This window comes from Panonychus citri, unplaced genomic scaffold (genome assembly GCF_014898815.1).
Source record: "Panonychus citri isolate SS breed McGregor unplaced genomic scaffold, ASM1489881v1 Contig00141, whole genome shotgun sequence".
Classification (NCBI taxonomy): domain Eukaryota; kingdom Metazoa; phylum Arthropoda; class Arachnida; order Trombidiformes; family Tetranychidae; genus Panonychus; species Panonychus citri.
This window is the reverse complement of record NW_026515546.1, coordinates 1,743,032-1,956,975: the sequence shown is the minus strand read 5'-3', so window position 1 is coordinate 1,956,975 and position 213,944 is coordinate 1,743,032. Positions and strand designations below refer to the sequence as shown.

At 30.5% G+C, this 213,944-nt stretch overlaps 25 protein-coding genes and 4 long non-coding RNA genes across 48 annotated transcripts; 14 read left to right on the top strand and 15 right to left on the bottom strand.

The window, feature by feature from the left end:
- The first annotated feature begins 661 nt into the window (after nucleotides 1–661).
- On the top strand, nucleotides 662–4,340 carry LOC128395557 (uncharacterized). The gene is made up of 2 exons (XM_053355998.1): nucleotides 662–1,281; nucleotides 3,048–4,340. The coding sequence occupies exons 1-2, from the start codon at nucleotides 1,056–1,058 to the stop codon at nucleotides 4,217–4,219; spliced, it is 1,398 nt and encodes a 465-aa protein (XP_053211973.1). The 5' UTR covers nucleotides 662–1,055; the 3' UTR covers nucleotides 4,220–4,340.
- LOC128395560 (E3 ubiquitin-protein ligase MARCHF3-like) lies at nucleotides 4,240–5,941 on the bottom strand. The gene is made up of 3 exons (XM_053356005.1): nucleotides 5,082–5,941; nucleotides 4,637–4,999; nucleotides 4,240–4,559 (listed from the first exon to the last, which is right to left on the bottom strand). The coding sequence occupies exons 1-3, from the start codon at nucleotides 5,416–5,418 to the stop codon at nucleotides 4,471–4,473; spliced, it is 789 nt and encodes a 262-aa protein (XP_053211980.1). The 5' UTR covers nucleotides 5,419–5,941; the 3' UTR covers nucleotides 4,240–4,470.
- Nucleotides 5,942–6,074: 133 nt separating this feature from the next.
- LOC128395563 (protein TIS11-like) lies at nucleotides 6,075–7,743 on the top strand. The gene has a single exon (XM_053356007.1). The coding sequence runs from the start codon at nucleotides 6,657–6,659 to the stop codon at nucleotides 7,305–7,307; it is 651 nt and encodes a 216-aa protein (XP_053211982.1). The 5' UTR covers nucleotides 6,075–6,656; the 3' UTR covers nucleotides 7,308–7,743.
- Nucleotides 7,744–10,075, bottom strand: LOC128395559 (uncharacterized). 4 transcript variants are annotated; one of them, XM_053356004.1, is made up of 5 exons: nucleotides 9,843–10,075; nucleotides 9,616–9,718; nucleotides 8,969–9,406; nucleotides 8,658–8,880; nucleotides 7,744–8,240 (listed from the first exon to the last, which is right to left on the bottom strand). In XM_053356004.1, the coding sequence occupies exons 3-5, from the start codon at nucleotides 9,204–9,206 to the stop codon at nucleotides 8,039–8,041; spliced, it is 663 nt and encodes a 220-aa protein (XP_053211979.1). In that variant the 5' UTR covers nucleotides 9,207–9,406; nucleotides 9,616–9,718; nucleotides 9,843–10,075; the 3' UTR covers nucleotides 7,744–8,038. The 4 variants fall into 4 exon arrangements, with proteins under 4 accessions (XP_053211979.1, XP_053211977.1, XP_053211978.1 ...); XM_053356002.1 differs by having other exon boundaries at nucleotides 9,521–10,075; XM_053356003.1 differs by having other exon boundaries at nucleotides 9,616–10,075.
- Nucleotides 10,076–10,260: 185 nt separating this feature from the next.
- Nucleotides 10,261–12,555, top strand: LOC128395562 (U2 snRNP-associated SURP motif-containing protein-like). The gene is made up of 5 exons (XM_053356006.1): nucleotides 10,261–10,619; nucleotides 11,081–11,208; nucleotides 11,280–11,424; nucleotides 11,500–11,600; nucleotides 11,668–12,555. Exons 1-5 carry the CDS (start codon nucleotides 10,409–10,411, stop codon nucleotides 11,827–11,829), a joined length of 747 nt encoding a protein of 248 aa, XP_053211981.1. The 5' UTR covers nucleotides 10,261–10,408; the 3' UTR covers nucleotides 11,830–12,555.
- Nucleotides 12,556–12,671: 116 nt separating this feature from the next.
- LOC128395554 (U2 snRNP-associated SURP motif-containing protein-like) lies at nucleotides 12,672–17,597 on the top strand. Of its 4 annotated transcripts, none has more exons than XM_053355996.1 (12): nucleotides 12,672–13,030; nucleotides 13,493–13,620; nucleotides 13,692–13,839; nucleotides 13,915–14,015; nucleotides 14,083–14,248; nucleotides 14,378–15,326; nucleotides 15,412–15,499; nucleotides 15,644–15,751; nucleotides 15,895–16,081; nucleotides 16,219–16,840; nucleotides 16,917–17,011; nucleotides 17,301–17,597. In XM_053355996.1, exons 1-11 carry the CDS (start codon nucleotides 12,820–12,822, stop codon nucleotides 16,996–16,998), a joined length of 2,790 nt encoding a protein of 929 aa, XP_053211971.1. In that variant the 5' UTR covers nucleotides 12,672–12,819; the 3' UTR covers nucleotides 16,999–17,011; nucleotides 17,301–17,597. The 4 variants fall into 4 exon arrangements, with proteins under 4 accessions (XP_053211971.1, XP_053211970.1, XP_053211969.1 ...); XM_053355995.1 differs by having other exon boundaries at nucleotides 17,257–17,597; XM_053355994.1 differs by having other exon boundaries at nucleotides 17,219–17,597.
- Nucleotides 17,598–17,643: 46 nt separating this feature from the next.
- On the bottom strand, nucleotides 17,644–19,257 carry LOC128395558 (protein dhs-3-like). Its single transcript, XM_053355999.1, has 5 exons — nucleotides 18,916–19,257; nucleotides 18,786–18,838; nucleotides 18,354–18,700; nucleotides 17,975–18,238; nucleotides 17,644–17,903 (listed from the first exon to the last, which is right to left on the bottom strand). Exons 1-5 carry the CDS (start codon nucleotides 19,094–19,096, stop codon nucleotides 17,828–17,830), a joined length of 921 nt encoding a protein of 306 aa, XP_053211974.1. The 5' UTR covers nucleotides 19,097–19,257; the 3' UTR covers nucleotides 17,644–17,827.
- A 2,155-nt stretch (nucleotides 19,258–21,412) lies between these two features.
- LOC128395556 (clathrin interactor 1-like) lies at nucleotides 21,413–25,574 on the top strand. The gene is made up of 3 exons (XM_053355997.1): nucleotides 21,413–21,853; nucleotides 22,353–22,823; nucleotides 23,734–25,574. Exons 1-3 carry the CDS (start codon nucleotides 21,822–21,824, stop codon nucleotides 25,334–25,336), a joined length of 2,106 nt encoding a protein of 701 aa, XP_053211972.1. The 5' UTR covers nucleotides 21,413–21,821; the 3' UTR covers nucleotides 25,337–25,574.
- Nucleotides 25,575–27,777: 2,203 nt separating this feature from the next.
- LOC128395348 (uncharacterized) lies at nucleotides 27,778–39,177 on the bottom strand. Its single transcript, XM_053355761.1, has 6 exons — nucleotides 38,743–39,177; nucleotides 35,073–35,917; nucleotides 33,043–33,395; nucleotides 29,853–31,198; nucleotides 29,573–29,788; nucleotides 27,778–29,020 (listed from the first exon to the last, which is right to left on the bottom strand). Exons 2-6 carry the CDS (start codon nucleotides 35,701–35,703, stop codon nucleotides 28,057–28,059), a joined length of 3,510 nt encoding a protein of 1,169 aa, XP_053211736.1. The 5' UTR covers nucleotides 35,704–35,917; nucleotides 38,743–39,177; the 3' UTR covers nucleotides 27,778–28,056.
- Nucleotides 39,178–42,072: 2,895 nt separating this feature from the next.
- On the top strand, nucleotides 42,073–46,528 carry LOC128395775 (MOB kinase activator 2-like). Its single transcript, XM_053356258.1, has 5 exons — nucleotides 42,073–42,246; nucleotides 42,435–42,601; nucleotides 43,161–43,257; nucleotides 43,522–43,646; nucleotides 45,314–46,528. Exons 1-5 carry the CDS (start codon nucleotides 42,188–42,190, stop codon nucleotides 46,015–46,017), a joined length of 1,152 nt encoding a protein of 383 aa, XP_053212233.1. The 5' UTR covers nucleotides 42,073–42,187; the 3' UTR covers nucleotides 46,018–46,528.
- Nucleotides 46,529–47,447: 919 nt separating this feature from the next.
- Nucleotides 47,448–63,995, top strand: LOC128395773 (sodium- and chloride-dependent GABA transporter 1-like). The gene is made up of 11 exons (XM_053356255.1): nucleotides 47,448–48,947; nucleotides 50,058–50,189; nucleotides 50,402–50,805; nucleotides 56,264–56,398; nucleotides 56,886–56,989; nucleotides 57,227–57,351; nucleotides 58,543–58,655; nucleotides 59,189–59,320; nucleotides 60,885–60,987; nucleotides 61,448–61,716; nucleotides 62,633–63,995. The coding sequence occupies exons 1-11, from the start codon at nucleotides 48,677–48,679 to the stop codon at nucleotides 62,732–62,734; spliced, it is 1,890 nt and encodes a 629-aa protein (XP_053212230.1). The 5' UTR covers nucleotides 47,448–48,676; the 3' UTR covers nucleotides 62,735–63,995.
- Nucleotides 50,661–61,470, bottom strand: LOC128395777 (uncharacterized). 5 transcript variants are annotated; one of them, XR_008326715.1, is made up of 7 exons: nucleotides 60,883–61,470; nucleotides 59,996–60,563; nucleotides 59,660–59,780; nucleotides 58,861–59,464; nucleotides 58,451–58,763; nucleotides 58,015–58,147; nucleotides 50,682–50,797 (listed from the first exon to the last, which is right to left on the bottom strand). It is a non-coding gene; the product is annotated as an uncharacterized LOC128395777 (long non-coding RNA). The 5 variants fall into 5 exon arrangements; XR_008326716.1 differs by having other exon boundaries at nucleotides 59,098–59,464; nucleotides 60,883–61,426; XR_008326713.1 differs by having other exon boundaries at nucleotides 58,451–59,464.
- A 1,731-nt stretch (nucleotides 63,996–65,726) lies between the features above and the next one.
- LOC128395776 (SUMO-activating enzyme subunit 1-like) lies at nucleotides 65,727–67,471 on the top strand. Its single transcript, XM_053356259.1, has 3 exons — nucleotides 65,727–66,008; nucleotides 66,174–66,567; nucleotides 66,704–67,471. Exons 1-3 carry the CDS (start codon nucleotides 65,834–65,836, stop codon nucleotides 67,209–67,211), a joined length of 1,077 nt encoding a protein of 358 aa, XP_053212234.1. The 5' UTR covers nucleotides 65,727–65,833; the 3' UTR covers nucleotides 67,212–67,471.
- Nucleotides 67,472–67,487: 16 nt separating this feature from the next.
- On the bottom strand, nucleotides 67,488–82,041 carry LOC128395774 (centrosomal protein 224-like). Its single transcript, XM_053356257.1, has 6 exons — nucleotides 80,740–82,041; nucleotides 79,275–79,413; nucleotides 70,104–70,334; nucleotides 68,724–69,564; nucleotides 67,799–67,972; nucleotides 67,488–67,731 (listed from the first exon to the last, which is right to left on the bottom strand). Exons 1-6 carry the CDS (start codon nucleotides 80,880–80,882, stop codon nucleotides 67,649–67,651), a joined length of 1,611 nt encoding a protein of 536 aa, XP_053212232.1. The 5' UTR covers nucleotides 80,883–82,041; the 3' UTR covers nucleotides 67,488–67,648.
- Nucleotides 82,042–83,054: 1,013 nt separating this feature from the next.
- Nucleotides 83,055–86,565, bottom strand: LOC128395426 (uncharacterized). Its single transcript, XR_008326633.1, has 4 exons — nucleotides 86,262–86,565; nucleotides 85,560–85,948; nucleotides 84,944–85,453; nucleotides 83,055–83,852 (listed from the first exon to the last, which is right to left on the bottom strand). It is a non-coding gene; the product is annotated as an uncharacterized LOC128395426 (long non-coding RNA).
- Nucleotides 86,566–86,641: 76 nt separating this feature from the next.
- On the top strand, nucleotides 86,642–88,226 carry LOC128395423 (uncharacterized). 2 transcript variants are annotated; one of them, XR_008326628.1, is made up of 3 exons: nucleotides 86,642–86,800; nucleotides 86,998–87,604; nucleotides 88,087–88,226. It is a non-coding gene; the product is annotated as an uncharacterized LOC128395423 (long non-coding RNA). The 2 variants fall into 2 exon arrangements; XR_008326627.1 differs by having other exon boundaries at nucleotides 86,646–86,800; nucleotides 86,998–87,531.
- LOC128395417 (facilitated trehalose transporter Tret1-like) lies at nucleotides 87,774–91,500 on the bottom strand. 2 transcript variants are annotated; one of them, XM_053355844.1, is made up of 4 exons: nucleotides 91,077–91,500; nucleotides 90,026–90,256; nucleotides 89,328–89,551; nucleotides 87,774–89,140 (listed from the first exon to the last, which is right to left on the bottom strand). In XM_053355844.1, the coding sequence occupies exons 1-4, from the start codon at nucleotides 91,135–91,137 to the stop codon at nucleotides 88,166–88,168; spliced, it is 1,491 nt and encodes a 496-aa protein (XP_053211819.1). In that variant the 5' UTR covers nucleotides 91,138–91,500; the 3' UTR covers nucleotides 87,774–88,165. The 2 variants fall into 2 exon arrangements, with proteins under 2 accessions (XP_053211819.1, XP_053211820.1); XM_053355845.1 differs by lacking the exons at nucleotides 90,026–90,256; nucleotides 91,077–91,500 and adding an exon at nucleotides 89,687–89,977.
- An 844-nt stretch (nucleotides 91,501–92,344) lies between these two features.
- On the top strand, nucleotides 92,345–95,831 carry LOC128395421 (dual specificity mitogen-activated protein kinase kinase 1-like). 4 transcript variants are annotated; one of them, XM_053355853.1, is made up of 8 exons: nucleotides 92,345–92,683; nucleotides 93,562–93,662; nucleotides 93,854–94,058; nucleotides 94,188–94,334; nucleotides 94,417–94,546; nucleotides 94,648–94,772; nucleotides 94,907–95,320; nucleotides 95,425–95,831. In XM_053355853.1, the coding sequence occupies exons 2-8, from the start codon at nucleotides 93,574–93,576 to the stop codon at nucleotides 95,587–95,589; spliced, it is 1,275 nt and encodes a 424-aa protein (XP_053211828.1). In that variant the 5' UTR covers nucleotides 92,345–92,683; nucleotides 93,562–93,573; the 3' UTR covers nucleotides 95,590–95,831. The 4 variants fall into 4 exon arrangements, with proteins under 4 accessions (XP_053211828.1, XP_053211826.1, XP_053211827.1 ...); XM_053355851.1 differs by having other exon boundaries at nucleotides 92,347–92,683; nucleotides 93,836–94,058; XM_053355852.1 differs by lacking the exon at nucleotides 92,345–92,683 and adding an exon at nucleotides 93,110–93,356.
- On the bottom strand, nucleotides 95,802–98,156 carry LOC128395415 (ankyrin repeat and LEM domain-containing protein 1-like). The gene is made up of 2 exons (XM_053355841.1): nucleotides 97,920–98,156; nucleotides 95,802–97,752 (listed from the first exon to the last, which is right to left on the bottom strand). Exons 1-2 carry the CDS (start codon nucleotides 97,958–97,960, stop codon nucleotides 96,069–96,071), a joined length of 1,725 nt encoding a protein of 574 aa, XP_053211816.1. The 5' UTR covers nucleotides 97,961–98,156; the 3' UTR covers nucleotides 95,802–96,068.
- A 205-nt stretch (nucleotides 98,157–98,361) lies between these two features.
- LOC128395422 (uncharacterized) lies at nucleotides 98,362–99,723 on the top strand. The gene is made up of 2 exons (XM_053355854.1): nucleotides 98,362–99,083; nucleotides 99,175–99,723. Exons 1-2 carry the CDS (start codon nucleotides 98,895–98,897, stop codon nucleotides 99,475–99,477), a joined length of 492 nt encoding a protein of 163 aa, XP_053211829.1. The 5' UTR covers nucleotides 98,362–98,894; the 3' UTR covers nucleotides 99,478–99,723.
- An 864-nt stretch (nucleotides 99,724–100,587) lies between these two features.
- LOC128395420 (uncharacterized) lies at nucleotides 100,588–102,840 on the bottom strand. The gene has a single exon (XM_053355849.1). It carries the CDS (start codon nucleotides 102,375–102,377, stop codon nucleotides 101,016–101,018), a length of 1,362 nt encoding a protein of 453 aa, XP_053211824.1. The 5' UTR covers nucleotides 102,378–102,840; the 3' UTR covers nucleotides 100,588–101,015.
- A 796-nt stretch (nucleotides 102,841–103,636) lies between these two features.
- Nucleotides 103,637–107,448, bottom strand: LOC128395418 (spliceosome-associated protein CWC27 homolog). Its single transcript, XM_053355846.1, has 5 exons — nucleotides 107,274–107,448; nucleotides 106,886–107,063; nucleotides 106,016–106,784; nucleotides 105,766–105,949; nucleotides 103,637–104,921 (listed from the first exon to the last, which is right to left on the bottom strand). Exons 1-5 carry the CDS (start codon nucleotides 107,313–107,315, stop codon nucleotides 104,649–104,651), a joined length of 1,446 nt encoding a protein of 481 aa, XP_053211821.1. The 5' UTR covers nucleotides 107,316–107,448; the 3' UTR covers nucleotides 103,637–104,648.
- Nucleotides 107,449–107,476: 28 nt separating this feature from the next.
- LOC128395416 (RNA polymerase I-specific transcription initiation factor RRN3-like) lies at nucleotides 107,477–109,910 on the top strand. Its single transcript, XM_053355842.1, has 2 exons — nucleotides 107,477–107,901; nucleotides 108,192–109,910. Exon 2 carries the CDS (start codon nucleotides 108,208–108,210, stop codon nucleotides 109,804–109,806), a length of 1,599 nt encoding a protein of 532 aa, XP_053211817.1. The 5' UTR covers nucleotides 107,477–107,901; nucleotides 108,192–108,207; the 3' UTR covers nucleotides 109,807–109,910.
- A 125-nt stretch (nucleotides 109,911–110,035) lies between these two features.
- On the top strand, nucleotides 110,036–112,854 carry LOC128395414 (intraflagellar transport protein 80 homolog). Its single transcript, XM_053355840.1, has 3 exons — nucleotides 110,036–110,330; nucleotides 110,402–112,625; nucleotides 112,715–112,854. Exons 1-3 carry the CDS (start codon nucleotides 110,305–110,307, stop codon nucleotides 112,781–112,783), a joined length of 2,319 nt encoding a protein of 772 aa, XP_053211815.1. The 5' UTR covers nucleotides 110,036–110,304; the 3' UTR covers nucleotides 112,784–112,854.
- Nucleotides 112,855–112,864: 10 nt separating this feature from the next.
- On the bottom strand, nucleotides 112,865–116,512 carry LOC128395419 (uncharacterized). Of its 2 annotated transcripts, XM_053355847.1 has the most exons (6): nucleotides 116,040–116,512; nucleotides 115,907–115,968; nucleotides 114,306–114,630; nucleotides 113,679–114,173; nucleotides 113,428–113,606; nucleotides 112,865–113,348 (listed from the first exon to the last, which is right to left on the bottom strand). In XM_053355847.1, exons 1-6 carry the CDS (start codon nucleotides 116,062–116,064, stop codon nucleotides 113,007–113,009), a joined length of 1,428 nt encoding a protein of 475 aa, XP_053211822.1. In that variant the 5' UTR covers nucleotides 116,065–116,512; the 3' UTR covers nucleotides 112,865–113,006. The 2 variants fall into 2 exon arrangements, with proteins under 2 accessions (XP_053211822.1, XP_053211823.1); XM_053355848.1 differs by lacking the exons at nucleotides 115,907–115,968; nucleotides 116,040–116,512 and adding an exon at nucleotides 114,816–114,960.
- A 4,650-nt stretch (nucleotides 116,513–121,162) lies between these two features.
- LOC128395413 (uncharacterized) lies at nucleotides 121,163–127,943 on the top strand. Its single transcript, XM_053355839.1, has 4 exons — nucleotides 121,163–122,634; nucleotides 122,918–123,124; nucleotides 125,364–126,970; nucleotides 127,433–127,943. Exons 1-4 carry the CDS (start codon nucleotides 121,783–121,785, stop codon nucleotides 127,665–127,667), a joined length of 2,901 nt encoding a protein of 966 aa, XP_053211814.1. The 5' UTR covers nucleotides 121,163–121,782; the 3' UTR covers nucleotides 127,668–127,943.
- LOC128395425 (uncharacterized) lies at nucleotides 123,131–125,419 on the bottom strand. 4 transcript variants are annotated; one of them, XR_008326631.1, is made up of 3 exons: nucleotides 124,353–125,419; nucleotides 124,074–124,264; nucleotides 123,131–123,998 (listed from the first exon to the last, which is right to left on the bottom strand). It is a non-coding gene; the product is annotated as an uncharacterized LOC128395425 (long non-coding RNA). The 4 variants fall into 4 exon arrangements; XR_008326632.1 differs by having other exon boundaries at nucleotides 124,074–124,250; XR_008326630.1 differs by having other exon boundaries at nucleotides 124,372–125,417.
- A 1,444-nt stretch (nucleotides 127,944–129,387) lies between the features above and the next one.
- LOC128395412 (cell adhesion molecule DSCAML1-like) lies at nucleotides 129,388–198,711 on the bottom strand. Its single transcript, XM_053355838.1, has 19 exons — nucleotides 198,048–198,711; nucleotides 160,650–160,871; nucleotides 158,491–158,676; nucleotides 149,226–149,387; nucleotides 147,882–148,211; nucleotides 141,580–141,699; nucleotides 140,428–140,610; nucleotides 139,730–140,026; nucleotides 139,339–139,470; nucleotides 138,526–138,702; nucleotides 137,374–137,781; nucleotides 136,694–136,798; nucleotides 135,728–135,916; nucleotides 134,929–135,321; nucleotides 134,076–134,264; nucleotides 133,710–133,987; nucleotides 130,868–130,961; nucleotides 130,371–130,517; nucleotides 129,388–130,278 (listed from the first exon to the last, which is right to left on the bottom strand). The coding sequence occupies exons 1-19, from the start codon at nucleotides 198,325–198,327 to the stop codon at nucleotides 130,169–130,171; spliced, it is 4,002 nt and encodes a 1,333-aa protein (XP_053211813.1). The 5' UTR covers nucleotides 198,328–198,711; the 3' UTR covers nucleotides 129,388–130,168.
- A 1,208-nt stretch (nucleotides 198,712–199,919) lies between these two features.
- Nucleotides 199,920–201,235, bottom strand: LOC128395124 (cell adhesion molecule DSCAM-like). The gene is made up of 4 exons (XM_053355526.1): nucleotides 201,092–201,235; nucleotides 200,676–200,999; nucleotides 200,317–200,606; nucleotides 199,920–200,235 (listed from the first exon to the last, which is right to left on the bottom strand). The coding sequence occupies exons 1-3, from the start codon at nucleotides 201,192–201,194 to the stop codon at nucleotides 200,413–200,415; spliced, it is 621 nt and encodes a 206-aa protein (XP_053211501.1). The 5' UTR covers nucleotides 201,195–201,235; the 3' UTR covers nucleotides 199,920–200,235; nucleotides 200,317–200,412.
- Between the last annotated feature and the right edge of the window lie 12,709 nt (nucleotides 201,236–213,944).

Here is a 213,944-nt window from a genome sequence, read left to right as displayed (position 1 = left end):
AACTTTAGATTTGAATTGTTAATCATTGATAAACAAGCAATCAGATTGTTCAATGAATTACTTTCAATTGTTGGAATACAATCAATTCTTAATCATTAATCAGTCTACAAATCTTTGAGCACAATATTGTTAATACAATTGAATTGTACATTATAAGGAAGTTGAGTTTACCTTTTTGAAAGGTATTAAGCTAATCCTTTTTTTTGATGTTGATTTTGTTTCAACAATCAAATTTAATCCTGATGGTTGATTGGTGATTCAGGTAAATTGTTGTAATCAAAGTATATTTATCTGTATTGTTTTGGGCTTTTGATGAGCTTAATTGCTGTCAATGGATTTTACCTTTTCCTGATACTTGATGATAGTAATTAAGTAAAGGTCTAAATTGTGATTCTCACTTTTGTTTACTATTTTCAATTTACTCTTCTCATTCTGGACAATATTTAACCTTGAATAATTTCACAATTTAAATTGTTTCTCTCATGATTATGATTGTGGCGATGATGATGATGATCGTCATCATCATCGCAATTGGTAGCAAGTTAGATGAGGATCATCATCATAATCATCATTGAAAAAGAAAACAATTTGATGGTCAAGCAAAAGGTTAGTAAATGAGCGATTGGATTAAGATGAATATCTTTTATTAAGGGTAAACTTTTTTACGATTTAAAGATGATGATGATGACGAAGAAGATGATTGAGAAATATACATGAAGAGAAAAAAAGAAAGAGAAGATAAAAAGAGAAAGTGAGCTTCTTCTCAGATTATTCGGATAAAAGTGTTTTCTTCTCGTCGAACTGGTTGTTTAGTTGTTACTTGTCTTCCACTCGAAGTGCCTAACGAACGGCTACTTTTAAATATTCGAGAAACAACTGAACAGTTCAAAATAGAAAATGGAAGACAAGTCACTTGATCGTTTTCTCTCATCAATCATATGTTATTAGAAAGTTTTCTTCTCAATTTCAATGTTTCAATTTCCAAATTAAAGTTAATTCTTATTATTTGTGTGTTCGTTTCTATCAACGATGTTTAAGTGAACATTTCGAGAAATATGTTATGTTATATTCTTATGGTGATCGGTTTACTTTCGTTGGTACCGATTAGTTCATCGGAGTGTATTCGATTTGAATTTCATGAGAAAATCGAATCTTCCTTTGAACAGTCCGATCTCCTTCGAGCAATGTGCTTGGGTAAAGGTGGAAAAATCATCGACTACTCATTAGAGATCATCCAATTTTCGGGTCCATTGATTTTCAATGTTACTTTTCATTGTTGTGGTAAGTTGATTAATCCAATAGCTAATCCATAATCCATCAAATCTCCAGAAATCATTGAATAATTAGGTTAATTGTTTGCATCTAAAACATTGAAACTTTTTCTCAACTTCAACTCATTCATGATCTTGACCATGATTACCAATGGTTTTCAATTGATTTACCAAACAAAACTTTTTGTTTGCTTTTAATTGTTACTTGATTGTGATCAGATTAGAAATGGCTTTCATCAGATTGACCTCAAAACCAGTGATTACAATTAATCCCTCTCTCCCTCTTTAATCAGCTGATTAATTGAATGGAAAGTTAATTGAAAATCACTTGTCAATCCGATCGGTTAACAATTTATTTCGCCAACAATTTAGATTGTTAATCAACTGATTTGCTTTTTTTTCTTATCCTCATTTGATTTCACACTTTTTTCACGCTAATCTATTTTCTGATTGTTGATCAGATACGTATTTAAATCTAATTGTTGAATTGAATTGAATAATTATCATTATTATTATTCAATCAAATGGTTGATTAAATTTATGGTTTGATTATTCAAATGATAATTTCATTTCTGTTCAATAGGCTTAAAGGTTAATCAATTTGAATCAAATGAGAATCACAATTTAACAAAAAAACTTTGTTGATTTTTGAATCAAGTTTGATTTACAATCTAATTTAAATCAAGATTCACTTTAAATCATCATTTAAATTCAATTGAACTTTCAAGTTGATTAACTCGGAAGTGACATTATGACCTTTTCCAAACAAACAGATCCTCTGATTGATTTAAATTTATTAATTTAATTTCAAATTATCAGATTAAAACTTGAGCATTGGGTCAACAATTAATCGTTAATTGAAGTTAAATCAATTTCTGTTGACAATTAGACGGAAGCAATTAGTTCATCTTCAAAATTAGAAAGCAAATTGTAAACAATTTAAATCATAAAATCAGTCAGATAACATAAATCATTTGGATTGTCAAGTCACCACTAATTATATGACGATTTCAAAGCAATTAGTTAATTGTCATCATTAATTATTAGTTGATTTGATTTCTTGTAAATTAGAAAAATTTTGCTTTTTTTAATCACAATTTAGTTAATCAAATCTCATCTCAACGGAATTTTTAATTACAATTAATTTACATTCACTGAGCGTTTAAAACAATTTAGACAGTTAGACAATTAATCAGTTCTGATTGTTGAAAGTTATTTGAGTTTTGATTAATTGTTAAAACTATTTAATTAATTAAAATTTTAACATCAATCTTATTGATCTGATTGATATGAAAACTTTTTTAATTATCAATTGGATTTGATTAAAGTTTTAATTGGGTCTTGGTCAGTAAAACCTTGGATTGATAAAACTTGACCATTAATTGTTGCCTAATTAGCAACAATTAAGTGAAAAAAAAGATACATAAATTGTACAATTAAAGATAATGATGAGATTAACCATGAAAGTGTTGCGCCTTAGTAAAGACATTTAAATGACAATTAGTTAATTACATAATATGGATGTAATTAAAGGTTAAAATAACAATTCTGTTAATTGTTATTACAAGGATAAGAGTAAAAACAAAATTAAGGATTGGTTTAATTGTTTCAAGCAATTGAAAACAATAAGAGGAATAATTTAAATCACGCAACAAATTTAGATTCATTTAAAAAAAAAGTTGAACATGTTGATTAACTAATCAACTGGATTAAATATATGATATTCACTTTTGATTAATGTTTTCAAATTGTTTACTTTTCTGTTGACCCGTTTAGCACCATCACCTTGCCTTAGTGATCACGATTGTCCAATCAATTTTAATTGTAATTATGGTCTATGCGCTATTGCTGATTGTAATTTAACCGATGAACCGGAAATCATCCTACAGGAAGGGCGAACCTGTTTCATTGATGATGATTGTTACTTTGAGACACCATTTGATTCAGATAACTGGAAATGTCTTCCGGATCCTTGGTGTTTCCATAATAAAACCTGTGATATTTCATATAATTATTGTAAACGCTGTCCAACGGGTTATATTGACGCTGATCCAAAGCGATTCACATCTTCCGATGGATCAATTCAACCACCAACAACTTCATCTCCATGGTGGTTAACAGCATCACCTACAACACCACCACCATCGTCATCATCGGCACATACAACACCTCCCACCACAGATATTAATCGTCTATACAATCCTATTGATCAACCATTTGTTCACGATCATTATGAACACTCAGTGCCAAATATAACTGAATCACCAATAGATTCAATCAGTTTATCAACACCATCGATTAGGGCCACCACTCCGTCCACTACGCCAGATCCAATTACCGTTGGTTATGATGAACTTAGTCCTAATACCGATGAAAATCATAGTAATAATAATTCAGGAGGAAATACTGAAACAAACACTAGTTCCAATATCAACACCAACACAAGCACCATAAGCTCAAACTTTGGTGCATCTGATTTACCTGTAAATCTTTCTGATGATGAACTTATTTCTAATGTTACTCTTATTGAACTGGCTCGAATAGATTCCGTTGATTCTGTTGATGATATTTTGAATTCAACTGATTCAGTTACACCTTCACCTTCACCCTTACCAATTTCCAGTTCAGCTTATGAGCTTTCAACACCAATCGAATCCTCAGAATCGCCATCGTCTTCGTTGTTTTCATCTTCTCAACCAATTTCATCTTTTCCATCTTCATCTCCGGACTCTTCATCCATTACAGATCCATCTTCTTATACAATTAACTTTGAATCTCGACCATCACCTGTAGCTCCTCTGGTCACTTCGAATCCTTTTGCTTGGCTTGGACTATTTGAAACTGATCTAAATAGAACTTCAACAGTTCGAAATGTAAACAACAATAATAGTGCAATAGAAGGAAGCACAACGAATATTCCTAATTTCACTGACATAAACTATATTTAAATAACAATTTAGACCAATAATTAAAGTGAACTTTTCAAATTGATTGATTCAATTATAAACGTAAAAAAAGTCACATAAATTAAAGAGAAATCAAGTTAATGATTTACTTTTCCATTGATTATTCTGGATTCTTTTTGTTTTCCATTCGTTTATGTGAATTTTACAAATCCAAGTTTTAATATTCTTTTGGTCGGTGTTTCGAATGATTAAAGTTATTATTATTCTAGATTTTTCTAGATCAAATTTCTCGCTCAACGAGCTACCTTGAAACCCCATACGGTTCCACGATGATCATCACGTTTCTTTCGTCTATCATAAATTACATTAGTGTTTTTGATTGCTAATTAATCGTGGAAATAAAAAAAAAATAATAAAATTAATTAATTTGGTAATAATCAAGAGAATAAATCTATTTACGTTTACGATTTCCAGAGGGTTCTTTAGTCCTTGAAACTTCAGTAACAGTAGATTTGGTTTGTTGATTGTTGGGGTTATCAGATTTTTGAGCTTTTGATGAACTCAATTCAATTGGTTTTGAAGGAGGTTTTGATATTTTCGCTTCACCATGTTTAGGATTTTGAGCTGAAATCGGTTCTTGTCGAGGTTTGACTAGGCAACTTTTCCTTTTATAAGCAAATACTGAAACTTTAACATGATTTTCACTCCAAGAGAAAAATCGATTTGCTGTAATATGAGTAAAAAATGCGATCCATCCTATATAACCAAGTTCAGAAGTTAATGTGATCAAAAATAAAAGAATACCAGTTATACCATCAGAATCTATTAAAAGATGAGAATATGAATAAAATATGAGTTTTTCTTTTTTTTTCTATACAATTAGAAGAGAATTAATTTCTTTTACCTTGAATAGAAGAACATGTCACCTCACCCAGTAGAACCATATAGAAGGAAAGAAAAAGAATAAAAATTCCCCCAAGAAATTGTTTCAATTCATCTTCGTCACTGGAAAGCCAATCAAAGAAAGAAAATGTTTCTATTGAAGTGATGAAAGCAAATCTACATAAATCACATCTTATTGATCTGGTAGTTGAAATCCATTTAGATAAACACGAAGAATGACAATAAGCCAGATCAGCAACACAATTACATGGTTGGATTAAAGGATTAACAGTTGAACCAGTGACCAAACAGATACGACAAAAATCACGAGTTTTATGACCACGACCTTTACCTTTCATCCGTCTAATCCGAAAGATACAAAATCCAATCTCAAACGATTATCTAAAAACAATAAAAACACAACCAGAAAAACAATCAATTAACCAAAATGATTAGAGAAAAATATAAAACAAAATGAAGAAACAAAGGATCGATGAGTAATCGGACAATCAACTGGTGGGTAATTTGAAGCACACAAACAAAAGAGATACAATTAAATTATAGAATCAACTGATCAACATATCTTATCCTAATCAACAAAGATTAAGAAAGTTGAGAACACCACAAATAACTGTAATAATAAAGACAATTAGACAATCAAACAGAAAAAAAAGAAAACGAAATCACAATTAAATGTTAACCATAAAATGAGAAGGTACTAAGAGAATCGCCCATCAGCTGGTCCATTGCTTAGATCATCAAATCACTTTAATTGTATTTGATTACTAATGTGACAGAGGAAAAGTGTGAGCGAGAAAATGTCGAAAACAATTTTAACTGGATGATTGTTGATGATTAAAAAGAACAATTTAAATTTTCAATAAATAAACCAATTAATTGATTGGAAGGTAATCAGTTAGAAAGAGAAGATTAAATCTACCAGCTGATTTCGTATTGGGTAAAAGAAAAGAACGAATTTTTTGTTCTCCCCTTTTCTTATTTTAGATTAAGAAAATTGTTCTTTTTTTTCATTCTATTCTCTCTTTGGTTGCGATTCACTTGAAACACTAATTACCATTTGTTTTAGATTAATTTCTTTGTTGTTTTTTTGTTTCCTGTCATGTTGTTGTCCAATTTTTTAACACCTTTTTCTTCAAGTGTACTATCCAAAGTGACCATCTAAAAGTGACCAACAAAAAAAAAAAAAAGAGAGTTTATTTTTATTAATTGTTGAGGTGTTTTTCTTTTCTCTTTACCATTATTCATCTTTTTTTCTATTCTAAAATTTTTTATTCCATTTCCTCCTCCCTGTTGTTAGTTTTTAAAATTCAATTCCATCTTTGTTATCACCCGTTATATCTTTCACCCCACACCACCACCATTTCCATAATCATCATCGTCATCATCATCATCTTCACCATTGTGTCACATACTCTTACAATCTCTTCTCTTTCTCTCTTTCTTTCTTTCTCTCTCATTTCCCTATCACCTTCACCCTGTAGCGTCTTAATCTTATATATTTCATCGTTTCTCTTTTATCCACATTGTTTCCCACCTTCACCTTCACCACCACCACCACCATTTACCATCAACATCAATGTACAGCCATCAACCTCAACATACTCTTCAACAACAACACCATCTTAATATCAATCATGATAATTTTAATAAAATTGCTTCTCACCTCAACAACAATGAGCCAACAACTCGTACACCTTTTACCATTTCCCGATCTTATTCATCTAATTCATCTTTGAATTCAAATGATTCTTTTAACAAAGATAAACGTCGACCACCTCTACCACCAAAAGGACACATCATGTACCATCCTTCCCGTTATAAGACAGAATTATGTCGACAATGGGAAGAATTGGGCTATTGTGAGTACGATGATCGATGCCTTTTTGCTCATGGTGCCTTTGAACTTAAATGTTTACCCAATCGTCATCCCAAATATAAAACTGAAAAATGTTCCGCTTTCCATGAACAAGGATTCTGTTCTTTTGGTCCAAGGTGTTCTTTTATTCACTCAAAGGGTGATCCCGCTGATCTTTTAGAAAAAGTCTTAACCACCTTACCTAAAATTCCCATGCCTGAGAATCCAGAGGATAAGGAAAACGAAATCACCATGGCTTTTGCCGAAGATGATGATCGTTTACCCATTTTTAAGAAAATAGCCCCAACATTTACTTCATCATCTTCTTCCAGCACCGCAAACACATCAACAGGTTCTGAGTCGTTGAATTAATTCAAAACCATAGAAAACAATTTAAAAAAAAAACAATCAACATGTTATTAATTAGTTGAATTATATATAGAGCGATTATCTATTTATGTAACTTTTGTCACTTGTCCCATGGTCACTTTCATTGTTTACCCATTTTCGTACCTCATCTTTTTATATATATTTATCATCATACCTTCAAATGTCATAATCTCACCTTTCACCCCCCACAAAAACACTCATATATACTGTACACAGTTTAGAAAATCTGAAAATTCTATTTAGAATTTTTAATCAAAATTCTTAGTCACAAATCCAAAGAAAAAAATATCGCAATCTCTTTATCTCTCTTTCCATATATATTTATAATATATTTTTCCATAATTGTTTTATTGTCGTTATCAATTTAGTAAAGACGTAATTAATAAAAAGAAAATTATTTCAAATTAGAAACAATTAATTGGAAATGTTGAAAGATATTTATATTTATTGGAATACATATAAATGACCTTGGAAGAGATCGTACAATTTGAGTGTAGAAAAAATTGAAATGTTCGAATTCTAAAAATGGAATTTTTTTTTCAATCGAAATTCGAAAAATATTGAAAAATTCGAATTTTCCATGTTTAGAGAATTTTCTAAGAGAAAAGAGAGAAAGAGGGAGAAAATGATTGTTATTCTTGTGGAAAGAGGAATTATATTCGTTAATTTTGTTTTCGGTGGTGAGAATTTTGATTTCGATGAAATGATTAAAATTAAGCGACAAGTCGAGAGGCAATTGAAACAATCGGTCCAATTAAGAATCTTTTCTCAAGTTGAGCAACATTGTTATTCGGTGGTTGGATTGACCTTAAGGTCGCCATTATTTGAGATAATTGGACATCGCATGAATTTAAAGATGACCATTTACTACAACCAAGATCAAGAACGTCTTTAGCGATATTGTCAACAATTGTCCTGATGGGAAATTTAGGAAGTAAATAAATTGAAATAAAAAGAGATTAATTAATAACATGTTACGTATCTATTAGTTTATCAAAATAAAAGCCCTAAGGGTAAGGAAGTTTTAACATTTCTCTCTCTCTCTTTTTTTTCCTGTTACTATTTCCAATTAACCTCAACGGTTGAATGGCCTAGACATTTACTGATGGAAAGGGTTAAATTTTTTGAGGGAAAACTTGATTTTCTAAATTGTTTAAAATCAATCGAATTGGATCATGGACCATACACATAATATACTTTCTGGACACGTAATAAAGTAATCAATTAATTTTTCAACAATTAATAAGGTAAACAAAAGTGAGTAATAAGGTTGTATGTGTTTTCGATACCTTTAATTGTTGAATGATTGTTGAATCAAATAAACTTTCTTACCTGATGAATTTAACAGTTGAATCAGGTGATTTAGAGCAATGATGTCGAACCAAATCTAATGTTTGACCATAAATCAAATGGAAAGTACAACAAATTGTTGACAATAAATCTTCATCTTTAACATGATCCGAAATATAATCTAATCGACGGAAACCATGTTCCAATGAGGTGTAGAAAATTTGAGAAGTTTCCGGTGTGACACATTCTAAATGTTTCAATATTTCTGTCAAATCAAATCAGAGAACGAAAGTTAATTAGTGTTACAAGAGAGATAGAGAGAGAGAGAAAAGTGGAAAGTAATTAAGACTAACCTGTTCGACCCTTGGTGGCATTACAATATTCTTTGAGTGTTTTTTTCCCTCCATGGATAATGATTCCCATCACTTGACGAGGAAATGGTTTGAGACATTTACCAAAATGAGTAACTGTTTTCAACGCTGATTTACCTCGTTTACAGTAGACTTGAAGTTCTGATTCGTTACGAGGAATGACAAAATTATCACCAATCATGAATAGCTTTTTGAAACTTTTATCGGCTTCGATTTCCATTGCACGACAGGTCTCCAAATTTGGCTTTTCTTTGATAACTTTACCATTTCTATCCTTGACATTGGTAACAATTAGGGTAGAATTTGATGAATCAATTAAACTGTCGATGTCATAAATGTCTTCCTCATAGATTACACTTTCTAATTCAGTTAAATTACCAGCTGATCGTGTTTCAATTGTCCTTAAAAGATTACACCAAACTAAACACAGAATAACAATAGATAAAGAGAAATATTTAATTAGTGACATTGTGATGTGATCGGTAATTCATGTAATTGTGAAGATTGTTGATTATGAAAGAAATGTATTTATACTCAGGTATAAATTGGAATTGGAACCAGAAATTGATCATCAAGATCATTTGAAAGGAGGGACGCACTTGATTCATGTTTTGAAACATCTCACTTACACACATATAAACTCTAATCAGTTTAACCTTGATTAAAAAAACAGATTGGATTAGATTTTGTTTTAATTCCAATCATTAAGAAAATCACCAAGGACATTTGTATCTATATAATTGGAACCAATGAGAAAAAAGAAAGAAAAAAATTATAAGATTGATTATATGATTTAGCTAAAAAGAGGAGATCACTTGTTGTAATAAAATGATCACTAATGTTTATATGCACTTACCTGAAGCTATTACGGCAGTTACAAAATCATGACAATCAGTAATAAGTAACTAAATTTACCTCACAATTTATGCTAATTGTAAATATTAGTTAAGTGTATTACTTGTTGGTGATTCATAGTCCATAAACCGCCCATCCTTTTACCCGCAAGCTCAAACTAAAGTGCATCCACTTGAGAGATGAAGAAAGACAATTAACAAGTAACTAATTACTGGAAATAAACAAAAAAAAAAGAATAACAAATTAAATTGTAAATTAATTGATCACAAGAGAGATAAACAATTTATCCAATTGATTCCAAAATTATTGTTTCTCTTTTTTTTCATTCAAAAGAAGTTCTAATCCAAAGGTTACACTTTGTTCCAACAGGTGGCGCTCCAAATTCGATTTCTTTGTTTTGGTTTTCTATTTTCTTTTAATTTTTGCTTTTAACAAAATTGAGAAAATGTTTCTTAATTGCTTCTTGTTAATTGTTTACAATTAATTTTTCTTTTTTTCTCTTTCTAATTTTTGTTTGATTTTCGTTTTGATTTGCAATTTTGTTTATCTATGTGAATTCAGTTGATCATGAATTCGGATAACAGTATAGGGAAGATAAAATCTTTCAATCTTGTGAGTAAAAAGCCTTTATCTAAAAAAGAATTGGAAAAACATAAAAAGGAACAAGAGGAAAAAGATGCTGCTAAGGTTTACCAAGAATTCGTTGAAACCTTTGAAAAACCACCGACGGTTGGACGTTTATTTGTTCTTGGATCTGTCATGAATTCTGGACATGAAGGTATTGATGAAAAATATTCTCCAAATATTCTGCTTTCTATCATTTCTATTCTCACTTTAATTAAGTGTCAGGCTTTTCAACTTTTCCAACACTCAGAGTCTTGAGAGAGATTTTATTTTTCCATCCTTTTGTCTCATCATCTTGCCACATTTTCCGTATTCTTCTTAGTTTCTTCTTTTATTTCTATGCCTTTTCCTGTCTTAGTCTGTCCTCTTCTCTTTAATCTTTCATTTTCTTCATTTTTCATCTTCCATCTGATAAAAATGATTCATGTTTACATATATTTATACGTATTCACCTTTTTTTTTAAACTAATCGTCTAAATAATTTTAACTCCATGATAATTTAACGCATTTGTAACTCTTTATTCAACCATGTTTATATATTTTAATGATAACTTGTTAATTACTCATTTGACTATTTGATTTGAACGAAAAACAAAATCAATTTGAAATGAGTAGAGGAAAAGGATTCTCTTAAAGTTTACAAACCAAATAAGCTACAAGAATTGGAAGAAAAAAAGAAAAGAAATGACAATTATCACTCCAGCGAGTCAACATCTATTACTCCACCCAAAATGGAAAAATTGGTAAGTACAAGAGAAACTTGTTTATTCCTGTTACAATTAAATCTTATTTATATTTTATATTCTTTTTATAGGGGAAAAAGAAAGAGAAAAAGAAAAGTAATTTAGAGCTTTTCAAAGAAGAATTACGACAAATTCAAGAAGAGAGAGAGAGACATCGATTAAAAACATTAATGGTCAAGGAAGAAATAAAAGAAATCGAATTGGCCCCCAAATCAGGTTAGTTTTTTCTTCTTTTCTTGGATCAATTATTAATTATTCTTATCATTTCTCACTTTAATTCTTTTTCTTCAGAGGAAGTTCGCACTTCCAGTTCCACTGTATCAAATTATGGGTCATTCGATACTGGTGATCCAAATACAACAAATATCTACCTCGGAAATATCAATCCGAAAGTAAGATGATCTAATTGATTCGCTTGTTCTGTTGTAATCATTATTTAACCATTTTTCTTACTATAAGATGTCAGAGAAAGAGTTGATGCAAATATTTGGTGTCTATGGACCATTGGCAAGTGTGAAGATTATGTGGCCTCGATCGGACGAGGAACGAGCTCGAAATCGTAATTGTGGCTTCGTTGCCTTTATGAGTAGAAAAGATTACACCAAACTAAACACAGAATAACAATAGATAAAGAGAAATATTTAATTAGTGACATTGTGATGTGATCGGTAATTCATGTAATTGTGAAGATTGTTGATTATGAAAGAAATGTATTTATACTCAGGTATAAATTGGAATTGGAACCAGAAATTGATCATCAAGATCATTTGAAAGGAGGGACGCACTTGATTCATGTTTTGAAACATCTCACTTACACACATATAAACTCTAATCAGTTTAACCTTGATTAAAAAAACAGATTGGATTAGATTTTGTTTTAATTCCAATCATTAAGAAAATCACCAAGGACATTTGTATCTATATAATTGGAACCAATGAGAAAAAAGAAAGAAAAAAATTATAAGATTGATTATATGATTTAGCTAAAAAGAGGAGATCACTTGTTGTAATAAAATGATCACTAATGTTTATATGCACTTACCTGAAGCTATTACGACAGTTACAAAATCATGACAATCAGTAATAAGTAACTAAATTTACCTCACAATTTATGCTAATTGTAAATATTAGTTAAGTGTATTACTTGTTGGTGATTCATAGTCCATAAACCGCCCATCCTTTTACCCGCAAGCTCAAACTAAAGTGCTGGATGCACTTGAGAGATGAAGAAAGACAATTAACAAGTAACTAATTACTGGAAATAAACAAAAAAAAAAGAATAACAAATTAAATTGTAAATTAATTGATCACAAGAGAGATAAACAATTTATCCAATTGATTCCAAAATTATTGTTTCTCTTTTTTTTCATTCAAAAGAAGTTCTAATCCAAAGGTTACACTTTGTTCCAACAGGTGGCGCTCCAAATTCGATTTCTTTGTTTTGGTTTTCTATTTTCTTTTAATTTTTGCTTTTAACAAAATTGAGAAAATGTTTCTTAATTGCTTCTTGTTAATTGTTTACAATTAATTTTTCTTTTTTTCTCTTTCTAATTTTTGTTTGATTTTCGTTTTGATTTGCAATTTTGTTTATCTATGTGAATTCAGTTGATCATGAATTCGGATAACAGTATAGGGAAGATAAAATCTTTCAATCTTGTGAGTAAAAAGCCTTTATCTAAAAAAGAATTGGAAAAACATAAAAAGGAACAAGAGGAAAAAGATGCTGCTAAGGTTTACCAAGAATTCGTTGAAACCTTTGAAAAACCACCGACGGTTGGACGTTTATTTGTTCTTGGATCTGTCATGAATTCTGGACATGAAGGTATTGATGAAAAATATTCTCCAAATATTCTGCTTTCTATCATTTCTATTCTCACTTTAATTAAGTGTCAGGCTTTTCAACTTTTCCAACACTCAGAGTCTTGAGAGAGATTTTATTTTTCCATCCTTTTGTCTCATCATCTTGCCACATTTTCCGTATTCTTCTTAGTTTCTTCTTTTTATTTCTATGCCTTTTCCTGTCTTAGTCTGTCCTCTTCTCTTTAATCTTTCATTTTCTTCATTTTTCATCTTCCATCTGATAAAAATGATTCATGTTTACATATATTTATACGTATTCACCTTTTTTTTTAAACTAATCGTCTAAATAATTTTAACTCCATGATAATTTAACGCATTTGTAACTCTTTATTCAACCATGTTTATATATTTTAATGATAACTTGTTAATTACTCATTTGACTATTTGATTTGAACGAAAAACAAAATCAATTTGAAATGAGTAGAGGAAAAGGATTCTCTTAAAGTTTACAAACCAAATAAGCTACAAGAATTGGAAGAAAAAAAGAAAAGAAATGACAATTATCACTCCAGCGAGTCAACATCTATTACTCCACCCAAAATGGAAAAATTGGTAAGTACAAGAGAAACTTGTTTATTCCTGTTACAATTAAATCTTATTTATATTTTATATTCTTTTTATAGGGGAAAAAGAAAGAGAAAAAGAAAAGTAATTTAGAGCTTTTCAAAGAAGAATTACGACAAATTCAAGAAGAGAGAGAAGAGAGACATCGATTAAAAACATTAATGGTCAAGGAAGAAATAAAAGAAATCGAATTGGCCCCCAAATCAGGTTAGTTTTTTCTTCTTTTCTTGGATCAATTATTAATTATTCTTATCATTTCTCACTTTAATTCTTTTTCTTCAGAGGAAGTTCGCACTTCCAGTTCCACTGTATCAAATTATGGGTCATTCGATACTGGTGATCCAAATACAACAAATATCTACCTCGGAAATATCAATCCGAAAGTAAGATGATCTAATTGATTCGCTTGTTCTGTTGTAATCATTATTTAACCATTTTTCTTACTATAAGATGTCAGAGAAAGAGTTGATGCAAATATTTGGTGTCTATGGACCATTGGCAAGTGTGAAGATTATGTGGCCTCGATCGGACGAGGAACGAGCTCGAAATCGTAATTGTGGCTTCGTTGCCTTTATGAGTAGAAAAGATGGTGAAAGAGCCTTAAAAGCTTTAAATGGTAAACTCAATTTCTTTTCTTTTTGTTCAATTTTCAATCAATTGTTTATTATTCTTTTTTAAAATTTTGTTCTTAATCCAAATTCGTCTTTTTTTAAACTTTATCTCTATTCTTCTTTTCTATTTTTAGGTAAAGAAATTCAAGGATATGAGATGAAACTTGGCTGGGGAAAAGCTGTGCCAATTCCTCCGCACCCAATCTATATTCCTCCTAAATTGTTGGAATTAACAATGCCTCCTCCACCGTCAGGGCTTCCATTTAATGCTCAACCTGATCCTAGTGATCTGGATAAACTTCCTCCTCCCGGTGTCGCATATCCAATGGTTACACCCAAGGACAGGAAAAATTTTGAGAAAGTTTTAGCCAATGCAACCGTTAAAGTGGTTATTCCAACAGATCGAACTGTTCTCTGTCTAATTCATCGAATGATTGAGTTCGTGGTTAAAGAAGGTCCCATGTTCGAAGCCATGATCATGAACCAAGAGATTAACAATCCAATATTTAGATTTTTATTTGACAATCAAAGTCCAGCTCATATATACTATCGTTGGAGACTTTATTCAATTCTACAGGGTGAACATCCAAGTAAATGGAGAACAGAAGAGTTCAGATTATTTAAAGGAGGATCAAAATGGAAACCACCACCATTGAACCCATTCCTCGAGGGAATGCCTGAACATCTTGTAGAAAAATCTCCAGAAAAAGAACACGAACCGGAACCCAAGAAACCATGGAAAAAACCGAGATCCCGATCAATAGAAAATGATGTACACGAGCAAAGAGGATTTAAAGAATTTAAAGATAAAAATCAAAAGAAAGGAATTTTGACTGATGTTCAAAGAGAAGAACTTGAAGATATTTTGAGAGATTTAACTCCTGAACGAGTCAAAATTTCCGAGGGAATGGTTTATTGCATTGAACATGCCGATGCCGCTGGTGAAATTGTGGACTGTATTGCGGAATCTTTAGCGATTTTAGAGACACCATTGTATAAAAAAATCGCGAGACTTTACTTAATTTCTGATATTCTTCATAACTGTTGTGTAAAAGTTTCCAATGCATCTTACTACCGAAAAGGGTAATCAAATTTTCACCGTTAATTGTCCAAAAAGAGACTTTAATTTACTAATCATAATGTTTTTGTTTTATTTTTTTTTCTTTAGATTTCAGTCTCGATTAACCAGCATCTTCTCAGATATTCATCAATGTTTCAATGCAATAGAGGGTCGACTCAAAGCTGAACAATTTAAGGTAAGCCTTTTATCATTGCTCATTAGGCTTATTTTGTTCCTAATTATTGTAAACTATTTAATTAATATTTTTTATATAACCAAAATGTATTCTATTGAACAATTAATAATAACTGTCAACAACTTGTATATCTTTCACAATTAGCATCGAGTTATGAATTGTTTCAAAGCCTGGGAAGATTGGGCTATTTACACAAGTGATTTTCTTATCAAACTTCAAAATATATTTTTAGGTTTAAATCTTCGAGATTGTGTAAGTATTTTATGTCAATTATCTAATAATTACAATCAACTTTTTACTTTTATTTTGTATGAAAATAACTTTTTTTATCATTTGGAAAATGAAATATATATAAATGATATTAATTCAATAAGATGTGTGTTGCATTATTACAGTCTTCGGAGAGAAAAGCAGTTGATAGCAAAGAAATTGATGGAGATCCTGTTGAAGAATCAGACATCGATGGTATTCCTATTGATACTATTGATGGTACACCTTTTGAAAGTACAATTAACATTTCAACCACTAAATTCAAACCATCAAAGTGGGAAACAGTAGATCCTGACTTAGTGGAATCCCAAGGTAGAAAAACTGTTGTCTTCAAGGTTTTTTTTAACGTGATTAATTTGATTTAATTAACTTAGAACTTTTTCCTTTTCATAATCAAACAATCAAATCATTTTGTCTTCTAAATAATCTGATTTAATTTTGAAAATCAGCGATGACAACATCAAAATGGGAAAGTTTGGAAACAAATCATGATGATGGTACCGGTGGTGGTGTTGGTGGTGGTTCAAGTGGACTTGGCGATGGCGGTGATTGTGATTGTGATGATGATGACGATGACATCGACGGTAAACCAATTGATGGTTCACCATTTATTGGTATTACTAATCAATGTTTACTTAGCAGTGGATCTAATGTAATGGATTCACTTAAACCTGAGATTGTTAATGAAAATGATGGAAGGCGAGTTAAGTTACGTGAGATTGAATTGAAAGTGTTGAAATTTCAAGATGAACTTGAATCGAGTAGAAAATCAAAGAAAAATAGTCAATCGATTGAGAGTCAGGTTGATGAATACAGAACTAAATTGCTGCGAAAATATTTAAATGAACAAGAAGATAGTCAATCAAGATCTCGATCTCGATCTAAATCTCGTTCTAATTCACGTTCTCACTCTCGATCGCGTTCACGTTCACGATCTCATTCACCTAGAATAAGCCATTCTCGAAGTCCGTCGAGTCATCACTCATATCACCACGATCGTCGGCAATTAAGTTCAAAAAGATCTAGATCAAGGTCCCGTTCAAGGTCACCCTACGGAAAGGGAAGACGAGGGTAAGTTCCTCTATTAGACTTACGATTTTCCGACAATTTGAACTTAAATTTAAATTGTTTCCGTTAATTTTCCCAGGTCATCACGGGATAAGCGACATCATCACTCACGTTCACCCAGAAGACGATCACGTTCACCCCACCGATCTAAACGTCGATAACCACAAACTAAAAGTAATTATTAATAAATTTAAAGAAATCAACTAGTAATTTATTATATTGCAAATCCAATAAGTTAGATAGATTCAAGAATTGAAATTTTTTCATAATTAATCTCAATTAATTAGTAAAAACAGTTGAAATGGTTTAACAAAAAAGGATCGCGACACAATTGAAACTAAATTAATTTTTTCTTTCTCCTTCATTACTTACAATTAAAAGTGATTTTCATACAGTAATTTTTTCATAAACTGATTCAGAATTTAATCTCCGGGTTTATCTTAATTGTTTTATGTATTGGAAGATAATTCAATGGGTCTAAACGCTTAAAATGTTAATTGTAATAAGTAAATTCTGTCAATGGATTGAAAATGAATATGAAACCACAACAGCCAATCGAATGGATCTGATCAATGGATTGAACATTTCGACTGCGAAATCGTTCAGACGAAACAATGGAAACTTTTGATCCCATTGATCATTAATTTCACTTGAGAAAACAAAAGTTAACGGTTTAAATAGTCGATCCAATTGTAACAATAATGTTCGACAAACGAATATTGTATTTATTAGAAATAAAGTTCCACCATTCATCGTCTCATTCATTACGATTTCTTTAATAAGTAATATGATTTTCACCTTCAGAATTTATAACTTGAAACTTGTAATTTTTTATTTTATAAAAAGAAATAAAAAGCTGATCATCTTAAATGGAATTAAAATTGGAAAAAAACAATCTGTACAATCAAGAGAGTATGTGAAAGACTTTAATCAAATCACCAATTAATTGTGTTGGTTGATTCGCTTTGATCATAAGTAATTTGCTGGAAATCAATCGACGTGTTTAGCTTCAACAGTATTGCCAATGAAATCACGGACTAAAACTTCAATTTCTCGAGGTAAATTCCTTGAAAAAAATATTGGAAATTATTAGAATCAGTGGTATTTACATTCGCATGTGTATGAATAGCTAATTACCTGAGAATATAATAGAGTATTTTGTAACCAGTAGGCATGATGACAAAAGCATCTTCTCGTAAAATATTGTCAACCATGATGTCGGTGGCTCGGTTAACATCGAGAATGGGTAAAAGTCGAGGAAAACGGGTCTCTACGGCCTGAGATAGACCAGAATCAATTGCTGCGGGACAGATTGTAGTTAATTTGATGAAATCTTTCTTAAGGTAACGTAATTCCTCCTCTAATGAGCTCATGAATCCAATAATTCCGGCTTTGGAGGCTCTAACAATAGAGAAAATAAAGAAAGAGAGAAAAGAAGGTGGAAATATTCAATTAAATTGTTTGGTGACATTGATGGTTGATTGATAAACCAGGAAGAAAATTAAAGGCTACTTACGAATAATCTGTCAGGAAGGTTTTTCCGTAGATGGCAGAATTTGACGAAATGGCGACAATTTGTCCTTTACCAGAAGCGATCATTCTTGGTAAGATTTGTTTGGTGGTCCAAATTTGAGCCAAAAGATTTATTCTAATTGTATCAGTAATGGCACGTTCACCCAATTGAGTGAGTGGTAATGCATTTAAAATACCAGCATTGTTAATTAAGATGTCAATGGATCCCAAGGTTTCATAGATTTTGGCTAATGCATCACCTACAGCCTTAAAATCACTCACATCAACCTGATAGAAGAAACCTAGACCTCCTTTTTTCCTCACTTCTCTAATGGTTTCTTCACCTTTATACTGTAAATTAATTCACAACACACAATTAGAAGCAGAATAAAACCATAAATAGAACAATAAACATGATAAATAGAATTATTCTTACAGCATTTATGTCCCAAACAATTATTTTGGCTCCTTCTTTACCGAGCTTAATAGCTATAGAAACAGATAGAGAAGAAAAGAAAAAAAAGAATAGAAAACAAGGCAATTTAAGAGAACAAATTAAATGTTACCTAATTGTCTTCCAATGGCACCACCACCACCAGTAATCAGAACAGTTTGACCTTTAATTAATTTCTTAGGTTGGGCGAATATAAATTGTTTAAATCTCTCAAAAAGAGCCGAACCAACTTTACCAATTAATTGAAAAAATTCCAAGACAAAGATGAGAACATTAAACAAGAATAGAATCATTTTGGAAGAGAAGAAATAAATTGTAAATAAGAAATGTAAAAGGTTAACAGTAAATGATTAACTGTTAAAGAGAAACACACACAAATGATTAGTTAACTGGCGATGATTAGAAATAAAAAACAATCAATGATCTTAATCATCAACTAAATGATAATCAAAAATTTAAAAATCTAAACCAAAACACTCAAATTCTTACAACGAAAACCGCTAAGTGTCGCTACTGTAAAATGGAAAAAAGTAGGAGGGGGAAAGTAAAGGGGAAAAGAGAAGTTCCAAGAAATGTAGATGTCGCCACTTTGGTTGTTCGTTTCAAATAGTTTACCTTTTTTCGCTCCGGATAAATTTTAATTTAATTAATTTTACCAGTGAATTTAAAATTGAATTTTATGTTATTGTTGTTCATCTTGTCACACAGATCAAGTTGATACCAGGATTGTGATACATCAACAGTTTCTTTTATTGTTTTTGTTACTCTTAAAACCGAGCTATTTTTGCGTCGTAATAATCTCAACCATTTTTGTTTTCTTGGTAAGTTTTATTTGTAATTTGATACAACTTTCTTCTCTATCTCAAATACATACTTTAAATACACACTTTAAATACACACTTTAAATACTATACTTAAAATACAACAATAAACCTACTGAAAACCACCTTGCACATATACCTTTAAAAGTCATTTAAAAGTTTGAAATTCTAATATTATTTTCTCTTTTCATATCAAATCTAATGAGTTAACCATTTGGACACTATCTTAATTTCACCTCAACACTTGGTACCTAATTACAATCATCAAATTGGACATTTGGATAAGCAAAATAATCATCAATTCTATTGTATAAATTCTCACTTGATGGTTTATCTTTACCTAAATTTTTGTATTTCAATCTTATTGTAATTTTCCCTCCCCAAGTCGTCTGGTACGACTTTCCTCCTTTTGGAGGAGCTACAGTACTTCCCCTGTAGTCGAATGTTAAATCATCACCTATCGGTGAAAATAAATTTCAACGAGTTGAAAGTTTTTGTTTGTTTGTTCAATTTAAATTGTTAGTTGATTTTAATTTAATGTTTCAAATGTTTAGAATCAAGTTAATTTGACCTTGTCGATTTGTACCTGTTAGTGTTGGTAAAAGATCAGTTTGAATTTGACCTGATTGTTTGGATGGAGAAAAAAAAGAGAAACTTGAAAACAACAACAATCATCATTTACATTCACCTTGAGATTTGAAACATTTCCGTGAATAAGAATTAATTGTTTGAAATGGAAAACGATTATCCAGTAGATTATCTTGTTAAATGTTATGGAATACGAGAGAAAATGAAAAGCTGAGGAATACCCAAGGAATCAATTATTCATCTCAATGAGAAAAAGAGAAAAGAAGAAGAAAAAAAATTCTCTCTTACTTAATATCTACGAGAATGTTTTAAGATGATTATCAATATGAATTGAACAATTGGTGTTCTCTCAAGTGATTTTCATCATCTTCTCACAGACACAATAGAAACAGCTACTCATGGAGACAAGTAGATGAGGAGAAATAAATTGTCATTGATAGTGGAACAATCAACAATTAAAAGAAGACAAATTGTCAACAACCTCCAATGTAGACAAGAAAAAAAGAGTGAAAACATTTGATACCAACGATTATCAATTAGAAAAAAAATCAATTACTTGATATATGACCAGGTCAAAATTCAAACGAACATCAACGAAAAAACAAAACAAGTTAATTGTCACAGTTAAATTGCGATTTAATTACTTTGAAACCCAAAGAAAAAAAAACAAACTAAACAAACGCCATCAACTCAACATGTAAACAAAGAAAGTGACACAAGTGATGTTGTTTCAACAATTAGAACGAATTAACTTACCATAGATTCACAATTAACAGAACAATTAAAATGAATCAAGGTTAAAATTGTCATAATTAATCAATTAATGGTCACAGAATTAAAGTAACAATTACAAAAAAAAAAAAAGTAAAAAATTTTCTTTCAAAACAAAAGATAAACACTTATATGGATGTGAATAAATTTCCCTCTGATTGATTAACTAATCAATTGATTGTTTCTCTTGATTGATTAAGATTATCAATTATTCAGTATTAATGATAAATTAATTGTTCGCAGGTTAATCATAACAAAAAAGTTGACAAAGTTAATTGTAATCAAGTCTCATTGTTAACATTTTCTAACCAAATATTTTCCTCTCTCTCTCATTTCTTTTCTCTTTCTACCTTTTTCTCTGTCTTTTTCTCTGTCTACATAATCTTTTCTCTCTTTCTTTCTCTTTATTTTCATTTACTTCTTTTCTGATACTTGATTGTTGAAGCTCATTTCTTTTTTTGTTTAGGTCTTTTTTTTTATAATTTATTATTCTTAATATATTTTTATAATTTTCACCATTAATTAATCATCTTCATCATCACAATTAACATCTTGTAATATTTATCGTTGATTTGGTTTTGATTGTTGTTTATTTCAAGGGATTAATTGAGATTCTCCTTTTTTTGTTTTGTTCTCTCTCTCTCTCTTTACATAATATTGATACTCTCTTTCTCTTTCATTCTCTATCTTTCTCTCTCTCTCTCTCAAATCTTGTTGGATTTATTTGTTTTCTCTCTGTGGTTAAATCTACCGGCTTAAAGTGAACCTTCTCGTGTAACCTTTTTCGTTTTTCTCTTCCCTTGGTTCACTTTGGATTGAAAAGAAAACGTCTCTCAGTATGTGGAAAATCAGAGAAATAGCTGATAAAATGTAAGTAGCTTTTCTTTTGTTAGCTCATCATCACCATCATCATCATCATCATCGTCGTCGTCACCTTAAAGATAGAAGGTATAGAGAAAAAAAGAGCTTTTGATATGTTCTTTTCTATTGTAACTTGACCATTTTCACTCTAACTTGATGGTGAAAATGGTAAAGCAGCAAAGGAAGAAGAAGAAGAAAAAAAATTAGATCAACTAATAGTGTTCACCTCTACAGTGATTGGCGAATTAGTTAAAATCAGCTAATCAATCCTCCTAGATACGCTCTTTCTTCAAGTGATGATGTTATTACCGGTTTATATGCTTTGGCCTAGCAAACCATTTGAAAAATGATTTACATTACAAGTAAATTGCTTTTTAAAAAGACCTTGATTCATATGTAGCTTGTTTTATTTGCTTCGTTTGTTTATGTAATTAGTCCTTACAAACTAAAAGAAATTGGCTAATTTTTTTTTTCCTTTTTTCTAATGTTTCTATTTCCTTTTAAACAGGACCAATGTTGTCATGAATTACACCGAGATTGAGGGTAAAGTAAGGGAAGCAACTAATGATGATGCTTGGGGTCCAACAGGATCATTGATGCAAGAATTGGCCTCATACACCTTCTCATACGATCAATTTCCCGAAGTTATGGGAATGCTATGGAAAAGAATGTTACAAGATAATCGTCGTAATTGGAGGCGAACATACAAATCGTTGATATTACTTCACTATCTCATCAAATATGGATCTGAGAGAGTTATAACCAGTGCAAGGGAGCACATTTATGATCTGAGAAGTTTGGAGAATTATACCTTTGTCGATGAACATGGTAAAGATATGGGAATAAATATTCGACATCGAGCTAAGTCATTGATTGAATTCATCCAAGATGATGATAAATTAAGAGATGAACGAAAAAAGGCTAAAAAAGCTAAAGACAAATACATTGGTGTCTCATCTGGATCAATGTTTCCCTCACGGTAAATTTAATCTTCTAATCTTCTCATTCAATCAACATCACCACTACTAATCCATAACTTAATTGAACAAATCAGTTATTCAGATTTTCTTCTCATTTCAAAAGACACCTAATTATCCCCTGCTAACGTTATTACCTCTCAATGTTTCTCTCTCTCTCTCCCTTTATGTGTGTGTTCAGTTGAGATTCTCAAGGATATTTAATAGTTATAATAATTATAGTATATTGTGTATGTTACCTAGTTAATCAACTTGTAATTGTTCCTTGTAATCATCTGATTGTCGTATCAATTTTGGATTATGTTTATCACTCTGTCAATTTAATATTTAGTTAGTAACCAACAATCAAAATTAACCAAGAAACAAAAGATCATGTTAAATGAGAGAGAGAGAGAAACACAGGATTGTAAGTGGAGTTTCAAGTGGAAGAGGAAGAACTGAACAAAATTGAATGGATGATAAATCATGATGAAAAGAGAGAAAAATACTTTTGAAATTGGTGTTTCTTTTATCTCAATAGGTGTTAATTGTTTCCATTATTTAAGCTTTTCATTCGTATCTAGTTTCCATTTCCAACTAACATTTCACTCTGAAGGCAATTTGATTATCTAACAACACCCTCTTTTTAATAACTCTTGCTTAATTATATATATAATGTTACAATTAATCAATGTATCTTCATCAAAACTAGGTTGAGATAATTTGTTAGTTCAATGTCACAATGATTAGATTATTTGTTTTGTTTTTTTCTGATTTAATTTAGATTAATGAAATATTAACTTGTTACTCCTTCCCCTATTTAAACATGATACTTGATATCTGTTTGGTAAATTTACCAATTATCTAATTATTTGAATGATCTAATTTAATCTTGTTTCACTTTTTCTCTTTTTATTTTGAATATTATTTCAGTGATAGTTGGTCGGATACACCAAGAAGATCGTTCGATGATTACGAGGAAAGCGAAAGTAGTAAACCAAGTTCCAAATCTAAATCAGGTGGATTCCATGATGATGATACTAGTGAACCGGAAGATGGTGATTCAGAATTCAATAGCTACAAAAGTAGTAACAATACTAATTCTAAATCAAATCAACCACAATCTGGAAGCGGTGGTAGTAGTGAATCTTCACCGACCACTATTACTGCTCCATCGACTATTAGTAAACCATCTAGTGAGAGTCGTCCATCAAATCGATCAGGTAAAACTGAGCCAAGCCGTAAAATTGATCTCGGTGCTGCAGCGAATTATGGTAAAAGCCAAACAATCAATAACTCTAATGATAATAGTTTAATAGGCAGTGTAATTAGCAATAATGTTGAAACAACAAACGAATCAAATCAAAAGAGTAAAGATCTATTGGATGATATATTTAGTGGAATCAGTGATAATTCACCAAGTAAACCAGCTTCAAGCATAACAACCACTCCAACTACAACAACAACAACAACAATCCCTAACTCAACAGCTGATGACTTTGCTGATTTTACAAGTTTTGGAAACTGTGATGGAAACATAAAAACAACAATTTCTACTAACCAAGTAAAAGAATTGAAAATGACTGATGAATTTGCAGATTTCACCAGTTTTGGTGGAAATAACAATAAAGCAACTACTTTACCAGCACCAGCAGCAACCTTAACTACGAGTATTCAAAAAGAATCAAAAATAACTGATGAATTTGCAGATTTTGCTTTCGGTTTTACACCAACCGCTAATTCGGCCTCAACTTCGTTAACAACGCCTTCTTCGGGTGTAAACAATGCTCTTTTAAACTCTTCCTTTGATCTGAAAGCTCAATCAAAAGCATCTACTGTTACACCGATACCATCAAATGTTAACAATAATCCCTTAAGCTCAATTGATTTGTTAAATAGCGAATTAACTGGAATTAATTTATTTAACAATAGTTCTACAACTACAACAACTTCTGGCCTCATTAATACCAATAATGGTTTACTCGGCGGTGGAGTTGGTGGTGTTACTATTGGTTTGAATCAAAGTGGAATTAATAATCCTCTACTCAATCCAATTAATCCTTTCTTAACTGGTCCATCTCCATCTTCCAATGTTAATATATCTACTAATGCAAGCTTACAATTTCCGTCATCATTACCTTTACTTCAGCCTACACCAATTAATTCATTATCACCAACGAATCCCTTAATTAATAACATTCCTGGAAGTGTTAATAAACCAACAGGTTTATCATTAACTTCAACTACTGGACCAGGTAATAGTAACAATACCTGGTCCAGCTACAGCTCAAATGTCAACATTAATGTTGACAATTTATTAGCAGCTAAATACGAGAAACATAATGCACCAAGTATGAACCAATTAGCAGCCAATATGGGAAATATAAATTTAATTGGATCAATCCAGCCAAATGTATCTCCAGTGATCAGTCCGATGAGTTCATTAAATCCACTTGCTAATAATCCAACCATGAGCCTTGGTGGTAATAATCATTTGTCCAGTGGAACCTCATCAATTGGTCCTAAATTTGGTTAAACAACAAATTTGCTTAAAATTTCAAGACAGAAACTCAATCAAAGCAACAGGAAAACAAAAGATGAACACTTTGGAGCTACTTTTTAAATTCGTTAATTTAAATTAAATGATAACAATGATTAACAATGAGGCTTAATGTTTTTTTTTCTAACATATTTAACTGTATTAACCTGTTTATCCAGAATTTTTTGTGAAATTTCTTATGGCAATGGATAAATAAAGTTTTACTTTGCTAGAATCTGATTAAACTGTTGCAATAATCATTCATCAGTAAATACAAGTCCAATTGAACTGATTATTAAGCCAGTTATTGATCAACAATTAATGAAAGTTTTAAACGAATTGATCGTGAAATTGGACTAATCAATTAGCCGGCAATTGATCAACAATTAATTTAAAATCTATTTAAATTGATGAACAATTAACGAAAGTTTCAAATAAATTGATTGTCCAATGGAAACTTTCGTTAATTGTTGTACAAACTCCGGCTAAATGAATAGTCCAATTGCACAATCTATTTGAATCAATCTACGAATTCTGCCGCATAGTATATCAATTGCTGGCTATCACTATCTTTCTCCGCCATTATAAACTTACTTATCTGTGAAATTAAAATGTCTTTCATATTATTCTTAGATTCAAACAGCAAAAAAAAGTTTTTTCAGCAGTTGAACTTGACAAAGAAAAATATCAAGTTGGAGACAAATTAATGATTGGAAAAGAAAAGTGCATTTATTTATCCACTGGTAAGTACATTTTGATTCAATCTCACAGAGTAAATGGGTTACCAATTTTCATCTTTTCTTTCATCTTTCTATTTTCAGGTAGTTCAAAGAGGCTTTATTGATGAAGAGCCTACCTCCAGAATTTGATTATTTATATGGAGAAAAAATACTAAAGCGATGGTTGGAAAAATTTCAAAGGCTCAAAAAGTTCAAGCAAATGAAATGTGGATATTTTTCTAGCACATTCGCAAGTGTAAATTTCGAAAGAAATTCTGAGTGCTATGGGCAAATCTGGAATAGCCACATCAGCACCACCTAACTATGAATCTCCAGTGAGATCAGTGTGTAACTTTGATAAGAAAAAGTATAATGTTGAAGAGCATCTTTTTTTGGATTTTTTTATTTGAAATGTATTTGCGGTGAAACGAAAAATAGTTACCGCAATATAAGAAGACATATTGCTAATAAACACCTTTTAGAGTGAATACATGCATGATTTTCATCAATCTCTGACTTATAATAACATATGAAGCCATAAATTGATCAACAATTAAATTCAAATTCATGCATTTGTCCAATTGGACTTATTATCAGCCGGCAATTGATCAACAATTAGATAGAAATTGATCTTTCTCACTTTCTCTCACAAATTGTTTTTGGCCGTTTTGTTCCATACCGATGATTAATTTGAATTAAAAGTGTCTATTATTATTTATGTGTCGTCGTATATTCCGATGACTATTTATAATATTTCCACAAGCAAATTACAAATGAAAAAGTTAGAAAATAGATGATCTTCAATCGACACTTTTGCTGAAGGAATTTTAGTGAATCAAACATTTGTAGTTATTTATTACTTCTGTTTGCCGGCTATAGAAATTTTCTAGAAATTTTCGAATATGAATCGATCACAATCTTTTAGGTTGAGGTTTCCACGATTGAATATCGCGTACATTAGACTGTGTTCTGGTTCTGGTTCTGGTTCTTGTTCTGGTATAGTTTTAGGTTCGGATTCGGGTCCAGATTTGGGTTCCAATGAATAAGGTGCAGTTTCTGCTCCTATCGGTAGGTGAGGCGGTGTTAATTGCTTTGATTCTTGAAAATAATTCATCTGATAACGAACGAAATTTTTTGTCTTTTCAGGTAGCTCTGAAGTTTTCGCGTAACATGTAATATCTTGCTTTCTATTGACTAATGAAAAAGAACACTTTGTTAAATTTCAGAGTAACGATTGAGATTAAAGATATTACTTACCAGTAGTTAGAAAGATAAAAAGATCCTGGTCAATAACGATGAACTCTCCAAGGGCATAAAAACTTTTGATGTTCAAACTTGATTTTTTAATATTGAACATTTAAAATTTAAATCACAAACTACAACAAAGTTTTTAAGAATCCCTGGAGCAATGGTGAAGATATTTTTTTTGCACAATTTATGATAATTCATTTCGAGTTTAAAAAAGAAAAAGAATTATTGGAAAGTTTTAAACTTTGAGCATAGAGAAAATAGTTAGAAGTAAACTTGTACTATTAATGAGAGAGAGAGATAATTATATTGACGATTTTTCGTTAACGAAACTTTGATGAATAAAATAGTATCAAATTTAATTAGAAAAGAAATATCAATTAAATTAGAATTAATTTTGAAAAAATTCTCGAAACTTGTGTTAAATTTTTCGTTGATCGGAAAATGGCCTTAGTCCGAAAAGATAATTAATTTTTTCGATTTTTTATTTTTTGAACTTTACTTTATCGATTGATGGATCGCAATTCTATCCCTTGGAACAACAAAATTATAATTGATTGAAAATTAATGTTTTTCATCATAAGTATTAATTAACATGAGTGTTTATGGGAATTTTTATTAGAAAAGGTGCTGATTAATAAAAAATGATGTTGCAAATCAATGAAAGAGTAACAAGAAATGTCCACTGAGAGACAATCGAGACGGAAAATGAACATAACGACCAATCAGTTAGATCCAATTTGCGGGATTCTATGGATAAGCTGATCGAAAACCTTGATCATCGTAAAGAGGATTTTTAATTAACCCTTTTTCCAGATGAGAGCATTCGCCAAAATTACAATTAAGATGATTATGACAGTGATTAAATGGACAACTGGTTCTTTCACGCATTCCCGGTTTCAGGCCAAACTTAAAATTAGCCGTCGGTCCAATTATATAAGGGAAAATGTCCGATCTTTTGGTAAGTTTATTTTTTCCACTACGGCTTAGTGATCCATCAGTGGTGTTACTTGAGCTATCGATGTTCGATAAGTGATCTAATAGACTATTTTCTCGATGATCAGAGCCTCGACCTCCACTGGTAACAACACCGCCACCGCCTCCACCACCTTCAAGCCCACGGAAAAGGGTAAAAGCGGTTGATAATGATTCAGCATACGAACCATTTTTCGGTGGTAAAATACCGTATTTTTGAATAGTATAAATGATTGGCCCAAATATACCAAACAAAGAGGCGGAGGCCATTAAGATCATCGAGAAAGATGTAACTATATCACGATAAATGGCATAGTTTTCAAGGTTAATACGATTTCCAGGTAATCTGGAATTTGTTGATGCTAATGAAGGTAATACAGATGATGAGGTGGAAATTGATTGTGAATGATGGTGAGAATGAGGATGACCAGAAGTATCCGTTGATAAACCATCCGATAGTATTGAAGATGGCAGGCCAAAGGCCGATTCACTGGTCTCAGTTAAATTATCAATTAAAATGACTGAAAAAATATAAACAGGAAATATTATTGTACTTGTGATGAAAATATGTTTACCATCCTTAAAGGCGAAAGGTTGATTTCGAGCTGACCAAGAGACTAAGGTCAATAATGTACTGATGAGAATTAAATATGATTGTGATAAAATATACTCCTGGGAGGAGGGTGAACACTCCTTAGGTAAACGGTAAAGAGCATCATTAGACCAAGGAGATTCATACCTGTAAAATAATTAAAGAAAATCAATTAGTAAAAGTGATCCAGTTAATCAGCAACAAGAAGAAAAAAAAAGATTCAAAAGTAAACACATTTTAAATTATCTAATTGCCCATAAAAATGATGATTTATTAATATGATTAAGTAACAATAATCTGTGTCACTGTTTCTATTAATGGGATTAAGCTTAATCCATTTGTATAATAACTGTAATCGCGTCATTTAATTTATCACCTTCATTCATTTTATATTAAAATTTAATCGATAATAAATTAACCATGTCAATCGTAACACAATTAAAAAATTATTACAAGACCTAAAAAAGATGAAGGTTATGGTAACGAAGATTCAATTGTAAAAAAAAATTTATATTATAAGAAGCAATTAAGAGTTAAATGGTGAAGAAAGTTGTTAAAAGTTAATCATGAACCCAATTTACCAATAAAGAGAGTTATCGATTGTAACATTGAGCTAGAAATCATCAATACAATCAGTAAATTGTTTCTAATCCCAAAACGAAACTGAGGTGAATTGGTTTCAAGGATAAAACAACTTACCCCCAGCGTTGTAACTCCAATGCTAATTGGATTCCGATAATAAACAATAAAGTTAAACATTGATTGAGCTTCGATATTTTCCCGCCGAGTCCAATCCACTTTTGGGCTCTCAGGTACATTCCCCGTTGAAGTAGACTTCCAAATAACATGGTACATGATATACTGTGAATACTTGTCCTTAGAGAGCACATTAAAATCGTTGGTGGAAAGACATACCTGTTAATTAAGAAGGTTGAACAATTAATCGATTTGAAAGTAAATTCTAATTCAATCAACTTACAACATTGCACCGAAATAAACAATTATTATTGATAGAATGTGAAAAGTGGCCAGATCTTGGTTGGATTTCTTGAAGGCTCCTTCGCATGATTTCATGAGGATATAAGTGAATGTGTATAAAGAAATTAGGATTCCAATTATGGTGAGAGAGATAATTGTCACCGTCCATGAATGTCCTAACCAGGAATAAAATGAACTGTATCGTTTTCGTACAATCTCATCATTGGCGCTTGATAAACGATTAGTTCGGATAATTGTATTTCTTTCAATCATTTGTTTACTATTACCCGGTTCTATTGAACGATGATGATGAGGTGATGATATTTTATCACCTGAAGATGATTTTGTTTCAACCCCTGAGGCCATTGGTCTCAATCTCATTACATAATCAGAGGGCAGAGGTTTAATGTAAGGCCGTCCATAAGATGATCCTGGTAATTGTCCACTTGATGATGAATTATTATTATTACCAACAACTCCTTTATTAAGTTTCGATACCTCAGCAATCAATGATGCTGGTAAATGATTGGCACCAGAATTTGGTGAACTAGCTGGAGATTCTGGCTCGAAAAAGTCCTCATCTCGAGAAACTGAGATGAATTGTCCTCCCGCCGCTGGTCTAGGAACATTATCAGCTGATTGGTCGGTTTGTTGTTGTCTCGGCTCTCGATTGAACAAAACACCATCTTCAAAATATCCCATGTCCATTACCTGACAATTAGAAGTGATTGCTTTTAATCCATAACGATTACTTTGTAAATAATGTTCTTCATCAAATTTTAACTTGAAACCATCAAGTGATGCGAATCCAGACTCGTTAATTTTACCATCAAGAGAAGTCAATTCAGATTGTATTAAATTAACTAATGATGTTCCTTGGGTAGGTGAGCAATCATATGAAGAGCCTTTTGGTAAACAATGTTTCCTTTCATAGGATTTCAATGCTAATCCATAGGACCAAACGGATTTAATTATCGATGAGAAAAGATTATGAGATGATGAAGATGAAGATGAATCATTGGATGCTTGAGAAAATGATGCAGACTCAAGGAGCTCACGAAATAGTGGATCAATTGAATCTCCCATTGAAGATAATTCAGCTGATAGAAAGCCATGTAATTCTGGTGTTGCTTCATGTTGAGGTAAAATCAGGTAAACGGGTTTAGTGTGACAACCTGACGATCCTTTTGGACTGTACAACTTTGTGATTTGACTCGAAATATCTTGACTTGTGACCACAATCCAATCGAAATCTTCGGATTCGGGAGGAACAACAGTTTGTAGACTAGAGAAAAGTTTCAATGTTTCTTCTGGACTCAAGAATAGAATCGTATTCTTAACATTTGCCTGGAAAAGAAATTAATTAATAAACATTATTAATCATTATGAACCTAAAATATTATCACTTTGTTATTGTTGGCAAAGGTGACAGGAACCGACAAAAAAGTGCACACCAATCAAAGTTGGTGCTCAATTTTGTGACTCGGTGCCAACAATTCCGTATGAGAAGATAATGATTAACTAATCATCGGCTTATTGAAATCAATCATCATGAAATTGATCAATTGTTAACTCAACACAATAGCAACAGTTGATCATTGATTTTAAAATCATCTCATATTCAATCCTATTGGTAATTTAAATTGGTTATTTTTCTTATTCTATTGTTATTAGTTAATTGTTGTCACTATTATTAATTTTTTTTCTCTCACTATATATTATTAATATAATCTTCTTGATTATTTGGGAATAGATTAATATTTATAATCACAATTGATTATAACTTTAGGTCTGTTTGTAGGTAAGCAAATTCAGGCTAATCTATTGTAATTGAAATTAATTAAATCTACAATCAAGGTAATCATCATTAAGAATTAGATATTACAAGTATTATATTGGTCATTGAATTATTGATTGTTGATTGTTGATTGATTGAGAACTTAATAATTGTTACAAGTTGACACTCGAAAATAAAAATACAATTTGAAAGGTAAATAATCAAATCTAATCACAATTAGATTAGCATTTGATTGTTGAAGGCTACCAACACTTTGTTAATACAAAACAAGAGGTAAAAACTTGAAACTGAATTAAAATTATTACGATGAAACAATTGTATTAACTGGTATCATCGTAATCTAATTTAGTGGGACGATTAATTAGTAAGTCTCAATTGATTTTGATAATGAACTTTCATAGTAAAACAATCAGTGAATGATGAAAAAAAAAGTTACTACTTTTAATTGTATGACAAGAAACTAATAATTAAGTTAACTTTCACTGAAAAAAACACGATAACAATTAAGTTAATTTAGTTGAAATAAACTTTCCATTATTTTCGGTTTTTCTTAATTGTTTAAGTTAATCATTAACATCTTCCCCTTCTCCTTTAAATTTTAACGACTGTTAATCTAATTGTTTACTATCCAAATACTGATTCAAATAATAATAATGATAATCATCAACTCAATCGCAGTAATTACAATAATGATCATTATATTAAAAGACAATCAATCAATTGTAAAGGGAAGTTATTTCAACCGAGACAATATCCTTATTAGTTAATTGAAGATTCCCTTCTTGATAAACATATTAACAGTTAACGATAATCATTAAATCGTATTGACGATTAATATAAATATCTTTCGTTGCTTTTGTCTTTTCATGGGAAAAATTAATTGTTCACAATCAACAAACAATAATAACAACAGTTTCTTTTTGATAACATTCAATTTTTCGTGAAATTATTAATATTAATCGTCGGTTGATTGATTAGTTAACTAAGTTAAGTTGTAATTTAGTAATAAGTTTGGTAAACAATCAAGTTTTCTGTCAAAATTTAATTGTTTCGCAGTTTGAATAGCCTATTGAATGTTTAAAAGGTATTACAATGTTTCAATGGGGAAAAAGGTGAAATATCAAGTTGTATAATCATGAAAATGTTCAACAATTAAGTCAACAATCAAATAACTATTGAAAAAAAATGAGAAAAGTAAATAAATCATTAGTTTTTCAAATGATCAATATTTAACTTTCAGATTATTGCTCAAGTTATTTAATTGTTTTTCTTTATTTTAATATGATAGCAAATTGAACTTATTGATTGATTATCGGAAATACTAATCAAGACTGAGAAGAACCGAGCTAATTTCCGGTTTCGAAAAAAAAAATCAACAGAAAAAGTGACTTACCTTATTATTATTATTCGAATCTTGTTTCTTATTTTCTTCGTTAGGATAATCGATAGTCGATTCGATCGGTGAATTTTGAACATTAAATCTAACCTTGGAAGCGATTTCTTCCAATACTTTGGTATAATAGAGCGGAACCTCATCCGAAACAACCAAAGTCGCTTGAGACCAATTCAGCTTATTCAGTAAGCCCATAACGGCCTTCGATAAGTATTTCAGTGATGAGGCCACAGTGAACAAAGTGGTTCCAGGTATTTCCATGGGATCTCTTTCCTCTGTTGTGATAACTGAAACTTGGAAACTGGTGAACAAGTTCAACGTTGATCGGAATAATTGTCCTGATGATATAACACCTAAAGAAAATCAAGATCACAATCAATTGATCATCTAAATTCAAAGTCAAATCAAATTAAACTTTTACACTCTTAACCCTTTCAACCTTAAACCAATTGCCAGTTGATTGTAATTCATGACAAAATCAATTTTAAAAAAAAAATTTATCATGATAATCATTCAAATAGACTAATTTGTTTTTTAAATGCCTTTTGTCATAATAATAAATATCATGAAAATAATATATTAAATTGTTAGATATATTATTCAGTTTAAACGGTTAATTGTTTTGCATCTTATTGTCACAATTAAGTGGATTATCATTAATAATACATCGTAATAGGAATGATACATTTAAATGAACAGTCTTGAAGCTTAATTGTTATTTACATATCGTTGGAATGGTTATAACAATTAAAGATAAATTGATTAGATGGAGATAATTAATTTTGATAATAATTTGGGAGAAACACTTTCACTTGATTAACTGTTGTTGATGAAATTAATTACTAAATTACCGGAAGAAAAGGACAACCTATTATCTAAAGTTATTATTAAGGAAGAAGATGATAACAATTATCATCATTACCATGGACAATTAAACGCTTTCTGGTCAAACAGAATTGTGATTAAACCTTAATTGTGAATATTTTTCACAATTAAATTGTTTTTTTTAGAATCCTTAATATACTAACATAAGTAAAAGGAAACAAATTGCCTGAGCATTTCTCTTAATCTTGAATGATAATGATACAAATTAGCGATGACTGGTCATCATTATAATGGTGATGGTAGTTTGATGAGCTTTAATGATGAGAATGTAGATTCATCCATAATAATAGTAGCGATGGTAATGATAATTATAATGACCCAAAAGTGGACGTTGGGTGTTTGATAGAGAGACAGTTCAATGTGAAGAGTATGTAGTTTGTATACTCATCAGAAAGGATAACATGTATAATACAATAATAGATTTATTATTATTATTATTGTGATGAATGAAAATGTTGCAAATGAAGGAGAGAAACGAACAGGTAAATATTGTGAATGAAAACTGATGATAGGTAATAAAGTGATTCTGAAAAGTGATTCATACAAAGAGGCTTTAAAATAAGCACGTTGGGTGAACGTGAGTTGTTGTCACCGTTAGAAGCTTTTCCGTTGAAAAGAGTAATCAATCGAGAAGAGTGTGTCAGATCAGAAAGAGAAGAAGAAGAAGAAGAAGAAGATTCTGAAAAGCGATTAAGAGATGATGATGATGATGATGCTCAGGTAAGAAAAAACAATTGATGGTTTTTGGTGGAGAAAAAAAAAGAAAAGCAAAAAAAGGTAAGAAATTGATGGAAATGACAGTTGATAGTTTTTACTTTTTCAATGTTGTTGATACCAAAAATGAATTTCGTCTAAATGCTTTGACCTCAATCGCGAAAAGAGAAGCTCAATTAGAGGATAGTTATTAAAACACCTTCGAACTGATTTAAGAAAACAAATAGCTAAAAAAAAGTGGAATTAAATGACAACAATTAAGTAATTAGAAAATTGTAATGAGAAAACAACTTTCTGGTCTTTGATTAGTTGAATTATTTATGGGCTTTAATTGTCGTTGGTTGAAAGGGTTTTAGAGGAGAAGCCGAAATGAAGCAATTTTCGTTTTCGTTAATTAATTGAGTAAATAATTATTCTAATTAGTTGCTTACCTATTAAAGGTGATTCTCTATCCTTAAGACATGTTTTTGATTGAATATCATCTAAATGTGACAATATTCTGACTGATTGTCTTTCGGAAACAAATTCATCTGAACAGGTATCGTAAAGGTATAATCCTAACTTTAATTGGCTTCCATTTTGTTGATTAACGTTAATCTGATGAATCGCCCAAATCGCTGCCATTGCTGATCTAACAGCAGATAGATTAACTTGGTCACTACACTGACCAGAAGAAAGTGATTGATGGGAATTAACCAATAGGGCGATATTTAAATCTCCAGGATAGACAATTAAACGAGGGTCATTTAAAGGTCTACGAGCAAGTGAGTTTGCTACTGTTGATTTTGTGGCTGTTGATGTTGTTGTCGGTGTTGTTGTTGATGATGATGATTCTGATGATGATGATGATGATGATTGAGGGCTTAAATTTGATGTAAATTGTGGATAATCAGTGACGATCTCAGATGAAATTGTTGTTATACTTAAGGCACTTAATAAGATCCATTGAAGGTAAAGGAAAATAGTTAATCCAATTTTATCATTGATTCCAAAAAATCGTTTACCGATTTTTTGATTAAGTCTAATGGCACACAAAAGGTAACTAATTAATAGATTAATCATTTCTCCCACTCTCTCACTCTCACTCTCTCTTATCCTTAGGATTAATTTGTAACAGGTATTAACTGGATTAACATAATCCGTTAGATCATCTTATTAGCAAATAAGTTGTAAAAATCCAAGAAATTGAATCCAAATTTGGATCTCCAATTGAACTAATCATTATCAGTAACGATACACAAGTTTAGATTTTAGTTTTAGTTGGTCAATTGTTAATCTATGATGAATAAACATTAATAATTAGTAAATTGGTACGTTGATCATCAAGATAAACACAATTAATTAAAGTTTAACTGTTTATTATTAGACTGATACGGTTACTCAGTTTTTTGTATTGTCTCTCAAGTGTTTACATGTTAAACTATTGAAAGTTAAGATTTTTGAAGATTAAACTTTGAAATGAGACAAATAGATTTGATTAACTATAAGATACAGATGAAGATGATGATGATGATGATGATGATGATGATGATGATGATGATGATGAAGATGAAGATGAAAATGATGATGAAAATCAAGATTACATGATGATTGTGATGAATGAACTTAAAGGGAGGGGTTTTGGTTTTGTTGGTAAACAAAAGAAATGAAACAAAAACTAAATTAACTTGGAAACAATTGATAAACAAACTAAGAGACTTTACTAATAATAACAATTTAATTTAATTTAATTTGTATTATGTGAATAGAGTAACAATTAGATTTATTAATCTCCACCCAACAATTTAGATTAATCCATTAATCTTTCCACCTTTTTAATTGAAACTCTTCTCAAGGAAATTAATCTACTTCTTCCTGTTTAATACTTTTAATTGATTTTTCATTGGGAAATTTAATCATTTACCTTTTCCAATGATTAGTTTAATCCACAACTAACTTGACAATTCACACACTGATTGAAATTTAATTAGCTTAGTGCAATTGAGTAATCAACAATCAAGCCCCAAACTGATTAAGTAGATTGACAAATTAACGGTGATTTTTTTTGTATTCCTGTTACTCTGATATCTGATTTTCTTGGTGATTTTAATCAACTTGCTAATTAACTCAGAAACCCCCATGAACCCAAGTTGATTTGACTAATTATCTAAGATTAACTTGAATAATCAAAGGAAGTACAATTTAATTGAATTTCTGTTCACTTGAAATCTATGGACGTTTTTTTTGTCATCTTCCATCTATTCAAGTTCAATTGATGGAAGACCGAATCTAAGGCCAATCAACTTAATTGTGACAAGATAAACGATAAATCCTCATCATGATCATCATGAAAAAGGTAAGTGATTAAGATGATGATGAAGTTCATACACAAAAAAAGAGTAATTCAGAATAGAAGAAAAAAAAATGAGATGAGATTCATTGTTCATTGAAATTCACTGTTAGTGAAAACATCATCATCCTCATCAAGATCATTTCCTTAATCAGATGTAAGATGATGATGATGATGATGAAGATAATGATTCTAATGACAATAAACATGAAAATTGTCAATGGAAAACCATAATACTAACAATGGTTAGAATTAAATTGTTGATGAAAATTAACTTTTACCATGAACCCTCAAGAATATAACCTTTCTCAGCCATTCGTATGTAACATTAATTCATCATAATCATGATAAGGATGATAATTGTTTCTCTTCCTCATCATCATTATGTAAAAATTTATCCCAAGGCTTCCGGTTTGCTTACTATTATCATCACCACAAAGTTTGATTAAGGAAATAAAATTAACTTTTTCTTTCCTATGAATGAATTTGTATAATCAGTTTGAATCACATGAATACACTTTTAATCACAATCAATTGTTAGTCAAGTTCATTGATTAAAAAAAAAACGTTTCTTCAAATAATTTGATTGATGTTATATTCATAATAATAATCGTAATGATTACAAATCAAATTACCAAATTATCATTGATTAAAATCAATGGGGTTAATCATAAACATCCATCACTTTGTTGATTGTTGCTAATCAACATTAGGTAAACAATTTAAATTGTTAACTGTTTGTATATTTGAAGATGTCTGAAGTTTTGATTACTTTTATTCACTGATTAATTGTGTTAATCAGTTTCAATGTGACTTAATTACAATATCATTACTAAAGCGATGGAATGAAAAAAAACTTTATATCAATTGATCAACTTATTATAAGATTGTTGTTAAAACAATTACAGCAACAATTAACAAATAAACAGGATTCTCATCAACATTAACGGTATTGAGAAATTAAATTGTCAAAAATTATTCACCAACTAAATGAAACAATTAGCTAATTGTTGAGAACAAGATTAGAAGCAAAAAGTTTTCATGTTAATCTGACAAACTTTTTGCTTCTAATCTTGGGAATTTGGATTCAAATCTAATTGGATTTAACTTCATCTTCATGGTGATATAAATAAATTCTGATCAACAGGGTTATCTCAATGATGGGAATCAATTATTTATCACTTTTTTTCACTACTGATTCTATTATCACCATCATAATTATCTAACAATCATCATGATGGTTTCAAATTATTCTGTCATCTAGAAGTGTTCAGGATAAGAATCAATTTTCACTTCTGTTATGGGAACATGAGCATGGGAGATAATCAGTTAATCATTTGATCATAATTATTTCTTTAACACAGGAGAAGATACAGAAAAAGTTGCTAATTATTTATCTAATTCTCAGTCGTGTTAATTGTTTCAAAATCTAATTCAATTCAATATTCAAATATATATTATTACCAATCAGCTAACAAAGTATGAGAAAAAATTTCCAAATAGAAAGTTAAAAAAAGATAGAATCTAAATTGTTTGCAATCGATAACAATCAATTTCATGTTATTAACAATTAAGATCGTTTTTTCAATAAATATACATATATATTATTAAATAGAAGGCAGGATGATAAGCATACTAATTGTTTGGAAGATAATCAGAAATTACAAGTTAACTAATCACAGTTAAAATTCAATTATCGTGTTTAATGATTGATGTAAAACTTTCACCTGATTTGAGAAAGAAAAACAATCAAATTGTAACAATTAACTTACCTTTGGAGTATGTTAGAGGTAAAATAGATTAATCCGTTGAGAGAAAGGTGAGGATTTGTGTCCACAAAATTAATCACTAATCAATGAGATGACACTAAATCAGAATTGTCACTAAATTACAGAATTTAATTGTCTATGATTACACAGAAAACAAAGGGAAAAGTAAATAATAAAAATGAAAGGATATGAAAAACATAATCAGCTGAGGATAAAAGGGTTAACCTTGTCAATCGGATTATGATGAGATGAATGAAGATTAGTGTAAGATGATAAAAGATGATGATGATGATATGATGATAAAAGGATGGAAGATGATCGTCGACGGGAAGAGTTGGCAAGAAGCGACTGAGGCCAAACCGTATTCAAGTTACTTCACTTACTGTTTTCCATAAAATGTTCAAATCTCAGAATAAGATTTTTCTCCCTCTTTCTTTACTATCTCCCACTTTTCTCTTCCTCCTTCTCTCTCTCTCTCTCTCTCTCTCTCTCTCTCTCTCTCTCTCTTTATCTTCTTCTTACTTTCCTTTCTTTTACCTTCATCATCGACATTTATTGTTGTTTCAAGTTTGATTTTTTATCATCCTAATCTTTACCTGGTTAGCAGGGTTGATCAGCATCAATTAAACTGATCTATCAACCATTACACTTGATAGATAAACTTTATCTTCATCATAATCATCATTTGATCAAATAACAATATCATTTACAGCTGATTTGATTAGCTACCTGTTCATCTCATACTCTTGTTAATCCATTTCTTACCTGTTATCAAAATTAATTGTTGCTATATGATAAACATCAACTTTTGATTATCAATCATTAATAACTTTTGGTAGTTTAGCCAATAACTTGTTTTAATTGTTTGTTATCTTGTTAATTGTTTCTTGTTCATCAAATTCAAAGTAAATTAAGACTTTAAAAAGTGATGATAATCCTCCTATCATAATTAACTGAATTAATCCATGATTAGCTTAATCATGTTTCTTGAACTTTTTTTTTCTCAGCGATTAAATTAGTTTACTAATTGTTTCCGGTCGAATCTTAAATTTCCCGGTTTTTTTTTACTTTCTCATTAATTTGATTTTGTTTCTCTTGCTAATTGTTGTAATCACAATCAAAATCAATGATCCATTAACATTTTACTAATCAACTAATTCTAATTAAAGTCAAGGTTAATTAAATTAAACTGCAAGGTTACATCGTTAATTTATTCACTTTCTATCAACTATCTTAGTTAATTGTAACAATTAGTAAACATTATTCACTTGATTATAATGATTAAATTTACCTGAACTATTTAAACAATTGATTGACAATTAATCCTAATAATAAATTTTGTTATCTAAGTTAATTAACTGTCAACAAATAATTAACCAAATTTCATTTGAACACTTTCCGTTTTGACAGTTAACAATCAAACTTAATTGTTATCATTATGTTAACATTACAAAATTAAATTAGTTTAACATTGAAACATACAAACAATTAATATTGATTAGGTAAAAGCATATTTATTATCATTTAAAAATAGATAAATATCTCAAGTCAACTAATTGAACAATTAGTTAATTATCACCTTTTCATTAAGTTAATTATTTATAATTTTTCTTAATCAAAGTTAATTGTGACCAAATAGATAACAACCTTTGATTATTATTAACTTTTATCGACAATCAATATTGATCAATTGACTTATTGATTGTCGACTTTACTTTCAATTGAACAATTGAAGTGTGCTACTGATTATCAATTTTTGATTGTTACTGTTTAAGACACAAAGACAATCAAAAAAAATTTGAAACAATCAAGTTCACAATCAAAAGTAATCAATGTAAAAAAAACACTCCAAAATTAATGAACCTTTAATTGCTGTTAAATAACAACAAAAACAATCAATCAAATCAAAGGGAAGAGTAGATCGCAACAATTAACAATAGTGAAAACAATTAAGACGATTTTGTAATCAAATTAACCCTTGATTAACTTTGCAGTTATTACAAGTTAAATAACCTTTATGATTTAAGGGTCAGTATCAATGACCAGTAATCATTGATTGTTACATAACAATCAATGATTAGAGAATCAATTTAACATTTCAAATTGACAATTAACACAAATCACGATAATTTAATTGTTTAATTTCATGTCGAAAGTTTTTCGTCGCATTATTATTAGATGATGGAGAAACTTTTTCGACAATTTTAATTGTTATTTACAATTTTCCTTTCAAAATGATGATCAAAATTAATTGTTTGAATTGTTCTCACAGGTAAATGATTATAATTAACTATTTGATGTTTTTTTTTTGAATAATTTGATTTGGTTGATTGATTTTTTTTCATGTTTACTCCTTTTCATTTATGACAATCTTAATTGTTATCTTGGAAATGTAATTGTTGTGTTTGATTGTAAATAATAGTTGATTAGCTAACCAAATAATGTTAATTTAAAAGGAAAAGTTTCTAATTATTGATAAGTAAAAGTTAATTATATTAAGTGATTAGTCTAATAACCTTTTTGTTTATTATTTTCAGATTAACTTGAGTCTATCACAATTAGTTAATTCACAAAACAATCGTTTGAAATGATCAATTTTAACATGAACATTTATCGATATGAGTGAAAACAATGAGGGAAAAGGGGCTAATTGAGCTGACCAGTGGGTTTGTGGTCAATGATTACATGGGGTTATCGATCATTTTGATTGTACAGGTCGAGTAATTTAGTGATTATCGACAATCAAATCAGATTAGTTACTGAGTAATTTTCAGTAAAGTTCAGTGTTTCAATTGGCTTCATTTACTCAAAATTTACCTTAACTTTCAATGTTTGTGTCTTATTGTTTTCATCTGAATATCTTTACCTTCATCTCTCATTTTTGGTATTGTTTTTTTCTAATTAGAACAATTAATTAGCTTGTCAACCTCTTTTTTGTGAATCATCACTGGTAAATTAATATTAGTTTCGTCCTCAATCTTGATCGATTTTTTTGAGAAAAAAATTGATCGATCAATTTTGTGAGAAAATCGATTACAGAGAGAAAAGAAAGGGAAAAAGTAAGTTAGATAATTTCTCTTTCACATTTGGTGGCGCGAAATTTTTTCTATTCAAAAATCAATGGAACCTTTAGAAAAATTTGATCGAAGATCAATCGATCTTTTCAGTTTTTAATCGATTTTTCGATCGATCAGAGATTCGATGATCGTCTATCACTACTAGTGACATCTATTGATGAAGAGCTCTGACTGTAATTCTAATCTGATTGGTTGAGTGATTGACTGAGTGAGCCAGTGATCGAATTTTGTTTCCAACCAGCTGAGTGAGTGAGCCGATCTCAAAATATTCACTTTCAGCGAGTCAGCAAAATCTTCACTCACTTCGACGTCTACTTTTAATTCATATTATTGTTTATTAATATTATCCATTCTAACTGTTTAATGGATTAATGGATAAATTACAATTAGGAGAATATTTTAGAGATACTTTGGTTGATTGGTTTATGGGGTAAGTAATTAATTTCTCTTCTTCTTTCTTTGTAATTCATTATTTTCTTTTCTCTCTTTCTCTTTTTATTCCTTTTCCATTGCAACTTCCATTGTTTTCATTTTCTTTTCACCTTTTTTTTTTTATTTCTTCTCTCTTATCCGGTGACCATAATTATTCATGATGGAAATTTTTCTTCAACCAAACAGTAAAGGTCGACGCAAAGAAAAAGATGCCACCTGTTCACCACCATCTCAAGAATCTAAACGATACCTCCAACATGAGCTTCTTGAATGTTGTACACCGGAGTACAGATTAAGAGACATTATCCAACTACCTGATGGTATTAATTACAATGAATGGTTGGCCTCACACTGTACGTAACCAGACAAAAGATAGAAACAAACCTAAACCAGTGTCCTTTAAAAATAATTACCATCAATGATGTTCCATTCCATTTTGTTGTTGTTGTTGTTGTTTCTTTTTGCCTTCAGAAGAAAAAGAAATATTGTCATCATCATCTCTCTTTTCCCCTTATCATCAATACCAGAAAAAGGAAAAGAAGAAGCCAGTTTGGCATGCTCTTTTTCTCCATTGTCCTGAATTGATCAGAACCAACTATGACTATTTCCACTTTCTCTCTGTCTCTGTCTCTCTCCTCTCTCCTTTCTGTCGATTATTTTGATGGAAGTAAATACACCATAAGTTAATTGTAATCATGGTCATTCCTCTAAATCAATTGTTCATGTCAATACCTGATGATGATGATGAAGCTTCTTCTTTCCCTCTAACGTTGGCAAAAAGAAAACAAAGAAAAAAAAAGGAAACTAACTGGATTTTTTGTTTTCATCTTCTCGCATAACAAGATCAACTCTCATCTTATACATTGATTTATTTTTTCTCTCCTTTTTCAACCAATCACCTTGATAATCCAGGTTTAGCATTCTTTGATCATATAAATCTCATTTATGGAACCATTTCAGAGTTTTGTAATACTTCAGGATGTCCTGATATGATAGGACCTAATAATAGGTAAGAAACCATTGATTTGTATTATCAATTGAAGAGCACAATTGATCTTAAATTATTGACGTTCTAAAGGAAACCATGTTTTGTCATCTTTGTCCTCGTTCTTCATTTACTCTCAACATTCTTGATTGTAACCAACCCCTTCCACTTTTAATTTTACTTCTATTGATACGCCTTTGTTTTACCTTTTTTTTTCCTTCTAACTAATTCTAATTATCTCTTTTCCTCTTTTTTTCTCTCTCTCTCTCACTATGTATCTCTTTTTAGGTTGTACTTATGGGTTGATGAGAAAGGTAAACGTTGTAAATTACCTGCTCCACAATATATTGACTATGTTATGACATACACACAACGGACGGTTAATGACGAATCAATATTTCCAACTAAATTCGGTAAAATTTGCCTTTTCTCTTTATTTTCCAATACCTTTTATCGATATCATAACCATTTAGTTCAATAATCTTTCATCATTATTGTCTCTTATTTGACATAACTGTTGCGAAGCCTATTGAACATTATAAGATAATTAATTAGAAGAAGTAAAAAAAAGGAGAAAAAGAGATGAGAAATGATAGAACATGTATATCATTAATAAGTAATAGCTTGTTAGTATTTTGAATTAGAAATGTAAAAGGTGAGTTGAAGAGGAAAGGAAAGGAGAGAGAGAGAGAGAAAGAGAGAAAGAGATAAATATATACATTCAATAGCTTCGAGTCTTCACTTGGAAAAAATAAGCGACAATAGAAAGAGACTGTGTGTAGAAATACTTCATGGTTAGAGAAATGAATGAGTGAGTGAGAGAGAAACTAGAAAGACAGAGAAGATGAAGAAAACCTGGTTTCCTGGCAAACTCGATTAATACATAAACATGAATGAAAAATGGCTAATGATTCAGCTCAAGTGATGATAATTTTTGATAATTATGAACAGAAGACATTCATTGAAGACAAGATCGTTCTTTAAAAGCACTAAGAGGGAGAGAGAGAGAGTGAGACAAAATAGAAGGTCACTAGGAAATTTGGACTGGATTTTCTGGATTAAGTAGCATTTCATGAGAGCTCATAATCCTTGACTTGATGTATCATGTGTTTAAATATCTATTGTATTTATTTTCACCAGGTAAGCAGAGGAGAAGGAGAATAGATGGAGATAATTATGATCAACTCATTTAGAAAATATTTTATTCCATTGTTTCAATTTGTTTCCTTTTGTATTAGAAAATCCCAGAGGATGAGAAGAAGGACAAGAAGATAATTGGAGATTTTTTTTCATCTTTTGTTGAAAATCAATGAAAGAATAACAAGAAATGTCCACTTTTCTAGTTAATCAGAATTAATTAACCATTTTTCTAGTTAATGCAAAGTCATGGATGAAAAATCATGGGAAATTCACGATCTCCATGATGAAAATGAAGGAAAAATTGGCAAAAAGATGATCACAGGGATTTCATTTCTTATCCATGATAATAGGTTTTTGTTTGTTTACAAATAATGAAAGAAATTAATCCCAATCTCTTGGAATAGTTATTTCCACTATTATAAGAGCGATTACTTCGTCCATGCTTATCAATATTTAGAATAATCAGAATTCTCTCTCTCTCTCTTCTATGTTTACAGATTACAATTTATTCGAGGAAACAAATAATCTATAAAGTTCCGGTTGATATGATTATCTTCTCTTTCTATTTTCCCTTTCTCATTGATCAGTTTGGGTCAATTTTCTGTTGAATCTCATTTTTTTTCTTCTGTTGTTGATATACTAATGTAACCCTATTTCAGGCTATTTCATTGGTACATTTCCGCTTTATTTAGGCCATTTAGTGTTCGCAAAAGTGAATGAATTGAACTGGGCTTCATATTGTGTTCTAATCCGTTTAAAGTTCCATTGATTAGCTTTTTCTATCCTTTTTTTATATGCCCCTTTTTTCATCTCTATTCATCTCTTTTTTTCCATTTTGATAAATTCTTATATTCAATATCTTCTCAATTGTTTCCTATTTTTTGATCAATACTCAATCACTAACGTTCATCTTTTTTTTTCTCTTCTTTCAATTCTATAGATAAAGAATTCCCGAGTTCCTTTGAGTCAATTGTTAAGAAGATTATGTTACTTCTTTTTCGCGTATTGGCTCATATTTACCATTCACATTTCAAAGAGATTGAACTTTTGAATCTCCATCCGCAGACAAATTGCATATTCTCTCATTTTATGCTTTTTAATGATCAATTTACGATGATCGATGAGAAAGAAACTGAAGTTCTTGCTGACCTGGCGGTTTCATTGAAGCTCTTCCCACCAAAGCCTGATGATGATGACCACACTAAGCCTGATGACCCAAACCAAAATCCAACGACCTCCATGTCACCCAGTCTTAAACCGACAAATTCAACCTCAACCTCTACAACAACAACAACAACAACAACAACAACAACAACAACGACGACGTCGACGACAACATCATCAACATCAACAACAACATCTACAACGTCAACGTCAACCCAACAAACAACAACAATTGTAAATGATGATGTTAATTGTAGCAGTAGAATGATGCCTTCAACACCCATTGAATCTGATACTATGGGTGAAGATTCAAATTTAATTGATGATCAACAGTCAAATGATGAAAATCTTTCCACTAATCAGTGTCGGAGTATTAGTCCTTTTATAAATAATAGCAATAGCTTTATTGAGAATATGGCTGTTGATGATGATCCACCTGAAAACTGTCCCATGGATGCAAAATTCTTAATCACCATTTAATTGCCTCAACAAGAAGATAAAAAAGAAATCAACAATTTAAGTTAATCAGTATATAAATATAAATATATATATATATGTGAAGAGATAAAGAAAATCAATGTTATAAGAAAACAAAAAGGTGTATAAGATTGAGAAAACAAGACAACAAGAAAAAAAGATGATACAAAAATTCGAAGTCAATATAATGTAAATAATTTCTATGTTTAAATCTAATTGTTAATTTTAGAAGAAAAAAAAAGTTATCATCATCTTCCTTCATCATATCTCTCGCATCAATTTATCTTCTTCAACACCAAAACTTTCAATTGTTTGTGTTTAAAATGAATGTTGATCAACAATCAGCTGAAAATCAACAACAATTTTGATGATTTAAGATCATTAATGTTTTTCCTTTTGTTTTTCTAGTAAATTATTTCAATATAATCACAAAGAATCACAATTAAGACCAAAATTATCAATTATAATTTTGTTGATTGTTGATTTGAAATCAATCAACTTGCGATCAACTTGATTTACTCGGTTAATTATTTTCTCGGGAGAAATGAAAACAAATTCATTTATTAACATCCATCTCATCATCATCATCGCCAATCCATCAAATCTGATCATCAAATCAACAATTAAAACTTTTTTTCTAATGTTAACAATTAGGTTAATTATACTTTTTATATATTAAACAAGTATGAGTATTATTTTAAATTGAAAGTGAACTTAATTGTTATTTAGCTGAATGAGATGAGAAAAAGAGCTTAATTAATTGATTATAATTCTAATTAACAATTGATAACCAAAGATAAACAATTAATTGTTGTAATATTTCATCTCAATGATTAAAAATTCTGATTTAAATTGTAAATTAAGATCTGGAATATGATTGGTTACGATTATTATGATTAATAAATTGTTTTTTTTGATAACTTTAATTAATAAAGGATAATACGAAAAAAGTAAATTGCAACACGTTAATGTTAATTAAGTACAACAATCAATCAAGTTAATTGTTGGTTAATTGCAAGTTTATAATGAATTGAGAATCAAAATGAAGGTTCAAGACGGTTGACCAATTGATGGACAAACAAATGGACAAACTGGTTAATCAATTGCACCGAAAGTGACATTTAAAATGATCTTGATTGAGAATCAGCTGTTTAAATCATCATAATTACTCTTGATTGTCACAATTAATGGGAAGGAATTAATTTCTGATGAAGATGAGGAGAAAAACAAAGTTCGAAACTAAGTTTTTTTTTCCTGGTTTACCTTTAAAACGGATGATAAAAGATGAAGATGAAAGTAACTGTAAAAAAAAAGGATGCGGAGGTAAAGATGGCGCATGAATTTTTCCAATAGCAAATGATAAAAAAAGGATGAAGATGATGATGATAAAAACCGATGCGTGATTCATTTTATCATCATCTTACTTTCCAATTGCCAGTTACTTTGCCTTTCATCATCTTCATCCTCATCCTCTTCATCTTTAAACCTCAACAGAAAAAAAAGTCTTATATTTATTTGATTCCCTGTTAAAAAAGACCCGAAATCTTATCATCCTCATCCTCATCTTCATCATCCTCCATCATCCTCATCATCTTCAGTTCCCGGATTTCAATTTTTCTCTCGATTGCTCAGTCATTTTATTTTTTCTTCTGTTTTTTGTGTAAAAATTGTCAACATTTGAAAAGGAGAAAAAGAACATTTTCTCTCTTTCGAATATCATCATTTCGACTAATTCACCCCCTTTACTCTCTCTCACAAATATACATACTCACTAATACACACATATACTCTCTCTCTTTCTTTCTTTCTTTCTAATTATCTTCATCATCTTCTTAATCTTTGAAAGAGAAGAAAAAAAAATATTCTTTTCTTTTTCTTGTTATTTATGATTTTTTCCAATTTTCTTATTATGTGTTAACCCGTTTCAAGAAAATCGTCTTTTCATTTTAATTACCAACAATTAACTTTCTCCATACATGATTGTTATATTATCTATTTATTATAAATTGTTAATTACTAGTGCTTTCCCTGTTTCTATCAGGCCAACAATTAACGTTAATCAATTGATTATATAATCGAAACGCTCAACGTTGTGTCAATACTTTCAGTCTTTCAGTAAACAACATTGTCTTTCAAATCTAATCATCTAATCATCATCTTAATTAAAATCTTTTGTCTTTCTGCCTCGTGGACCACAAATACCTTTTCTTTGATTAATCAATCAATCAATTAATCAAATTCATTATCAATTACTGTTTATTTCAAGTGAAATCAATTCAGTCAAAGTCTTTTGCTAATTAATTTGTGTCTCATTGTGTTGGGTTAACATCAATCATATCATCTAACAGCCTTTTAATTGTTGTCTAATTTTACAATTAATATCTAATTATATATATTATAATTGTTAATTGTGGTTATGGTTTGGTAATCAATTGTTTGAACAAAAACGGCCAAGATTAGATTCATCTTCCTATTATCATCCTCATCATCATATCATCATCTTCAATTGGTATTATCAAAAAAATCTTCCAGGTATCGGTTAATCAGTTAATTGTTAGAACAACAATTTCATCATTTAAAAGATTGGAAACAAAAATTAATCGGAAATAAGAGATTCAGTTTGGTCCGTTGATCTGATTAATTGAATTTAATTGGAATCAAAATGGCCGATAAGGTTGAAATGAATAGCTTTTCGGGAGCTGGTGGTGGCGGTGGTGGTAACAATTCGGGTTCGGGTAATCGTCCGGTTCGGGCCAATGGTGGGGCTCAAAATAGCAATTTGGTGCCTACGGAGGTGAAGTTATTGAGTGATGAAGCAAATGAACGTGGTCAGTGGAGTGGTCAACTGGATTTCTTAATGTCTTGTATTGGTTATGCGATTGGTCTTGGTAATGTTTGGAGATTTCCTTACCTTTGTTATAAGAATGGAGGAGGTGAGTAATCACAATTTAATCACAATTAACTGAATACCAAATTTAATCACAATCTCTCAATTTAATTTGATTCCTATTGTGAATTGATTAGCAAGAAAAGGATTATCTAATTATCTTGACAAACCTTTGCAACGTGTTAACCTTTGCAAATTTTATATGTGTGACAATTTAATTCATTAATTAAATTGTTCAATTTTTCTCTCATTAATTAATTAGTTGATATGATTATCAGAATATGCGCAAAATTTTGACACAACTGTTTGTTTTTAATTAATAAATTACCATAAAGAAAATTATAATTATCAAAGTTTAACATCACAATTAACCAGGTAATAAATAGTTAACAATGTAACAAATTAATTAATTGCTCTCTCATCTTAATTAGTTATTGAAAACTTGATTGGTTTCTTAATTATTTTCAACTTATTAATTGTTTAAGTTTATTTTAAAGTAAAAATTTAATCCAACAATTGATTCAGTAATTAATACATTAGTTGATTACCAGAAATACGATTGATAACAATTTAATCCAATTCCAATTAACTTGGTAACAGAATATAATTTATACATATTTAAACAATTAGAATCAATATTTTTTCTTAACAATTAAGTTTTATATTCTTTTACTCTTCCCTCTCTCTTTCTCTCATGATTAATGATTAATTGATTGTAACAATTTAACTAAATTGTTACAGCACAAACTAAATCCATTAAACTGTCAACTTATCAAATGTGAGGGAAAAAAATTCACTTGATTGTTAAATCATCTCATACTCAATGGTAATGTTAATAATATGATCAAATAACAATGTCAATAAATTAATTGAATAATAGTTAGACTACATAAAAATACATTATTAGTAATTGTAACAATCAAATTAATCATAATCATATGTTAATCATAAGAAAATGATATAAAAAAAAGGTTATCAACTTACATATGAAAATAACAGTAATCATGTTAACCTAAATTAACCTTGATGTTATTTTTGTATCTATTACAATCAAGAACCGTTATTATTATTTGTGTGTACAATGATTAATGAGAGAATTAATTTACTTCTAGTAATTAATGATTAACTTTTAATTCGTCTTTTAATTGTTGTTCAGGAGCATTTTTAGTTCCATATTGCGTTTGCCTGTTTTTCGCTGGAATCCCAGCATTTTTTTTGGAAATTTCTTTGGGACAATTTCTTGGAATCGGAGGAATCGGAGTCTGGCGAATTTGTCCAATATTTAAAGGTAATTGTAGCTAATTAAATTCGTTGATTGTTCCAACGATATTCGATTAAGGTCAAAAATGGTCCACTAAATCTCAATATCAATATAAATTCGATCGGTAGTAAAAACTTTCGCCCGATTGAGATAATACTAAGTTTCGTCTTCGTTGCAACGTTTGTTTCTTTGGGTCGACTAATTAATTGTTTTCAATCTGTTAATTTTTCGCAATTAAGGTGTTGGTTATGCTGCTGCTGTAATGGCCTTTTGGTTGAATACATTTTACATCGTTGTGTTGGCCTGGGCTTTATATTATGCTTGGTCTTCCCTCGGGCTGGATGTACCTTGGCGCGATTGTAACAACTCTTGGAATACCAAAAATTGTATCACCGATTCTGATTTAAAGCAAAAATGGTCCAATTGTCGGGTTGATCCGATAACATTTACCGAAGATTGTCGACTATTAAATAGTACATACTATCGAAGTCCAGTTAAGGAATACTGGGAACGTCAGGTACTTCAGGTCACAACGGGTTTACATGATCTGGGTGAGATTCGTTGGCCGTTAGCGGTCACATTGGCGGTCTCATGGATTGGGTGTTATTTTTGCATTTGGAAAGGAGTTAAATGGACTGGAAAGGTAAACATTGATTCAGTTAATCATTAAATATTTTACACAATTTCATAACAACAATCAAAACTTAATTATCTTTATTATTATTATCAAAATCTTTGCCTTTCTCTCCGGTGAAAAATAAATCACCACTAAATTGTTAATATATTTGTAGTAATATCGAAACCCAAAGTTAATCAATATTTCCGAATCAAGTTTATTATCATTATTTGAAAGATGATGAGAATTTGTTCTGATCAATTGTTATCTAGTTAACTAATTATCGTAATAATAATCATCCTGGATCTCATTAGATTTCACCATCATGGTGTTTAATTGAATTGATTGACAGAAATTTCTATCAATCAATTGTGTTTAATTTAGTTCTTCCTTTCTAATCATCATCACGGTTTCGGTGATTTCTGGTTCATTAAAGTCAATCGGAAATTTCCGATATAATCAAATTAAATGATAGAATTAAATTTTTTCCATCCCATAGGTTGACAGAATCTCAATCTATCTTTTCCTCAATTAAACAAAACTCCAACAATTAAGTTAATCACCATCAAGTCGATAATCTTTACATCATTCAAACTATTATAAGAGAATCGAGAAAGAAATTGAAAATTAACTGATTGTCGAGCGAATAAAACTTTCTAATAATTACATTTAGATGATTTGATCAATAAATTGATTGTAAATCGTTAGTTTAAACCAATCAAGTCAAAGTTTCAAGATTAAATTGCTAAAAATTAAAGTGAAAAAAATTAATATTCAACTTTTGAAAATATTTCCAAATCAATCAATCAACTAATCAATATAAACACAATCACTATTATGAATTGTTACCTATGTAAATTACAATATACTGAAAATTAATTTCCAAGTTAAACTTTAATCAATCTACTAGGAAAGTTAATCATTAACCAAAGAGAGAGGAAAAAAACTAAACAATTAAGTTTCATCCCGAGTTGCGTTCAAATTGTAATCAATACTTTTTTATGTAATATACATGTTACAGTTTCGATGCCAAGTTTCATTAAATACAAAAGGAGTTTAAACTTTAAACAGTTTCTCATGATTAACATCCACCCACCCATTCACCATCATCATCATCATCACCTCCTCTTCATCTTCATCTTCTTCCTCATCATCATTATCATCTTCCTTTTTCTGGACTTTTGTATTTCGATATAAAATAATAATGGAAAAGGATAAAAAGTCAACCCCCTCTCTCTCACTCTCTCTCTCTCTCTCTCTCTCTCTCTCTCTCTCTCAACATTTACACATAATTGTGTCTCAATTTGTAAGCTGAGAGCTTTTCTTTCAGCGAAGCATCATCTTTGCTCTCTCTTTTTGCATCCTCATCCTCATCTTTTATCATCTTTCTCTCTCTCTCTTCCTCTCATTCGCTCCTTCGTACGATCAATAAATCGTAGACACTCAGTTAACTAGCCTACAACTACTACTCTGGTATAATAATATCACTCTCATATTATTTACCAGGAGAAGTAGAAAAATATTTTATCATCACAAACTTAGAAGAAGAAAAAAAGTTCTGATGATCAGCTGAAGATCAACAATAATCTCAATCCTAAATCTATTGCCACAAAAACAAACTAATCTTCATATAATAATAACAATACCAAGTCACAATCAAAATGATATAACCAAATAATAACAATGAAAATGGTGATATTTTGATGATCATAGATGATGATGATGACGATTAAATTGTAAAGTGATGAGAGGATCACAAGTGATTTTAAATCTATTGATAATGATGATTGTTACAGGGACACAATTGAATGTTGTGGTTAGTAAATTGTTGTACCAATTGATTTGATTTTCAAATTTTCGCCCTCAATTTCAATCAGTGTTTTCTGTTAACTATTAATATTTCAAAAGTAAACAATTTCACTTTGCTCCAATACTCATGATAAGATACATCATCTTACAGTTTCATATATATTATTTATCATCATGGATACATAATAATAATATGAATGTATCTGTATGTTGGATGGGGAAGAGATTTGGATGAAGATGATGATGAAAAAAATCGATTCACAAATGGAAATGAAAACCTTTGGATATTATTATATTCATAGAAAGCTTGACTGGATCAGAATGGGATGAGGATGGAGATGATGGAGATGCGGATGAAAATATATTATTAATACACAAGCACTGATTGAGATTGTTCATCTAGAAATGATTCAATTTCATTCTCGGTTGAACAATTTGATCAGAATCACCTTCTTATTATCATTATCATTGAGGGAAACTTTTCACTTACAATGAATCATGAACAACAATAACAAACGTAACAATTACAATTATTTACGTTAATTGTTGTAAATTCATTTCCATTTAGGGTACGATTGTTTTAAGGAATAAAAAAGTTTTCTTCCTTTGAAAATCATCTTAATTGTTATTCTTGTATATGTTGGGTTGGTTAATTAATTGTTACATCGATTTGTTAATTGTTGGTTTGCCTTTTAAATTAAATTCCAATTGAGTAAAGAAAAAAATTTTATTTCTGTTGATTAACTTTTCCTATTTGGTTGTTGTTGTTGATGCAAATCTAATTTGATTTTATCAACAATCAACCAATTGCAACAATACAAATGATTTAAGGATAAGTGTTTGGTTAAACTGTTGATTAGTTGATTAACTTTACTCAAGATTAAATCAAGAATGAAAAAAGTTTCATCTTAAATCAAATTGTTCAGCAGTTTGATTAACATTAATCACCTTTGATTTAGCAAATGATTAAGTTTTTCTCGTTCTGTTGGTTGATTCAATTGGTTTAACAATCAATGATTATGTTGATTTAAACAAAGATGCTGATGATTGTCAAAACAGAATTGTGATCATTACAATTGAATACAATTCACTTGATCGTTGTAACAACAACAATTTACAATTTACATTATTAATCAATTCAATCCACTGATTGTTTAATCATAAATTATCACAAGAAACAAATGGTAACATCGTTAACCTAAATTGTCTGAATTTAAATTAGCTAATATTTCACATCCATTGGAATAATCAACAAACCATTGTAAATATTAACATTTTTCATTCTATTTGATTAACACAATCAAATAATCAGTTTAAATTGTTAGAGATGATTAAACTAATAGATTAAGAATCCATAAAAAAAATATTAATCCAAAAGTATTATTAGATGATCAATTCACACGAAAAGTGAGTCTCAATTCAAAATAATAACTCGAACAATTATTAAATTAGTTTTTGAAATATTAAAATTTGAAGTTGATTGAAAATTATGATGTTATCAAAATTTTGGACATTATTCAGAAAATCACAAAATAATAGAAAAAATTTTTAATCACTTCTGTTGGTGATCTAAAATGACCTTAATTTTTAATCGAATTAATCATTCTCATGATAAAATCAATATTTTACTATAATTGTTATTTTGAAAATTAACTATTGTGGAAAAATTAATTTGAAATTTCTCTTTTTGTGAAAAATCAGAAATTTATGATCAAGAAAATTTTCATTATTGATGGAATTTTGGTTCCATGATGAATTTCTGATTAACAAAAAGATGAAATTTCAAATTTAATCAACAATTATGATTAATTAATTTTCAAAATTTTCAATTATATAAAATATTGTTATCATATGATAAATTCAATTTAAGTCATAGATCAATTAACGATCAATCATTGTCGATTTTGAATAATGTTCAATCGATCAACATCATAATTTTCAATCAATAAACTGAATTTTAATATTCAAAAAATCAATAATTGTTCGATTTTAATACATGTTGAATGAGACTCATCGTGCAAAATGATCATATAACTTGAGTCTCTGTGGTTAGATTAACATTTGGATTAACGAAGCCAATTTGAATGGTGGATTAAAAAACTTTGCTGATTAGCAATAAGGCAGATAATCCTGTTATGTGATTAGTTAATTGTGATAATTAAGAATGATTAGATCAATAAATCATCTTGGGTTTTTGATTCAATCGTTTCTCTTCATTGTAATTCAATAAGTATCATCATCGTATCGATGATATAACGTCAAGTCAGAATTGAGAAAAAATCAGGTAACATGAAGACAATAGATGATGATGATGATGCTTGAAGGTAGAAGATGATAAACTATGAGATGAGAATGATGATAAAAGATGATGGAAGAGGGAATGGAAAGGAAGATTAAGAATCAAGGTGAATAGAGGAGGAAAAAAGTTCAGAGATGTTGAGAAATTGGTGAAAATGTTCATGGTAAAGTGAGATAATCCAATCGAGTTAATAGTTTAAAGTATCTTCCATAAATAAATCATCATCTTCATCAAATTGTCAGAAAGATGATACTCAGAATCATCATGAAAAAACATCATGTTTGTGATGAAATTTTGTCATATTTTTTTTTCGTTCCGTGAATATTAAATCATTGATCGTTAATGTAGTGATTAAGTTGCTAAATGATTGATATGATTAATCAAAATCGTGTTTCACCAACATGATAGCAAAAATTAATCATCGAAATGATTAAACTGAGTAATCAAATCCATCGGTATCTCGATAACGAGTTGACCTTTTTTCAAGGTTAATTCAGATCATAGTCTCATTGGTATATGAAGAGACTTGACCTCTGTCCCTGGAGATCTTGTGGTCAAATTTGTTACCTTTCTTGTACACTTTTTTTTGTATTACAGGAACAGTAATTAGCTGATTGTTAAGTAGCAATTAACTGATCAATAGAAATGCTGACAAATCAATTTGCATAATTGTTACTATTAGAATCAATCCTCATGAGGTAAACTAAAACTGTAATCATAATTGTTAATGTCTAATATGTTTAACAATTAATATTCTGATAGTTAGTTAATTGTATTGGTAAATCATTTGATTAAACTGATTATTTCAATATATAATAACTTTTGTGTCTGTTTAATGTTTGATTTGATTGTTTGGTTGAATAAATTGATTTATTAATGGACTTAAAGCTTTTGTAAATGATAAGGATGCGGATGATGAGGATGATGATGAGGATGATGATGAGGATGACAAAAGGATGATTTGACCTACATTCTATTCAGGTTACAAATAAATCAACCAGGAAACAAATTCAAGTCCAAACGTGAAGTGAAAAAAAAAATTGACCCAAACATCAAATTGAATATCAAACTTATCATCATCATTCAGTCTCATCCATCATCATGACAATATATCAGAATTATAATAACATCAATAAACAATACTAATAAGAATTGTAATCAATTTAATTGAATCAAGTGGATAAAATGATCAGAATCAGAGTGAGGAATCAATTTCCAAGATCCTTATTCATCATTCATCATATAAATATAATGATAAGTTATTATAAGAGAAAAGTTTCAAAAGTTTCAAAAGTTTCTGATTGTTGTTCAATAATATTGATAAAATTGCCGTTCAATTTGAAACAATTAACTAATTGCTCTGTTTGTTTTTCACAGGTTGTCTACTTTACTGCTTTATTTCCCTATGTACTTTTGATTATTTTATTGATTCGAGGTGTAACCTTACCTGGAGCCGGAGATGGGATCTTATATTATCTGAGACCCAAAATTGATAGGATAACAGAATCTGATGTGAGTATTATCATGATTCATGAAAATATTGTGATTTAATATTAAGATGTTGATGGCGGGAAGAGGGAGAATCAACTCAACTAAATTAAGGTTGTCGTCAACAGAAGTCAAGTTATCATATTATCATCATCATCTTCATCTTCATCTTCATCTCCATCATCTTCTCAGTAGATGAAGACAGGGAGAGAGAATTTAATGTTTACTATTCTGAATTTTTTTCTCCTTCCTCTTATTCATGTAACATGAACAAACCATCAACTCTGTCAATCAAATTGTCTTTTTTTTTCATCTCTCATTTTTAATGTTGTTACCTTGACTCTTTCATTTGATTGTCATTCATGAGTAACCATTTAGATTCATGATAGATATTCACAAGGAACAATCAACAATTCCAATTATTCATGATAAATTTTCAATTTCAATATAATATCTAATCAGAGGATTAACTTTTCCTCTTGTTTATCATTGCATTTAATTACTAATTAAGGTTTGGATTGATGCAGCGACCCAAATATTTTTCTCATATGGTCTTGGATTGGGAGCTCTAATTGCTTTAGGAAGTTACAATAAATACAATAACAATGTTCAAAGGTAAATTTTAATTTCTACCTGAGTGATTAACTTAATCAACAGAATCACAAATGAAACATTTTCGTGTTAACCATTTAGACTAATCATCAGCGTCAAGTTATCATGTGAATATTACATGAATTAAGAGCTATTTACATATTGAATGATTAAAACGAAATTTATAATCTCTTGGGTTTTCATTGATTGTAATTTCTAAATTGTTTACTAATTGTTGGAATTTTGTTTATTCATCTATAGGGATGCACTGATTATATCATTTATCAATAGTGGAACCTCAATATTTGCTGGATTCGTGATATTCAGTATCATTGGGTTCATGGCTCATGAACAGAATCGACCCATTGATGAGGTGGCAACTTCAGGTAAACATAAACATTATCAATTCTGATTCATTTTATTATCACTCTAATATCATCATCACCATTTACAATCATGATACTTACAAAGGTGAGAAAAGGGTAACCTTTTTTATTGGTAGAAAAGTTCAATATTTAGTTTTAGACTTACGAATAAGGGTTAAAGTGTCCACTGAAATAATACCTTATACCCTGATAATACCTTGAGAATTATATTTTTTAATAATGATGATGAAGATGAGAAGATGAAGAAGATGATGATGATAATAATAATGGTTTATCCCAAAAGTCAATTGATATAAGAGGAAGACCTTTAATATACTAGTTACCTTATCAAAAAAAAAGAGCATCAAAGAAACGGTTCACTTATTCACTTCCATCATCATTATCATCATCATCATGATACTAAGGATGGTGATGATCATCATTTTCATCATCTTCATCTTCCTTGTAGTATAAAAAAAAAAGTATCATTGTAAGTTACATTGGGAGAACGATCAAAATCATCCATTGTTTCAACTTAAGCTTTGCAACTTTATCATTATAAATGTGCTATTGATCGTTACAGCTTTTTTTTTGCCTCCATCTTCATGATGATCAGCATCCTCATCCTTTTTTTATCGATCACAACATCAAAAGTCTTCACTTAATATTACATTAAATCTTTACCATGTTATCCTTGTTGAGAATTCAGAGATTCCTGTCGAGCTTTGAATTCCTCCAATCAAATGATACCTTTTTTCAGGTCAATTTTTTCCTTCTCTTCATCATGATATTAATATTTTCTGTCTAAAAAACGTTCCTGAAATTTGAGAGAGAGAGAAAGGTCATGATAATGATGATAAGATATTTATTGTTAGTTTTAATTCAGTTAACAAGTAAATTTTATCATCGATAAACAATAGGCAAATATTAGATTCTGTCAAAAACCATCGACTTTGAATATTATCGTATAAACTTTCATGGTGAAAATATGATTGAAATAAAATGATAAAGTTTTCCCTTTAACTATTATCATGATGTTAAAAAGTTAAACAACCAATTAAAGTTAATTACTTTACTCAGCTTGAGGAGGATTTGGCTTGAATTCAAACGAATCTCTTACCGATTTAATGTTTTCTCTTGTTCCAAATTATTCCAATTGATTGTTCTAATTGTTGTTCTTTGTTCGCCTTTGATTCTGTTTCATTTTTCCAGGTTCGGGACTCGCATTTTTGGCCTACCCTTCAGCGACTCTTCATCTTCCAATATCACCTTTATGGTCGGTTCTCTTCTTTGTTATGATTCTTATGTTAGGTTTAGACAGTCAAGTAAGTACAAGTTGAATATTAATTCACTTTGATTCCAAACAATTTAAATTGTGTGTTATTTATGTGAGTTTATCGTCCAAACTGATTGAAAAGTTTACCACATTGAAACTAAAATCAATCAAATGTAAAATTTATATAACTTGACAGTTATATCATAAGAAAATGGACTTTAAATTGTCTGGATGCAAGTAAAATTTATCAATACCTGAGAAATGATAATATTTGACAAGAATTTCAAAATTTTCCCTCAATAATATAAGAAAGTCGGAGACAAACATTGTGACCTGAGTTGAAGTATCTTGACAAGAGATAATGTCAAATTTATCAACAACAACAGTCAAAATAAAGTTTAAAGGAAAGGAAAAAAAATCAATAGTGTCAATCGTTTGAATGCTGGATATTAAATCTAATTGAATTTGTATATAATATCTTTGAATATTACCAAAAAGATGAATAATTTTGATTGTTTGAAAAATCAAAAAGTCCAAGACTTTATATCTGTTCTAATTGTTGATTTTCGTCTTTAAATCCAGTTCTGTACCATGGAAGGTTTTGTCACTGCCGTTGTAGATGAATGGCCAACTATATTGAGGAAACATAAAGAAGCCTTCATTGCATTTATCTGTCTTATCTCATATATTATTGGGTTTTTCTTTGTCGTCCAGGTAAGTTAATTGTTACAACAATTAGAGTCCAAATATCAGAGAAATAAACCATTTTTCCCATATGATTAACCTTTACCATCCAATTGAATTGTAACCATAAATTGATGCACACTGATTATCGTAATTAGTTGATTGCTTTGATAACTGAAAAAAGAAACAAAAATAATAAGGTTAGTGTATGTACAGAATGTTATATATTATTACAGGGAAGGAATGATAAAAATCGCTAAAGGTTATATTATATTATTTGGAATAGAATTTTTTTTCAATTCTTTTCTCTGTAAATATGATAATATGAAAGATTTACATTTAAATTCATCTTCTTTTATCATCTTTTACCTTTCTTTTTTCCTTTTTTAATGCCACTGTATTCAGATTTGATTTCCAAAGGTTTTTCTAGGTGTATGTATGTATATCATGGAGAAGAAGATGGAAATATTCAGAGAATTTATTTTCTTTCCTGAAATAGCAAAAGATGAAGAGAGAGAGAAAGAAAAAAATTGTATTAGAAACAAAGTTGAGCTAAATGGTTAGTTACCCTTGGAATTATGTTAACCATGAATAATGTTTCATGATATGTTTTTCCCCTGAGAGCTCAAAGTTTAACTGAAAATGATATAAACCTTGAAATATTAAGAATACTAAAACATTTTACCTGTACTAAGGTGAACTTACCTCAATTCTTATCATCATCATTTTCTTGTCATCATAAAAATTTTTTAATCATCATTATCATTACCTTTAAATTGTTATTTTTCTTACATAAGCTTTTTTTTGTTTTCTGCTTCAATCAATATTGTTTCTCTCTCTTTTACCGTTACTTTTTGTTTTTCGTTCTACCTGTAAATTGTTAAACTTAATCATTCAATGGTTCATTTGATATATTATTTGAATAGAAAAAAAGAGAGAGAGAGAGAAGTGAATATTCAATTCAGCGTAAGAAAAGAAAAGGCTTGAAATGTATAATTCAAATTACTGCTTACAAAGCATAACAATAATCTAAGGAAAATGTTTCCATTATTTGGTTAACACTTTTTTCTGCTTGTATTTGGCTGATAAAGCAAATTGTTCATTTCTTTTTTTTCCCATGTAAGTGTTGTTACAATTACTTTGCTCATTGACAAATTAAATAATCATGAAATCAAGTTGAATTTATGATTAGAGAAGAAGAAAAAGTACCAATCAATTGAAAATGGAAAAGATTACATAATTAACCTTGTAGTAGAGGAAAGTAATCGTCAGGCTATAATGTGAAGAAGAGAAAGAAGAAAAAAAATTAAGAATTAGTATCTATTAATTTATGGAATTAATTCTGTTGAGATGAATATTCATTAACATCTTATTAATCATATTAAAATGAGAACATTTTAGTTATACCATATTAAAAACCATGAAAGTTTTCTCATGGTAAAATAAACCACAAGCAGTATCAATATTCCCAAGATTAACTACGATTAACTTGTAATATGTTTTAGGTTTTAGAAATCAGGTTATAATCTCAACACACATACACACACAATTGGAAACCTTATTAGTTTAACTAATTATTAATTTCTACTTACAGGGTGGCGTATATTGGTTTGAACTTTTTAATTACTATGCAGCCAGTGGGTTCGCACTGTTATTCCTTGTTTTTTGTGAAGTTGTTTCAATAGCTTGGAGTTACGGTGAGTAGAAAATACTAATCCAATTGATTGACTTTTCCTCTTTCCCTTTGTTTCAATTTTCATGTTTCTCCTTCCAACAAAAATATTTAATTAATCATTGGAATTATCGGTTAATCTTAAACACAATTAACGAATTTAGGGTAACAACTTATTCACACACATTAAGTAACAATAATTTCTATTAATTAGAAAACCAAAAGAAAAAAAAGAAACACAATTAATAATAAATTTCCATGTTAATCTTCACCGAGAGGAAAAAGAAAAAAATTAATCAACATTTTCTATAGAAAAGAAATCATATGTTTTTCTTATGTAGATTTAACAACCACCCCTTTCGAATAAAAATTTTCGATTCTTTTTTTTAATTGTTGTTCCATTTTGATTAATGTTTTTTTTGTTTTATTTTGTTGGCATTTTTTTTATTTGATTTGATTTTTGTTTTGTTCTTTTTTTTCTGTAGGGGTGAATCGATATTACGACAATTTAAGAGATATGATGGGCTATGAGCCTAGTATATGGTGGAAAATATCTTGGACAATAACTACTCCAATCATTTGTGTTGGAATCTTCATTTATAGCCTTATGAAATACAAACCATTAACATATATGGACTATGTTTACCCTTGGTGGGGTCAACTGATTGGTTGGCTTCTTGCTTTATCATCCATGTTGTGTGTTCCTGGTTATGCTATCTACATTTACTGGGTAACACCAGGAACAACTGAAGAGGTAAATATTTTCTATTACAACTAATTTTACCATCTCTTTTCTGTGCTTTCTTTTTTATACCTCTCAGAAAATACATATACTTGTAATGGATTACACATTTATATATAACTGTGTGTGTGTATGTGTGTTGTGTGTGTAGACAGAGAGGAAGAAAGAGAGGAAGTAGGAGAAGAGAGAAAGAAAAAAAAATAAGACCAGAGAAAAAGATCAGGATCAAAAGAAAAGCAAAAGACGAAGAGAAGAAAGAACAGAAAAAATAAATATATATAAGAGAAGAAGAAAATGTATAAGATGATAATAGAGAAGAAGAAGAAAAAGAGAGGGAGGAGAAGGAGAAACGTAGATGTTAAAGAAGTTGTAGAAAAAAAAAGTATAACAGCGAAAAGAAAAAGACAGAGGAAAAGAAAAGAGAATGTTAGTAGTGTAATAGAAATGAAAGAGGAGAAAAGATGAGGATGGAGAGGAGGAGAAAGAGTGAGGAGGGAAGAGGTGGAGATGAGGAAAATGAGGAAGGTAATGAAAGAAGTAACTTTGGGGTTTTCGTTGATTTTGGTCATGAAAAGCAACTGATCGTTGGCATAATATTGAGAGCATAAGCAATCCCAGCCTCAAGCTAAAGCTGAATAACCTTAACAATTTGTTCTCCTCTTCATCTTCATCTTCATCTTTGTCTTCATCATCCTTTTCTCTTTTTACTATTGATTCTAATGGAGATGATGATGCGCAGCATCTTTTCATCTTCAGGGAAGGTTTTTACTCTGGGAAGGATACGAGGAATGAGGTTGAATATCGATCTCGAGCTATTAACTATTTCTCTTCTTCTTTCTCTCTCTCTTCTTTTTCTAGTTTGTGTTTTATTCACTTTCTTTCTTTTTAATCCTTCGTCATCTTTTTCTCTTTCTTTTTTTTTCTACAGAAAATCAAGAAGCTCTTCAGACCTGATATACCTGAAATAACGGAGGAAATAAGACGTCGAGTGCTAAGAGAAAAAGGAGTAACAACAATGACTTCAGTCTAAAGAGATAAATTAAAGAATTAGGAATCCGGTTTTCTTTTTGTTTTTATTTCCATCATAAGGAATCATCATCATCATCGTCATTCTCATCATCAACAAATAACAACACCATCGATATAATCATCATTCTTTGCCTTTTTTTCTTCTTCTTCTCACAATTGAAAAGCAACAGCAGAATCAGCAAAAGAAAAGAAAAGAGCAAAAGAATAAAGAAATTCTCGTTGTTATTACTTCCATCTACTTCCAAGTTCACCACTATTATTACCATTATTATTATGGTTATTGCTTATATTAAATTACTTCAACTATTATAATATAATCAAGAGTCTTGCCAACAATCAACAACCAACAACAGAATCTCAAGCAAGTCCCAGTTTCTTTCTAGTTATGGACAAAACTAAAGCAATAATATTAATAACAATCAATCCATTTAATTTTGGATGATAGTGTTTTCTGGAAATGCAGTTGACAATTAATTGTTCCAAATTGATTAAGTGATCAAAGAAAATAATTCCCGTTTAACCAAAGACATAAGAACATTTATTAATTACGATGAAATGTTTGCTAAATTTACTTGTAGACTATTAATTAACCGTCTTAAACTCTTGTCTCTCTCAAATTTACTTATGGAAGAGTAAAAAAGTACAAGAACAATTTGTAGTTATCATTAACTAATCAACTAATCATCAACTATCCTGATCAAAGGTCTTTCAACAACATAAAACAAACACACACAATATCAACAATAACATTGCCGTTATCATCTTCATCATCTTCATCATCTTCATCAATCTCATCACCTTCATCTTCATCAACAAGAACAATCAAAACATCATCAACTTCATCAATTAAAGTTCAACATCAATCATCAACTAAAAAAAACTAATCAAGTCTTTCATAATAGTTAATTTCGATGATCATCTACATTTAATCTACTAATACCACTAAACTACTAATTCAGCTAATACTACCTACAACCATAAATACTAATTAATGCAACAATTCACTGTGACGATTAACAATAATAATTTGGTATCAAAAGCACAAGGGAAATTAAATTTAAATCAACTCGAAACAATGGCCACAGTCTTTCAAATTGGAAACAATTTAACGCAAACGCAAACAAATCAACTCGCGAAGCAAATCACTGGATCACAATTTAAAAATGGATCAAATTAACTTAGCCCCCCAAGCGAAATGCCATTGATGCCAATTACCGAATGTCTTTCAAAATGTTCTTAATTAAATAATTTATTGCGAATCATTTTTCTTTTGTTTGATCAATCAAACAATCGCATAACCAAATCAGATGAACAACAACAACAATTGGATTACAATTAACGATTGATTTTGCAGAACCAGTGTTTTAATAGTGAACAAAAAGAAATGATTATTGGTTAATCATTAATCTTTTTTCTCTCTTGGATTGAGTTTAAATTCATCTTATTAATTAACTAATCACATTATGTATTCATTGTAATTACTTAATTGCAATACACACAAAACTAACTTGCAAGAAAAGTTCAGTAATCAAAATAATATTGAATCATCAGGATCAACAAAAAAAAAACTAAAACATATCTAATTATGAAGTGGTAACGATCATAAAAATTGATCAAATTGTAATGAGAAAAGTAGATTATTAATTGTAATTGTTTTATTTAATTTCTTATGTTTTAACAATCTCAACCGACAATAACAAGACAATTGTCAAACAATTAATATTGAACAATTGTAATATATAATATATTTATCACACAAACGTATGGATATACAACATTAATTGTTGATTTGATTAATTGTTTTTTTCTCAAATCAGCTCAGTCTGTTTAGGATGCCTTTAATTGTCTCTCTCTCCATTTCATCACAATCAAATCACTCACTTATTGATCAACTTTCACATTCACACAATTCAACATCTCACCCACAATTAACTAATTACTTATAAATGAGTAGTTGTATTAATTATTACAAAGCAAATCGAAAACAATTTAAAGTTGAGATCCTTATTGTTAATCAATTTTATTAATTGAATCAAATTGAATCAATGAGGATCTCAATTAAATTAATTACACAGTTTTAAAAATTAAGTAAAATCCAACCAATTAACTTTAAACTTAAACTTTATCAAATCAAATAATTTGATTATTTGATTGTTAAATGTTGGTTAATTGGTATTGATTTGATTTTAACAAATCAAGGAAACAATTTAATTTTTGAAACTTTATATAATCATAATTATATTATATTATATATTATTAATTAATACAGAAAAAGGAAAGGAACTAATTAGTTCTGTTAACAATTGATTTTTAACAATTAAAATTAATCAAAATGAAATGGAAACAAACAAATAACAATTTAGAGCATTTTCATTTTGAGAATCAATTAATGAAACAATTAAGCAAAATGAAAATCAAATCCGAAGTAAACAAATCAAAAGTAGAATGTTGAATTGAAAGAATTAGCTAATTAATCACTAATCAGATGAACAATTAATCTCTGTAATCATGATCCTCTTTTGTTTTAATTGTTAATTGTTAACTTTTTTTTTTCTTTCCCTTAAATCAAACAAAACAATCACTTCTGATTACCAAGTCTTTCAACTGCGGAATCAAATTTAATTGTAATTAATACCAAAACACACAGATGATGATCATAACTGTGAGTCTTTCAACAACAACAACAATCAAATCTAATTGCTGACAATTAACTAATAGTGTAATTTTTAATCAAATCTCTTCTTACCTTCACATCTCTCGCTCTGTGTTATTAACTAATTTTGTTTATTAACTAATCATTTCTTAAAGATGATTGAGTGACAATCTCTCAGAGTAAATCAACTGTCTAAATCTTAATCAAGATGATTAAATAATAAAGAGATCAAAATATACAATTAAAAAAAACAAATTCGTTTCCCGATTAAATTAAATGTCGAAGAAAATTAATTATCTGTAATGAGGAATCGGTCCCTTAACCGAACATGTGATTAGACATTTTTGAGTTTTCTGATTTTTTTTGCCGCTTTGATTTCGGTTTTTTTTCTCGTTTAATTGTTGATTAGTTTTTCTTTGTTAATTGTTGATTGTTACTTTTGGAATAATGTCAGTTGATGTCATGAATCCAAATTCTGATCGGGAGATTACCGAAGATGAGGCTAAATTATATGATAGACAAATTCGCTTGTGGGGTGTTAACTCTCAAAAGATGTTGAGAAAAGCCAATGTTCTTTGTGTTGGTTGTTCTGGACTCTCATCTGAGGTTATTAAGAATATTGGTGAGTATTTTCTCTATTCTCTCTGAGTTAATTGTTCTAAGAAAAGGTCTAAATCAGTCTCTGAATTCTACCAGTTTCTGTATGTTTTTGACTCTCATATTCTTTTTGTGTTTCTATACTTTACTTTTTACTTTTTACTCATTCTTTTTGCTTTTTCTTTTACAGTGTTGGCTGGAATCAATTCTTTAACGGTTATGGATGATGCCAAGATTAGTGAGAAAGATTCTTTCAGTAATATCTTTACTCGTGTTAAAATTGGCCTTAATCGAGCAGAAGTTTCCGTTGAGAATATTAAGACTTTAAACCCAATGGTTATGGTTAAAGCTTTAGATTGGAATATCAAAGAGAAACTAGAGACCCCAGATGAGAATTTTGTTAATCTATTGAAAAATTGTAATGTAGTTTTCATCTCTAACTATGATCCAGATACTATGATGAAACTCAATGATTTATGTCATTCCATTGAAAATGTGAATATAAATTTTTTCGCTGCTTGTGATTGGGGTTTCTATGGTTTCTCTTTCACTGATTTGGGTAGAAAGTATAATTATATATCCGAGTAAGTTTATCCTTTCCTTATGTTTTTCATCTAGATAGAATCTCATTTAATCCTATCAACATGTATATTTGTATATATACACATACATGAATGAAGATGCTTCTAAAATCGATATTTTTCTTTATTATTTCTTTAGAGAAGTGACTCAAAAAGAAATCTATACCGAAGGCCCTGCAGAAAAGAAATTGAAAAATGAGCAACCAGAAAAAGCTTATGTACAAAAGTATCTTGACTTTGTACCTTTAAGACAAGCTCTTGCTGTTAAATCTGGAAAAGCTGGAATAGGAATTACCAAGAGAACAAGCTCTGTTCTAATCTTAGTTCATGTTCTCTTCAAGTTTTACCAGGCAAAAGGTCGATATCCAGAAGCCGAACACAGATCAGAGGATATTGAGCTACTCAATCGACTGAAAGACGAAGTTGCTGACGATTTAGCTTACAGTAAATCAAGTTTAAAAGATTTAGAGGAAGATCAATTTTTCGACAATGTCTACGGTGAATTAAGTCCAGTTTCAGCTATAATTGGAGGTGCTCTTGGTCAAGACATAATTAGATCCATAACCCACCAAGATGCTCCCATACGAAACTTTTTCCTCTTCAATGGACTCAGATTATCTGGTACCGTCGAAAGCATTGGAAAATAAAAATCGATAATAACTTATTCGATTCATCTAATATTTACCTCATCTTCATCAACCAAACTAAACGATAAAATTACCACAATTAAACAATCTCAGAAAGGCAATTCAAAGCTCCATTCATCAATAACTACAACAAAAATATATTTTCTTTATACTCCTAATTAATTGTGATGATCCCTTTTTTGATAGACAGAAATAATTATTTTTTGTTTATTTTCACTTTTGGTTTTTGTTGATCATTAACAAATCAATCTTAGTGTAAATTTAATTGCTCTCAATTTTATCTAATTTCTCATTGTTGGCAGTTACAATTTCGCCCGGTATATGTTTCGCACATAACTCAAGCAGAGTGAGAGAGAGACAATTTTAACAATTTTCTTCATCATCATCATCATCATCATCATCGACATCATTATCATCAATGTCCTTGTTGCAGTTAATTAATATCGTCCAGTTTTCATATCAAGTCTGGTTGATCCATCACTTATGCTATTGTAAATAGTTGAGTAGGATGTCTCACAACCTAAATGGAAATATAAACAAGATTAATTATCTCTCTTTTACCACAATTAGTTAATTGTTTCACTTACTGCTTGGTGAAGAATCGGAAGATGAATATGAATAGAATCTACTAATTAGTGGATATTTGCTTCGATTTTTAACTGGCTTATAAATCTTGTTTTGTCCATTGGTTTGACCATTTTCTCGTTTCTCTCGTAATCCATGAGAAACCTTAGCACTTAGACCACAATAATATGGATCCTCTGTTGATAACAATCAAATCAAGGAAACAATTAGTAACAATTATCCATCAGAATCAACCGATAAGACAAGAAAAAGGAGCAAAACTTGACCAGCAAGTTATCCCAACAATCAACCAAATAAATCAATCTCTTTTAAGGCTTGATGACCTGAAAGCAAAAGCTATCAAATAATCAAAATTGCTGAATTAACGATGAACTGATTGATATTAATTGATCAAATCTCGAAAGAATTAACAAATTGTTCCAACAGGCGTTGGACTTGATCAAGTCACAATTTTAATCTCATTCCTAATCTAAGTTATGAGACTTTAAATTGTCTTCTTCCCAAAAATCTCAATTAACGTGACCTTTAATTAAATTGCTTAAGGGTCTTGTCGTAAAAGGAATTTAATTGTAATTACAATTGATTGTTGAGTTTTGTTTTCTATTCATTTCCAATCAGTTTGTTGACACTTTCAATTCAATTAGAGAGAGAGAGAGAGAAACGATTTCACCCTCAGGGGAAAATATTCAATATTATTCGTCACATTTTGATAACTTAATTAATTTTGATTAATCCGATTGTTAATACAATGTAGTTAATCATCTCCATTTAATCAGCGCTTAACTTGAAAAAGAAACAATTTAATCCAAATGAACAGGTAAGACTAATTAGTAGTCATTTCGAGTAACATATTTACTGATGATTTAACTTTTGATTTGATTGATTGTTTTTACTTTTTCTTTTCAGTCTAATTAGCAATTTAATTACCTTTACGAAGAAGAGTTGATTCCCGAATCGGTGGTAATTCATAATCATAATCAGGATCAGGAAGACGAAGTTTACAACCAATGGATTTCAATTGATTTCGGTTCAATGGATTACGATTTAATTTATCACCTTTATTACTGTTAACTGATGATTTACTAATCTTCAGCTCGGATTTACCTGTTGAAGGTTTACCATTGGTCAATATGCTTTGACCTTTACCATTTTTACCTATTAATCCTGCTTCGTATGCAATTAATTGATAAACAGAATTACCTTCAATTATTGATCCACCATCGCCATTGATATTATTATTATTATTGTTATTGTTACCCTTCCGGTCATTTGTTATAACCTCACGACCCTTTGGGCTATTAGTTGATTGTTTTAAGTGGTTATGATTATGATGAGATCGTCCACCATTTTTCACCAAAGAAACAAGTGATTGATTAATTGAATTAACCAAATTAACTGTAGGTAATTCACTTCGTAACAATTCAAGAGCAACTATGTTGATTATCATGATCCACGAAGGCGATTCCATAAGGTCAATATTTCCCGATTCTTTACCAAAGGTAATCGCAGTTATACATTGTGACTCCAATTTTCTAGCTTGCGGATAAGTGGTCTTAAGTTCAGCGGTGATACTGGCCTGGAACGAGCGGATATCGAAAAGAGTTGATACCTTTTTATACTCTAATTTACCTTTAGATTCAATTATGTCTTTACCAAGACAAGAACCTAATCCATCCGGTGAATTGGTCAAACTTTTCACATAAACTGAACATCGACCGACCCTTTTAATTAATATATTACCCTTGTCGTCCATTTTTATTTTAACTCCCTTAGAAAGAGAAAGAAAAATATTCCAAACAATTAATTAATCATCACAATAAACGATTAACCTTTAAGGTATTTACCAATCAGGTTAACCACAATTTTCACATGAACGATAATCTTGAAAATTTCTTCTCAATTTCAACTTGAAATTTGGACAATTAACTCTCATGAATTAACTATTTCGTTCTCATAGGCTATGAATTGTTGATCGAAAATATTTTTCCCTTGAAAAACATTGATCTAAATACTTAAATATATTTTTTATTTCCTTTCTTAATCAACAGGTAATTCAAATATCAATATAATATTAGCGCAATTTAGCTGATTCCCATCGATGAAATTACAGTCTGATTATCATCGATTCTCAGAATTGTCTCAATTGCTTGATTGTTTACGTTGAAACTTATCAAAAGAATACGATCTATTAATATAATAATCATTTTCTACTCTTGATCAGAACTTTTTTCTTCCTTTCTAATTGAAAGTCATTAATCTCTCCCAGAACAATTAATCAAATATTTGAAGAAAAAAAAAGTTGTTTACCTCTCCAAGGGTATCGAGCATTTCTTTTGTTTTATCAGGTCGATCAAGATTCTCGAAACCTTTAAGACCAACTCTGATTCCATCGAAACCAATATCCGACCCGTCGACAATTAAAAAAGGTAAACGAGCATAAGCCTTGGCCACTCGACGATTTTTCTCCATACAAATTACTTTCGCCCAAATTTCATCGTCAATTTGTTCCCATTTATTGATAACTTCTTCAATGTGATCCTGTTAATTGTCGAAAAAATTAGTTAATCAAATCAAAGGGGAAAAAAGGTTACACCAATCAACCAATAATTGGGAATAACAATCAACTCTTTCAATAATATTGATGCTCGAAACTTAATCAATTTGATCCACCTTTTCATCAGGTAAACACATTATTAGTATTCATCGATATCATTGATTAAACGAGTTGATGTCATTAAGATCAATCAACTGAATATTACAATCATTGATTAAGATAATTTATAATTAATTAAATCACTTTTCAATTTTGAGATTATTTTTCGAAACGATCATTTTCAATGTATCAAATTTTAGATCAGATAGAACATAGTTAGACTATCGATAAAAGTTTGATCATTTACAACTCTAATAAATTGAATTGAAATGAGTTAACATAATCCATTGACTTGTATTTTCTTAAAATTTCCTTCAATTTTGTCATTGTTTTAAATGGTAAAATAATGCAAAATTAATTTTCGAATTCATTTTAATTGAAATCTAAATGATCAAACTTCGAATAGTCAACTCATGTCTAATCTGATCGAAAAATTGATACTGTTAATCAAAAATCGTCTAACTCAATTAAGTTGATTTAGTTTAAATAAATTATCAATTAATCAATCGATTTCATTATTTCTTGAATTGATCTTAATAAATTTGATCATCAACCTTTTCATCAGGTAAACACTTTGGTATTACAATCAACTGATTATTATCATTTAGTATTTTGATTATTTTTACTAATTACCTTCTAATTGCTATAACTTTTTGTTATTCATTTATCTTTAATTTAACTCGTGTTTATGACAAGTACGAAGTTAATTGTTAACCCAAAACATTACCACGCACTCTGTTTACTATGCTAATTGTATGTAAATCAATTCACTTGAAAGACAAACATTTATGTTAATTGTAATCTAATTTCAATTGTACTAATAATATTTTTCATCTATCTGATTACAATTCGTTAATATGTTAACTTTAATTGTTGCCAAGTTTACGATTACGTGAACATAATCTAAGTTACACAACAATTAAGGTAAATTGAGACTTGGTAAGAAATGAAGGAAAAACAAATCTAATTAATTAACTTTGTTTTCCTTGTTAATTTCATTGGAGTTAATTGTTTACAATGATAGTTAATTGTCCATCTGATTTGTTGCTGATCCATTTAAATTAAGTTCAATAATAACCAAAGGAGTGGTTAATGTTGGATTGATAATTATTTTTCCCATTCGACAATTAAGATACACTACTAATTGTTGTGATTTCCTTAATTTTGTTTCTTTTTCATGATAATTTAAAGTCTCCCCAATGATTATAAATTTAATTTCTCAACAACAATCAATGATAACCACAGTTAATCAAGTTTTCATTGAAAACCAATTGTGGGAAGCTGATAGCTCACGATTTTGACCTCAAATTAAAACATAATCAAATCATTTCTCGTTGATTGTTAACCTCCTGTTGATTTATTTTACATCAACTAATCAAAAAGTAATCAACAACAACAGCAAAAAAAATTAACAAATTAACTTAATATAAACAAAGATCAACACTTTCTATTGATTGTTTCAAGCCAATGTTTTAATACACTTTCATTTTGACCACAATTCATGAATTATTATTAATCATTTTGATTGTGATCGATTAAATTGTTAATTGTCTGGGTTATATTTGATGAAATTACCTTTTTAAATCAACGATCATCATGTTGATACAATTTAATTGCAGTAAACAACTTGATTCTCAATCCTTTTAAGTGTCAAAAGTCCAGTTAATCAGTTGCAACAATCAAATTATATTATTTACAATCATTTATTACAATCAACATTAGATGATTAGTTTAATCAAGATTATGAAAAAGTTTTAATTGTCAATTGATTGGAAAAAATTTCAATAAACTGTTGGTTAACAATTAGATTTTGATTGCAAAAGTTTATACCTGTTGATTAGTGATGATTTTGTCTAATTATTATCATTAATCATTTAAATCACTCTCAATTCCTGATTACAAAATAGTTAATTCATCTTAATTATCCTTAATTTTTTTCTCAAAATTCAGTCAACCATTTGGTATTGTTTATTTAAAGAAATTTAAACTTTATCCGTATCCAATAATTAACAATTAATCAATGATTTAAAGACTTAATTTGCGATAATTAAGTTTATCTACTAATTGTTAATGTACATTTTTAACTAAACGACAATATAACAATTACAATTAACGATTATTATTACACTTTTTCCTCTATTTCTTTTGATGGGGAATCTTTTTTTAGTTGATACAATTGCGAAAAATCAACAATCGAACTGATTTAGATTAAGATTGGACAATTTAGTTAATCTTGTAACAAATTGATTGTTTTAAAAAGTTCTAGGGGTGGGGATGATTGGAAATAGATAATAAATAATAATAATCGATTGAACATTTTACCGAACATCGAATCGGTAAATCGACGATGTCTGGAAAATTGTTACTTTCTGGTGGTGATTATCAAGCAATACGATATGAAAGAGATTAACAATTAACTTGATGGTTAGTTGAGATTAAAGGTGAAACAATAACAATGAACCTATTCAACATTAACTGTTAATTGTTGTCTCGCATTGTTGTTAAATCAACAGCATCTTTCAAGGTACAGATTACAATCAAATAAATAGTTGGTGCGTATATGAGATAGAGAGCAAGATAAATAAGTCACCTTAAATTGTTTCGCTTAATATTAATTGGAAAACAAAATTACAAGTTAATTAATTGATTTTCAATCTCTCTCACTCTCTTGATAGCAATTTGATTGATAGCTTTGTTTCCAGTGTTAAAGGTAACATTCAATAGCGAATGATTAACTCAAACATTTTGATTGTTTTCTCAAAAAGAAGTGACCTAAACTGACCAGTGGCTTTTACTACTACAACAACAACAACAAGTACACGCACACTAAAATTGATTGTGATTAGATGATGATCGATAAATCATTATAATGATTGATTCGGACTAGAGGGTTAGAGTAAAAACAACTTGGAGATGAGTACAAGAGGGTGGAAAAGGATAAACAGGAAGAGGAAATATGACAAAAAATGGCGAAAATTTGGAAATAAAAAAATCGTTTTTCGCCTTAATTGTGAAAACCTAAAAACGATTTTCGCTTTTTGGCTTCGAATCTGCTTCTCTCTCGATAGATTGTAACTTCCGTGTTCTAAGGTTTGGTGTTTGGTTAAAGGTCTAACCGTGAATGAAGAGCAATGAGATCAACTTGATATTCAACAATTTAGTAAATTGTTAAAGACTAATTGTTTTGGTGAAAAAGATGTTACAACAATCAACGAAATTTGTTTAATTGGAGACACTATGAGACACACGAAGAGGTGGATGAACATCATCATCTCTATTTGAATGAGAAAAGGCGGACAAAAGGTTTTTTTTACACACGATTGTACATTTGAATAAATACAAAATGTTCAATTGTTACAGTGAAGGTAATCAGTTGATTATTCAATTTAGTTAATCATCTTTGATTAAACATGAAAAGGTTAATGGTTGTTTCTCATCTGATTGTTTGATCTCTATTAACGTTTATTTAAGTGTAAAAACTTTGATTTGTTTAAATTGTCATGACAATTGTTGTAATCAGATTTGGGTTGGTTGCATAGGGAAAAGTTCAATTTATCAACAATTAACTGATTGCAAAGGAAATACAATTATTAATCTAATTGTTTGTACTCATTTTGTGTATTAATAATTAGATTACAATACATGTTAATTACCTTGGATATTTCTGTTAATTGTATTAATATTAATTTCTCACCATCTTCAATGATATGATTATAAATGTAATCGGATTTACTTTTGGCTAATCATTTTGTTTTTTTTCCTAATCTACAATCAACCAACAATTAGTTTAATAATCAACCTAATTGTTCAGCTTATTAGCGATATTATTTTCAAGGTTAATTTGGGTTTTTCATTAAATCTTAATTGTTATTAAAGTTTTCTAATTGAAATGTGATGATTGTTATTAACTATTTAACATGATGGGAATTGAGAAAATAACAATCAAAATGATTGGATTAATTGTTGAGAAAATATCAATACAATTTAGTATTTAATTAACTTTTAATTTAATCCTTTCAATTGTAGTAGTGTTGATTGATGTAATAAACGTTAATTGTTGTCAAAAATTGTTTTCAACTCCACTGATTTAATAGTAATAATCAACATTGAAATAATTAACCAACATAAACAAACTAATAGCCATTAATATAATATAGCAATCAATGGATAATTAGATTGACAATTTAACAATAATTAGTGCTGACCAACGGTAACAATTAATACTGTCAACAATTAAATTGATAATCAACCTTGAAATTTAAACTTTTCATTATCAAATGATAACTTTAATAACATTTAATCATCCCAAGTGAACCAAATCAAGAAAGCAAATTAATTGTAATCAATAATTTAATTCCTTAATCCTATTATCAACCTTTAATTGTAATCATAAATTGATCAATCAAAATGAGTTGATTTTTTGGAAGTTGGAAAAAAAATCTAATCAAATCAATCCAATTGCGATGAAAAATGTTAATCAAATGGTTTAATTGTAACTATAAACCACTAATATAAATTGTTAATCAAGAGCCACAAATTGTTACAATTAAATGAATCACTAGTAATGATTAAGATTTAATTTCTATGTTGATTGTGGTTGAATATTTTAGTTGAAAGTTTAATTAGAAATTAACTTTCACTTTTTCTCAATCAATTTCTTTCATCTTTATTAATCAAACAATCAATTCTTTAATACTTAATCAAGAGAATTAACTAAATTACAATTGACCTCTATTCTAATAGTTAATCAAGATAATTTAAATTGACTTTCTTCAAACAAACTGGCCCTTATATAAATTAACTATCAATGGACAATCACAATCAACAACTTCAATAGAGTTGATAACAATTTATTTTTCCTCCTTCGTTGATTGTTATAGTTTAATGTAATCACAATTAAATTGTCATTTGTCTGTAGATAATCAAGAAAAATGTTCCCCTTGATTTTTACTGATTATTTTGATTACTAATAACAAGTTAATTGTTAATTGACAATTGAAAAATAATCAAGAGTAACAACAACAAAGTTTTCGGACTTGAAAAACAAGTTTAACTTTAATTGGGAACAATTTAACATTGATTGTTGATTGTTTGATTGTTTTGTTGTTACACATACGCAATTGTCAAATGTTAATTGTGAAAACTTTGTTCATATCGATTAATATTTAACAATGAGAATCAATTCAATTGTGATTGTCTCTTTTTAATTAATATTCAACGGAAGCTCATTTAGTAAACCAAATCAAATTTTGTATTCTCGTTAAAAGTTAATTGTTACGTTTCAATCACAATCAATGGGAAAACGTTTTTATTATCAATCAAGCTAATTGTTGGTTAGTTAATTAAGCAAAACCATTTGATTTAATAACATTGAATTTGTTTGTTTACTTTTAACAATCAATTTTTCTTCATTAATTGTTACCAATTCTTTTAATTCCTGAATTAAGAGACAATATTGAAATGGAAATGATTAGTAATTAGTAATCATAATAATTAATCACAACAATTAACTTACCTTTTTATTAATCAGTTTTGTTTTAACTAAATTAAAGTTAATTGTTCTGTTCAACTGTCAACAGGAAAAAGTGATTTACTTTAATTTCGTAAAAATTAAACTAAATTATCATCGGTAAAGAGACAATAAGATTTAATTGTTTGATTAGTTAGTTAATAGATTAATTTTTTCTTTCGATAGCTAAATAAGATGAAGACAATTAACTAATTAACTACTAATTGGTCTCATTTTGCTTGTGAAGTGCAAAAATTGAATCAAAATTTTTTTGTCCGGTTGATTGGTTGATTCAATTATCAATGAAATCAACGACAATCAAGTTAATCATCATTGACAAATGACAATCAATTGAATGACGATTAAGTAAATTAATTAACTAATCTTATTAAATCAATGTCAATCGTTCATTATCAAAATCGTATCTTGATTAATCAATTTAAAGACAGAACAAGTTAAATTGATGATGATGATTACGATTTTAATTGTTAATGATAAAAAAAACAGAAGCAATTAGTTAATTTGATTGTTTTTTACTTCTCTGATCAAATTACTTTACACAATTAATCCGCTTAGTTTGTTAATCATATTGTGATTTGGCTTAAACAATTTAAACCAATTGACATTTGTATTAGTGGTTAATGATAACAACAAATTAAATTGTTGGTTTTTGTAAATTGATTGTTTCGGTTCATTTAGTAAATCGTCTTCCGCAATTTTGGATAAACTAACTAACCTAATATAATTAGCGACTACTTTATGCTAATCAACACTAATTAAATATAATTTAGTTAAAAACGGCAATTAAGGATCAACAACAACATCAATTTTCATAAAGTTAACAAATTAACCAAGTGAAAGTGATCAACAATCAACTAATACAATTGAAACAAAATAGTAAATTTATATTTAAACTCCTTTTACAGTTCAGGTAAATCAACAGGTTAAAGTGAACCAAACAGTAGTCTTAATTATATACAATCATTAGAATAATAAACAAAATTTGATTTAATTGTAGTAAATCAACTAATTGTTGTGGATTAACGGTGAAAGGGTTAAAACAAGTAGGAAAGAAACTTTGTTCAGTTGAAAATCTTGGGTTGAAGAAAGTGATTTACTAATTGTTGATTAGTTGAATTAGATTGTAGATTATCACCATGATTATATATTCACTTGGTGAATTGTTCAACAATTGTAGTAGTTAAGTAACCAAAGAAAATTGTAAAACAATCAAACAATTAAAGTGAAGGCAAAATTGTCAATTGTTTACAATCTCATTCTGCTTGGTTAATAAAGGGACACTCAAGGGTAGAGATGGAAAGTTAATTTCTTGTTACAAATAAATTGTTACACCGAATAGCATTTAACTAACCACATCCAAAAAGAATTGAAAATACAACAAAAAAAAACAAAAGATAATTAAAATCTAATCAACAAATTAAGATGATTAATTAGAGGAAAATGATTTGTCCGTAAGCTCAACTTTTATAATACTTTCAGCTGACTTTTTTTTTTCGGCTTACGATTACAGCTACTTATGGAAATTAACTTAATTGCTCAACTAATTGTGGTTGTTTAAATTAAGTAAGGTTAGGTTTTCACTATTAAGGGCCACTATGGGCAGAAAAAGGCCCGGAAGGCTTGAGACAATCAAACAGTAAATGTCACTTGTAGATGTAAGAGTTGTAAATGATGAAACAGTTACTTGTCATTGAGAAATTATTTCAAAATTTCCAATATTCAATCGTTATCATGATTAATGTGTTTATGTGTTCATTTTTTTTTCCTGTCTTGAAACTATGTTATTATTTCAGGGAAAATGATGATAATTAATCAGTGATCTTGAACAATCAACAAATTATAGTTCATCTTTAAACAAGTGAAATGACAAGTTAACTTATTAACTAAATTGTGAGATACATATCATGATTTTCCGTGGATTGTAATTGCATTTAAATTGATTTCTCCTCCACCCACCGGAGTCATTCAATTTAACCATAAATATAATTGTCTCAGATAAACAATCAAGGAAAAGGTAATAGTATACAATTGACCTTGGGTCAATACGAATATTAAATTGATAAAGAGAAGAGAAAATAAAATAAAAAGAAAAAGAAAAAGAGTTAATCTATTCTCTTTCTTCATCTCTTTCGGTGATTATTATTAAGAAGGTTCTTTTTTATTTTTTATTCTCTTTCAATAATATTCGCTTCATATTCGTAATATTATTATCATTTACTATTCTTGATTCAATCATGGGCTGAACAAGAACCTATCATGGTGAAAATGATCGATTGTTTCATGTTAACAGAATCACGGCTTAACCTTGAAAATGAAAAGAAAAGTGAAAAAAAATGATAATCGAGATTATAAATTCCGTTAATCCTTTTCTTTAACGATAAAGATTAAGAAAAGGTAACTAATATTTTTCCATCTACACAATTAGTTGATTAACATGATTTAATGAATAACAATTACGAAAAAGTCAAAGTGCAATTCACAAAATTTCCAGAACAATTTGAATCGTTTTCACCTTTTTCTTTTCGTATTCAATTTAATTATTCATTTTAATCTGATTTTCTTTTTCATCTTAATCATCTTGTTTTCATTTTAATCTTAGGTCAAAACCTTGATTCTTAATTGGTACAGAATAACTTTGATAACTTCGTTGGAAACTGTTAATTGTTCAACTGGATTAACTCAACAATTAGGAGCAGCAAAAGCAACACTATTTTCCAATTGCAAAAGAGAAACCAACAAATTTAATTTCAATTGAATTTAACTAATACTGGAGATTACAATTAATGAGAAGATTAAATCACAATTAGATTGTAATCATTTTTCTTATGATTAATACCAATTAACTTGTACTAATCTGACAATTAACCATCAAAATATTGACATTAATTATCGTTAATATCAAGATCAACACCTTAAACAATTAGATCACAATATTGAAAGTGTTAATAACAATTAATTATATAAAGAAAATTAAATTAAATAATCTCGAAACGATTACAATTCAATTGATATAATGTAAACTTTTTAATTAACTTTTACTTACTTACCTTAATTCAAAAAATTACAATTATTTTTGATAAAATTGAATTGTAACAATTAATAGTTAATTTGATATGGTCAACTACAATCAAATTAATCACAATTACAATTAAAAACTTTTAACTAAACTCATCTAACCATTTCCATGTTATTACTAACTGTTGATATTGTTTTAATTGTCTTGACACTTTTAAATGTTTCTGATCATATTAATAAGTGTTAATTGTTATCCCGATTAATTTTAATTGTCACTTACCTGACAAAGTTTATCTTTATCATGCCAAATATCCTCATCATCTAAATCACAATTAAGAACCTTTCTTTGGCTCTTTGATTGTTCAGCTTGTTTAGCACGTAATAATATATCTCGTCGACTAATCATCTCAGGTTGTGAACTGTTAATCAAAAAAGTAAATCAATGATTAGTTAATTGTTACAATAGATTGTGAGATTTAAAATGATCACACTTTCTGATGGTTAATTGTTTGGGTTTAAGAGTTAAAAACCATTTATGATTAACTTAATTGTAATCAATGTCATCTACCCTTTTGTAGTATTGATAATCAATTTTGATTGTTACCTTGATTGTCAACTACAATTAGTTTTACTAATTGTTATTAAATGAAAATGACAGTTAGTGTAATCAGAAGCAACAAAAAAATTGTAACTTTTTCTTGGTCAATTATTGATTATTGATTATCAATATCAAATGAGAAACAATTAACTTTTGATTGTTTGTTAATAGTTAATTGTTGTTCAACTATTTCTCAAACTAAATCTCAATCTCTGGGTGTAACTTTTTTAATTTTATTGTCATTAATTAATTGTTAGCTTATTGTTAACTGTCAACCTAATCAAGTGTACAAATGGTTTCATTTACAATTAAACTGTATGATTAAATTGTAAGGACAAACTGAGAGTGATTAGTTAATTGTGATCATCGTGATTTGAATTAGCAATTAAACTTCCGCAAAGACGATGATTCTCTGATTTAATTTAATTTTACCTTTTCCTTAAGCAAGGAAACAATTTATATATACAATCAAGTTAATTGTGACCATTTAATTAACAACAATCTAAGAGATTGAATATTTAATCATCAGAATAATTAACAACCAAAAAAATATTATTAACAATTAACAGTTAATCAGGTGATGATCAAACAAACTTATAACCTTAAACAAAAAACAGAGCAATCAAACACAATTTACTAATTGTTGATCAGTTAATTGAGTTGAATAAGTTTTTTTTTTACATTCACAATTAATAAAAATTAACCGTCGACACTTTTTTTTTCAGGTTAATCAACTAATTACAATATTTAATGATTAATAAAGGGATCGGTTAATTAAATTAACTTTTATTATTGGACTGATATTAGATGAAAATAAATCAAGTTAATTTATAATGATTAAGTTAATTGTATTAAAAATGTAAACTTGCCAGTTAAATGATTGATTTTAATTTACTAACCTAAATCTCATTTAAACAATTAATCAAACAATAATGATGAAAATTAAATTGTTGATTAAATACATGAGAAGCATGAAAATTGATGGATAATAACAATCAGTAAATTAGTATAGTAAACGATTTAAATATTACAATATAATACAATTAATTGTCAGAACGCAATCAGATCCGCCAAAAGTTTAACGGAATTAACTTTCTACCCAACAATTAACCCAATGATAAACAATTAACCGGTGAATTAAACTGACCTTTCCAATTTAACGGATTCCTTTGATTTAATCTCATTCCGAGAGTTTAATCCAAGGCCAGTAGTTGATTTATTATCCGATTTTAATTGTGATGGCTGATTAACGACAACCTTTGATGCTGATTTACCTCCATTGGGATTCATGGTGACACCACCACCACCATCACCACCACCACCACCACCTCCACCCTCAACAGCAACTTTACCCCTTAAAGCACTTGAACCCGAAAAAGGATTAACCCGAACCGGATTAGGATCGGGATTATCTTTAGACAATCAAATTTATTTTTCATATCTCCAATTTCCTGAGGTTTTTGACTATTGAGATGATAATTAAGATGATAAGGAATTGAGTAGGTTGCTGATGAAGCTGATGATGATGATGATGACAATGATGATGATGGATTAAAGGATTTAGCTGTTGATGATAAGGTCGATGAAGATGATTTAGTTTGATTAGATGAGAAACATTTGAGCATCAACTCAAATAGACCAGTAAAGGCCGAGTTATTAATTCCGTTGAGACAAACCACTTTGGAACCAGATTAACACTTGATTCACAATTAAATTTAGATTAAGTTGACAAAAAAAAATTAAGCGAAAACAATTTACAATCAAATTTTACTTAATTGAAGTTTTGTCAATTGTTGATTCGCGCATAGAAACAATTAGAAAGTTATAATAATAATTAGTTGATCATTAAAATGGAAATGAAAATAAACAAATCACATTAATTTAGGAATATCCGTTCGTGATGATTAGTTGATTGTTGTTGTTGGTGATGAGATGAAGATTCTTATTGATTAACTTATGATGACCTAGAAATTAAGTTAACAATTAAGAAGATGATGATAGGAAAAGATGACCAGGTTATGACGATCGATAGAAAAAGGAAAATGGCCTTAAAATTAGTTCGATAAACATAACAAAGTTGAAGAAAAGTTTTCTAAACTCTTTTTCTTAGTGTAACTTTTCACTCTCAATGACGGTGATGATGAGGAAGATAAATGGGAGAGAGAGAGAGAGACACACATATACACAAAAAGAGAGAATGATGATAAATGCTTCACGAATTCTCTCTCTTCCTTTTTTTTTCTCCTTTCTCTCTAATGATCGGAATGTTCAATTGATGGAAAATAATCGTAACAAAACATTTCGATGTTTACAGAACTCGATGTTCATCATCATTCTCACTGACTCACTGATGATAAAAGAGATTATCGTCTCTTTCTTTCTTCTTTCAAAGTGGAAGACAGTCAATCGAGATGATGAAGATTGTTACTGTTACTCTTGTAGAGTGAGAGAGTGAGAGATATCAGTCAAGGTGGGGCTGATGAAGAAAGAGAGAGAGAGAGAGAGAGCGAGATAGAGCGAGAGATGGAGAGATGAAGATGAAGATGAAAAGTGAGTCGTTTCAGTCTCTATCTTTTGGGAGGATACACTTTTGGGTGGGATTTTGTTTGGATAAAACTTGTACCAGGTAAACAAACAGGGAATGGAAACATTTTTAGGAAGATAAAGAAAGAAGATGATGATGAAAAAATTTCTCTTTCTTTTGTGATGATCGATTTCAATTCTTCAAAATTGGCCTAATTTTCAAAGTTTCTCCTCTCTCTCTCAACAGCAACGAAGATAATGATAAAAACTGGTCATTCTCTCTCTCTCTCTCTCTTCATCATCATCATGTAAAAATGAAAGGAAATAACCTTGAAAGTTTATCTTTTTCTTGATTTTCATCCACATCTTTTTCACATTCAAATATTTAGCTTGTTACCTGATCTCATTTTCCATGATAGTTGATATCATTTCAATTGATATTGAACAAAACAAATCAAACAGTAGATTCAATTCCTTGTAGCTAATCATTAATTAATCAAGGTCATCATAATCATCATCATCGTCTAATTGCAAATTGAAAATCAATCTAATCAACAGCAGAATGAAAAAGAAACTGACCTCAACCTTGTCCAACGTTTTCCCTACACTCACGCCCTTTAATCATCATCATCATTTCACTATCAATTTTCATCTATTTTTCATTGGAAAACACAACAATCAACTGATTGTTAACATTATAATAATAATAATAACAACTTACAATTTAACTTGCGAGGCTTTTCCCTAATTAACATGATTACCATTGGATTAATGATTATTTACCATTGTTCAACTTAAATTCTTGCTTACAAATGACCTTCACGGTGGCCTGAACTAATTTGTCTTCATATTAATCATCATCTTCATCCTTGTTCATCTCAATTTACCTGTAACACGATTAGTGATTCACCTTAACAATAATCAATGTTTACTTTCATCTTCAGGGTTATAGAGTTTATTTCATAATTAATCTTGGATTAACCTTTCATTGGATTTGGAAGCAATTAATCATCGTATTAATTTACTTCTAATCAGCAAGAAATTCAATCAATTCTCAAGATTAATATTGTTACTTTTCAATCGTTCCAATGTTTGTTTTGAACGAACGGACAAATAAAACTCTTCGAATTTCTCCTCGAATTGACCTACGAAGATCATTAATATTCGGTCAAATTCAATGGTCAATTTGTCCAAAACAAAACTTGTCCAAAAGTCGACAATCAAATGGTTTGAGATTTAAATTGATACAAATGAAAAAGATGATTAATATGATTAATCTAATGATCATCTCTCTTTTGTTTTAACAATTACGACAAAATTTTCTGCGATTTGGTTTATCGATTATCGTTTAAAACATTGATTTGATTATCGAACCGTGATTCCTTTCAAATTGATTAACAATTTATCTCCAACTGTGATTTTAAAGGAAGCGATGCCAATTTGATTCTTCTGGTTTAAACAGCAATTGAATCGGTAAAAATAATTAATTTGATCGTCACTTTTACGCTCATTTCATATCAATTAACAATCAACCCGATTAATGTAAGTACATCATCAGTTAATTATCATCCTCATCCTCATCCTCATCGCAATTCTTATTGAAACATCTTCACCAATCGATTATTACAATATAATTAAATCATCATCATGATTAATTTACACGATTCCATGTTTCCAAAAGTACCTTCAATAATCCGTAATCCTTGGTGCTAATCATTGGTGTTAATCATAATGTTCCTGTAACAGTAACAACAAAAAACGTTACAATCAAAATTAGTAATCAATTACAATTAATGGTTTAGAGTGAATTAAGTGTTAACAATTCAATCAGTTACTATTTTATATATATACTTTTCAATTGTCAGATAAATTTAATTATTAACAAACTAATACAATCACTGAATCACAAATCAATCCTTGAAATTGATTAAAAATAACAGTAATTATTTAGTATTATAAATTGTGATTGTAAAAATTGATAAAATAATCAATCCTTTTGGTGATGATGATCAAAATGATTTGTTAATTGTTACACTAAACCTTGATTGTTATTATTGATACATAACAAAAGGTAAAGATTATAATTATAAACGGTAAACAAGGTTATCATTTTATTAATAATCTTATTGTGAAATTAACAGAGTTATTAAGATTACTAATTAACTAATAACTTTGATTACAATTAAATTGGCCTTTGAACACTCCTGGGAGAGTAAACAAATTATCCTTAATAATTAAACAGTAAGATATTATTATTATTAATAATAATAGAAAGTGTTGATTTAGTTGTTGTCCTTGCATCAATTAATTCAGTAGTAGAAAAAAAAAATTACAATTAAGGAAGAAAGTTAATCATCAAGAGTGTGTATTAGTTGATCAAGCCAAGAACAATTTAACATAAGCTCATTTGATTAATTCATTTGATTCAGTTTTTTAATCAAATGAGAAAGTTGAACAAAAAAAGTTTCAAGTTTCCCAATTCAATTGTAATGAGAAATTGAGTAAAACCTCAAAATATAATAATGATTCAATCAAGTTGGTTAATCTGACATTCAATTTGGCCTTAATCCAGGCTCACAATTATCACTTTCATTATTATGATTAATATAATCATTAACTAACCCTCCTTATGTTTAACTGTTAACTAACTAATTTACTGAGTGTGTGTGTGTGGAGGTCAATTTTTACTGATTATGACAATATTTTCACTTATTATATAATAATAACAATAAAAAAAAAGTAAAATTGATTTGAACGGTTTGATGGTCAGTTCAATTGTGAACAATATATAATAACGTGAGTGAAAGTTGATTAAGTTTTATACTGACCTGGTCAACAACAATAAATTGGCTTCTGTTTACAATTTGCTGGTCTCCCTCTCCTCATAAACAATTGTGTTGATATTTTTTTACCTTGCCTCGCATTTATCAGTTGGTATAATTATCAAATTTGATTTATGATTATATTATGTCAACGCCTGATTGGTGGTAGTGGTCAATTCAAATTCATTGTAGGTCTCATACTCTTTATCCAGAGAGAGAGAGAGAGAGAGAGAGAGAGAGAACTGACATAATTATTCGTAATTATGTTAATAATGATTAACTTTTCTTGATTAATCTTATAATTGGTTATGTCCGATGTTTGTATTGGGATAGAAGCTTTTTCTTCACAATTTATGATTTAATTCCGATAAGTGTGTAGAGTATTGTGAGTACGCCTTGGATTTGCAACAGCAATTATTAGCTATTATTATAATTATTTGAGTTTCTATTTAACTCTTCCTATTGTGTGGCTGGTAAGTGATTCCTAAGTAGTTGCATCATTTTCATTAAGTGTTCCTGAAATGAAACAATTAACACAAAAAGATTAGAATTGAAATTTTCTTTTATAATTCATACAGATTAGTATTATTGATCAAGGTATCTGAATGATTAATATACTCACGTGGTGAATACAATCTAGTGTAATTGAATTTCTATGAATGATAGATCATACAATCGTTTATCATACACTTGATCTGCCTTCTAATACCATCATCAGAACAAAAAAAAACCGATAAAAACGATCTCATTGCCATTACATCAGCTCTTCCTGATTCAATGAAAACTGAACTTTTTTGTATTTCTCTCTCCCTCCCTCTCTCTCTCATTATAATACTTTCGATTGCCAAGCCTAAACATCTTTACCAATCATCATTATCTGGGCATCATACGGAAATGAAAGGTCCTTCAGTACATATCCTCTAATTGCGATCAAAAACCATTATCTCATTAAAAGTGATCATCAAAAGAGTTTCTCTTTAATCCAATAAGTGAAAACGTATTGATACCAACCTAGAGTAGAAAATTTGTTATTGGAAAAGTAAATGAGAAAAAGAGAAAGTATTAGTTTGTTACCTTGGCTTTCTACTGTCTACATATTGAAGACAGATACAAGTTAATGAGGAAAGGGAAAGGGAAAAGGTGGAGATGATGATGATGATGGATAAGAAAAAATTTGAGTCCTAATTGTATGACACAAGAAGAGGGAGAAAAGTGATCACATTGAATCAATAGTAACCCTACCTTACCAATTAGTTAGGTAAAAACATTCAACAGTATCTTTTATAAATTGGACTGTACTTTAATAACGACAAGATCAACTTACCTTAACTTTTGGCTTTCATTTGAAACCAATTAACAAGGTAATGTCCTTTTGGATAATTAAAATTCAACATAATAACATTACCATCAACGTCCATATGTAAATGTATTTATCCAAACAAGAAGAGGAAGAAGATCAATCAATTCAATTGATAAAGTAAAACGAATGACCATCAATAGATTCATTCTACAGGTGACACTACAAATGATTAATTGTTAATTTATAAAACAAGGTCAACAATTAATAGAACAACTTTTAGATAAATTAAATTAAATGTAAATAGAATCAAAATTTTGACCGAAAATAATTAAGAGGGAAAAATAATTTGATCGACAAAAGATTCTTTTGAAAAGAACGAAAAGTGTCGCCATCTACCGGCAGTGGAATTTATTGTATATTTAGAATTAATTTTTTTTCTTTTTTCGCTTTTTGTTAATTGTTGATTTAATTTGATTGTTACAATTAGTTGCTGATTCTTATTTAGGTGTTGGTGTAAATTTATGGGTCGGAAACTCTTAGTAGCCCGTGGGGATGGTAAATGTGTAAGTATTGAGATTGTTTAATGAAATTAGAAGAAAATAAATTTTTCTGATTGATGATTTTGATTTTGATCTTTGTTTTGATTTGATGTGATTGATTTTTAATTTCGTTTTATTTTATTTCTTTTTTTTTGTTTCTGTTATTCATGTTATGTCTATGGTTAATGTGTTTAATTGTTTCGAAATGTTAATCTTGGAAGATTTGAACTTGTGAGGACTTGAAGTTTATCCCTGTGTCTAGGCAAAGGAAATACCCTAATGTTATTACTAATCCAATGTGACGTGATTTTGGTTTTTACTTGTGATTTTTTTTTTGGTTGATTCCTTTTTCTTTGCCTATTTATTTTAGTTTATTGTTTTACATAATCTGTGATTCAATTAGTTTTAATGTTCAATTTGATTCTCACACAAACTGTGAACTCGGTGTTATATTTACCACAATTTGCTAACTAATGACGATGCCTTTTATTTTCCTCATTGACATTGGTGTGGGTTAAGTATACAGTTAAATTAATCTACCGATAAGCTTAAGCTTAATTTAAGGTGGTCTCTTTGTCTTTTAACGTTTTATTTTCTTCTCTCTTTCTCTCCCTAATTGCTAGAGTATGTTAACCTTCAACTCAATTTGGAATCATGATTAAAATGTGATTGATCCACTTAAAGATTATCAATTGATGAACTCAGCTAAAAGCAAAGAGTAAAAGTGAATGTGGTCATCAGCGGTTCTGTTATTGGTAATCCATAAGTGACAATTTGTTACTCTCTCTCTCTCTCTCTCTCTCTCTAATCAGTTCAATAAATCAATTAGTAAGTTGATTTCCATTGATTATTGATTATTGAAAAATGTTTCTTCCTTTACATTTAATCCATATCATCAGAGATAATCGAAGTTAGTTTCTATTAATCTGATTTCAAGTTATATCAATTTGATTGTGGGGAAAATTGTATTTTTGTATTAATATTGTAATTAATTGAATACCAATTAATGTCAATTGACTTTATTTGATTTTCAAATTAAACATTACATGATTATGAGTAATATAAAAAAGAGAGAGACAGGGAAAAGGATAGAGATGAAGATAATTGATTTCATCTCATCAAATTTCACTGATAATCAATCAGTCAAGTACACTGTTAATTAAGGCAATTAGTGTGAGGCAATTAAGGTAAATCACTCCAAATATGGATTAACCCATGATTGGAAAAGGTTTTACCATAGTTAATATTGAATAAAAAAAAGTTTTCCCCCAAAAAAGACATCACTTATCACCTATTCTCATTTATTACAGATCCAATGGCTTGGTCATCTTCTGGTCAAACGATTGATTGTTTTTCACCTAATGGTCAACATGTTCCATGGATTTGTGTTCAAGGAAATGGTTCGATGGTCGCTAGTTTAACATTATCAACGGGTTTGGTTTTTTTCTCAAAAATGGCCAGAATTTCATCGATTGATTTACCTTTTGTTTCTGGAAGGACAAACGATGTAAATAAAAGACCAATAAAAGATATAATGGTAAAGAAGGCGAAAGAACCCGCCGGTGTTAAAAGATGTTCCATTTTCTCAAATTCTTTGGTTACCAGAAACGCTGTTCCCCAATTGAGAAAAGTTCCAATCGCTGTGATAAAACCTCGAGCAAAATAAGGTGACATTTCCGGTGCAATCGCCCAAGGGATTGGACCATAACCAAGAGCGAAAAAGGCAAGGTAAGCTATTGTTGAAAGAAGAGCAATCCAACCATAATTTTGACCAAAATTTGGATCCTTTTTGGTCAAGTAAAAGCAAACTGATAAACTGAACAAGGCCAAAGTATTACCAACACCTGAGACGAATAGTAAAACTTTCCTTCCAAATCTATCGGAAACGGAAGCACTTGCTATGGTTGCAATAACAGCTACACCGTTCAGGATAATTGAACAATAATTAGGATTCATTTTAATACCGGAAAGGATGAAGATGTCAAGTTCATTGAAGATAACAGCATTGATACCTGATGCTTGTTGGAAAAACAATATACCACAAGCATAAAAAAATGGATAATAGACTATTGGCATTTTTAATTGTTCCCAACTAAGAATCATTGGTTGCTTTTCCTTGGGTGTTTTCGCAATTTGTTCAAGTTCAGCATCAACCGAACTGTTTTCACTTCTTAATAATCTTAATGCGTTCATGGTTTCCTTTCCAGCACCTTTCTTATTGAACAAGTAAACCGGAGATTCTGGACAAAAGTATAAAATGATTGGCATAACTATCACTGGAATCGATGATAAAAATGCAAGTAATTTCCATTCAGTCGCCGTTCCAAGTACTGAAGAAATGAGAATACCAATTGTGACAAAAACCTGGATAATCAAAGAAACAGGGAGACGTTAGAGTGAATCAGTGAGAGAGAAACGCTCTGGTCAAACAAAAAACTGTATCAAATGAATAATTGAATCAATTAACACAATGAAGTGACATATAAATGATATTTGTTTCGTCTGGATCATCACATCAACCGTTATGTTAAGTGATTAGCTTGAAATTTACCTGGAAACCACTTCCGAGAGCACCTCGAAGTGACAAAGGTGCTACTTCAATAACGTAGGTCGGAGTAGCACAGCAAAAGATTCCCGAAATTATTCCGGTCAGTAAACGTCCAGTTATGATCATCGCCGTATTGGTCGCAGTGGTAATTAACATCCATCCCAGAAAGAGAGGTAAACAAACAGCCATTAAGCATACTCGTCTTCCCGCAATTCCCGAAAGTGGACCTAAATCCCGTTGATAGTCACCATAACACAAAGAGAGAAAGTGCCATAAACAATAAATTAATTATCCAATTTAATCCAGTTTATCTGAATTATCAATTTTCAAGGTAACTAAATATATATTTAATCTACTTTTACCTTTCATTCAATTAATTGTTGCCATTTTTTTGAATAACAATTTAAAGTGAAGTGTTGTAATTGAGGAAATATTAATTAGTAATATGACAATGATTGTTATATTAATTGTTATCAATTACAATTAATAATATAAACAAACAGAGAGAAAGTGTAACTAGTAAATAAGTGAAAGTAAAATGGAAACAAAAAAGGTAATTCCTAATCACTTAACAGTCAATAAGTTGTTAAGTTAATCAATCAATTAATCATAGGTTTTGATATTCTGTAATTGATCATATTAATTATATTTTTTCTTTCATCCTCTTCTACAATTCTGTAATTATCTTTTCTCTTATTTACCTCCAGTTAAACCTCCAGCTACCGCACCGATCGTTGGGATACTACGAATCCACGTTTCGACATCTGAATCTGTTTTCCGATCATAATGAGGTCGACTAGTGTTACTTTCCATACTATTGACCGCCGGGGAAGCATAACCGATCATCATGCCGACATTAATCCCGCCAAGAAGAGCACCGAAAACGGCGATATACAATAAAAGCGAACCTTCGGAAATGTATTTGGTTCCTTCTGGAATTTCAATCAAGTGGATTATCAATTAATCTTCAATGTCAAGAGAGTTTTTATTTCTCCTTGAGAATTAAACTTGGATAAGCCCAACAATTAGTGCGAATTGAACAATATTATATAATCAAACTGATTAGATTCATTTTTCTCTTCAATGTGGTCCTTAATTAGGCGATTACTGATTAATTGTCAATTCATCAATTGCTCATCCAATTGATAAACAAAAGTGGATTTAATGAAAGAAAAACTTTATCTATTCTTTTTGATTAATTATCTTAAACTTGATTAATTCAATTTAGATTATTTTTTTTATATGTATCACATAAGAGTAACCTTGTAACTTAATTATCATAATTAGTATCACTATTAATTGTTGATTGAAACGATTAACAAGTGAGAGAACGGCAAAAATTAAGTGATTATCAACTTTATTGATTAGTTTAAAGAGTTAAATTACCTATTAACTAATCATTTCCAAAGGCAGTTGATTAAGATTACAAACAATTTAATTAACTAACAATCACCATAAGAAACAACAAGAGGTAACGTTAATTAAATCAACGCAGATCAACAACACTTTTATTGATCAAATCAATTGATTTAAACTAACTAACTGATTAATAAAAAATTCGAGGCGATGAAAAATTAACTTGATTGGTAAAATTTTCCTTTTTAATTGTTAACAATTAAAAAAGGCAAATCTCAACTTATCGAATCCAAGATGAAAACATAAAAATCGAACAATTTATCTCGTTAATCAAAGTTAATCATCTAATCAATAAACCAAATTAAAATTGATGATTGGAACAATTAAATTAACTACCTGAATCCTTTGATCCTGACGGAAGTTTAAGATTATCCTTATTGTTTGGATTACGATTCATTGTGAACTTTTAATTAGTAAATGAAGATGATATTAATAATGATTGAGAATGGAAACAATTTAATCACAATTAGAGTTAAAAGATTAAATCAATATTGTCATATAGAAATTAATTAAACTAAATTGTCACGAATCAAATGAAAGTTGAAGCAAAACTAACAATGAGATGATGCAAAGACGATGATGATGATGATGATGATAAATAGTAAAAGATGATGATAATCAAGTTTCCCTTTCTTTTTGCCTTTCAATTGATTCCTAATGATGGCGCTTTAATCATTGATTTAAATCAACAATTTATTGATTAGTTTTGTATTGAATAACGTTGATTATAATTATCACGATAATTTGTTTTTCTCTTCTAACAATCTTAACTTAATAAATTGCTTGAGAAAATTGTTCTAATTAGAAATTAAGTTAATTGTTACACTGGAAATCACCAATCAAGGTTAATCGTGAAAAGAGTAAATTAAATAACAAGTCTCGATATTAAAGTAAATCAAATTAATGAAACTAATCAGAAAATTATATTATAATCAATATAATACAAACCGCTGATTAAATATATTGATCATCATTTGATTGTATTTGATTTAGAAATAAATTTAATTGGATTGGAAGAAGAAGAAGAAGAAAAAAAAATATTAACAGTTATCATTTTTGTCAACAATTAGCATCGGTTATTCAGTTAATCATCTCCAAAGAATCAATTAATCAGCAACAATTAACCAAATACGATGAAGGTAACAAGAAGAAGATGAGAAAACAATCAATCAGTGATTAATGAATGAAAGGTTGGATTCGAGGATGGAGATGAAGATGAAGATGAAGATGAGGATGGAGATGAAGGTGATGACCTAAAAAACTTTTCTTCCATCTTTGGATTATCATGATTCTGAGGATGAGGATGAAGAAGATGAAGAAGATGATGATGATCGTTAAGATTGTAGACACATCGATCGACCTCTTCCTCGAAAATGTTTCTCTGTGTCTCAAATTCATTCATTCATCCAAACGATTCATTCAATTTCCTCTACTCCTATTGACCTTTCTGTCTATTTTACTTTCTCCATGAAGATAAAATAGAAAGAGAACATGAAAGAGAAAATGTTCTTTTCTCTTCTTTTTTTTTACATTGAACTTTCTTCTTCCTTTACCTAACCCTTAACATCCTTTTAGGTGAAAACAATTCAACTTGTTCCATTTACTTTCTTTCTCTCTGTCGACAAACATAACATTAACTCTCTTTCTCTTTCTATTATTTACTATTTATTCTCATTGTGTTTTATATCTCCCTTAGTTCACCATCTTCATGTAGATTAAATTTAATTGTGAAACAGATAATCACATATTGAGATAATCACTTAGTGTTAATCCTTTTCTTCAAAATTGGATAAAAACATCAACACATTTGGAGTAAAATCCAAAAGCCAAATCCAAATTGTGATCACAAGGAAAAAGACAACTAATCAACTCTATGATTAATCAGTAATCATTTTAATCACAAATTCATCATCATCTTAACCTTAATCATCTCCATCATCAAGGTAATTATGTAAATTGAATTAAAAACACAAACAAAATGAAATTCTAATCACCGGTTGTTTCAATTGGGAAAAAAATTGGAAAAAAATTGTTTCAAGTCAATCGTTTTTCCATTTTCTCTCAATCTCTTTAATCCATGTTGTTAATCCTTCTCTTTGTCACTTTGTTCTTTTAATTTGTTCAATTGTGTCATATTCTTTTATGGATCAACGTCAAGAGAAATGGACAGTGGATGGAACACAACAGAGAAAAAATGGAAGAAAAAAGAAAAAAAGAATATAAAGTAGAAAAGAAAAAGAATAGAAAATGATTGTACATACAAAGAGAATATTGAAGAAAAAGAAGAAGAAGAAAAAAGGGGAAAAAAGAGAGAAAAGAGAATAAAAGAGAAAAGAAAAAAAAAAGAGTAAGAGAAGAAGAAAGAAAATCACAAAGAGAAGAGAAAAAGAAAGAGAGTGAATTCCACTTGTGTCAACATTTATTCATCATCTTCATCTTATGCATCATCTCTCATTACCCTTGGTGTTTTTTAACTTGTTCGGTTCCCAATTTGATTGAGTCTTTTAATCATCTTTTAGTTTAATTAGTTAATTGTGACCAGTGCATCGATTGTCCATCAAGTCCAATTAATTTATTCTCTTCTGTTTTTACTTCTTCATCTTTTACATTCTCATTGTAAATAAAAAGCTTCACTTTTTCTTCTCTTTTTCTCTGTCTGTCTCTGTTTCTCTTTCTCTCTTCTTCTTCTTTTCCTCTCATATGTGTTGTTATTGTTTTGATTTGAATTCTCTTTTCGTTTTTCTCTTCTATTCTCTTTACTAATTATATCTTTTTTTAATAATCTCTTTTTTGTTCTTTCCAATTATCTCCATCACAACAGTCCACAGTTCCGATGAGTCGAAATCCGAGTAAAAATAAGCTTAACCTTAAACTTCCTCCTGGATCAATAGATTCAGGTGATTCCAGTCAGGACCAAAATGAGTTGAGTATTAAAGACAGTGTTTTTTTTCTGGTTCCATTTGGAATTTTCTCTTTCTTTTAAATTCTCTTTGAAGAATTGAAGAGAATTTCCATCTTCTTCTCGTTTTTTTGTTGTTGTTATCTTTTATCTAATTTCTCTTATTTATTCTGGTTGAATCTTTTTTCTTTACCAGGAAACCATTGGACACTAGTATTGAAGCTCTTCACAAGACACTTGAAGGCCTTGATTTAGATGATCAACAAAGGCAACGATTGGAAACCTTTTTAACCCAAAAGCAAAAGGTTGGTGAGCTTACGGGAGAAGATTTTGAATATCTTGGTGAATTAGGTGCTGGTAATGGAGGTGTTGTTACCAAAGTTCTACATCGACCATCCGGTCTTATTATGGCTCGAAAGGTTGGTTCATCTTGTATTTGTAATTACTATTACTATTCACTCTTCTTCATGTTTACATTTTCACTTTCATTTTTATTGTCATCTCATCTTTAAATTCTTTATCATTATTACTTTGATCCAATTAACCAGCTCATTCATCTTGAAGTTAAACCTGCCATTCGCAATCAAATCATTCGAGAATTAAAAGTTCTTCATGAATGTAATTCCCCTCATATTGTTGGATTTTATGGTGCATTTTACAGTGATGGGGAGATTAATATTTGCATGGAGTATATGGTAATTACCTTCAACTGTTTTAATTGTTTATTCAGATTGTCGTACAATATATATATTAATCTTAATTCTTATTATCATTCAGGATGGTGCTTCCCTTGATTTGGTTCTCAAAAAAGCTGGACGAATACCCGAACAGGTACTTGGTAAGGTTACTATTGCTGTGCTCAAAGGACTCAACTATCTAAGAGAGAAACATCAAATTATGCATAGAGGTAAAAATCATATGATCTCCATAGTTGATACGTTTACCTTTTTCGTATATTTGACTAACCATGCTCACAACTTTTATTCTCCCTCTATTTTTACTCCATAGATGTCAAGCCTTCCAACATTCTTGTAAATTCCAGAGGAGAGATTAAAATATGTGATTTTGGTGTCAGTGGACAACTTATCGACTCCATGGCAAACTCTTTTGTTGGTACTCGATCTTATATGTCGGTAAGATATCATTTCTTTAGATTATATCAGAGTGTACACTCTCTTGATATAACTGTGTATTTTGACAGCTCTCGTAACTGAACCTTTATTTTCCTGTCTCACCTTAAAATTTTGTCTTCTCCCTCATTTATCAGCCGGAGAGATTACAAGGTACCCACTATACCATTCAATCTGATATATGGAGCCTTGGATTATCTCTTGTTGAAATGGCTATCGGTCGATATCCTGTTCCTCCTCCAGATGTCAAAGAGCTTAAGGCAATCTTTGGTTCTCAATATCAACCTGAGCCACAGGATAACTCAAACGATGCCAAAACCCCAGTTAGCCCCAATTCTAAGACGCGTCCGGCTAGCTTTAGTCAAAATTCAGCCTCAAATTCGGGAGCCGGAGATTGTCCACGTTTATCTATCTTTGAATTATTAGATTACATTGTTAATGAACCACAACCAACAATACCGGCGGGAATATTTTCCTCTGAATTCAAAGATTTGGTTGATAGTTGTCTCAAAAAGAATCCAGTAGAAAGACCTGATCTCAAAACGTTAATGGTTAGTATTTTAATTTGAGATCAATTGGTTCAATACTAAATTACATATCGATGATTGTTATTATATTGTTTTATTTATCTGCTCTCTTTTTTTTACCTCATCAGAATCATCCTTATACTAAGAAAGCTGAAAGTGAGGATCTTGATTTTGCCCGGTGGGTTTGCCAAGTGATGAAATTGGAACCATCAACACCAACCAAAACTTCAACGGTCACAGCGGCTTCGACGACTGCCTCAACTGCGTCAGCCTCAACAGCGACTAATGTATAATTGTGATCCTACTCGATTTAATTGATCTTTATCTCTCTTTCTGTCTTCACACTTTTTATCATTATCTGTCTTTGCTTATTCTTTCAGTTTCTTAATTAGTTACATCCTTTTCATCATTCTATCTGCGAAAATTTTTCTCAAAACTCTTTACTCTTTCCTTTCTCTATCTCTTTCACCGAAAAATTTATTCCTTTACAGCCATAACCTTCTTGTTGACTTCAAATAAGATCACTTTTATTTCATTTCGACTCTAATATTTATTTATAAAAAGTAAGATTTTTTTTCTGGTGAAAAAAATTAAAACAAATGAGAAAGATGAGATCTTATATGGAAAAAAAAAGATTCGATGGAAAATAAGATGAGTGATAAAATGGAAAAAAAGAAAAGAAAATTGTTCTTTGTTCTTAAAGTCAAATGATAAATTTCTCAATGATTCCATATGGAATAAGCTCTGGACTAATTTGAGAAGATGATTTAATTCATCTAATATTTACTCGTCGAATTTGTCTTACGCCATTAGTTTTAACATTTGCGTAAGCATTGTAGATAAAATGAGTTCCAAGAGTCATTCTTCTCGCCTCAGGCCAATTAATCTTTTGCTGTCCCGATCGAATATTAGTTAACTTATTAATTCCGATTGCATCGATCATTAATGATTCCCGTGCATAAGCTTCATTGGAAGACATGGCAATCACGATATGAAGAGAAATGACCCCTAATCCTTGGTCCCAAATCTCTTGGATTAGTTTAACTTTTGCACTTATCGGCTTGTTGTTCTTAGCGGGTGCAGCGGCTTCGTAAAGGTGCATATAAGGTCGGTTGTTTTTACCTTTACCGATATAAAAGATTGATTTGATGAATCTAACGAATGGATTATTGTCAATTTTGTTATTCGATGGTTGTGATGGACAATATTTCCGAGGGTCAAGAAGTAAATAAACGAAAAAATCGGTCGGTCCAATTGGATTAGAAAAAAATTTTTCAACAAACTCTTCTTCCAATTTTTTTGATTCCTTAAATTTAAAACGATTAAGTAAAATTGCATTGATGTAAGGTGAATATGCTGGTAAAGGTTTAAATGGTGACAATGGTGACAATGGTGATAATGGTTGAAGTTGTTTAGGTTTAGCCGGTGAGTTGGTTACAACTGAGGCCGATTTAAGTATTTTCAGCTTCCTAAGGTAAGCATTTCGAGTGGTATCATTAATTGGTCCAGGAGATTGACCTAATCCCATTAATTGTTGTCGAACTTCTTGATCAGTTAATTGTTGTAACAGGGGATCAATTGGTTCCAATGCTGAATCACATGATTCAATTAATGTTACATTGAAATCTTCATCCGTGTAAATTGTGTCATTTAAACTGTCCACTTGTTTCTTAGTAATTTTTGGTTTCCGCTCTTTTCTCGGTGGACTTTTCCTTGGTACAATTTTCCGTGGTGGACTTTTCTTCGTTGGGGTATCTCCTCCTTTTGCTGGACTATCTTTACTTGGAGTCTTTTTAGACGGACAATCTCTGAGTGGACTTTGGCCTTGTAAAAGTTTCCGAGGTGTAAATGGTTTGATTGGTGCAGATCGTGGAGTTGCAGGTGACCTTTGGCATAATTTTTCTTCCACTTTGTTTATAACATGATTTTCCACCGCTTTAACACAGACTACTGATTGTTCACTATCATCTGATGATTTAATTGTTTCATCACCTTTTTCTTTACTATCATCATCATCATCATCTTCCAATTTAATATTAACCAAGGAAAAGTAAATGGATTCATCGATCTGTTTCCTTGGTGAGGGCTCAGGTTTACTAATTTCACTCTCAAGAACGAGAATACAATTGTAATTGTTTCGGAAAGCGGCAATGTCCCAAACTGTGTTGTTTTCCTTGTCCAACAAATAGGGATCGGCACCATTTTCGAGGAGCACTTTCAGGGTGGTTGTATAGCCGAAACAAGCGGCTATATGAGCGGCGGTGAAATAATCATTTCCTGGTCCACTGTGTTTATTGATATCAAGCTCATCAACGGTTAAAATTAATTTAATTACATCATCTCGGTTGATTGAGTCAACGGCAGTAACAAAATGAAGTAAATTCAAATTGCAGTCATCTTCATGGATTAAAACAGCGTTGATGTCGCTTAGATTTCTAATAAAATCAGAGATTATACTGAGTAGAGAAAAAAAGCAACAAATTAGAATAAATTGACAATGGACAAAAAAAAATTCTAAATCACAATTATAATAAAGAGAAAAAGAAAAAAAGAAAAAAAAAGCTTCTCTTATAGAGAAACACAAATAGAAAATCGTTAAATTAGAATTAAATTGTTTACTTACTCTATTCTATTCTGTTCAATACACTCCTTGAGATAGTCCATAGTTGATTTAATCAGCCAGTTAATTGATTAACATGAGAAAAATATAGAAATTAATTAAAAACAATCAGCCAACATTCAGTCAACTCTCTTGATGTTTGTAAACAAAATTCACTTTAACGGAAAATCATTCAAACGAAAAACAGCCAATCAGAGACGAGGAAGAAAATTTTTAAAAGAAATTTAGTTAATTAAACTTAATTGTTTGTTTCTTTTAGGAGACAATTAGTAATTTGATAGTTAACTTGACACATTTATATCAATAGATTTCATCATTGATTGTTTAGATAAATTGATTGTCAAGGCGATGAGAAAAACTTAAATAGGAAAACCGGATAATTTGAATTGGAATCAATTTCTTTTTTTTTCTCATCTAACAATTAATGGAATTGATTGGATAGTCATAATTTGTGTTAACAATTAACCTAATTAAATCGTTGAAATAATGTAAACAATTAACTTCCGTAGGTTTAAGGTTCAAATTTGTCAGCGGTTGTGAGTTAATTGTTACACTCAAACTGATTTGCAATTGTTACAATTAAGTTTTCGGGTGGAGTAGTTAACCAAAAATTTCAGATTAAATGTTTACAATTGTAGCGAAAGAAAAATTAACAATTAGTGGAAATAATTTTGTAAATTGTTACAATTAAGTAGAAAAGATTTTATCATATAACCGGATCAAAGGATTGAAACAATTAACCAGAATAAACCAACAGGAACAATTAACTGACCCACACACAGTTAATGATTAAAGTTTGCCAAGAAATTAATGTTCCAACAATTAAATTACATCTCCATGGAATCAAAAGTAACACTATTTAAAGGCTTAACAATTAGCTGATTGTCAATCAGTTGCAATTTGTAACTTGTTGTGATTAAGTGAAACTTTAGTTTATCCAATAATTGATGACATGGGAAATCAATTCTCGTTGATTAAATGTACAAATTAATTTACTTGTTTCTATCACTGTTAACATCAATTCAACACTCGGTGGGTAATTTAACCGATACCATCGCACCCGCCGCTCAAAATCACGATGATATTGCTTTCAAGCCTCCTGAGTTTACCAAAGATGCTCCCGGAAGTGGGGTCATCCTATTTCCTTATCACTTCCCTGGTGGTCAGGTAATTATGATTATTAAATTGTTCTCCTTGTTATCTAATTGATTCATATTCATTTCCCACTCCCTCCCTCTCTCTCTCTCTCCACCATCAGTATCCACCGCCAATTCAACACCCTCCGGGTCCTGCCAAAAGTTTTCTTCCCAGTGAGAAAAGTTTCCTCTCTCTTGGTTTCATCGACCCCTTGGTTCTGATCGCGGTGGTTGCCCTTCCACTCTTGACCCTCCTCGCATTCGGTGCAATCATGATGCCACTGGTTCCAATTTTCATCTACATGTTATCGATATTTTTCCCCGCCGCTGCCGGAAAACGGAAAAAGCGTCAAGTTAATCTGAAAATTCCCTTCATAGAAAACTTAATTCTCAAACTGGATAAACTTTGGAAAAAAATTTCTTAATTGTTCTCAATCCTCTAACCATAATTACAATTAGAGCTCATTAACAATACAAAAAAAAATGTTCACTAATCTCATCAACTTATTCCGACAACTTTCTAATAGTTAATTGTCACAATCAATCGGTTGATTGTAGAACTATCAAAATATGATTAAAGATTTATGAGTTAATCAATAAATATTTTTCTCTTTCATTGATAATATTTTCTTCCTATTATCTTACAAATAATCAGAACAATTTGTTAATCCGTCAATTTTTATGGGAGAATTCACTTCTAGTTGATTATCTTTATCATCACTTTCGATTGTGTTAATCGTTTGGAAATTAATTAATTGTGTGTTACAATTAATTTCCGGGTAAATGATTTCTTCCTCTAACCATCAACCTTAACACAACCTTCTCATTGTACCTTAAAGGCCACAATCCCGATCGATGTCACATAAAAGACAAACGTGTGACCAGTCAATGGATTTTCATCTCGAGTGATTATCTGATTGATGAGAAGACGATAATCAAGCCTTATAAATGGATTAATTGTTGATTTCATGATTTGATTAACACACAAATCAATGAATCAATTTGACAATCAACATTAAGGTGAATTGAATTAAAAAAAAAACGTCGCTATCAAGGGTCACTTGAGAAGTTAATCTTTCGATAGCCCGAAAGGCCAACGGAAATCAAATGAACTTTTAATTGTTTGGAATAAATTTTCTCATATTGTTGTCATTAGTTAATCACATTAGTTAATTTCTCATCATCTAAATTCATGGTCATTTAATTAATTCATTGATTTAGTAATTGTTAATCTCCTTGTGAATCAAGTAATTTATTTTTATCACCATGTTGATTGTTATGATTATTATACTAAATTAAAGTTAATCATTTACAACAAATTTTATGGATGTAAATGTAACAATTTAAACAAGTTTAAGATTTTCTCATGTAAACAAACAATTAATTGATTTAATGGACTACAATTAATGTTAATTGTCAAGTAAATTAACTGTTAACATTTTCGCTCTTGATATTTGATAAATTTTAGTTTCTAATAACATTTTACTTGATCATTTCAATTGGTCATCTATGCAAACCGAAAGGAGTTAATTGTTAATCAATTGATAGATTAAGATGATTAAAATAATTGCCTTTAATTGCTGTTAATTAGTGAACAATTTTCTTCAATCACTAGATATTTAATACAAAGACAATCAAGAAGTTGATACAATCTTTTACATTAAGAATATGATACAATTAGTGATTCGTTAATTGTGTTTACACCCAAAGTAAATTGTCACATTTAGTTAATCGTAAAGACTAATTAACTGTTAACAGTTGATTGACCTGTCACAATATCGATTCTAAATTGTTATGACAATTTAATCTCTTTCTCAAGAAATTACTAATTGATTATTAGAACCAATAGAAAGAGAGAGAGAGAGAGAGAGAGATGATGATGATGGAGATAAGGACGAGGATGAAGATGGAGAATGAGAAGAAAAGAAAAGAATATTTTTTGTTCTTTTTGTTCTAAAATGTTCTAATCTGAATCAGATGGACTGCTAACTGTTGACGAAATACTTTGCTCACCGGATGAATCAAATTCGTAAGATACAATACTAACATCATCCATTATCATCTTATCTTCAGATGATCTTAAGGTTTCCTGTGAATCTTGACTTAATCCATCGCAAAGATTTTCTTGGCAAAATGATCGCTGTCGACGGTTAATTGTTGAAGATCTTGTTACAATCGGTGAACAATTAAGTCTTTCGTTGATTTGGTTAAAAGTTTGTGAGCCTTTTAAGTTTGTATTGACTCGAGTGATTGAAACATTGGTTTCCAATGGACGGTTGTTATTAGATGAACAAGATGAGATTCGAGATGAAACTTTTTTCTCTTTCTTTTTTCGAGTTCGATGGTTATTAGAACTTTTATCTTCCTTTTCGTCCACTTCATCTTCTAACATTTCCTCGCCCCCACCAGCACCATCACTCTCATAATCATGGATTGAAGATGATGAAGATGAAGTAATTACTGAATTTCGAGAGGATGATTTACAATGAACTGAATTAACTGCAACTTCATTTGATGAACAATATCGAGATCGTTTTCTAATCCCTGAAAAAGCACAATTTTCATCTTGATCATTATCTTCATCTTCATCTTCCTCATCATCATCCATCTTTTCCAGGATTCCATTTAACAATTTTATATACTCAATGGCTCGAGTTAATATTGAACATTTCGACAATTTCTTGTCCACAGGCTGTGTCGGGATCTTAGCTCGTAATTCTTGAAACGCTTCATTTACATTCTGTTGTCTTTGTCGCTCTCGACAATTGGTAAATGTCCATCGGCCATTTTTCTTACTTCCCGAACGTCCGTTTCTCGAGGTTTTAGTTACACCTGAAGATGAAGAGGAAACTGTCCCAATCAGGGAAGGTGATGGTGAAGATGAAGATATTGAGGTGACACTTTGTTCCCCGGTGGGTGAACATTTAATTGACCTTTTCGGTGTTGTTGTTGTTGTATCTAAAGGTGACTCCATATTGATCACATTGGTCCTGATTAGATCTCGATATGGTGTGTAAGTAGTAATATAGCACTGAGATCGTTGATTGTGGTGATCATTAGGTGATACCTGGATGGATGTTATTACTGTACTGGGTTGGGGTGAGGTCGAAGGTGATGAGGATAGTGAGGTTGATTTTGGTGAATTTGATGAAAATTTTTTGGTTAAACTTTTCGAAAATGTCTCATTTAAAGTTGATGTTTCGATTTTGATTATTTTAAGGCTACTCAATGAATCTTTGGGCATTTCTTTGAATAATGTTGTTGATTTTTCTGTTAATTGTTTATCTTTACGATGCTTAATCGAGGTCAGTCCACTTCCGATCATTTTGACAACCAATTTGATCGTAACTTGAGTTGATTCACTTTGTCACTTAAGATGTGAAATGAAAGTTGTTGAAAGAAACGACATTTAAATACAATGTGAGACTGTGAAAATTCAGCGAAGTCACGAATTTGAATGGAATGAACTTGAAATTCGAAGACGATTAAGATTATTGAATCGACGAGAAGATGAAACAATTAGATGAAGAAAGAAAAGTCAATCCACTGATTTTAGAAAAAGATTTTCAATCTTGGATTAAAAAGATGAAAAATCAAAAGATGAATTTACGGGAAGAGAGGAAACAGTTTATCTTCCGAGGATGAGGATGATAAAGAAGATGAGGAAAATTAACCTATCATATTAAATCCAATGGGAAGATCGACCAATGAGAAAGTAGTTCTATTGTAATATCTTCTTATAGGTTAGAATTATATTCTCATCGAGTGTGTATGGGGAGAGAAAGATGAAAAGAGAGAGAGAGAGAGAGAGAGAGATGGAGATGAAGAGAGAGAAAAAATTGAAAAGATGATGAAAAGATGAGGAGTGAAAGAGAAAATAAAATATCAACATTAAAAAGGTGAGAAAAAGAGAGAGATGAAAATGATGATAAAAGATGATAAATATAACAATCAATTGTTTAGAATGATCATCTTTTTTTATCAATCATCATAATCGTCAACATGATGATGATCATCATCAATTGACACGCGTTCATAATAATAATACCTTTGCATCAATGAATAGATTATGATGATGGTGATAACTCCGCATCCTTTTTCATTGATAATATTTTTTATCAATTGAAAGCCAATTATTTAACTATAATCATAATATTGACGATGTTTAAAAAACAATCAACATGATAATTCAACTGGTGATATGAAAATAAAAAACATTGTCACAATTGTTTACATTTGGATACAATGTTAATCCCCTAACGTTAATCAATTGTTGGGAGATGATTAAAATAAATTGTTGGATGAAGATGAAAAATATTATAAGTACCAGAGGATAATCTGTTAACTAGATAATGATAATATTGATATGATTTGTTGAATAACAATTTACCATCAACTGTTGATTATCACGTTTTCTGTTAATCTGATTGTGTGAGATTTTTTTTTTAAATTGTCTTGTTGATTATTGAGATGAAATTGTTTTCCAAACCTTTTCATTTTCTCACCAATAATGTTGATCAATAAGAAGATGATCATCAAATCATTGATAATCTTTTAATCAGTTAATTATTATCATTGTGATGATTAAAGATTAGTAACTTTTAATTTCTGAGATGAGCTCGTTTCCAATTTTCTCAATTTGTTTACCTAAGGGATGATTACAAGGGAGGAAATTGATTGTTATTATTATGTTTTCCTTGTTGATTATCATCATAATCAGTTATTAGAATAGTAATTTATTCAAATTTAATTCAGTGTTTGATTGTTGTTGATTATGAGAAAATGTTTATCGGTTGGATAATTTGAAAAATTAAGGATAATCTTAATTTCATTTGGGTATAAAAAAAGTTTAAAGTGAATGTTTCATTTTGTTGAGAATTAGTTGATTGTTATGATTAAATAGAAGAAGAAAAAAAAGTATTAATATATAATTAAGAATACAAGAGATGAAAATATAACTTGTGAGGAAATCTGAAATCTATCTGATTTAGATTTAGTTTAGATTTGTTAGTTAACCATAATTTTTGACTGGAAGGAAATAGCCAATTGATTTAGATCAATTGGTTAGACAATTAATCAATTGATTACTGTGCATTTGGTAATAACAATCAAATAGTTATATTTTCGTAATAAGCATGTCCCTTAAATCATTGATCCATTGAGGTTATCTCACTTTTTCAGGCTTCCTTTTCAACCTTATCTCAGGAAAACAGGCAAAATCTTCCAGGTATAATCCGAATCATTTGCTCACAATTTATGTTCATCATCATCTTCCGGGGAGGTGATCATGATGATGGGAGTGATTATCATCATGTTTCTCCTCCTTCTTCCACCTCTCTACTCATCCTTTTTTCACTTTTTCCTCCTTCTTCTGGTACGATGATGATGATGATGATGCCCTTTGAGAAGATAAATTGTAACTTCATTGATTCCGCTCGGTGGTGAAAATGTTTCCATGATCTTTGATTTTAATGTTCATCATCAAACTTGAACTGAATCATTTTAGTAATAATCATTAAGTTGCTGATGTGTTGACTTGCTTATTGTTGTTTCTTGGCCCCATTTTCATGGCGATTATGTTGATTATTGTCTGTTGTTAACTCTTATGATTGTTGGATTTTTTAATTGTTCCTGTTGATTCATTACCCTGTTCACGTCTCCGTTTATTGACTGGATGCCTCGGGTCATAAATATCATACCAATCGGCTTCTTTAATTAGATTAGCGTCTTTTGCCAGGACAGGTTCAGACTCTTCACTGATCATTTTATGGCTAAACAATTTAATTGTTGTTGTTGATTCACCGCCACCATCTTTATCACCAGTGGGTTGAGTTGACTTGAGTTTTGCTTTGAACTTTTCAAATAAAACCTAAAAGTAAATTCAGATTATTAATAATTATCATTGTAATTAGTCAAATTGTACTTGTCGTTTTGCTTGTAATTAGTTGATTGGAATGAGATAAATTTTAATTGGTAATTCATAAGTCCGGAAATAAGATTAAGGAAGTGATGTTTTTTTTTCCTAGACTTGTAAATTAGTTAAATATTGGAGAAATTAAATTTAACTAATCAATCTTAACGTGTGTCTAGATATCGGTTTAAGATAAATTGTTACTCATTAATCAAATCGGTTCACTTGGATTAATCGAAATCGATAGTAATTGGAATCAACTGATTGATAAAATTGATTGGATTCTGTGAATAAATTTTTCTATCATTTATCAATAACTGTTGAGAAAAAGTTTATCTTATTATCATATCCGGGATTAGAATTGAGATATTATTGTCTTTGAGTTTGTTTTTAAATTTCTGGTCAATTGTTGATTCAATTTGATTATCGATAAATAAAAACAACGATTGATTGTTAAATCTAAATTGTTTTCATTGGAAAAAAAAGTTTTTGACCTGAGATGATTATGTAAATGAGGGATTAACTTTGACCATTATGGAGTTTTAATCTTCTAAAGCCTAATATTTACTTTGAAGATCAAATCGTTTGGTCAAGCTTTTGATTAAACGAATAGACACAATTTAAGTGATAACTATTAATGAGAAGAGATAAATCAACGTAATTATATGGATTAAGTTAGTGGACAATATGAGAGATAATCTTGATTGTAGTGCAATCAATTTAGATTATGAACGAGGAGCGGGAGATTAATGGGATTAGAGGGAAATCTCGTAATTCCAATAGAATTGAATATAAAACTCACCTCGGTGTCGGATTTTTTGGTCTTTTGATTTTTCAGGTCAGTTTTTAATTTTACTATTTCGTTCATTAGATTGGCAATCGATGGATCTGTTTTCTTTTCCGATTTAATTGATTTAATCTCTGGTTCTGGCTTTTTCTTGGCAAGAGATTTTCTCAATTCTTTCGATTCACTTTTAAGTTTCTCTCTGGAAAATTAAAGTTGACACAAAGATTAGATTATCTAAAATTAATTGATTGAATTAATTACTCACAATCTTGATTGTTTATCGTTCATCGGGTCTTCATCTAGCAATGGATCGTCTAGAAAATCTTTCGATGTTCCTTCACCGAACGGATTACTTTTCGAAATGAATTTGGTTCTAATTGTTGAGGCGACATCGATTTTCCTCTTTCTATTTGTTTCGCTATCATTTTCATCTGAATCTCCTTTGGCATCATCTTCGTCCATTAACTTATCCTTTACATCACCTTTTAAACGTTTATTGTTGATGGCAACAAGTGAAGGATCAACGGCAGGTATTGAGCTTAACTTTGGATCATCCAGTAAATCGTGGCTGCTTTTACTCTTGCTTTTAAATGCCTTAATCACTTCATCGACTGCTTCCTCTTCCTCTTCGGCTTCATCACCAAATGAAAGTAATTTAAAATCTTTGGTTCCTTTTATTTTCGGTTTTTCCGGTTTTCTGTCAACCTTCTTGATTTCCCGTTTACGAGGTTTAATATCATCAAAAGGATTGAAAACTATTTCCGTTGAATGAATTTTGGGTGGATACAATGGCCTATCGTTCTGGTCAATCTGAAGATCGTCAAATTTGATCATATTGTAAACGGTGTTTCCAACAACTTTACCAAATATCGTGTGTTTATCCTGAAGTTCAGGACAAGCGCCAAGAGTGAAAAAAAATTGTGACCCATTTGAATCTTTCTCTGAATTTGCCATGGCCAAAAGTCCCCGACGAACAAATCGTAATCGTGAATGGAATTCATCTTTAAATGGTTCACCATAAACCGATTCTCCTCCTAATCAATACAAACACATAAGAGAAAACAAAAACCAAAACAAAATTACACATTCAAATTTTCCACTTTTTTATATTTTCAGTTTAAGGTTATCAATTTACCGAAACCAGTTCCCGTTGGGTCACCTCCTTGAGCGATAAATCCTTTAAGTACCCGGTGGAAAATTGTACCATCATAATAACCCTCCATACACAATTGGATGAAATTCCGACTCGCTTTTGGTGCTTCTCGAGACCATAATTCACAATCAAAATCACCTAATGTCGTTTTCAATATAACCTGATAACAAAAAGAAATCACATCACAATCAAGATACAAACAGAAAGTAAACAATTTGTCAACCTTTACAACAATCAAAGTGTCAAACTAGATTAAATAAATTGTCACAATCAACGAGAAAACCTAAACCATAAGATTTAAGTTTAGAAAAACAAAATTTGAAAAACAGAAAAGAAAAAATTGAAAAAAAAATATTAACACTTTTCTTACCTTTCCATTAGTTGCTGGTTCTTTAATATAAATATTACTCATTGTCACTTAATTTAACGTTAAATTGATTAAATAATTTATCTTAAAATGTGAACAATTAAAATAAATTGTTAATTCAACAATTAGAATGAACAAAAAATGATCAACAGAAAACCGCAACTCTCATAACCCAAACAGCTGATGGAAACCAAGGCAACAGTAAACAAGAAGTTGAATTGAATTGATTAACATGTTCATTCAACTCGTGATTGTTATTAAATTTCTTCATCGTAATTAATTCAAATTAGTCTCTTCAAGATTAAGATTTATCAATTTGTGGAAAATTTGAAGATCTCAATCAAAGTGTGAAGTTAAAGAAAATAAAATTTAATTAATCCAAGGAAAAGTGTTGACTCTTGTTGTATTGATACAAACATAATCTTCAACAGATCAACCTTGATATTTGATTAATAACATTTCATTTCTGTTACCCTACCAACTTAATTTAATTTAATCCCCTGATTTCGTTTTTAAATTGTTACAATTAATGGGAACCAGTTAACCGACAATCAACAATAAATTCAACCCAATTTACAGTTTCAACAAAAATCTTAGTAAACAAATGTTAATCCATCGAAAACAAAGAAAGGTAAGTTAACCGTTTCGCTTTTTTTTTCTCATTTCTTAGAACAATTTATCAAACAATCAACTCATTCATTGAGAAATTGAGATAATTAAGAATGTTGATGAATCAGTGAATTTACCTGAAAAGAGAAAAGAATTTTCTTTTTATTCTATTCTTTTTTCTGAGCAGACGCCATTGAAGATTTGGAAGTAAATTCTCACCACGTTGTCTCAATTTCTTGTTTCGGTTAAAATTGTTTACCTTTAATAATTTTTCTCTTCTCTTTTTTGTTTCAATTTAAATGTTCTCCCCAGTTAATCACAATTAACCATGAATTATTTACGAAATTTGAAAGCAAAAGCCAAGGCCCAATCATCGGTTTTACCATCTTTAACTGATCTATTAGGTGATAATGATAAAGTGCTAACCGAAACTGAGATTACCTCTCGTTTAACCACATTGAAAGACATTCTAATGTTTTCTACCACAAATGAAAAGCTAAATGAACTTGTGGACAATTTAACCATCATTTCACATAATCTTCCATTGATTTTAATTAAATGGCGACGATCAACTCAATTTGGACAAATATTATACATCTTACCTTGGAGAAATTTCATCTTCACCGATACAAATGGTATTCCAATTGTTTCCATTCTATTGGATATTCTTAGTGATATGATTACCATCTCGCCTATTTTCATCCAATCTATAATAAAGAATATTGTTCTAAAAATATTCCAAGGTGAGGATAAGGAAGGATCACAATTAAGTTACAATGAATCTCAAATATTTCAACGTTGTCACATTTTCCTAAAAGAATTGGTTGAAACATATCCATCAGCTTCCCTGTTAATATCCAATACATTCAAGACCAGTTTCCCTCATTATATAACGTCAACTGTTCATTGTTATGTTGCATATTTGACCAATGTAATTGATTCCATTGATTATCTTTCCGATACCCAATCAATTCTTAACTTAATCATTGACAAACTAATTTGGTTGGAAATGTCTTCCCAAAGAGCTGCTGAAAGCTTAGCCATTGACGGTACCACCGATTCTGGTACAACCACAACAACAACAACAACAACAATGTCGACAACAAATGATAATAACAATGCTAATATTGAATTAGCAATCAAATGTTATAATATATTTGACACTGGATTTGACCTTTTATTGTCAAAATTGAATTCTATCCTTCATCCTGATAGCCTAACATATGATTCAAGTAAAGCAGAGGTAACAATTGGCTCATTGTTATACATTTTCACCACTCAAGTGATTAACATTGATTCATTGATTAATTTACCTTTTGCTATGGTCTATTGGTCAAGTTTCTCTGAGGATCTTTGTGAAAGAACCTTATCCAAACTTTGGTATGAAACAATTAAATCTTCTGAAAAAGGTTCACTCGATTCGAGGTCAGTTTGTATTCTAGCATCGATGATGGTTGAATCAAATTACATTACTACAGATCAAGTTGTCTCTTTCCTGGAAAATGCTGTTAATTGGTCATTAGATTATTCTGATTGTAACAATGATATTACCATTGATCTAAATTATAATCCAGATCAACATAAACTTTTCTACTCTGTTACCCAATCAATTTTTTACCTCATCTCTTGTAAAATCAGTGAATTTAATATGATCCAATTGAAATCACTTAGATTACTCAATTTACAAGGTTTAATTGGAACCAAATTGAATCCACTTCTCTATTGTTTACCAACAATAGTTGAACAATTTGTTGAAATTTCGAGAGATTATCAAATAGCTCTTTGTTCCCATGTGATTGATAAAAATATCAGATTAGGATTAGATGTATCATCGTTTTTCAATCATTCTCTGTGTTATTATTTTCCCTTTAATAGTTTCACCTTTCAATTAGCATCACCTAAATTTGATTCGATCCTTTGTTATTAAACAATCCCAATCAATTGAAATCGAAACAATCAAACCAAATGAAACTCTGTAAACATTATGTCAATTATTTATTTGTGTCTAATAAAAAAAATGGTAAATTCGGATTAGTTGATTGAAATTAATTTTTATTCGAGATAATTTGAAAATCGCGCTCAAAATTTTTTGTTTACTTTTGTTAACATATTTTCATTTTCTGAGAAAATGTTTTCAGCTAAATGACAAGAACAATTCACTAATTGTTACAATTTATTAATTTCTAATTCGCAAGTTGTTTTGAGATTTTAATCTTTTTCTTAATAGAACCATGAAGTTTATGTGTTTCCATCTGAAGAATTGGAAATTATCGATCGGTGGTTGCTTAGTTTTTGGAAAAAATAACAAACCAAATTTTGGTTGATTGATTTTTTGTTTTTTTCCTTCATTTTGGTTAATCAATTATCTGATTATTTGATAATTATTGTTAATTGTTACCTGGTTTTGGGCTGTTTGTGATTAGTTATGAGATTTAAAATCTACACTTCAACGTAAGTATTGACTAATTTGTGAAATGTTTGATTTTATCAAATTTAATTGCTGAATGATTTTCTAATTGCAGGACTAATCACAATGATTTTGCTACTTGTGTCGGTTGGTTGAATGGTGATGAAGTTTTAACCGCTGGTGATGATCATAAATTGTTAATCTGGAATAATAGTAATCGTGAAATACTGCGAACAATCAATTTACCTGATGATTTATTTCCAACAGATCTTCACGTTTACCCTAAATGGAATTCAGGGAATCGACAAAAAAGTTCCGATTTATTTTTAATCAGTTCAACGGATGGTTGTTATCATATATTCAGTCGAACAGGTAAATTAGAAAAATCAGTCGACGCCCATAAAGGTGCAATTCTTGTAATAAAATGGAGCTCCGATGGAACCGCTTTGGCCACTGGAGGTGAAGAAGGTCAAGTCAAAGTTTGGTCGAAAAGCGGAATGTTAAGGACAACGTTAACTTCCCACCCGACGCCGGTTTACTCATTAGCTTGGTCACCATCGAACGATTCAATAATTTATACAATTGATTCGAGTCTTGAAATAAAACCACTCTCTTCAAAAAGTAAACCAATCCTATGGAAAGCTCATGATGGAATCATTTTAAAAGTCGATTGGAATCAATGTAACAATACAATAATCAGCGGTGGGGAGGATTGTCGATACAAAGTCTGGGATAGTTCAGGACGATTACTTTTCACAAGCGGAATCAATGATTATCCAATTACATCGTTAACATGGTCACCTAATGGATCACTATTTACCGTTGGATCTTATAATTCACTTAAATTGTGCGATAAACATGGTTGGGCTTACAGTTTAAATAAACCTTCCGTTCAGAGTATCTTTAACCTTTCCTGGTCTCCGGATTCAACTCAGATCACTGGTGTCACCGGTAACGGAAGTGTCATTTTCGCCCATGTAATTGATAAATCAATTGATTGGATCAATTATCAAGTTCGCAGTTTAAGTCAACGTATCTTACGGATTAAAGATATTTTAACAAACACTGAAGAAGATATTGAATTTCGTGAGAATATAACCAAATTTAATCTCGAACATGGACATTTAATTGTTCTTACAACTAGTCAATGTAACATTTATCGTACAACCAATTTAACTGCACCATTTACATTTGATTTGAAAGATTCTACAATTAATTGTCTCCTACAATCAGTATCTTCATTTCTTTTGGTTGATTCGACAAATGTTTACCTTCACTCATATGATGGTCGATTTCTGAACAATTTCAAGTGGATTGGATTGCGAATTGATTTTCTCAATCAATTAACACTCTCTCTCAGTCCTGAAACTTTAGCTGCTATCGATGCCAACGATAATAAAGTTGTACATTTTGTTGATCTTTCATCGGGAAAACCAATTACCTCGAACCCAAGTCTTAAACATAAATCGGAAATAATCACGATTGCTCTTGATTCAACTGGATCTCCCAACGAGCGGAAATTGGCCTTTATCGATAAGAATTGTGACCTTTATCTGACTCTGATTCGACCAAGAACAGTATCAAATCGAACGATTAAAATTCATTCAATGATTAGGCAGATTATCTGGTGCGATGTCGCAAATATGTTGGCCGCTTTAGGTGAAAATGGTCGAATCACCGTTTGGCTTTATCCACAATCGGGTTTCATTGATAAACAATTGCTATCAATTGCTGTTCTCGAAAAGGATTGGTCTGATAGTTCATCGAAAAATTTACAGTTAATCAATTTCCACACTAATCATTTAACACTCCGTTTATCTGATGGTTCACCGGTTCAATATTCAATCAGCTCATTTCCCAGAATTTTACATGGCTATGTTATCAATGGAAAATGGACTGAGGCCTTACAATTGTGCCGATTTCTAAAATCATCACCTGATCATTTGCCTCTTTGTGCTTCATTAGCTGGAATGGCTCTTAATTGTCACAATTTAGACATTGCTGAACAAGCATATGCAGCCATTGATAAGGTGGATAAAGTTTTGTACATTCAACGAGTACAAAAATTATCGGATTCGGTTGCTCGAAACGCTGAGATCGCGCTAATTTGTGGTAATATAAAAGAAGCGGAAAATATTTTAATCGCTGGTAAAAATATTCTCAGAGCAATTCTAATTAACTTGGAAATGTACAATTGGAACAGAGCTTGTGATTTAATGGACAAACACGATAATAAACAACGAACCTATGGTCAGGTCGTTTTGTATTATCGGCAAAAGTACTTGGAAAGATTTGATAAAACCGAAGATAATAAAAGATTAAAGAAATTAGCTGATGAGGTAATTAAAAAATGAATTCTAATTAATTAGATTGAAAGAATGAAGAAATAAGTTGATTAACTTTTCCCTCTCACAATTTTTTTTTCTAGATTGAAATCAACAATTACGAGCAAATTGAATTGATGATTAATGATCCATACAAACATGAAACAATTTAATCCATATGATTCCACTCACTGATTATCGGGGTCGTTTAAATTGTCCAGAGTTTTGGCATACTGATACTAAACAACAATTAATAACAATTTAAAGTTATTTTTTATTTCTTGATCAAATTTTCAGTGGCCCTTTAAAAGGGTAATCCAATTGTGTGTGTATTCAAAGCGGCACAATCAATTTTCATTGATTAATTGCTCACATTATTTACATTTATTTGTTAATTTAATCAAAACCATGACAACCCTGAAATTCAGACCAATAAGCAGAATCAAGGAAAGCGTCAATGTCTCTTGATTGTCGACAATTAGTGCGACCCAATTTATGGACCAAAGCAAAATCGGTACAATCTAAAATTTCATCTCCGTTACAATCTAATACGTTCCGTTCAATGTAATTCTTGACAATAGACTCTGAACATTCACGATCATTGGCACAATCGTTAAATCCATCATCAGTTAACAATTCCCCACCAGCATCTCTAACATAGGTCAGATCAATTTGGTACGGACCACAACCCGAACCATTAGGACAATGGGTTCGAGTGATATTACAACCGCTACTCGCCTGTGGATACAATTGAATATAAAGATTAACTTGAAACATAATCTTGGATTGGAATTAATTAACATTAATTATTTGTTACCTGACAAATACAATTTAAACATTGATCATCTAAATGAACAATTTGATTGATCAAACGATTCGGTGGATTGATTGGCGCTTTGGTTGAAAAGCGAACAGGATAAGGAATCAATGGTGGTAAAGACAATGATGGTTGATTAACACTCGGCCTTGGGCTATTTTCCCATGGATCAACTTCCTCTATAGTAAACAATTAATAATAGAAAATATTATTGATAAAATGATCTAAATTGTCGAGCTAATTGTACTCACTTCGAACATTATCAGCCATGACTGTACAATATTCAAAATGACGCCAATACTCTGATAATTTATTCTGATTGTTGGAACACGAGGAACCAAATCTATGGATCGCTGAGAAATCATCACAATCAATTAACTGATTATTATCACAATCTCTCAGAAATTTGGTTACATAAGTTTGAATCACTTTCTCTGAACAATCAACATCTCGACAGCAATTTTCATAACCATCACCCGGACTTCCAGCTAATTGATAATAATCAAAGGACAATCGATAAGGTCCACAAGCACTTGTATCACAGGTCACATTGGAATCACAATTGTTTGATGCTTCACAGATACACTTTAAACACTCCCGTCCAATTAATTTGGTTACCACCGGCGGCACAATTGTCCGGACTGAATCACCGCCTTCGGTTGCTGACTCCAGGTCATTTTCAGTTGCATTATATTCAATTGAAACTTCACCACTCTCTTGATCAATATTATGAATTGAGGTGATACCTTTTTAAATGAAGATGAGAGTGAAAAAAAAATTATCAAATTGCATCATCAAATTAACTCTGATAAATTGTAACAATTAGTGATTATAGTTTTTGTTTTTATATTTACAAGTTTTGACTCTTAATCTCTCACCTTGATTAAGACAATCATTTATCTTAAATTTGGTTAAATTGACTGTATCTTTTGATGCTGATCCACAATCGGAATCAAATTGTGCAAATAAAGCATAATCAATACAATCAATTGACCCATCGGAATTACAATCACGATTACCATTGGTTTTTAAATAAATGACCGCTAGTGACCTACGACAATCAGTTGAATTTAAACAAGAATCCAAAACTTGTGAGCCAACATGTTGACTATCAGAGGATTTCCAATATGAATTAGTTAAATTACCAGGTAGCGAACCAAGTAAATTAACTTGATTGTAAACCAGTGGAGTTATAATTTCATTCTGGTATTAAAATGAACAAAAAAACACAAAACAATTAGAGAAAGTGATAAATATCAACTAGTAATTTACTCCAACAAGACGAGTAACGACAATTAGTAACTCTAAATGAATTCTAACATGAAATCATCATTAGTTAATCATGATGATGACGATGTGATGATTGATTGGAAAAGATATTTGTTTACTTTTTGAAGGACAGGTAAAGAAAGACTCGAAAGACGAATCGACCTTTTTTTCCCAATCATGTTAATCATCGTGTTGATTGTTGATAAACATGTTCAACTGAATAAATAAAAATAAATAAAAAGGTAACATTCATGATGGAGGAAAACTTTTTTTTCACCAAGAATTGAAAGATCATCATCATCATCATCATCGTCGTCGTCGTCGTCATCGTCATCATCATGATTAAGGAAAAGGTTTTAATAAGATTATTGATGAAATTGGAATAAGAAAGTGAATTAAGAAATGAGTGTTTAAAGGGCCTCAAAGTGAATCCAATTTTTAATTGGATGTCAGGTTAACGGTTTACCTGAAAATGATTCTACTTAATTGATAATAATAATGGTAATCATGTTAATCACAATTAGTGAGGTCAACAAGTGATATTATTACAATTAAATTGTAGTAAATTTTGTAAATGAACCATTTTTAACCAATTATCCGAGTTCGCGGTTAATTTTACTTGGTTAACACCTTGCGATTATATTAGTTTGTTACCATTTGATTGACAATTAGTTTCATCTCAACAATTAACTGATCACAATTGTATAATAATCTTATGAATGTATAAATATCCTTATTTATAATAATCTTTAATTGTTTCAATTGTCTCAAGGAATCATTTTCACAATCATATTGTAATTGTGGTTGATTAACAAAATTAAACTTTTTTTTTTGCTCTTTCGGTAAGTTAATTGATTGATTATTATTATCATCTAATTGTTTAATCATCTTCTTTCCAGTTAATTGTTAATTGTTTTCTTATTGTTTATAATTTATTGAACTTTCTTAATCTTCTCATGTTATTATATAATCTTTATCCTGATCAAATCCTAATCATAAACACTCAACTGATTAAATGTTTACTATTATAATCATTGAATCAATTTTTTTTTCCTTAATTATAACAACACAATTGGAGGGAAAAGTTTACAATATAAATACTGAAATAATTTTAATTATATTAACCATCACAATTAGTTAATTTTTTGACCATTTCCCAGGTTATAAGATTTGCATTTTCCCTTTTAGTTAATTATAATTAGATAATCACCTTGAAGATACAATCAAAACAATCAGATCCAAAAATGTAACCAATTAAACAACAAAGGTAACCTATTGAAAGAAACTAAATTAAATTAGTCAACAATTAACTAATCATAAACAAAAAAGTAATCAAAGCTTACCTATTATCCAAATTAAGATTTTCATATTAATATTAATACATTTCACAAAGAAAAAGATAGAGAAAGAGAAAGAGAGAGGAAAATTAATAATTATAATCAACTGATTGTTGATTAGTGATTATGTTGATTAACTGTTGATAAAAGTCAATTAGGTTTATGGGACATTAATAAGGGAGACACTTTTTCTTGTAACCACATAAACACACATTTAAGGAGGGAAACAATTTGTCAAACAATTAAATCGTTAATTATGATTACTTTATATCAGCTAATTAAATGGTTGAATTAACTAACTGTACTTTTTTAACTGTTAAACTAAATTGTTTTGATGTTGAACTTGAAATAAAGATGAAGGAAAAAAGTTTCCAATCTCTTTCCATGCAACATCAACAGTCCGAAACTAAAAAAAACTTGATCATTTGTTACCTGCCCTTAAACTAGTTTAGACTCTTCCGCATCTTCATCATCATCATCATCATCATCACCTTATCTCCATCCCATTGAATTTCATTGGATCATCATGTTCATTTATATACAATTTACAATCTCTTTGTGTTTAATTTGTACTCATAACATTGGATTCCATTGGCTTCCTGGATTTATTTTCAGAGAGTGAAATTTGAAAAAAAAAGCGAGGAAAGTGATGATCAGTTTGATGATAATGATGAAGATGAAGATGATGATTGAAAGTGATTGAGCCTCACCATTAACAAGATGATGATTAAGCCAACATGCCAATGATCTGAACATAATTCTGATTTCAATTGTTGATATTAAATGATGATGAATATCAAGAGATAGGAAGAGGTTCATTCCCTTAGATTTTACTCTTTCTCTCATCATCTTTAACTTTCTCTTGGAAAATTATTTCTTTTACACTCATCATCTTTTTCATCTCTTGTTAATATTTACTCTCTCTCTCTCACTCACTCACTCAGATTTTTCTTCTCTTCATCATCTCTCATCTAAGATTCTAGTTAAGTCGATGACATCGTTTAGTATTTTCCAGTTCATTGACATTCACAAAGTAATAGTTAATTTCTCATCTTACATTAGTATTTGATAACTGATTCCACCAACAATTAACTAATCACTACTCTAACCAGTGTCACAAATCAATGAAAAATGACCCTTTAACACTTCCGGTGACCAGGAATTTCTTGGTTACCTTGGTAACCCATTTTTCTCTATCATCATTTTCTATCATCGTCCCAATCCTAAACTCTCCTTTAACTCTCTATTTTTTTCTTACTCTTTCATCTCTCTCTCTCTTCCAACCATCACCATCATCCTCATCATCTTCATCATCATCCTCTTCCTTATTCAAGCTCCGTGCTGATGAGAGTTCAATGAACTTTAAATAGATTGCCCTTGTACTAGTCTTCAAATCAACCGTATCTATTATAAAGTAATATTATAAAGTAACAGCAACAATCAACTTGTTGGCATAATTTAAATTGTTAACTTTAACAAATGATCAGATTTCCTGTTGATCATTTTAATTAGTGTTTTGTTAAAAACAACGAGCAACAAAATAGATCAAATTTCATTGATAATAATTCATTGGAATTGATTTAATTCAATCTAATACTTTTCCAAATCAAAATCAAACCAATTGATCAAACCGATTGATCAAACCAATTGATTAGCTGATCGTCTCGATTATCAAATATAATAGATTCTGTCTGTTTACCTTTTAGGTTTGATTAGTCTCGTTTCAAAAACTAACTAATTATATTAAATGAGTGATTAAATTAATTGTTAATTGTTGTTATCTGTGTGTGTCTCTCTCTCAGTTAATTTACTTCCCTGTCTGATCAAATATTCAGGAAGAAGAAGAAAAAATTTCTCAAAACTTTTTCATCTTCTTTTCTTAAAAATCTCTTACCCTTTTCTTTTTATCCCAAAGAAGATGATAAAATGATGCGGAAGACGGAAACTAGTTTAATAAGGAACCTGAATAAAGACGGGGTTACGGTCAGGATGAAGATGAACATGATGATTATGAGGAGAAAAAAAGTTCTGAGAGATGAAATTACAAGTTCAAATTCATTTTCTTTTTGCTTTTTCCATCATCATCTTCATTTAGTTATTAAAGAATATGAGAAGAAAAAAAAAACAACAACAATAATAACAAATGATCACATTTACCTTTTACCTGATTACCTGTAAATAAGATGAGGTGGAGGAGTTGAAGGTAATCAATTCATTATTAACGGTAACTTGTCACTTTAAGCCAAAGCGATCAACAGTTTCATTGTCCCACAAACCTACAATTAGTAAATTGTAAACAAATCACTTTGATCAAGGTAGAGTAATCAATCCCTTAGCGTAAAGAGAAAAAAAAAGTTTTAGTAAATTTTGATCAACAGAAAAATCTATCTGATTGTTGGAACCTGTTCCAAGTTTGATTAAGTAGTTAAATTGTTGGTTTCTCATGATGATTATCATGATTTGGTGTTGTGCTCTATCTATATAATATCACTACAAGTTGAATAACCTTTTATTAGATTGGCCTTGGAATCATGTTTCTTTAATTACGATAAATGCTACAAAACAATTAACGTTTCGTACTGAAGAAAACAAAAAGTTATCAAAAGAAAATCATTATAACCAAATTAAAGGTAAAAGTTTTTAAACTTTGTTACAAAAATTGAGAAAATTATTTTGTTGTTATTTTTTTTCTTCTCATAATAAAATTATCAAGGTAACAATTAAGTTAAATTGTTTATCGATTTGTTTGTTTGGTTGTTCATTTTCCCTATTGATTGGGGATTAGTTTTCATGATTAATCATGATGGTCATTTAAATTGCTTTGTTAATTTAGCCGAGTTAAGGTTTAGGCCAACTCGTACCAGGAAAAAGTTCAATCATTGATCCGGAAGATGTTGGATCGGGGAAAAAACAAAATGAAAGAAAACCCTTGCAAAAATGATGATGATGAAGATGGAGATGAGGATGAGGATGAAGATGAGGATGAGGATGAGGAGGACAAGGTGATGCGGAAGAAGATGAAAACAAATCGATGAAACTAGTTTAAGGGCTAAAGAAACTTTTGATGGAAAGAAAAAAGTTCAGTTGACTTTTTGATCAAGTTCATTCTTAATCTTGATCAGTTATTAATAATTAGCTGGACAATTAAATACAATTATCACTGTTCGTTGTCAGTTAATTAGACATTTATATCGAGATAATTATTAACTTGATTGTCATTCATCACAATTAGGGTTTTTTTTAATACTTATTTATTGGATGTTTTAGCAAAACCATGTCAACAATTAAGTTCACAGTTTAATTATTACAATGAAAACCTTGAGGTTTCTGTTGAGAGAAACTTAATAAGTAACAATTATTATTTAAATTGACAATTAATTTGATTATGATTGTATTTTGTGATAGGGTTGCTTTATGTTCACAACATTTAAATGATGAAACAATTAACTCGGCCAATTTAATCACAAAGTAATTGTTAAAGGCTTATGCCATATAAATCACTTAATTGTACGCTATATTTAGGTTGACAATTTAAATCGTTGACAACAATTAAACCATAACAAAGTTTTTACTTCAATTGAGAAAGTGTTAATTGTCTTGATTCATTGTCTTTTTTTTCCTGGAAAACTTTTCCCCTAAAACTTTACCCATTGTCCGGTCAAAGTTTAGGTCACTAAATAAGGTTGAACGTGTCAAGTGGACGTTCAATATTGAGAAAGGTGAAAGGTCAATACAAGGGAAAAGGCGACAAAGTGTAAAATGAATAAAGGTAAAGATGAGACACTAATAACTCACCTGAAGTTGCGATGTTGTTTCACTGACCATTGTGTTGACCATTGAACTCGAAAGAAAAGAAAAGGAAAGAGAGAGAGAGAGAGAGAGAGAGAGAGAGAGAGATAAAAGTGAATTCTTTTACTTTTTATGACCTAGAAAAGGGGAGAGGGCAAAGGTTTGACCACTGGTCACTTTTCCAAGGTGACATTATTATTATGTGATCAGTGTAAATACTGAAAACCTTTGAACAAAAATTAATCTTCATTGAAAAGGTTTTCAAAATGTTCAACAACAACTACGGTGAATGTTATCAATGAACGACAAGACAAAGTTGACCTATGACCTGACCCTACCCTTCGTCGTCTTATGCAGCTGGACAAGGTTCAAAATTGACGGCATTTGAAAAGTTGTAAAATTTACGAGAAGAAGAAAAAATTAATTATCAATGGGAAAAAGAATTCATTATGTTAAAGTTACGACAAATCGACAATGACCCCGAATGGGAACGAAACAAATTCTATCATCATCATCTTCTTCTTCTTCTTTGTCCAGCATCAGAATCGAAAATATCTTGACCTTATTTGACCACCACACACGAACATACATACACATATCTATAGAAAGACTTCACCTTGACCATTTTAACCTTGACCGGAACTTGAAACTCCACAGACAAGTTGACCTTTAGAAAGGAAGTTGAGAGAAAAAAAGTTTTCTTTTCTTTTTTTACTTTTCTTTTCAAATCTAATCAAACATCAAATTTATTAATCGTTCATTGACACTTGATGATTTAAAATCTTAACGATTAATTAATTTGATTCAATTTTCTACAACAATTAACTAATTATCTTTCTTTTTTTTTACACCAGGAAATGATTTTTAAATCGTAAAGATTAACAATTTAATCTTATTGCCAATTGCTCTTGACTTGATTTAACCCTTAACTTGAGATTATGAAACCAAGATGATTAACTGATAACAATTAGAAAGAAAAGTTAATCATTTCAATCGAGGATTTACTTTGATTAGCAATTCAATTCACAGAGTGACAATTAACTCTTTCTCCAAATTAACCGGTGAGGATAAATTTGATTTGATCTATTCTCGAGCTATCGACAGAAATTCATAAACACCAATTCGAGATCAATTTTTCTCCAAAATTCTGAAAATCTTATTGCAATCAAAATCTAAGAAAACATTGAAAAGATATTGGAAAAATAGCGAAAAAAAAGTTCTGACCAATTTCAGGCCAACTCAGTTCCATATATAAGCGCTATTAACGAGAGGAAAAAAAAGTTAATCAAATAAAAATCGAAAATTTCAACTGAATCAGTTAATTGCTACATGATAGAATTTAAATTTAAGTGAAAAACAGAATAACTGAAATTAGGGAAAACCCATTATAACTATTGGAGAGAAAGCAAATCAATTAATTAATCAGTTACAATTTAGTTGAAAATCGGTAAATTAACATTGATGATTAACTAATGAAATTATCGAAATGAAAAATTCCCAACAATCAGCTGATTAAAAGTTTCGAAAACAAAAAAAAAAGTAAATCGATTATAATTATAAACGAAATTGATTCTGGAAGATTTTATACCAACGTTAATTGTTCAACGATCGAGTTAACTGTTTACCAATTGTTTTCTAATTTAATTCTGTTGGTTGTTCTGTTTCAAATCCAGAGAATTGGTTAAAGGAAGATAAAGAAAGAGAAGAGAAGATGATAAAAGAAAGAGAAGAAAGATAAAGATGATAAGAGTCTTTCTTTTTTAATCACCTTTTTCTTTCTTCACTCCTCCTTCACCGGAGATTGAAGGAAAAGCGTTTCTTTTATAACAAACGAAGAAAGAGAAGAAAAAGAAAGAGAAGAAAGAAGATAAAGAAGATAAAGAAAGACTGCCAATCATCGGATAGATTTGAGTCTCTGTCACCGCCTTTAAGGAGCACTGATGATGATCAGGATGGTTACATGATGATGATCAACAATCAACAGATTATTTCAATGTTTGTGGATTGTCAAAACAGTTCATCACCATCATTTTCACCTTCATCAATAAACAACGAAACTAAATCAACAATTAGCAAGAAAATTGAACATTCAAATCAATTGAAAATGAGCTCAATTGATCAACAAGAAGACAATCATCATAATCATCATCATCATTTGCATCATCAAGAGACAATAACAATCAACAAAGAGGATAAACAGAAACATCATCATCATCATCATCGAAATCATCTAATCCATTCCGATCAATTATCACATAATAATCATCACAATCATCACAATCACAATCACCATCATCATCATCATCATCATCATAATCGAAATATGGATTTAGTGTTTGATAATTTAATTCTTTACGAACCAATTAAAGTGACTTCAAGTAAATCGTCAATTTTTTGTTGCAAATCGACAATTAATCAACAATCAACTTCATCATCTTCATCCCCATCACAACAACAACAACATAAGAGTATAATCAATCCTGTTGATGATAATATTACAATTACTGTTAATTGTAATGATGAAAGTGATAATAATATTAAGTGTTCACCCTCATCACAATCAGTTAATTGTAGACGTATATTGGACAATATTAGTGGCTATGCTAAGCCAGGTCAAGTGCTTGGGATTATGGGTCCATCAGGATCAGGTAAATCAAGTTTATTAAATGTATTATCTGGAAGATTAAAGTCTAATCAAGGTTGTATCACTTTGGGTGGTGAGATGATTAATAAACGGATTAAGAGGAGGATTAACTATGTCCTTCAACATGACATTTTCCTGTCTGATTTAACACTCAAACAAACTCTTACGGTAAGTTGATTAATTTACTCAAGTTGTTATGAAATTGATTGCAAAAATTGAAACAATCAAATGATTAAGAAAATATTAATCAAATAACAAAACCAAACTGTCAATACAATTTCACAAATTCTAATCTCTAATTAAGTTTCAATGGTCCAATCAAATCATTTGAATATTTCATCAACTTCATTGATTCAAAATCAATAATTTCAAGTGACATTTCAAAGATAATCAACTAATTGTCTCTCTCTCTCTCTCTCTCTCTCTCTCTCTTAATTGTTACCACAATTAGTACACCGCTTTACTCCGTTTACCTGAATCAATGAGCTATTTGCAAAAGATGAAGCAAGTGGACAATATAATTAACCTTCTTGACCTCGGTCAGTGCGAAAACACAATAATCGGTGACACTTTACATCGAGGATTATCTGGAGGTGAAAAGAAACGAGCTAACATTGCATGTGAATTATTATCAAATCCAAGTGTGATGCTATTAGATGTAAGTACAATTAAACTTAATTGCAATTCTGTCTGATTAAATTTCCACAATCAAGGAAAACATCGTAACAATTGCGAGAGAAACAAAAAAGTTTCAAACGAAAATGAGAAACAATAACTTTTCTTGTCTACCACCAAAAACGGTTTCCATATATAAGGTTTACTTAATTGTTGTACTAATTGATTGTTTAATTAGTTAACTATCAGCATCATTATTAAACAATTAATGATTGATTGTTATTATTATTTACATAAATGTGATTTTCATTTATTATTATCATGTTTAGTTAACCCAACCTTTGGTTAGTTGATTGTTGTAGTTAATAGTTAACCCGGAAATTACAATTGATTATTATTATTATGACTGATGATTGGTGTTGGTTGTTAATTTTTTGTTTAGTTAACTGAAATAAATTTACAACAATTAAGTAATTATTTTGATTAGCCTGATCAAATTTAAACTTTGAATTAAAAAGCTTTCGCAATTGTACAAAGTTAGTTAATAAATTGGTTGATTAGTTTAACTTTTTTTTTCGTATGATTGAAATCATCTTGGCCTAATTATAATTGAGTTAATTGTAAATCAAATGAAGAGCAATTAGAAGCTAATTTAAGGCTTAACCATTATTAGTAATTAATAATTGCCTCCAACAACAATTATCAACTTTTTTTTTATACAATTAAAATCCATTAAAGAGAGAGAGCATTTTAAGAAAGTGTAAATGTTATCACAATTGATTTGATTTTGATTGTTAGTTAATTGTAGATGATAAGATTCACTATTAAAACACCATAGGTTAAATTGTCAGGATTGATTATTGTCAATATTTGATTGTTAATGAGATTAACTGAATTGAATTGATTTTCGTTGACTACTGGAAAGAAATGAAGAAAATTATTATTAATCTTAACAATTATCTTTAGTAGATATATACAATTAAATTAATTACCATTTCTCTGGTGGTTAATTGCTCTCATCCGACTTTTTCCCTTTGAACACTGGTTGTTGTTGATTATTATGATGATTATATTTGACTGTTGATTGTCTCACATTGGCCTTGATTAGTTTCAAGTAGAGTAATCATTTAATTAGCCTTGGTCTTAAACATCAGGTTCCCCATTGATACCTGTTAATTAATTACTGAGTGTTAGAAATTAAGTTAGTTAACTTCATTTTTTTTACTAAAAAAGGAGTAATAATTATCTCGCTGAGATCTTATAATTATTACATGGATCATCTTTAATTACCATCACTAGTTGAACGATTTAACTGATTATCTTTTGTCTCCTGAATGAGGATATGTAATCATTTCAATAGATTTATATATATAAATATATCTTCCAATCACAATCAAATTGATAACTCCAAATAGTTATTGACATTTCAATTAAGAGATAATCATAAATAACTGTAAACAGTAATTTCACAATAATCATCATAATCAGTTGATTAATTACTAGGTATTTGTTTACTGGTTAATGATGAGTGAACTTTATAACAATTAAAAGTATTAATTGTCTCTTGGTAGTAAAATAATTGACTGAATATAGAGATCGTTTTTTTTTTCAACAATCAGGTAATTGTTGTAATCATCAAATACCGATGATTATATTATCAGTGTTGACATTTTCTGTAGGTAGAATTGGTATTTTCTTCATTTGTGGCAATTTGATTGTTGTCGAAATAATAATGATGTTGATTAAGGTAAATCAAGCAGAGTCGTTGAACTTTCAAATTGACTTGACCAATTAACTTTGATGGTAGCCAATTGATCCAATCCTTTTTTTAACAATGAAAAAATCAGCATCTTATTGTAATCTTTTCATAATATCGTCAAGATGAAAAAAAAACAACAATTTAGAGGAAAATCTTTGTAATCTGTTAGATCCATTGAGGGTTGTGGTTAAATTATCCCATGACATTAGTTGATTGTTGTTATAATTTACCTTGTGACCAGATGAATTTATTGCCCATTAGAAGGCTAATAATCCCTAGGAAAAAGTTCATAAAAGATTATTAATAGATTGTGATGATATAAAGAGACACCTTGAGAAAAGGAAAAGCAGAATTTAGTTAAGGGAATCGACAGATTTTCATTCATGTCATTACGTTGTGATCTTTGTCAATGACTTTAAATTTGTGTCCAAAGGGTTTGGATTATATTTGAAGGAAATTAATTAAAAGGGTCATTTCGTTTCTCTTTCTCTTTTTCCATGATTAAAATGATGACCATCATCAGGAACCGACATCTGGCTTGGATTCGAGCACTGCCTTAGGAATAATGAAATTTTTAAAAGACTACGCAATTAAAGAGCGTAAAATTGTAATCACCAGTATTCATCAACCATCATCGCAGATATTTTATCTATTAGATAAATTGTTATTACTTTCCAATGGCCATTTAGCTTATTTTGGTGAAACCCATTCGGTGATACCCTTTTTCTCATCCATTGGATTTGAAATTACACCAAATTATAATCCAGCCGATTTTATGATGGAAAAGATTAGGGGAAGCTCGAAAGATGAAGAGAAAATTATATCAGCTGCTCGACAATTAAATAAATTACCGATAACCCAACGATCAAGGCTACCATCACTTTCATCTTCATCATCACCATCATCTCATAGGAATAAATCAGCTTCCTCAATTGATCGCCATCAAAATGATTGTGAAAATCATTTACAATCTGAAAATCAACATAATAATCATAATCATAATCATCATCGTCATCGAGCTGATTCTCATTCCAATCATCATGGGTCACAATGTGATGAAGATGATATTGATAATCAGGAACAAGTGACAACATTTAATAGTGAGTACCATCCAGTGAATGATCATGATCGGACTGATGGAGATGTTGATGAAGCAAACCCTCTTTGGCCTGACGGAAGAGATTCAACTGAAGTAAATGATCCCTCTAAACCTCCGGGGTCAACTGAATTAAGAGTATTAATTGATCCTTGTTGTAAAAAGTTGGCCAAGATTTACACCAAAATCGTTAATGATGATGACTCCGGGCGATCCAGTTGGACCGAGACTGATCGCTCATCGACGGCAACCTTTTCTTCCTCCTCATTAACCGCCTCAACTGAGGAAATGTATTACACAGGAAGTGGGTTAAGTCCATCATCACGTTACTCATCAAATGGTCGACTAACAGGTAATGAAACTTACGCTAAATGGCCCACCTCATTTTGGACTCAATGTAAAGTATTAACACAGCGAAATTTTCACGAATCAAGAGGTCGAATGCTTTCCAAATTAAATTGGATACAAGCAATTGTACTTGGTATAATTACTGGTTTAATTTGGTTTCAAATACCTCGACAAGAATCATCTATTAACGATATTAGAGGTTGGATGTTTTTCGCCACCTCATATTGGATGCTTTTCGCTCTATTTGGAACGCTTGTTTCACTTCCACCAGAGAAAGCGGTAGTTAATAAGGAGAGAGCTTCCGGTTGTTATCGTTTATCCGCTTATTATATTGCCAAATTACTTGGAGAGTTACCATCAACGATAACTTTACCAACAGCCTTTTACCTTATATCTTATCCAATGTTTAGCTTTTACTCCATCACCACATTCATTATCCAATGGTTTTTTTTCATACTCAATTCTGTTGTCGCTCAAACTATTGGATTTGTAATTGGGGTGACAACAGATAATCTTGAAATTGGAATGACAATATCAGCTCTGTACTCCATGTCTACCAATCTGCTTGGAGGATTTTACTCATCCCTTATACCATCATGGTTAACTTGGGCTAAATACTTTTCCATTGTTCACTATGCATTCCAAAATATGCAAATTATCGAGCTCACCTATGGACCAACGATAAAGTAAGTGAATAATCAAAAACTAAAACAAAAAAAAAAGAGAAACAGAAATAAAATGAATCATTAAAAATGGAGATTAATATAAACATTAGATGAAACTAATTCCAAGAATCGAAATCATTGACTAGATAAACCAGCGAAAGAGTTAAACAAACCTGAAAACATCGAGAATAAAATTTCTCTAAATTGAACAAAAATGATTTAAATCTATAATTAAATTAAAACTCCAGTCAATTAATTAGACAACAATTAAAAACGAAACTTAATTTAGTTAAATTGTCAACAAATATTTGAAGAGAATACATGGTGGTGCTACCTGAGAATAGAAAATGAAACTAAAAACTGAGAACCGCGAAAAATGAAAAAAAATTCTCCAATTTTTATGATTGATTTTAGAATTAAAAATTTAATAACAATTAACTTTGACTTTGGAATTTTTTTCTCTTTTCTTTTTTCTATTTCTAGATGTTCACCGAGTCTTTCTAAATTTCCAAGCTGCTTGAGACAAAATGATACCATGAAAATGAATGAAAGTGAACTGTTCATATCGAAAGATGAATTGTTAACCGATTTAGAAACAATCGGAGGAACAACTGGATTAACGGCAATTTGGTTAAACACTTCAATCTTAATTGCTTTCATTATAATTTTCCAAATTTTCGGTTATATAACTTTAAGATATTTTCGTAAACACAAATAATTGATCATCGAACAAACAAAAAAAAAGAAACTCTCATCATCTTAATCAATCCATCTCATTTTTGCTTGTGTTCATCATTACCATTCATCATCATCACTCATTATATTTTATGACCAACAATTAGTTAATCACAACCCATTAACTTATCAACAATAAGCTCCTAGAAAAAAAACAAAATTGTCTCTTGTCCTTAATTTTTGTTGTGATTTAAAAACAAAATACACAAACTTAATCATTCATGACCATTAAAATTAAATTGGTTAATCCCATTGGATACATTGAATTGCTGATTTCATTGGTCAACAATTAAATTACTCAATCAATGATTAGAATAAAATTTATCGCTTTCAATTGATAATCCAAAAAAAAAATAAGAAAAATTGTCCAAATAATTTGATTCCTCGATTTAACTTTAACCAGTTAATTAGTTAAATTTGCTTAGTGAACTTAAATGTTCAATGAACATTGTTAATTATTAGTCGATTTCTCGAACATCAAATGATATTGTCGATTTCGAGATTTAGTCGGTTAATCGATTAATCTAACGGGGATAATTTCGTGGATTTATGTCCAAAAAAGTCGAGGATCGACTAGAACATAAAGTTTCGAGTTTGCCAACACGAAGTTTCTTCGTCGAATCAATTTTGGGTTCGAGTTCGAGTTCGTCGTCCAAAGGTCTTTTATTGGTCACTGACCAATGGTCAGCTCCATCAGTGGCTCCATTGTTAATTGTTTTCCTCTTTCACCAAAAACAAGACTTTGAATAAACGATTAAGATTAACAGCAGCTCGACACTCGCGACAATCACAAATGGCCTCAATTTTGTCTAATTCCCCTTTAAGCTTACATATATGACAAAATCGATGGTCACAACTTAATGATTTATTGATTAACTGATCCCCTACGAACATTTTCGAGAAGATAATAAATTACAATTAAGTCACAAAAGAAAGAATTGATTAGAGTAACGTGGTAAAATTGATTCGAGCTCGAGTTTGAATAAAAGTGATCGCGAGAAAATCAATCATCTCAGTTTATACAGAAAAGGTGACCATTGGATGACCAATGGCGCAAAAGAAAAGTCAAGTTGCTAATAAAAGCTAATTTTCACTTTTTCAATCTTAATTACGCTTTCTTAGTCCATCAATTGTTCACAAGGTCCAATAATTGATCATAAATCAACGAGAAAAAAATAACCGAATCTAAAGAAACATCGATTCAATTGTTATGTATTACAAGTCTTTTTAATTGTATATTGATTTAGAAAAATAAATTGTTTCCACAAATTGGGACAAGTTATCATCTTTTTTTGTCATCTTATCTCTTTGTCTTTGTTGTCATCACTCCTTCAGGGTAAAATTGGTTATCAGATAAACTTATTGGTCTTTTCTCTCTCTCTCTCTCTCTCTCTGATTATCCTTTTGTTGTAACTGGACAATAACTGGACCAGGGACGGAGATTCACTGTAATGTAATTAAAATTGGCTTATTGTCATCCGAAAGGTTAACCATTAACAGTAATATCAATTGGTGGGTAATGAATAAGAAAAAATTATCATTAGTGTCCAGTTTTTTGCTTTTGAAATGATAACACAAAAGTCCTAAAGTTGATCTCCTTTTCGTTTCCTTATTAATTGTAAAAATTAAATATCCATGCAAGTTGAAGATATAATGAGTAATTGGCTTGTCTCACAATTAGAAGGCATTTACTTTGCTTTGGTGTATGTGTGTAGATATATTTATGTTAACAGAATTAGATTTGATCGTCAACTAAATTATATGAGTGTAAACATCATGTATTAATAGTTTCCATTGTATTGATATCAAGTGAATCAACAATCATCCAGAATTTGACTGACGATAAAAATTGTATCTCGATTCTTTGCTTTCTGGTTGTTCATAAATTGTCCAGGATGATGTTCATGATAAACGCAAGTGAAATCAATTAATAGTATCAGAGTTTTTTTTCCACAGCTTAATCAACTTGATTTCTTCCAAATAATCTGATGGTGAAAAGAAAGCGAGATTCAAGTTACTTTAATCAAGGTGAAACTTGAGTCCTATTGTTTTTGACATGACTCGTTATCTTTGATCTTTCTTTGATTATCCTTCTCATCATCACCGGTAATCATCATCAATTCACAAGGCATTTGAGTGAAAGAGACAGACATGGAGGAGAAAAAGTTGAATCACATTTTGTTAGGAAATTTTCCCATCCACAGTTAATTGTTGATCAATTTGGTAATGAAAAAAAAAAGCTTGTATCTTGTAAGTAGTTCAATCATACTGGTCAGTTATCACTTATTGTCCATCTCTAAATTGGTGACAATCAACCATAATTGTAATCGTTGTTATCTTAAGATCCATTGAACAATCCTTAGGTTCAGTTAGCACATCAGCAAATCTTATTGAGATAATCAGATTTGATTAAGGCCTCGATTATGGTGATGAACAGGAGTAAACAAAGATTGACTTTAAATCCATATTGATTAACCTTTCGGCTTAGGAAATTGATCCTCTTGAATAGTTTCCGTTATATCGTTGTGAGCTTTGGCACATTAACACCGGTGGACGATCAGTATACACAGAATACATGGAAGTCATCGGAGTAGCTGAATAATAATCAAATGAAATACACATATGATTAGAATATAAAATAATAACAAAATTCAAAATCTCAAGATGAAGAGAGTTAATTACTTACAAGATAATCCTTTTTCTGTTGGGCCTTCATGAAATCTCAGTAAAGTCGCAGTATTAATTGTAGCTTCGTGACTTGATTGACTTGGAGTGACCATGTTCTGCCATGAAGCCTCCGATACACAACCAGAATCAGAAGTAGCTTGAGTCACTAAGAGAGAAGAAAAAAAATCAAAAGAAAATCAAAAGAAAATCAATCAAAAAATAACCACAAGAGTAACAAAGAGTTAGGCCTAAGGAAAGCGCTTCCTATACAATAGCCAAAGATTAATGGGACATTTAGATGATTCGGTAAATGGCTTCAATTTTAGTTTCTCGTTAATTTACCGACCGGCACAATTACCACAATTATAAAAAAGAGTCGGCAATTAATGAAAATCGATCAGGATAATCATGGAAAACACAGAATATCAACCAATGTAAACAAAGAAGCGAGATAAACATTTCTGGATATTTGGGATTAAGGAAAACAGATTAACAGTAGACACAGAATTTACTTACTTGGATAATGGTAAACGTGAACATCCGATCTTGGTGGACGAGGAGTTCGTTTCACTGTTGCATATAAAGGTTCCCCTGATTCGGATGTTGAATGCTGATGATAAAGAAGAAGAAGATAAATTTAATGAAGATGACACATTAAGAGAGAGAGAGAGAGAGTGAAAGAGAGATGGTGGTGAGAATACAAAGAAATGATTGATTGATTAACAGAACTAACGTCCACTCAGCAGGAAAGAATAAGAAGAGAAGATGAAAATCATTGAACTGATAGAGAAAAAACATGAGAAGAGAGAGAAAAAAAAGTCTAGAGATGAAAAGAAAAACATTAGAAAATAAGAAGAAGAAATTGAAAAAAAGAGAAAATTTCATCTTCATTTGCATCTTTTTAGAAAAGAGAAAAAAAATATTCTTTTAATGGAAAAGGAAATGATTATTTCTTCATCTTCTTTTCTCTTTCTATTAAGATGATGACCTCACTCTCTCGCTCTCTTTATCAAAGAGTTAACAATTTATGTAAGTAATTCAAATGACAGAGAAAAAGAGAGAGAGAGAGATGATAAACATAATAATAGACAACGGATGATGAGGGGAAGATAATATGAGTAAGAGGAAGATAAAAAATGATTCGAAACACTTTTCATGATGGAGAAACATAATAAGAATAATATTATTCAGGATGATTGATGTATTCATGATAATAATGAGGATCGGACATGAGAGAGAGAGAAAGTGAGTAAGTGAGAGAGAGAGAGTTGGATGATAACAATTCAGTTATGGACAACAAGCAATTTGCAATTGTGAGTTAAATGATCCATCTACAAGTTTATCCTCATCAGTAAATCATTTCTGTTTAACTATTTTTTGCCCTCATCATGATTATAATCATGATGATGATGATGAAGATGAGGATTTATTTTAATAAGCCAAATGAATGGATGAGCAATAACAACAACACAACATCAACATCAACAAATGTCAACCCAATCTGGTTCATTGTTTTGTACTCCCAGCAGTTGGTTTATCATCATCATCATCATCAGTACAGTTACTTAGATAGACATTGATGATCAAGATAAGTATCATCTTAATCATCATGTTCATGTATGAATCTTCATGATAACTTCACAATCAACTAATGATCTTTTGCCTTTCAGGGATTTTTGTTCAACAATTTAGTTAACATCATGTTACTTTTTTTCTTCATATTCTTATTGTTTGATTGACAATCACTTTAGACAATTTCTGGATATATCATGAAAATCATCATTCCAATCATGGTGATATTCAATTCATATATAATAGTTCAATTGATTCATCCTGTCAACCTTATCATCATCATTATTATTATCATCAAGTTATCAAGGTAAGAAAAAGTTTTCCTCATCAAGATTCATAAATATATTAACATGATGAGTATTCAATTGAACTGGAAACATGATAAAATCATAACTATCAAGTAATAATCACACAATCCAATCAATGAACAATTTTCATCATGATTATCTGAAAATATCTTCATCTTCATCATCTTATTGAAAGATATGAATATCGATATGAAACAAGATCTAATTTTCATCAATATTGGTATAACCATGGAAACGATTAAATTAATCATGATATACATCATTAGATTAATTATATAAATCATTTCAAATGATAATCAGTAAAATCTAATCAGTTGATTAAATAATAACAATAAAAAAAAATGAGGGAAAATAATAATCATATCAAAAGTAAATTGATTGAATCAAATTGATTAATAACTAAACTTGATATGATATCAATGAATTATCATCATGATGATTATCAAGTTGATCAACAGACCAATGATTAGCATTTAAGGATAACAATTAAACGTTATCATGGTAATTAATTGATCAGTGATTGGGAGATTAAGTTGTCACAACAATTGTCATCATCTCACCAAAAGTTCAAGGGGAAAAGGAAAGAGAGGAAAAGTTTCATTCCAAATATCATGAAGATGCTCAGGATTCAGATTCAGATTCTGATGATGATAAAAAACTCCCTGGACATTGTGATTAGATGAAAAACCGTGAAAAGTAATAATAATAACGATAAAGAAAAGTGAACTGTTCGAAAAAGTTATTTATTGCTTCGATGAACTCAGAACTTTTTTATCTTTGTTTTTCGAATTCGAATATCATATTTTTTTTTCTTTGTTTCGAAAACTTTTTTACTCTCAATTGTTTCCAAAAATCATATTCTTTTCTCAATCTTCTGCCAGAATTATATCAATATCTCCTCCAAGTTGTTGATAGAAAAAAAAAGAAAATTGAAAAAAATGGATACTTGGAATTTGGAATCAGAATCAGAATCACCATCATCATGAGTTCTTGATCTTTGATTTCATCTTTTCATCTTATCTATTTTTATGAGTTTTATTTATTTCCTTTCTCAATATTAGATTTCATTAGATGGCCGATTTTCATGATAACTGGTCAGTTTAGTTAAAGATAAATTTATGATCAATCAACAGTCTGTCCTAAATTCTGTGACCAGAATTTCAACATGCAAGATATCATGATAGTAGATATTACAAAGTTTCAATTTTATTAAATTCAGTTAATGAAAAATCATCAAATGATAAACATAAATTCACATTTCAGATCTCAGAACTTTATTTTATCAAATACTTTTGATAATATTTCATGTTTATCATTTCATAAAATGAGTGTTATTTTCAATCAACCACTTGAAATATTATATATTGGAGTCACCATGTTGTATTGAAAGGTTGAATGTTCATTTCTATCATGAAATTGGAATCAGTGTTCATGAATAAAAGGAATAATTTTTTTCAATTATATGATAATAATTTTACCTTTTTAATTGGTGAATTGATCGGCCTTTTGGCTTCCATTTCAATAGCATTCTGAGTTACCATTGGATCATTTTTTTCATTCTCAATCTTGGTCATTGCATAAGGTGAAGGAAAATATCCCGAATCTAAACCGGAAACGGAATTATCTGTAACAATCGATTTCTTCATGCTTCCTCCTCCATTAAGTCCACCACCAGCATCCAATTGAGTTAACCGGACAGATTCATTGCCACCATGAGGTTCACATTTACTACCAGAATCATAGATTCCAGGATTTTCTGTGAGAGAAAATCAAAAGCGACAAAATCGAAAAGTTTTTTGAAAAAAAAAGTTCGAAACAAATTTTTTTTCGATAAAAGTTCTTACCATAAAAACTTATATTATTTTGTCGTTTCTTTATGAAAAAAAGGCAGAACAAGAAAGTGAGGAGAATCAATGTAACTCCAATGGTAATTGTTGTTGGTAATAATAAATTCATATCAAGATAAATTGAACGATCAGCTGATGATGATGATGATTTTGATGCTTCATTACCAATCAGGGAATGTCCTCTTTCTGTATTCACCATGACATGTAAACATAATAACATCATTCCAATCGACAATATCATGATAATATCACCAGAATGTGAATAGAAAAGTAAATGTCAAAAAAAAGAAGAAGAGAAAATATTTTTTAATTAAATTCTATCCAATGATAGATGAGAACATTTCAGCTTAATCATTTCATTTTCTCTCTTTCAATCAATAATAATATCAACAATCTATTAAAAGCATTTTAATCATCATCATAATCACCATCATCTACAACAATCAACTTTCACCATCACCATAATCATAATCTTCAAAATAATCAGATTCCTTGGTGTTAATATGATTGAGAGAGAAGAGGAAAAAAATTATCATTTTTGAAAAATCTCATCATAAAGATAACATTAGACAGAATTCCTGAAAATCATGAAATACCTTTTCAAAATGTTATTAGATTTAATCATCAACTGATTAATATTGATGATAATCTAATCATCAATAATAATAATCATCATCATTATTGATTAACAAGTAAAACCATTAATCTTAAATCATTTAATCAAATCAATTGATCAACACACACAATTGAAACATTACATTGGCAAGAAAACTTTTTGAAAATTTCAAATTCTGAGAAACAGTTAAAATCACTGATCACCATTAGGATGACCAGTGGTCATTTACATTACCTCGATTGGCCTTGAAGTTTGTTTTAAATGAATAAGCGGCTTGTATGGGTCCAGCCTCGTTCGTTGCCGTTATTTTAAGGTCATAATTGGTCGCAGGTCGAAGGTTATTGAGAAGGATGTCTTTATCCTCTTTGGATAAGATGGATACTGAGGACGAAGACAAGGAGGAAGATGAAGAAGAAGAAGAAGAAGAAGAAGATGAAGATGAAGATGATGAGGATGAGGATGATGGAAAGATGGCTGGAAGACTCAACCATTCGGCTCGTTTTTCCTCCTTGTACATAATCTCAATCTTATTCATGGGACAACCTCCATCATGCCAGGAGTCCAGATGAACTACAGCATTGGTTGAATTTATGGATAACAATGAATGCTTATCAGGAGCAACCGGAGCTTATTCATTGAGAGATAAACAATAATAATAATAGTAAATCAATTATTATCAAATAATATTATCATCAACACGGGGAGGGGAAAAGTAAACGATATATATAAATAAAAATGGAAAGAGACAAAATTTTCTCTTCCACTCCATCAGGAGGATAATATCATCTTCTTACATTAGTATTATCATATTACATTATTGTTGTTATCTAATCCATAGATGATAATATTTACTATTATCGTTGGGAGGGGAAGAAAACTCCCTGCAATGTTCATGGGAATTGTTTAGATTCTGAGGCAAGTTATATTTCTTTACTCTGTCTCTTCCTCTTTCTTTCTGATTAGAACTTCATTCTCTCATTAAATAATATCATTCTCATGATATTATTATGAAGATAAGTGATAATTAACTCACCTAATCCCTCAGTTTTTACGTGAATTATATTACTTGGATCACTTTTACCGATCTCATTAAAAGCGATCACATAGAACTGGTAACTTGTCCCACAGGCGAGCCCCTCAAAGGTGTGGGAACTCTGAGAGGGTGAGACTTCAATCGATTCCCATTTATCTGAATTGGAACGTTTCATATGAATAATATAACCTGGAGAACGAAAAAAAAAAGTTTTACCAACTTTAGAATCTAAAACAAAAAAAGATTTCACAATTCACAACATTTACTTTTTCTCATTTTCATCAACTTATCGTTAACTTGATTCCCATTTTTCATGGTTAATTATCAACCAATCAAATTAATTATCATCACTCATGATGTAATAATTAGCTAATTTTACAAGCCATTAATTTGAATGAAAGTTTGTATATAATGAAAGAGGGTGAATGAAGGTGGGAAATTTGCTTTTCGGTGGAAACTTTTTTCTGGCTCAGTTATTGGTGAATTTTGGATTTTTCAGCATCAATCAGATTTTTTTTTGTTCACTCACTGTTCATTTCATGATGAATATTATCATGATTCACCATGAACATGAAAGTGTTGGGATTTAATGGATAAAAATTATCTGATAAATTTTCGGGTTATTGTTTTGGTTTAGGTTTTTTTCATCTTCTTTACCTCATAACTTTAGTTCATTGAATGAATTGATGATGATGATGAAAAAAGTTCTGATGGTGACAGGAATGGAGGAAGAGTGAGATGATAAAGGGATGAGAATGTGAAAGAAAATAAAGAAACAATGAAGAGATTATCTTTTTTTCATCATGAAGATGAGAAAGATTCCATCCCGATGATAATATTAAGTCTGAATCTTATCATGAAGTTGAGGAAAAAAAAACTTTATATATACATAAAGAGTCATTGATGAGTTAATAAAAGTTGATGATTGAGATAATTTCATGATAATCAGCTGATAGTTGTTATTACCTGTTGGTGGATCAGTGGTTGATTGTTGTTGATCAATTGACCATGAGATAGTTATTGAATATGAACTTTTAGATGAAATTTTCAGGCTCGGTGAGATTGGTGGATCTACACAAATGTATTCAGAAACAAATTCAGATATTAGGTATAAGATAATTGATGAGAAATTGTGATAAATATTTTTTGACAATTCTAAGTTTGATATTATGAAAGATTCTGAATGTATCATGATGATTAGTGTAACTATTATTTTCAAATCATCAGAGTAAAATGTTGTACAAACAAGAGACATGATTGTAGCTGAATTAATATCAAATGAATGATCTAAACGATTGGAATCAATTGTTAAATTGTTCAGTAAAAAGTAAATAAGATTAGATAGTTGAAATTGAGAGAAAAAAAAATCGATCGAATAATTTTCAGAATTTTCTTCATCACCAATGAATTTACTATCTCACTCGTTTCATTTTTCACTCTCGATTTTTATTCTGGTCAGAGAAGAACAAAAAAATTCATTCTTGACCAGGGTAACTCTGTTGTCTCACTGATAATGTCGTTGTTGATGTTGGATGTTGATGATAACAGTAAATTGAAAACAAATGATTCGGAACAATAACATTATATGAGTACTTGGAATGATGATAATGATGATGATAAAAAAAAATCGAGAAGACAAGACAAACCTTTTTCTAAAGTTTGAACAACAATCTCTTCGGATGCTGGACCTGAACCTTTCGAGTTAAAAGCTTGGACGGTTATTGAATATTTTGAAGCTCGAGTTAATCCAGTTATATGAGCCTCTTCATTAGATGATCGATCCTTGGCTTCCAATGTTTTATAAGTGTAAGAACTTACTCCATTGTGATTACTCACACTACTACCATTTAGAGAGCCAATATCACCGCTACCACCTCCTCCTCCCCCACTGACCAGTCCATCATCGAGATGACCCTCTCGGAGAACCTTATAACCCACATAGTAGCCCTTGATTAAGCCATAGGTCAACTCTTTTTTTGGTGGTTTCCATGTAACTCTAATGGACGACGAGCTCATTGGAATCGCCTTGATATGAAGTGGAGGTCCTCCTGGTGCTAATTAACCGATTAAAAGAGTTCATTTAATTGTTTGATTCAGTCTGTATCTTAATCATTCAATTAGCAACTATTTCTCCCTCTCAAAGTTTCATAACTTGATTGTTATCGATTTTGGTGAAGAAAAAATGAGTTTTTCCTCTTTCTTTTCAACTATTTATCTCTAGATTCTTGATTAGTACCATGGTTATTTCTGATCTTCTTTGATAACTTTTTTTTCTTTCTCTTTCAACTATTGAAACTACACTAATGGTCAAGTGATCAATGGATCCAATGGACTGTGACATTGAATTGACCCAAAGCTTTACTGATCAGTTTTCGAGTAAGAAAAACAAAATCCATCTCTTACTTTGACTTCTTCCTGTTATATATTTGAAAGCATTATCATTATCATCATCATAATATTATGTTGATTATTGCAACTTCCTGGTCGAGTCTCTCTCTCTCTCTCTCTCTCTCTCTCTCTCTCTCTCTCTCTCTCTCTTTAATGTCCAGTTTGATATATGTATTGTCTTGGATTAGTAACAATAAGTCTAACTTATCATCATATTGAATTGTTGATATCAACTAGACAGAAGTAATTGAATTTTCCTCATCGAATCACCATCGACATAAAATTTCAAGTTATTATTTATAATGTCGATTGATTAACTGACAACATAAGCAAATCGATTCGCCATTATTGCAATGATGCTAATTTGGAAGTTTGCATCAGAATTTATCATGGAAAATGAAATGAAATACCTTCTTCATCGGTTCGAAAGTGAATAATCTGACTGGCCTCACTTCGTCCAATTGCATTGACTGCGAACATGCGAAGTTGGTAATGAGTGACAGGATGGAGATTTTTAAGCTTATACAAAGTTCCACCTCCTGGAGCTGAGCCATTCCAAAAGCCTCTAGAGCCAATAGTCCATTTTTCTGTCCCATGAGAAAATTAAGAATATGAAACAACTCAAATGAAAATAAGAATATAACAAAAAATAGAAGACGAAAAAAGAATCAACTTCATTGAGTCATTTCTTTTTTTACCCCAAACAACATCATTTCCGAATCCTTTTCATGTTCATCATGATACTTATCATCTTCATCATCATGAATCTTTATATACCTTCCATCTAAAAGTCACCAATTATTATCATGGTTTCATCTTCCATTTTTTTTCCTTTCCTAATGAGAATCTCCTTTCTTCCATGTACTAAGCCAATTTACTTGATTGCTTTCAATTCACTGAGACTCAATGAACTTTTGCTCTTCCCCTTCATCCTTTTCTTTCTGTTTCTATTTATCCCCCTTTTCCTCTCAATCATCAATGGTGTTATCCATTCATTGGATACTCATGGAATCGGTCAAGAGAATCAGTCCAAATATGCTGAATTTCAATCATTCTCATGTTCTCTTGTCTCAATTGATGACCATCATGTAAAACCGAGATACCAGTCAACCGATTTATTATTGAAACATTTGTATTCGAATTTTTTTCTCTGTCTCTCTTCAGGGTAATCCTATTATTCTGGATTCCGGAAGTTATTGTTTTTCCATCATTTGTATTTTTACCTTTTTCCAATTTATATTGAATAATGTATTCCATTATTGGACTATTTCCGGGATACGGAGGTGACCAGGTAATTGTTGCTGTTCGTCCATCATGATCGGATATTTTAACATCCTGAGGGGAATCAGGAGGCTCTGAATGTTATCATGAAAACAGGAAAAACAATGTAAATGAATCGATTAGTATTTACTTTTGATTTTCTCGAGAAAATCAAAATTGATCAATTTTAATACATAAACATGGAATTGGACATCAATGATGATGAAAATACTAAAAGAAAATCGTTAGTCCTAAATGTTACTTTTTTTCGAGAGAAAATTAAACTTCCGGCTTATTGGAAATATTTTGTTTCGCTCATTATTTCCGGTTTATTAGAAAGTTATTAAGTCTTACCTTGAAGAAGAAGCTGAATATTGGTCTCATCTTTACCGAAACCATTGAAGGTATTACAGGTGAACAAGGCAGAATCACGTCTATCGGCACTTCGGATTAGTATTTCAGAGATTAAACCTTCTGAATTTGCCTCTTCGAAAAGCTCATATCGAGCATCATCTCGAGGATTAAAGTTAATCTTGTCTTTTAACCAGTTAACTGTAATTGGTTTATCTCCAATCGCTTTACACTGAACTTTGGCTTCTTGACCCTTACGAACAGTGTGAACGTTGAACTTTGTTTCAAAATGAGCAGCGACTGGAAATTTAGCATGAAATCAAATATATTAGATGAAATGAACTTTGCAATTGTAATCTGAAAATTTTCTTAAAAATTTCAATCACAATTTCAATTTGAATCTCAATCAAAAGCCTCGAGCTTTTTATCAATCATTTTCTCAACATATGATAGTAAAAATAAAGCAAAAATAAAGTGTTCAAATTGGAATCACATGGTAACCTTGAAATTTAAATATTCTCATGATAGGAATTCACCCCTGGGAAGAGATAGTAAGATAATGTAGGTAAAGAAAAAGATCAAATTCTGTTCATATATTGAGAGTTTAAAGGTTAATGTCGATTTCAATTCAATCCTTTTTTAACTTATTCTACTTTTGTTATATCAGATTGATCTGAATTTGAATAGACTCATGAACTTACCATGAACTGTTAGTTTGATAACTTTACTTAAACCGGAACCAATGTTATTACTTGTTTGGCATAAATAGTAACCAGCATCCGATTTTTGAGCATTATGAATGGCCAGTGAGCCGTTCTCGAAGACTCGAAGGTGAGGACTTGAATTGATGGGCTTAAAATTAGTCGGAGGCTCTTGAAGATAACCTGAAAATTGAACAGTTCAAATTCGAAATGAAAAATTTCATCTTTATATTAATAAATAAAAATTTTCTATCGAAATCAATGGTTAGAAAAATTTCGATAAACTTTGGATGTTCATTATTCAGATTGTGTCACAACGTTAAATGTTGGTCAATTTTTAATTCTGATTGACAAGTTCAAACGATTCTGCTGAGGTTTTCCTGAATTCTCATGGTTAATATCAAAATGAGTAATATTTATCTTCATATTTTGGTCTAGATATTTATATGAATTTCATATCACTGATTCTTTAACTTTATTCACTTTTTTATTCATTCAGTTGGTTCAATCTTTTATTTTCATGGGTAAATTCAGACTCGATCATGTTGGATAACCGTTTTCTTTTGTTTCTTTTCCCTCTTCCAATAACCAATAACATGATAATAAGTTCAGTTGAGTGTAAGAATTGAGTAGTTTAACTAAACCCCTCCAAGGGTATTCATGTAATAATATTGTTGATATTTGATTTTAATATGAATGACAAACTAATAATAATCATCTCATTGATTGACATTCACTTGATTCCTGTGGTTGGTTATTAGTTTTTGACTGTTTGCAATTTATCATCAGCCATGAGAAGATTATAATCAAAATGATAACAATAGATTAGAATGAAAAAAAAAGTATGTATAAAACTAAATAGTAATTAAGATTAATTAGAAATTCTATAAAATTCTGATAATCATAATAAAATCTTGTCATTTAAAGACATTGATTAATTTTAAGTGATAATCAATGTTTCCTTTTCATTTATGTTATTAGTTAAGTTAATCAACTAACGAGTGATTAACTAATTAACAGTGAAACATGTTAATCCATAAAGAATTGAGTTAATTATCAATGTCAAGAATGATAATTTCTTGATTCTCTCTTTTTCCTAATCAATTGAATGTCAAAAAGTTTCTCCTTATTATCACCATGAAAATCACTTACCTTCAGCTCGAGACCAATGAGTTTGAGGAACAGGGAATCCATCAGCTTGACAATCAATAATTGCTAATTGATCCTTAATCACTGCAGTGTCTCTTGGTTCAATGTGCCAACGAGGTGGAACTGTTGATAATTAAAATGAACAATTAACATTAATTATATCGTAAATGGTTATTAACAAATTTCAGAGGGAAAAAAATTCAATCTCTTCCTCTACATGAATACATCTCAAGCTCATAATCAAAAGACATTCATTGTCACCATCAAATGATTATAATGATAACTATACTTTATGATTTACTAAATTAACAATCAACAATTTATTAATACTCACTGAATGGAATCATGCCAAATGCACATTCTTTTCATCTAAAAATTTACAGAATTTTCCATTTCTCTTTTCATGGGAGGTTACATGCTATTGGAAATTGATTCAAGACTATTATCCGACAAGATTCATTTCATTAGCATTTTTGTCAACCATCAACAGAGAAACGATTCCAATCACATAATATATCAAGGTTCATATTGGCTGAGAAAAATGTTGATTTGCTTTCGATTGTAAACTTTTTCTTTTAATTGTTTGAATACCTTAATCAGTGGAATTGAAATTCAACTTTGGAATTTTTTAAATTCTAAATAACTTTTGAGCTCTAGAAATTATTAGATGAAATTTTTTGCTGTATTAAAGTTTTCGTAACCTTTGGTTATGTGATATAAGAATCACATTTATCGTAATATTCAAATTTCTTCATGAATCGTAAATGAAACCAGGATTATCTATCATTTCTGTGTAATGAGATTATTATCAGAATAACAAAAGTGATATTAATATTAACTCAATTCAATGTGTGATCTTATTAGAGTTCATGAATATATCACTATAATTTTCTCTTCGCCATGATAACATTGAATATATTAGAACAATCATAAGGTCAGAATTTGCAAAAAAAGCTCTGTATTCAAATCGATAGATGAATTTCTTAATGGATAACAATTAGCTCGATAATAGAGTATTTAACTCATCAGAACAAGAACGAATTGAAATAAAACTTGGAGTGAAACAATTGAGAGAGAAAATATCATCGAACTTTTGAAATTGTTAGTTATTATTATCATCTGAGTAAAGATAAAAAGTTACACTTTGGTTATATTTATAAAATGATAATAATTCAGTTTTGATTCAAAAAGAAATAGAGAAAAAATTGTTTGTCTGAAGAGAGAGAGAGAGAGAGAGAGAGAAAAGTTCCAAAGAGAAAAGGATGAAAAGAATGTTAAAGAAAAAAAAGCAGAAAAAAATACTCATATAGATGCAAATTTCTTTTTTTTTCTTGACACATTTTCCATAAGGGAGTGAGAGAGAGAACGAGAGAAAGTGAAAAGTTTAGTATCATTTAGCTTGGAGAAAATTCTCTAACAGCAAAAGGTTGGCGAATCCTGAGAATACCGGGAATATCATTTTCTAATGCAATATATTATGAATACTTTTTTTCTTCTTGATAGTATTTAAATTATCATCATCATGGGCGACAAAAGTAAATACATATGCTCATGTGGAATCATGGGTATGCATGTATGTTTACATTGAGAATACATCAAATGCTCTGAATGCTGACGAGCAGAATGTCAAAGACAGACTTTTATTCATGAGAAAATATTTATATAAATTGTGTACTATTAGTATTTTTGTCTCACTTTGTCTCCCTTTTCTCATCATCATCATGATAAGATGATATTTACTATTCAAAATGAGAATCGTCCAAGTAAAATTTTGATAATAAGCAGAGAGAGAGAGAGAGAGAGATATAAATAATATTATCAACATCATTGTTATTTAAATGGAGTGATTATCATCATAATTATCATCTTTCATTGAGATGATCATCTGATATAAATGTGAAACAATAAGCAGTTGAGATTCTGTTCATGGGCTCATTATTTTCTATCAGGGTATGATAAATACTCTCTTATATTCACATGGATTTCCCTTGTAAATTGTTAGTTTTATTTTCCTTTCTCTTTTCACTATAATTGCTTTTCTTTTTTAATAACTCAACAGTTTTCTTAATTCCTCAGAAATAATCATCATAATTATCATCATGAACATATACATAATCAGATGAGAAGAGAAACTGGAATTCCTTGCAAGAAGATTGTTCCTAGTTGATTATTATTATCAATTCTTGTGACCATAGTATTTCTGGTACTCGTTAAATTGGATTAATTATTGGATAGTTAAAGTTGACTAATATACTTAAGATTCTAAGAAAATGTGGAAAGTTATCAGAATAGTCAAATTAACTAATCAACAATAATGAAAGTCCAATCGATTTGGATACATTTTCTATAACAATTATCTAAGCAATTATCGTGAATCTTTTTGGCTAAATAATTGGTTCTTTTAATAATTTTCCATGGAAATTCTGATAAGCTTATGATTCTGTTTACTTTCACATCAACAATTCAATATAACATATCGGTCAATAAACCTAAAATCTACTTGAGACAAGGTAATATTTATCATCTATTGTCAACATTATGATGATGATGATTATCATCCTTTTAATCAACTCCCATGAGCCCTGAGGGCAAGGAGATAATAATATTTCATGATTCAACTTACAATTCATTTAATAAGAACAAAACAAAAATAAGAATAACTTTTCTCAGTGGTAGTTACAATTTGCTAGAATAAATCATTTATATCTTTTGATATTTATCATGAAACAAAGTATGATGGTCATGGTAATACTAAATGAAATGATGAGAAAATTTTCTTAAAGTTCCAACTCAATTAAATTGTCATTAACACTTAAATTCAATTAGGTTTATTAAAAATATAAGTAATCTAATTATCATTCGTTTAACTTGAATTACTAAAAAGAGATTGAGGTTTTTTAATCACATTCAAATGGTTAGTTGGTTGCTTATATTATTATCATTTAAAATGTTCACAATACTTTAATTTAGGGAAAATTTTTGAATTTTGCGCTTTTTCAATTTTTGACAGATAAGTTGTTACATCTTTCTCGTAGCATCAGCAACATCCTCATCTTTATCATCCTTTTGTTAGATGATAATCCTCTTTTCTAAATCACTTCATGAAAAACAAAAACAAGAATCACTCAATTTCCATGGTAAATGCTCGCGAAGAAGAAAAAAAATTATCTCAGAACTTTTTTCCCTCTATCATGATCAATGTTACTTAATAGTTCAATGAACACTTTAACATGATAATAAACATTTCCAGGTTGATTGTGGATGTTAATAGAAAAAGAGTTCAGTGTTCAGAATTATATCATCAAATGGAATCAATATTTTTCAGCATCTGCAGAAAATGTTTCATGATTTGTTCAGTAAGAGAAAAGGAAAGAAGTATAAGAAAAAATTGGAATAAAAAAGAAGAAAAAAGAAGAAAAAAACTTCATCTGATACACAGAATTTCAGAACTTTTCATCAGTTTGATATGAAATGGAATGAGAAAATTGTCGAATTCATGGAAACAAAGAAATGAAATTACATGATAATGAACAGAAGAAAGAGCAAGACAAAGAAAATAAAGTAAAAAGTTCTGAATTCTGAATCAGCGAAAATGAAAAAATAAAAAAGAAGACATTTCTCTTTCTATTTACCAAAAGTTCTGATTATTATTATCTTTTCTCATCTACTTATGGACCATTCCATTCAGTTGAATTCTCAACATTCATCTCATCTTATTCGTAGTATGATTCATATGCAAAGTCTTGAAAATTTACAAGATCTTTTTCATTTTTCTTTTAATAAACTAGATCATTTGTCCTCTTCCCTTTTCCATAGATCTTCATCTTCCACCCTGAAGGTAAAATTCTGAAAGTGAGATTCAAGTTCTCTGGATGATAAATAAGAAAAAAAAGATTCTTTTAGTGAATCAGCAGTTTAGATTCTTTGTTTCAATGAGATTGAGCTTTTTCTCATCTCATTGAAGAAAGTATTGTCTGTGAACACTGAATTTTCATGATGACGATGATAGAAATTAGAAAAGATGAAACAGAAATAAAGAGAGAAAGTTTTTTGGTCGAATTATTTTCTCCCCTGATTCCGGTGATTCTTTTTTATTCTGAATTCTTCCTCAGAATCCCGAAGGAAAAAAGTCATTTCCTGTTTGTTGTCAAAGAGCTTAAGGGTAACATACACATAGAAAATAACATGTAACCTCTTCAAGGTTATGAACTTTATCCTTCTCTTTCTCTCTTCTCTGTCTTCCCTAAACATCCAACAAGAGCAAAGTGATTTACAGAATCTTCTCCATCTTCATATCTCTTTCTCCTCATCTGGAAGACTTTTTTTCTATTTCCCCTCTCTTTCCCTTCGTATTTTTAGCTACAACACTTTTCGTGGCTCATCATCATTATCATCTCTCATCATCCAGTTGCTATTGGATATTAACCATAGAAAGGAGAGAGAGAGAGAGAAGATGATGATAGAGAAGAAGAAGAAAAGTATTAATAAAAGGAGAAAGAAATTATTACATAAATAAGATGGAGATGGGAAAAAAGATGAGGATAAAAAAGAGATGAGACAGAATTTATCAGGGAGAGAGTGAGAGAGAACTGAAAGTTCTGGGGTCCTTTGTGATTCTTTGTCCATCTTCATTTAATAACCTAATAGTTGACAAAACAAAAACAAGGATCAAGATAATGATGATAATGATGATGAGCACATAAAGATGAAGATAAAATGTTAGACAAAACCATCAACTACTTAATTCTGATTCACTTCATTTCCCTAATTCACCGGTAGTGGTTTCCAACTCCAGACTCAACATGATAATCACCAAGAGTAATCAAAATAAACAGTCAACTTGAATCAATGAATTAAACAGAAGGCAAAAAAAGCAAATCAAATTATCATCATCTACTTAAATTGATAATCATCACAATCTATCATCATCCATATTAATCATAATCATTTACATTATCAACCACTGTAATCAAATTGATACACTTTAATCAGATCTCCAGATGAGTTGAAATAAACAATTTTACTGTTGAAAGTTAATTAATCTGATTGTTCATTAATCATTATACTCATTTTTACAGTTTACCTTTGGGTAAATGTTTTCCTGGTGAGTTTAATTGTAACATTTGAAATTTAATTGCTCAATGAGATCATGTTAGATTGTTAATTGTTTGATTAATGATTAATTTCCTGTGAGATTATTAAACCTGTGAAATTGTTTCCATCATAATTGAACTGAAATTCAATTTCATGGTTTGATTACTTTTCATCTTAAAGTTTTATCTTCAATTTGATCTTGATCATCATTCAATTCATTAAATATCTCTTTTGTATCATCTTAACACTGACTCAGATTCAATTCGATTCCACAATCAAATCACCATGCAAATCTCATGGATTTCAGGAGATGTTTCATCACTGAGAAACCATAGAGTGAATTTTATTGAAAAAAAAGAACAGAAAATCTTCATTCTCAATCCTAATCTCTGATCACAATCTCAGAATCATTAATTCACCACAAAACTATCAATTCAATTAGAGATTGAATTGAATTTACTATTGAATAAAAAAGAGAGAGAGAGATAACCAATCATCATTGGTCTTCCTCATCTCTGAGTTTTCATCATGTTTTTTCAAGTTCATTGACATTAATTGTTTACTCAAGACTCATGAGAACCATGATGATTCTGATCAACATTCATAGCTGATTAAATGATAATTTGATATGAGTGTTGAAAAAAAAACCATACACCTAATGATTAGTTGTATCAACAGATTCACACACACACAAATTAATGTTTAACTTGATTATCCTAAAGTGTTAAGTGAGGTTTAGTTAGTTAATCATAACATTAAATCAATTGAATTAACTGAGTGTGAGTATGAAAAAAAACTTAACCATTAACCTTAATCCTAAATATAAACATTAAGCCAAAAATTAAACTCAGATTAAATGTATAAATAAACACATTGAATAATCAAGTGCAGTTTGAATTAAAAAAACAAGATGCAAGGCAATCATTGGAAACAATTAAGCTAATTGTTTGGATTAGTTGATAAACACACAAACCAAAGTTAATAGAAAGTTTTTATCATTATAATTAAATGATGATGAAAATTATCATGATAATGTAATAATTTCACCATTTTCTGGACAATAAGCTTTGTTGTTAGTTCATTTCAATTGATTCAATCAAGTTGAAGATGAATAAAAGTTTTTTCATTGTTGTTGTTTGGGTGAAAATTGATTTCATTAATAAATTAATGTATTTGTTATATTATTTATTGTGTTTTATTTATATACTGACCATGAATGACCATTGATGCATTATGAGAGTCACTTCCGGCACTATTTGTTGCAATACAAGTGTAGTTTCCTCTGTGTTCTGGTCCAAGTGATTCAAAGGTAAGGTGGGAAGAGAAATCTTTTACTTGGATTATATCAATGCCCAGTGGATGATTAGGTGAAGATGAAAGTTCTGAAGATGATGATGAGCTTCCCATTATTATTGGTTGACCATCTTTAAGCCAACGTATCTCAATGGGAGGGTCACCTTTGGTCACTGAGCATAAAGCATTATAACGTTGACCTGATTGAAGATTGGCTGAAAAATTGAATGGGTCAATAAAAGGACGAACTGTACAAAAGAACGATCAAAAACGATTCGCACGTTGTTTTCAGTATAAAAGATAAATCAAGGTCCGAATGAGCCGTCGAATCCAAAAAAAGGGAAACGGAAATGATGACGATGATGATGAGAGAGAAGAGTAAAAAGAACAAGAAAGAGAAAAGATTAGTGATCAAACATTTTAATCCATTATCGTAGTTACTTTGATAACCAAGTGATTATAAAATCGATTATCAAGAGGAAAAAGTTCTGAGTGAGAATTTTTTTTCCTTTTCATTGAAAATTTTCATGAAGAAATTATAAAAAGGTGATATTATCATGAGACGAAAAATATTGATACAAAGTTTCACATGTTTCGGTTATTTGATTCATAGACTTTCAACCAAAATTTAACCTCATCTCCGGTGGAAGTTCATTTAATTCCATAGGTTTACCCCATGCAATCTACACCTTGATAATTTTCATGATAATTTGAATAAATTTTGGCAACTTTTCAAAGATTAGGTAAAAAATTTGAGAGAAAAAAAAGAAGTAAACATTTTATCATGAGTCACATCTTCATGAAATTCTGAAGAAAAAAGAAAAGAGTTTATTAAATTTCTTTTATCTCGAAATGAGTTTTTTTCTCCCCTCAACCTCAGCATCTTCACGATACTTGAGTTCTATGGTTAAGATCAATGTCATTCAAGGTAAACAATTTACATAAACAATCAATCATCTCAATGCAAATGAACCTGTTCAATATGATTCAATTTTCATCATCACCATGAACAACATCATGAAGGTAAGACACCAATAAGAGCAGAAACAAAAAGTTCACCAACTCAATGAATTCCAACCCTTCAAAACGTTAAGAGTGTATTCAAAGGATAATGAACAATAAATATACCAGGTGAATATCTGAGCCTCTTCATTTCCCATGAAACTTATTCTCATTATTGTTCAACTCACCGGGTCATCATTAGCAAAATTCATTGGTAATTCATTGGATACATTCATGAATACATTTTGATGAATACTCACTTAGTACAGAAACATAAAAATTTCCCTTTGCCTCGACTCCCTCCTTGTTTCGGGCTCCACAAGTATATTTCCCCTGGTCAGTTGGCCTTTCGATATCGGCGATTATTAAAGTACCATTGGTCAGTACCTTTTGTCTGTGGTTATATGGAAGACGAATACTCTCTGTGAGAAAAGAAACAAAGAAAATTTCATGAAAATTCAGCAGAAAAAAGTGTTGGAATTTTGTTCATCATGATAATCTTTTGGCTTTTGAGAAAAACTAATATAAAATTCATTCGGTAATCATCATGAACATGATTTCATTATGAAAGATTTACTCCTGAATATGAATTTAGTCCTGATATTTGTTTCATTTCATTGAGTAAATGTCAGATTATCAATGGTCATTTATTACGATTATTTTCAAGTTGATCATCATGGTGAAAATTTATGTTCCAGTTATTATTTTTTTGTTCTCAAATAAGACTTACATGGTACATATAAGATCACCCAACGTGACTGGGAATTCAAGTAAATAATTAGATATGATGACCAAAAGGGTAGAGAGAGAATGAAAAAAGTACTGACCAATACATAGAAATGAGCAAATTCCCTATGATACATATTCAGGATTAATCTGAATCAGAATGAAAATTGACATTCTCACGATTCACTTTCATCATGATCATTTCAAGGATTCTAATCATAATTTGAAATAAATGCAATAAATAACAATATTGTTTCCAATATATATTAGATTACGAGAAAGACACTGAGAGAGACAGAGAGAGATAAATTCATTGTTGCTATCATGAAATCCCAGGAGTTATTTGAGTTCTAAGTCCAGAACAAGGAATGAAAGTGTTACCATGGAAAATAATTAGCTATTGATAATTTTATTCCAAGGGATAAACATTTATGTCAGTTATGAATATAAGATCTATGATCACTTTTCATGTTACTCAGCATCAGAATTATCACCATGATGATAACATTAAATGATCATCAATGTTTCAAGCTCGTTTTATAATCGATACTATGATAAATCCATTTATCTGTAATGAGGAGAGAGAGAAGTTCTGATCAGATGATCAGCATCTCTTCATGGTACAAAATCATCGGATGAATAAAGGAAGATAAAGATGAAGAAATGGATGAGAGAAAAACTCGAAGAAAGATGCTGATGATGAGGATGGAGAAAAAAAGTTCTATTCAGTTCGATTGGGGATAAATCAACTGAACCATAAGATGAACATGATGGAGTGTTTATAATGACCTTTCAGGGAGTTTTGACTGAGAGTGAGTTCGATAAGAGTGAGTATTATAAGATGATACTGATAGACAAAAAGAGAGAGAGAGAGAACAAGATGAAGATAAAGATGAAAATGATGAGGAGAGTAAAAAAAGAGTAAGAAAAACATGATCATCATGATGAAAATTCTCAGTCTTGAAATGAAGAAAATCTTGAAATATTGAAATAATTAACCTCTTCTTGATGGCAGCTAATGATAAATGAATTGAAATTGGAATAAAAAAATGTTTAAAAATTTCGTTCCAATTAGGATTTATTATCATGAATTTAGAGATGTTTTTCATGGTGAAATTTCTCGTTTAAGTTTGGATAGAAAATTCTGCCATTCAATAATTCATTTTCACTCAAATTTTTCATTTTCAAATCGGAAATTTCATTTTCATTAAGTGAGAAAGATTTAAAGTTATCATGATCGAAATGAATTGATTCAAGTTCCGGGAATAAGTCGATAGTTCTTTGTAAATAGAAAGTATTTCTATCTCTCATATCCTTTTGATTCATGGAGTTTTTTTCTCCAATGATAAAAGAAGATAAAATATCAGAGTTGCTATTTCATGATAAATGATTTCAACTTTACATCTGATTCAGGTTAACATTTCAAATAGAAAAGATCACAAACTAATCAGAGATAGAAATCAGAATGTAACTCAGAAAACAATTCATCGTCTCAAGGTTTTATCATGAATCAGAATCTAAATTCAACAAAGAGAGAGAGAGAGAGGACAAAAGAATCGTTGGAATTGAAAAGTCTGTAAGATTTTAAGATTTACATTGGATTCTGATTCCAGGTCAATGAGAGACCTAAAAAATATGGATTCAAAAGCATCGTCATCATGAGATTAGGGCAAATTCATAGAAATATTCAAAAAGTCCAGCTACAGAATTTTTTTAATGGATTCTGATTGATTCAGTGATTTAACGATGAATATAAGAAGAAAGAAATATTTAAATTCTAAAAAAATATTCACATGAATATCTTTAAATGTATTTCCTGTTTCCTGTTTATCTATAGACTACAAATGATGATGATAATAATAATATCTAAGTTGACATAATGATAATATTGCACAGGGTGGGGTGGGTTGTGTGTGCCATGTATTTACATAGCATTTGAATCATTATTTACATTGAAAAGCAACATTGTTTACGGATTGTCAGTTTATCAGAATTCTATTTATTTTATGAATTCATTTCATCATGAATTCATTATGAATAATAATGATTAGCCATGATGACGATAGTAAAATTATTATCATCATCAGAGGACGAAAAGAGAAGGGAAAATTTCACAAGCTGAAATACTTTTCATGTTCATTTCATGATGAATAAAATTTTGATAAATTTCGAAAACCTGATGATTTTCATTTCATGATAACCTTTAGTTTTTTGTTTCATTCTGTTGAGATTCAAACCCAGATTCCGATAAAACTATTCATATTTCTCATGATAAGGTTATTCAATTTCTTTTTCCATGAAATGATCAGATTATCTGATAACCTGTCATCATGATTCTCCCCTCAAGTAATCCTGTTGGTCCATTAAAAGGCAATTCATGTAATCTCATTCAATTGAATTTTACAGATTCTATTGGAAATTTTCGTTACCAGGATTAGATAATCAGAATAACTGTTTCAAATTATCATGGGGAATAAGTTATTACATCATCACGATGATGAGTGAGATGAAAAATGAACTAATCATGAATAATAACAAAATTCAGCCAAAGAAAATGTCAAACTTTTCCATCCCTATTACTGGACATTCACAATGACCATTGAAAACAAAGGCAACAACAAGTCAAATGATTAATTGTTTCCTGCTAATTAAAATTGATAAATAGCAACAATCAAATTGTTTTATTGACCTTTAACAAAATCAATTTAATCAATACAAAATAATGATTGTTTTTCATCAGCAATTGAACAATTCAATTTGTATAATAAAAAGTAATCATTATTATCATTATCAGGAATCATCAGGAATTATCTCAGTTGATGGAAATAAATTGCTCCTGTTATCTGGATCATCATGGAAACAATTTTCCCAATAACATTTGATAACAATTTATTATCAACGATAATTTATATTATATAATAATCATTATTATCATCATGATAATCAGATCAACAATTTAGATTCAATTTTATTGGACCAATGATATTATCAGTTTGATTGTTGTTATTACTATTTGTTAACTCAACTAATTAATTAACAACAACAATTGAATTAATTTTTCTGACTGATTACATTGATAAGAATAGGATTCTAATTGATTAACCAAGTAGATTAGTGGCTTGTTAATTAATCAGCTTTTCTCAATTATATTAAATGTTAATATTAGCTTATCATTAGACTTTCATGATAACTTTTAATCAGACCATTTAATTAGAGATTAACTGATTAATTTCGGGATTATAATATATAAAATTTAAGTGAAATTGGATCTTTACTTTTTGTTTTATCGAAATCATTTTCTAATATTCACCTGAATGTTGATAAATGAAAACAGGAAGAAAACAAAATAATCAGGAAACGGAAAGAGCAGACAATTGAATTAAGAATTGATTGTTTCGATGGTTCAATCCAATTAACCATCAACTTCATCATGATTAAGTTAAGAAAAAAATTTCAAGAAAATTTCATCATCACCTGAGAGAGAAAGAGAGAGATTATCTTTCTCTCTCTCTCTTTTTTTTTCTCTCTCGCTTAATCTTATCTCGAGTTAATCTTTATTCAAAGTTTTATTTGATTATGAACATTGTTATTATTGAAGATCAGGATTACCATGAATTAACTTGAAACTGTTTTTACAATTTAATCCCAGGATGATTATCAGGGGGTTTACAGATTATTAGATGGAAACAGTTTGCTCAAAAGTAAAAGGATTAACATCAAGATTATCAGTTCAGTTTGTTTTCTATCATCAGGATTAACTGAATGATTCATTTGATTAAGAACTGAAATAGTAAAGAGAGAAAATCTTTCTCTGAATGAATTTGATCTGAGAAAACCAATAACATGATGATTCAGTTTGAAATCAGGAAGAGAAACAACAACAAAAAAAACATTTGATTCATTTTGAGAAACCATGAGGTTCATGATATATAAGAACAAGTGAAAATTGTTCAGCAACTGATTAAATGATTTCCATTTAATCTCAGAATCATGGAAAACTATTAGTCTAACACAATAACCGTTTCAATTATTAATCGAAATCAAATTAATCTGATTAAAACCACCGAGAAAATGATTGTCGATTCCAATGGAAAATAAATGAAAAATCTCACCGAACAAGAGTAAATTCTGATAACATTGAACAACCGAATATTCAACCTCATGTGTGGGTGGAAAGGTTAATTCTGAGAGAGAGATGAATACAATTTTTCAATTCTTTTTCAATTCAGTTGGAGGAAAAAAAATTCTAATTTCTTTTCAGATCGAGAAAGAGAAAAAAAATTTCACCACCATGATAATCTTAATTCATGAAAGTTATTATAGTTATCATCATTATCATCAAGATTACCCAGCATTCAGAATCTCATTCAATTGAATAGAAATTCAATTGTATAATGGATTTCATTGTTGAGAATAATAACTTTACCAGAATTCATGGCATTCCCTGAATCAACCAGGCCAAATGCTAAGATGAAATCATATTAATAATGATTATATTATTTAATGAAAAATAATATAACAATAAATGGATAAGAGTTTTGATGAAGAAAAAAAAACTAACCCTCTAATCACTTTTTGTTTCATTCAAGTTCAAATTTCATCATTATCATCATCATGATACTTCATGATAGTTTATCATGTCATTCAAAGTTTCTCCTTCCCCTGTAATTGTAAACACAATGGTGTTTATCTGATGATATTCATCTGTTATTCATATTGAATGGAAGCAAAATTTCATCCGAATGAAAGTGCAAAGGAAAAAAATGTTTTACATTTTCCATCGGAATGAAAAAGTTGCAAGTATTCAGGGGAAAATCACATGAAAAGAAAGCTTTGGAACTTAGAAAATTCATTGGAATCCATTACTATTGTCATGAGTTTTTCTACTCAATAGAAAACAAATGAAGAAAACCAGGAAAACAATTATTACACTCTTGAGGTTTTCTCCCCTGTTTTCTAACCATGAATTCTGTTGAGAAACAATTGGAATGATTTTCTATCTTCATGGTTTATATAAGGTAAAAACTCAAGTAGACTCAAGAGACACTTAAACATCCTCTTTTTTTTCAAATGATGATAATGATTCTGATGAGAATCATCATGCTGATGATTGTCATCATCACTTTTTATCATCATCAATGTAATCATCAGTTTCCATAAGGGGTTACCTTGGAAACTTAAGTTTCTCTGATTTTCCTTCAAAGTAAATAATGTCAAGTATTATTTTCCTTTCATTCAACAATTAACCAATCATTTGATTTGCTAATTCAGTGCTGATTTTTTTTCATCATTATTCTCATGATAATCATCATCATAGACTAAATAGCTCCGAGGCGATTACAATTAAAGTTACATTTCCAATGAAATTTGATCCAATTAGAAGTTAATTTAATTTGAAAATCAACACCTTTCCGGGTAAATATTATTCTTATATCTTTATTAGATAATTAATTCCTCATGATTCATCCAGAGAATTGACTGTCATGAATTCTAATCATGAAACTCGAATGTGGATGAAAGTTCCGAGTACTTTTAGCTGATTTCGATGAAATAATTATGGTGAAAACTGATAACTGGATTGAGTGGTCATTTTTTTCTTGTATTTATGAATCAAAATCAGAATAGAACTCAAATTGACATGAAATAGAAGGTGAAAGTGGAAAAAATTGAAAAAAACACTAAAACTGTAAGAAATACAATGAGTAGAAATAGAAAGTGGGTGTGGGTGAGTGGGGGTGGAAAACAAAAGTGATTAAATAAATGGCCTTTTCATTTAAAACTATTACAAGGGAGTTTTTTTATTCTTTGTTATTTACTCTCTTGCTTCTTCTTTTTGGTAAATTTAATAAAAGAAATTGATTTGCTCCTTATCATCATTATCATCGTGAACTGAGAAATTTCAGAACTTTTGTTCTTTTTCCGTCTAACATTTCCTTAGATCAATTGGATTGTAGAGAGAGAGAGAGAGAAAGAGACCGATGATAACGATGACCAAAGATGCGATCCTTATGAAGAATAGTCAATAGACACATAGAATTTCATCTCTTTCTATCTTCATTTTTCTCTCTCATTTCATTTCATCATAACTTCTTAGTATCTCCTTTCCTCTAATCCTCGATCTTCATCTTTCCATTTACAACTATATTTTCGAGAGAGGAGTCTAACATATCCAGATAATTTCCCCAAGATCATGGCTATTTTTCATTATCTGTTTAAAAGCTTTGGCTTTTTTCATATCTCATCCTCATCCTCTTCCTCGTAATCATTATCTTTAATCTTATTATCATCATCTTCGTCTCACATTGTCTTCATCATCTATTTTTTGTCACCATCACCAAATAGTTTTCTAATCATTCCTGAACTCTCCTCGTAACAAGTTCAATCCTACAGTTTATTCAGTCTTTTTTTTCTAGATTATCAACGATGGAAACTTCTGATTGAGCTCATATTTCCCAAGGAACTTTTTTTTCCTTCCATTTCTTTACTCTCCTTTTTAAGATCGTTATTTTTTTCACCTCATCATCTGAAGTCACCCTACTCTCACGGACGAATCCCTTGTTAACAAGTAATTCATCTTCGTCTGTCTTGAAAAATTTTCTCCGCAACTTTTGTTGATGAAAGAGAAAAGGAAAATTTTGAGAACTGATAAAATAACACTAACGCTCATTCTGTCAAATCAAGTTTATCAAATAAAATTCTGATACAATCAAGATCACCTGAAGTAAATACACCAAATCAACTAAATATAAAAATCCAGGGAAAGTTCAATTCCTGTGAAAACTCAATTTTTCACTTAACTTGATTGAATTTTATTTTCTCTCTCTCTCTCTTGATGATTAACAGAAATTCATATAATTAAACATCTAAGATCAAAATTTGAGCAAAAAATTTGACACAAATTTAATTCAACTCAATTCTCACTGTTTCCAACTAAGGTGAATATCTTGTAAGTAAATTGTCGAGAAATTGTTTAATCATGATAATTGCAAATTGTGTGTGATATTTGATTGTGTAAATGACACTGATGCTAATTTAAAAATTGCAAACAATCAAATATCACAATTGCAATTATTAAAACGTTTCAAAGGATTGAGAAAAATAAATATGATTCCTTTTTTGTCGTTCTAATTATTCATTCAAGAATTGAAATTAACTCATATTGTTCATTGTTCAGATTTCTACAGAATTTTTTTCCTTCTTGATAATGAATTCTGATTTTTTTTATCAGTAGAATTTTGAATTTTCTTCTTCCTTTTTTTTCTATGCTCTCTCTCTCTCACTCACTCTCTCTCTCTCTCTCTCTCTCTCTCTCTCTCTCTCTCTCTCTCTCTATCATCTTTTTATCATCCTCCATCTCTTTCAATCTTTATTGTTTGCAATGATGACAACTTGAAAATGTATCGTAATCATTTGATGGGAACAGTTTCTGTCTTCCTCATGAGGAAATGTAATTGTAAACATTTGACAGAATCAAAGAAATCACTTGAAACCAGAAAACATTTTGCAAAAAGTTTTCTCCATTTTCATGGTGTTATATATGGATTCAGGGAGGGAAATTAGGTTGATTTAGCAATCAATTTTTGTAGAAAGAGAGAGAGAGAGATATGAAGATACTGATAATGATTATCATGGATCAGAATAGTAAAGGAAGCAAAGATTGTCAAACATTTACTGATTGATTTGAATTGAGAGTGATGAAGAGGAGGATGAGGAGGAAACTAAGGATAGAATTGAATATTACTGAAAAAAGGGTTTACTGAATTCACTTTGTTTCATCTATCATGAAGCAGAAAAAAAAGTAAATCTGATTCATGGAGAAATCAACTAGCTAGTAAAAAAAGAATCAAGTTTACTGAGCAATAATAATGATAAGTGAACAGAATTTGCTTTTGAATTTCTTAAACTTTTTCTTTCTTTTCTCTCTCTCTCTCTCTCTCTCTCTCATGTTCTTTAGCTTTGAAATTTGTGAATCTCACTTTTTATTTTCATCAGCATGATAATCATGATGATAAAGAGGAAAGATGGGCAATAGAAATAAGAAGTTAAATTGATTGATGCGAAAAAAATTCGCAATTACCGAGTTTATATTAAAATTCTAAGCATTTTCGAGAATCATATCAACAGAATACTCATTATGCTTTCATGGGCTTTAAACTTAATGAGAGAGAGAGAATATAGAGAGATATTCAGTTTCATTCGAAATTCATTCAGTGTTGAGCAATGAAGAAAAAAAGTGAGAATAAATCTAAAGAAAAAAACTGAACGAATTTGAAAGAATCTTGATAAAGAATCAAAAGAGAAAAAACTGCAAAAGAATTTACAATTTCATCGTTTTTTTCTACTGAATAAAATTCATATGATTAACTTGATGATAAACTAACAAATCAAATCAATAGAATCAACTAATTGTAAAGTAATTATAAAAATCAAAAGGTTCAACCTTTCATGAACTTTCAATTGTAACATTGAGAAGATGCTACGAAAAAGAAACTTGAAATTCAATATCTTCATGATGATAATTCATATATAAAGAGATAAGTAAAGAAGAGCTAATTTAATTAATTCAATTGTCTATTCAACATAAATCATGATTCCTTTCTGACTACAACGACATAAAGTTTATATTGTAATTTATTGGATGATATTTGTTTTCATGCTAAGGGATAATTGATGATGATAATAATCGTAATGATTTATCATCAACGTTACGATTAGCATCATCAATTGGATTATATTACTATTGTTATTATGGAAAGAAAAATATAAAATACAAAATCATCATCATGATAATATACTAACCTCTTTCCCAGAAAATGGTTTCAATTGGATAACCACCGATTGGACAGTTGAGTATGAGCGATTCCCCTGCAACTCCTGAAACATTTTTCATTGACCTAATGTACGGTGGTCCCAATATATTGATACGCCTCGAGTGTCGCACTGTGTCCACGTCATTTGATGCTGTACATTCATAGAGACCTCCATCTATCATGGTAAACAAAAAGGAAAGTTCATTGAGAGAGATAAATATTATATATATATATATATATTGGTCATTCGCTTAGGAGATTTTGTATTTTAACTCTTATTAAGGTCAAATGGAATCGGCAACTTGGTCATGATAATTACGATAATCATGTTAAGATTAGGGTGGGTAATGAGTTGTGGAGGTTGATTCATAAGAAGAAGATATAATATCGTTGTGGAAAATGGTTTGACATTGATAAATATTATAAACCAAGTTTCTCATTAAGGCAACATTATAAACGATCAACTTGATTTTTGTTTCATTCATTTCATGAGTTTTTCTCATGATTCTGATTACATGTTAACCTTTTCCTTTTCCCTTTTTCTGTATCTTTGTTATTATTATTACTCTGAGAACGAGAAGAGGAGAGAGAGAGAGAGCTTAATCTTTTTTCTCTTTCTTATCGTTCTCTTTTTTCTTCCATTCTTGTTTTTCCTCCTACTCTTCAGATTCCCTCTGATTTTTACCATGCCTCTGAAACTCTGAATGCCATCATTACGATAGATACTTTTTATCTCTGTCTTGAAATGAATTTATAACGAAACAGTTACCAAAGAAATATCAAAAAACACCAAGTTACTACATGGAAACAACAACAACAAGTACAAACTACAAGTTCTGGATTATTATTATTATTATTACTATGGAAAGAGCAAAGAGATGATGCTTAAGATGATGATGAAGGATGATGAGGATAAGGCCAATAAACAAGCTAGAGAAATGGATCATTAATTCCCATCATCTAGTTTCCATCATTCAGAAGGATTTTCATCTTCATCTTCATCTTTGCATCTTTGCAATTTCCTTTTTACTTCTTCTTTTCTCATGTTATTCCTGTATTCAGAACTTTCCATTCAGAACTTTTTATCCTCCATCTCCCATCATCATTCAGACTATGTGATATTATTCATTTTCTGTTCATTTATCTTAGTTTTCTCTCTCTCTCTCTCATCTTCCATTTTCGATTCCAAAGTATTAATTTTTTTGTCTTTTCCATAATAATATTCATCATATTCCCAATATCACAAGTAATATTTACCACTCTCTCTCTCTCTCTCTCATCGGGCATCTCTCATTTCCTCATTATCCATTACTGAGCTTAATTGACTTCAATTACTTTTTTCCCTAATGATAATGTTCATCATTAACGGTATCACCATTGTCGTTATTATTTTCAATGGACAGTCAATTAACAAACCGGAAGGAAACAATAGTTTACACATTTTTGTCTATTAATTTTTTTCAATAATCTAAACATTTATCATCATGTTGATTGTTTATTGCTCATCTACAAAGATAACAATCAGCATGATAATTGTAATATTCATGTTGCTGCTAATGAAAATTTCATTGATAATAATAAACATCAAAAAAGGTTTCTCTCTCCATCTTCATCATCCTCCTCTTCAATTTAATGTCTTCTTCTTAATCATCATGTTGATCTTTTGTATATCCAATGTGAACATCATTGGAACAATTTATTGATTGTTTATAACAACCACCATAACCACTTAAACTTACAACCAAAAAAATCAACTAAACTTCTGGTTTTCTAACCATAAATTTGTATCAAATTACCATTCACATCAGAGTCCATCAGAATTGATTTGCTCTTCAAATACAATAACAATTACATGCATCATCATGGTCGCAATTGTCTTGAGTGAAATAAATTGTCAACAAAGAGAGAAAGAGAAATTACCATACAACAATTAACTTTATGACAGTTAATTGTTTATGACGATTATGGATTTGATTGAAAGGCTCTATTAGTGAATAGATTCATTCCATGGGAAAAAGGTTATCGATATTCATCAGATTCATGTTATATTTACGTTAATATACAAATCGAATCTCTTTTTCATTGAATAGTTCAACTTGACTTATTCATCAATGTGATGAGGGAAAATTGTCCGCTCGTAACACTTACCTTGAGGCAATACTGAGGTTATATTAACATAGCTAACAAGGCGTCCATCTTTGGTCACATAATCACCTATTCTGTACCTGGATATATCCAGAACTGGATAACCATCAAGTAACCATGTTACCTGTGGAAGTGGATTACCATAAGCTACACAATTTAGTGATAAAGGTGATCCCTCTTCAAGAACCATTTCTTCAAAAGTACGTAAAAATGTTGGTGGATATCCTATTGAGAGAGAGAGAGAGAGAAATAATTATCGTTATAGTTAATTGTATTTTAATATTTATCGATAATTTTATATTTCTATTAATGTATGTATTCATTAATCGGATTGAGATAAGAATCACATTTAAATTGGATAACAAGGGAATTGATACCAATAATATTATCTTGTTCATCTTATTATATTTACACTCAATTGCCAATGGGTTGAATGATATTATCAGAATTCATCCAATTAACTCAACCATTTGCAAAAAGGTAACAATTGAAACAATTGGATCATCACCCTTACCATCAAGATTATCATGATGAAAGGAAAAGGTTAAGATGATGCAACTTGTATTTCTCATTAAAAGTATCATCATCATCATCATCATCATCTTCAACATTTCATGTAGACACCATGTTAATGGTTGAATACCTTTGAGTAACACGAATAACATTCAAATTAGATATGCTTCCATTGCTTGATATTTAAATATCGTTTAACTTGAGAATCTTCATCATGTTGAAACCCACCCCACCCTCTTCCTATCCTGCAATCATCCGGGTAAATTTTTTTCTCTTCACTTTCAAATATTTCAAATCCTCTTGTCATCTATTAGCATCATCATCATGAATCAGTTTCATGATTGAATCTTTTTACAATATAATGATATTAAAATCTTTTCCTGTTAACAGATTAATTGTCTTGTTAGTGTGAGAATGAGTAGTTTTTACTTTGTTGCTTTCATGATGATTTACATGTTTGCAATTTATTTCATTCATTTCAGAACAATTTATGAGATAATTTCAATTAGATGACGAATATAATAAATTTTCAACTCGACGATTAATAAAGTGACAAAATAAATTGTTAGCATTAGTAGTAGGGAACCGTACGCCTCTAATGCAGCCTAATTTTTAAATGCACGCCTCTAATGCACCGTATGTTTTTAAATGCACCGTACGCTTCTAATGCACATACTTTATAATGAAGCTCTTCTGTTTAAAGCATTTACCTTGAAATTAAGATTTTGGTAGATAATAAATTTGTGTGAAAATTGTTTCAAGAAAATTTGAATTATATAAGACAAGTAAATTGCGGAGAGAAAAAAATGAGTGAAAAATGTATTCAATTTACTTGAGACATCCATTTACTATGATGGTTTCTGGACCAAGTGGGTGTGGAAATCATTTTGGGTAAAAACTAATTGAAAACAGAGAGAAAGTAATCAGTCCAGTACCAACACTGATAACCTATTTTTATGCAGAATATCAACCAATTTTCAACGAAATGGAAAGTGTTAAGTTTATAAAGGGCTTACCTGAAAATTTTCTTGATAAAATTGACGGTAAGAAAGCTCATTTAATAATAATTGATGATTTGATGCATGAATCGTCTAATTCAAAATCGTATCACAACTGTTTACAAAAAGTCATCATAGGAATCTTTCTGTTATTTTACTGGTACAAAACTTTTTATAAAAGGTGGTGAGGCAAGAAATATTTCTAAACTCTCATTATATTGTTCTTTCAAAACCCAAGAGATAAGTCAATATCAACAATGTTAGCCAAGCAAATGTTTCCAGGACGTTCATCACAATTTAGACAAATATTTGAACATGCAACACGAAGTCCTTTCTCATACCTGTTTATTGACTGTAAACCAGATACCAGATGAAGTTAGATTACTAACAGATGTATTGGGAGAAAAAGAAGTAATTTATGCCTATCAAATCTAAATTGTATAAGAAAAATTAAATAAAGTTGATTCTAAAAAATGTCTGTTTCAAAAGCAATTACCGTTTTACCAGCTTTAAAAAAGTTGAGTCAGGCTAGAAAGTTGAATGAACGGAGAAAATTGATGATAACATGTCCATGTATTGTGATGCAAGTTATAAAAGAAATAGCTCGTAAAATATTGAAAGGTCATATACATTTAACAACTAAACAAAAAGCTCGTGTAAAAAAATTTAAAAGAGAAATTCGAAGTCTTGGTGGAAAGATAACACGTCAAAAAGCTAAAAAAATTTTAATTCAAAAAGGTGGTTTATTAAAAGGTTTACTTGTTCCAGCTATAACTATTCTCGCCAATTTAATTGCAAAACGAATTGAAGAATGAATTCAACAAGTCGAATGGTACTTATACCTGAAGATCAATATAAAAACAATGTAAAAAAGAGACAAATAGACTTCGATCCAATTATGAGCTCGGATTTACCTACAAGCATAAAAATGAAACTGATTAACCAAATGATGATGAAAGATGATATCAAAAAAGAAAAGGTGAAAGAAAAGGATGAGAACCGTCTTAGGAATGAATTAACAGCGCGATATCGAATGTACCAAGATCTGAAAAAGGGAGATGAAGGAGAGAACAACGGAGATGATTATGTCAAATCTGACGAAGACTCTGAGGATTCTTTTCATACAGTTTTGGATAACACCTACAATAAGGAAGTCAATGAAACACCAACGATTTCTCAGAGAGTATTTAATAGACGAGAATCATCAACACCACAGACTTCACGGGTGGTTGATAATGATTTATTGTCAATATTGAAAAAAGAGTCTGATTTAGTTGACGATGATAATAAGATATTTAATGACGAGGGAAAAATAAAGGGTAGTGATATTGAGAGAGTAGTTGAATATCTAAAGACAAAAAACTATATCGGAAGAGCACCAAATGGAACAACAGAAGTACTAAAGTACATAAAAGAAAACTGCAGAGAGTGTTTGAACCTTATAATCAACCCTAAAGCAAAAGAAAAGTTGAAACAAGTCAACATATCATGGCTGAAAGCATCCAACATTACGAAAGAGAATATTACTCACCGAAAGCGATAGGATCATTTGGTGGAGTTGACCGATTATACAAAGCATTGAAAAGAAGAGACCCTACAGTAAAACTCGCTGATGTCCAAAAATGGTTGAGAAAGCAGGATACATATACGCTTTTCAAACAAAACAAAAATAAATTCCCTAGACTACCAATTTTGGTTAATAAGATTGATGAGCAGTGGCAGATTGATTTGATGGACATGTCTTGGGTTAGTCAATATAATGATGGTTACCGTTATTTACTTAATGTAATTGACTGTTTCAGTAGGTTTGCCTGGTCACGTGCAATCAGAAAGAAGACTGGTATTGAAGTCGTTCAGGCTCTTGATGATATTTTTTCCGATAGTAATAGAGTACCAGAAAAGTTACAAAGTGATCAAGGTAAAGAGTTTGCAAACTCAGACTTCAAAACATTAATGAGACAGAAAAAAATCAACCATTTTTTTGCTACCGATGGAACAATTAAATGTGCTATTGTTGAAAGATTCAACGGTACCATAAGAGCACGGATTTATCGCTACTTGCACCATGCAAATACTGGAAAATTCATCGATGTACTTGACGAAATAATCCAGTCATATAATGAATCTTTTCATCGGACAATTGGTATGTCACCAGTAGAAGTGAACAATGAAAACTCTTCATTGGTACTGAAAAATATAAGAAAAACTCATCCCAAAAGTAAAATAAATTATAAACCATTTACCGTTGGTTCAAAGGTTCGGATAAGAAGAGAGAAAGGGATTTTCGAGAAAGGATCGAAAAGAAATTTTAAACTGGAAATATTTACTATTAGCAAACACAAGAGGACACCACAAGGTTGGGTCTATTGGTTGGAAGATTATGCTGGTGAAAGAATAACTTCAGTTTTTTACCACAATGAACTAGTACCAGCCATAGAGCCAAGTTTATATCAGATCGAAAAGATATTAAAAACGAGAATAAATCAAAAAACAAAAAAGAAAGAGTACTTCGTAAAGTGGAAAGACTATCCAAGTAAATTTAATCAGTGGGTTCAAGATGGAATCAACCTCAGAGTATTTCATTGAAGCAGTCTCAAATGCTTCGATGGACATTTTCCCTCACAACACTCTAACAAAATTTTCTAATCGATTGGCTCGACCCATTGATTTGAGTGGTGAGTGGTTGGTAGGTCTTCAAGAAATTTTCTATCCATCGGACATAAGTGCAACAGCACGAAGTTTATCGGTGCATTTGCTTGTAGATGGCTTTGGACAAAAGGTCAAACTAGATGTAATGTTGGAAGCAAATGATGACAAGAGGACTATTATTGATAAAATTAATACAGCAATGAGAAAACATTATAATACTACAAAAGCTAAACGACCTAAAAGAGATATCATGGAGACAATTAACAAACTGTTAAAAGTCGAAAGCGCAAATTTTACAAATGAGGAGAAACTAGCTCATTTGCGAGAGATTAAAACTAAAGGTTTAGCAGCGTTTGAAGAGCTATTGAAAAAAATTGATGAGATGAACGGTCAAGTGAAAGAGAAAGAAAAAGAAATTGCCTCTCTTTCAACCGAGGTAGCACAAAAAACTAAAGAAGTGGAAGTTGTGAATATAAACTTAGCTTCAAAAAGTGTAGTCCAAGAAGATTTTGAAAAATATAAACAAGTTGCTCAGAAAATGTTGGCTGATCAAACCGAAAAGATAAACAAACTTGAGCAACAACCTAACAAAGATTCTGAGATTTATCATCTAAAGAAAGATTTGAGAGATGCCTTGCTAAGGTTAAAACGATGGGAAGAGGACGCTATTGCTAAAAGAGCCGAAGCTTCCAAACTGAGAGCAGAACTAGAGATTCTGAAAGGTGAACGTGATAAAAATTTGGTCGAATTACAAGGAAAATATGACACAATGAAAGAAGAAACTGATATTAAGATTAAGAATATTGAGAAAGACTTTGAGCATGCAAAGTCAACAAAATCTGAGAAGGCTTTGGAATTTGAATCAAAACTGAAAATTTGTAAACAGCAACAAGAAGAAGAGCTACACGAATTGAAAGACCAAATGGAAAGAGAGTCAAAAACATATGAAGATAAAGTTAAATTAATGGAAGAAAGGGAGAAAAATTATCAGCAATATTTGAAAGAATCACGTGAAAAGGTAGTTAAGCTGCAAGAAAATGAAGCTGAATTGCGGAATAAGATAGCTCAACTAGTTCCAAAAGAAGAGCTTAACAATCTGAATCAGAAAGTTGAATCGATTGCCAGAGAAAAGTGCTGTTGAGATGACACTAAAAGAGTTGAAAGATAAGCACGATTCTTTGGCTAATGAAGTAATCAGGTTGAATGGTGACTTGGCTAAACAAAAGAAGAAAAATCAACTTGAAGAGGTTGAAAGAGTTAGACGACAATTATATAAATTTAAACCTTTGGTGGAAAATGAACTGACTATCAGCGAGGACGATAAAGTACCTTTTATTGAACTAGTTGGCGGGAAAATAACTATTCATAGAGGCTATTTACATAATAAAGTGATTGTCCCACACTTCAACGATTCAGCTTTTATTTCTGCACTTGGGTTCGATGCTTATGGTTACCTTGATAAGATTGGTCGACTACTAACCACAAATGAGGTTAGCATGACTGCTGAAAAACCTGCTGCTTTAGACTTTCAGCCTCACCTGATGTTTGTAAACTCTGACATTGTCTCTGAACATTTCGTTGGAGATAAATCAGCAAGGGTACTTCGTGTTTTGCCACTGAGAGGAGATGAAAAGAAACAGATAATCCACGAGAGATTCATGAAGCCACATTACTACCCATTGCGATCAAATAGAATGGAAGATGTCAATTTCATCCTGAGTGATGAGACTGGAGAACAGGTTAAATTCAACTCAGGTCGTGTTTGTATTGGCTTACATTTGAAAAAAGTTGTATAAGAAAACAATGTAACAGATAATAAATGAGAATAAAGTTATTGAAAATGTCAAGAAAAGTTCATTGTTCTTGTGAGTCAGACTTACAGAGATTTTTCTCTTCTCAGGTAGGAAGTGGGTTTAGTGATATTAGCGTATTTAAAGGGTCACCATACCAAAGAGGATATGGAATAGGAACTTTAATTGGTAGATTTGGAATACCAATATTAAAATTTTTAGGTAAACAATTTCTCCGCACAGGTGTTAATGTTGGAGCTGACATGTTAGCGAAAAAAAGATTTAAAGATGCTTTAAAAGCAAGGGCAAAAGAAGGTATGATAAATGCAACATCTGAATCTATTGCTAAAGTTAATAAAATATTAGAGCAAAAAGGTTCGGGTAACGTAGGAATTCAAGCATATAAGAAAATGATGAGAGCTGTTTCAGGTAGAAAGAGGAGAAAAAGAAGCTCAACAGTGTCAAGTGTTCACAGGAAAAAAGGTAAAAAACGAGTTAAAAAACGTCGAAAAATTAAAAACAGAAGGAAAAAGGATATATTTGGATAATGGAGTATCTACACGTTGATTCAAATCCAGCGGGGAAAAGTGAATTAACCTTATTCACAGTTCCGTCAACACAGGTAACAATAGAATCAAGCTATGAAACTGAGTACAGACCATCAGCAAGTTTAGAGAGTAGCCTTGTCTATGAGATCGCTGTACCTCCATCTGAAGACATGACGGATATGGCCGCGACAATGTTGCACATTAAGGTTCAAGTGATCGATTCAACAAATGAGCCAACCAAAAACGCAGTTAAAGCAATGATGGCTCGAAATTTTGGAAATGCACTATTTGAACAAGTAGATTTATTTCTCAATGGTGTAAACCTTTGTCAAGCATCAAACATGTATCACTATCAAGCCTTTCTTGAAGATCTTTTGTATAAATTCCCGAACCCTGTTGACACTGGTAACCTATCAAAGAAAGAACCTCAATTTGTCGTTGCATCTCGAACCTATGACCTATTTTTCCGTTTACATTTACCTATTTGTCAACAAGATCGACTAATGGTTAACGGCATTCCGATGGTTTTCAAATTAACCAGGAGCCCATTAACATTTCCAGTTTGGGCAACAACTGAAGCTGACACAGAAACGTATAAAACTAAAATAACAAGTCTATCACTATTCATTAGACGAGTTAAACTTTTCCCTGATGCACAAGCCGGATTAATCACCACATTAAACAAAGTTCCAGCTAAGTATTTTATCATAAGAAATGAAATGAAAAGCTTTACTATAACAAAAGATGTAAACATGATAACGGTAGAAAATTTATTCAATGGATTTTTACCAAAACGTATAATTTTGGGTTTTGTCAATGAAGATGCATTTTCAGGTGATAGACAAGCAAATCCATTCAATTTCGACAACTTTTCAGTTTCCCATTTAGCATTAAACGTTGATGGTAATCATGTACCGACAGTACCTTATCAACCCGATTTTGAAGGAAACCTTTATATGAGAGAATTTGTAAATTTATACCGGTACACTGGTCAAGATGATGGAATTCCACAATGTGATATTGATTATGACAAGTACAAGTCAATGTACTGTTTGTTTGCTTTTGACTTGAGTAGTGATGGTACATTAGGTGGTGAGACGGGGACTCTGAATTTACTTCGACGAGGGTCTATAAGATGTGAAATCAGATTTTCCAAAACATTGAAAAAACAAATTAAACTTATTGTTCTTGGACAATTTGATAATCTGATAACAGTTGATAGAGAGAGAAACGTTGTAATTGATTATTAAGAGAGAAAAGAGGAAATCATGTTAACATCAAGTGACCTGGAAATGATTTTATCTGGACACAAGTTTTTTGGAGGAGTTTACTCGATTGATAATCTGCCAATTGTCAGTTCATCATCACTTCCAATAAATTACATTATAAATTTAGACCCTTCCTATCAACCAGGATCACATTGGGTATCGGTTTATATAAGTAAAAACCGTACAGGTATTTACTTTGACTCTTTTGGACGTCAACCACCACCAGAAATTTTATCATTTATACTGAGAAACACCTCTTTCTATGAAATATCTAAATCAAAATACCAGGGTGATGATTCCGCAGCCTGTGGTTACTATTGTTTACTATTTGTCCTCATGTCAAACAAAAAATCTTTTTTCAATTTACTTACACATTGTAATCATTCAAAAAATGAATATTTGATTTACAAAAAACTTTTAAAGCTAATAAAATAAACACTGACTGTTTAAATTGCAAGTCAAATCTTATTTTTGACCCGACCGGGGGGCGATCTCGCGATAATAAGCAAATCAATGATCGGTAAGGTTTCGCGAGATGAAGGAAATCGACTAACGCGCGAGATAAATGAAATCGTTTTCTCGCGAAATAAGTGAAATCGTTTATTTCGCGGTAACATTGAATTTATTGTTTAATTGAATAATGTCCATAAGCAAGAGAATTCACAGAGTCAATAAGATACCTTTTATCTTCAAATGGTGAAAGAGCAATTTTTTCGTTTTCATATAAATGGATTATGTGATTTTCCGAACCAAGACGACGATTCATTCTTCGCACCAGTTCAACGTTGAAAAGAGATTGTTTGTAATCATCAAAAGTTAACTGATTCTTAACAACCACACCTTGAACACCTTTTGCTCTCTTCTTGACATTATTTTCAGTTTTAATTGCATAAAGTTTTGGTCGAAGTGCAACAACTTCATCAATCACCTCACCACTCATCTCGTCTTTGAGACAACCAATTTTTTTCTTATTAACATCACTATATAAGTAGTGATCAACCGGTAGGTCACTAAAGTCCATTATATCTGAGAAATATTTCATATCACTTGGTAAGTCATTTGTTTTTATCTCAATCAAAAGTGAATCCGTATCAGAATAGACCAGCTTGATATTATCATTATAAAATGATTTGAATCTGTCATAGTAAAGGGTGTAAACATGTAGTTTTGCTAACTCTAGTACAGTGAACCCGACGATGATCGGTTTGTCAAGTAAAACACTATCCGGCAGCATTTGAAACAACACTTTATCTTCCGACAGGATTCTCATGTTTTTACATAGTTGTTTCCTGGTTCTTCTTGCAGCCATTACTTCAGATGTTACCAGATCAACTTTAACTCTTTTCCTTTTATCTTCCATCAGCTTCCCATAATTGCTGTTGACAAATAACTTGTATAGTGATGAGATAAAAGGGGAGGAAGCTTCTTTCCGCTTTTTAGTGCAAAAATCTATGTATGGTGATAACCATCGCTTTTGATAGAACGATATTACTCGATGAATTTGTTTCACTTTCAACCCATTTTCAACATAATATTTTAATGTACGATAATGAATAACGTACCGTTCTCTGGGTAAAAAAGTGGCCACTAGTTTTTCCGTTTTTGTTGACTTTTGTCCTAGTTGTTCAAGTATTTGTTTAGCAGTAGGACTTAACATTGAATCATCGATCGTCATCTTATGAGGAGCGAGAGGAAAATCGTTATGTTTATCATGTAATATTTCAGGATAGTCAAGATCAACTTCCAGAATATAACCAATTTCAGCATTATCTTCAACGGAAAGGTAGAAATTCAAGTCACGATTTCTAACCCAAAAATAGGCGCTGCATGGTAAAACGTCACACATTGCTTTACCATACAAGTTATTCACGTCTAAATAAAGAAGCCAAGATTCATCACCACCATCATATGATTGTAGAAAACGATTGTTTGCTTTGGCATACCTTTTTGCGACTGTAGTAAAGCCACCTCTTATTCCATTTTCAATCATCATGTACATTTCGAGATCAGTAAAGACTCTGAGGGAAACTTTCAACATCTTGATCGCTGAAGCAAACGATAAACCAGGGACTGACATATAATGCGGGGGATCAATACCAAAGTCGTTCAAACTTGTTTCTCGAAAGTTTTCAAAAACTGCAGCTAACAAGTACACATCCAGCCTTAGATAAATATCGATCAGATCACCCAATGTTTTACAGTTGAACTGACTCCAAACACGATTTAACCTCTCATGCATTTCAATTGTAATACCTTTGTCTGTTAACGATGAATAAAATGATTCAATACCTGGTAATCTTTTCTCATTATACTTTTCAAACGAATCTAAATATTCATAGGGTAAAGCAGCTTTGTCAAGAAGATTAGTAAGATCACAATTTGCAAACTCTTGGCGTAGAAAGTGTTGCTTCTCTTCTACGCTCAGATCTCTCGCTAATGTTTCCAGACTAGCAGGTAGAAAAGCATAAGAGTCGAGAAAGGCTAAATCACCAACAAACCATCCGATATACTTTTCCATCGATTGAGGAATAATTGTAAAGTCGGTTGAAAAAGATCTACTGTCCATTCCAGCGATAATCAAATGGCTGTCATAATTTTTCAGATTATGAAAGAAAATAGGTATTCGCTTGGGAATAGAGTAGTTTACGTTGCATGAACTGTGAGCAGCACCACGATATTCACCAGTAAAATGATCGTGATCTCGAACTCTATCGCCGTACATTGGTTCACCACAAATCCAACAATCCCATGAGAGCAGAAAACTTTCTTCAATATCAGCGGTGATCTCAAGAGGCTTACAAGCGTTTTCCTTCAGATAAATTTTCAGCCATTTTTCAGTCTGTTTGATGCTATGTAGAAAGTCATTGATTATGTTGTTTCCATGCTTAAAGTCACGTCTAATCACTTTTTTATTCCAGTCAACCACAATATAACCGTAACTGCTGGGTTCATGTTTAGAAACTTTTCTCTGATCACCTGTGGGAATGCAAATGCTTTCAAAATCAGCATAAATAACAAACGGGTGTTTACTCTCTTTTTTAAGATTACGTTTAACAAGATCCGCCAACGGATTTTCTCTTGTCAAGACAGGAATTTTAACTCGCTGTGCCGGTCGAATTCCACAATCTTTCAAATGTAAATCAAGTTTCACAGCTGAGTCATAGCCATGTAAGCATCGTTCACAATGATAACGTCTTCTATTTGATCTACTATTCAGGGCTCTCTTCAAGCTTGAGATTGGATAATAGTGATCAGCATATAACAACAGTTGAACATGATTTTCTTTTTTCTCTTTAGCAATGCGAAGGGGAATAATGTATTTACCTTCCAGGTTATATGAAAAAACGCTGACAGAAATTTCATTAACTTTCTCAAAACCATTGATTTGATCCAATGTAACATCACCAGTCCATTTCGAAAAGTTGTGAGCTTTAATATATTTATCGTACTTGTTAACACGATGTTTGTCAACTTTTCCATATATACTGCAAAGAATAGAATACATAAAGCAGCTTGTCTTACAGTTTAGAGTAATGAAACACCTCTTTGCCGATAATTGCTTAGGTAACTTTTGTAACCTACAACCACCGTGATGAGGTTGATACCAAGCAACATAGACATCTAAAGATGAAATGCAAACAATGATGAATCCACTCCTCTCTCCGTGTAATGGTCTATGATACTTTGAATCTCGGAAAACCCATCCAAGATGAGTTGATCTAAGTCATCAGACGAACTAAGGTAAACTTTAAAAATTGAGTGTATGTATGAAGTGATAAAATCACTTGCTCCAAGTTTTTCAAATACAATATTAATTGAAAAGGAAATTTTCAAAGGACCCAAGTCTCTTGATAATGATGAAATGAGTGACTTTAAATCTTCTTTAGTCTCCCCATGGAGGTCTTCTAACGTGTAACATTTATCAAACTTTCGTGAGTATAAACGATACTTTGTTTGAAATGCTTGTTTGAGCAGTTTAAAGTTACACAATTCAAGTACATCTGTTGGTTTTGGACATGCTAAAGTTAGACCACATACCTTAAGGTGGTTAGAAAGTTGTTGAGATGATGAGAATAGTTCGTTACATTTATCACAAGCATGTTTGTCAACTTCCATTAAATTTTGGGAAAATTCATCAACGTTAGCGTGCAGAGTTGTTGTTGTTGTTGTTGTTGTTCAACCTCACCGCACCTATGTTCAGCAAGAGCTGAAAAATCTCCACAAAATTGGTCACAACTTGGACATTTACCGATAACTTCACTGATTGTCTCTAATTCATTAAAAATTTGTTGTTGTTGTTGTTGTTGTTGTTGTTGCTGTTGTTCACTTTGTAATGGATTCGATAACGTTGCTGATGGAGGATCCAAAAACTGTGAGAAGGCCAAATAAATCTCTAAGTCATCGTATTCATTATTTTCACAACATGAATGTTTTATAAATTCACCCACATCATTAAATTTAATTTGACAAAATCTACACATGAAACCTTGTTCATCCATAATTATTCAAACTTTTTGATTAAACTATAACTCTTGAGTTACTGATTAAAACTGAATCAAAGCAACAATGTTTATTACAATTGATATTCACTTACTCACTCACGCGCAATTGAGATTTCCGATCTTTTAGTGGGAACAAATCAAATTGAAAAGTAAAAGAAAACTAAATTGATTTATTTCATCAATTAATTCATAGTTTAATCGAGTTCAATCATCAATTATTTTAAAGTGGAAACAAGTTATGAATATCAAAAAATTTTATTTGAAATTGGGGAGAAATCTCACATTTGTTCTATGGAGAATACAAAGAAATGTCGAATTGCCCATGTTAAAAAGAAGAATTCAATGGATTATAAATGATTATCAACACGCGTTGAACGTTTTCAGATCTGCTGTTCATGTGGTTTCATCGAGCGATGGTGAGTTTGGTGAAAATGACTGTTGCTATGACGGTGCTTTAATAAGTGAACATTTATCAAAACTTCAAACATTGATCGAATCTGACACAACAGTTACTCTGTATAATCATCTGGTAGAGTATATGAGAGAAGTTGAACTTATCCTTGCAACCCTTGTAACATCAAATAATTGTGTAACTTCTTCTTCTTCTCCGAATTAAAGATTTCAAAATGATCAAGAAAGTTTTAATTTAATATTATCGCGCGATTACCTGGTATTCCATGAGACATGCAATACATAACATTACGTATTTGTACCAATAAAATATCGATTTCATTCAAATCACATACGTAACGATATGCAGGATGGAACGGAGATGGAATGGGTCTTCGAAGAATACTTTTGATCTGAGTTTCGTTGGTGAACCCATCAATTTTAAACTTGTTGACATCCAAAAATCCATAATAACAAATTTTCTTGATCAAATCTTCAGATTCTTCTTCCAAGCTTTTGCATTGATCATCAAGCCTGGAGAAAATAGCGAGTTCGATTATCTACGATTGAAATTGAAAAGTTAGTTTATGTTAGAATTTATCATTAATCTACTTACGTCCATTTTGAGCAAACAAATTTTATCAGGAATTCACAAATAGGAAGCTTTACCTCTTTCTCTTGTTCTCTTTCAATATTTGAATCGGATGAATGACTAATTTTCCTCAACCAAAAATTGCCCATGGGTGTAAAATACAATTTGTTCATCACGACAACCAAAGAGCAAAAATTTTGCCTTATTGAACTTGCTTTTGAAACTTTAGTTAACCACAATTCACATGATTTAGATCGTCAAATTTCAATTGATTTAAAAGCAATGAGCAAAACTTACAATTAATAGAAAAAATTTTCCCTATCTTGAAGCAATGAAACGCAAAATGAGACTTTTACTAATCAACTTGAATCTAACTAATTAATCATTAGGCCGAGTGTCAATACCGGGAAACACCGGGGAGAAAATTACCCAATTTTAATTGTCAAATTTACTCAATTTTCAATTAATAGAAAAAATTTTCCTCTCTTTAAGCAATGAAAAGCAAAATTGACTTTATCAACCAACTTGAATTTAATTAATTAATCATTTGACCAAGTGTTAATACTGAAACACTGGGAGAAATTTACCAAATTTTAATTGTCAAATTTACCCAATTTTCGATTAATAGAAAAAAAATTTTCCCTCTCTTGAAGCAATGAAAAGCAAAATTGGACTTTTATCAACCAACTTGAATTTAATTAATTAATCATTTGGCCAAGTGTTAATACCGGGAAACACCGGGGAGAAAATTTACCAAATTTTAATTGTCAAATTTACCCAATTTTCGATTAATAGAAAAAAATTTTTCCCTCTCTTTAAGGAATAAAAAGCAAAATTGGACTTTTATCAACCGCCTTGAATTTAATTAATTAATCATTTGGCCAAGTGTCAATAGCGGGAAATTTTTTTTTTCGTCGGTAGAAATAAATATCATCTTGTAAAAGTCAGAATCACGAGGTGGGGTTACTCGCGAGATGATTTCTTTAATTACCGAGTCACCGCGAGAAAATTGACTTCAAGCTACCTGGTTACTGATATCTTTTTCTGAGCTATGAGTTTCATGAGTTCAATTTTTTCGCGAGATACGAGTTATCATTTAAATCGCGAGAAAGTTGAGTTCAAGTTAAGGCGTTTTAAGATTTATTTATTATCAATTGGCAAAAGTTTAATTAAAAGTTCAATAATTAAGGATACAGTAAATTTTTTTCGTACTTCAAGTGTTTTCTTTTTTTATTTTTCTTCTTTCTCTCTCACTCACTCATCACTTGGTGGATACTCTCTCCACATTTTCACAACATTTTTCAAGGCACATTGATATTTAGCCTGATTAGGGTGAAGTTGACATGGGACACTATTATCATCACATGAGAGAATGATTCTTACCCTGGGTATCGCCAATTTTCTGAGAATCCCTTCAGCATCCGATGAGACATATCCCACGAGAAACTTATCCTGGGTTGTGGTGCTACCATAAAACGTTGCCAGTAAGCTGAACGCCTGGTTAGGTAGAAGACCCTGGCCACTACATTCAAAAGGTAACCCATGGATTTCATTCGACTCCATACTTATTGACCAGTCATCTTGTAGGTTGATGTCAGAAGCGCGTTTTTGATGATTAACAGCAAAATGAATGGTTGACGATGCACTCAAACAAGCAATCTCACGGGGTAGAAATTGTCCATTTAGATGAAATCCTTGGACATCGAAAAAAGCACAAATGTTAGACATAATTATGATGCGAACAAAATTTAATTAGAACAAAAGAAAGAAAGTTGTAGAAATTACAAGCAAAAATTAACAAGTCAAGTTCGAAATAAAAATCAAGTTAATTCAACTGATTCACAAAGACAACTGAATGATTAACCACAAATCATTTTGATTACAATAATTAGTGATCGAAACGTTATCTTGTTCTCTTTCGCAAAATCAGCTAGATTCCCATCAAAACCAGCGGAAATTGACTCCACAAAAGAATTTAAATCAGTCGATAAACCATCTATCATGCCAAAGGAAGCTGAGTAAAACTGGTAAAGTTCATCCTTTTTCCCTTTCATGATGTTTTTCTCCTCATCCGTTAGTTTACCGGGTTCAAGTAACTCTTCTTCCTTCCAATCACTCAAAGGGTTCAGATCATTTCCTTTGACAAATTTTGAAAATAAACACGCCTGTTGCAACAAGGAAGCAGGATACTTTCCAAGAGGATCTTTGATGAACTCGTGGATTAGAGCAATACCAGGAATCAATCCATCAAGTATATTGAAGTATTTTGATTCAATTTTCAGCTTTGCGAATCTTTTTTGACAGAGAAGATCACCTGAATCCGTTCGTGTGATAGTCAGTTCATCAATATTTTCGATTTCCTCGGCGGTACCTTTAATCATCATAGAAATATATCGACCAAGATGAATTAGCTCCCATCGTTTTAGATTCAAACCATTACGAGTTGGATGACCATTGTAGTAAATACGAATGTCCGATCGTAAGCAAATCACTTCTCCGAACTCATCAACTCCATAAGAAATACTAATTTTTAATTCAGGGTTAATAACAATTGGTTTCAATGAGCTCCAAGTTAAGACCGGCATATTAACAATTTTCAGAAATATAACTTGTTTTCACTTAATGATGACAATTTAAACTGACTTATCTTCAACAATTATTGAGCTTTTATAGCAGAAGAAATAGCTAAAGAATTTTGAAATATCTCAACGCAAGTTTTGAGTTTTCCGTAATAACATACGAGCCTTTTGGAAAATAGATGACGCAAACTTTTCCGTCTTTCCAATAAATTCCATTGAAAAGTTCTGGCTCGTATGTAACATTATTATTTGACGACACAAAAAAGCAGATGTCAATCCGAGGTTTAATTTTTCCTGAAGCAACATAATTGCAAACTTTTATAAACTTGATTTTGTCAATCGGAAAGTGCTTTTGTACGAATGCACCAGCAGACAAAATTGTTCGAAACCCAGTAGCATTTATCTTTCCGGATTCAAAAACAAGTAAACATTTACCATTCTCTTTGATAACATCTGCATTGAAACGTTTTCTTGTTTTTCCTGAAGTACCTTTAATGTTGATCTTTCTACACAAGTCCCAACATGTTACAATATTTGTTATTTTTGGGAGAGTATAAACTTTCATCTTCACTTGTTGTTTGTCAACTGGTGAGTGTTGAACAGTCTTACCTCATTTAAGTGAAAAAAACTTTATTTCATAACCAATATCTCTAGTTATAATGTTTGATAAAGTCGGTGGTTTATTCAGTGTTGATAGGGAAACTAAACAAGCTTGTTTCTTCGATTATTACAATTTCAACTTTATCAACTATAAATCTGAGGATGAACTGCGTCTTTTCATTCACATGTTCAACGTTGGTGGAATTGTGGGTTGTGCAGGTGATAACGCTAGTCAAACTCTCAGTAATATGGAGGTGAGAAATGTTAATTTTTGTAACTATGGAATGAAAATGGCATTAACTCTTAAAGACGAAATTCATAAGATGAATGGTTTTCTCAAGGAAGTTACCCCAAAAACCTGTAACTGTGGTCTCATTGTATTTGACAAAAGACGTAAGCTCAAAAGCTTCCAATCTAACCACAATTAACATTTTTGTAAACGCTTATGATGAATAAAAAATGCAACAAAAATCTATAATTTTCTCTCCATCTTCATTTCTGTTAGTTGTTGAATTTTATATTGACCTGAAGTTGAAAATAAAATCTTTTAACCTTAGAGCGTTGGCTTTCAACCTTTCTATTCCGCAATCCTTAGATAAAAATCTCAAGATGAAATGCTTTAAACAGAAGAGCTTCATTTAAAGCGTACGGTGCATTTAAAAATTAGGCTGCATTAGAGCGCACGGTATTTAAAAATTAGGCTGCATTAGAGGCATGTGCATTTAAAAATTAGGCTGCATTAGAGGCAGGTGCATTTAAAAATTAGGCTGCATTAGAGGCGTATTATGCATTTAAAAATTAGGCTGCATTAGAGGCGTATGTTCCCTACTACTAGCATTATTTTCATTGAGAAAATAAGTTCAATGAGTGAGACATATTATCTCACCTTTTGTTTTTCTTGGTGTTAATTGAGTGATTCAATTCTTGATTCATGATAACTTATCATTTTCTTGAAAAATTGAATCGATTGGTTATTAGTTGATAACAATAATTTTCTGTATCATGTTTCAGTCTAGCTCATTTTAAGAACTCAATTCTGTTGGAACTTTTTTTTCTTCTTCTTCTTCTTCTTTTACTTTCCATTCTATCTAATGATCATCATGATATTAATGTTTTCTAAGTAAAAGTTTATTCACCATAAGGATTTTAGGAACTTTGGATCATCATTATGATGGTGATGGTGATATTTTTATAGAAGATAGTTAATGTTGATAGTGTTTAGAGCCTCCGAGAAGATGGATAAGGTAAAGGTCAGAGAAAGTGAGATTCTTATTGAAGCAATTAGATAGAAAGGAGGAGAAAAAGGGAAGATGAGAGGGTGGGAGTGGGAGTGAAATAATGTTTCATGTCTCGTGATACTTGAAACTGAGTAACATGAATTAGCTTCACGAGTTAAAGGGACGAGGAAGAAGAGTAAAAGATGGAGAGAGAGAGAGAGAGAGAGAGAGAGTTGCAAGAGAAAAAAAAAGAAAATAAGAACAAGAAGTGATGAGGATGGAAGAGAGAGAGAGAGAGTGAGAGGGTGAAAAAAGATAAAGATGAAAAGTATTGGAGCAATTAAGGAATAGAAGATGAAAAAAGCTATTAATGGGTTGAGGTTAGGGTGAGATTCAATTAGAATCATTTTACTTTATCCTGGAGGATGAAAAGTCGAGGGAGGGGTGGAATTGAAGAAAAACAACAAGAAGAGAATCACAAGAAGGAGGATGAGGCGGAAAAGGAAGATGATGAAGAGAGAGGAGAGAGAGAGAGAGAGAGAGAGAGAGAGAGGGGATGGATGGATGGATGAAAAAAAGAAGAAGAAAAGATTTTCATAGTTTTTTTTGAAGAAGATGAAAAAAAGTGTTTCTTCATCCAATCTCTCTCTCTTTCTCATACCCACTGAACTAACTCTGATGATAAATGGATTTTGAGGTGAAATGTAATTTATCTTGTAAATGGAAACCGATTCAATCCATTCAATCTGATCACCATGATCAGGAGAACCCAAAAATGTTCAGAGTTGTTACTCTTTATTCCTGAAATTTCATAATGATCATCATGATGGTTAAAGATCAATGGACAACTTTGTATCAACACTAACATACAGTTAACCTGATAAGTTATTTTTATACTTGAGTTCAATTAATATATATACACCTTTCAGAACTGAATATCTGAATCCTTTTGTTATTATTATCATGAAACACAGATTCAGATACAAATGCTCAGTAAACCATAATTGATTAGTTCTGATACGTTTTGACCTAATACAAAACAATCAATCACATTATTAAACTGTCTGGAAGTATATTGAACCAAATGATGATAATCATCAATTTAATTGTTGTTATTGCAGAAAAAAAGTTATTAAAACATTAAGATTGATTAAATCAAAGAGTTTCCAATAAGGATTGTAATTAAAATCATAATTAACTTAAATAGTTATGAAAATTAGGTTAATTTGTTAATTGTTTTCTCTTTTGTTGTTAGAAAATTAAAGTTACTGTTTGTTTGTTTTCTCAGAAAAAAACATCAATTGTTTCAATTGATTCGGAATTGTTATCATGATAGTAGATAGGAATTGAGAAGGTTGGAGAAAAATTCTTGAAATTATCATGAATTTATTCAACTGAGATGAGAGTTTTCAGGCTATTAATTAATAATAATAATCTGATTTGGAAAATTCTGATTCAGTTTTAATGATGAATTTCTCTGTTCAATGTAAAGCATCAGGATGAAAATAAAGATAATCATGGAATAGAAAACTTGATAGAATCACTCATGAGGATAAGATCGATTTCCCTTTCCTCCAAGTAAATATATTTTTTCAATTCTTTCGCTCCTTCTCATCAGCATCATGCTCTCTTGTTTTTCTCTCTCACTCTCTTATTTTATCATCCTCATCACCAGTTTGCCGATCTTTAATTAGGAACCAATGGTTTGGTAAATTAGCAAAGAAAAAAGTGAAAGAGAAAAAGTTCTTGCTTCAATTCTTATTACTCACTTCCTGAGATCTCTTGAGAATCTAGAATTCACGATTCAAACGATTCCAAACGAAAGCGAAAAAGTTTACTCACTGATAACATCATGAAACTAATTGCGATACTAATGAAGACAGCAAAATACCTGATCAATGGATGATAAATGTTATCAACTAATCAGCCAACAAATGAAGATGAAAAAATATTTTCCATCATGAAAATGAAAATTCTGTTAGTTAAAAGGCTGAAAATCAGCATATTGATATCATTTTGTAACAGTAAAAGGATGTCCAGTTATTTTACTTTTCTGTCTGTAACATTCTGCTTGGAAGATTATGGAAAATCCTTTTTCATGTTTTCCCTCGCACATTTTACCACCCACTTTCTCCCCTTTTCCCACCCTTATTTCATTTCTATCCTTTATCATGTTCATTTGGTTCATGTTTCATCACCATCAGAATATTATATACATACAGATTGTGAAAGGAAAGAAACAGAAACAATTTTCTACATCGAAAACAATCAGAATCCAAAATGAGAAATGACAGCAAAATGAGATGAAGAAAAAACAAAGTTCTGGTTAACATTAGTTTTCTGTAATAATTGTAATCAAACATCATTTTCTCATTTTCTATCATGATTACTACCTACATGGGGACTTGGTGGAAAATGAAAAGCAAGAGAGAGAGAGAGAGAGAGTAAGAAGGTTATTCTGTCATTAATTGTTTGGATATTAGCAATTGTAATAATAATCAAAAGTCTAACCTGTCACCATTAGTTCAGAACTGTTTCTTTGTCAGATTCATCAAAAAAAAATTATCGTTTCGATACTGGAATCAGAATTATCTTCCCGATGAACAGGAGTGTTTCTGTGTCTCTCTTTCTCTTATCTTCATTTTCTTCATCATTATCATCCTGTTTCATGTTCCTGAAAAACATTCCCTTTCAATTAGACTAATAGTTTCCATGGATTTTTTTTTCTCCATATAATCAAGTAGCTTCAGAGTTTCAACTTGGAGTCTTTTCTTTCTTCTGATTCTCTCTGTTTTCTGAATTTTTTGGAACAGAATTAGTTCTTACTGAATGGTAAATTCGGTTTTCTTTCTTTCTTTTCTTTCTCTTTTTTCCTCTGATAATGTTCAGATTCCAATTCGTTTCAAACTATGGGCGTAAACTGTCAACTCGAACTCATCAACATTTTGATAACCTCAAACGACAGAAGAAGAAAAAAAAATCTTTCATGAAATGTTCCCTGGTTTTCAGATGATTCCAATCCCACCAAAATCTATTCAGAATCACGATTTTTTTGTGGTTCGTACAAATTTTAGACTTGAAAAATTTTCTCATGTTGAAATTATCACAATAATCTCAAGCATATTAATCTCATTTCAACTTGAAACTTAATTGACAGAATTACAACTTAATTAGAGTAACAATGATCTTGCCACAAACTAACATGATTAAGATTCACCTGAGAATTATATATAAAAAAATTTCAACTTATTCAAGATGAAAATTCTATCATGAAATGAAAATTATAACATGAAATCTAAAAAAGACTTGACAGTAAAAAAAGACCAAAGTTACCCTGAAATAATCTCATGATTCTCAACTGAAAAAATTCTGATAACATCTCAATTCTTATGGATAATCATGAGATCGAGGTTACATCTAAATTCAATTGGAATATAATAACAAAACTCTCAATGATCTGGAGAAACTTTCAGTATGCATGGCGAAGAGACTTCACCAGGTAAGGTGAATATCGAGAGAGAAATGAAGATAAATGAAAAAAAAAGAAAAAGGTAAGAATGAAAATGTCACCACAAAATCGAAAGATAGAACAGCCCATAAGAAGAGTAAACCAAGGAGAGAAAGTGAATAAAGTAAAAAAAAAAGTTCTAAAAATCAGAACAAGAACTTTTTCCTTCTTTTCTGAGAACAAGAATTCTCATTCAAGAAGAGACAGAAAATAGTATCACATATATAAAAAAAGAAACTTTAAAAACTCTTTCAAAGAACTTTCATCTTCTGCTTATCGTCATTATCACCACTTCATCTTCATGTTTTAAGATGAAAATTCTGAGAAAAGGATTCTGATGACAATAGATTCATTTAACTTTATCATGTTAGTTATTTTATTTTCACCATTGATACGGTTATTGGGAGGGAAAAGGTAATCGTAATAACAATTTATTGGTTTTCATGTTCATTGAACAGATACAATTGCAATTGTTTGCAGGGTGGTAAAAGTATTCAAACTTTATCCGTTTCCCTTTTCAGTTTTCTGTTCATTACTGATTTTCAGTTCTTGCTGGAAATGAGTTACAAAAGGTTTGACACAGTTTCCATCATCATCATGAACAAATATATTTATCAACTCAATCTATTGATGAATCATTTTCACCATAAATCATTACTCATTTCCGATGAAAATTTTCACCGCATAAATGGGTGAAAATTTGATTCTTTTCAAATATAATACAATCATAAACTCTGGATGATGATTAGTTGATAAAAAGTTCATGATAATATTGTTACAATGGATCGATTGACTTTCATGATATTAGATTTCAATGTTTATCCAAAACTCAAATTAATAAAAGTTCTGAATTTTTGATTCTTTGATTGTTGATTATCACTGAGAGAGAAACTATCAAGATTTTGGAATCTCAATTCTGATGGCTGATAAGTTCCATGATGGTGATGCTAATGATGAATAAGGAATGAAAAATGATATGTAAAGGAGAAGAAAGAAAATTCTGATGATAAGAAAAAAACGAGAGATTTTTTTTTCTGTTTTCTGTAAGAACTTGAAAAGTTGAATTAAAATTCTGAATAAGAATTATCATGAAATTCTGAATGATCTCAATATGTTTATACGTTGCAAATTGTTATTGTTAGAGGGAAAGTTTCATCTCACTGAAGATGAAAAAATGATTAAGTATCAAAGTGAAAAATCATTGAGTAGAAATCAACATGAAAAATATTCACCATACAAATGATTCTCAGCATGATGATCATCGAAATCAACTGATCATCATTATCAAACTAGTTTCATGATACTTGATAAAAAAATCGTCATGGGGATAAGTGGAAAGATCATTAAGTTTTACTCACAATTTTTCAGAGTTTCAATACAAGTTACATGAGGGAATTATGAGAAGGTGAAGAAAAATGAAAGGATTGGAAACTTTACTCATGAATTTTCATGATCATCTCTGAGATTTAAATTCTGTTTCAACTCAATTTCCTATTCTCAAGTTAACTGAATACCTAAAGAATTATTCAATTTTCCTTATCAATCTTTGAATCCGAAAAAAATTGACTGATGTTTTTACTACATCGGCCATCGAGGTTTCTACCGTTCCCCCTGATAGCCATTAACATGAATTGTCAACAACTAATTCGAATAACAATAAAGACTCATGATAGATAATTTGTGATGGAACAGATGATGAAGATAATGATGAGGATGCGGATGATAAGAAGATGGAAATGAAAACAACTTTTGGTTTTTTTCTCTTGCTCGTGATTCTATTGACATGAAAAAGACTCATGGGAATAGTCCATCAAGAGTGAATCAGATTCATGAACTTTTCCATCAACATGTAGAAGAGGAAGAGAAGAAAAAAAATCATGACAATCATCATTTTCATCATCATTATCATCATCATCATCTCTATTGATGGGAGAGTTTAGTATTAGTAACAAGAAGGGAGGAAATAGTGAGAGAGCAAGTAGATCGAGGGAGGAGATGGACTATTAACTTATGTACATGTGGGCATCATCTTCGTGTCAATATAAAGATGAAGACATGATAAATCTAGATATAAACTCAATTAAGAATCGAATCATGATAAAATGATCAACATCCTAATTAAATATAATATCAATCTAATATTGAAAGGAGATATAAAAAAAAGTCCAATACAATTCATGATGATAACAATTCTCTGGACTAATTGGATACATCAAGATGATTCATTGGGTGGGAAAGAGAATGAATTTTTATCGTATTTATTGAAACTCGATTTATGCTATTCTTGTAGAATCGGCATTCGAGTAAATGTTCATTAAGGAATTAAGACTTGAAGTCGATTTTATTGTGTCTCGAGTTTATCTTAATAGTCGCAAGTATCATCACTAATATTCACCCTTGACTATCATGGGAAGTTCATGATTCTGATCTTAGTTAATTCCGTAAGAACTTTTTTTCCTCGTATAGAAGTTTATCCAATGATATTTTCTTTTAACATCTTCTCTTAATCATCGTATCAATTTTTTCGTGATAAAATCTCATGAAGACTTTGCTACTAATCTGTTGATGGAAAATTATCTCTTCTTCATAATCCATGAGGAAAGAAAAAGTTGCAACTCACCTAGGAGAGATGAGAGATGAACTGAATTTGCAAATTCCGAAAAGAAAAGCGAACTTGAATTGAAAAAATTTCGAATCTTTAAAAACAAAAAAAGAAACGATGAAATTTGTATCATGGAAAATTCAATTCTCATTGAGTTTTGTTAACATGATTGTTTAAGTTGTTGTTCTTAATTCAGATTCATTCTGTACGATTATTATGTTAATTGTATCAAGAAAAAGAAGGAGAAAAAAATGTTCCATTCGATGTTCACAAATTCCCATGAATAATTTATATTCCAGGACATGTAAGGATAGAAATGGAAATAAATCAATGGAGGGGAATAAAAGTTGAGATAATAAAAAGTACGATTCAATGATTGATCTAATCGTAAGAATCAACAGTAAGAATTAAATTTTGATTGTTACGCTTGTGAATAATTTAATTGCTCAGCAATCAATGAGTGTCAATTTGTGGGTTTGTGGTCAAATCAAATCAAATCAGTTGAAAAGGTTAACGTTTAAACAATTAGAATCCAAATGTTACAAGAAAAACAAAAAGTTTCGAAGTGAAAAGTTGAACAGTTTCAACTCGAATTCAATAATTGAATGTTAACAATTAGTTGCATCTGTTTCGTCACTAATTGTTTTGGTTAAATTGTGATTAAAGGTTAATTAAATGGTTATCACAACACACCAAGAGACAATATCATGATTATCAGAATGAAAAAAAAGGAGATCTCAATAATTAATTGTTACCAAGACGAGGAAGAGAGATGAGAGTTAACAATGAGTTACATTGTTAATCGTTGATTACAATCAAATGCTAACAATAATCATCATTATGATGATGAAAAAAAAGTCATTTACGGAAGACAATTAAGTTATCATATAGTTAATTGTTACACATGAGAAATTTGTGTCGTATAAAATGTTTGATTAAAATGAGCAAAGAAAAAGAAATAACCAAAAAAAAAAAGAATCAGGGAAAAAAGTTCTGATTCTGAATTGTGATAATTTCTCATCATTGTGATGAATCCTCATGGGAAGATGAACATAATTTGAAGAGAGACAGAAATGAATAAATTACAATCAAGTTGATCACAATCTAAATTAATTGTCAACAATCAATTCACTTGAAATTTAGTTTCCTTTTCGCTTCAAATAATTACTTTTGATAAATTATCATGATTAGCTAATTATTACCGAGGGTATTAGCACATTGCAAGCGTACATTATAACCTCAATTAGTTTGATTTAGTTTAATCACTAGATTATTAAATTGAATAATCAACAAATTAATACTCATGAGATTTTAATTGTTCTGTAATTAGTTTACATTATTAACCACAAACTTTTTTTTCCCTTCTCAACGAGATTCAAAGTACATGATAACCTTTGAATTTTTTTCATTCTTTCCACCGATGATATTATATAAAACTGATTCAGATTCAGAATTTGGAATCAACATTTTTCATTTTTCATTTTTCTCCATCATGATCATGATGATCCAAGTCGATGATAAATGATGTTTGCATTTACGGTTTCAAGTTATCATCAACTACGAACTTGTATATATCAACTTATCGACAGTAAACACGTTTAGAACTTTTTTTTACAAGTTTAAAAAGTTCTGATAAATGATGTTACTGAATAGAAATACTAATCGTTGACAATGTTAGAGATACAAAACCGAATATTCATCATTCTCTATCAAAGATAATATTTTATCTTCAATTTTTTCTTGATAAGAAGAGAATAAACTTAGTATAAATAGTGGAAAATTCGAGTCTGAACAACAGAAGAAGTAGAAGAGATTCTAAGTTGAACCTTGGAATAATTTTTTTTTCTGAACATTCACTTTTTCTTTGGTACAACATTTTCGATAGTGTAACTTTTTCCACCCTCTATGTGGGCCCTTCTCAATCCACTCTCACTGTCGAGTAAGTTAATCAACTTTTTCTTTTCCACTAAAATGATTCTCATGTTTCAATTTACTTCGAAACACGAAAACAGGGTTAAAGATACTCATCAGAACAGAAAAAAAAGTTCCAACAACTTGAAAAGTTTCTCAACGATTTCGATCGGTGTCTAAAATTCAAGAAAAAGGTTGATTGATGTTAAAGGTTGTTGAAGCTTAAATGAGTTAAATTATATTGAGATTTTTTGGTTTCTTTTTTCATTTAAAGAGATTGAGATAAAAGCAAGAATTTTATTCCATCATGGGAGATAAAACCTCATGAAGAGTGAAAAATATCTCACTCATTTCTGAGTTTTCCAATCATTAAAATGTAATCTTTCCGAAAGAAAAGTGTAAAACAAAGTATTCACTTAATTCGATAAATATTATGTACATTAGAACTTTTCAGTTTTTCCTTCGAATTTCGAATTCTATTCAAACTTTATCTCTACCAACTTATTAATAGGATGATGAGATTTCAATTTGATAACATTATCGATGGAAAGTATGAGTTTTATCAGTTGAGTTTATTTAATACAACAAATTCTGAGAAATTTTTGATTCTTACAATTCTTAAAGTCTGAATCGTATTGACTATCATGATGAAGAAGAAACTTTTTCACCTTGTTTGCTATTTTCACTTTACCTTTGCTATTAAATTAATTTTTTCTCTCCACTGATAATTTACTCTATGAATCGCAATTTGTTTGATTCTTTGTTTGTTTCTCAATCTGGAAAAATTCTGGTGAATCATGAGATTATCATGGTGGTGAAAGAAGGGAAAAGAGATTTGTTTTTATTAACACAATTGTCAGTAAATATTAACACTCTAATGCAAAGGTAAGCAACTTTTTTTATACTTCTTATTGTTGATAACTATTATTGTTATCATATCTACGTAAAGGTTGGGGTGGGGGTGATGGTGGAGTGGGTGAAGTGAGAAAATATCAAGCAAGAGAGTGGGAGAAAAAGTTACTGGAAAATAAGGTCAGCATGAGATTTAGAAGTCGAAAGTCAATATATTTATGTGAGAGTGTAAAGAGAAAAGTAAATGAGTGAAAATGATGAAGATAAAAGATGAAGAGGGTGGAAAGTGGAGGTGGAGGGTGGGTCATGATTCCTCGTTATTGTTTAGATGAGAGAAAATGAAAGTGTCGAAGAAGGAAAAAAATCGAGAAAATAAAATGGAAGCAAAGAAATTAGTTTGTTATCCTCTTTCTCTTCTCTTCATGATGAAGAGTCTTACTGAATCTCGATGCTAGAAATCATGGCTCTGAGTAGCATGAAAAAAAAGAGATGAAAAATCATCAGATTGAAGATGAGAAGGACAATTGGACAAAAGAAAAATATCAAAGTGAAGAGATAGAAGGAAAAAAAAAGTTCGAGGTGTGATCATGATGTTCATCATATCGTACATTATAACGGAAACTATTAAATGAAGATATCAAGATATGAATCAGCACTTGGAATCATCTTAATACAGTTTCGAGAAGAAAAGTTCTTACAAAATTCTGGTTCTTTTTTATCTTGGAAAATTACAATTATCGATAAAAATTATTATTATTGTTGAACCACCAAGAGAATACAATATAAAAAGATGGAGACAATTAAGTGAACTTTCCTCAGAATCAAAGATCACTTGATGAATCAAAGGAAATCATCTGAATAATAATCATGAGAAAATAAACAATTCTGAACTTGGAATAAGTTTATATCAGTTTTACTTCAAGTGCTTATGATGATAGAAGATGACAAAAGGAGGATAAGTGGGTGATACTTGACGAAAAAGCTGAAGAGCGAAATAAAATAGAATAAAAAATTTCGAGATCGCAACTTATTCAATCAAAGTCGAACATCAAATAACGGGACAGATTAAGAACAAAAATAGAGTAAAAGAAAAAGAGGAAGATTAAAAACTTCTCAGGAGGAAAAATAGCCGAGATAAAGTGAGAAGAAAAAGTGTCTCCATTAAATAGATTGAATTCGAAGACAAATTCTGTAGAAAATTTCGAAAAAATATTAGAACAAACAACTGAAAGTTCGTAGGCATTTCATTTTCTTTTCTCGCTAGTAAGAAATCATGATAATTCCTTGTTCATCTCTACCAAGTTCTCACTCTCCTCATCTGTAATCAATGGAGAAAAAGATGAAAATAGTTGCAGATCATTTGAAAAATTCTGAACTTTTTTTCGAAGGCGAAAACAAGAACTTCCATCAGAATTCATGTTCCCTCTTCTTATCTCTCATGTAAGTGATGACAATTAGAGGAAGACAAGAAAATATATTAAATGAAGGCGAAGAAAAAAGTTCACCAAGCTTAAAATTGATCTGTAAATTATATCATAAATGAACACAGAACTTTTATCATCATCATCATCTTGAGAAAACATTATTTCATCATTTATCTTTTGCTCTTTTTCTCCAAAGTTTTTTTTTGTCTTCTTCTTTTCTCCCTCCGTAGAAAACACTCTCATCATGGTTCTCATTCTGAACTTTTCACCACCACCACCACCACCACCACCACCACCATCAGCATCATCATCATCACCCTGATTCTCATCTTTTATCTTTCATCTTAATCATCATTATCTGATTACTTTTTCTTTACTCTTCCTCATCTTCTCATTTCAACACTTCACTTGATAACTTAAACATTATCATCATTTTCAACATTTCACTTTCCAAATTCAAGATAATATTTTCCCTTTATGAAAATCAATAATGAATGAGCAGCATTCTCATGTAATCAATTTGTTTTAATATAAATTTATCAAAGTTAATTGTGATCGATATGAAAAGTTTGCCTTTAAACAAGTTAAAAGTTTAAATGGTTTTCAATTAATATCAAATGAGTGTCAATTTATATCTACGATTAATAACAATAATCATCAAGGGAAAAGGGTAATCGGCTGGCTGATAATTTCATTTCACTTTTGATTCAGAATCAACTCTCATGGTTACATGTTTTTACCATATACACATAAATATTACCTTGATTGTTGAGATTAATTGAGAAAGAGAGAGATGAAGAAAAAAGTTAAGATGATATCGGGATAACAATGAGCTGATGATAAGGATCAACCATGGAATTGATATAATGATGAAAGTAACTGGAAAATAAGCTTGAAACTTAATCCCTGTTAAAGACTAAATTGATCTTCGCACTTTAACCAATCTCTTATTTATAACAAGATTCAACCTTTTTTATACACTTTATCCTCATCTTCTTGTTTATCAAGTTTCTTTTCATCTTCCTTATCATCATCTTTCTTTCGTTAGAATCAATAATTGTTTATAGCTTAACCAGAAGAAAAGTTCAGGATATCCGGTCTTATCGTTTTTCGATTCAGTAGATAACTTTTCTGCCTGCAAGATTATCACTTTCGTCATTGATTCTCAAGTGATGAAAGTCGGAATAGAGAGAGAGAGAGAGAGAGAGAGAGAGAGAGAGAGAGAGAGAACCATAAATTTTCCTCATCTTGCTCATAGAATACACGGAATCCTTTGTTCTCAGTAAATTCTGAACATTCTGATAACTCGAATATCTTTTCAACTACTACTAGAATCTTGGAAATGGCAAAACCCATCAAAAGATAAAAGGTGTGAGCTTTTTATCGCCTCTTTCTCTTCATCCTCATCCTTTAATAGTTTCAGATTCCAATAAAGTTCTGGGAAAAACTCACGAAAATGAATATAACAAACATCAACTTTTTCAACAATTTCCAAACTTTATTAATAGATGATAAACTTTTTTATTTTATCTCAATTCATTTTCACCATCAAATTATTTCTCAATTTTGATTTATTATCACCATCATGATAACAAACTAATATCATAAATACCAAATTCAATCAGTAATGATTATTAACATAATCACTTGGGCTAATATGTCAGCACACAATTAGCAAAATCTCATGATAATCAAGATAAAGTTGATCTGGACAATTATCATTATCTCAATGTGTTTGTATTATAATATTGATCTGGAACTGTGATCATATGGTGATGCTACAAATTGATTAGTTGATTCCTCATGAACCAATAATCATTGATGAACAATAATTAACATTAATAAATTTCAACACTCAATTCAATGTGACAATCAACTAATTGATGTATTAAAAGGATCAACAACTTTTCCTAACCCTTCAAAGTTTATCAGCTTTTAATTATATCGTTGAGATTGTTAAGTATCATTAGATATAAAAGTTAACGGTAATCATCATGGTATCATTAACATCATCATCATCATAATAATAATCATCATCACCATGAGCATTAAGGTAAGATTCAAGTATCAAGTTTAATCGTTATCAAAATCATTAGAAGTTTGGATTTTTTTCTTCTCACAAATTAACGGAAAATCAAGGTTCCATGTATCTTCATTATCTACTTATTACCATGATAATCAAGATATCAGTTCTAAGTTTAATCTCATCATCTATTGTTATCTAGTCTTGGAGAGAGAAAATCTGATTCCATGATAAGATTCAGGAATTAATCTGTAAGATAATAAAAATATCACGAGGAAAAAATAATTCTCAAGAAAAAAGTGAGAGAATTTAGAATTTCCAACTTTATATTTTCAATTATCTCTTCATCTTGAGCATTTTCTTGGCTGAATATTGAGACAGGGTGAAACTTCATGTAATAAGATAAATGCTGAGATATTAGATGAGAGATTAAGATAACATTTTGATAGGAAAAATTGGACAATAAAACTTTCACCATGAAAATTCAGAATAAAAAGACAATTGAAATTCTTCAACATGGTAAATTGTTGTATTTCCATGTTCCTTGTCCACAAGCAATTCGAAAGAGAAAAAAAGACAAAATGTCGAAATTTCTTGGAACAAATGAAAAGACAAAGATGATGAAAGTTCTGAAAAGTGAAAAGAAAATGTTATATTGAAGAGAAAGGGAGAGATGGAGAGGGAAAAAGTTCTGAAAAGTTCAAAAAGATACACAGAAAATGAAAAAAGTTCTGATGATTTTCATGACATTTAATCCACACCCAACATCTTCATCACTGGCAGTTAAGTCACCACAACATTCAAGTCATTCAAATGTTTGATTCAATAAAATCCAAACCAGAATTATCTTCATCATCACCATGATTTTTTCTTCTTCTTTTTTTTCATCTTCATCTTTAAAAGGTGAACATGAAAAGTCATCTCATCTCTCTCACATGGGATTTATCATGACAGAAAATTATTGTAATAGATAAAAAAAATTCTCAAAAAGACAAAACTTTTTTTTTATTTCCATTCGAATATCAAAAAATAAAAAGTTCTCAATTATAATTAGATATAAATAATTCATCATTAATATTGAAACTTTTCTCTCTCTCTCAGCAATTGAATTAACAATTTCATCATTCTGATTACAATCATCTATTTATTTAAATCATTCAATATTATTGTTTACATTGTTATGACAATTTAATGTTAATTTATTTAAATGTTAAAATTTACTTTGATTATAACAAATTGAAATTTTGTTTAATCAAAAAAAGATTTGCAATTAAAATCAGTGGTTAATTTGATTCACAATCAAATCTTTTCATTGTGCATGTTAATTGTTAACATCGATAACAATTAACATTCATCTTTGGATGATAATATAATTTAGATTGCTGATAAAGGTAAATATAAACTAGAAGGTAACAATTTATTAATTGTAATTAATCAAACAGTCTTGATAAAATTGATTCAATTATTAAAATTTCTTGTGATTTAATGTAAGCAGCTATAATTTAATAATTAATTGATTGTCGTAACTTGTCAATCTTTGATTTCTGATTAAATTAATAACCGCTTTTTAATTAACAAAACTGTTGATTAGAAGTTAATTTAACATTAATCATAAGAAAAATTTGCTAATTGAATTGGAAAGTTTTAAGAGGTTAAAGTTAATTGCTGATTATGATTCCATAGTTTCTCATGTAAGTAATTAATTCTTGAAGCATATGGATTAAAATAATGCAAAGGCGATGATGAAAGTAAAACAGGAAAAGGAAATGATGCTGATGAAAGTTTGTTTCTTCGCTCTGATTTGGAGAAAGTTTTTTTTTTAATTATTTTTGGCTTAAGATCGACTTCGACTCGGGAATAATAATAAAAGGTGACTAATGAAAGGTGAAAGGGCACAAAGTGTCATTCATGATAAACAAAGACAATCAAAAGAGATTCTTTCTTTTCTTCATCTTTTTTTAATCATCTTCATCTCTCTCTCTCTCTCTCACTCTCACTCTAAGATGATAATTAAATGATGGTGAATATATTATCGTCTACATAATTATCGTACAATTTAATCAATGACAAGCTAATTAATTAAAAGATTGACGTTCTGATGAAAACAACGAGAAAAATAATCAAACAAATTAACAATTTAAAATAGTTGATTAAATTGTTATAATCAAGATCGATGAACATAAAATCATCACCAACAGAGTAAGAGAGAGAGAGAGAGAGTTGATTAACTTGAGATGACAAGTAAATTTTTTGGTGAATTAAGTTAATTCAGTTTCAACAATTACGACTTGAAATACTTAGTTGATCATATTGACAGGATGATTAAGTTAATTATGATTAAAGATGATGATGTTATCATTATTTATTAATGAAACTTTCAATGTGATAACCTAAGGGTAACTATTTTTTTCCCTTTATCGTTACCATGGTTACGTTCTGATATATTCTCATCAATGTATTAGTAATATTTTCATCACACAGAAAAAGTTGATAGATAAAATTTCCGACCTGATCGTATGGTAATCAAAATTAATCCGATAATCAGTGACAATTTGGTGAGAGAAAACTAATCGAGACCATTTCAAGAAGATAATATATAAATTGTTATCATAATGTTCATGATAACAGCGATTTTATCAATAGTCACATGCTATTAGCATCATGATATTAGGTTGAAGATAAGATTATCTGTTGACAAGATTAACTTGATAAACTACCAAATAGATAACGATAATAACGATGGTTCCAATTGGAGCAAGAATAATTCAGAGACAGATAAATTTAACCCTCTCGATGTCCAGAAGTTTTCATATCAGATGATATTGGATGAGAATGAATTTCCTATTGAGATTATAAATCAAACAGTTTCCATGGTTGAATCATCATGATGTTAACAATCAATTTGATGCAACAAATTATCATGATAATGGTAATAATTTCAATTCTCATGATTATCAACAATTAAATGTCATTAATATCAAATTAAAATTCAACTAAGCAAAATGTTTTCACATGACAAAATAAATGGATACCATTAATATCACCATGGAGTCAACAATGAAACCGGCAAGCAAAAGTTGAAAAATCATGTTTGTTATAATATCTTTGAATGTTGAAAGTTATCATTAAAATATCAAAAACATGATAATTCATTTGAAAACATTTTGATAAATATTCAAAAGTAAAAACTATTATTATTACCATGAAAATGTTTATAACCTTGTTATTAAATCATCGTCAGGGTATTAATGATACACAAGAAACCATGTAAAATGTTATCATGATATTTGTGGTTTCTTTTTGCAGGTTGATAAATGTCGTAATTTAAATTGATAATAATTCATGTTTGTCTTTTTAGTTCTTGTCTCATGGTAATCACAAAATTTTCAATACTCAGAATGTTGAATATTTAAATTGTATCCATGATAAAACTGTTTCATTGTTTCAACTGATTTGGAATTCAATCAAAATGTTACAACTAATGAATCTTCACCAGATATTAATTTCATCAAAACTCAATTCCAAATGAATGGGAGAGTAAATTTTTCACAGTAATGAAAAATTCAATGATAAATAATAAAGGAGGAAGAAAAAAGTTATCATGAGGATGAGAGAGAGAGAGAGGGTATGCGGATGCTAAGGGAAAAGGCTGAAGGCAATGCGATGAGTTATTGTGAAAAAGTGGTAACAATGTTTATATTATCATGAGTTCGGGATCAAGTTTATTTAGAGTTTGGTTTCCTATTCATGGCCCTGAGCTTTTGACTTGAGAACTTGGAACAGGACATGGAACTGGGATGAGAATGAAAGAATGAGAACTGAGTATTATTACATTGAGAAAAAAGAATTCAGCAAACACAGAAACAAGAAAGAAAAAGAGATGAAGGCAGAATTTGATGGAAAACTGAAAAGGTAAAAGAAAAGAAAAAAATATTTTCATCATCATTCTCATTCTCATCTTGCATCTTATTCTTTCTCTCTCTCTCTCTCTCTTTTCATTTTCTATTTCATCATTTGTCTTCTTCACTTTTCTCTTTTATTAGAATTTGGTATGTTTTGTATTCAGTGGAAAAAGAGAGTGGGTACACTTTCAGCGAAGGTGGAAGGTGGGTTAAAATAGAAGAAGTGACAATAGAAGCAGCAACTTCATCCCTCATCATCATCTTCTCTTATTAAAGAAAATACCATTCATCTTATGATTCTCATTCTCTAAGAAGAGTAAAATCTCACCCTAGATTGTTTTGTTCTCAATTCTATCTGAACAGAATATCGATGAAAAAGTAGAAACATTGAAAATTCAGAGAAAAATTCTGCAAGAAAATACCCATTCACCTCTGAACACAATTCACTTGAATTAAAATCTTACAGAAAATCAAGCTAATCCAATAATTTGATTCTTACAACAAATTTTGTGACTTCAAATAATTTCAGTATCACGACAACAACAACACAAAAGAATCAAAATTACCATAACAATTAGAACACATCAGAGTCTAAAAGTACGAATAGAAAGAGAGAAAACTTAAAATCGGCTAAATAAAATGTTTCCTATCAAAAAAGGAAAAGTTCATTACATGGATATTTTACAGTGTTTCCCGATTGAAGAAACCAAACTTTCAAATGAGAAAACCTTTTTTTCATTTGAAGAAACCAATTTTCATAACAAGAAACCAAACGTTCATTTGAAGAAACCCCAATGCTTTTACTCGTATATCAATTGTCACCAATTGGTTGAGATTTTGGACCTTAATTTTTCATTAATTAATTTTTGTCGAAAATCGGTCTAAAAATGAAGTTTCACATTAATTGTGCTTGTAGATTTGATTTAAATTCAATTTTGAGTCGAAATTAATTAATTAATCACAATTAAAAATCAATAAAAATCATTTTGGTTTCTTCAAATGAAATCTTGGTTTCTTCATTTGGTGGTTTGGTTTCTTCAAATGAAAAAAAGGTTTTCTCATTTGAAAGTTTGGTTTCTTCAATCGGGAAACACTGTAATATCGAAAATGATGATCATCGTCACGATGCGAATATGGAGAAAAAAATAATCTAAAATGATAATAACCAAAGAGAAATGAAAAAATAGATTATCGAAAATGAGAAATTCTAGTGAGTCAGAGAGAGAGAGAGAGAGAGAGAGAGAGAGAGAGATGATGTTTGATAATAAAAAATAAAGGAAGCGGAATAATGGAAGCTTGTTACCCAAAACCCATAACATCATTGGTATAATTTTCCGCCCACCGAACACAAAGGTTACACCCAAAAATTACCTGATATTATGATTATCATTTCAGTGGATTATCATTGTTGCTCATCTTCTGGTCAACACCTTAGTTTTTGTAACCACAATTATCATGATGAGGATGAGAGAGAGAGAGCAGAAAAAATTGATATCATTTTAATCAGAGAAAGAAACAAAATATTATTTTTCTCATCACTTTAATTTCCATGGGAAACCCACCAGATAAAAAGATATATGAGTTTTATTATCAAGGGTAGATAATAATTCAGCTATTAAATAGAGATTCAATTAAATTAAAATCTTTGGGTAATAATAATAGTAAATGTAATTAATTCAATGGAAATTAAATTGTAAATGCTAATCAAGGATTATTATGATTAAGAATATATATTTTGTTATCATGATCATTTCATTTTTTTGTGAATAATATCGAAATTTTTTCCTCGAATAAAAAATAAGTACATATAAAGTTTTCCCTCTTCTCCTTCATGGCTTTTCTACCTTTCTCCTTGTGATGGTGTCGATTATGTTCATTTGTAAGTTCTACTTTCACTCTCTCTCTCTTTGACCCCCTCAGGCTATTCAGAGACATGAATTTATTCAATCTCTTTACTTTCCTCAAATGTAATCAAATCTAAACTTGTCCCATGTCAAGTTACTCACAATAAAGTTCTGATTAGATCAGAGAGAGAAGAGAGAGAAGAGAGAGAGAGATTCAGAGGTTGAATTAATATCATCATGATGATGGTAAAAATTTATATCCCAGAATAAGAATCATTAAGCTTAATGTGTTTCTTTTTCACTTTGACTCCAAGAAATATTATTCATTACATTTCCGGTTCAATTTTACTTCCTACCAAAAAAGGATTCAGTTCAGTTCTGGATATAATCATTATCAGCTTCATGTTATTTATTTTTGATTTATCGTTTGATTTGTTATGCTAAAAAAAATACATATAATACTAATAACAAGGAATAGCTATTAGTTGAAGGCAAGAGAATATAATATCTACCATGAATCTATCATGAAATTCAAGTTAAATTCGTTCATAGTCTTTGATAATTAATATATTCAGAATCAATCAGAATATACGTTTGCATATCTGGAAATGTTACTAGGACTGATTTTTGTCTTAATGAATTTCCATCCTGAAAGAAATGAACTTTTTTCTTTCTCGAAAAAAAAATTCATAACCATCAAAATCTTTAGATAATATAATTTTCAAATCCATTGAAATATTTTCTTCACAGAAATTCAGAAAGATACACAAGATGAATATTCAATTTCATGATAAAAGGAAGGAGAAAAGTTATCATGAAAATGAATCAAGAATAAAACTGAAACATTTTCAAAAGTTCAACTGAAAAGATAAAGTTATCATATTCAATATCTCATGTAAATCTAATATTTATCACCAGACAGTTAAAGGTGTTGATATCATTCAGATCATATTTCAGTTATGAAAGACATGAGAGTACATGATGAAACCTGAGATAGACTCATGAAATGAACTTTAAAATGAATCAAGTTGAAACTCAAATCAAAAATAATTTGTATTAATTTCAATCAGTAAATCAATTTAATATAAAGACTGATTGTCTTAAGGTAAATACAATCTAGTAAAAGAAAAGTGAATCAACTTAATTGCCTTCGGGCTATTAAAAGATAATCATTGTTATCATATAAAGAGTCGAGAGAGGGAATGGTAAAGTAATCAAACCATATGATGATAATAATTAGATGATGATGATGATGATGACGATGATAAGGAGCAAAAAATAATCTTATCAAAACTTTTCATCTTCTAAATGATAATATTTCCTTAAATCATTTTTCTCATCATTTCTACTTCCTTTTCCGGTACAACTTATCAAAGTCTCACCTATGTTATCATTTAACCTTCAATAAGCAACTGATTGTCAAGTAAAATTAACACTAATTAATTTACTTCAAGGTTTTAATTGTTGATCAATTTGTCCATTCTAACAAAGGATTTTACACTTTCTTAAATCAATCTTAGTATTTCAATTGGATTAACAAGATAATATGATTCGCCATCAATGGATCAAGATTTGTAGTGAATTAACTAATTAGAAAATCATTTTCCAACAATTTAAATCAGAGGAATGAACAAATTATTCAGTTCTCATCGGTTTTGTATTAATTAAATTAAACTTTTAATTACTTACTTGAGACTGAGATTTGTTGTAATCGTTTAATTGATTCAATTGTTGATCCAACCAACTTATATGAACGTTTAAGTCTTAATCCATCGTTAATTGTTAGCTGTTTGGTTGATTCAGTTTGTTGATTATCAACCAATAAATTCACTAATGGTACTGATGAATTGTAATAATTTAACTCAATTAGCTGAGGTTGGTGTTGATGTTGATCATTTAAGGACAATTTAATTGCTGAATAAAAGTAACTTTGTAGTATTAATATCCAACTGGTAATCAACAGATTCATGATTTAGCTTTATAATTTAGTTAATTGTCATTAATCTAATGAAAAGTTGATTAATTGTCAAAATTCAGATTTAAAATGTTCACTTTTTTTATGCACAAAAACAGACAAACAAAAACACACGAAAAAAACAATACTCATGTTAACTGTTAATTGCTAATTGTTTGATTATGTTGAGCCTTCATCGTGATCATTTATTAATTGGTGCATTAGAAAGAGCAACAATTAACTTATATCACAATTTAGATTTTGTTAATGTTAATCAGTCAACTTACTTAGTTCAACTGATCAGTTAAACTTTAGTTTAATGTTGATACCAAACTTGATTGGGAAAAATTATCATTCCTCTTGCTGCCATCTATTGGTAACAATCAACGCTTCTCCTTATGATTACATTTAGAATCTATTGATTTAACTTGACATATGGGTTGATAAATTTTGATTCGTGCTTTTTTTTAATTGAATTGATATGATTGATTAACCTCCCTAATGTTAATCAAGCCAATTTAATCATGAATTTGGTCAAGGGTCATTCCATTATAAAAGATTGGACATTGAATGTTTTACAGAATGTGAATTGAATTAGTTAATTGTTATAATTAAAGTTTGAAATCATTAGTAAATTTACAATTAAGTTGATATTATTATAATGTTAATATAATATTTATATAAAAGCTACAAATTGAGTCTTTCTAAACAATTAAAATTAATTAGTTTATAATTTAGTTTGGCAGAAATTAAATTGTCAGAGTTTATCAATTGATAGATGTTAAATTAGATTGAAAATTATCAACAATCTAATCAACAATCAAATTGAACGTTTTTTGACAATTAATTTTACAATTACGTTTTGGCATCAAGTTTATTTTTCTTTGGTTATAAAATTATCACTATTTGTGTGTATATCCAATGTATTGAGATCCTGATTAATTGGAATGCAATTAAGACCAATTTAATTATTTCCTTTAAATAATTAAGAAATTGTTCCTCGATTATAATTCCCATTGAAACGTTGAGCTGATTGTTGTTGTTGTTGTTGTTGACAAATTAACATTGGTTGCCGTTCAACATAAGTTGCATAATTAGCAGCACTGATTGGAATTGCTATTGATTGGAAGAGATTAAAATTGAACAATTAGATGATTGTAATTGTGATTAGATTAATTGTTTTACCGGTTAATTTTTTCTCGTCCGTTGCTTCATGAAATCTCAATAATGTATTTGAATTGATTGTCCCCTGGGCACAAGGTAATTGTCCAGGTAGCGACATGTTTGGCCAAGATGCTTCAGAAGCACAACCAGAATCTGATGTTGTTTGAGTTACTGTTAAGTGATTAAATTTTAATTAGTATTTTGTTGATATCAAGTTAAGTTAATTGTTAGCTCAATTTACTTGGATAATTATAAACATGAACATCAGTACGTGGCTGTCGGGGAGTCCGTTTGACCGTCGCATATAAAGGTTCCGTTTGGTTTAATTGCACATGCTAATTGATTGAGTTATGAGAATAGAGGTTGGAGTAATTCCGAGTGAGAAAAAAAAGTTAATTGTTTTCATCAATCAAACGAATAGAAATTAAAATATTAGTCAATTTTTCCATCTCATACCTCGAGCCAAACTGTTAGTTCTGAAGATGTGGGTCACCGTTGTTGGACCTGCTTCATTTGTCGCTGTTATTTTAAGCTCATACGAAGTTCCAGGTCGAAGGTCAGAGAGAATAATATCTTTCTCATCTTTGGACGGAGGAAAGATTACGGGTGGATGAGAGAACCATTCCTTTTTCTTTTCTTCTTTGAACATTATCTCCATTCTATCGATCGGACATCCTCCATCGTGCCACGAATCTGAGTGTATAACTGCAGTAGAAGCGTTTATCGATAACAGGGAATGTTTATCGGGCGCAACGGGGGCTACAAAAGAAAATGAAGATTTAATAAACCAGAATTTAGATATTTAGCGATTAGATTTCTATTCAGTATAAAAATACTGACCCAGCCCTTCGGTTTTCACATAGATAATGTTACTTGGGTCACTTTTACAGATCTCATCAAAGGCCACGATATAAAATTGATACGAGGTTCCACAGCTTAAGGCTTCAGTTGTATGAGAATTGAACTTCCTGGAATCTCAAATGAATCCCATTTATCTGAACTTGAACGTTTCATGTAGACAATATAACCAGTTGGATTATCAGAATGAGCCTTAGTCTCAGAACTCCATGTGATTGTTATCGAGTTTGCAGTTTTAGTGGATAATTTTAGATTCGGAATTGAAGGTGGATCTGCAATAATGACGGATTATAAATAAATTAGAATCTAATAATTAATGGTTAACAAATTATCTTTCGAACCTTTTTCTAAGGTTTGAACTAGAATCTCTTCTGATGCTGGGCCAGAGCCTTTTGAGTTAAAAGCTTGGACGGTAATTGAATATTTAGTTGCTCGAGTAAGTCCATTGATTTGAGCTTCCATGTTAACGGAACGATCTTTGGCCTCCAGTGTTTTATAAGTGTATGAACCTGTTGTATCATCTCGAGTCTCTTTCACCTTATAACCAACATAATAGCCCATAATCGGCCCAAAGGTTAACTCTTTCTTTGGTGGTTTCCATGTAACTCTAACTGAAGATGAGCTCATTGGAATCGCTTTAATATGAAGCGGTGGTCCTCCTGGTGCTGAAATTAGAACCAAAAAGTCAGACACAATTAAAATAAGGAAGTTCTAAGACACATGAAGATCAAAATCGATAATAATTCGAATATAATACCTTCTTCATCAGTTCGAAAATGAACAACTTGACTTGGCTCACTTCGTCCAACAATTTGGACGTAATTTGGATTAACCATATCTCTTAGTAGCATTTCTTTCATAACATTATAAACAACAGTTTTATTTTTTACATAAGAAATGTACCAAAGTTTAATAGTGCCAGTGACAAATAACGGAAATTTCTTCAATCGAAGGTCATCATCCCATCCAACAGCAGTAGTTTCACATTCAAAATTTTCGAGCCGATCGAAAATGTCTTGTTTATTATCACCACTCAATCAATATATATTTAAATTTGGCTCAGACAAGAGATAATTTTGCATGATTGACTCTTCTTTAATTGATCTTTTCTTTTTATAATTTACTGTCAATCCTGAATATTTTAATTGCTCTCTTCTGAATAATTTTTAATTCCTTTGAGTTAATTTCCTACCCCACCTTGCTCTTTAAGCTCTTTGGGGGTATTCCATATAATCAATTACATCAAATAATACATTTGAATATGATATCAGAAACTTACCTATTTTTATCAGAAAATAAATCACAAATAATTCAAGACAAAATTTAATTCGAATTTGAACAATTAGAACACAAATAACTAATCACGGATCCATAGATCCTGCCTGGGTCGCCAAATGTAACGGAAGTTTCTAGCTTCACCATAAGAATTAAACAATCGTAACTAATTATTAATTATCACAATTTAATATAATATAAACTTTAAAGTTTAATGTTGATCAAGGAAAAAGGGAATGGGGACTGATCGAAACAATACAATGTATTACAATATAACGATGGTGATCATGATACTCTGATCATGATCACCTTCAGAAGATTCTTGAAGGTTCTAACAATAAAATAATCCAAAGACTATTGTGAAAAATCACTGATGACCCTGATACTCATGGTCATCATCATGGTAACAAAAAACACATAGTCAATAATTTTCATTACACTCTGATCCCCTTCCGGTTTAGCCAGTAGAATCAAATTTGGCGCTTTGACCGTAAGGGCTAATTCGGAAGGTAAAGTCAACATTGTTGCAATGTTACTTTATCAGTTTGGTTGTTGATTTGAAACAAATGGTTCAGGTCTCTAAACGTGCCGGCCTAATTCAAAGTCCAGCCCATTTTTCTCCTGCAGTAATTCTTCCAAGTAATTGAATTTTATACGCAATATCATCAAGTGTTTTGATAATAGTTAATGATAAATAAACGTTCATTTTATTTTTTATTGTTTTTCCACTGAATAAACGGCTTTATATAACATATAATGATATTGCCGGTGAAAAAATATTGGCGAGTAAAGTTTGTGCTAAAAGTGATTATAAGTATAGTGACGATATGTTAGAATGTGAAGTTTTCCCAGCTCATGTGGAGAGAGTTACTCTTGCTAATATTAGTCATATGAATGAGAAGAAAGAACGAAATGAGAAATGAGAAAAAATGAGAGAGAAAAGAACAAGAGGAAAAAGAAAGAAAGAAAAGAGAGAATGAAAAAGCTGATAGCTTGCTAGTCATCATTGATTCTCTTTTTGACGACTATGAGATGACTGATCTTTCATCTGTTCAATTCGAACCAACGTCATTAGTAGGGGCAAACCATCCGCTTCTGGCACAGGAAGGGGAAATACTACTTTCGGTTTCTTCCAGTCCCTCCCCCTCTAACCCCCCGCGCCTAAATTTATTCATGCATAACCAAAATTTACCGAAATTGTGATCAGCCAACCGTGAAAATTATGCAAAGGCTTAACCTTAAAAATGAAACCTTAAGCTAAAGCTAAATAATGAAGAGGTATAAAAAACAGTAAATTCATAATTAAAGCATAGTTTCATTTTGTATTCAGTATGGATAACAATGAAGTAATTTGTTAAACTATCCAGCTAACTCACGTGATGAAGTAAATCACTTTCTTCAAATTAAGAAAAAGAAAGGTGATTCATTTGTTTACCGAATCTTTATCAGGTCATGGATGCTACCACATGGAACTGGTGATGTTTTTGATGCACCAAACGTCAGTGCTAAGTGTTCATTGGAGAAATTTAAACAGCTTCTTATCGCTTTGGATGATCCTATGGGTTATCATTACATACGTGGACAACTTTTAAAGTCTTATATGATTGCTATACTGAAGAGTAAAGACTTCTCAGAAAAGTTTGAAGAAGCTTTGAACAAATATGGACAGAAGTAAAAAGTATAAAAGCCGACTTCACATCATAAAAAACCATAGTTTAGTTTTGTGAACACGATGGACAAGTCAGAAATTATTTTTAATTATACAAAATGTTCAAAGCCAATAACACAACATTATGTATTGGAAAGAAAGCAAAGCAATGACGGAACATGGACAAATCAGATGTGTATTTACTCTTTGTTCGTTCCTGGATTTCGAGATGATCTTCTTGATGGACCGACCTTCATGTTGAAGATTTCACTGAATTACGTCAAATGTAGCAGGTCAGTTTCTGAATTGAACAGGTTAGGAATCAAGTTATTAGTTTACGTTACTTCAACTGTAAATCTTAAATTTATCTAAGTTCCTCAAGTCCATCACCATGAACGAAATTTCTTTAACACAAGTACAATTGACAGTATTGGTTCAGGCGATCTTATCGCTCATCTCGGATACACCTGCCGATCGAAAATTATTGAACCGTGAATCTATCACACAATCATTTGCAACTGTCTTTGAAAACTTTGTCATTCCGGAAGATAATACAAGTCACCAACCACAGCAATCACAACCTCAGGAATTAGACAATCCAACTCCAGGACCATCAGAACTTCAACAATTTACTGAGATCCCGTTCCCTGCATCACCTACACCATTTCCATCACCACCTCCACCATACCAAGAATCAGCACCAAGTTATACACCACCACCTTATGATCCTTCACCTGCATTGGTTACAATTGATGCACTTGTTCCAGATGAACCAATTGATGTTGAACTCAATTAATACGAACCTGTTTTTGTAGTTGAATCGAGTGACTCGATGATGATGTCATAAATGATCCAGATGAATAACCTGTGAGTACATCACCAGCAAGTTCGATCGCATCATTTAACTTTTCATCACTGAGTATTAGTAGGAGAAGGATAAGGACACCACCAACCTCTGCAGTAAGACTATTCATGAACCGTCAAAGAGACAATTTAATCACATTGGTAGTTAGTGTTGTATTAGAAGATTTCGTTGCACCGAGAACAGTGGCCCAAGCAATCGACATCATTGATAGAATTCAATCGACTCAAAGGAACCTCAGAAATCTAAATCTCAATTCAATGTATCGATTGGGAATATGTTTAACGGTACATAGTGAAAGTTATAATACGCTGGGACAATGGATACAAGCCGTTAGGGTAAGATTCCATATAGGAAGGACATCGACCTTGTTCTATACAAGGCTAGCTAGAGTGATACAACGATTTCCCTGTATGAGACATATAGCAATTGAAAGAAGAGTCTTGGAAACTAATCTTTATTTATTTGAACACATAAATTTACTTAGGGAAGAAGAGAGTTTTGGCTAACCGAATAATTGAATTAAAAATTGCACATCTTGTTCAGTTTAAAATTTCCAATCTATTGATCTACAGGGTTATTCAGCTATTTTCGCCGATATTTTTTGCGATTTTCTCAGCAACTAAGAGTCAGAGAGACTCGCGACTTGAGTGATATGAGTTTGAGCGATACTCAATTGTCAAATACAAAGATCAAGGTCATTCAGGTCACGTGTAAAATAACGTGTTTCAAGGTCATTTGATGGTTATTCTATGATTTGCAACACTTATTCATCTTGGGTTAAGATTTTGAAGTTGTAACTGTCAATCTGAAGATATTGCAGTTTAATTAAAAAGGTACTGAGATTCTTTAATTAACAAAACTTATCATAACAGTTGACTCTAAAGACATAAGAGCCTGAAAATTTGATATTGGTGTTTTCACACATACTTTTTTATGGTAATGCCTTCAAATGATCTTGAAACGCGTTATTTTACACGTGACCTGAATGACCTCGCTGAGAAAATCGTCAAAAACATCTGTGAAAATAGCTGAATAGCCCTGTATTGCACTTAATTGTAACCCTAATAATAAATGCACAATTCAATTTTCTAATAAAATTAATTATTCCCTCAAAAAGTCAATGCTTTATAAGAGGCCTCAGTACAGTAGAGTAAAAAGAAAGAGAAAAGAAAGAGAGACAAGTTTGAAGTAACAAGTTGTTGACCTTGGGGTTTCCCTTGAAAAGAAAGAGAAAAAATAAGAGAAAAAGTAAAAGAGTTCTCTCATACTGTGTATAAGAAGGAAAGGGACAAAGAAAAGGAAGCGAAAAAGAAAAAGAAAGAGAAAACGGGAAAAAGTGTCCTCATTTGTGTAGTTCTACCTCTCCATTGTTAAAACAGCAGCAGCTTCCAAATCTCTTTTAAGTAACAGCATATCATTGAATATTGACTGGAAGTTGACAGACTCTTCTCAACATTTGGAGCCACAATGTAAAACTATTTCCAATTGATATATAAAACGCTTTCATCCTAACAAAGAAAATAAAACTAAAAAATATTGTTGATATCTCTCATTTAAGTCTGATGATGAATCCAAACAACCTCTCCATCAATGTCTCGATATTGTCATCGAGACCGATCGTCAGGAAATCGGCCAGGGCATTCGACAGTCTCTCCAACAATCGTTGCATTTCTAATAAAAAACGAAAAAAAATGACTAGTTGAAGAAAACAAGAAAAACTTCATGAAAAATTACTTCTACTCAGACTCAGAATCGGACGGGAAATTCCACCAGTGGAAGAGGTGACTAGAACTGAATTCGATGAATTTGCGTATGGAAGTAGTGGAGTAAGAGAATCACAATATCCTCGAATTTGTGAACAAACACAAGATCTCAAATCATTTCAGGTCAACAATAAATTGATGAAACGATTTAAATTAGTGATCACGCCATCTATAGCTGCAGTCATTTCACCATCATCTCCTTCTTGATCATCTGTTGATGAGATCGTGTTCTCACTCATGCGTTGTAGTCTTGAAGGGAGCCACGATAATTTGAATACGACGGTTAGATAAAAAGCGGAAACAGCCATGAGTGAGATGATGGAGATAATTGTAATTTTTTCCGCTCTCTTATTTCAACTGGTTTTTATTTGTATTGACTATTGGTTAGATTACGAATCTATTAAAATATAAAATGAACCCTTTATTTAAAATTGTGAATGTGGTCTCTCTCTCTGGAAAGTAAATAGAACTTTCATCATCAATATTAAAGAATGTAAAACTGGTAAAAAGTTCAATGCTGAAGTGTTAAAGTAAGAAAGGGAAACGTCTAATCTTCGCTTCTGGTTCAATTGACTGTTTATGTGTTATCAACATGGTCGCTTCTGGTCAAATATTTATTAGAAATTTTGATGAATTAACTAAATTCAAAGAGATAATGTGGGAGCCTGAAATCTTTCCCGCTGCTTACTGGTATTACAAGAAAAAGCGGGTTTGACTCTATCCTTCAGGTAAAATTATAATTACTGGTGGTCAACACCAGAGAGAGCTAAGTGAAACTTTTCACAGATTCAAGAGGTATATAAGACAGGAGCAGAGTCGCAATGATTCAGTCAAAAAACTTGTCTCAATTAAATTGGCACACGTTAAGTCAAAGCAAAATCAACCCTAATCAAAGTTTTATCATCTCTTGGGGAACCGATGGAAACAACAAAATCGTCTGTGGCCGTGTTCATCTAAGATACTATGTCGCTGGTATCCCTACAAGATATGGTGTTGCCCTCAAACTATGGGAGTTGAGTCGCCTCGCAAGCTTCATGATCTGACATATATACAGGGCAATTCAGCTACTTTGTTGGTTTTCTTTTCACTATTTCTAAAAAACTACTAGACCGATAGGGTCCATATTTCGTCTATGGAAGTTTGGGTGATACCCAATTAGCATATTTCAAGGTCAAGGTCATGAAAGTTATTCGTTAACGAACGCACTTAGAGGTCATTTGAAGAACTTTTTGCAACTAGACATTTTTTTAAGCCTACCTGTGACGTTTTATCATTCCTTTACTTACAGGGTCTGATGCAATTTGCTTTCTGTAAAAGTTATCAGAAGTAATCGATTTTGTTTTAGCACAATACCAACGTTGCTTTGTGATATTATTATTTTTTGACTTCATGACCAAGCTTAAAAATTTTAGTTTTCAAAGCGTTCTTCAAATGACCTTCAAGTGCGTTCTTTAACGAATGACCTTTATAACCTTGACCTTGAAATAAGACAAACGAATATTGGCCAAACTTCCATAGACGAAATATGGACCCTATCGGTCAACTAGTTTTTGAGATAACAGATAAACAAAACCCTCACACAAAGGCCACCAATTGTTGGACTATTAATTTATCAATTCCTCGGACAAAGGATCATAAAACTAATTAAATTGATTCACTCATTTAATGAATTAAATTCTTGATTAAAATAATACATTAACTTATCTTTTGTGACCTCTACTCAATGAGTAAAGTTAACTAACTAAATAACCTTAATTATTACATTTTTCTGATTCTAATTGGGTTTACATGGATACCGATGGTCTCTCTTCAGGGAAAGTCTGGGAAAGCTCACCTGGTAGTTCTTGCAACTTGAGCCCCAAGCGAAGCGCTAGTGAAATAAGCTGCAAGAACTACCAGGTGAGCTTTCCCATCTGAAGAGAGACCTTCGGTATCTATGGCCAACGTTTTCTTTATGTTCAGGACCAATGGGAGTTAATTTATCAAGCACCTTGAAATCTATATTGCCAGTATTTTTCCAGAAGATAGGATGATCGACTCTATCTTTTTGTCAATAATCGTGTCGTTTTGAGTTTGAGATTATAAGGTTAACCCTTGGTTGCTCAGGTTTCTCTTTTTTTAAACAGGGACAGGCAGCAATTAGATGATCACCTTCGAGACACGCGGCGCAGAAAGTACAATCTTTTTACTTAGTACTAGTAAGTATAAATTTACTTAGGGAAGAAGAGAGTTTTGGCAAACTGAATTGAATTAAAAATTGCACATCTTGTTCAGTTTAAAATTTCCAATCTATTGATCTACAGGGTTATTCAGCTATTTTCGCCGATATTTTTTGCGATTTTCTCAGCAACTAAGAGTCAAAGAGACTCGAGACTTGAGTGATATGAGTTTGAGCGATACTCAATTGTCAAATACAAAGATCAAGGTCATTCAGGTCACGTGTAAAATAACGCGTTTCAAGGTCATTTGAAGGCACTACCATAAAGAAGCATGTGTGAAAACACCAATATCAAATGTCTTTAGGGTCAACTGTTATGATAAGTTTTGGTAATCAAAGAATCTCAGTACCTTTTTAATTAAACTGCAATATCTTCTGATTGACAGTTACAACTAACTAAAATCCTAACTCAAGATAAATAAGTGTTGCAAATCATAAATATGAAAATTATTGACTATGTGTTTTTTGTTACCATGATGATGATCATGAGTATCAGGGTCATCAGTGATTTGTCACGATAGTCTTTTGATTAATTTATTGTTAGAATTCTAGAATCAATTCTTAAGGTGAAGTAAGAAACTTCCGTTACATTTGGTGACCAGCAGGATCTGTGGATCCGTGATTAGTTATCGACTCTACCTTTACCAATATCTTTATTAGACTCGAATTAACTAGAAAACTTTGTTAGAAAAGGAAGAAATTTGTTAAGTTTACTATAATTTTTGACTGAAAATTTTGGTAAATTTTTGGTTTTTTGTATAACTTTTTAGACCCAACTTTTTATACATGTATCAATAGAACTAATTGCAATGATTAATAAACTGTTGTCAGAATCTTGATAGGGTACTTGGTTCAGGTTATTTTACCATTGGAAGCAATTTTCAAGGGGCAATAAGAATATTTAATACAAGTCAAACCATTCATCATATCGACTTGAAACCTTTACTAATCTTTTCATTTGATTTTACTATGAATTAATTCAACATATTCTTTTGTTATTCGTATTCAATCTATTCACAGGTTGTGATCATCGTGAAAGATTTTCGGAACGCTTACTGCTCCGAAGTCTGCCAGCAGAGTTGAGAATTGCAATTCAAGTTGCTGATGATACAGCTGACTTGCATGATGGGACAGCAACTAACTTGGATAATGTAATACAACCCACAACATCGTGCTTCGAAAATTCTGCAGCTCGATTACAAACTACAGTTGAGAGATGTGACGGAAGAGGTGACATGGAAGAACAAGCAGATATTGCTCCTGATTTTGTTGTCAACAACGCAGATGCTGCTGGCATGGCGAAATATGGACGTGATAACACGGGTCAATTTTGATTGACAAAGATACTTCTTCTTCTGAAATCGATATGCTTACACAAAATGAGAATGATGTTGATTGTCATCCTGACAAGCAAATTGACTCTGATGCCAATCAAAAAAATCAAGACCCTGGAAATACACATTCATCTAGAACTGAAGATGAACCAAGAAATGATGATAGTGAGAATTCCGAACAAGGAAATAATCATAGACAAGACCATTCGGGATCACAAGGACGAAAACGAAAAGCTTCCCAAGAAGGTTTTCCATCAAAATATAGAGTATCAAGCAAAAAGAGAAAAACTAAAAAACGAATGATAATGATAATGATAATGATAATGATAATGATAATGATAATGATAATGATATATGATAATGATAATGATAATGATAATGATAATGATAATGATAATGATAATGATAATGATAATGATAATGATAATGATAATGATAATGATAATGATAATGATAATGATAATGATAATGATAATGATAATGATAATGATAATGATAATGATAATGATAATGATAATGATAATGATAATGATAATGATAATGATAATGGAAAGAATAATGATGGTTCTGGTAGTAATGTCAATGATCAGAATGACGCCACTGGTGATAATGCCGATATAAATAATAGTGATGATGCTACTAATCAAGCTCGCCGTGAGGATTGTAATAGAAATAAAGCTAAAAAGGTTCTATCGTAACCTTATCGATCAAAAGAAGTTTAATGTTAACTTGCGAATTCCATACAGAAAGTTACTACAGAAAACCAAATGGACAAATTCGATATCTAATTGATTACGACGGATGCACCCGCATCCAGATTAACTGGTCTACAAACAATGGAGAGGTACAAGAAACTTTCCGATTCTGCGGTCCAAGATTGGTACAAAAAATGTCATATTAACAAAAAAGGTAAATCATTAGAATCGTTAGAATATGCAGCGGATAAGAGATTAAAGGAGGAGTCTATATCTAATCTTTTTTTTTCAGATACCTCCCTCCCCCTTCAGCCAAAACGTCCGGTAGGTTCAAAACCGTAGAATTATTTTCTACGGTTAAAACTGGGCCGGGCCTTGGCTGGAGGTAGAGGGATCTATAACCTACAGCTATCTTCCTGGACTGGAGTGAAGAGTAAAGATTAGCTTTATTCTTCACCCCAGTCCAGAGGCTGTAGGTTGAAGATCCCTCGGCAGCCGGGCCCGGCCTGCTCTGCAATGCTTCACCTCCACGTGGTGCAGAGTGGTAACATCTATTATATAGATGGCTAACGAAGCAATCCTCAAGATATGAAAAGTAAAATGAAAAATTTCAAAACATATCATTTACAATTTATAATTTTGTTTAATTCTCTAATGATAATTTTTTATTGGAATGATTTCTGTGATATTCTGGCTGAAGCATGTTCTCTTACATTATATTGCATACCATTAAACTCATATTATATTAAGTGATACAACGATTTCCCTGTATGAGACATATAGCAATTGAAAGAAGAGTCTTGGAAACTAATCTTTATTTATTTGAACACATAAATTTACTTAGGGAAGAAGAGAGTTTTGGCAAACTGAATTGAATTAAAAATTGCACATCTTGTTCAGTTTAAAATTTCCAAGAAGCTTTTCTTTTTCGTCCTTGTGATCCCGAATGGTCTTGTCTATGATTATTTCCTTGTTCGGAATTCTCACTATCATCATTTCTTGGTTCATCTTCAGTTCTAGATGAATGTGTATTTCCAGGGTCTTGATTTTTTTGATTGGCATCAGAGTCAATTTGCTTGTCAGGATGACAATCAACATCATTCTCATTTTGTGTAAGCATATCGATTTCAGAAGAAGAAGTATCTTTGTCAATCAAAATTGACTCCGTGTTATCACGTCCATATTTCGCCATGCCAGCAGCATCTGCGTTGTTGACAACAAAATCAGGAGCAATATCTGCTTGTTCTTCCATGTCACCTCTTCCGTCACATCTCTCAACTGTAGTTTGTAATCGAGCTGCAGAATTTTCGAAGCACGATGTTGTGGGTTGTATTACATTATCCAAGTTAGTTGCTGTCCCATCATGCAAGTCAGCTGTATCATCAGCAACTTGAATTGCAATTCTCAACTCTGCTGGCAGACTTCGGAGCAGTAAGCGTTCCGAAAATCTTTCACGATGATCACAACCTGTGAATAGATTGAATACGAATAACAAAAGAATATGTTGAATTAATTCATAGTAAAATCAAATGAAAAGATTAGTAAAGGTTTCAAGTCGATATGTTGAATGGTTTGACTTTTATTAAACTTTCTTATTGCCCCTTGAAAATTGCTTCCAATTGTAAAATAACCTGAACCAAGTACCCTATCAACATTGACAATAGATTATTAATTATTGCAATTAGTTCTATTGAACCATGTATAAAAAGTTGGGTCTAAAAAGTTATACAAAAAACCAAAAATTTACCAAAATTTTCAGTCAAAAATTATAGTAAACTTAACAAACTTTTCTTCCTTTTCTAACAAAGTTTTCTAGTTAATTCGAGTCTAATAAAGATATTGGTAAAGGTAGCAAGTCGATAACTAATCACGGATCCACAGATCCTGCCTGGGTCACCAAATGTAACGGAAGTTTCTTACTTCACCTTAAGAATTGATTCTAGAATGTTCTAACAATAAATTAATCAAAAGACTATCGTGACAAATCACTGATGACCCTGATACTCATGATCATCATCATGGTAACAAAAAAACACATAGTCAATAATTTTCATATTTATGATTTGCAACACTTATTTATCTTGAGTTAGGATTTTGAAGTTAGTTGTAACTGTCAATCAGAAGATATTGCAGTTTAATTAAAAAGGTACTGAGATTCTTTGATTACCAAAACTTATCATAACAGTTGACCCTAAAGACATTTGATATTGGTGTTTTCACACATGCTTCTTTATGGTAGTGCCTTCAAATGACCTTGAAACGCGTTATTTTACACGTGTCCTGAATGACCTTGATCTTTGTATTTGACAATTGAGTATCGCTCAAACTCATATCACTCAAGTCTCGAGTCTCTTTGACTCTTAGTTGCTGAGAAAATCGCAAAAAATATCGGCGAAAATAGCTGAATAACCCTGTATATACAGGGCAATTCAGCTACTTTGTTGGTTTTCTTTTCACTATTTCTAAAAAACTACTAGACCGATAGGGTCCATATTTCGTCTATGGAAGTTTGGGTGATACCCAATTAGCATATTTCAAGGTCAAGGTCATGAAAGTTATTCGTTAACGAACGCACTTAGAGGTCATTTGAAGAACTTTTTGCAACTAGACATTTTTTTAAGCCTACCTGTGACGTTTTATCATTCCTTTACTTACAGGGTCTGATGCAATTTGCTTTCTGTAAAGTTATCTAGTAATCGATTTTGTTTTCGCACAATACCAACGTTGCTTTGTGATATTATTATTTTTTGACTTCATGACCAAGCTTAAAAATTTTAGTTTTCAAAGCGTTCTTCAAATGACCTTCAAGTGCGTTCTTTAACGAATGACCTTTATAACCTTGACCTTGAAATAAGACAAACGAATATTGGCCAAACTTCCATAGACGAAATATGGACCCTATCGGTCAACTAGTTTTTGAGAAATCGTGAAAAGAAAACCAACAAATTAGCTGAATTGCCCTGTATATATTGCTTTTGTTGATTTTTATTGTTGTTATTTTGTGTTGTTGAATTGTTGTTGTTTTTGTTTTTTAATATACAATACATTATATGATATTAATTGATATAATATTTTTTAATGTTGTTGTTTTTTTTAAATTTTATCCTCCACATAAACTGATCAAAAGTAAATGAGAAAATGAAGATCTTTCGATCTTCTTTATTCTTTTATAAAGAAAAAATTTCTTACAACTAATGTTTAATTATAAAAGAATAATTAAAATAAGGAAGGAGAGAGAGAGTGTGTATCTTTAAATACCATTAACTAACAAATTTAATAGTCAATTTAATAAAAGCTCTTTATTTAACACAAATTAGGTATTTTAAAACTTCACAAAACAAACTATTATTGCCAACTGGCCTTTCTTTTTTCCAAAATAAAGGATGAAGATAAAGACGAGGGAGCGAGCAAGAAGGGAGAGAGAGAGGGAAAAATTTGGTTGATGACGATGATGGTACCAGGTGGATAAACTTGTTTATCCATCTGGTCGAAGTTACCAAGACAAGAGATAGAGAGGGGAAGGTGATTAAATTTTGGAAGGAGAAAGAGGGAAAGCTAAGTTCCGCTAACTGAGTTCCAATTCCATATCGAAGGTTGCAGTTAGGTTGTTCCATGTGCGATTACCAAGAAGTACATAGAAAATATTAAAGAAGATTTAATGATTATAACTATAAGTTTTAAATTGATTGAGATGATTTGGTTTGCGTTAATTAATTTTTTTGTGACTTTTGAAAATAATAACTAATTGTCTAAGTACTTTTTCCATTTGTTTTGTGTATTTTTTTTATTTCCCAACACCAATAATACCAAAG

Excerpts from the sequence above, each read along its gene's own strand:
- LOC128395557 (XM_053355998.1), top strand. The coding sequence starts at position 1,056 with ATGTTATGTTATATTCTTATGGTGATCGGTTTACTTTCGTTGGTACCG. Across the intron at positions 1,282-3,047 it reads TGTTACTTTTCATTGTTGTG|CACCATCACCTTGCCTTAGT; the intron begins GTAAGTTGATTA and ends TGACCCGTTTAG.
- LOC128395560 (XM_053356005.1), bottom strand. The coding sequence starts at position 5,418 with ATGAAAGGTAAAGGTCGTGGTCATAAAACTCGTGATTTTTGTCGTATC. Across the intron at positions 5,000-5,081 it reads GACATGTTCTTCTATTCAAG|ATTCTGATGGTATAACTGGT; the intron begins GTAAAAGAAATT and ends ATCTTTTAATAG. Across the intron at positions 4,560-4,636 it reads ACCCTCTGGAAATCGTAAAC|CAATCAAAAACACTAATGTA; the intron begins GTAAATAGATTT and ends ACGATTAATTAG.
- LOC128395563 (XM_053356007.1), top strand. The coding sequence starts at position 6,657 with ATGTACAGCCATCAACCTCAACATACTCTTCAACAACAACACCATCTT.
- LOC128395559 (XM_053356001.1), bottom strand. The coding sequence starts at position 9,455 with ATGTCACTAATTAAATATTTCTCTTTATCTATTGTTATTCTGTGTTTA. Across the intron at positions 8,881-8,968 it reads TGCCACCAAGGGTCGAACAG|AAATATTGAAACATTTAGAA; the intron begins GTTAGTCTTAAT and ends TTGATTTGACAG. Across the intron at positions 8,241-8,657 it reads TCAACTGTTAAATTCATCAG|GACAATTGTTGACAATATCG; the intron begins GTAAGAAAGTTT and ends ATTTCCCATCAG.
- LOC128395562 (XM_053356006.1), top strand. The coding sequence starts at position 10,409 with ATGAATTCGGATAACAGTATAGGGAAGATAAAATCTTTCAATCTTGTG. Across the intron at positions 10,620-11,080 it reads CATGAATTCTGGACATGAAG|AGGAAAAGGATTCTCTTAAA; the intron begins GTATTGATGAAA and ends TGAAATGAGTAG. Across the intron at positions 11,601-11,667 it reads TCGGAAATATCAATCCGAAA|ATGTCAGAGAAAGAGTTGAT; the intron begins GTAAGATGATCT and ends TCTTACTATAAG.
- LOC128395554 (XM_053355996.1), top strand. The coding sequence starts at position 12,820 with ATGAATTCGGATAACAGTATAGGGAAGATAAAATCTTTCAATCTTGTG. Across the intron at positions 14,016-14,082 it reads TCGGAAATATCAATCCGAAA|ATGTCAGAGAAAGAGTTGAT; the intron begins GTAAGATGATCT and ends TCTTACTATAAG. Across the intron at positions 15,752-15,894 it reads GTTTAAATCTTCGAGATTGT|TCTTCGGAGAGAAAAGCAGT; the intron begins GTAAGTATTTTA and ends GCATTATTACAG.
- LOC128395558 (XM_053355999.1), bottom strand. The coding sequence starts at position 19,096 with ATGATTCTATTCTTGTTTAATGTTCTCATCTTTGTCTTGGAATTTTTT. Across the intron at positions 18,701-18,785 it reads TTGTTTGGGACATAAATGCT|TATAAAGGTGAAGAAACCAT; the intron begins GTAAGAATAATT and ends ATTAATTTACAG. Across the intron at positions 17,904-17,974 it reads ATACTCTATTATATTCTCAG|GAATTTACCTCGAGAAATTG; the intron begins GTAATTAGCTAT and ends ATTTTTTTCAAG.
- LOC128395556 (XM_053355997.1), top strand. The coding sequence starts at position 21,822 with ATGTGGAAAATCAGAGAAATAGCTGATAAAAT. Across the intron at positions 21,854-22,352 it reads AGAGAAATAGCTGATAAAAT|GACCAATGTTGTCATGAATT; the intron begins GTAAGTAGCTTT and ends CCTTTTAAACAG. Across the intron at positions 22,824-23,733 it reads GGATCAATGTTTCCCTCACG|TGATAGTTGGTCGGATACAC; the intron begins GTAAATTTAATC and ends ATATTATTTCAG.
- LOC128395348 (XM_053355761.1), bottom strand. The coding sequence starts at position 35,703 with ATGATTAATCTATTAATTAGTTACCTTTTGTGTGCCATTAGACTTAAT. Across the intron at positions 33,396-35,072 it reads TAGAGAATCACCTTTAATAG|GTGTTATATCATCAGGACAA; the intron begins GTAAGCAACTAA and ends GATTTTCTTTAG. Across the intron at positions 29,021-29,572 it reads TTGGAGTTACAACGCTGGGG|GTATGAATCTCCTTGGTCTA; the intron begins GTAAGTTGTTTT and ends ATTATTTTACAG.
- LOC128395775 (XM_053356258.1), top strand. The coding sequence starts at position 42,188 with ATGGATAAATTACAATTAGGAGAATATTTTAGAGATACTTTGGTTGAT. Across the intron at positions 42,602-43,160 it reads TGAATGGTTGGCCTCACACT|GTTTAGCATTCTTTGATCAT; the intron begins GTACGTAACCAG and ends TTGATAATCCAG. Across the intron at positions 43,647-45,313 it reads AATATTTCCAACTAAATTCG|ATAAAGAATTCCCGAGTTCC; the intron begins GTAAAATTTGCC and ends TCAATTCTATAG.
- LOC128395773 (XM_053356255.1), top strand. The coding sequence starts at position 48,677 with ATGGCCGATAAGGTTGAAATGAATAGCTTTTCGGGAGCTGGTGGTGGC. Across the intron at positions 50,190-50,401 it reads AATTTGTCCAATATTTAAAG|GTGTTGGTTATGCTGCTGCT; the intron begins GTAATTGTAGCT and ends TTCGCAATTAAG. Across the intron at positions 56,399-56,885 it reads ATAGGATAACAGAATCTGAT|GTTTGGATTGATGCAGCGAC; the intron begins GTGAGTATTATC and ends TTACTAATTAAG.
- LOC128395776 (XM_053356259.1), top strand. The coding sequence starts at position 65,834 with ATGTCAGTTGATGTCATGAATCCAAATTCTGATCGGGAGATTACCGAA. Across the intron at positions 66,009-66,173 it reads TGAGGTTATTAAGAATATTG|TGTTGGCTGGAATCAATTCT; the intron begins GTGAGTATTTTC and ends TTTCTTTTACAG. Across the intron at positions 66,568-66,703 it reads AAGTATAATTATATATCCGA|AGAAGTGACTCAAAAAGAAA; the intron begins GTAAGTTTATCC and ends TTATTTCTTTAG.
- LOC128395774 (XM_053356257.1), bottom strand. The coding sequence starts at position 80,882 with ATGAATCCCAATGGAGGTAAATCAGCATCAAAGGTTGTCGTTAATCAG. Across the intron at positions 79,414-80,739 it reads GAATCCGTTAAATTGGAAAG|TTCACAACCTGAGATGATTA; the intron begins GTCAGTTTAATT and ends TTTGATTAACAG. Across the intron at positions 70,335-79,274 it reads ATAAAGATAAACTTTGTCAG|GATCACATTGAAGAAGTTAT; the intron begins GTAAGTGACAAT and ends GACAATTAACAG.
- LOC128395417 (XM_053355844.1), bottom strand. The coding sequence starts at position 91,137 with ATGAATCGTAATCCAAACAATAAGGATAATCTTAAACTTCCGTCAGGA. Across the intron at positions 90,257-91,076 it reads GTCAGGATCAAAGGATTCAG|AAGGAACCAAATACATTTCC; the intron begins GTAGTTAATTTA and ends TTGAAATTCCAG. Across the intron at positions 89,141-89,327 it reads CTCTCGGAAGTGGTTTCCAG|GTTTTTGTCACAATTGGTAT; the intron begins GTAAATTTCAAG and ends TTGATTATCCAG.
- LOC128395421 (XM_053355851.1), top strand. The coding sequence starts at position 93,574 with ATGAGTCGAAATCCGAGTAAAAATAAGCTTAACCTTAAACTTCCTCCT. Across the intron at positions 94,335-94,416 it reads ATATTTGCATGGAGTATATG|GATGGTGCTTCCCTTGATTT; the intron begins GTAATTACCTTC and ends ATTATCATTCAG. Across the intron at positions 94,547-94,647 it reads ACATCAAATTATGCATAGAG|ATGTCAAGCCTTCCAACATT; the intron begins GTAAAAATCATA and ends TTTACTCCATAG.
- LOC128395415 (XM_053355841.1), bottom strand. The coding sequence starts at position 97,960 with ATGGACTATCTCAAGGAGTGTATTGAACAGAATAGAATAGA. Across the intron at positions 97,753-97,919 it reads ATTGAACAGAATAGAATAGA|TATAATCTCTGATTTTATTA; the intron begins GTAAGTAAACAA and ends TTCTCTACTCAG.
- LOC128395422 (XM_053355854.1), top strand. The coding sequence starts at position 98,895 with ATGTACAAATTAATTTACTTGTTTCTATCACTGTTAACATCAATTCAA. Across the intron at positions 99,084-99,174 it reads ATCACTTCCCTGGTGGTCAG|TATCCACCGCCAATTCAACA; the intron begins GTAATTATGATT and ends CTCCACCATCAG.
- LOC128395420 (XM_053355849.1), bottom strand. The coding sequence starts at position 102,377 with ATGATCGGAAGTGGACTGACCTCGATTAAGCATCGTAAAGATAAACAA.
- LOC128395418 (XM_053355846.1), bottom strand. The coding sequence starts at position 107,315 with ATGAGTAATATTTATATTAAAGAACCAGCAACTAATGGAAAG. Across the intron at positions 107,064-107,273 it reads AACCAGCAACTAATGGAAAG|GTTATATTGAAAACGACATT; the intron begins GTAAGAAAAGTG and ends TTTTGTTATCAG. Across the intron at positions 105,950-106,015 it reads AACGATAAACAATCAAGATT|AGAGAAACTTAAAAGTGAAT; the intron begins GTGAGTAATTAA and ends TTAATTTTCCAG.
- LOC128395416 (XM_053355842.1), top strand. The coding sequence starts at position 108,208 with ATGAATTATTTACGAAATTTGAAAGCAAAAGCCAAGGCCCAATCATCG.
- LOC128395414 (XM_053355840.1), top strand. The coding sequence starts at position 110,305 with ATGAGATTTAAAATCTACACTTCAAC. Across the intron at positions 110,331-110,401 it reads TTTAAAATCTACACTTCAAC|GACTAATCACAATGATTTTG; the intron begins GTAAGTATTGAC and ends TTCTAATTGCAG. Across the intron at positions 112,626-112,714 it reads TAAAGAAATTAGCTGATGAG|ATTGAAATCAACAATTACGA; the intron begins GTAATTAAAAAA and ends TTTTTTTTCTAG.
- LOC128395419 (XM_053355847.1), bottom strand. The coding sequence starts at position 116,064 with ATGAAAATCTTAATTTGGATAATAG. Across the intron at positions 115,969-116,039 it reads AATCTTAATTTGGATAATAG|GTTACCTTTGTTGTTTAATT; the intron begins GTAAGCTTTGAT and ends TTCTTTCAATAG. Across the intron at positions 114,631-115,906 it reads GTTTTGATTGTATCTTCAAG|AATGAAATTATAACTCCACT; the intron begins GTGATTATCTAA and ends TTTTAATACCAG.
- LOC128395413 (XM_053355839.1), top strand. The coding sequence starts at position 121,783 with ATGATGATGATCAACAATCAACAGATTATTTCAATGTTTGTGGATTGT. Across the intron at positions 122,635-122,917 it reads CACTCAAACAAACTCTTACG|TACACCGCTTTACTCCGTTT; the intron begins GTAAGTTGATTA and ends TACCACAATTAG. Across the intron at positions 126,971-127,432 it reads ACCTATGGACCAACGATAAA|ATGTTCACCGAGTCTTTCTA; the intron begins GTAAGTGAATAA and ends TTCTATTTCTAG.
- LOC128395412 (XM_053355838.1), bottom strand. The coding sequence starts at position 198,327 with ATGAATCTGTTGATTACCAGTTGGATATTAATACTACAAAGTTACTTT. Across the intron at positions 135,917-136,693 it reads AACCACTGATCCACCAACAG|GTTATATTATTCATATGAAA; the intron begins GTAATAACAACT and ends TTCGTTCTCCAG. Across the intron at positions 135,322-135,727 it reads CGTAAAAACTGAGGGATTAG|CTCCGGTTGCTCCTGATAAG; the intron begins GTGAGTTAATTA and ends TCAATGAATAAG.
- LOC128395124 (XM_053355526.1), bottom strand. The coding sequence starts at position 201,194 with ATGAAAGAAATGCTACTAAGAGATATGGTTAATCCAAATTACGTCCAA. Across the intron at positions 201,000-201,091 it reads TTTTCGAACTGATGAAGAAG|CACCAGGAGGACCACCGCTT; the intron begins GTATTATATTCG and ends TTCTAATTTCAG. Across the intron at positions 200,607-200,675 it reads AGTTCAAACCTTAGAAAAAG|ATCCACCTTCAATTCCGAAT; the intron begins GTTCGAAAGATA and ends TCATTATTGCAG.